The 288358-nt window shown below is 38.7% G+C and overlaps 1 protein-coding gene across 4 annotated transcripts; it reads right to left on the bottom strand.

Annotated features, from left to right (window-relative positions):
• Positions 1–60458: 60458 nt before the first annotated feature.
• Positions 60459–266435, bottom strand: LOC126469796 (cyclin-dependent kinase 17-like). Of its 4 annotated transcripts, XM_050097050.1 has the most exons (13): positions 266264–266435; positions 220437–220677; positions 218345–218513; positions 195348–195428; positions 143623–143747; positions 136814–136996; positions 127230–127380; positions 121540–121661; positions 118094–118204; positions 107541–107674; positions 83450–83681; positions 74203–74293; positions 60459–66055 (listed from the first exon to the last, which is right to left on the bottom strand). In XM_050097050.1, the coding sequence occupies exons 3-13, from the start codon at positions 218463–218465 to the stop codon at positions 65946–65948; spliced, it is 1461 nt and encodes a 486-aa protein (XP_049953007.1). In that variant the 5' UTR covers positions 218466–218513; positions 220437–220677; positions 266264–266435; the 3' UTR covers positions 60459–65945. The 4 variants fall into 4 exon arrangements, with proteins under 4 accessions (XP_049953007.1, XP_049953006.1, XP_049953009.1 ...); XM_050097049.1 differs by lacking the exon at positions 220437–220677; XM_050097052.1 differs by lacking the exons at positions 218345–218513; positions 220437–220677.
• Between the last annotated feature and the right edge of the window lie 21923 nt (positions 266436–288358).

Genomic DNA, 288358 nt, shown 5'->3' with positions numbered 1-288358 from the left:
GACATACTCCCACAAGCTGGTGAAACTACATTCAGATCAATTTAGTTACACGCAGTGTTTCATCGCGGCATCATTGTGATCCAAAAGAGAAAATACACACATAAAAAAAAGTTTTGCATAACCCCAGTTTCCACAACGCCTGAAGGTAGACGTTCACTGTGAATATTGTATCATAGACACAGTCCCTTTGACTGTTCAGAGATGTCGCTAAACCAGCCCAAAGATGTAAAAAAACCATGCATGAGCAGTGACTATTAGACGGAGGGGATCCGATAGCCGATCATTTCCAGTCATTTCACCAGGAAGGAGGTACACGACTCGTTTTGTCTGTATCAACCATGCCTAGACGATCAATACTGCGGTTCCATCGCGTCCGCATCGTTACTTTGTTTCAGGAAGGAAGGGCTGTCAACAAGGGAAGCGTTCAGGTGTCTCAGAGTGAACCAAAGCGATGGTGTTCGGACATGGAGGAGATACAGAAAGACAGGAACTGTCGATGACATGCCTCGCTCAGGCCGCCCAAGGGCTACTATTGCAGTGGATAACTGCCACTTACGAATTATCGCTCGGAGGAACCCATACAGTAACGCCACCATATTGAACAATGCTTTTCGTGCAGCCACAGGTCGTCGTGTCACGACACAAACTGTGCGCAATAGGTTGCGCAACTTCACTCCCGATGTCCATGGCGAGGTCCATCTTTTCAACCACGACACCATACAGCGAGGTACAGATGGTCCCAACAACATGCTGAATGGACCGCTCAGGATTGGCATCGCATTATCTTCACCGATGAGTGTCACATATGCCTTAAACCAGACAATCATCGGAGACGTGTTTGGAGGCAACCCGGTCAGGCTGTACGCCTTAGACACACCGTCCAGTGAGTGCTGCAAGATGAAGATTCCCTGCGGTTTTGGGGTGGCATTATGTGGGGCCGGCGTACGCCGCTGGTGGTCATGGAAGGCGCCGTAATGGCTGTATGATACGAGAATGCCATCCTCCAACCGATAGTGCAATCATATCAGCAGCATACTGACGAGACATTTGTTTTCATGGACGACAATTGGCGCCCCGTCGTGCACATCTTGTGAATGACTTCCTTCAGAATAACAACATCGTTCGACTAGAGTGGCCAGCATGTTTTCCAGACATGAACCCAATCGAAAATGCCTGGGATTGATTGAAAAGGGCTGTTTATGGACGACGTGACCTACCAATCACTCTGACGGATCTGTGCTGAATCGCCGTTGAGGAGTGGGACAATCTGGACCGACAGTGCCCTGATGAACTTGTGGATAGTATGCCACGACGAATACAGGCATGCCTCAATGCAAGAGGACGTGCTACTGGGTATTAGAGGTACCGGTGTGTAGAGTTGCGGATCCAGGGTTTTGTTTTGGGAGTGGCTTGACACAACTGAGATTAGGGTTTCTCAAGGTAAACATTAATATACTAAAAAGCACACATAATGTTTTTGCTCATTTAAAGCATAGCGAGTCTCCTCGGATAATGGTTAGCAAATTTTTCAATGACATCGACAGGTTTTAGGCTGCCAGATATATCTCGGTGAATATACATGGCAACCAAACCATTCAACCTGTCATCCGTCATTGTCGTATGAAGGTATGACTTTATCAGTTTAAGCGAAGAGAAGCTATGCTCCACACTACAAGTAGATACTGGTAATGTAGCGAGAATTTGTTCAAAGATTTTTATATTAGGCAAAAATTCATGTGCCTCTGCTGCTGTTGGGGGGGGGGGGTATGTTACCTTTCTCCGCAGAGCTCCTTCCAAAGAGTTATTTCTCCCGGTAACGAGAGAGGATGAGGTAAGTCGCTGCTATAAACACGTGCAGTTGCCACTAGAGAGTTCAGATTTTCTGTTTTTACGATGGCACTTGGTATAAGGGTGTTCTGCTCCGCTCTCGAAAAGCGACTCCTCAACTGTCCCAATACAAAGTCGATGAAAGGGAGGAATACATTCAATCTGAAACAAAACACGACATAACATTATTCTCGAACTCAAAAGAATAGAAAAGAAAGAAAGAAATGTTGCATCAAGCAAAAAGCGTTGTATGTATTAAAGGTTTATTTTACCTGTAGTATTCTCTAGCATCAGGTGCTTCTATATTTGAGCGATGAGCAGAACGTTTGGCGAGTCTGGGTACCTGCACGGGGATGTTCAAAAGTCTACAATATGACACGCCTCTTCGAAAATTTATTCATGTTTCGTTTCTTTGTAGTATTCCAGTATTCTTACTACACAGTCTATCATCTCATAGCAAAGGTTGAGGACTAACGGAACAGTCTGAATTTGCGTGAAAGCGAAACAGTAATTTCAAATACAGCGGCCGTTGTCGTCAAAGTTAAGACAAAGTCATATCGTTGAATATAAGCCAGAAGACTTACACCGTCCGATGACTGAGAAATTCTGTCCATTTGTTCAAGGAACTGTACGATAGACTCAAAGAGTTCTTTGAATTGAAGGAGTGCATCATGCATTTCATGCCAGCGTGTACCATTAAGACTTTGTAACTTAACTCTTTTCGCCTCTGGGTGTTTTTCAAGGATAGCTCGCTTAATAAGTTCAAACCTTTTTGCTGGATCGCGCACAAAATTGGTAACACGACTTACAACTCCCAATATCATATTGCGAATACTAGGCAAGCTGCAGGCCCTCACAGTAGCTAGGTTTAGTTTATGTGCTGCACAATGCATAAAAGTATCTAGTGGTTGGAGCTGCTTTATTCAGGATTGTACACCACTGAACTTTCCAGACACGTTGGCACCTCCATCATAACCTTGACTTCTCAAATTCTTAACTTGAAGGCCGACTTGATTTAATTCTTGAACGATTTGATCGCTTAATACAGCACCAGTCATGTCTGTTGCAGATAGAAAGCATATGAAGTCTTCGTGTATTGTGCTTTTTTGTAAATTCAGATACTTGATACATACACTGAGTTGTTCTGTGCCATTGGCATCCGTTGTTTCGTCGCCACGGACAGCATAATATTTTACTTCTTTGACTTCGTCGAGTAGGCCTCAGTGATCTCCATACTAAAGAGATCACTGGTAGGCCTACCTTTTTCATAATGACAAAATGGCAACCATCAGTCAGCTAATTCTGAGTTGTTTTGCTCAGATATGTAGTATTTTTTGGTCCTGTCTCTAAATGTTTTTGCAGAGACGAATCATCTGAGTCAATTCGAAATTTTAAAGATGCTCGAAATTTTCCTTAGCTGATTTCATCACTCAGTGTACCATCATCTCGGTGTCCTCTTAACGGTATGTTTTCTCAACCACATAATATGATCGTCTTTGCTATAGGGATCAGCCGCTTGTAACACTTACATCGAAGAGAACACGAGCGGTCAATCTACGTAATCCTCTGAGAAGGTAACATTAGCATGTTTCATGGCAAGTTAGTGTTATACGCTCTCTGGTTTAATCATTTTCAGTTTCCTAACTTCGATTAAATTATTTACAGCTTTTCCAGGGTTTTCATATGAGCTTTTGAAATGTGTGCTTTTTAAAACTGCTATTTTGTGATAATCTATAGCAGAATAGTTTCTGAAGATTTCTAGTGCTTTTTTGAATTTGCAAAGCGGACGAGTGACTAAAGATCTTAGACCCACTATCTGGACCAGAAAATAGTACACAAGGCAAACAGTGTGCATCTTTCTGTTGTTGGCTGTAGACTAGCCAAGAGTATTCCTTTAGCTAATCAGAACAGAACTTTTTTTTTTGTCCAGCCACTGTCCGCTCTGGAATTCATAATTACAAGATTGTTCTGTAGACTCCATCAGATGTTTATAATTTTCCTCGTCACTGAGTATTTTTCCTATAACATAAGAAATATGAAAAGGATTTTCGATGCAAGTAGTCGATGCTCTAGGCACTCCCACTGACATTGGTTCCAGTTCTGTAACAACAGCAAACAAAAACTACAACTTCTACGTGAATCAGAGAATCATACATAAGCAAATCAACAACTTACCAACAACTAAAATAACTCTTCAGAACTATATTACAGGGTTATTTAAAAAGGCCAATGATTATTTAAGGGTTTAAAATAAAACTCAGTAATATGAAGCTTTTCTTTTATTCTGGGACAAACCTGAAATCAGCTAGTCCCTGTAAATGTTACGTAGAAACTAACCTACTCGACCAAAATGTATGAACCAGCTGATTTTTCCCGATTTTGAAGCTGTTCACACAGTAATTCTTATTGATGAGTACTTCAACCCATTAAAAGATTATTTACCGATTTTAGCTAAATAACGCAGTATAAAAGTATGAAATTCACAGTAACAGTGGCCAGCGCGCGAAGAAAGCTAGTTTAAAAATACTTCAAAACCGAACAAACCCGATGATCGATATTACATTGCATCATTTACGCGAAGTATTACTTCACGTTGTCCCTTGTAGGGCAGGCAGAGACGATCGAGTGCTCAGAGCATTTTTGTTGCCGACAGTGAAATGAGATTTTCCACTAAAGGAACTTATACAAAACCACTATAAACCACTACATTTTTTATCGTGCCTTTAACAAAACTATTAGATCGTATTTCTTTAAGCACTGAGTATCTTGAGCGACCAAAAGTATGAGACAATTCAATTTACCCCGTTGTTTAAAGCTAGAACAAAATAATGAAACGTGGCACAGCGAAAATGAAGAGAAAATGAAGAGCTCGGGGTTATCAACGTCTTCCTTAACAGAAGTTTCAACACCAGAGGCAGAGGTAGTAGCGGATAAAGTATGCTCAGATGCCTTACATGTCGTTAACAGTTCCTATCAGGTCACATGAAATTGAATGAAACCGTAAGGAGCTATTAATTAATGATCTATTAACACGGTCAGTTTAGCTGCGTTAAAGCAACAGCTTCAGGTGTAAGTGGTGTCACATAAATTAGCTCATGGGGATACCTCAACGTTCGCAGTCAGAGAATCAACCCCATGAAGAGGGAAAGTAGTAAACGAATAAAAATCGTCGAAATATTGGGGTGAATAGGGCAGGGGGTGCGGCAACTGTACTCACTAGTCGTAAGGGTAAGGCACCAGTGGATTCTCTCACTACGAACGTTAGCAGCCTTTCAATGTGCTAATTTATGTGACACCAATTACACCCAAATATGCTGCTTTAACGCAACGAAACCGGACAGGTCAATAAACCATCAGTTAACAGCTGTCTGCGGTTTCATTCAGTTTCAAGCAACCATGAATTTCAACGGCTGTGGCTGCCTGTGTTAAAAGTTGTAAGTTCCTACCTGCGTCAGCACTTCTGTTGGCAGTTCATTATTATTGTGGCAACACTGTTTCTTCCTTCCGATTCCTGCTCGAATCGACAAATGCGCATTTATCATTTCGTATTTCATTTTATTTCTGGCTTTTGTTTTAATAATGTTCATCTGGCTAAAAGCTCTTTCCACTTCTGCATTCGACCATGGTAACACAATGCAATTTTGTCGTATGATGACATGATGGAGACCGTGGCTGTTGTTTGAAGACAAATGTTGATGGTGTTAGGACAGCAACCAGCCATAAATTTACTTTCAGTTCCTTTATGCAATGGGTACCGTTACCGGTTTCGAATCGTTGTGATTCATCCTCAGACGGTTTACACGCTTTCTTTATAACATGTGGTGTGGTTTTTACAGATTGAGTGTCCTAAAAATATAAATAATACATAATTATAAACACGCGACACACAGATGGTTGCGTTACAGATTTTCGTTGCATGTAACTTACGTGAAACGTCGGTTTGGAGTGTTTGTTTTCATAACATTCGTCCAACAGCTGTAAATGCATTCCCACTGCATTCTTATTTTTGCACACGTAAATTGTTCTCACTGAACACTTTAGATTTGTCACTGAGAAGATTTCTACCACGCACCACATGTTTTGATACATACAAAGAGCTTACAAACATATGAGTATCACAGATGCTATGATATATCGTAACATTTGACGATGATGTCCTATATTTGGAAAGGATCATATATTCATTTACGCACAGGAGGCTACCGCTCACCCTCCCACAAGTCGGGATGCACCGACAGCCCCTGCGGCCATCAGCTGCCAAGGCACGTTCGGGTCCCTTAAGCATGAAGTGGTGGCATACCTAACACGTTTACTAATCGTCAAGTGTCGATATCAAGCCCTGCACACATGTTCGGAAAATAATGCAACAAACACCAAAACAACTCCTAAATCGTCAAAAGATAATGCATGTGTAACGCTCACAACGCTTAAACAGCCGAAAATAATCCAGTGCACAAACACTCAGTGTACCCAAAAAACGCTTCCGAACTATCATCGACGCAACTATCAGAGGCTCCAACGCGCTCTGGAGGGCTGGACAGATGCAAGCCAGCGCAGGAGCGCTGCCGACGGCATGTCAAAGTCACCTCTACAGTTAAAGTTCTTCAAGTGTTATACTGACGTCACATGTCTACCTAAATAAGCGCCAAGTCATCCTCTGGGCCGCATGTGTGTTTGTCGCTGCTGGTGTGATCCCTCTCTCTAACTGCAGTCCGGCGAAGAGCCAATTTCCGAGCAACTCACCATCGCTGCAGAAATCCGTTCCAGAATAGCACAAGCTGCTTTTTCCCAAGTGATTCTAACAGGGCATGCCTGATGTGTGGCTGAAGCATACATACCATTACAAGCACATCTAGCAACGTTCTCAATGTTATTCTGAAGCCACATGGCTATGTAAAATAAGAACCAAGTCAACCTCTCGGAAATTGTATAGTGTCCCAGAAATACTTAATGATCGCTTTTGTAGGAGCCTTCGTGAAGTCTCGGCTTGTATGCACAGAAATTCTTGCCCTAACAGAACCTGTTTACTAAAAAAGCGCTGAATATCTTCAAATGCATTCTTTCTTGCGATCCTAATGTGGCACCCCATTCAAAAAGTGTTACCATTACTGATTTCAACATATGTAGACGTTCTCACTGCTATATAGAGACTCCTATATCACAGCACAAAGTATGTCTTGTGAATGCATTGCGCATTATGATTGGCTCTTATCGAATTTACCCGCCGAATTACTGGTATGGAAGGACCATCCCCCTATTTTTTCTTTCTGCAGAAGAGGCTTTCATCAGGAAAAAACTATTTTACACAGATGGCCATATTGCACAGACAATTAAACCTTACAAAGTGCCCCTACATATTGTCAAATACTGAAAAACTCTTCCTCAATTACACTGCTCTCCCACAGAGGACAGGAGCCTGAATATTATAACGTGAAACCGATCTCCAACCCAGCAATATATCACCACGCACCGTGTCGATGTAGTAAACATACAATTCGTATCCTGCGCCATACAATGTCAGCCCGTTTCATCATTCGTACAAATACGGCGAAGACAGACAGACCCTATACACTCTTCGCAGATCTAGATATTTCCCTGTGAGGCTGGCGGTCATCCACCCCCAACGTGTGACCAGAGCACCTTCAGCGGCCTGAAGTCACTCTTAGAACTGTTCTACAAATTCAGCCACGTTTCCCCCTTTGGCACAAATGCATTATTCTTTCTGGTCCGGACCTACTTGCTTGCTTGTTTGCTTTTCTACACCCATCTCCAGACTCTGGGATAACAAAAACACATGTATTTTCGCATGGTTTGCCATAGTATTGTACCATTTTCGTGGTACTTCTCAATATCAAGCACTCGCAAAACATAATTCTGAAGATATAGACTGGAAATTATTTCTCTACAAACCCCAAACTTTAGCGAGGTGGAACGTGCTGTAAACCATTGACTAACTAGAAACTTGTCTCGTCTATGAAGACATTTACGCGGAAAATCGAAAAAAAATAGAGAAAACTTTATTTCAACTCGCGTATACCAATGACGGTTATGTAGCAGATTCCAAATCATTCCTACAATTTACAAGGTCAACTAAAGTGTTTCTCATGTCTAGAGAACCGGCAAACGTGTCTTTCACCTGCTAAATGCACACAGCACAATCGATCTTCACTCATCTAAATAAAGTCGCTAAATGTGCAGAAGCAGTCAACTGAACAATTTACGTGGAAGGGAATAACGGTCCAGCGCAAGCACACCTCCATATTCAATCTTCTCAAATTCCACGCGATCGCGAAAACTATCCAACACATACTAAGTATTAGTTCGCTATTCGTTCGTCTAGAGGACAACACGTTTAACTCGTCTACATTCCTACATCCAGCAGGCCTCTCCATTCTGACAGCACCTACCGTTAATGGGAATCATGAATCATTTCAGCACAGATCTCTGGGGCTGCAATCCAAGCAGGCATAGACAGAATCAGTGTAGAAAAAAAATGGCTCCATATATATTCTATCCCTGTACTTACAACTAAATGTTACGATTGCAGTCTCAGTTGAACATCATTCGACGATGAGCAAAGTATCTGAAATACACCCTGCTGACGGCTGTGGCTCTGGAAATAGAAATATTGGTCCCATTCTTATGACTTGACATACTCTTCCCTTTGCTATTACAGTACTCCACGTAAAATCCACACCTTCCTTACGACTGGACATAGTCATTTTCTTTGCATATATTGGAACACAAACACATACTTTATAAGCCTGATGCTCAAGGCGAACCTACTACTACTAAGTATAATACTCCGCCAATAAATGATTGAAGACGATACAAAATAATACTGAGAGAAAATTAGCGATGGGTGGATATGTCTCACAAGTTTTTCTTGAGTGTGGTACTACTGTGTCTTAGAAAGAGAGGTGTAATCATCTTATAAACAGCAAGATGTTAAAAAACTCGATCAAAACAACTACTGTATGCTTCTGTCACAAGCGGTCTTGGTTCTACAGGTGCACACAAGTATCCATATTGAAAGCTATATGTTGTTGTTGTTGTGGTCTTCAGTCCTGAGACTGGTTTGATGCAGCTCTCCATGCTAATCTATCCTGTGCAAGCTCCTTCATCTCCCAGTACCTACTGCAACCTACATCCTTCTGAATCTGCTTAGTGTATTCGTTTCTTGGTCTCCCTCTACGATTTTTACCCTCCACGCTGCCCACCAATGCTAAATTTGTGATCCCTTGAGGCCTCAGGAGTCCGCAGCTCGTGGTCGTGCGGTAGCGTTCTCGCTTCCCATGCCCGGGTTCCCGGGTTCGATTCCCGGCGGGGTCAGGGATTTTCTCTGCCTCGTGATGACTGGGTGTTGTGTGATGTCCTTAGGTTAGTTAGGTTTAAGTAGTTCTAAGTTCTAGGGGACTGATGACCATAGATGTTAAGTCCTATAGTGCTCAGAGCCATTTGAACCATTTGATGCCTCAGGACATGTCCTACCAACCGGTCCCTTCTTCTAGTCAAGTTGTGCCACAAACTTCTCTTCTCCCCAATCCTATTCAATACCTCCTCATTACTTACGTGATCTACCCACCTAATCTTCAACATTCTTCTGTAGCACCACATTTCTAAAGCTTCTATTCTCTTCTTGTCCAAACTATTCATTTTCCATGTTTCACTTCCATACATGGCTACACTCCATACAAATACTTTCAGAAACGATTTCCTGACACTTAAATCTATACATGATGTTAACAAATTTCTCTTCTTCAGAAACGCTTTCCTTGCCATTGCCAGTCTACATTTTATATCCTCTGTACTTCGACCATCATCAGTCATTTTACTCCCCAAATAACAAGACTCATTTACTACTTTAAGTGCCTCATTTCCTAATCTAATTCCCTCAGCATCACCTGACTTAATTCGACTACATCCATTATCCTCGTTTTGCTTTTGTTGATGTTCATCTTATATCCTCCTTTCAAGACACTGTCCATTCCGTTCAACTGCTGTTCCAAGTCCTTTGCTGTCTCTAACAGAATTACAATGTCATCGGCAAACCTCAAAGTTTTTATTTCTTCTCCATGGATTTTAATGCCTACTCCGAACTTTTCCTTTGTTTCCTTTACTGCTTGCTCAATATACAGATTGAATAACATCGGGGAGAGGCTACAACCCTGTCTCACTCCCTTCCCAACCACTGCTTCCCTTTCATGCCTCTCGACTCTTATAACTGCCATCTGGTTTCTGTACAAATTGTAAATAGCCTTTCGCTCCCTGTATTTTACCCCCGCCACCTTTAGAATTTGAAAGAGAGTGTTCCAGTCAACATTGTTAAAAACTTTCTCTAAGTCTACAAATGCTAGAAACGTAGGTTTGCCTTTCCTTAATCTTTCTTCTAAGATAAGTCGTAAGGTCAGTATTGCCTCACGTGTTCCAACAATTCTATGGAATCCAAACTGATCTTCCCTGAGGTCGGATTCTACCAGTTTCTCCATTCATCTGTAAAGAATTCGCGTTAGTATTTTGCAGCTGAGACTTATTAAACTGATAGTTCGGTAATTTTCACATCTGTCAACACCTGCTTTCTTTGGGATTGGAATTATTATATTCTTCTTGAAGTGTGAGGGTATTTCGCCTGTCTCGTACATCTTGCTCACCAGATGGTAGAGTTTTGTCAGGACTGGCTCTCCCAAGGCCGTCAGTAGTTTAATGGAATGTTGTCTACTCCCGGGGCCTTGTTTCTACTCAGGTCTTTCAGTGTTCTGTCAAACTCTTCACGCAGTATCGTACCTCCCATTTCATCTTCATCTACATCTTCTTCCATTTCCATAATATTGTCCTCAAGTACATCGCCCTTGTATAGACCCTCTATATACTCCTTCCACCTTTCTGCTTTCCCTTCTTTGCTTAGAACTGGGTTTCCATCTGAGCTCTTGATATTCATACAAGTGGCTCTCTTTTCACCAAAGGTCTCTTTAATTTTCCTGTAGGCTGTATCTATCTTACCCCTAGTGAGATAAGCCTCTACATCCTTACATTTGTCCTCTAGCCATGCCTGCTTAGCCATTTTGCACTTCCTGTTGATCTCATTTTTGAGACGTTTGTATTCCTTTTTGCCTGCTTCATTTACTGCATTTTTATATTTTCTCCTTTCATCAATTAAATTCAATATTTCTTCTGTTACCCAAGGATTTCTACAAGCCCTCGTCTTTTTACCTACTTGATCCTCTGCTGCTATCACTACCTCATCCCTCAGAGTTACCCATTCGTCTTCTACTGTATTTCTTTCCCCCATTCCTGTCAATTGTTCCCTTATGCTGTCCCTGAAACTCTGTACAACCTCTGGTTTAGTCAGTTTATCCCGGTCCCATCTCCTTAAATTCCCACCTTTTTGCAACTTCTTCAGTTTTAATCTACAGTTCATAACCAATAGATTGTGGTCAGAGTCCACATCTGCCCCTGGAAATGTCCTACAATTTAAAACCTGGTTCCTAAATCTCTGTCTTACCATTATATAATCTATGTGATATCTTCTAGTATCTCCAGGATTCTTCCATGTATACAACCTTCTTTTTGATTCTTGAACCAAGTGTTAGCTATGATTAAGTTATGCTCTGAGCAAAATTCTAACAGACGCCTTCCTCTTTCATTTCTTAGCCCCAATCCATATTCACCTATTATGTTTCCTTCTCTCCCTTTTCCTACTGTCGAATTCCAGTCACCCATGACTATTAAATTTTCGTCTCCCTTCACTATCTGAATAATTTCTTTTATTTCATCATACATTTCTTCAATTTCTTCGTCATCTGCAGAGCTAGTTGGCATATAAACTTGTACTACTGTAGTAGGCATGTGCTTCGTGTCTATCTTGGCCACTATAATACGTTCACTATGCTGTTTGTAGTAGCTTACCCGCACTCCTATTTTTTTATTCATTATTGAACATACTCCTGCATTACCCCTATTTGATTTTGAATTTATAACCCTGTATTCACCTGACCAGAAGTCTTGTTCCTCCTGCCACCGAACTTCACTAATTCCCACTATATCTAACTTTAACCTATCCATTTCCCTTTTTAAATTTTCTAACCTACCTGCCCGATTAAGGCATCTGACATTCCACATTCCGATCCGTAGAATGCCAGTTTTCTTTCTCCTGATGACAATGTCCTCTTGAGTAGTCCCCGCCCGGAGATCCGAATGGTGGAGAATTTTACCTCCGGAATATTTTACCCAAGAGGACGCCATCATCATTTAACCATACAGTAAAGCTGCATGCCCTCGGGAAAATTTACGGCTGTAGTTTCCCCTTGCTTTCAGCCGTTCGCAGTACCACAACAGCAAGGCCGTTTTGGTTAATGTTACAAGGCCAGATCAGTCAATCATCCAGACTGTTGCCCCTGCAACTACTGAAAAGGCTGCTGTCCCTCTTCAGGAACCACACGTTTGTCTGGCCTCTCAACAGATACCCCTCCATTGTGGTTCCACCTACGGTACGGCTATCTGTAACGTTGAGGCATGCAATCCTCCCCACCAACAGCAAGGTCCGTGGTTCATCGGGGGAGGCTTTATAAATCGAGGTACGCCATTACCTCTGAATAAGATTTTTTTTTGTCCAGACACAAATACCGTGACGGTGATCGCTGAAGTATGTAGTAACACAACAAAAGTGTGCTTACACATCGCCGACGGTGCAACCTCGTAATAAAATTACCCAATTTAGAAAGTGATTCGGCTAAGGAACATGGTATGAAACCGGTATCTCCAACTGCCTCACGCCAACGCAGCTAGATATTTCTACAGTATTTGTAACGCATTCTCCCTCGATGCCACATGAGAGGTTCGGAGACATATCCACTTAGTTAAAGGCAATGACTGATTGAGAAGGATCACAAACAGTAGTAGATGGTGTGCTGATTGAGGTCGTAAGAAATATACACTAGTTTTTCAGATCTCTAGTGCTACGCTATCAGCTAGAGATGATGTCTATGATTTGGAATTAAGTCCTTCCATTCAACCACATACATGCATTGGATCCTATGGAGAAGTCATTTAATGAGCACAGCCACAAGTGAATCATATTTCACCTTTCTCGAACCTATCTGCTACAGTGAAATTCCCCTCTCGTTTTACGTAGCCGCTATGCATCCTGCAACTGCCCTCTCAGACTCTGCACTGCCATCGCTAAAGCTTTGTGCATGTGAGCATTCCAATGTAAGTCAGAACTGAGTAGGGGTCAGAGGAAAACTATGTCTACCACCTTCTGCAACACGTGTAGAAACAGGGGAAGCTGAGTTACTGCAAAAGAACTGTGTTTTGACAATTCGACGGAAATGAAGCCTGCTCCTGCTGTTGTGTCTAGGCAAGACAGCCTAGACACAATGAGAGGAAGCCGAAAGGCACTCGCTTAAACTCACGCAGGCTGGCATGAGGTCTGAAACAGGATACGTAATGAATGCTATAAAGAAAAGTACGTAGCTTCTGGAATACTTAACTTTAATCCATAATTGTAGAACATCGCTCTTGATGATACATGCTTCATAATATTAATTAGCAATTGAATACGGCGCCTTGCTAGGTCGTAGCAAATGTAGCTGAAGGCTAGGCTAACTATCGTCTCGGCAATTGAGAGCGTATTTGTCAGTGATCCCCTTCTGGCAAAGTGGTCTGTACAACTGGAGCGAGTGCTAGTACGTCTCTCTAGACCTGCCGTGTGGTGGCGTTCGGTCTGCTATCACTGACAGTGGCGACACGCGGGTCCGGCGTATACTAATGGACCGCGGCCGATTTAAAAGCTACCACCTAGCAAGTGTGGTGTCTGGCGGTGACACCACACCTGCAACACAAGGTAGTATAAAAGACAGTATGGGAACTGGACGAAGAACATGGGTTGTGCTAGTGCATCATGGTGCTTCTCCAAACTACAAGCAGGTACTATAGATCTACATACCTCAGGGCCCATTCACGTCTATCACCGCAACATTCTATCATCATTATTCTATTCCATCCACCAGAGAAAAATTATGAACTATAAAAGCTGCACTAACATCATCTGATAGAGAACTCCATAAGACTTTTTTTACCGCATCTCTCTCCTCCCTTATATCGAAAACAAATACTGCATGAATGCTGGCCTCGAGCACATGTGACGATCCTATTAAATATACAGGTATTGATCCACTGCACAGACCAGTATAAAGTTTCATCTCCTGTACTTTAGGAGGATGACCATATCCCGCAGACCATACTGTAAGTCGCAAGAGACATCCCCTGTGACCCTGCGTCGGCGTTTGAAACATTGTATTTTTCTGCTATTAACACGTTCTGATCCATCGCCTCTCACAGAAAAGTAGACGTCTCACAGTGTGTCATCTTGTTACTCCGGTTACCAGACGATTTTAAATAAAAGACAGTTACAACATAGGAAAACTGGAAGAGTTTGGTGGCGTTGTGGGGAATTTCCAAACTGCTGTCCGAAAGTGATTGACGACCTCTATATTTAAACTCATCTGTCATAGTGACAAAACAGCTGATGGCTCCTTGTTCCATTTCGACTGATTCCTCATATTGTAGTCACGTGCGCGATCGCTGTTTCGGTGCTATCCATCCCCAGAAGGTATTGTCCCTCCATCAAAATTCTTTCTCCAACTCAAACACTGAGCGAGGTGGCGCAGTGGTTAGCACACTGGACTCGCATTCGGGAGGACGACGGTTCAATCCCGTCTCCGGCCATCCAGATTTAGGTTTTCCGTGATTTCCCTAAATCGTTTCAGGCAAATGCCGGGATGGTTCCTTTGAAAGGGCACGGCCGATTTCCTTCCCAATCCTTCCCTAACCCGAGCTTGCGCTCCGTCTCTAATGACCTCGTTGTCGACAGGACGTTAAACACTAACCACCACCACCACCAACTCAAACAAGCGATGTGTCAATCATCATGTGGTAACCAACAGTACTCCACTGAATGGATGGGATGGAGAAGACACCCTCGATATACTGAAATAATAAGCATTACATTTGATTGGGTGAGCAATTTTACCAATTTTACAGTAATTTCAATACCAATCAATGATGTGACAACATGTTTCCCAAATTCAGTATCATAGCTAAGTCACCCCCTCCCCACTCTGCAAGTATCATTGCGAATGTGCACGTACATCAATTCATTGTTAATTCTTGAATACATACATCTTCAAAGTATATCAGACAGCGCTCTACATATTTCTAACAGCTCGAGCATAGCGCTTAATTTACGATCTATCTCTATGCTGATGGGAGGGAAAGAGCATTCTCGGAATCTTAGGGTATAATTAGAGACTTAAAGAACCACCCCCCCCCCCCCACCCACACACACACAGTCATTGACCAACCCGCCCTGCAGCACCTTTACCAATTTAATCTGCAACCGACCAGAAGTAGACCGCTACATTCCATGTCTCGTGAATGAATGGAGCTTGCCGACTCCTCGCCCATCCAAGTGCACAAGATTTCTCGAGATATGTCCATGTCGAGGGGGTTAACACTCATTAGCGATGTATAATAACAGATTTGAAAGTGTTGTGATGTAATGGCAGATGGATAAGAAGAACAAGAAATGGGTGCTTTTTATGCATTATGGTGCTCCAGGTGAAATGCAGAGAAATTGAATAAGTACTTGTGTGTCTTCTTCGTGGCGCACAACAATTTGTAAATGTGAACAAGCATGCGACAGCAAGAGGTATCCGAGAAAACATTAACATGGAAGTGAAGGGAACGAGGGAAAGAGTAACTTTTTTTTCGTCGAGGCAGCATTCTATTGCATATCTATTGCGCGATGGAGCTCCAGACGGATGGAGTTCGAAGCATTTTTACGTCAATCATCAAAACTATCAATTTTAAAGTATTATTTCAGAGCCTAGGATCAATACCTGGAGGGGCTATAGTCTTCCGCCCTTAAAACAGGCTATAATGTTTTATGATTTGAGTTTCTGACCTATCAGTTGTGTGGAATGCAGCGCTGTTAATACTCCAGTGTAAGAAATATATTTCCTATGCATGACATACATCTTTCTTGCAGGTTTATGTACGATAAACTATGGTATCGAACCGTAAAACGAGAAAACTACTTCCTTAAAACAGTGGCTCTGTGTGATACTTGCATAATATACTGTAGTTTTCCAGAGATGTATAGTGTCCACTGTCCACATCCGATCACAGTTCATAAATTATACTATGCCCACATCAGTCCTATATAAAATGATCGATAGTAACAGAGAATACTTCTTACAAGAAAACAGATAAACACATAGCAGCCATGTCCAACATTTGTCATTACAGGTCACGCCGCCACCAACTCTGTAAACAGCACATCTGTCAAGCACATGTATACACAGGGGATTGCAGAGTCTCACAAACACCTATTGCTAACTTAGTGATGAAGCTGAAGTATCGATTTTACACTGAACATGCGACCAGGGAGTCGAGTAAATCACATAAATCCTGGTTCGTTTAGAGGAATGTGTCACGTTTCATCACATGTGAGATGGAAGTCCTCTGATAACGCAGAGGTTTACTGTTAACGATAGCAAGTAGACACTGCTCTAAGATCCACACAGAAAAAGCGGTTGTGTACGAGTTGAACGCAGGCTATGTCACGCAACTGTCGCATCCTGACAGAACATCAGGAAAAAAATGGTCAAATGACCTGCAGCAACTGCTCCCTCTCTCTATCTCTCTAGAATTCATCATCAGTCTACCATTAAATCGTACCTCGTTACACCTCCATCTCAACTGACCAATCCATCCACTCTGTGTCATCCTTTAACGCAGATGCAAGTAAGTTTAGAGGCAGATGGTTCTCTGTCATCTTGAAAAGCGTCAAATACAATAGTCAACTCGCGTGTATCACTGTTACCTCAATAGACATGCAGTAGAATGCTGCCTCGACGAAAAAAAAGTGACTCTTTCCCTGGTTCCCTTCACTTCCATGTCGATGTTTTCTCTAATACCTCTTGCTGTAGCATGCTTGTTCACATGTAAAAATTGTTCTGTGCCAAGCAGAAGACACACAAGTACTTATTCAATTTCTCCGCATTTGGTCTGGAGCTCCAACGTGCATAAAAATCACCCGTTTCTTGTTCTTCTTAACCGTCTGCTATTACATCACAATACTTTCAAATCTGTTATTATACATCGATAAGGAGTGCTAACCTCCTCGACATGGACAGATCTCGAGAAATCTTGTGCACTTGGATGGGCGAGGTCTCGGCAAGCTCCATTCATTCACGAGACATGGAATGTAGCGATCTACTTCTGTCGGCTGCAGATTAAATCGGTAACGGTGCTGCAGAGCAGATTGGTCAACGAGCGTGTGAGGGGGGGGGGGGTCTTTCAGTCTCTAATTTTACCCTAAGACTCCGACAATGCTCTGTGACTCCCATCGGCATAGAGATAGAGCGTAAATTAAGTGCTATGGTCGAGCTGTTAGAAATATGTAGAGCGCTGTCTGATATACTTTGAAGATGCATGTGTTAAAGAATTAACAATGAGTGGACGTACTGCACATACATCTATCCACATTTACAATGATACTGCCAGAGTGGGGAGGGGGTGGTTTAGCTATGATACTGAAATTGGGAAACATGCTGTCACATCATTGATCAGTGTTGAATTTACTGTAAATTGGTAAAACTGTTCACCTAATCAACTGTAATGGTTATTATTTCAGTACCTCAGGGGTATCTTTTCCATCCCATCCGTCCACTGGTAAGCTGTTGGTTACCACATAATGATTGACTGACAGCGCTTGTTTGAGTTGGAGAAAGAGTTTTGGTGGAGGGATAATACCCTTTGATGATGGATAGCACCAAAACAGTGAACAGTGATCGCATAAATGACTTCAATATGATTGAAGTTTCACATGTCAATGTGGTCCCCGAGTGCTGTGTGTAGCAGGTACGGTGTGCTGCCTATGAATGCAGAACATAGGCAGCACACCAAGCCTGGTACACGCGGCGCTCAGGGACCACAGCACAGCTATGACACCTGAGGATGGGCTATGTGAAAATAAATTTACAACTGAAGCGGTGTTTTCAACCTCTGCTATAATGCTCAGTTGCAGATATTCTTCCAACAGGATTGTTTGTAGAACTTAATATTTCTGAGATGTCATACATATTGCATTTCGAAGAGCAACTCCAGTAGGATGATTTTGTATCTTCTGGCTCACTAGCTGAATTTTATAAAAATAAAAAATTGCTTGTTAACACTCGCATTTTTTATTTTTTATAAAATTGATCTAATTATCCTGAACTTACAAAAACATCCTACATTCCCTTTTAACTACTAATAATATAATATAATATAATAATATAATAATAGCTATAATAAGAAATCATTTATTTTATATACATTTCCCATAGGTGAATGTAATAAAATAAATGAAATGAATTAGTCAACAAAGTACATTATTTAAAAAAATCATGTTGAGAATGTGAGTAAATAATTAAAATGTAGTAGTTAATAAAAGTAAATTATATTAAAAATTTTATTGATTTTCAAAATGTGCAAAAATCCTCACAATGTCCTACATACATTTTCTGTCTTTCAGACTCCTCTGACCCTATGTAAGCAGCACTACACAATGACTAAGTTCTGAATTAATGGAACCGCTTCTTTTATTCGGGCTGTTATTAAGCACACAGGCGAGTGTGTTGAATGTTTTAGCCAAACGGCTAGCATTCTTCACACAAATACGTTACAATGAGCTCTGATACGCACACTCTCATTGGTCAACAATGTGTGAAGTTAAGCTGAAGTAAAGGAGCCTGAAGAATGTATATATTGTTGGAGTTCTACTGACAAAGTATCTTCTAAAAATCAACTATTTCATCAATTATTTCAGGCTCAAATTCAATACTTTCTTTACATTATTCCATTTTAAAATTGGAGAACAAACGTGAGCAATTGGTGAATGTGATTTTGAACAACAAAATTAAAAACAAGAATAGAGAAAATTGTATCTAAACTAAGGTACGTTCGCAATGGAACTTACTTCAGAGCCATCTGTTGACAGAAGTTAGACTCTAGTTAGTTCACACTAGCAATCATAAATGTCTAAACAGTTCTGAAACTACTGCTTGAAACATATAAAATGCAACAAACCCAATTTGTTGTTATAAAATGCAAAAAACCGAATTTTTCATCAAATATATTCGTCTGGAAACTACAGTAGGCCATATACCGAATTTGATCAAAGTAACTTAATAAACAAAAAAGTCGATTTTTATGACACAGCACATTTTAACCTTAGATTAAGTGACGATTTCTCAGACAAATATTAACCGATTTTAAAAATTCAAAATGCTAACATAATCTTCATTAAAAGAGCTATCCAGAAAAATATAATGAATAAAATCAGAAATCATTTAATAAGTAAGATACTAAAGTTTTTATTTTTTTATTACTCTTAAAATGTTTCAGAAATGTGTATAAGCATGAAGTTAACACTTTTATAAACTTTTTAAGTTTCCATTCATTTATATAGAAGCAAATATTAGTAATTAAAAATTTTCAATAAGTAATCTATGTTGTGCATCATATGTAAGATTCTTTTTTCCATACATAATTACATAATCAAGTGTATCATTTGGAATTTTGTCATTAAATGTTGCACCAAGTTTCATAGTTGTTTTCTGTGTAGTTACAACATTCTTTCTAGGTGTCATAATAATTACATATATTGGATGCTTATTTATAAATCTAAATGGACAATATCAATATCTGGTTTTAGTAAAGTAATTCGTTTAAAATCTAGAAATGCTTCATATGCTTTAAGAAAATTATTTGGCGGATTAATAGTCCACATTTCTTGAGGAAAAACATCACTTCTACCATTTTTTAAATAAATATTCTGTAGATTAACATGATCAAATAATAACGAATCAACTAATTGATTATTTTTACGATTTGTCTGAAATACAACAAAAACAAAATATTGCATATAAAATTCTGTAGAGTTATAGTAATATGTTATATGTAGTTCAAAATTGTTTTTGCCAGATGATCCAGCAACTTCTTCTGTTTGAAGTTCATAAAAAGAAATAGGTATTTTCGGATATTTAAAATACCTTCACGTTGTTCAAGTTCATAATTTGATTCATATTTAGCAATAGGAACACGAATTTCCATAGATTCTGTAACTATTTTACCTTCTTTAGGAAGTGTATCTTTTATTTCAACACCAACATCATTTGTATCAGACCAATGTAGAATAAATCTCCAGAAAATGAACTACATGTAAAAATTACAGTTAAGTCTCCTTCAAACATAATTTCTTAATAATCTTTAAAAATCCACCAAGCATTGACAATAAAAAAAATACTTTATCTCTTCCACTATTTATTTTTCCTGTAGTAGAAATATGTCTGATTAAACTTATTTTATCAGTAACAGATGAAGTTAGATGTAATAAAACTGATGAAGAAATAAAAGGATTCCCAGTTCTATATAAAATATTATTTCCTTTCTTTAATGTTATAAAATCAAACAGTTTCGCTACATAATTATCAATTAATTTTTTATTTGATTTTCCATCATAAGTTGAATAATCTGTACCACCATTTTCAATAATACTAAAATTCATATTTAATTGTGCATGATTTGGAGGAAGCCAACCATCACCAATATTTATTTCAATTTTTGTATCCTTGTTAGGAACATTTAGAATATTTTTAGTTTTCTCATTCACAGAGAATGAGTAAAACTGATAAAATTTCAATTTTATTCATGATTGTTTTGACATTTAGTTATTTATTAAGGATAAACTTATTAAGATAGTTCTAAAATAACTGTTAAACTAGCACCATTAAAGTAATTAAATTGTCATTTTCATCAGTTATAGTAACTTCTAAATCTTGAATTGAATCAAAAATAGGTACATTTACAGCATATTTTGGTTCATAAATTATTGGTCCACGAAACTCTGCACTATGTTTGAATAAGGCAATAATATTAGTTTCTTTATGAAACTGATCATTATGATTTACGTACATTCCATCAGCAAGATTAAAATTTATATTGATTTATTCGATAGGACTTACAGTATTTTAGGAACATTTGTAGCTATAGTTTTTTCATTAGCTTCCACAACTTGATTATTAAAACCAAGTAAACTTCCAATACTGTACTATCTTTTATGTCCATATACAATTGTATATCACTTTCAATAACAATTATGTTTAAAATTTCATCTGCATTAATGTGTATATTGGGCTTTTCCAAATGAATTTTTTTTTTTAAATTATTAAAAATATATTGGCCTACAGGAATTTCTGTCATTTCTCCATCACAATAAAGTTTACTGCTTTTTGTTGTAATAATTGGAGTTAAAAAAGATTGAAAAAAAACCAACTAATGAAACATTAAACTAACTATAACAAATTGGAACAGTTAATCTTTTTCTAAGTGTACTTGATTTATCACTAAGTTGAAACAATCTACTCAGTATTACTGAAAAAAATTATTAATAAATGAACAAAACAGAATGGGAACCTCAAGTAAGAATTCCACAAAATAAGTTAAAAAACAAACATGGTAAACTTTTACCAAATTCTATTAGATGTGCAATAATTTGACCAAGTGGGTGTGGTAAAACAACATTAATGACTGATAATTATTGTTTAGCTCCAGGATGGTTAAACTGGAATAAAATTAAACATTTATATAATTATTCAAAAAGTTTAGATCAAATAAAGTACCAAGAATTTATAAAACTATTTAAAAAAAATTGAAGATAAAATTAATGTAAACATTGTTAGTTTTATTGAAAGTAATAAAGAAATTATTCAATTAGATGAATGGAAAGGAAATTCAGTTGTTATATTTGATGAATTTATTCTAGAAAAATCAAGATATTGTAAGAGAATATTTTACTAGAGGAAGACATACAGGAATAGATAGTTTTTACTTAGCTCAAACTTATTCAAAAATACCAACACAGTTAGTTAGGGACAATTTAAGCTTTATAAACATGTATAGACAAGATGATACAAATATAAATGATATTTACCATGAGTTTGTTGATGGAGATTTAAAATTTGATAATTTTAAAGAAATGTATTGTAAACGTTGGAATGATGAGTTTGCATATTTCATAATAGATATGTCTAGGAAATCAAATGACCGTACATTTAGAAATAAAATACAACATTTCTTAAAAACAGAAATATATACATAAACATTAAACATTAAATATAAACCTAAATGTAAATTTAACATAAATATCAATATAAACATAAACGTTAAACATAACTAATGTTTGTCTTCCTTAATAAATGTTTGCAAAGTATAATAAAGAAGTTGTTAAAAAGTTAAACAAAACAGAAAGCTGAAGAATTAATAGAACAATTCAAGCTTTGGAAAATGCAACCAAGAACAGGTTATAACAAATATAAAAAGGAAGAACAACATGTTGTTGATGCTATCGAACAAGTAAAACAAGGAATTAAAGGTTTAGATGATAATGTTTTGAGAGCAATTGAAGAAATAAGAGAAGTAGAAAAACAAATTGTTCCTTTTCACCATAAAGAAAATTACCATGATATTTTTCCTGTTCCATCAACACCTTCAGAATCTTCATTTGAAAAAAGTTTATTTAATACTGAAAGTCCATCACCACAAACACGAAAAATACTTGAAGAAATGCTGGAAAATAAAGAAGGAAAGGAAAAATTGAAATTGAGTAAAATACAGATTATACCTCAAACGACATAAACTGGTCCAACAATAACAAAGTGTATTGGTTCTATCAATGATAACGTTATTGGATTACAGTTTGAAAATGGCAAACACTATATAGGAGATTCTGAAGTTAAATTTAACAATGACAACATCTTAATCAATGGAAAAAATTATAAAGCAACTAATGACTTAATGAAACTTTTGACTGACAGTAATACCGCAAATGAGTATGAAGAAGATGCATTGAACAACTATGAAGACATATTAATACTAACAAATGCTATATATATCAAAATAATGATCCAAATTCTAACAAACCCAAATCAAGTAGAAGTGAGTAATATCCATTAATCAAACCAATATTGGAGAAAATTAAAACAAATCAAATCCTAGGAAAATGGATCAAGGGTTAGATAAAAAGTATAATGGATAAATCAATTGATTATGTTTCGTTGAATGATGTTAGACAATTAATTGATAGATTAGCAGTAATTCGTGGTGAAGAATTAACAGGAAATAAAAATTATCATAATGAAAAAGTTACTATCGCACAAATGTTAACAAATAAATTTAGCGATTTTACAACTCACACCCAAAAGTAATTACATATTTAATTAGATTTTTAGATAATCTTCTACATATATTTTGTAAAGTGATAAATATAGAAAAAGGTTAGTAAATACTTTAATTAACAAATAACCATTTGTAATGAATCTTTCAGGTTATAGTTATTATGGATCAGGAACAAAATTAGAAGAAAGACTAGCTAAAGGTGATAAAGGTATAAATCCATTAGATGAAGCTTGTAAATAACATGATATTGCTCATAGAGATAATAAAGATTTAGACCACAAAGAACATCAATTAGATGCAAAAGAAAAAATATATGCAAACGCTACTTCATTTGGTGAAAAAGTAGCAGCAACAGCTGTTAGAGAAGTAATATAAGGAAAACGAAATATAGGAATGGGTACTGATGTTGATGAAAAAGGTTGCGGATTATAAAATTTTTTAACTATATAAAAAAGTATTTATTAAATTTTTTAACTATATAAATGAATCACTTTACAATTGATTATACTTCGCTACCTAGTGGCAAAACTAAACCAAAGTCAATTAAATTAAAGTTCAAGAATAAACAATTAAATGCAAATGAACCATTTTTAACAGATGTTCAAAAAAGCAAAAAAAAGAAAGTTGGTGAAAATTTACTAGTTACATTAGCTATTCCTGTCACTAAGAAATTATTGATATTTAACAAAAAAGTAAGATGCTAAAGGACTAACACAACTCGAAGGCGGATTTTTACCATTATTATTAGTCGCATTACCTTATTTAGCAACAATTGGTTCCTTATCTGGTGGATCTGCAGCAATTGCAAATACAGTTATAAATAAGAAGAAAGCTAATAAAGAATTAGAAGAACAAAAAGAAACTGGAATAAAGAAAACAAAAGAATTCAAAAAGTAATTGGTATATATCCTACTTCATTAAGCAATTTTGATATAGAACTTACTAAACAATTAAAAATTAAACACTTTTCTGGTGTATACATGATTGATGTATAAATCAAATAAACCATTTTAAATTGGGTGTGGTATAGTAAATTGAGATACATCAAATAATCTTGATACACATTGGGTTTGTTGTTGTAAAAAATGTTGTTTTCGATTCAGTTGGTGGTAATATACCAAAACAATTAGTTAATTATTTAGGAAAAGATGAATTTTATTACAATACCGAAAGAATACAAAAATTCGTTGAAGTAATATGTGGCCATTTATGACTATTTGTTTTCAAATTGTTTTGTGAGAATTATTATTTTAATGATATTCTAGATTTAATAAAAGGACATTTTTGGAAGTAAGATATATCTATCTAAACAAACTGAACAAGTAGTTAATACATATACAATCAATTTAGAAAATATTGAAAATAGTATTAAACAACAACTATTATCAATATATCCATACATAACTAATGCAATTAAGCAATTTCAAAAACAATTTAATGTTATTTTTAAAATAACTAAAGGTTATATTGGTTGTAAAAATAGAAAACTTACTATTGTAAATGATCCAATAGATACAAAAGAAATAGTTAACAAACAATAATTAGAAAAAGAATATGTTACAATACCAGAATACACAAGCATTCTAACACAATGAAATAACTATTCAACTATGCACAATTTAATGAAAAAATTAATCAGATTCATCAAGATAACTAAAACACTTTGAAGAATTTCTTTCCAAAAAAGAAAACAGAAAAAGCTTTTTCAGATTATTTCACAAAAACAGATGTAACTCCATACTTAATCAGTTATGTAATCTTAAAGATAAGATGTATGATAAACAAATAATTGAATTTAAGTTTATATCAGTTGGTGAATCAAAATGTACCACTTTGAAAATGGTTTCATACTTAAAAGGATTATTGTTGTTGGTAAAAATATAAATAGTGACTGAAACTTTAATGATTTTAATACAACAGTTAGGGTGGCTGATAAATAAATAATAATAATAATAATAAATCAATCATGGTAAATAAATCAAATTTTATAACTGTAATATTGAAATATTCCGTAAGACTCTTCCTGCTGATGTAAATATAATTGTACTTAACGAAATAATTTAAAATTTAATAAATTTTTTATCTATATAAATGGAAAATCATACTTCACATGACTTAAAGCGTAAAAAGTTTACTGAGAAACATAATCCGCATAGAGTAACAACTAAAAATGGAAGACAAAGAATTGAAGGTCTTTGCACAATAAGTATAAGAAAAAAGAGTAAATTTGTTAAAAAAAATTTAAATGGTGAAGGTCTAAATAATAATAATATTCGAGAAAATATAATTATTGAATAACATAAACCAAGTAGAGAGAATTTTAAAAGAAGAAATGTTGTTTCTTTTAGTATTGATGATTTATAGCAAGCTGATGTAGTTGAATAGGATTCTGGTAATTTAAGCAGTATTTCGAAAATAAACAAAGGTTATAAATATTTATTAACTGTTATGGATGTTTTCTCAAAATTTGCCTGGGCTGTTCCTATTAAACATAAAATAACTATGTAAATGATGCTGTTCAAAAAAAATTTTTTTAGATAGAAAACCAAATAATTTACAAACCAAATAATTTACAAACAGATAATGGTAAAGAATTCTATTACAAAGAATTTGAAGAATTGATGGAGAAATATAACATTAATCAATATATCTTTTTCAGAATTAAATGCATCTGTTGTTAAACGATTTAACAGGACACTTAAAGAAAAGATGTGGAAGATATTCGCTTTACAAGGAAATTATAAATGGTTAAGTTTGTTAAAGATCTAATTGATGAATGTAATAACACAGTTCATCAAACTATAGAAATGAAAGCAATACAAGAAAATGAAAAAAATTTAAAAATAAATAACATTGTATCTAATGAAAAAGTGAAATTTAAAAAAGGAGATAACGTTAGAATTAGTAAACTTAAACATCTTTTCGAAAATGGATATGCAGCTAAACAGAAAAATCTGAAATTGAAGATGTTATTTTTTATAATTATATTACATATAAATTGAAACATATAAAGGGAAATTTGTATGAAAAAGAACTACAGAAAACAAAATATCCAAATGTATATTTAATTGAAAAAGTTTTAAAAAAGACAGATAATAAAGATTAGGTTTTGATAATTCACACAATAGTTGCGTAGATAAAGATAAAGTAGTCACAAACTAAAGTCTGCTTCGGCTGACGCTCATTTTATGAAAGTTCAATTTGATGAAGACTAATTATATCATTAATCAATTGTCCTTGTGTATAGTTATTCAAAACATTGAAATAGTTTAGATTACAGCTAATCCTTAAATTTTCTTTCATTTGGTGATACAGATTTATTGAATTAGGATTATAATTCAATCATAACATTTCTACACAATTTGGATTTCTATCTTCAATTTTATATAGTTGTTTCTGTAAATGTTTTAGTTGTGACATAATAGTTATATTCACAAGAATCGTCAAATAATTTTAAAAGAGTAAATGTTGATCATAATTTTTCATTTTTTGTTTTACGAATTACATGTGATAATAAACTATTTATTTCTTCATTTCTTTTACCTATTATTTCTGAAGCAGTATTAACTGTTTCTCTCAAATTTTGAATATGTTCATCTTTCATTTTAATTCTATCATCTTTTAGTTGAATTATTTCTGTGTTTAATTTATTCAATTCTTTTAGTTGGGAAACACAATAATCTGTGTGTTTTACTGAACTTTCTAAAAAGGTTTGATTTTATATTCTCCGTGTCTTCTAATTGATGGTAAAATTTCATGTGTAACCCATGTATCAATTGTTTAGTACTTCTCTTTTTGATTTTAAAATTAAAGAATATAATCCAGATTCATTGATCAAAATAGTTTGTTTATTAATTCTCGATGTGGGCTCCCAAAACACGATGCTGAAAATATTAGCAAAATTTGTTTTCTCTTCTTAATCAATATGTTTTAATTATTGCATAATTTGTGCTTTTGTATTCTAAAATTTGTGCAACATCTTTAGGTTTAAAACATCGATTATTCTGATCATCAATACTCAAGAAAAATTGCTTATTGTTGTAAGTAAGCTTACTTATGATGATATCTACAGTTGGTTCCATTTAGGATAAATATTTATGATTAATTTTGCAAACAATAAATCGTAGTTGAAATTTATAGTTTGTACTTACGATTAAATATAATTGAAATGAAAAAAACTTTATGTATTATATTAATTCTATTTAAATGAAAATACTTCTGTTATTACTGTTTGTGGAAATAATAATAGCTGTACCAGGCTTAGAACTGCAAAAGAGAAAGGTAGTTAAATATTTATTTGATTCTGGTTACTTAGAAATTTCATCAAAAACTGAAATAACTAAAGATATCGATGAAATATTACAAAAATCATTAATGTTATTTAAGCTAACACAAAATCTTGAGGTGATTGGTGATTTAAATGAAGAAACTTTATGTCTTATTAACAAACCTAGATGTGGTGTAAAAGATTCATTTACTAGTTATGGAACTAGTATATTTAAATGGTATAAAAAGAATATAAAATGAGATTATAAAGGAGCAAATAAAAGAGTATTGGGTTTAACACGTGCAGTTTTTAGTTTATGGTAGAAATATAGTGGTATTCAATTTATTCATAAAATCAATGAACCTGATATTTTAGTTATAGGTAAAAGACGAATACATTTATATGAATTTAATGGTGAAAGTTGTCCAAAGGAGTTAGATGGAAAAGGAAATGTGTTAGGTCATGCTTTTTTTCCAAATAGGAATAATGATCCATTAGAAATACATATGGTTAAAGATGAAAACTGGTACTTGGAAATTGATAAAAATACACCAAAATATCAAAAAATCTATTTGAAGTTTTAGTACATGAAGTTCGTTATGCATTAGGTATAGACCATTCAGATGATTTTGAATCAATAATGTATTCTTATTATAATGGTTCACATATCCAATTACCTCAAGATGATATTGATGTTATTCAAAGTTTGTATGGAACAGAAACAAACAGAGCAACGACAACAACAACTACCACTATATCACGGACACCAATTGAACCAAGTTAATTATTATGTGAACTTAAAAAATTTGATCACCTACTGTTTGTAAATCGAATTTTGTATATTTTTAATGATAAATGGGTTTCGATAAGTAAGAATAAACCTAACTAAAAACTCGTTGGTTACCATTTTTAGCACAATATTTAAAATGTAGATGGAATATATCAATGACAAAGTGGTGATATTGTAATATTTGTTGACAATATGTTTTATATGGTAGATTTACACACAAACACATTAATTTCAGGGTATCGAAAGTCAATAACTACTATAGGATTATGTATAAAATTTTTATTGAATAGTACAGTAAACACTTATTCAGGTAGAACATTTTTATTCTTTAACGGATATTTCTATGTAGAAATAGATTAACATACTTTTACATATAAATCACAGGGAACTATAACTAGAGAATTTTCAGGATTACCACCAAAAATGAATTTTACATTTAGATACATAAATGTTTAGCTGTATTTTTTTCAAGGAATGATACATACCATCCATATAGTGAATTTACAAAAAAAGTAGTTAGGGCTGGTATAACTGATTTACCTTTATTTTGTATTGATTGTCATAAAACATCTCCAATAGTTTCTAAAGTAATAAATATATTGAAAGATATGGTACAAAAATTAGAGAAAATTATTTTCTTATAAATGGAGAAGCAAAACAAAATGCAAACTATACTAAAAGAAACTTATGTACTAATTAAGGTATGTGAAAAAATGTTGATTGTTCTATTTGTTTAAGTGGTGAAAATAATATTCTATTTGTTAAAACAAGTTGCAATCATATTTTTCGTAACGAATGTATTAATGAATGGTTAAAGGAAAAAGAAAATTGTCCACTTTGTAGAACTATTGCCAAAACTAAAGTACCAGAAAAATTTGAATTAATTGATATTAATGCTATGTTTGATGCTTTAGATGGAGCAGGATATTGTCGTGCTTATGATGATTATTAGTTTCCTTTCATACAATTCCAATAAATTTTTTTTCTATACAAATGGAGCAAGTTCAACAAGATTGTTCTGTGAAAACTAAATTTTGTAAATATTGTAATTCAGAGAAATCAATTGATAATTTCAGTGTATAAAAGATGGTTACAGAACCATATGTAGACCATGTTGAAATAAATATCATGCAGAAAATTACAATAAATATCGAATTCCTTGTGTATGTGGAAAAAGTTTTGCTAAATATTATTTAAAGTAACATGAACGACGAAATCTAAGAGAGGAAAAATGGATCTACAATGGATAATGATGAAGTTATACTGAAGAAAAAAAGAAATGTAAAATTTGTCACGCGATGTAGGATTTAAATTGTTTTTAAATGAATCCATCACATAAAGGTAAACATAATAGTAATTTAAATAATACTTTATGACTAATTATCTATCCATCTACTAAATAATTATAATTTTATTAATAAAAATAAGTATTTCAAACATAATAAATTTTTTGTAGTAAATTGAAGAGTAAACTTATAGATTGTTAAACTAAATAGTAATAAAATTCTTAGAAAACTAATTGCTAAAATAATCATTGCTTAAAAACTAAATGATAAACGAATTGATTGTTAAACTAAATAGTAAACTATTTGAGTGTTAAACTAAATAATAAACTTATCCTCTTTTTGATTAATTATTTAGTAAATAACAATCCTAATCCATATATTAAATAATTATCATTTTATTCAAAAAAAATTTTTTTTCAAATATAATAAATTTTTTTAATAAATAGAAGAGCAAAATGGAGAGTAACATTGCTGCCTGACTACTAAAATTAATTGTTGCTAGACTTCGTGAATTTTGTAGAGTAAATAATTATCGAGGATATTCAAGAATATGTAAAGCTGATTTAATTTCATTTATTATTAGTAATCATTCAATTATTGTTAGTATCATCCAAATATTGTTACAAAAAATACACTTGTAATAAGTGGAAATAATACATCACAAAAGAATACAAATATTGTTAAAAATAATACATCTAAAATAAGGAAAAATCATAAAAATAATGTAATTGGAGAAGTAAAACTTATGAAAATATTGATAATATTTATTTACCTGCGAAAGATAACACAAATACTGTTAAAAAATTAAAACTTTTCGTAGTGGAAATCTTTGATAAAGTTACCATTTTATGACATTTATGATGTTTTTCTAACTAAGGAAGGTAAACCATTACAAGGAATATTTCCATTTTCTACATATATATTTATAAAACCAAGAGATAGAAAAACAATTACAGATTACTTAGTTGAAAAAGCATTTGCAGACAGATTAAAAATTATAAATTTTGAAAATAGTGTAGATATACTTGGTCTTAACCATTTTTTAAATGCAGTAAAAACAAGAATCTTATAAATTGTTAAAGACTATTTGAAAGTATATCATGCTGTAAAGATAAATTTTGATTTATGTTGTAAAATATCCAAAAAAGGATAAAACAGATGAATTTGGACACCAAACACCAAACAATACTATATTAACAGAAAAAGATTTTAATAAAGCAATTGAAATATGGTAAAAGAAGTATCTGAAAAAAATATTTAATTTTCAAGCAAAGCATCAGGATGGTCACTAAATAGAATTATTGGTTTACAACTAGCAATTAAAAAGAAATTCCACTAAGAGGATCATCCTATATTGATTTGCCAGATAATTTTAAAAATAAAATAGCATGCCTTAATGTGAAAAATGAAGATCAAAAATGTCTTTTGTTGGCTATAAAATCAGCTTTGTAGCCTGTAGATGAAAATGCTGAAAGAATAACAATATAAAAATGTTTGTCTTGATCTAGTTAAAAAACTTGCAAATTATGAATTTCCTGCACTACTTGATCATTTTCCAAGAATAGAGCATATAATTAATTTATCTATTAATGTTTATTTATTTGATGATGAAGATGAAAATTATCAAGTGTATCCATTAAAAATTACAAAATGTAAAAATGATAAACAAGTAAATCTACTTTATTTTAAGAATGATTGTATTTTACATTATTGTTAAATAAAAAACTTGTCTAGTTTTGTATCATACAAATGGCTAAATATACTGAAATAAAATTTATGAGTGATGATATGTTTATTACATATTAATCGGAAAGAAAAATTAGGTAAACATACAGCAAACTGTTTAACTAATAAACCATTAAAAGTTGAAATGCCAGATGAAGGGGAATCTTAATATTTTAAAAATTATCAATTTACACGAAAATTGCCATTTGTAATTGATGCTGATTTTGAAAGTTTTCTTTTGAGGATGGATAATTGTGAGCCAAATGTAGAAACACCATATACAATGAAAAATCAAAGGCATGAATCAAGTAGATTTTGTTATTATATTAAATATATATATGCAAATTATAAAAGATACTGTTGTTTAGAAAGGACCAAATTGTCATAAAAATGTTATAGAATGTATAAACCAATAAGTTGAAGAAATTGGAAGAATATATTCTGAGATCGAAAAAATGAAATCCATATGATTACATAGATTCTTGGAAAAAATTTGAAGAAACACAATTACCAACAAAAGATAAATTTTATAGTGAATTAAGTGATTGTGACATAAGTGATGAAAATGATGAACATGCAAAATTAGTTTGGAAAAAGCTCAATATAAAAATCTTGAGGAATTTCTTGATTTATATCTTAAATCTGATGTATTATTATTAAGTGATGTGTTAGAAATTTTCAGAAAACCATGTATAAATACATATAATCTAGATCCATCTTGGTACTGTACAGCACCAGGTTTATCTTGGGATGAAATGTTAAAAATTTCTGATCAAAAACTTGAATTATTATATGATTGTGATATGCTTTTAATAGTTGAAAAAGGAAAAAGAGGAAGAATTTCTCAATGTTGTAAAAGATGTGTAAAACCAAATAATAAATATTTAAAATATTTTAATAATAAAGTTATATCAAGTAATATAATGTATCTAGATGCAAATAATTGATGTGGTTATGCTATATGACCAATATTTACCATATGTAGAATTTAAATGGTAAGAACCAAATAATTTTAATTGTCCAAAAATAAATGAAATTTCAAACAATTCTGAAAATGGTTATATATTTGAAGTAGATCTAGAATATCGAAAAGAATTACGTGATTTACATAAAGATTTACCACTAGCTCCTGAATGAAAATTTGTTCCAGGTACAGATGAAAGTAAATCAATAACTACTTTAGATAAAAAGTATAATTATGTAGTACACTATAGAAATCTTAAACAATATTTTTCTTTAGGAAAGTAACTTACAAAAGTACATATAGTTTAAAAATTTAAATAAACTAACTGTTTAAAGAAATATATAGATCTAAACACACAGTTAAGAAATAAAGCTAAAAATGATTTTGAACAAGATTTCTAATAATTAATCAATAATTCTGTATTGGGTAAGAAAATGGAAAATAAAGAAATAGACAAAATATAAAATTTGTTTCAAATACTGAAATATGTGATAAACTCGTGGCTAAACCAAACTTTAAATATAGAATATTATTTATTGAAAATCTTGTTGCTATTCATAGGAAAAAAACTAAAATAATATTTAATAAACCTATTTATGTTCGATTAAGTATACTTGATTTATCTAAAGAATTAATGTATGATTTTCATTATAGAGTTATGAAACCTAAATATGGATAAAATATTGAATTATGTTACCAACATACAGATAGTTATATTTATAATATTAAAAACGAAGATATCTATGGAGATATGATATCAATGTTTGATTACTTTGATTCTAGTGATTATCCAACAGATGATATATATATTATTCCACATGTAAACAAGAAAGTTGTTGGTAAAATGTAACATGAATATAACGGGAAAATAACGGAAGAATTTCGTGGTTTAAGAACAAAGATGTATGCTTTTAAAGTTGGTGACAAAATAGAAAAGAAAGCTGAAGGAAATAAAAAATGTGTTGTTAAAAACAAAATAAGTTTAGAAGATTATAAAGATTGTTTGTTTAACAATATAGAACAATATAAAAAATTTAATTTAATTAAAGGTGAAAAACATGAAATATATACAGTTCAAGTAAACAAAAAAGCGCTAAGTCGTCATGATAATAATATATGTGTATTGGAAAATAAAACAGATATGGTGATTACTCAATTAAAAATTATTATAGATAAATCTAACAAAATTTTTCTATTTAATTGTAGACTTTACTCAATAAACTCAATGATGTTAGTGTCTTGAAAGAGATTAAAAAAACAGCTGAACTAGAGATAAATGTTTTATATAATGTTACTGACGGTGAATATTTAATTACTAGATGTGGAGAAAAAATTTGTATGGAGGTTAATAATGATTTTAAAGTTATTTTACCAAATAGTTATTAAAAATTAATTGATCCTTGGGAACTTGAAATAATTAAAAAAGGAAATACGAAACTGAAATATGAAAAAATCAAGAAACTTAATAAGTGAAATAATGAATTTCATGATATAGAGTTCACAATGTAATAAATTTATTTCTGTCAACTGATACATTTTAATTATTTACTTATGTTCTCAATATGATTTTTTACAAATAATTTACTTTGTTAACGAATTTATTTTATTTATTTTATTACATTCACCTATGGGAAATGTATATAAAATAAATGATCTTTTTTTTGCCATTATTATATTACTTTATTATATTATATTATCATTAGGTAAGAGGGATAGTAGGATGTTTTTGTATGTTCTGGATAATTAGATGAATTCTATAAAAAATAAAAAGTGCGAGTGTGAAAGAGCAATTTTTTATTTTTTAAAAAATTGAACTAGTGAACCAGAACTTACAAAAACATCCTACTAACCCTGAAAGCTTTTTAACAAACATTCGATATGCGAACGATGACTGATCCAGCAGACGTCAATATGGTAATCGAATTCTTGCCATACCCGTCCCAGTATGGCATCGTCGACTGTGGCAGTCACTTCCCATGATGTTGGTCTTTGTCAGAAACAAGCAACACGTCATAGAGAATTTGTTGGGCCAGTGGTAAATGGCCTTCCTTGTTGGTGACTTCTTACCATACTTGGTTCTAAACATCTGTTGAACAGCTGTAGCACACTTGTTTTTGCCAAACTCCAACACACAGAAGTCTCACTTTGCACCTGAACTCGACTTGTTTGCGTGTGGAGGTATACATGAAAATAAAAAAGAACCATTCAGGATTTCTCTTCAAATTGACATATGTATGATATCTGTACAATGTTTGGGTATTTTTGTTTGTTGACAATGGTGCTGCTGCTGTCTTGTATTTTTTTTACATCACTGCGGCTTGTTACTGCGGCAGAACACGCTAACAAAAATTCTTTCTAGCTCACTCTGGGTATACTGTCCCTTTACTTTTCATATGTTTAGCGCTAAAATGATGGCAAGTGATTTAAGAAACATGACATTACCACCGGCACTAAAGATATGCACTGTGCATGAAATTGCAGATTTATTAATACTAGAGCGCATAACAAAAGGGATGCATAACACTGCGGCCACAAAACAACACAAATGGAAGACAAAATTCCATGTATTATGAATGAGTAGGTGACATAAATTTAAGAGCTACTAGGCGTTAGCAAATTAAATAGCGCTGTTTGCTGTATGTAGAATGGATCAAGTGATTTTAAAAATTAATTTTACCTTAAACCACACAAATCTATTTAAAATCCACCATAATTCACACCAGCCAGTAGATACAAAATCTGCACACTAGACAGGTACTCAAAACCACCAAATTTAATGGGAAAAATCACTAACTTCACAATACTGATCCAGAGTCCAGTCCACAGCCACCCACACCACACCGACCGAAAGATCAACGAAATCAACCCAATAAAATATCACAAACTAGACCAATCGTGTTTGTATGAGTTTCATTAAGTGCATACAACATAATCAGGAAGATGTACTTGCTGAACGTTGAGTCGACACTGATAAGTCGCCGACATTGTTGCCAGGTAATACTGATTCATTTTCGCTCGATTCTACTACCTCTTCTTTCTTCCTCTTCAGTAAATAAAGGAAGGAAGATCTCCTTGTCTATGTTTCGATGTCATTTTTTTGAAACTGTGACAAATACTATCAAATCTTGCCTTGACTACAATTAAAAACCACCCAAACACTCACATACGGGAGGACGACGGCTCAATCCCTCGTCCAGCCATCCTGATTTAGGTTTCACGTGATTACCCTAAATCGCTTCAGGCAAATGCCAGGATGGTTCCTTTGAAAGGGCATGGCCAACGTCCTTCCCCATCCTTCCCTAATCTGATGAGACCGATGACCTCACACTTTGGTCTCTTCCCCTGAAATCAACCCAATCCCAACCCACTTGTACAGCGCATTCTATTGTGTCTGATTCAACAAACCATACAATGCCCAATGTGTACAGCAGCGCTGCACGCGCACTCGCAAGCTGCACACTCGTATCGGGGGGTGGGTGGCGGTGGCAGTTGTATGTGTATGTAGCTGAATTCTGAATGGGTGGCGTGCAATTTAAAAACCAGTCACATAAGCACCTGCTCAGAGAAATGTATAATTTGAAAACTTACTACACCTACTTAAAATGGATTACTTGACAAGCGATGTAAATTTTAGGTAGTATAGTACTAAGACTGTAGGATAATATCAAGTCTAATTTGAGATTTGTCATGGCTGAGCCCAGATGCTTTTTTGGGGGTGGGGCTTGAGTCTCTATGCGCCCCCCCCCGCCCCCCTCCCACCAAAGAATCCGCTACTGGGTGTGTACAGCAATATGGACCTGTATGGTGGTACAACATGCAATGTGTGGTTTTCATGAAAAATAAAAACAGTGGAAAAGATGTTTGTGTTGATCTCTATACCAATTTTCTGTACAGGTTCCAGAACACTCGGAACCGAGGTGATGCAAAACTTTTTTTGATGTGTGTAGCTTGCTTTATTCAGTAACGAAAAGACGGAAACAGTTTTGTGTTTCACAGGAAAGTTGTGTACCGGTAACTACCAACTTTTGTCGGTCTTGTAACGAAACATCTCATTGCTGTTTCTTTTATAACACCATCTGATTCACTGATTCAAGTATAGATTTGTGAACCTGACCAGCTAAGAAATCAGAAGTCTAACAGGAACAAAATTGTGTCAAACTTACTCCCTGTAGGAGAAATTACAATGAATCGACTAGCTTTGGATCCCGTTTGCTTTGTCCGTGCTAGATAATGTTCCATGCCGCACTGCAATTTATTCCGCTAGCCACATCTGCGGCAGGAAGACGAAACATTCTTCTCGCAAAATGAGATAGTTTGAGAAAGACGCTACAGTTATGCTCTCATCTCTCAACTAGCTCTTCGTCGTCGTCGCCACTATCCATTCGGGTTAAATACAAGTCAACCTCGTCGCTAGAATGAGCATGACTTGGCCCATAGTCACTCGGAAAACAGAAACTTAATTTTTACGCTGCTGAGCGCGGCTGGCCTCTCAACGGCCCTAAAAAAGTATTTATTGATGCCACAAAAATATAGTGAGATATTACTGCGATGTTATAATTTTGTTCTGGCTTATCAGGAACCGATCACGTCACATATTTTATGCATAGTACTTAATGTCTCATCTTTATCAAAAACAGACACCTCCAATAACAGGGAGGGCGATCACAAATGTTACGATTTCTGTGCAATGTCCGACTTTCGACCTTCTCATCTTTGAGACGGAGGCAATGAGCTTTGAGTACTCATAGTATCTATAGTTACGAGACGATAATACGACAGTTCTACTGTACTGCGAAGATACCGGCGATAGTGAAACCGGCGTTTTGGAATCAAGCACAGTTTTCATTTGCTGGACATTAAATTGTATCAAACAAGAAAACCGAGTCTACAGTAATTTAAACTTACCTCTGTACTCCAGGCCCTGTGTCACAATAACTTTTCTTCTTAACCATCTAGTATTACATTACAACACTTTCAAATCTACTACTATACATCGATGAGGGGTGCTAACCTCATCGACATGCATGCGTCTGGAGAAATCTTGTGCACTAGGATGGGTGCGGACTCGGCAAGCTCCATTCGTTCACAAGACATGGAATGTAGCGGTGTAGTTCTGGTCAGTTGTAGATTAAATCGGTAACTGCGAGGCAGGTTGGTCAAAGACGGTGCAAAGAGGTCTTTCAGTCTCTATCCTAAGACTGCGAGAATACCCTGTGACTCCCGTCCATATAGAGACAGATTGTAAATTATGCACTGTGCTCGAGGTGCTAGAAATATGTAGATCACTGTCTGGTATACTTTGATGATGTATATGTTCAAGAATTAACAATGAATAGACCTACTGCACAGCCATCTATAGACAATCGCAATGATACTCGCAAAGTAGAGAAGGGGTGGTTTAGCGATGATACTGAAATTGGGAAACATGCTGACACATCATTGGTTACTGTTGAAATTTCTGTATAACTACTAAAATTGTTCACACTATCAGCCGTGACACTTATTATTATAGCACATCGGCGGTGTCTTTTCCATCCCATCCATCCACTGGTACGCTGTTGGTTGCCACATAATGATTGTCTGACATCGCTTGTTTGAGATGGAGAAAGATATTTGGCGGAGGGGCAACGCCTTCTGTGGATGGCTAGCACCGAACAGTGATGGCGTACATGACTACAATATGAGGAGTCAATCGAAATGGAACACAGAGTCATCAGCTATCCCATCTCTGTGGCCTATGAGTTTAAATGTAGAGATCGTCAATCACCTTCAGACAGCAGTTTGGAAACGCTCCACAACGCCACCAAACTCTTTCAGTTTCCTTACGTTGTAACTGTCTTTTATTTAAAATCATCCACTGTGTGTGGTGTGTCATGGTGGCAGCAGCAACAGCATGATTTACACTGTGTGACATCGAGTTTTCTGTGAGAGGCAATGGATCAGAACTTGTTAATGTCACAGTTAATGACACAGACCTCAAGATCGTGAGGAAAAAACAAAATTTATGACAGCGTTCAAAGTGTGTTACAGCAGAAAAAAAAATGTTTCAAACAGTGACACAGGGTAACAGGGAGCGTCTCTTGCGACTTATGGTATAGTTTGTGGGATATGGTCCTCATCTTACAGTACAGGTGACGCAACTTTACACTGGTCTGTGCAATGGATCAATACCTGCATATTTAATAGGATCGTCACATGTGCTCGATGCCGGTACACAGACAGTATTTGTTTTCGATATATGGGAGGAGAGAGATGCGGTAAATGTCTTATCGAGTTCTCTATCGGATGAAGTTAGTGGAGCTTTTAAAGTTCATAATTTTTCTCTCTTGGGTGGTACAGAATAACAAAGATAGCATTTTGGGGTGATGGATGTGAATGGGCCCTGAGGAATGTGGATCTGCTTGAGATTGCAGTACCTGTATGTAGTTTGGGGACGCACCACAATGCATTAGCAAAATCTTAGTCCTTCTCCTAGTTCCCATCTTTTATACTACCTCATTTTGCAGGAGCAGGCTTCGTTTGGCGCTGACCTTACACATCATACACTGTTGGTGGAGCTATGACAACATCTCCCATTTCCACTGAATGCTCAAGACACAGTTCTGTTGCACTAACTCAGGTCACTCTTTTTCTACACAGTTTGCAGAAGGTGGTAGATATAGCCCTCTCTGACTTCTGCTCTACTCTGTCTTAAACTGGAACAATCACATGTACAAAGCTGCAGAAATGGCAGCATTTGCAAGAGGCATATTGTAGCAGATAGCTTTGGAAAAGATGACTCCTTTCGAGACATGAGAGTGCCAGAAATATGATTAACTAGTGGCTGTAATAATTAAAAGACTTCTCCATCAGATACAATGCAGGTATGTGGTTGAATGGAAACACTTTATTCCAAATCATAGACATCATTTCTATCGGAAAGTGTAGCACTAGAGATCTGAAAAACTAGTTTACATTTCTTACGACCTGAATAAGCTCACCATCTCCTGTTTGTGATCCTTCTCAATCACTCATCGCCTATTCTCAGCGGATATATCACCAAACCCTTTGACGTGGCATCGAGACAGAATGCATTTCAAATACTGGAGAAATATCTAGCGGCAGCATGAGGGAGTTGCAACTACCGATTTCATACCATGTACCTTAGTTGAATCACTTTCTAAATTTGATAATTTTGTTACGAAGTTGCACTGTTGGCGACGTGTAACCGCACTGTTGGTCTCGTAATACACACTCTGGCGATCACAGTCTATATTTAGTGGCGCGGTATTTGTCTGGAAAAACCACTTCATTTGGAGGTAATGCAATACCTCGATTTTACCTTTTAACATGGTTACTTGAGAGCACCTGTAGAAACAAGACCGCTTGTGATGGTAACATACAGTAGTTGTTGCGATCGTTTTTTTAACATCTTGCTATTTGTAAGATGATGATTACGGTACTCTTTCTAAGACACAGTGGTACCACTCGCAAGAAAAACTTATGAGACATATCCACTCATGGCTGATTTTCGATCAGTATTAATTCGTACCGCCAGCAGTCAGTTATTGGTGAAGTGTTATACTTAGTAGTAGGGGATGCGTAATAGATTCGCCTTGAGCATCAGGCTTATAAAGTATGTGTGTGTGTTCCGATATGTGCAAAGGAAGTAACTATGTCCAGTCGTAAGGAAGGTACAGATGTGATGTGGAATACTGTGATCGAAAAGGGAAAAGTATGTTAACTCATAATAATGGTACAGATATTCCTATTTCCAGGGCCAGCCATCAGCAGGGTGTATTTCTGATACTTCGCTCATTATCGAAAGTCGTTTAATTGAGACCGCGATCGTAATATTTAATTGTAAGAATAGTGATCAAACATGCATGTGGCTGGTTTCCTAGGATGATTGTGTTTCGGGGTTCTTGACGCGCAGCGGTGATGGCTTGTGGCGGGAATGATTCACATTTCCCATTAACTTGCAGGAGCTGTCCGAATGGAAAGGCCTGTTGGGCTGCTGGAATGTAGCTGACTTAACCATGCCATCACCTAGACGGCCGAATAGCGAACTAATACTTAGTATGTGTTGGGGAGTCTTCATGATAGCGTGGAAATTTGAGAAGGTCAATATGGACGCGTGCTTGTGCTGGACCATTATTCGCTCCCACGTAAATTGTCTGGTTGACTGCTTCTTCACATTTCCCGTCTTTATGTGACTGAGAGAACATCGATTATGGTGTGAGCATCTAGCAGGCGAAAAACGGGTGGAAGACACGTTTGCTGGTTCTCTAGACATGAGAAACACCTTAGTTGACTTTGTATATCATAAGGATGACTTGGAATCTGTTATATCAGTGACATCGATATTCGCAAGTGGAAATACCTGTTTTCTCTCATTTTTTTCAGGTTTCACATAAAGGTCTTCACAGATCAGATAGTTTCTAGTTACTCAGTGGTTTACGGTATGATCCACCTCGCTAAAGTTTCGAGTTTCCAGAGAAATAACTTACAGTCTATATCCTTGAAATTATACTGCGCAAGCGATACTGCTAAGCAATCAATATTGCTATGTGGTTGATATCGAGAAGCATCGCGAAAATAGTATGTTATTCTGTCAAACCATGTGAAATTCCATATGTCCTTGTAATCCCAGGGTCTGGAGATGGGTCTAGAAAGCAATCAAGCATGAAAGCAGGTCGGGGCCAGAAACAGGAATGCCTTCATGTCGAGAGGAACCGACTCCAACTTTGTACAACAGTTCAGAGAGTGACTTTGGTCCACTGAGGGCGCTCTGGTCATGCTTTGGGGGTGGATAACTTGTGACCGTTGGCTTCCATGAACGACCACCAGATCTTGCAGGAAATGTCTAGTGCTGTGAGGAGTATACCTATGGTGTACGTGCTTAAGCTGTCAGTCTTTACGGTATATGTACAAGTGTCTGGCAGTAGATAGCTATATGTATGATGCAAAAGGGGCGATTTTGTATGGCGCAGGATACGAATTGTATGTTTACTGCATGGCCACAGGACACTGTGATATACACTCCTGGAAATGGAAAAAAGAACACATTGACACCGGTGTGTCAGACCCACCATACTTGCTCCGGACACTGCGAGAGGGCTGTACAAGCAATGATCACACGCACGGCACAGCGGACACACCAGGAACCGCGGTGTTGGCCGTCGAATGGCGCTAGCTGTGCAGCATTTGTGCACCGCCGCCGTCAGTGTCAGCCAGTTTGCCGTGGCATACGGAGCTCCATCGCAGTCTTTAACACTGGTAGCATGCCGCGACAGCGTGGACGTGAACCGTATGTGCAGTTGACGGACTTTGAGCGAGGGCGTACAGTGGGCATGCGGGAGGCCGGGTGGACGTACCGCCGAATTGCTCAACACGTGGGGCGTGAGGTCTCCACAGTACATCGATGTTGTCGCCAGTGGTCGGCGGAAGGTGCACGTGCCCGTCGACCTGGGACCGGACCGCAGCGACGCACAGATGCACGCCAAGACCGTAGGATCCTACGCATTGCCGTAGGGGACCGCACCGCCATTTCCCAGCAAATTAGGGACACTGTTGCTCCTGGGCTATCGGCGAGGACCATTCGCAACCGTCTCCATGAAGCTGGGCTATGGTCCCGCACACCGTTAGGCCGTCTTCCGCTCACGCCCCAACATCGTGCAGCCCACCTCCAGTGGTGTCGCAACAGGCGTGAATGGAGGGACGAATGGAGACGTGTCGTCTTCAGCGATGAGAGTCGCTTCTGCCTTGGTGCCAATGATGGTCGTATGCGTGTTTGGCGCCGTGCAGGAGAGCGCCACAATCAGGACTGCATACGACCGAGGCACACAGGGCCAACACCCGGCATCGTGGTGTGGGGAGCGATCTCCTACACTGGCCGTACACCACTGGTGATCGTCGAGGGGACACTGAATAGTGCACGGTACATCCAAACCGTCATCGAACCCATCGTTCTACCATTCCTAGACCGGCAAGGGAACTTGCTGTTCCAACAGGACAATGCACGTCCGCATGTATCCCGTGCCACCCAACGTGCTCTAGAAGGTGTAAGTCAACTACCCTGGCCAGCAAGATCTCCGGATCTGTCCCCCATTGAGCATGTTTGGGACTGGATGAAGCATCGTCTCACGCGGTCTGCATGTCCAGCACGAACGCTGGTCCAACTGAGGCGCCAGGTGGAAATGGCATGGCAAGCCGTTCCACAGGACTACATCTAGCATCTCTACGATCGTCTCCATGGGAGAATAGCAGCCTGCATTGCTGCGAAAGGTGGATATACACTGTACTAGTGCCGACATTGTGCATGCTCTGTTGCCTGTGTCTATGTGCCTGTGGTTCTGTCAGTGTGATCAATGAATTCACGGTGTTCTTATTTCAATTTCCAGGAGTGTATTTCCGGGTTGGAGATCGGTTTCACCCTATAATATTCAAGCTTCCGTCCTCAGTGACAGAGAAGTGTAATTGAGCAAGAGTCTTTCCATATTTGACGATCTGTAGGCTACTTCTGCAGGGTTTAACTGTCAGTGCAATATGGCGGTCTGTACAATGAAAGTCTTGTCTGTAGAAAGAAAAAGGTGGACAGTGCTTCCACACCAGCAGCATCAGTAATTTAGCGGGTAAATTCAGTAAGAGCCAATCATAATGCTCCATTCATTTGTAAGACATCGTTTGTGCTGGGACACAGGAGCATTTACATAGCAGTGTGAACGTTTGCATTTCAGAGATGTTTGTTGAAAGCAGGACTTAACGATTACCAGGAAGGGTAACACACGATGGACAGGGCGCCACATTCAGCGTTATTCTGGGCTATTATCATAATATTAATCAGTCTTATCAGAAACTTTAAGCCATTTACAAAAACATGTCATTTTGGTTTTCTGTTTGTATAGCTCAGTTAAAATGACATAAAAATCAACAAATACTAACTTCTAACTAAACTTTTTTTTATATTTTGTACAGAATTGGAGCATAAAATCAAATGAAAATTATAAAACAGAGAAAACTAACAAGACAAAAAAGACAAGATACCACATTATGTGCCTACAAAATCATTCGTTTCTTTTGCCTACACAGGATAAACAAAAATTGATTGACTTTGAATGAAGCTTACAAATACATTGTTTGCAAGTGTTACATGTTAGAGAGCTCTTTTTATCTTTCGATCTTGGGCAAATATAACACCTTCGCTTTTAAGAAGCACTAGGACCAGGCTCATCTGCATTACGTGTTGAAAACCTTTGTTTTATGCCAACCAATTTGCACATCATTTCCCGTACATCTTTGGCCAGCTTTGGGTTATTTTATAATCTCCTGCAAACGTATGGCTTTACAAGTCTCATTGCAGTGGACTTTATGTATTCTCTTCCGCTGACTTTTTTATTTGGGTTAAAACTGACCCAAAGAACATGTCCGTTAGCAAGATAAATATTGAGCATTGCAGCAAAGATTGCGTTCGGCCATCTATAATTACAGGTTTCCTCGATTGTTGATTTACAGACACTTCATGATGCATGGAAGATAGTAAAACTACACTTTTATACGTCTTTGGAACGAATGACACCAAGGTCTTGTCCCGAACAACTCCAAATAATGATGATTCAGTGGGTCTTCTTTTATCAGGCAAAAACTGAGGAGGAATTTCTTGTTTGTTTTTTCGTACAGTACCCACGTATGTTAGTCCTCGTTTCAATAAATCGTCTACCAACTCAACAGATGTAAACCAACTGTCTGCAGTGATATTCCTATTAGTTCCATAAAATGGCTCTGCAAGTTCTAGCACATCCTGTGCTGGCGCTGCGAAAGGGATATTTCTTCGGGTAAGCGGTTTTCCAGAGAATATAAACGCATTACATATGTAATGAGTTTGGCATTGCAAATACACTGCATTTTCAGACCATATTTTCCAGGTTTATTTTTGATAAACATTCTGAATGAGTACCTTCCTCTAAATTTTACCAACATTTCATCAACACACAAATATTCTGAACAAGAATAGTTCACGCTACAATTGCTAATAAACTTTTCAAAAATTCTTCGTATCAAAGCCAGTTTATCTGTAGATTTTCTTTCTTCTCGTGTGCTGGTGTCATCAAAGGTTACATTGAAATGAATGAATAAAAATTTGTTTATCCCCTTTAAACCTCGAAAAATGTCTCTTCCAGTAAGATCAGTCGCCCATAGTGATCTTACATTTTCATTATTTAACTTGAATATCGTCGTAAACAGAAGTAATCCAAGGTAACTTCGTAACTCACAGCAATCAATGTTGTTGGCATAATACGGCCGTAATATTGGAGGTGAATATTTGTTCTCAAGTTTTTTGTTGGTACAGTGCACGATAGTCTCAATCACATCAACGGTAAATAATAGTTCCCAACTCTCTACAGGCGACATTTCACGTTTACAAGCAGCAGGTCCTTTCAGACCCGCGCGTTCTCGTACAATATTGTGCTGTCGTACACGAGATGAATGTGGGGCAGATAGACTCCATTTGAATCTGTTCTTACGGTAAAAATAGTTCCCTGAGCTTTCTTCGTCTTCTTCACTAGAAGAAGAGCCTTCACTTAGCTCCATCTCTGAACCAAAAAGGTGTTCACTGTGTATCGAATCATGATCACAGATGTCATCAACATCTTCGTCTGGGTAATTTAGTTCTGTCTCTTCACCTTCTGAGTCAGTGCTTTCTTCCAACAGCCGTGCAATATCCTCATCACAAAGAAAGCGAGCCATTGTTGTAAATATACTGAAATAAGAAGAAATTACTGTATCAGCATATTGTAAATAAATACTACGTAAAAGCATGTGTGGAGTCTACAGGAACCCCAACAATGAAAAACAAGCACTTACTGTTGCAAGAGTGCGGCGCATGTCCACCTATTGGAAGCGTCAGCGGCACACAGAATACCTACAACGACGAGTCTGTAGTGCGCCAACAATGGAAATTCTAAACCAAAAATGTAGTGTGGGGTCTGCTGAGATCCCACCCATGCAGTTAAGGGTTAAGAATGGATCTAATGCATCAGCATACTCCGAAAGGAACCTAATTGGTATACAGTCTGGACCAGAAGACTTGCTTTTATTGAGTGGTTAAGTTGCTTCACTACTCCGATGATATTTACTTCTACGTTACTCATGTTGGCAGCTGTTCTCAATACGAATTCTGAAACATTTACTTCGTCTTCTTTTGTGAATGCATTTCGGAAGGCTGTGTTTAGTAACTCTACTTTGGCAGCACTGTCTTCGATAGTATCTCCATTGCTATCGCGCAGAAAAGGCATTGACTGTTTCTTGCCGCTATCATACTTCACATACGATTAGAATCTCTTTGGATTTTCTGCCAAGTTTCGAGACAAAGTTTCGTTGTGGAAACTGTTATAAGCATCTCGCATTGAAGTCCGCACTAAATTTCGAGCTTCTGTAAAGGATCGCCAATCTTGGGGATTTTGAGTCTGTTTAACTTTGGGATGTCTGTGGGTTCTAACCCGTTTTGTATACCAAGGAGGGCCAACTCTGTCGATGGTTAATTTATTTGGTATAAATCTCTCAATTGCTGCCTATTCTATTTCTTTGAATTCAAGCCACATCTGGTCTACACTTACATTATTAATTTGGAAGGAGTGGAGGTTGTCTCTCAGGAAGGTGTCATGTGAATTTTTATCTGCTTTTTTGAATAGGTATATTTTTCGCTTATTTTTGGAGGAGTGTCAGAAGTTCCATGCGGCTACTCACGAATGATGCTGTAGTGTAAAGAGAAGTTGCAGCATTAGAAAATTGCAGCGAAATGCAGGATGATCTGCAGCGGATAGGCACTTGGTGCAGGGAATGACAACTGATCCTTAACATAGACAGATTTAATGTATTGTGAATACATAGAAAGAAGGATCCTTTATTGTATGATTATATGATAGCGGAACAAACACTAGTAGCAGTTACTATTGTAAAATATCTGGGAGTACGCGTACGGAACGATTTGAAGTGGAATGATCATATAAAATTAATTGTTGGTAAGGTAGGTGCCAGGTTGAGATTCATTGGGAGAGTCCTTAAGAAATGTGGTCCATCAACAAAGGAGCTGGCTTACAAAACACTCGTTCGACCTATACTTGAGTATTGCTCAACAGTGTGGGACCTGTACCAGGTCGGGTTGACACAGGAGACAGAGAAGATCCAAAGAAGAGCGGCGCATTTCGTCACAGGATTATTTGGTAAGTGTGACAGCGTTATGGAGATGTTTAGCAAACTCAAGTGGCAGACTCTGCAAGAGAGGCACTCTGCATCGCGGTGTAGCCTGCTGCCCAGGTTTCGAGAGGATGCGTTTCTGGATGAGGTATCGAATATATTGCTTCCCCCTACTTATACCTCCCGAGGAGATCACGAATGTAAAATTAGAGACATACGAGCGCGCACGGTGGCTTTCTGGCAGTCGTTCTTCCCGTGAACCATACGCTACTGGAACAGGAAAGGGAGGTAATGACATAAAGTGCCCTCCACCACACACCGTTGGGCAGCTTGCGGAGTATAAATGTAGATGTATGCACACGAAGTGCACATTGGTTTTCCTCATTGACTTCCTCATATTTTCATTGCCCAACAGTTGGCAGCACATACAGATTATGAAAACGTTGAATCAAAAGTGTACCTCAGATTTACATTGGGAAAAAATACTTCCGTTGCACCTAAGACACTAAAAGTTAATGTACACAGTTGTAGCCAGAGTGTCTAAAGGGTTAAAGCACTGAGATGTGTCAGTGCTATGCCTAATAGTTGGCGTTAATTACCACTTCTGTGACTAAACATGGAATGGCTTCCATACAGGAATACGCCAGGTGTGATTTAACCAGAATTCTGGATACCATACTATTCGTAAATGTAAGGCACACATTCCGGAACACCAGGATATCTTTCCAGATAAGTCACATTGACCCACACAGCTTCTTTGGTTCTGTACCTGATGTCCACTTTCTGAGGTTGTAACTGTTTAACGTAGTCATTCAGCTCTATTTTGAAGCTAGTTTGTTTCTACACACTTCGAGTTTGATAAATTTTCTCATTAGTTCTTTGACTGGAGAGAAGTCTAGAGGAAAGCAGTTAAGGGGTCATGTGACTGAAATTTAGTCAGAAATGACTCAATTTGAGTAAGCACAGTCTAAAATAGGCGAGATGAGCTATCAGCGTCTTGTCCCTCAAATAATCACGCACTACTCGATAAGCAAGACTGTTAGAAATTCCAGTAGCGACCTTACGTTTTGGTTTTACCTACTTCTGTTCCTTCTCTGCTCTTTCTACTCCCTTTACACATTTTAAACAGCAGTTAATACTAGCTGAGCACAGACTGACACCAGTTTATTGTTCACCTACCAAACAGCACAAAACAGAGGTGCCTGTAATATTGTTGAAATCAGCTTCACCTACCAACAGCACAAAACTTCCGTGGGAAAACAGAGGTTCTTGTAATATTGTTGAAATCAGCTTGGGGGGAGATGATGGCAGTAGTAGGGCAACAAGGGCATCTGTTAGTGCAGGATGCCTACATTCAGCTTATTGTTCTGCTAGTGGATTATGATCCTCTGGGGATAATATGTCCTCCTGAGAAACTCTCCCCCCCCCCACCTCTCCCCCCTCCTCCCAACCCCTCAGGAAACCACCAACCCTCCCCCCTCTGCTTCACTGATGCAGATACACTTTCAAGCCTGAGTTATTCGAATAGCCTCCTCCCACTCTTATCAATTTGATTGGCTACTTAATTAAATTGATCAATTAATTAACCCCTAACCCTCTGGTAAACCCCCAAACCCTCCCTCCCATGCCCCCCACCCATACCAGGAAATTGGTGGCTCTGTGCTGGAGAAGAAGGATCTCACAACAGGAGATTCAGTTACATAGCAGAAGGTATATTGTTTGTTTATAAAAAATTCAGTTTCCAGTGGTTGGATCTCTCTTGCTCATCATTCTCTGCTGTTTGGGAAGATGCAGGTCTTGTCAAATACATCGAAAAGAAGTAATTACATCGACTGCTTGTATTTATCCCGATCGCATACGGAATACAGGAATGCTGTCACGAAACAGTCATCACACGTAAATATTCTGTTAAAAATCTTTTGGTTGTGAAGCACGCATTGTCCACTGGCCCATACAGAATGCCACTCGTGTAGGCTGCCCAGAGTCGGGGTGTACCGGGGCCCCTGCGGAGAGGCGTGCCTGTCAGTGGTCATGCCACGCGCTCGTGGCCAAGAGGTGTCTGCTCGGGCCCCGCGACTGACAGACCAAATGTCAGACGCTAAACCCCACAAAAAAGCATCAGATGGCGGCATCACTTTGATACTTGATACCCGAGAAATTCCTGTCGAAAAACGTGCTCTCTTTCTCCTCCTGTAGTGTCCCACTGTCAGGCCTGCAAACGCTGCTGGTCACAGTTAGACTGAACAGCAAATAAAGCAGTATTTACCCAGTAAACGCCCGTGGAATACCAATGCATCGAGAACTCCTTCTGAGGCAAATGCCTGACTGAGAATGGATTCCACCATGGGCTCTAAGCTGCTGTCTGTGCTAGAGAGGAAGGACCTCATGGGTGGAAATTCAATGATATAGCATCGGATACACCAGTTATTTACAAAATTCAATTTGCAGGGGCTGGATCTCACTTTTATTTGGTAGGGAAAGCTCGCATCCAGCAACTACAAGTGCTAATTACGTAATTACGCTGCTGCAGATGGGAGGTGTCGTCGTATTGGAGAATTTTCATGGTGCGTTCATCTTGACATGCAGAGATCGACTGAGCTAGTGCACAGTGCCACCACCAGAGGACTACCCACCCTCCCTACCCCTCATCCCCTCCCTCCCCACCTGTCCCAGAAAAAATTGGTAGGAAAAACACACACACTATGTTGGAGAGGAAGGATGTCATGACACGAAATTCAAATGAAAGTCAATAATATATTGATACATATTTTTTATTTAATCAGTTTGTGGGAGACAGACAGGGTTCCCCTACTTGAGTAGACATCATGACTGCATCCGACCACCCTTGCTCCCCATGACATAATAACAGTAATCACCAGTGAAAGGAATGAACTGTGGTCTAGTAGCCACTGGTTGGGATCTCGTGTGTGTGTGTGTGTGTGTGTGTGTGTGTGTGTGTGTGTGTGTGTGTGTGTGTGTGTGTGTCAGGACGCTGTCACGAAGGTCAAAACAGCCCAATGTCCTGATTACAGATCACGTTAATAAATACCGCTGACAGGGACCAGATATTGGCCTCCTTTGATCTCGCAGCCCTCGTACAAGGCATCAAGTGGCAGCAGTCTGTTGACAGGAAAATTTCTGACTCACTACTTGTCTCTGTCTCTCTCAAGACGTCGCTCCCTGTTTGTCTGTGTGAACCAATGTCTCGAAACACGAAGATGGATGTTTTCATCTCTCCTCACAATACAGTGTACCCATTGGCTAGTGCTGGACACAAAGGAAAAGCTGATGCAATGGACATTGCATGCTTCGCGATTGAAAGATTTTTAACAGCGTAATTACGTGTGATGACTGTTTCATGATGGTATTCCTTGCGCAATAGGGATAAAAAATTCGATCGATTTAATTACTGCTTTTTGATGTACTTGACAAGACCTGCATCTTCCCAAACTGCACAGAATGATGAGCAGAGCAAGAGAGGTCCAACCCTTGCAAACTGAATTTTTTATAAATAAACAATATACTTTCTGCTTTGTAACTGAATATCCTATCATGAGATCCTTCCTCTCCAGGATAGAGCCAGCAATCTCCAGGCACTGGAGCGGGAGAGGGGAGGGGAGGGTTGGGGTTTACTAGAGGGTTAGGAGTTAATTAATTGATCAATTTAATTAAGTAGCCAATCAAATTGATAGAATGGGAGGGGGTTATTTGAATAACTCAGGCCTGAAAGTGTTCCTGTATCAGTGAAGTGAAGGATTTGTGGTTTCCTCAGGGACTGGGTTAAGGGGTAGGAGTGGGAAGTTTCTCAGAAGGACAGATCATCCCCAGGGGATCATAATCCACTAGCACAACAATAGGTTAAGAACCTGTCAATCAAAAGAGAACTCTAGGTTTGCACACCGAAAGTATACTTACCCCTGAATGTAGGCAACCCGCACTAACAAAACGCCCTGATGCCCCTGTTGCGTTACTACTAACGCTTTAAATAGAGTATATAAAACTCTCAGAAACTGAACAGTATTGCAACAAACGCTAGTGCATTCTGCCTTAAAGTTACCATGCACTTTATGTGAGCCGCTTGTCCCTAAGTCCAAAACCACAGAACTCTCTGGATTAGCCTTGACTTTGAGCTTGGCTTTCAGCTGTCTTAGGAATGATTTGTTAAGCCTGGGGTCATCGATGGGTACCTGATCTACTTGCCTTTTCAGATTTACCTTAGAATGGGATGCACCTACCTCAAATCCTTTAACTAAATCTTTTGCAGCATTTGTTTTTCAAACACACTGCTCAAAACTTTGTACAACGTGCTTTTCCAAAAGCATACAAACAGATCAAACTCAGTCACTACCATGTTTCACAAAGACACAACACACTGAGGTGACAAAAGTCATAGGCTAGCGATGGGCACATATACATATGGCGGTAGTATCACGTAGACAAGGAATAAAAGGATAGTGCATTGGCAGAGCTGTCATCTGTACACTTGTGATTCATGTGTTTTCCAGTGTGATTATTGCTGCATGATGGTAATTAACAGACTTTGAATGCAGAAAGATGGAGCTAGACACATGGGACATTCCATTTCGGAAATCGTTAGAGAATTCAATGTTCCAAGACCCACAGCGTCAAGAGAGTGCTAAGAGCACTAAATTTCAGACATTACCTCTCACCAAGGGTGATGCAGTGGCAGATGGCTTTCACTTAACGGCCTACAGCAATAGCCTCTGCAAAGATTTGTCAGTGCTAACAGACAAGCAACACTGTGAAATAACTGCAGAAATCAATGTAGGACGTTCAACAGACGTACACACTAGGTCACTGGGGCGAAATTTGGTGTTAATGGGCTATGGTAGCAGACGAACAAAGAGAGTGCCTTTGCTAACAGGACTGCATTACCTGCAGCACCTCTCATGGGCTCATGACATCGATTGGACACTACATGACTGGAAAACGGTGGCCTGGTCAGATGAGTCCCAATTTTGGTTGGTAGGAGCTGATGGTAGGGTTCGACACCACTGAGTCATAGACCCAGGTTGTCAACAGGGTACTGTGCAAGCTGGTGATGGCTCCACAACGGAGCGGGCTGTGTTTACATGGAATGGACTGCGTCCCTGGTTATGTTTGGCTAAGTGGAGACCATTTGCAGCCATTCATTCATGGACTTCGCATTTCCATACAACGATGGAAATTTTGTGGATGACAATGAACTGTGTCAACAAGCCGTAACTGTTCACAATTTATTTGAAGAACATTCTGGACAATTTGAGCGAATGGCTTGCCACACAGATTGCCTGAAATGAATCCCACTGAACATTTATGAGACATAGTTGAGAGGTGAGTTCGTGTACAAAATCCTGCAGTGGGAACAGTTTAGCAGTTATGGATGGCTATAGAGACAGCATGGCTCAATATACTTGCAGGGTAGTTCCAACAATTTGTTGAGTCCATGCCATGTCAAGTTGCTGCACTACGCCTGGAAAAATGAGGTCCGACATGATATGAGGAGGTATCCCATGACTTTTAACATCTCAGTGTATCCTGTAGCTGTTTAGTGAAACACGGCTCTAATCAACACAATGCCATAATTTTCTTCTGACTTTTGCAGCTGCATGTTGGAGGCAATGTTACTGTCTGGGAACACATCTGGTGAGAGATTAACAAGCTGCCAATGTCTCGAGAAGATTAGTGTCTCACAGCAGCCAAAAGACACAAACTGATCCCCGTCTTCGTCATGCATCCCTCTGCACATAATCTAGCACTGTCAACTGCTGCCGCAAGTTCCTGCAGCAGGTGCTTGATACAATTGCCTCGGGGTAGCACTTGGTTGTGAGATACACCAGAACTGCATGATGCATTCCACGTCTGCACTGCAGCACACTAAAAATACACAGAGGCTAATCAGAAATACTAGTTTTCTTCATTCAAACTGGTAATTTTGTTTCCCAGTTCACTTGCTGAATCAAGGGTACGATCAATCAGCAGAGTGCATCCAGAGGTGGCAGGCAGCAACGCAAGGGCTACGTCTGATGCAGAAGCATTGGAATCAAGGCTATTTGTGGTGATTAAGATGGATATAGACACTATACTCTTCCTTGAGCCCAGCATGCTTCTTCCCCTTTCGTGACTGGACAACGTTTGCTTGCCTATACTGCTGAGTGAGAAGATGGTTTTACAGAGCATGAATCAAATACTGAATTTTTCAAAGTGTGCTCTGCAATACCCTGAGATAACATACGCATTAGACAGGATTGTACCTAAACAACAGTGAAATGTGGCTAAGAATTCACAAACATGGAAAGCCACTAAAAAAACTCAACTTGCACTTATGGCAAAGTTCCATACTCCCTGGCCTACGTCTCTCTTTGAGTGGGTCCAAATTAAAGCACTAATATCTTTCTCACTTGCATATAATCAAACAAAGTTTATGTTGACTACAACTCACAGCAGCAACAGTAACATTAGCCAGTGAGGATAGGAATGATGCAAACAGTTGCCTCACGCTCATTCCCCAAGAAGCTATTTCCACAGCCCTCACTCTCCCTCTAGCCACCTTTGTTGCACTGTTCCCCCTGCAGGCTTCAGCTAAGTGTTAACCAAATCAACAACTGCACGCCAAAGCCAAATGGCTGCTTGTTAATATTCTAATTACACTATTTTGTGTCCATCCCTAAAGATCTATAATCAATCTTATATGTACAAAATGCCATCAGATCGGTAACTGTTGGAATTTACAACAGTAATTTTTCAGTATATACCCAAAACACTGTACTGTACGCAAAACCTATCACACCCTAGTATCCCTGGTGCAAAATAAATGGACCCCTAATAGGTCACAAACTTCCCTAACAGCACACACCTTTGTGATTACATCGTGTTATCAAAAGGGCGGTACAATTAAACAGATGTAAATGTAAACCACACCAAATACATCACAGATCCTTGCTAGTCATATTACGTCACAGACGTCCAAAATCACAACAGAGGGTAGCACAGCCAGGCTACAATGACAGGTGTGCAAGCCACTCCATGTCAACAAAAACATACTTCCACACAGCTCGTCTGGACTCAAGCAGGCTGTGCTGTATGGCTGACCACTCCATTGGATTCATCAAGGGGAGGAGTTGGGGGGGATGCCAAAACTCTGGTGGATGTTGGACTTGCAGCACAGAGCTGAGGCTGAACAGTGAGCACAGCACTCCATCAAGCCAAGCAGAAGGCAAGGAAATGCCTTTGTCCAAAATTGAATTAGACACCAAGCCTTTTCCATGGTTTTTAGGCAAAATGGAAAAAAATTCTGAGTTTTCCCTGTTTTTCAGGATGCTTGACACCCTGACATTGGAGGGCCAGTGGTTTTCACTGAGCTGCACATCTGGCTATGTTTCAGTGAGTTGCTCACAATCAATTTACTGAAGTTGTAACTAGCTCTTAGTGCGACTTTCAGCATGTATATAGCTGCTGAAAATGGTTGTAGTGGTACTGAGAAAAGTATTTTCTAAATACCCTTTAATGTTTCTAATTTCTTTAAAACAATTTTCTTAAGTGAAAGTTAACACTGCAGCTCACTGAAAAATTAAAGACAGCAAAGACAGTATCCGGAAGGAGGATTTTCCTTGAAATTTCTGTAAACAATACATAATGTGTAAACAGTTTCAATATAATGGCAAAGATGGTTGCCATTATAAAAGATACAAAAGTTGTAGAGGATGAAGGAAGTTTAGAGTTCAATAAACCATTTGAGTGTTTAGAGAGAATAAGTAATACAAGTACAGCTGCTCAGTTAACTAGCTGACTGAGTGCAAATATGCAGCTACAACTACACTCTGAACGCCACCTTGCAATGTGGTGGGTGGTACTTCAGGCTTCACTATCACTTCCCTCCTATCCCCTACCAGTTGCAAATAGTGTATGAGGAAGACTGTTGGCAAGCCTTAAATTTCATCTATTTTAGCTTCATGGTGTTTTTTCAATATAAGCATAGGAGAAGCACTATGTCTGTTGAATTGTCTAGCAATATTCACTCCTGGAACAAACCACACTGATGCAAAACAGCTATCCTCTAGTGCCTACCACTGGAGTTTGTAGGAATCTCCATGATACTTTCACACTTATTAAACAGTCACATGATGAAATATGCTCCTCTTCTTTGTGTCTTCTTTATTTCCTCTATCAATCCTATTTGGTAAGGGTTCTAGACTGAAGAGCAAAAGCAAAATATTGTGAAATGAGGGTTCTATAAGGTGACTCCTTTGTGGGATAACTTCCAACCATTCTTCAGGTTTCTTTCAATGGAACTCAGTCTGGCAACTTCCTCCACTAATACAAGTTTTATGTGGTCATTGCACTTTAAATCACTCCATATACACACTCCCTGATACTTTATGTATGTGAATGCTTTCACAGATTTTTTTGGGAGTTGGGTAGTCAATATTTACTGGTCACTCCCTTCGGTGCTCTATCCAGAGGCCATGAACTTTATAGTGGGCAATGTGTAACATCATTCAGCTTTGCTTTTGTACAAATGGCCTATCATCATTATAATTACCATAAGAGGTACAATGCTTTCTGAAGTATGGTAGTGTCATGAGATCCAGGATGTAATTATTCTGTAGGCAATAACACCAGTAAAATTTTAGACATTGACTGTTTTTTGGCAGAGATTCAAACATTTAATAATAACAATAACACTTACTGTTGTCATTAGCAATTCGACCCACACATTTTGGTACACATTGCACAACTATATAAATCAAGTGTAAGGATAATATATGGAATAGTTTTGTTTAAACAGCTTTTTAAAGGAGCTGGGTTATGCCAGTTTTGTTCAAAGTGGACAACTGTGCCTGTATAAAATTATTTGTTTTGGGCAGTTTATTGCTAAAGAAAGTTCATCAGAAATTAACAAAGTTTTAGAAAGAGTCTACTTCTTCACTTTCCATGATTATTAAATGGGTAACTGTAATCAATGTGGCCATTCTTCTCTTAAAAGTTAATCCAGATACAGGGCACTCCAAAACTGCAGTCACAGTTGAAAACATTGAGAAACTGCAAAGCATCAATCACATCAATCAACATTTAAAGATGAATGAAATAACTGACACTGTAGGCAGGAGCAGTAAAAGTGGATCATACATTTTATAGGAAGAAACAACTATGAACAAACATTGTGGATGGTACATTTGTTGAATGCATCCAAAAGCACATTTGTAAATGCAATTTTACAAAGATGTGGGTCCACCACCTCATGTCAGAAACAGAAATGCACTCAAAGCAGTGGTTAGGAACTGGAAACACTTTGCGCCAAAAGAAAGAGAAAAAAGGCAATTTCATGTGTAAGAAATGCTGTGAAAATGGAATTCATAAAGGATTCTTCAAACTGTTTACCTTGCGCAAAGGATAAAACAATAACTGACGAATACCACACAATTCTTGTGGCCCAAATACAACTTCTAACAATAAAGTTTGGTGAATCATCCTGTAAAATCAACATAGATCAACTATGAACTACAGTTATCTTACTGTCCTTCAAAATAGTCACCTCTCCTAACTATGCACTGCTGAGCTCTGCGATAAATGTCCTGGTAACTTTGCACAAAGTCTTCCTTTGGGATGGTGTTCAAAAGCCAAGTCACGTTTCGTTGGATGTCAGGAATATCATCAAATCTTTTTTCTTTCAAAGCGAGTTTCAGTCGAGGCAATAGGAAGAAGTCTGAAGGATTGAAATCGAGCAAGTATGGTGGATGTTCAAGTTGCACCACCCCCTTTTTTTGCCAGGAAGTTTGACGATATTGGCTGTGTATGGGTGAGCGTTGTCGTGAACAAAAAACCAGGACCCTTTTTGTGCGTACTGAGGTTGCTGCATGAAACGGGTCAATTTCAACTTACCATGCAGCATTCAATGTCGTTCCCTCAGGTAGAATTGCCCTGTTCTCAGTTCACAAGCAACGCACTAAACAAGCACTTCGTCCAACAGGCCTAACACAAAACACACACAGTGCCCAACTGAACTATGGTGGGGGCACATTGTCAACATCAGCCGCTATGCAAGTGCAGCGTTGTGAGCCACCAGTGTTTTCTGATCTATCGTTCCGACTTCATTCACCAAACTCTACTGTCAGAGGTTGCAGATGAAAAACATGGGAGAGAAAAGGCCTCAAATGAAAATAAATATAATTATAATAATAATTTGTCATCCCAAAAGATGCTTTCGCAATGGGATAACTGAAGCATTAAGTAGAAGCTACTGAACATCCATAGTATGCACTGGATTTGGTGGCTTCTGAATTTTATCTACTCCTACATATATGCACATCAATTGTTTCAAATTCAGTCATAAAGTGGTTGCAGATCTTCCAGAAATGCAATTCAGGCACAGATATTACTGGAAATGTTTTGAACAGAGTACATCTGTCTAAAAGGGAACTACATTGAAAATTAAGTGCATTTAGGACATTAAAAAAATATGGTCACTCACCACCAAGTAATTGTATTGTATTGTGAAACTAAATCAATGTTTTCATAACTTTGCATATAATATGTAAACTTGGATCTAAAGCAGAAGACAAAAAAATAGGCTAAAAATCTGAGGCAACTGAAAAGATTAACTTACACCTCCGATAAAATACACTACTGGCCATTAAAATTGCTACACCACGAAGATGACGTGCTACAGACGCGAAATTTAACCGACAGGAAGGAGATGTGATATGCAAATGATTAGCTTCTCAGAGCATTCACAAAAGGTTGGCGCCAGTGGCGACACCTACAACGTGCTGACATGAGGAAAGTTTCCAAGCGATTTCTCATACACGAACAGCAGTTGACTGGTGTTGCCTGGTGAAACGTCGTTGTGATGCCTCGTGTACGGAAGAGAAATGCATACCATCACGTTTCTGACTTTGATAAAGGTCGGATTGTAGCCTATCACGATCGCGGTTTATCGTATTGCGACATTGCTACTCGCGTTGGTCGAGATCCAATGACTGTTAGCAGAATATGGAATCGGTGGGTTCAGGAGGGTAATACGGAACGCCATTCTGGATCCCAACAGCCTCGTATCACAAGCAGTCGAGATGACAGGCATCTTATCCATATGGCTGTGACGGATCGTGCAGCCACATCTCAATCCCTGAGTCAACAGATGGGGACGTTTGCAAGTCAACAACCATCTACACGAACAGTTCGATGATGTTTGCAGCCATGGACTATCAGCTCGGAGACCATGGCTACAGTTACCCTTGACGCTGCATCACAGACAGGAGCGCCTGCGATGGTATACTCAATGACGAACCTGGGTGCACAAATGGCAAAACGTCATTTTTTCGGATGAATCCAGGTTCAGTGAACAGCATCATGATGGTCGCATCCATGTTTGGCGACATAGTGGTGAACGCACATTGGAACAGTGTATTTGTCATTGCCATACTGGCATATCACCCGGCGTGATGGTATGGGGTGCCATTGGTTACACGTCTCTGTCACCTCTAGTTCGCATTGATGGCACTTTGAACAGTGGACATTACATTTCAGATGTGTTACGCGCCTTGGCTCTACCTTTCATTCAATCCCTGCGAAACCCTACATTTCAGCAGGATAATGGACGACCGCATGTTGCAGGTCCTGTACGAGCCTTACTGGATACAGAAAATGTTCGACTGCTGCCCTGGCCAGCACATTTTCCAGATCTCTTACCAATTGAAAATGTCTGGTTAATGGTGGCCGAGCAACTGGCTCATCACAATATGCCAGTCACTACTCTTGATGAACTGTGGTATCATGTTGAGGCTGCATGGGCAGCTGTACCTATACATGCCATCCAAGCTCTGTTTGATTCAATGCCCAGGCATATCAAGGCCGTTATTACGGACAGAGGTGGTTGTTCTAGGTACTGATTTCTCATGATTTATGCACCCAAATTGTGTGAAAATGTAATCATATGTCAGTTCTAGTATAATATGTTTGTCCAATGAATACCTGTTTATCATCTGCATTTCTTCTTGGTGTAGCAATTTTAATGGCCAGTAGTGTACTTTTTTTCCTTCTGTTCTAATTTCCAGTTTTTTGTTTTTGATACTGGTTCCTGTTCCTTTCTGGTGCTATTTTGAGACTACTCACATTACATGTAGAGTCATACTTTTACAAAAGCTATTAACATGAAATGTTAAGTGATGTCAATAAAGCCCATAAAAAGGAATTTTTAACTATAGTGTGAGAGTGATTTTATCAGATACAGGAAATTTATAACAATACACTTTAACGACAGTCTAATTTACATAAATTATCATTCTAATCTAGATAAAAATGTAGAGATGAGTAATAAAGAAGTAGAATGTTAACAATGTTTGTTTTATTTAAAAAGCTTTAAGAGTTTTCACATAAAAAAAACTCAGACATTACTATGTTGTATAACCTCGTACATACTGCACAATCCACAATAAGGTGCATGGCAATGGGTACCTTGTACCATTCCAAGCAATTCCCTTTACTGTTCTACTTGCAAATGAAATGGGTAAGAATGACTCTCGATACACTTCCATACGAGCTTGAGTTCTCTTTTTTTGTCTTCACAGCATATATGTGATATGCATGGCAGTGGGGTCATTCTGTAATCTGCTGCAAACACCACTATTCTAAACTTTCTCAGTAGTTTTCTGCCTACATAACACTGGAGCATTTCCGTAATACTCTAGTGCTGACCAAACCTACTGATGAAATATATAGTAGCAAGCCTCTTAACTGCTTTGTTGTCTTCCTTTAACTTGATATGGTGAGCAGTACTAAAGAAAGAGTCACACAAATGTTCTGTATGCAGCCTCCTTATAGATGAGCTTCACTTTCACATAATTGTACCAATAAATTGAAGTCAACCTTTTGCCTTCCCTACAACAGACCTTAAGTTTTCATTCCATTTCTGTAGATGTTTTAATCAAGATGGCTATGTCAAGCAGCACACCACTATTACTCTATTCGAACACTACTGGATTGTTTTTCCTACTGATCTGCATTACCTTACATTTTTACACCTTTATATCAAGCTGCCACTCATCACACCAAATAGGAATTCCATCCAAGTCATTCTGTAGCCTCCTGGTCACTCAACACTGACTCTTTCCCATGCACTACAGCATCACCAGCAAACGGTCACAGCTCGCTACCCACTTTATCTGTCAGATCATTAACATATATAAAGAGCAAGAGTGGTCCTATCACACTTACCTATAGCATTCCTGATGACACCTTTATCTCAACTGAACACTTGCCAACAAGGACTACGTGCGGGTTCTGTTACTTAAGATAGCTTCAAGCCACTCACATGTCTGAAAACCTATTCATTATGCTCAAACCTTTGTTAACAGTCAACAGTATGCCACTCCACCAAATGCTTTTGAGGATCTCAGCCAGGCAAGTAATCTGTCTGAAATAATTCTACCAAGCCATATATTTGGCTTGAAAGAAACTAAAATGTAACAACAGTACCATTTACAGGATTTTTTAGGAATGTTGTAAGAGTAGTAAATGACAGATTAAGCAGTGTTGGAAAGTAAGGTTTTTTCAAAAACCACATTAGTGATATAACATTTTAAGAGCTACACTATCAAGACCCTTAATAAATTACAAAGTTACCCAGTCACGAAGAAATTAAACTCCTAGCTTCATTAATCGAGATCGGCCTAAAAAATGTTTCAGGACATAACTGTTTTATTTTTATTCTCAGTAAGTGTTTAACCTCTGTTTGGACTCAAATGAAACTACTTTCACAATATCTTGATAAATCAAGGTTACTGAGAAACTTGTTGACTTTTTACACTTGTCTGGCTAATCCTCGTGTCACAGGTGTGTGTGTGTGTGTGTGTGTGTGTGTGTGTGTGTGTGTAAAACAAACTAGACCAGTGTACACAGGAAAATATTTGGGCTCATATAATCTTTAACTGCGTCTTTGTGACAACAACAATTCAACTGAAATTGAGTGGTTGCCAAATCCCATTTTTTAATATTGTTTCAGTCCTGCAATTTATAGTATTTCAATGTTCATTAATGTGAATGGATCTCCTAATGATGATAAGTTCCAAACATGGCCATAAATTCCATTCTTGCATTAGTAATACTTACATATTTACAAAGGTTAAAGTGACGAACAACAAAACATAACTTTGCTCTTTTTAATGGGACTCCTTATGCACACGGTAAAACTTTACATGAACTCGGACTTATCTGACACATTTATTTTAATTCCATGTTCCATAATGCCCACAGCACATATTTCTTTGGATTAATGTCACAGCCAAACTGAGTTCACTACACAATTCCATTGTGAACACTCGTACACTTATTACAGTTCCTCCCTCAAAGCACGACTGTGCACTGTGCACTGACGATGACCAGGATCCACTGGAGTGTACATTTCTACATACTAACTGAAAATCAGTAACCACTTTCAACAATATCAGTGGACAACTTAATACACAAAATTGGCAGTAACATAAAATAGCAAACAGTCTAGCAATACTTTCTAAAACAATATTGCTGTGAAATAAATCAACTACTTAGGAAAACTGAGACAGTTATAATAAATGCAAATGGAAATAGTGAGAAATAATTTTCTCAGCTTCAACAATGAGTTCACTTCTTTCCTATGTGAGAGCTGTACATAAAAGCTCACAAAAGACTGTCCTCAAAAAATTACACATTAAATACTGATTTTCAAAATACAAGATGATATTTTTCTTTTCACAGCTGAAATGGATTCAAAATTATTAACCACAATTATCACAAAAAGTGCACCTAAAGCACATATTTGAAGAACCTAACATCTTACAGTATGTCTGGACAAGGAAGAGCAAAGATAATGTCTGACCAATGAATAACTCTTGATTCTTCATCTAGAGCAGTATAAGAGATACAGAGTGTTAGTTTGTAGCTCACATATGCTTTCATGCCTTATCGATTTTCATCTACTAAAACCACTTTTGTAATTAGTTTAAAGTAAGTGCTGAATAATACCATCGTCCAAATGGAATGACTTGGAGCTTTAATGCCAACAATAAATAGAAAATCTTGTCATCTGTAGTGAGTGACCAGATGGGAAGTTCTGCTCATATTCATACTAGAAGAATAGTGAACACTATCAATGTGATTTTTCCACATTTCAAAATTCCTTAACAAAGGATGTTAGTATCTCTGGCAGGAAGTAGTTTAATCTCTTAACACACATTTGTACATTCAGATTTTTCATAAGTATGTTATTTTACATTAGTTGTTAGCACACAGACAAGGTCCTTGTACAACTTCTGACATTATGGTGAGGTTTCCACTGATTAATTGCAATATAAAATCAGTTTGAACACAAAGGAAATGAATGTGGGATTATTCAAAGCTCCAAATCATTCACAACAATAACAGTGATTGATAATTTATGGATACATTATAGTACCTCACTGATCTATACAATTCTAGTGATGATATTAATTGAGACTGTAATTTTTGTGGCCGCTTAAACATCTATAATGCATAGCTCAGAACATGAAGTATACCCTCTTTCAGATAAAACTGTTCAAGAAAAACTTGTACAATGGAGGCATTAATTCACATTAAAACAGGATCTGCTGTTTAACACTATACTCCAACAATATTTAATATCAGATTAGTCTGCAAAAATCTTTTAAAGATAATAAGGTTTAAGTATGAAAAATAAGATATTGGAAAACATAGAGAAGGCATTCTTTAAGGACTTAAAGTCTCAAAATGAATAATTACACATATATTGATATGATTATAAAGTCAATAATGTAGCATACATTTACAACTGCAATATTTGGCAATTTCATAATAAATTGCAAAACTTCCAAGTAAACCAATTACTTATGAACCAGAAAGAAATAATACTCTTACCCTTCAGTCATAACGAACAATGATTTTTAAAAGAGATTTTAAAGAAAAGAGAGAGAAAATGTATATTGAATGTAACATTGGAAACAGTTTATTTAAGAAATAAGCAAGTAATTATTTTATAAATAAAGATAGCTTGATAATTTCGTTAGAATGTGGAAAACGTAAAATACAATCACTTTGAAATTACACATGAAAGGGAAATTTTCATCACATTTAGGAACAAAAGTTACGTATTTTTCTTTAATTAAAATCTTGTATTAGAATAGTGAAAAGAGTTGCCTATATTAGGAGCAATACAAGGCATTTATGGCATAAAAATTACACTTTTGTAGTGAAAAGTAAAGAAATGTTTGATGACTAGGCAGAACAATGGTAAGAGCGTATTGCTTTGCTTTACTTTACTCTTCAACTTAATATCAACAGCTTCATTAGAGAAAAAAAAATCTGTTTAGGATATTTTTTTTAGTAACAAAGAGATTATTGATGACGGAGCCTACAAACAGTTACAAATGCAACATGCTAAGCAGGTACCAGTGTCAAATACACTCTGCAATTTTACAGAACAAGAAGCTGTCTTAATCTTCTGCCAAAAGTAACAAATATTTTCCAAATTCACTAATCTATACAATTTAAATATAAGCTGGTATCACCTTCTGGAACATAATGAACACATTTTGTAGGATCTACATGAGACAATATATGGAATGTAGAATCTTTGACTGTAACAGCTTTTGCACAAAAACAGCAACAAAGCTAGGCTCACCATAAACTACAATTAGTGACAAAAATTCAACAACCATACAATCTACTGTCTAGAAATATAAGGATAATGTCCAGAAGCCAGCATAAATAACTAAAATGTTCTGAAACTCAAACAGAAAAAGGTACACTTTAGTGTGCACAAAGTATGGGTCATAGGCACACAACACTAACAAACGTAGGGACCTGAAAGATATGTATATATAAAAATGACGAACTATGGGCACAATTATTTCATTTATTTTGGGAGTGATCTGCAATGAGTATAGCAGTTCAAATTTCTGGCTACAGATCACAATATCTAATACCACAGTCATTACTAATATTAATCCCAATTAAAAAACTTTAAAGTAAAGATGTATTTTACTCAAAATTAGTTTAGATAACATCTTACTTCTCTTGCTTGAGGAAACTGTCAGTATATTGTAGGTATCTAAACATAAATAAATAAATAAAAACCTAACAAAAGATTTTGTGTATCAGAATATGAAATTATTTTATGATACTATGTCATTGACAAAATAAATGTGAAAATCACAAGAACCTCTTCTTTCAACATAAAGAGATATGATAATTGCTGTTGTTGCCAGTGGAAGTGTTTTGTGGATAAATTCATCTATAAAAACAATTTCACAATGTTAACATTTCTGAAATGATAACTTTCTTTTTCCAGCAAATGTTGCAGAAAGAGGAGCTGCAAGCAGCTGAAAAGAAATCTTCTGCATACAGAATTTTTTAAATGATGACAAAAAAACTATTGTGAAGTGTTCAGCATTCATAAAAACAATTTTCCTCATATGACTGCAAACACATTTTTGCAAGATCATATTAACACCAATGGAAAACTGGAAGTGATTTTGGAAAATTATTTTTAGATTTTTTTTTCAATACAATGGCTAGAATTAATGGCCAAATCAAATATAGATGAAATCTTCTAAACAAGATTGCAATGTCAACAATTCTTTGTAATTGTGGTGTACATAAGACAAACTGGACACACAGTAGACAGTAGTATCTAAAATGGAAAGTAAGAGATTTGCAGTGTATAAAACCTGGCAGTCATCACAAATTAGAATGATTGTAGCCAGTTTGTTTCAACCAGAATAAAAGAAAAGTCATCACAACTACATACCCTTGCTTCTTATTGGGAGAAATGGTAAATCCCCCTTTTTGATCAACAACAACAACAACACACACACACACACACACACACACACACACACACACGCGGAGTTTATCTATGAAGTACACATGAGCACAAGTTTATATCAAGCTATCTGTTTCCAGAAATGTGACTAAAATTTTAATATGACATTTCTGTCTTGAGGAAAAAGGGAGATCCATAACCAATAAGGCACATTTTAACTGGTTGATGGATACTTGAAGAACAATAATAATGAAAGGTGTTACAAGAGGACTACAAAATCAGTTTGTCATGTACAATCATAAGATGTAACTTCTCATTTCCTGAGGCAAAAGCTTTCGATTTAAAGCATTTTGAAGACCAAGAAATTTTAAGAAATCAACACAGAAGCTTTTTTTCTTTTTTAAAAATGAAATAAACACCACTGCATTCGTAATGTAAGGATCTGATAAATTACAAATCCCTTCCCATTCACTGGTCACACAGAATGTCATCTATCAGGTTCAGAGGAGTCTGTAAACAAAAATTCATTAGTTAGGGAAATAGTACGAAAGCGTCAAAACTGCTGCCATCATCATCATTAACAGATATATAAAGCGAGATGACACAATAATCTTTATTGCACTTGAAATAATCTTTTTTGGCATCTGTGTTGTAGATTTACACCAATGCTTTAAATAAACTGGAGATGCACCACATTCAATACCCATACAGTTTGCACTTATAGAGAACATGCCATAATTTCTAATGTCACACAGTTTTAGGTAAGCTGTTCCCTTTCCTGCCACATCTGGTAAGTATGAAGTAGTAAAGCATACATAGTTATTGGTACTGGCGAAACATCAGGAATATGCAGAACTTCTGAAACTTATCACTTATCTAAAGAGAGTGTAAAGAAGATTAAAATGAATGAATATTAATAACGAGGAACATAAAAATAAAATTTGCTCATGCGAAAATTTAAAGCCAGTGTCTTTTGTCCTACACCTTAAGGATGGCATGAAATGGGAATCACACACAAACTGGAATTATGTGAACAACAAGGAATTCTTTCCATAAAACTGATGTGATGATGTGGGCCTCAACATTTTATGACCAGTATGGTGAGATAACATATTTAATGAGGTGACACAGATTTGTCATACTTCACAGAGTTTTCAGCAGCAGCTAGACACATTTTGTAACTACTGAAATACTATAAAAATTCTCTTGCATGCCAAAAGTGTGTTAATTTTTTTGGCATTTTCACCACTAACAGACAATTTTCACAATTGTAGTTGTAGTCTGGACACAGTGTGATGTGTATACATGGGCCTTGCTCACCATTCCATGACCAGCATGGGTAGTCAGGTTCTTCAGAAACAATTGCGGACATGTAGTCAGCTTTGTTTATAAGCACAACAAATAATCAACCATGTACTAAAAGTACTACTCATTTACTACCAAGAAAAACTTTCAATCATTATTTGGAAAAATGGCAGCTACTTAAATAGTTTGCCAAAATAACATTCTGCTTTGAAATGACCTTCATTCACATTGTGTGTCTGATCCATATATAGATATATACACTTTCAATAAAACAATAATAATTTCTCACACTCGAGTAATTCTGTTCTTCCAATGAATTATCAACTTCAGAGAGAAGACTGCATCAATCTTGCACCTTTTTCTGAGAATATTGAAATACGGTAAAAAGTAAACATTTCCACACACTTCTAACAGGCACAGGTAATATGATCATCAAAAAATAACGTATTTACTATTTTCAGTAGTTGTCCTGTCTGAATGCACAGTCAATAATAAAACTATTTACAATGTATTCTTCTACATTGAGCAGGGTCTCATAACAACATACTCTGCCGGCGATTTCTCCCACTTGTTGTTGACTTTGGGAAATGAGATCCAGGATCTCTAGTAATTTGTATTCCAGGAATCGTAAAGATAGAAGCAACTAGAAACAAAAAAGCATAAAAAGTTAATTTTTCCAAACCAAAATCGGAACACTTTCAATAAACACAATACTTTCTTACACTCTAGGACAAAAAGTATATTCACAGAACATAGTACACATAGAAAAACTGCCCAATGCAAGAAGAATATAAGTAACGTCTTCTATTACAAAAAATAATATGGTAGCTGGAAATAAGCTCCTCAGTGGAGTTAAGGGACTTTTAACACGTTCAGCTGAATGCATGTCAGCGATGGAACAAAGTGGGAGAGGCTACAGCCCTCATGAACACATTTACAGTGTGTTCAGAAATTCCCGTTACAAACTTCTAGAACTTGTAGAAGGGGGTGAGTAGATAATATTCTGACTTCTAATCCATGCCCAGGAAAGTACCGTTTCCATGCTACAACCATCTGAAAACACGTTGGTAATGCTTGACCCAGTACATCACCTGTTTTACAATTCCACACCACTTGCAGTACACTTCCACTCACTAACAGCGAAAGAAATTCCACATGTACTTGATGATGGGATCTCTTCAGCGTGATGCAGAACGACCCCTTCCAATTCGGGTGTGCGGCATCTCCTTGGAGTACCACAGTCATGCCTGCTGATGGTGAAGGTACCTTTTCTCGAAGCCATTGTGTAAATGTGGCAAAAAGGGTATGCGATGGACACAGACATTGTGAACAATGATCTAGATAAAAGAAACAGTAGCCCTTTCATTACTGTGAGCTTCGTCATTCAGAAGGATCGTGTTGGTGTATTCTGCAAACATGTACTCAACTGAGTTGCTTTAACACTCACAGACACATGAATAAGGCTTGAACCAGGTCAGAGAAGTAGGACAGACATCAAATAACACTAGCTGATCCAACATAACTACTTCCAACCATGACTAACCTGTTGTATACCTACATAGCAAACATGTTTTCAAATGACTGTAGCACAGAAACAGTATATTTCTTGACACGGGTTCCTATTCAAAATATTATGCACTCACTCCCCTCTGCAAGTCCTAAAAATTTGTAACAGGCATTCCCAAACACCCTGTATCATGTTCCTGTTTTTCATGGTCAAATCAACACATAATGGAATACACACAAACCAACACTGACCTCAGGTTTTGAACTTACCGGATAATGAAGTTCTGAAAATGCCATTTGACAAACTAGCAATTTTCCATTGCCACTCTCATTCAAACACCCCATATGGTATTAGTGTTTATTCTCAACTGTAACAGTTCTGCTTTGACTTCGTTTCCTGGGTCAAGCAGTCACTGACATGTGATGCATTGGACGAATGGTTCAAAATACACCACCATGTGAGTATATAATGAAGTTTCCAGACTAATTAACAACAATATGTCATAAGTATGGTGCCATGGGGGAGATGGAAGAGACCTTCAGGTTTGATGAATGGCCTCTATCAGCTTACACTGTGCTACAATGAAATTTCCTTTTGGAGCAGTTATGGTCTATCACAAAGTGAAGACAGTATGTTACATCGGTCCTCTGGCCATTTACTTTCTTTTGACCACCAATGAACAAGCAGAGAATGAGCACCAATTATGAGACATACCATGCCATGAAGGATTACAACTTCACGACAAAAATGTACTGGTTATGAGCTAGACTAATTAGAGTCTCGATCTGAATCTGAATGAACAGTTGTGAAATATTTTTGAATGTCTAGCATCACTCCATACACATCTGCTTCAATTCTTTTCATGGATGGGCAATAATTCTCCACCAAATATTTATCCAGATGACTGCAATATATTTGGGGGAGCAGGAGTGATCACAGATGCAGAAGTTGAGTCACCTCATACAAGGATGCCACCACATGATACAAATCCACTGGCAAACTCTGACAGCAATGTCGAGCATATTTTAATGATTCCTGCCTCTATTAGAAGCTGAATACCACCATATTAACTTCTTCCATTCCACAACCAACAAAAGTGACTTTTCTCATTTAGGATCGGACATGAGTAGCATTTGTTTTCTTTTGATTTAATGTCAGTTTTACATATGATACACACTGAATTTATTCACCATAAAGATCACAGTAACTTAGCACATTCTGATGAACTTTACTCCATACATCAACAATAATGTCATTTCATTCCACGCTGAACTCTACAACTTCCACTAATACTCTTACTGTCCTTTGCCGCGAGACCCTGTTACTCTCATACCAGTCATGGTCAAAACTGTCGAACAAAACACCATTACTATTAGACAAAGATCTGTCAGATATGGTATGCCACTCACCAGACATGCAAATAACAGAAAATATTAAATTATATCAAAATGCTCATAACTAGACATGTGAGGGCACTGAAGCCTCACAATGTGCCAAGGAAATATGGAGCACATAGTGTACGGATTTCTAAACCTGAAAATCAAAACAGAGAGCATTCAATGTGAATGCAGATGTTTACTGGAACCACTTTCAGATCTGTTTAAAAAGCCAATACGAATTCTTGAATGAGCTTAAAATATCCAGTTTGAAAGCAAATGATCACTCCAGAAATAGGAAGACATAAGACAAGAAACTGAGGCTAATGGATGGTCACGTCCTAATAATTAATGATTAGAAGTTAACAGTTGTTACAAGACAAGAGCGCTTGTAGAAGGTTTCGCAAAAATTTGTTTAAGACATGAATTTCATTCTAATTGTAAGAGACAGAGGGTGATTTATGCTGTTTCAGTGATTGTTAGCAGTTGAAGGACTTTAATCTCAAGCTGACCTCTTACAATCCCATAATACCAGTGATATGGAAACTGATATAGAGTGTGATAGTAATATTGTCTGTGCAATAGAGAGTTCTGCCTTCAGCTGCTGTGACACTGAGGAAAACAAATCACATGGAGGTGACGGTTAGCCCATAACAGAAAATAAATACCCAACAGCCTGCCAGATGAACTGGCAAAATGCATCTTGTAACTGAACCCTCTGAACACAAATTTATAAATACAACTGTTACTTCACTTTCTGGATCAGGTCTTCGATTTGGAGCTCTATGTGACTGAATGGTGATATGATTCTGCCTCTGTCAATTGGCAGAGATTTGAGGTGACAGTACAATAATGTTCACTCTCTACTGTACTTACAGCCAACAAATAAGGTATTTTTGCAGCAGTGATCTGTGTATCTTGTGTCAGGCTGCAACAAACAGGTTGTGACTAGAAACTCAAAGCTAATGGCTTGCACTCCTAGAAATTCTGTAGTGTAAGTGAGGATCTTCACATAGCTCAGTCATTTGAAACTGCATCAGTGTGGAAAGCACATGCAATACGGCAACATTACCTGCGCTACATGCATCCAGCAATGACTGAGGCATGGCAAAAATGCATTCAGGCAATGTTGTTCTCTACAGTCAACTGAATGGAATGGTCCCCCTCAATTCTAATTCAAGCAAAAATACCATGCCACGTAAATAGAAATTCTAGTAATAATGATATTTGCAATGTGTTGTGGAAACAAGGAAATCCTGCACCAAGCGCTTCTTTCAATTACAGCTAATACAACAGCCACAGCATAGCACTGCGTTTTGCATGCAACAAATGTGGTTATGTGGGTGCTGTATGTCAAAGCCTTGTATGGCCTGCATCATGATGCAATAAAGCACTGCGACCATCACACCAGTGCTACCTGCCAATATCAAAACATCATTAAATCCAATGATCTCAGTGGTAATCAATAACATGGAAGTGGATTTACAAGCAGATACGAGCTTCTGTAGTCTTAATTGGTGCTGAAACGTACAGACATATCAGGTTTTTGTCTTTGGAGGCAACTAAATGTTGTTTTGCACTCAACTATTGCTTTAAATGTAAAAGTAACAGTCATCATTACCTATAAACACGTCTGTACAGTAATAACACATTTTATAGTGCCTTCATCAGTAGCAACTAACATTTTTGGTCTCGATGCCTTTACTGGCTTTGGTTTTGAAATAGAAGATTCAATTAACACCCTATCTATCAGTGTTCCATTTAGTTTTGTGGAAACTTCATGGGAGGAATGCTTTGATTAATTTGAATCTAATTAGGTTGTACACAAATCTCTGAAGTACAAGTATAATTAAAATATAATGCTCATCCTTATATTTTCTGGGTTAGACCCGTGCTGCTCATAAATCTTATGGGTTGTAAGGCTGTGGTCCATGAAACTTATTTGCTCTAGTGTTCTGTCCAGACCTGCACCTTAAGAGGTGCTTATGTTCTGCAATGTATTGCCCACTGACAGGTCAGATGTCAGAGTGCGTCATAAATGCTATGAAAAAGGGCTGTGGTAGAAGTTTACACATGATCCGCAAATATAAAACTTAACTACTGAACAGTCACCTGTCAAAAATAAAACTTATCTATCAATTATGTTGAGCTACTGTCCATGTGTCACTAAGTTTTATGGCTTCTCCTCTTCTGTTGAAATTATCCCCAGATTTATATACTTCGATGGCTTCCTTATACAGCCAAGGTTTATGTAGGTTATATCAAGAAACCATTAAGATATATGAACATAGAGAGAATTTTAACAGAAAAAAGAATCCCTGAAACTTAGTGATATATGACAGAAGCTCTACAGAATTGACAGATAAGTTTGATCTTTGACACACAATAGTATGATAGTTAAAATTTATCTCTGACAAGGATTCTTTCAGATGATCATGAGTATACTTCTACTACACCCCTTTTACAAAGTCTTTATGTTACTCTATGACATCTGACGTGCCAGTCGGCAAAACTCAGTAGAACCACAAGCATCCGTGAAGATGTATAGAACAGCTCTGACTTAGACCACCTTACACAGCTGTGATCTATTATGATTATATTATGGTCACTGGACCTTCCTGGAATCGACACTTCAATAACTTAAAACAGCTATTCTGACTTATATCGCGCGCTCATTTTTAAATTATGTACATGTAGTTTTCTCCAACTGGTATGTTCAGTACTCCGGCCATAATCTGAGCAAAGACAGTCTCAGGATCATGTCTGTATACACTGAATCCAACAAATCTCTGGGTTGAGGAAAGCTTTATATTTTACTGATACTCTCATGTGGCTCACATTCTGGGGCATGCATTTCTACCTGATTTTACTCGAATGGCTTTCACATCAGGTGTCTTAATTGTAACTATTTTGTATAGGTGTATAAGTATTATTATTATTATTATTATTCTTGTTGTTGTTGTTAATGATGAGGACAATTACGATGATGACAATGACAGAAGAGAGAGGCTGAATTCCAATTCTGTCACACAGCTACTTCTCTCCTGAAGCATGAAATAGTCCCCCCAAGTTTAACTTTCTACCCAGCTGGAGGGAGTAGGAACAATTTACAAAATTCTTTATTCTTAATTAATTTCCATGCTTGTTGAGAAACCACACTGAGAATCTGTTCATCATCCCAGTGCATGGACCTGGACTAAGCATGGTTCTCAAAGTACAGGTTGCTGACAGAAACTCTTGGGCAAGCAACCTTTGACCAATAAAAGCATAATGGCCTGACGTGGGATCTCAGATGTAGACAAACACACTTCACTTTCACGGATGTTGGCTTCCAGTCCTTTAACACATTCTTCTCCTGCTCTTCTAGGCTCCATTTGGAGCTTTGGCTGTAGCAGTCTCTTCCAGAAATATGTTGTCTTCCCTATGTGCACCAAACGTATCTCTTATGACAGAAAAAATGCCACACACATTTTGCCACAGCTCCATTGTTCTCATCGAGAAACAAAGCTATCCTGGAACTACACATACATGCGAAACCTCATCCCATCCTGTATAGTTCACATCCATCAGATAAATCATAGTGAACTGTGTCATAATAAGCTCACATTCTAAGAAAAACTGCACAAATTTAATCCAAGGCATTGATGAAATATCTACTGATCAGGAATTTCATGTCATCATCTCTTCTGCGTTTGGTGGTTGCATCCTTGCAATGATATTTCTTCACGGTGAGGGTTAAAGCAAAATATGTCAAGAGTGCCTGCCACAACTAAACAAGTGTGTGTTAGCAGTTTTAGCTATTGTATCAGCCAAATATATGTACAACACAGAAGACATCAAATAGTTTACTTTTCTTTGGGGAGAAGGGTATAGGTCCAGCATCGTCAATTTAATAGGAGACACTTATATTCTGCTGCCTGAAGGTTATATACACTGAGGCAACAAAAGTCATGAGATACTTCCTAATACTCTGTCAGACCTCCTCCTGCCCGGCATAATGCTGCAACTAGATGTGGCATGGACTCAAGTTGTTGCAAATCCCCTGCAGAAATACTGAGCTATGCTGCCTCTACAGCTGTCCATAATTGTGAAAGTGTCGCCAGGGCAGGATTTTGTGTGTGAACTGACCTCTCGATTACGTCCCATAAATGGTTGATGGGATTCATGTTGGGCAAACTGAAGGGCAAACCATTCACTTGAATTGTGCAAAATGTTCTTCAAATCAGTCATGAACAATTGGGTTCGCTGGCACCGCACAATGTCATCCATAAAAATTCCATTATTGTTTGGGATCATGAAGTCCATGAATGGCTGCAAATGGTCTCCAAGAATCCAGACATAACCATTTCCAGTCAATGATCAATTCAGTTGAACCAGAGGACTCAGTACATTCCGTGCAAAAACAGCCCACACCATTATGCAGCCACCACAGCTTGCACAGTGCCTTGTTGACAGCTGGAGTCTATGGCTTCGTTGAGTCTGTCCCACACTCAAACCCTACCACAAGCTCTTACCAACTGAAATCAGGACTCATCCGACAAGGGCACAGTTTTCCAGTCATCTAGGGTCCAACTGATACGGTCACCAGCCCAGGAGGGACACTGCAGGTGACATCGTGCTGTTAGCAAAGGCACTCGCATCAGTCATCTGCTGCCATACCCATTAAAGTCAAATTTCGCTGTACTGTCCTAGTGGATACGTTTCTTGCACATCCCACATTGATTTCTGTGGCCATTTTACGTAGTCTTCCTTGTCTGTTAACACTCTACTCAAATGCCACTGGACTCCATCATTAAGTGAAGGCAGTCTCCACTGCAGTGTCCTTGGTGAGAGGTAATGCCTGAAATTTGGCATCCCTGGCACACTCATGACGCTGTGGATCTTGGAATACTGAATCCTCTAACAATTTCCAAAATGGAATGTCCTGTGGGTCTAGCTCCAACTACTATTTGGCATTCGAAGTCTGTTAATTCCCGTTGTGCGGCCACAATCATGTCAGAAACCTTTTCACATGAATCTCTTGAGTACAAGTGACTGCTCTGCCAATGCACTGCGCTTTTATACCTCACGTACATGATACTACCACGATCTGTATATGTGTATATCGCTATTCCACGACTTTTGTCACCTCAGTGTATATTTGTGCAGGTTAAGGCCAAATTCAAAAGAAATCCTTCTTTATCAAAGTAATCAAAATAGGCTTACACAGAATGAGATTTTCACTCTGCAGCGGAGTGTTCGCTCATATGAAACTTCCTGGCATATTAAAACTGTGTGCCGGACCGAGACTTGAACTCGGGACCTTTGCCTTTCATGGGAAAGTGCTCTGCCATCTGAGCTGACGGGGCGTATGTCATGCTTGGGTAGCTCAGATGTTAGAGCACTTGCCCGCCAAAGGTAAAGGTCCGGAGTTCAAGTCTCAGTCCAGCACACAGTTTTAATCTGCCAGGAAGTTAGGCTTATACCCTTTGCTCAAATTAAATTGTCACTATTTCCTATAAGAGAGCCATTCTAAATTTTTTCCCATTTCTGGAGCTATACCCTTTTACTCAAACAAGAGTGATTAATGCTACATTAGAAATTCTTAGTTGCATATTGCCCTAAGCAATGTTGTTGTACAACAACACTTTCACAATCATTATTCACTCACTGATTTCCATATTCTTTTCTTTTGTTAAATTATCTATACACCTTACTCTCAACTTCTAATTTCAGTTATACTTCTTTCACTATAAGGCATTAGATTTCTGAAATTCTGATCTACATAGAAACTATGAAAATTATTAATAGTGACTGTAAACTAATACACAATAATACGCACAAACTGTGGTATGTCCATGTAGCAGTTTACAACTTTGAAAAAGAAACAAGAGTTTAGTAAAAAAATGTATTGGGGAAAATACGTACCATCAGGTAGTTTATGAACTGCTGATCCCAGTGAATGGAAGTAAGGATGTTTCATTGCGTCTGCTGCAGATATGCGTTTTTTGGCTTCATACTGAAACAATATAGCCTTCTATTAATTTGAAAGTAAATTTCAATGCTTACTCTGCCTAAAAGATAAACTGTGTAACATAGCAGGATCTTTCTGCAGTGAGCTCCAAATGCCATGACAGGCAAGAGATAGCTATGTACAGAGATGAAAACCCAACATGCCAACCACAAGACATTTATGACATATGAAGAAATAAACAGTCTCTGTTGCAGGGTTGTCATTATCATTTGTCTACCAATGACATGTTTCACCTGACTGAGGCATCTTCAGCTTGGCTGATGGTATTGGGCATATGGGATACTGAGCATACAAAATGTCCCAGCAAATAATTGCGCTCGTCAAATATTCAAAAACACTGCATGGCGTCCTTGTTCATGTACGCAACATAGTCCAATGAATACAAGTCAGGATCAGGCTTACACAGATTTGTCACCATCTCAAAAACTTGGAGGGGTAGTTGGCTCACATTTGGGCTATGCAAATAGTATCTGCTTAACCCGAATATGAGCAACTACACCCCAAACACGTTTAAGTGGTGAGAAATCGATGTAGGCCTGATTCTATTTTGCATTCATTGTGCTACGCTGCATGCCTCAACACAGACACTGTGCAAGGTTTGCGAATATTTGATGATGCAATTAACTGCTGGCATTTTTTGTATGCTCAGTATCCCATGCCCATGTGACAAACAGCATGTAACATCAGCCAATCTGAGGACGTCTAAAGCAGGTAAACATGTCATTGGAAAATATATATATATATATATATATATATATATATATACACACACACACACACACACACACACACACACACACACACACACACACACACTCTCCTGGAAATTGAAATAAGAACACCGTGAATTCATTGTCCCAGGAAGGGGAAACTTTATTGACACATTCCTGGGGTCAGATACATCACATGATCACACTGACAGAACCACACGCACATAGACACAGGCAACAGAGCATGCACAATGTCGGCACTAGTACAGTGTATATCCACCTTTCGCAGCAATGCAGGCTGCTATTCTCCCATGGAGACGATCGTAGAGATGCTGGATGTAGTCCTGTGGAACGGCTTGCCATGCCATTTCCACCTGGCGCCTTAGTTGGACCAGCGTTCGTGCTGGACGTGCAGACCGCGTGAGACGACGCTTCATCCAGTCCCAAACATGCTCAATGGGGGACAGATCCGGAGATCTTGCTGGCCAGGGTAGTTGACTTACACCTTCTAGAGCACGTTGGGTGGCATGGGATACATGCGGACGTGCATTGTCCTGTTGGAACAGCAAGTTCCCTTGCCGGTCTAGGAATGGTAGAACGATGGGTTCGATGACGGTTTGGATGTACCGTGCACTATTCAGTGTCCCCTCGACGATCACCAGTGGTGTACGGCCAGGGTAGGAGATCGCTCCCCACACCATGATGCCGGGTGTTGGCCCTGTGTGCCTCGGTCGTATGCAGTCCTGATTGTGGCGCTCACCTGCACGGCGCCAAACACGCATACGACCATCATTGGCACCAAGGCAGAGGCGACTCTCATCGCTGAAGACGACACGTCTCCATTCGTCCCTCCATTCACGTCTGTCGCGACACCACTGGAGGCGGGCTGCACGATGTTGGGGCGTGAGCGGAAGACAGCCTAACGGTGTGCGGGACCGTAGCCCAGCTTCATGGAGACGGTTGCGAATGGTCCTCGCCGATACCCCAGGAGCAACAGTGTCCCTAATTTGCTGGGAAGTGGCGGTGCGGTCCCCTACGGCACTGCGTAGGATCCTACGGTCTTGGCGTGCATCCGTGCGTCGCTGCGGTCCGGTCCCAGGTCGACGGGCACGTGCACCTTCCGCCGACCACTGGCGACAACATCGATGTACTGTGGAGACCTCACGCCCCACGTGTTGAGCAATTCGGCGGTACGTCCACCCGGCCTCCCGCATGCCCACTATACGCCCTCGCTCAAAGTCCGTCAACTGCACATACGGTTCACGTTCACGCTGTCGCGGCATGCTACCAGTGTTAAAGATTGCGATGGAGCTCCGTATGCCATGGCAAACTGGCTGACACTGACGGCGGCGGTGCACAAATGCTGCGCAGCTAGCGCCATTCGACGGCCAACACCGCGGTTCCTGGTGTGTCCGCTGTGCCGTGCGTGTGATCATTGCTTGTACAGCCCTCTTGCAGTGTCCGGAGCAAGTATGGTGGGTCTGACACACCGGTGTCAATGTGTTCTTTTTTCCATTTCCAGGAGTGTGTATAAACAAAGATGATGTGACTTACCAAACGAAAGCGCTGGCAGGTCGATAGACACACAAACAAACACAAACATACACACAAAATTCAAGCTTTCGCAACAAACTGTTGCCTCATCAGGAAAGAGGGAAGGAGAGGGAAAGACGAAAGGATGTGGGTTTTAAGGGAGAGGGTAAGGAGTCATTCCAATCCCGGGAGCAGAAAGACTTACCTTAGGGGGAAAAAAGGACGGGTATACACTCGCGCGCGCGCACACACGCGCACACACACACACACACACACACACACACACACACACACACACACACACACACACACACATCCATCCACACATATACAGACACAAGCAGACATATTTAAAGACTTTAAATATGTCTGCTTGTGTCTGTATGTGTGTGTGTGTGTGTGTGCGAGTGTATACCCGTCCTTTTTTCCCCCTAAGTCTTTCCGCTCCCGGGATTGGAATGACTCCTTACCCTCTCCCTTAAAACCCACTTCCTTCCGTCTTCCCCTCTCCTTCCCTCTTTCCTGATGAGGCAACAGTTTGTTGCGAAAGCTTGAATTTTGTGTGTATGTTTGTGTTTGTTTGTGTGTCTATCGACCTGCCAGCGCTTTCGTTCGGTAAGTCACCTCATCTTTGTCTTTGTTTTTATATATAATTTTTCCCACGTGGAATGTTTCCTTCTATTATATACAATCCAGCAAACAAGACTATTTGTTCCTTTGTCATATATTACTGGTTGCTGTACCATCTCCACTACAAGTTGGAAAAATATTTATGAAATATTCTGTGTGTGTATGAGTGTGGTGTTTTCACAATTGTGGCTGGTTGCTAATGCTTGTAAACTTTGCTGGAAATGTCTTCTGCCTTTAATTACTCACATTATTGGAACCTGAATGAAATCAGCATTATCAGTGTAGGAAAAATACTTAACACTGGTTTGTGTCCATCTATAAACAGTAATTCAATTAAGTGACTCAGGAAAGCAGACTAAAACTACTGACAGGTTGCAATATAATGAAAATACAAATACATGACTAAAGCACTAATACTTGGTATGTATTCTGGGAATAGGGGTTTGACTTAACAGGAACATATAAACTATCACACTGAATATCAAGCTTCTGAAACTAACATCCTTTTTCCTCTCATTGTTCCATTTGTTTTTTGTGTGTTCTCTGTTTCAAGAACCAGTTTCAAATGTGGAAACTTGGAGTATACTACAGCTTTCTATATATCATTCCCATTGGGACATCACAGAAAAGGTTAGACTAGTTACAGAGTGCATAAAGGCATTTAAGCACTCTCTCTTCTCACAAGTTACTTGTTTTAGCCTGGGCACATTCTATAAAAATGTAATCGATCACGGTCCCACTATCTTGCTGTAAGAGTTGGAAAATTAACTGCTGCTGAAATTAGATTGGAACACCCAAATAATGATTCCAGTTGATTTTTCCTAGGTATATCTTTGAAGAAATCTACATTCAAATCTGTACAAATTACTTCTTCTTCTTGTCTGACAAGCAGCTCAATAATGTATCTAAATATCTCATAAATAGCTGAAGATTTCCTAGTGGAATTCTGTAGACTGTTACAAAAACCAGGAAAAATGATTCTAGTCTATAATGCCTTATATTTAACTTTTCTATTATTGAGGATATATGGTGAGAGGCACAAAAAGTACATCACTTCAGAATTTTCCACATCTAGAAATACAAGAAGCTCATGTATCTTATTTTTCAAACACATAATAAATGTTACACATATTATGGTCTTGTTCTGTTCCAATTGCCTTCAAGACTGTCTATAACCTCACTACAATGCAAACAATGTGCCCCCCACCCACCTCTCCACCCCTTATACAGCTAATCTGTCTTTGCCCCTCATATTCAAATGCAGGCCCTGCGTTGTGGATCTGCATCTCCAAACTGCAGCAACAGGTAAAGAACAGATATGAGACTTTGTTTCAGTCAAAGGCAATCCACTCAGCTCTTTGTTTACACACCTAACAGCCATGTTAATCCAGGGCTGGTTATGATGCAAAAACTCACCAAACCCCATACATGTGTATGCTGTTGGTGTTACTGTTTCCTCCAGGACAACTTTAATACAATAAATTGCTAGCCAGGCTGTTTCTTGCGCCTCCTACTATAAGTACAAGATCCTCTTCATCAAAATCTCTGCTCAAGGCCCCTATATTGTCACCTGGCTAAACTCGGCACTAGGTTGAACAATACTTGTGTCCTGGTGTTCTACCCCTAGCTTCTCCTGTAGCATTTGACCTATACTCCTCCCATGACTGCTGCCTATCAGTTGGCTTCTTATCTATCTGCTTGCTCTTTCTACCAACCTACCCTTAAAATTGTACCTACGATCTGCTGCACTCTACTTTACTCAAAAACCAGTTGAGGCTCTTCTCCTATTTCACATAACAAGTCAAACAGATTGCTAACCAGAGTTTGAAATGTGATTTCTGAGGTTTTCACCTTCTGTTTATCGCTCATTACCTTTTCCCAGCTCGCATAGTATCTTTCTCCCTTCAGCCTGAGTCATTCAAAATACACCGTTTCTAATTCTACCTGAAGAGCACAAATTTCTCTACCCTGTTCTGTGACTCTTTTCTTGAGTTCATAATCTACAACTCCACGAGAGAGCCTCATCTGACACTTCAGTGGCTTCCCTAATACAATCGCCCAAGTGAAACATCAAACCACAGTCCTGACATGTATGTCCCATACTAACTTCAGCTCTATCACAAGTTCATATTAAATTTAATTATGAGTTATGGAGCCAGTGTCTGGGCACTCAGAGTCTAAACATGTTGTGGTGATAAGAATACAGCACAGCTGTGGAGCTTCTAGTGCCCAATCTACGAGCAGGCATATGTAATTTGGATTTTCTGATAAGAAAAAGAGGAGTCAACATATGTTCTAAGGAGAAACTGTATGAAAAGGCACAAGAAATTCTTGGAACACTAGTAAGGAATCCAACTGCAAAAAAAAGTCAGAAAGACAGAAATCGTTACTTGGAGAATGGCACCAGAGGTGGAATTCCTCAGACACCAGAAAGACAATGTTTCTCTTGTAAATGAGAGGCTTCAATTAACACATTTTGAGCCAGTTAAGGGTCCCCTACTTCTCTGGAGATGGGCAATAAATTTCCTATATATTTGAAGAAAATTGATAGGAGGATAATGACCATCTGTGAATGTGGTAAAAAGGGCAGTCCAGATAATGTCACGAGAATGTCTCGTAGCTGGAAACCCAGAAAGTCTTGCTGAACATGTTTTAAGAGGCAAAAATATCAATGACATAAGTACGTCCTAAACCCTTCGAATGATTTCAACCAAATTTGGTACATATATTAGATACAATCTGGAAAGAAATGCTGTGGGGTAAGAACCACGAACCTCCTACTGAGGCAAGCATGACAGCATGGAGAGAGAAGGGAGGAGGACGAGATGGGCTGACAGTCAGGGGGAGGGGGTCGATGGGCACACATTGGTGGGGAGGGGGGCAGAGGAGATGGACAGTGAGAAAGGGGGGGGGGCAATGGACAGAGAGAGAGAGAGAGAGAGAGAGAGAGAGAGAGAGAGAGAGAGAGAGAGATGAGGGGGGGGGCGGGAGGCGGAGATGGGCAGAGAAAGGAAAGAGAAGGAGAAGGAGATGGACAGAGGAAAGAAAGGGGAGGAGATGAACAGGAAGAGGGGGGGGGGAGACGAGATGGAAATAAGATGGGGGGGGGGGGGAATGTGGACAGAGAGAGGAGGGAGGAGGAGATGGCCTAATAGAAGCCTGGAATACATACATACCTGGGCAATGCCAGGTACTCCATTAGTTGATAATAAATACACTTTAGTAACAAATGGGAATAATATTGTGAAACACCCACGAGTGTGTACGACAGTACACGAACTTCAGTTCAAAGTTATAACAATTTCAATTTAAGTGTAGTGGGGTTGGTGACCTCCAGAGATATCAAACATAGCCAGTGGAGCAATTGTCTCGAGAGGTATTGGATGTATGTTGCAATTTTGTTCCATTGGGCCCCTGTAACTAGCGAAAGTATTAACTGAATTGTTCAACTTTAGACAGTTTGGTCTACAATATATATGCAAGTTAAGTCAGAGAACAATACTGTACATTATTTTTCTAATGTAATGATGCTGATACTGTATACCTTGTAATTGTTGTACTATACTGAACTGCCTTCAGCAAGAGGAGCAAACCTGAATAAAAGTGTGATATACAAAAAAGTTCTCTACTAAGTATGGTAGAATAACTGCTTATTTAGCTAAAGTCATTCTCGACCATAGTTTGAAATTTGCAGCACGTCACACAACTATGAGAAAGACACCACACTGTTGGTGACAAGAAACACAGTAACACTGCAGCTTCAGTGGAAAGTATCGGCAGGTACAAGAAATAACATGGGCTGGCCTACTGTCCATACAGTTACTGACGGAGAATAAGTAAATCACTGTCATCGAGGTATAGTCTATTGTGAAATGACAGACGCAGCATGTAATCACGATAGGTACTACGAACTTTTAGATACTGCATCCAACAAACAGGGACAGAACAGTACCAGTATTGTTGCAATATCCAAGAGGAAATTATGTGAGTCAAATGAACATTCCTCTAAACCACTTATGTCCACATGTGAACCATTTCGCTATGAAGACCAACAAAATTTGTGCATTAAAATTTTGTATTAATTAACTAAACAAAATTTTAGCAAACAACAGCTCCAACTAAGTGCGAAGGGCACAAAGGATGTTTTTTGTGTAACAAACCCATTAATTTTACTGTTTCAAAATGATTTCCATTGCCATCATAGCATCTCTTATCCTCTGATAACAGTCCAACAATCAATTTTTTCCCAAGTTACTTTTCACAGACAGGCACATTCATCATTCCCTGTAGACCTTTCAGTGTGTGATTCACTTGTGAAAGCAGAAAAGTTATGACTGCAGAGCACGATTTTAACGGAGGGTAATGACCAGTATGCTGTGTATTCTTGTCCACAGCACTGGAGTATTTTTGTGATGTAAGAAACGAATGTGGTGGCTTGAAGTTAGATGATTGGTTTTACACACTTTTCTGAGTCTCGGCACATATTGTGCAACATCCACTAATTCTGGGAGTCTAATACTACAAGTTTCAACAGATCACTACAGTGAGAGATAAAGAATCACTTACTTTTTTACCGTATCATTAATCCTTTGGCTGTGGTATGCGAGATATGTTGGTTACACATTGGGTGCTGCACTGTCACAGTGCTAGCTGTGCCCCTGGAGCACAATAGTGTACTTTGAACTGATATATACATACATTATTTACTACCAATTTGTTTTTTAAGCACAGAAAGATTCTCATTTCTTCTTTATTACACATTATTGTTTTAATTTCTAGTTTCAAACAGAAAGGGTATAGAGAATTTAATGATTGGGGGGAGGGAAAGGGGGAGGGAGGGAGGGGGGGGGGGAGACGGGAGGGAGGGAGGGGGGGAGAGGGAGAGAGAGAGAGAGAGAGAGAGAGAGAGAGAGAGAGAGAGAGAGAGAGAGAGAGAGAGTAACAGTTATCAAAAAGCCAAACCAGAGGCTCCCAGCCAGTTATCCACAAAATGTTTCTCATTTTGGTTACTACTGTTGTTCATGCTACTGATTTGAAGTGATTGTAGCAAAACACTCCATTCACTCTAGACATCAAACAGGTTGTGTATGTTGATGAAATAATTTCAGCTGTCTTCCTTGTATCAAGACACAGTGACTGAAATGGATTTCTTAATAGATGAAGCCTGCTTATACAGACTCCATTAGACAAAAAAAAAGTGGTATGGCGAGTACAAATCAAATGTGGTGCTAAGTTCCATTCTTCATATAAAACCAGCAGCACCTTTCACTACATCTCTAGCTGCAGCTGCAGCTTACAAAGCACATTTGGGAGTCACCTAGTTGGTGCTACCGGTTTCAGCTTCTAGTTTGCAGCTAGTTGCTATGGAATGTCCAGCTCCTTTCTGTATTGTTCTCCATTATGAAGATACCAAAGGAGTCTGATTCTGTTGAAGCCTGTCACTTCTAACACCACAGTTATGCAACGTAGAGCACTGATTGAGATATTCATGTGAAACCTTTTCATTAGAATGAGTCCCACCATTCAGGAATGACACATCAGTGTCCAGAATGAAATTTTCACTCTGCAGGGGAGTATGCGCTGATATGAAACTTCCTGGCAGATTAAACCTGTTTGCTGAAACAAAACTCAAACTCAGGACCTTTGCCTTTAATGGGCAAGTGCTCTACCAAGTGAGGTTCTGTGACGTTTGGAAGGTAGGATATGAGGTACTGGTGGAACTAAAACTGTGTGGGTGGGTTGTGAGTCATGTTTGGACAGCTCAGTCGGTAGAACACTTGTCCATGAAAGGTAAAGGACCTGAGTTAACGTCTCGGTCTGGCACACAGTTTTAATCTGCCAGGAAGTTATATTATCAGTGTATTTAGCCAATCTGTACCCTACCATTTGCAGTGAACTACATGTTGCCTGTCCCACAGGCTTGACTTGGAGATGATATGATCAATGCTGACATCGCATTTCATTTCATAATGCGAAGTTCCTCTTAGTTTCATACAGTGCAGTTACACTTTGCCCTATTAAAACCCTTAAACATGAAACAAGCCAACAACAGTTTTCAGGAGTCTGATTTGAACTGGAAAGCTTAGTTTGGATCACTATACATCTGTGTCTGAATTGAATTACACAATGTGGAAACGGGAATGTAAGCTTCACATTCATTTCAATATAATGTTTTTGCCTAAGTTTTTCTTGTCCTTATGTTGCTCTAAATCAAAAATCTGAAGATGAAGCTGCAAATTAGATTCCATAGCAAGTCAAATATACTTACATTGAGGAACTTTGTGAGTAAATCAGTGGCATCTGCATCTAAACGAGGAGCCCAAGAATTCAGTGGTGTAGGAGGATTGTAAGGATGTGCATATGATGCAGCAGCACCACCCCAGGCATCCTCTGGGGGTGAACCCAGCACCCGAAAAATAAGTCTTAGCTCCTCATCAACTGTAGATCCTGGAAAAAGTGGTCTGCCACTTGCCATCTCATAAAAGATGCACCCAACACCCCTGAAATAATGATACAGAACTGTATGTACTAACTATTATGTCAAATTATGATACTGTCTTATGTGAAGTAATCCAGCATAAAACAAAGTAAAATCTAATCAGAACATATCCACCGTCATGCACAATATAGACTACACATGTTAAATGGATCAAATAATACTATGGTGCATAAATGAGATCTTACCTCCACCTGAAGGGTGATCTACATACATACAGTTATTCACACAAAATACATATACGTTTAAATACAGATTACATCTCTTGCAAAAATGGGTTATGGCCAAAATTAGGCAGCAACAAAATTGATTGTAACTTTGATTAATACATGAAAAAGTTTTTCTTACAACATTTAAGAGCTGCAACACATTTCTCACAAAACAATGTGTTATTTATCACAAAGAGAAAGCTTGAAAGATAAAATCAAAATCTGCATTGACATTGCATGTGTAGTATCAAACTGGAACCACCATTTTGAACATTTGGAACATTTTCTTAAAGCTGAATACAAATTCAGTGTCTATAACTTTATTATAAAATTTTATATATTCCATGTCATTTCAAGTAGGACCACATATTATGTTTACATAAAAACTGCCCTCTAGTATTATACCAACAATTCCTTGGGAAGTGCAAAGTATAAAGCACAGAACAGGGACAACATGAAAATTGACTACATTCTAGTGCCCTTGACTGTAAGCATCCCCAAACCTCAATAAAGAACACATTAGGCTGTACCACACCGCTTGACAATTATGCAACTACACAGCACAACAATTTTTCATTTATCCACAATGCAATCTTGTGTAGATCCTTTTCAGTAAATTCAGGTGCAAGTTCAAAGCAGCCAAGTGGCAAACAAAATGACTGCACAATATCCATCCATGGCTGCCAGTGTTCGCTGTCCCATCAATCTGTACAGCACATCCCTCAGTTTTCTCACTAATAGTCCTGATGAAAGACGGTTTCTTTCTTTGGTAACCCAGGCTGCTTCTCTTATATTTTTCATCATCATGTTGATTCAAAAGACTTTTGCAGTATTCCCCAGTATTTTACCACTTATAAGGGCTTTCATCCACTGCTTTGAATGCTGGTCACTTCTGGCATCGATTGGTGGAACTATGTCTCATTCACAGTAACAACAAACACCCACTCAAAATCAGGTTGATTTTCCTCCAAACTGACCAAACATCACTCAGAAAGTCATTTGCCTATTAGCTTTCGGTCAGCATTTAACAAGTGCAAAGCCCATCTTCAACATAGTTTTTTTCATGGTTAATTCCTTGCATGAAATATACAGCAACCTCTCTTCTGATATTCTTATGGTATTAGCTGTTTCAAACTCCTTTAATCAATGATTGTTTGTTTAATGCGCGTGTTCAAATGCGTGTGAAATCCTATGGGACTTAACTGCTAAGGTCATCAGTCCCTAAGCTTGTACACTGCTTAACCTAAATTATCCTAAGGACAAACACACACACCCATGTCCGAAGGAGGATTCGAACCTCCGCCGGGGCCAGCCGCACAGTCCATGACTGCAGTGCCTAAGACCGCTCGGCTAATCGCGCGCGGCGACGTTTGTTTAATACCATAATGTATATTGTGCACTTTCTCAAAATTTTCACCTATGTTTGCAGTTTTGGAACATTCTTCACACTGATCCTGTTCAAGGGAACAAGAGCCAAGTATAAATTCAGCTGTTATTTCTTAACCATTGAAAATCCAGGACCACATTTCACATAAACTTTCCCCAATTGTGAAATAACTGAATTGACGTTACAGAATTTTATGACTACATCATATTGCAGCTCATTCGTTTGAATGAACCATGAAAGCTACTCAAAAAAGCAATATAAACCTAATTGCATTACAGATGAAGTAGCCTCTCTGCTGTTTTACTGCACAGAACATACCAACATAACAAAAACAAAATTTAACCAGATATCAAAATCATCTCTGTGACAGGCTGACAAATTTTCTCCTCGCACTTGTAGCGACACAGTATACTGATAGGATGAAGATCTGAGATAATGCATTCACTCACAGAACAAACTTCTTCTTCTTCTTCTTCTTCTTCTTCTTCTTTCACTTGCGCCTTTGTCCTACAGTTCTCACAGGGTCGGTGTAGTTATAATCGGATTTGGATTTGGTTACTTTGAAGGGGTGGCTGGATGCCCTTCCTGCTACCACCCTGTACCCTCTGGGACGGAATCAGTGCACCCCAGCTGTTTGCGTCTAGTGTAAATCATGAAATAGTGAGAACCAGTTGCAAATGTCTACGAGGCATGTAAGTTTGAGGTGGTACATGGGGACCAGCCCTGTAATCACCTAGTGGGATGTGGAAAACCTCCTAAAAACCACATTCAGGCTGGCCGGCACACCGGCCCTCGAAGTTAATCTGCCGGGCAGGTTCTATCCGGGGACCACCGTGCCCACCCGAGTCCAGGAAGCAGTGCATTAGTGCTCTCAGCTAACTTGGGGGGGGGGGGGGGGGGGGGGGTTCACTCACAGAACAAACAATGGCTGCATTTAATTTTAGAAGCACTCTAGAAAATTTTAAACAAAGACCTGTTTAAAAAGTTCACGAGGTAACACAATGAACATTGATGAGGAGCCATGAAGAGATTTTTTTAAAGCATTGTGGAGACGCAGCCAACTATTAAAACAACTGGCTTCAGTGTTTTTCTTGGCCTTCTGTTCATTTTTCAGGCTGATATCATCTGTAGTTGAGATATAGGAGATGCCCACTGATCCCCTGCAGCAGTCTAATGACAAATGTCTTTTAAGATTATTTGGTATTTAGATGGTACTGCACAGCCTCCTCTTTTGTATGGTTACATGTGAAGTGCTAACTCTGTAACTATTTGATATTTAACAATGTAAACTCCAGGATGGAACAATGACAATATTATGAAAAGGCTAGATTGCTACTCACCATATAATGGAGATGCTGAATCACTTTTGTTGCACCTGTCAGTGACTCAACACCTCCACTGTATGATAAGTAACAATCTAGCCTTTTCATAATATTCTCACTATTTGATATTTAGTTTTTAGGCTTTTTAAGAAAGTAGTATAAGATGGACTTTTAACTGAGGTACTGAAAAACATACTAAGGCTTTGAAATGTATTTTTATCATAATATTTTGTGTATTCCATGGATATTGAAAATATCAAATGTCGAGGTCCTTCATTGGATGAAAATGCAAAAAAGAACAGCTATGTATTATAAAACAAAGAAAGATACAATACTTTGGACAAATGAGGGATATGGGACATCAGTTAATACAACTTATCATTGCAGGAAAATTACATGGCAAAATGTTAAATGAAAAATTGAGAAACCTGTAGCTGAAAGACAAAAGAACACGGCACAGTTGGAGATCAGAAGCAGTTTTCCATGAACGACTGTCAAGATCAGAGCTCGCTACCTGAACAGCTACCCTTTGCTAGGAGTTTGCTTTTTAAGAAGACCACACTTTTAAAATTATTTAAAGGACTCAAAATATGGAACAATTTTAAACCATTAGAGATGCACAACCTGCATCTGTAATTAAAATATATGCTTTGTATTGATACTGTGACTAGTTGCTTCATAACTGTTTAACAAAAAAATTTTGCAATTAGCCAGATTTTGACTCACAGTAGGTTCATCCTCAAGTTGTAGGTACTCACAGGCATTTTATACTTTGTACCAGGTCTAGTTACTTGCTGAGACTGCAGAAAATAGTTGGAATTATATATATTCAGCAATCTTATGCAGATAAATAAACAACTGTGTAATTTTGTTACTTACAAGTTACGTAATTCCTAAAGTTGTAACTAATGGCATTTCACAGCAATTTATTACAGGCCAGCATGAAAACACAGCACTCAGATACACTTGGTTTAACAACTCCGATACAAACATTCGACCAAGTACTGAGAATGACAAATTATGAGATATGATAATTTGCTACATCAAATTCTTGGAGATGTAGCAACACGTTGTCAAAAGATATTATGAATAGCTATGCCAATATCATCTCATGTGTGCAAACATGAAGATATATAAGCTGTTATAATCTTTAAATGGGGGCACCAAATGCATTTATACAGTTCATTGAAGAACTGTGTGTTTGTGAAAGAGCAAGACAGACAAATGATTGCTCAGACACCTGTGAAGAGACTTGCCTGAAATGGACTAGAACTTGCTGCCCATGATTGCACAGTTATAACTCACACATTTTATCTGTTTATTCTAAATATAATAATAATAGTTGAATGAACTTTATATATTCTCTAGACATGTACATTTAAGGTCATATCATCACATATCTTCACCTTTGAATACATGAGAGGTAAATAATATCTTTCAACAATGGACTTCTACACATCAAACTATTTGATTTACCAAGTTTTTGTATCTCATAACTTGTTATTCTTAGCACTCAATCAGATGTTTCTACCCAACTTGTTAAAAGTGTATAAAGTGCTGCATTTTCTGCACTGGCATGTGATGGATCGATGTGAAGTGCCATACACACAATTTCAGGAATTACATAACATGCTGTTGTTGTCGTCATCGTCATCATCTTCTTCTTCTTTTTCAGTCAGGAGACTGATTTGAGACAGCTAGTCATGCTACTCTATCCTGTGCAAACCTCTTCATCTCCAAGTTACTACTGCAACCTACATCCTTTGGATCTGCTTACTGCATTCATCTCTCGGTCTCCCTCTACGATTTTTGAACCTCACCCTTCCCTCTAGTACTAAATTGGCTATCCTTTATCTCTCAGAATGTGTACTACCAACTGATCCCTTCTTCTCTCTTCTTGTCTAAACTGTTTATTGTTCATGTTTCACTTCCATACATGACTACACTCCATACAAATACTTGCAGGAAAGACTTCCTGACACTTAAATCTAAACTCAATGTTAACAAATTTGTCTTCTTCAGACACTTTTTTTTGCCCTTGCCAGTCTACATTTTATATCCTCACCATTTCGACCATTATCAGTTATTTTGCTGTCCAAATAACAAAACTCATCTACTACTTTAAGTGTCTCATTTCCTAATCTAATTCCCTGAGAATTACATCATGTAAGTAGCTATTTTCAGCAGCACAAAGATTCTAGCAATTAGCTGCATCTTGCATTAAGTATGTAATGTCCAAGAATACCCACGAACTGCTGATGAGTCTGCTGTGGCTCGACAGCTAGCCAATGAAAGCGTAAAATTTTTAAAAAATCATAAGTTGACGAGTAGCCATATCAATAAAAAAAGATATGACAATTTTAAATGAAATTTTTGCTTATGTACGATTTTAAACATCCTATTTGTGGCTTTGTAACATACCAATGGAAACTGTGCTTACAGGCAGTGACACTTAGCAACCAAGCCCCCTCAGTTGTTTGTACGGCAGCTGTCAGCACAGTGTGCTCACAGTGGCCCTAAATCATGGACTATGAGTCGTCTTCACAGTTTCACTATGTTTTTATATTATGCAATGATGCTAATCATGGCTATACATTTTATTTGCTTATTTTCCTAAGTTTAAGGAGACAGGTATGTTATTTGTTACATGCGTCTCAGATCATGTGAATCAACACTACTACTTGCATTGCTGTAACTTATTACAATGCTCATCCTCATAGATATGCACATTCTTTTTTAGATCATACTGATGATGATCATAACAATCGAAACCAGTTACTGAAGTGAATAAAACAAATTTGCGATAATGTTTTTGGGTTTCAACGTACAAATTACTGGGAAGCTGTGGAAAGTACTTTGCCATTGAGCATCACACAGTATTCAGTGACAGTCATGGAACTGAAATAATGGGAGCATTCACATATGATTGCTGTTTTTACAGTTCCAAAGTGGATTTGAGGAGTTTCAAAACCAAACAGTTCTGCAGCTATCTTACAATGTATCTAATCCCCTCTCCTTCTTCCCAGCCATGTGAATCTTTTCCTCTCTAACCAAAAATACAAAAAAAAAAAGTCGTGTGTTGACATCACACTGGGCCTCCAAAACGGTCTGTGTCTACCCATAAGTGTTTGTGAACAACCTTCCCAACAAGCCTTTAGCAATGTTTATGATAACACGCAACTATTCACAAAATTTGAAGAGTAGGCTGGAAGATGTTAAAGTGAATTTTCATTAATCTAACCATTTCATCACTTCATGAAACTTTCAAAGCAACTTACATGAAAATATTTAGTTGTTGAACTTCAAACAAGTTAAATCAGGAGTAACGATGAAATGGGATCTTGACATTTCATTGAAGTCAGACACATCAGATAAGAGGAAATGTTTTGGATAGTGGCCAAGTGAATCTGGTTTAGTAAAATGTTTTCAGGATATAACTGGAACATTGTGCAATATTTCAAATAAAAGCTTTACACAACACGCAGGGCATGTTTTCTAACAAACAACCAATAAAAATTAGAAAGGTGAAGCAACTGATATTCAGCACAATGCACCAGGTCATCTTTTCAGTTGTTGCAATAGTTTGTGATGTAGTAGATTATTCGTTATCGTTCGTTGCAGTGAATAACACAATCCTAGTGTCTTGTCCTGTAGCCAGGTGTGAGGCCTTCCTTCCCCCCCCCCCCCCTCCCCCCCCCCCTCTCAAGCATACGTGCAGCAAACACTGTGCGTTTGATCAATGAACCAGCCTGGCATATGATCGAAACACATATTCACACTCCCTATGAAGCTGAAGAAAATAGTGTTAATTTTTCTCCGATTTATTTCTTGCTTCATATACAGTCTTGTCTTGTGTCACTACTACAACTGTGCAGTTAAAATCTCAGACCATTATGTACAATACTTTCGGAGATATAAATTTTACCTAAAAACCATAATAACTTTTCTTGTACTACAAACATCTGAAACTAGAATTATATTATCACTTCACAGAAATTGCTTATGTAGACTCTTCTTTCTTTTTGGTTACAATGGTTTGCTAAAATTAATATTATCAACATTCTCATTTAATTATGTTTTGCTGTGTAAGTAGCTTAGAAAGAATGAGAAAGTGTATGGAGGACGTAAATAATTTGTGTATGTTTTACTTTACTGAAACATGCCCATACCTGCCAACTTTTCAGAAGAGCTACCAGTGAAACTCACGCACGACAAAAAGACATAACGATTTTCGACATACCCCCAGCTTGACAAAAATAATAATACATCTGGGCTACAAAACACAATAATGAATTAAACTTCCTGGCATATTAAAACTGTGTGCCAGACCGAGACTTGAACTCGGGACCTTTGCCTTTCGTGGGCAAGTCCTCTACCATCTGAGCTACCCAAGCACGACTCACGACCCGTCCTCACAGCTTCAATTCTGCCAGTACCTCGTCTCCTACCTTCCAAACTTCACAGAAGTTCTGTTACTCTGCTGCAGAGTGAAAATCTCATTCTGGACAATAATTCATGCTCTAAAGAGGATACTTCAATGAAACCACATCTATTTGCATCATACGCCAATGATCTGTAGATGAACATAACAATCAAGAAGAAATCCATGTTAAAAAGCAGCAGGTGTGGCGATATTGGTTAGGAGCATACATACCAAGACTTCCTTGATAAATTAAGCAGATATACGAGAACTGAAAAAGGCTTTACACGATAAAAATTGTTTGATGTAACACAAGCAAGAAATAATGAAATACACACTGCAAATCACACACTAGTTCATCATAGTTGTGGGTGTTTTAGTTTCCTCCAAAAAGTATTGCGAAAATGTTTTGTCATAACAGGGACCAGAACTCCAGGTCTTCAAAACAGAAATAGATTCCAGAGATTCACTGGACATGGTTTATCTGATCTCTGTTCTATTTTTCTTCATAAGGCTGAAAACACATTCACATTCTGCATTGCTATTGGGTATGGTGAGAAAAAGAGCATTACTTTAGAAATTCAGTTACACTTAAGACGTCCATCGCCTCCACAAATTCTTGATATTTGTGTCCAGCTGGAATCAATTGCAGCATCTTGATTTGCTGCCAAAGTGTAATCTACCGGAAGAACTTTGAACTGTCTCTGTAGCTCATTCACCACCTCATCTGTAGTTTCATCCCCTTCCTTGCATAACACGATAGGAAACTTTTCCAAGAAAAAACAAATGGAAAAAAACTGTGCATCTTCAATTTTGTCTAACCTAGCAACTTGGGCATGCTTTTAACATATCATCCTTGTATGGAAACTTGTTGATGATGTAGTCACCGGCAGTGCAAAAGTAGTTCCTCACTGATGGAAGGAAAAGGGAATTATCTGTATCCTGGAGATCATTCACTAGGCTCGAAGTCTGCATGCCAATAACTAACTCTTCATCACTTCTTTGATTCTGAATCAAGTTATACTCAACTTCAAGCACTGAGGAGCTTTTGACACTTTTTGGCTTAATAAACTTGGTGAACAACTGCTTTAGCAAATCCATTAGAAGTTCTAACACACACACACACACACACACACACACACACACACACACACACACACACACACACACACGACAACTTGCGAGGAAGAATTGTGAAGGACAACATTCAGTTTGTCAAACACAGGAATAGTCATATGAAGGAAAGTGTAAAAGGCCTTATTGAAGTTTGACACAAACAATTTTTCCTCAGGTGTTTTAGCAGAAGTCTTACTTTTTAGGGTGGGTTTGTCACATTTGGAAAACTATGCTATTCTTTTAGGGTCATGTTTAGTAGCAGTATCAAAAATTCTCTTCTTCTGGTACTCCTTGGATCCACTTTGTTCAGCTCTAGGTATTCTGAAAGATGTCAAGCTTAAGGAAATGTTTTTGATACATAATATTACTTCATCCTTGAAGAAAGAAAGAAAGAAAGAAGTGGACCACACTGTTCCAGTAGTCTATCCAAACATCTGCCTAGAGATAACCACCTAGTACGTACATGCTTCAGAATTTTCTTTGCCTCTTTATTGTGCAAGTTCTGAAATTTCTGAAGGCATTCTTTTCTTTTGACACCCTTCTCCAAAAAATGAAATATCTCATCCACTTTGAGTGGTAATCCTCCAGCACCTTTTTTTCTGCTGCTAGATTAATCAGGTAGCAAATGCAACCTATGATGCCAATACTGGTTGAACTTCCGTCAGAACTACTGAAACCCAATTTTTGTGTCCTATCACAACAGGAGCATTGTCGGAGCAGAAAGCCACACAGTTTTCAATTGGTATGTTATGAGAATTCCACTGTGACAACACCAGGTTACCTATGTTTCGCCCTGTTGAGTCGCATCTAACGCTGGTATGGACAGCACACTTCTCACTACTTTTCCTGCGTAATATCATAGAATGTAACAATAGGATACAACTTGGCATTCATGTCGTTGCTTCATCAGTTGTCAAAGAAAATGGCCCATTCTGATCATTTTATTTATAACGCATGTGATTTTTGTGTGACCACAGCTGTATTTCTTTGCAACTTCTGATGTGGGAACCATCTTCTTAAATAAAGCACCAGCAAGATCAGCCACAATTACGGGCACACTACATTCCACGAAAAACGAAGTAAACACACTCGGCCCTAATTAAGTCACTGTAAATGTTTCCAGACTTGGCAAAAAGGTGTTGATTTTCTTGTATCTTCCTTCAATTTAACATAACTTACGTGTTTATCACACTTCATATGATTACTTAAATTGTTTCTTCCACCATGTGCAATACTAATATCACACCCACATACTGTGCAAAAGTATGCACAGAAAATCAACAGAATATGATTCTTTAAATCTGGAAGTACTCTCTCTTATTGGATTTATTCATGAACCCTACAACAGGAATACTGCGTATGAAAATGTCTGAGAACAAATGCCTCGGTATGTACTGAAACATCAAAAGGAACCTGGATCACTGAACTTCACATAAAATTATAACATAAACACTCAAGTAATTAAAACTTCCGGGTCCAATAGTAGAAATACTTCTCCCTGACGTTTCGTTGCCAGCTGCGGGCAACATCATCTGAGGTGAGTCTACGACTCACGGCCGGCGTTTTCAGTAATTAAAACTTCCGGGCTAAGAGGCCGTGGTCCAATAGTAGAAATACTACTCCCTGACGTTTTGTTGCCAGCTGCGGGCAACGAAACGTCAGGGAGAAGTATTTCTACTATTGGACCACGGCCTCTTAGCCCGGATGTTTTACTTACTGAAGACGCCGGCCGTGAAAGCCTACACGCTATGAATAAACACTCAAGGCAGTCAAACACTTCATCGAAACATGTCAAAGCACATAAAGGTCTTAAACCATTAAATGAACACATCGACAACCTTGTGAACAAAAACTATTAACAAGAAAACACACACACACACACACACACACACACACACACACACACACACACACACACACACACACGGAACAAATGTAATTAGGCCACATATGGTCAAAGAATATGGGTTAAATCACAACAAGTGAATGGAACAGAACAAAGAATTTGTGGAGCAGAGCCTGTCAACAGGTAAGATTCAAATGAAAGAACTGTTATCCTGGCTTTAAATTCAATTCCAACGATGATATGAACATCACACGGTTAAAAGTACTAATCATATCAAAGAGTGAGTTATCGACTATTGTAGACTTCCCTTCGACCCACGCAAACAACTGATTGTTCAGAAGTGGGGTGATTATTGAATGTTAAATTACAAATTTTTTTTCTGCGAAGTCGTAAAAGACACTGTCCATCTGTAAAACTGTAAAATGCTGCAATTTCCATACATTTTATGAATAAACCATAAAAATGGCAGGTTTGACAATGTAAAAGCACCTGTGGGAAAATCTTGTGCAACTGTGAGTCACGTGACATATGTCCAATGTGCATGATTTTGTATAAAAGAAGCCAGAATGAAAGTTAAAACTAAATGAACTAACATTTTATTCCTGGGAATAATTCTGACTTTGTTTTGTTTTTCTTTAAATAAATATCCAAATTTTAAAGCACTTAACTGTCTATGTCATTTTCACTTACTTTCAACATTTCACATACTCATCTGAACTGTTTTTCTTACAAGCCTGGATTCTAAGAAATTTGAAAGCACAGAAATGGTATATTTCAAAATTGTTTTCCTCTTGTTTTCAGTAGATGATGTGGCAAAAGAAATATTTAAAACTAGCAATGAATTTCAACAGTTTAACCATAAAATATTTTAACCACCTGTACCTAAATCTATTCTTCACGTAAGGATCTTAGTTTCACTACTGGTCAATAATTTTTCCTATTACAATTTCTCTGTATTAAACTACATTATGTATTAGCAGTTACAACAAAGATAACTACTGCAGACAACAATGGTTCCTATGTTGAAATCTGCTGACTGGATATGAATCATCAATAAAAACATTATTTACGGATGTGAGTTCCAGCATCAAGAGGACTACTTGTTTCTAGATAGTATTTTATTAGTCACCTGTTCCTTGTAACCAACACCACAGTCCCACCTTCTACGAAAATTTTTGGTGACGAATCATGACAGCCATTGGCAAGTTTTAACACTAACTTTAGGAATTACTTTTTACCTGTATTTTAATTTTAAAGTTCAGTTTTGTATGGGGTAGAGCTCGAGGTGCGTAATTTCAGAGCAATATTCACAAGGATTTGTATATACTTGGACAAACGTCACACTAACTTTTGAAACATGAAAAAACTCTACGGAAGCAAAATTTGATTAAGGTGAAAGGTGTCCAGGTGGCACATCCATTTTTTGATGAACATGAGCTCCAGCCAAAAAAGCTATGTGACAGACGAGTTTATACGTAAGTGGTGGCTGAGTACAAACGAATGTTCACATTTACAGCTGCACAATTTTAAAAGGTTAAATCCAAGGACTTTTGTTTGTGAAAATAAATCATAAAAATAACATCCTGCAACATTGTAACATACTTTAAGACAGGATTTGAAGTTAATACGGAATACTTGTAGGTATTTAGCATATACAGTTTCATGCAAGATTTTCTTTTTCACTGAATTAAATGTCCATCACAAAATCTATCATTCCAGAAAAGGACGACAATAATTATGTAAAACTCTGGGTATGCTTCACAAGTCAAAACAGTCTGGTTGGGTGATTCCAATTACTGTAAGAAAAGCATCACCAACATCTCTTACAGTCAAAAGGTGCTTAAGGACTTTTCAAAAAATACAACATAGATTTCAAGTTCAACAACAAGTAGTCTGAAAATACTTGCTTTATGTGTGAAGGCTTGTTTCTGATCAACATAACAATATGTCTATAGGGGTCCATTAACTAAAAGCACACTTCTCATGATAAAAAAACTAATTATAATGGGTAATGAACGATACATGAGCCATATGAAGCAGCACAGTGATTTACGGTGAATGTTACTGATTTTAGGCTTTTGAACATAATGTCAAAACTTTCTGTTAGTTCAAAGTCAAATAGCCATTTATTACAATCTAATCTAATCTAGAAACCAACTCACTGAAATTCTTTAAAGTTTATCTTCCTTTTCAGATTTATTTTGTTTTCTGTTTTCCCAATTTGTAAAAAAAAAGGACTTCCAAATGAGACGATATTTCTATTTCACTTAGCTCTTCTCACATCATGTAACTCTTTACATAACATAGCCTTCCACTGTAACTCGCATGCACACACTCATATATTAATTGTTTGAAGTTACATTACATTCAGTAAATTATCTGAAGTAGCCATTTTTGTTCACATGCATTAAACTGTCACCTGTAAGTAGGAATTCCCAACAACAAAGCCAGGTATATAATTTGCCCTTAATGTTTCATGTAGCAGTGACTGGGGAGTAACAGATGGAAAGAGCCCCAAGTGCTCATTAAAGCTGATAAGTTGTGTCACATATAACAAAAACTGCAAGGGAAACCGAGATTATGGGGTAGGATAGGAATAGAAAAAAAGGTTGATAAGACAGGTAGACAAAAACACCATAAAGAAATGATCACACAAACAAAGACACACAGTGCAATTGGAAAAGCTAGTGCCGAACCACCATCTTTAAACGTTCCCATGTTACTTCCTGCAAATTTCATGTGCGCTTCAGATATAAATATGTACAATTTGATGGCTCCCAAGCTGGCCACACATGCAATGTCAGTGAAGTGAATACAATGGCAGGACATTTCAGGAAGCTCTACAAAGACTTTATATCCCAGATTCAGCCAGCTGAACACATATCAGTTTGACACAATCCATTTCACCATGGACTACTTGAAGTATATTAGCAAGAGTGTAACATCATCAGAGTCAAAAGCCTGCCACAGTACCTTTCTTTACCTCACAGGCACAATCGACTGTGTCTTCTGTGACCACAGAAATGCCACTCTGGACACAGGGTGAATAGAAGCTAGTGGTGTAGTCTTAAGAGCCACATTCTCAACTGAAAAATGTAGACAAGTTGGTCAGGATACAATTAAAAAAGAAAAAAAAAAATCAGTTCACTATGCGGTGGTCCTTAAGCAACTTCGATGGCAGCCATGAAAAACACATGCAATAGTCATCAAGCTACATGTTTTCAAATTATGACTTGTTAATATATAAAAAAGTAATCACACAAAATAAAACAGCAGTGCCAAAATCTGTTATTTTCTCAAAACAAGCTACACAAGTTGCCTGAAAACATGAAAAAGGTTTGAAGAATATGCTGACATGGTGGACAACCTCATGCAATAAGCTCCAACTGAACATTGTTTTAAGTACCTACATGGTGCATTGCTGAATACAATGCCTAAGATCTGTGTATGTCATGAGTGTAATATAAAATAACTATGCATCTCAAAATGAGGGATTAAATCACAAAACAGTGAATATGTATTACTTTTCAACAACACATGTCCTGGGAAAAACACACGTCTAAATGAACTTTGTGAAGATAGAATTATTAACTCCATTAGATCACAAGAGAAGCAAACATTATACTGAAATAAGACAAAACTGATCATATTTTAGTACATGTGTTCAGCTGTAACAGTTCAAACTGGAAAACTAACATGAAAGATAAAATAATGAAGGGCTCATGAGTCTGTGGCTAAGGTGGAAAGCTGCAATTTCTCTAACAAAGTACGACGAGGAAATCATTCTTCCCAACAGACATTCAACGTTCCTGTATCAATCTCCACATAAAGAGTTCTGTGGAACAAATAAATATAGAATAGCAGGCATAGCAGGAAATAAGCTCATGAGCTTATTTACAGAAACCATGAAAGACACAGACCACAATGAACCAACCAGGATTAGGATCTGAATTCAAATTCTTGCAGCAGTGAGATTTTCCATTACATTATTTCACTTGGTGCATAAGAGAAACCTCCAAGGTCAGAACTATCAACAGCATACAACAAAAGCTGGAGTTATCTATGTAGAGGGTTATGTTGAAATGAAATCTTTAAAGAGTAAAATTTGTGAAATTGTGGTGAGGTGAGGAGAGGAGTGATGGCAAGAGGGGATATACGGTAATTTTATGTATCTTTCCACTGTGGTCAGAAAAAAACATTGAGAGATTATCAACATCTTGCTTTATTTTGTACCAGAAGGAAGGAAGATCATGGTCTAATGTCCCACTGATGGTGAGATCATTAAAGACAGGACATGGATGAGGGAAGGAAATTGGCCATGGCCCTTTTTTTAAAAGGAATCATTCTGATATTTATCCAAACTGATTTCATAAAAGCACTGAAAACTTAAATCTCGATGGGCATATGGGGGGCTGAGCCACAATTCTCACAAATGTGAGTCCATTAGCCTAGCCACTGTACTTACGTTGCTCTGTGATGAATTACTGCAAAGAGAGTGCTCAAGTTTTTAATAATGGATTTAGAATAATGCTTACACAGAAAGAGCACAGAAAAGTGAAAGTAAGACATTTACGATAACAACAAGAAATCAATAAGAACAAGAGGGAAGTAGCCCTCATCCTTCAATATCAGATGGACAGAATGGTGGGAGACAATACATTGATTCAAGCAGAATCATACTGCCAGTTATCAATGCTGTCTTACATGCCAGTTTCCATGTATAAATAATACATCTACATGCATAGGTATGTGGATGACAGTACTGATTTCCATGTAGAAATAATACATCTACCTGCATAGGTATATGGATGACAGTATTCTTGGCAAAAACTTGGGTACAGGATATGAGGATACTGAATCCCATGCAAGCAAAGACACTCTATGTCACCTGGACAGTTATTTCATTGGTGAATCCTGATACCACTGGCACTGCTGCACCTTTGTATATCTGCCACATAGAGGTTCTTGTCATAGCTAAAAAATACTATTTGCATTTATACCAGAGCAGTGCCCATGTCGTGACAGATAGTTATGCCAAGAAGAGAATCAGAATAACCAATGCTAGTGAGGTACATGCAATACCTTTATGTATGCACAAAACAAGAGAGCTGTGAATACTTACTGTAAATATGTGAGATTTAGAGGAACAATAAGGGAACCAATGATTCACAGGTAGAAGCAGTTCAGTTTAGGATGTGAGGATATTCACAATGAAGAGAAACAAGCAGATCTTAAAAAGTGAGTGAAGAATTTGTGGAGAGAGCTGCAGTGATGAATGGAGAGAAAAGGCATTTCACATTCCTGAGATGTATGTTTCAGTTTAGAAAATTCCATGAATAAGTCAGCATGAAATTGTTATCGGTATAAATGGCACTAATCTGCTATAATGGTACACAAAGCTGGATTCGTACTACTGTAAGTGTCCCAGTAAGAGAGAAAAGAATGCAGAAAAGTAATGGAAGGTACATATTTGGATATACAACAAAGAGTTGGGTATTTATTATGATTTTTGTGAAGCATCACATCAAAATTTATTTACTGAATCACAATTATAATTCACCAACTTTAGGATACTTCCAAATATCTTTGATAATGAGTGTTTCATAAGGAGTTTGTCCACGATAGGTACTGTTATGAATGGCGCTGACATTACAGCCACACAAAGAATTTTTAGTGTAATAGAACAGATCTCTGGTTATAATGTATTTTAACAAGGATGTATCAGACGTTGTCCAGGAGCCAATAAGCTACTGTGGATACATTGTCATAATCATGGACTGATCAGTACTAAATTGCAAATCTACACCAAATTATGTACCAGTATTTCAGCACAATTTTCACACACAGATACGAAAGCACCTACAATGCACCTTTGAACACATTCACAATAGTGCACACAGATGGGCTACAAGAAAGGCACAACAAACATGTTGCTCAAAAAGATCTGTGCAACTAATCTTCAGGTTTTTAAAAGTGTTTCAGATACAAATTACACAGGTTTCAACAAGGAAACATTTACTGCTCTGTTTTCCAGAGATCCTATGGAAATAATGTTATTTTATACCAATTTGAAAATAAAAAACATTACAGTCAGTCAGTGAAGAATCTTCTACACGTTCGCAACAAAGCTGTCAATAAATTGAAACTTTTTCCTTACTCATAACGATTTTATACTAATTTCACCATTTTCTTCACATTCTCTTCACACTCATTGTCAAGTACACCCAAGTACAACTGAATCAGACATGAATACTGTGTTGAAGGGAGTGCTCCTGTTCCCACAGTTAATGGAATAAATCACTCCAGCATATGACTGAGATGTAATCACACTTCATACTGATTGTCAGTAACACAAAGCAGTGACAAGGACAAAATCTCAATGTCGTGTCATTGAGAACAGATGCATAGGACATGCCCTTACTGAAGTTGCGCACACACTGGCCTTATGAGATGCCGTTGTCAAGGTTATGAAAAAGAGAAAGAGAGAGAGAACACTATTCACTGATGCTCAAAGCACTAAAAAACGTCACCTGGCCTGAAAAGAACCAGTATGTAAACTAACATTTATAAAAACTGCAACACTAAGGATGCTATGTGTGACTTAGAACATTATACCATAAATTATATGTTTATTAGAATCAACAGACTGTACATGTTCTCCAACTCTGTGAGTTTAGTGTTATGCTACAATTAGCAGCTTTAAACAACATGGCATGGAAACAAAGAGGGACTAGGTATGTTTCTGGGGAATCTCCCTTCACACAAATTGGATGTGACTCCACAAAGGATCAAGATTGATTGCTGGAGGAGGTGACAATCTAACTTTGAGGCAACTGTCCTGCTGAAATATGGCATGTGGATTGGTTTGAAGGTGAGGCAATATCTCAGTCTTCAAAAGTCTGCCTGATGTAGTGATTCCTCTTTGGATTGCTCTCAATATCTAGACGTCAAGATCACATGTATCAAACAAACACCAAACTACTCCACTTGACGTTTTCCACTATGCTATTCAAAGCCTGATATAAATGTGGCCATCACTGTAGAACAGCATGACATGAGACACATTTGAAAACAATATAGTTTGATCCTCAGTATTTATTGAGGGTATTTACATGCTCACTGTAGTCAGTTGGATTTGTAGCTTCCGGATAACACTAGCATGCCACCAGTGCAGCCCGCCTAAGAGTATACATATCTAAGGAGTGAGCATTGCCTACTGCACATGTTCTCTACGTCAAACCAGGCTAGTCAAGTGACTTTGGGACAACACTCTTTGTCTACAACTTGCAATAATAGCAAAACTTGAATATTACAGTTATTCGCCTTGTTTTACTTGTTTGTCCAGGTTTAAGTTTTAGTAACAGCTATGGTGCAGTATTGTCATTGCTATGGATGTAAAAAGAAGTGTGTGAAAGGAAGATGAGTTACTTTTCACATGTATATACTATTACAACAGAAGTATAACTATAAATGTCGTATTGATATGAGAGACTTTATATATTGGAAAAATATTGAGACATGGTACTATAAAATCTTGCACTGCAGAGATAATTTCAGCAATTTTGTGGCCATATGTTTATGAGACAGTGCTATATTAATATACAGATAAAATTTATACACGACAGTCTGATTAACTGCCTCTAATTTATAAAGGTTATCAAACCCTTGTGTGTTTCTAAGTATTTCTGCATGAGACAGTTTCCTGAACAGTGTCATTGGAACATAATTAATTTAGAACAGATTTCACAATATGAAACGGTGGAGGGGGGGGGGGGGGACGACAGGCACGCGCACACACACACAGACAGACCAATGCTCAAAATTTTGGACTAAAAAAGAAGTGTCAGCCAGCAGCATTTTTTATCATTTTCTATTGCACCAATTCATGTTGTGGAATCTGTTCTAATTAATATAATATATATTTAAAAAGAGCACATGGTTTTACTTTTCTGATGATATGGCGAAAAAATTTTATAGGTCACGGTTGGCCATAGCATGCCAAACTTCAGGCATGCAGCATATGCAGGCCAAGGCCCAGCCTGTCACTAGATTTTGTTCAGTCCTTCTTGGAAGTACCCAGAACTGCACGACATTTGATTTAGCATTGCAGTGTGGTTGGCACAACTTTGAGTTCTGAAGGATCGTGGCACCAGCGCTTTTTATCCTTTGCTATTTGTCCGTGGTATGAAGGATGTTCACAGGACCGATGGCTGTTCGCACAAATACAGCCAGTTCAGCAATCTATCACCACAGTCCTTTAAAATGAACAGGAATGACAGAAGAGAGGGAAGAGAATTCTCAATTCACATAAGCAACATGTACTTCTTTTTTTGCTACAAAATGACATTATAGTACCATGTAGAAAGAATTTAAACCTTTAGATGAGAATGAAAGAGCAAAAAATTACAATGATCAACAGCCGGGATTCATTGTTCTGTACATCGAGAAGCAGTTTGTAGTAAATTTGCAGGCATGGAGCACTCGAAGAAATTAGTGGTACAAATAGTAAAATTCATGAAGTCGCATCCATTATTCCACTTTCAGTTGCAACAACATTCGATGGAAAAGAACTAAGAATATGGAGACTTCATAGATCACTGCAAAGTGAGTTGCTTAAGTCAAGTGGCATGCCTGGAATGATTTTTTAAAATTTAAATCTCACTTTTGTTGGATTTATGAAGGAAAAAGGAGAGCAGAAACGAAAATTAGAACATCCGGAATGGATTGCACACTTTATATTTTAAGTAGACTTGACTGCATGCTGCCCACAATAAGATATTGCAAGGTAATTTCTTTCTTATTTGATGGGGATGCAAAAATTGCACTGTAGAAAGGACACATTCTGACAAACACAATCCAGTTCTCTAAGCTCACTGGCATTACATAAAGCATGAGGTTTGAAGAATTCATTGTGGCCTTGCAAGGATTACAACGATAGTTTCATAAAGGTTTCGAGGACACTGTCAATCTTACATCTGTTTTCGAGCTGTTTTTGAGAGTGTTTGCTGTTTCTATTGAAAGTGCCCCTGTGCATATGCAAATGTAACTGACTCACTTGCAAAGTGATTCCAGCTTTAATTACAAGGCTTTTTACAGTAAAACTGTCCAGGATATCTACATTGCTTTTTTCAGGTAGGTTTTCTACGTCTTCATAATGAGGTTGCAAAAGTACTACAACATTTTGATTGACATATTTGGGCGAAAGATCTTTTTTCGATTATGAAACTGAATGAGTCACGATTATGTGGCAACTCGAGTGCGAAACCCAGTGGTATTGCCTGCACCTGTCGCTACACCGACAGTTTGTACCAGATAAAAATTATATTATGTCTTCAGTTCACCAAAAATAATTAATTAATACTGAAAGCTTGTTTTGCTTGTGATCTGTGTTATGAGAAATATGAACTCTTAAACCAAGTCATGCAGTGCGACTGTTCTGCCATTTAAATGCAGTGTGTTCGCTGTTTTCCCCTCCTCCCTCTCCTTGCACAGACAGCGTGGCATGGCAGTAGGGAATATGTGAAGCAAGGCTGAGCACTTTGGCACTCAGGCCTGAGCATGGCCTATGACCCGAAATCTTGATCACCTCTATTACAGATATTTTATTTGTCTATAAAAAGCAGAAGGGTAAATAAAGAAAAATTGAAAATAATAACGGACAAGCGGGTGGTGCATTCCCTTGGATGATACCGATCATAGACGCAATTGGAACATAGAAATTCTGTACACGATGAGCATCACGTGAATGCAGGTTACGCACAGTTATAATTCTTTGTATGAATCTCACCCAGGAAAGAAACAATGTTAACATTGCTGAAGATTTCATGTGTTGGCAAAAATTTCATGGCAAGCCACGCATAATGGATTACTTTACCTAAAGCTGGCACTTGCAACTGATTATGAATTAAGATATACTACAGGAATTTCATCAAAAAGAATTTCAAATTTTCTAATTCATTTATTGTCCTTTGCTTGTTTTTCATTCATTTACCAGACATAAAATTAGCAGACGAATAAGAACAATGTTAATTCAACATATATTGGACAAAGTTCATGTAATAACCTTCTATGGACATGGGTAGATAAATGAAAAATGAACATGATAAATGGGTTTCTAACATGAAACACAAATGTGTCAAGCTGTAATGCTAATCACTGTGCCATTGCTTCATTTGGAGTCACTGAATGACACAAAATATCTTGAAAACTTTGACTGTAGTTTTCTCAGAAATGGCCGAGTGTCTACCGATAAGCTGACACATGTGATTGTTTATTTTGACCCCTCTTTCACTGAGCAAAGTTTCTGGGAAATTGTGTTATGGCACTTGTCTTGTTCTCATAAGACACCCTGCATATAGTGATGGCAGGGTATAAGTGTGCTGGTAGCTAATGAAGTCCCAGCAGGATTCACTGGTTACTATCTTTGTACTGGGGATGTTTATTACAGGAGGTGTGATAAGGACTGCTGGTAAATATTTGAAAGTGTACAGGCACATCATATTCCCCATTCATTAACCAATCGAATCGAGCTGGAAACCTGTAATGAAAGAAAAGCAATAATGAAACCAATGTTCGCATACTATGTAGGAATGGTTTCATGACCATTCCATTGACATGCAGTTTAGCTGTCTGACCTAGATCACAATCTCCACCCTATTTGTCATGTCTGGGATGCTGGGGGCATGAATGTGGCCTATTCCCTGAGCGAACTCCATTAGCTGCAAGTGACTGTTGATTGGTTATAGATTAGCATAGCTCTTTAACACTTCCTGTGTCTTATGGACTCAGTTGTGACAAAGCAAAAGCATTGTCCACTATTTGGGATGTTTCTTTAAGTTGTAAACATTTGGAGGAGTAAAAATGTTAAAGTTTACTGTGAAAAGAACATACATTGTCGAAGTGCAAAAGCAGTAGTATACTCTATACTTACCAGTATACATCTACATAAATACTTCAGATACCCCAGTACAGAGCTTGTTTACATTCCTCTGTACATGCCCTAATCTCTCTATCTTTTCCTCATGATCCCTACGAGAGGCACACACACCTCAAAAAAAGTTTGGAATATCACAGAGTTTAGTACAATAACTTCTTATAGTACACCCACTGATGCTTGTGCAATACCTTATTAACAAAATAAGCATAATTCCTTCTGAAAACAAGAACAATTTTGGTTAATTAGAAAAAATAATTACAGAACAAAGCCGGATCTCTCCTAAGTGTAAATCTTAAAAACAAAAACAGAGAACATTTTTCTCTCATCATGATCATCAGCCTTTAGTAGTGAGTATGTGTTCCCCACACATGGATGAGTCCTTCCACTCTGCGAGGCATTTTCTGGATAAGACCATAAAGTTTATTTTTGCGTATGTGGTCCCACTCCTCAATGACGGCTTCAGTGAGGTCCTGAAGACTGTCAGGTGGATTCGGACATTGTGCAATGGCCATCTTAAACAGGTCCCATGCATGCTCAATTGCATTCATGCCTGGGGACTGTGCTGGCCAATGCATTTGGTCGATGTTGCATCTTTGAAGATACTGAAAAACTGTTACGAGTATGGTGCGGTCTCACACTGTCATCGACTAGGACGAAGCTGATACTGACTTCGCACCTGTAGGACCTTACAATTGTTTGTAGGACCTCTTGGAGGTACCGGACCCAGTGAAATTGCCGTAGATGGAAATTAGAGGGGTCTGCCATCCCATCATTACTGCCGCCCAGGACATTACATTTCCACATGCAAACGTATGGACTTCCTGAACCTATTGGTGTTCCTGGTGTCATCTAGTGCATCTCCAAACCCTAAAATGTGTGGTGTCCAGTCATAAACCAATCCTGGTTTCATCAGCAAACAGGACAATACTCCATTCTGCAATGGTCCTATCTATATTGATGTGCAAGAGCCCACATTCTTCAATTGCGTCTGTTCCATTGGTTCAGTGCAAAATTTCTCACTGGTCTTCTTGAATGAAGAATATGCTGATGCCGTCTTCTATGCATTGTTTGGTTTAAGATACAAGTCCCTGCTGCTCAGGATAAGTAATTTTCAATATTTCTGGCAGATGATGTTAGGTGCCTGCGAGCTGACAGTTGGAGGAAACCATTCTGCATTGATGTTACCATATGAGGACGACCATTGCAAGGCCTATTGTCCATATTTTCCATCTCTCTGTACTTTCTCCACACCTTAGACACACCACTTGACAGACATGTAACCTATCGGCAACATCTTGCTGTGTATGTCATACTGAAAGTAAAGCCACTATCCTGACTCTACCAAAGGGTAGTATGCCTCTATGTGTAAAATTCGTTTCATTCAATATATTTATATAAACATTTCATGGTATTTTTCACTGTCTTGTTAATGAGTAAAACACAGCAAAAAAGTGCGATTCCAATATGGGTGCAATGAGAGTGACAGATCTGAATGCAGGCCTTACACACCACACGGCCACAACCTGACTTAGCAAGGGCTTTCCTCTTCATGTGTATCTGCAGTTGATGAAATTCATTCACTGTCCAATTTGCTGGAAACTTGGTATGGAAACTTGGCAGGCTTGATATGTAAAAGAAAATTTTCCCCTTTTTATATGTTCTGTTCCATCTGGTACAAAACAGATTGTCTGTCATCAAGTTTGATATTTATATTTTTTCAAAACCTGGAATGTAATGATCTACACTCTTTCACAAGAGTTACTTTCGAGTGACCCCACCCCCTCTTCTCACTAGTACGTTGTAGTTTATCAAAACTAGTGGATCAGTGGTCTCCCTCTACTTGTTTGATTACTTTTTTTTCTTTTTAACACTATCCTTCTGTCTGGTTTTATGTGGACTGCCCTGATTTCCTCTCCTGAGTCTACTACTTCACCTCAGAGCAGCACTTACACCCAATGTGTCCAATGATTTGTTGGATATATTCCAATCTCTGTCTTCCCCAACAGGTTTTCCCTCCCTCTAGTACCATTTAAGTTATTTCTTGTTATCTTAACACATTTCTGTGTCCTATCATCCTAGCTCTTTTTCTAGTTAGTGATTTCCACACATTCCTTTCTTAACCAATTCTACTCTTTATCACCCCACTGTAATATGAACCAGTATTTGCAAATCAAGGTGGCTTACAGTCAAAAGTACAATTTGATTGCGTGTAAAGCTATGACATAGTCAGCAAAAACTTTGTGTCATTGTCCTATTTTGTTCTCTTGTGATTTCCTTACAAATAGAGACAAATGAAAAATTTTTGTTATCTAACAGATCACTCAATAAAAAGAGCTTTCACAGTCCAACATAAGATTTGTTTCATTAACCTACTATTTCATAATGTAACTTTCAGCAAATGAATGTCACTGCAACATTGTTGTGTGACTGTGTATGAAATTTAGAAGTTCCTCCTCCATGATGGGCCACATCGTAAGAAATCTTTTTGGTTTCAGACACAGCTTTGCTGCTTCCACTAACAATGTAAGGAACAAGGTAATCTACTTCACATAACCATAAAAGTCCTTTTAAGTTTGCTATGATATAAAACAACATAGTCAATACATGATTTGGAACACCTTACTTACCACATATCAATCTGAGTTGAATACTCTGTAGAACCGAGAAGCACATCTGGTGGGCGGTACCAAAGTGTTACGACTTCATTTGAGTATGTTTTTGTAGGAACAGACTTTGCTCTAGCCAAACCAAAATCAGCCAGCTAAAGAAAATAAACAAAAGGTAATTTTTATGCAAATCTGTGACATTTATAGTTCATTATTTAGTGATAAAAAACAATGGCAAATGTAGGAAATTAAGAGTGGATTTAAAGCCATGTACTGATGCAGGCAATGCACATTTTTAAAAGTGTGCGTATTAATATATTAAAGTTGACTTGAAACCCATGAACAAGTTTTATTCACAATATGTAGTATTAGATATTTCCTAAAAGCCTGTCAATACACTGAAACATTTAGTGTGAGAGCTTATGGACACAGCATTTATATATACATGCACCTACATTTAAACTTCACTTACCACTGCATAACATACCATGTAATGTAACATTACCAACTTTTTATTTGCCACCTTTTTAAGTGGCTAGGTGAATAGACTGTTTTTAAGTGTCCCTGCATGTCATTATTTCACTAATTTCACCTCTGCATTGTGTGTTTATAAAAGGACAGGCAAAGAGGCGAAAGTAAAAACTGGTTTTAGAATCATAATTTAAGACTTGTTCTTGGAATTTGAAAAACAGCTCTCAATGTGATGCCCTACTTGCAGTTCGTCACTGAACCTTGCAAAGCACATATACAACACAGCTAACAAAGCATACACTGATGAGCCAAAGCATTATGACCACTGCCCACCGCGAAGCTGAATCCCTTCTTGTGGTGTTACAGGCACATGGCGCAATAAGGAAAGAATGTAAGTGAAAGAGAGATGAATGGACAGCCATTATAGTGAAGATACGGGTCACAAATGTGAAAATATGCTGATATAAGCAGTTCTGACAAAGGGCACATTGATGTGGTGCTCTGGTTGGAAACGAGAACCTCTGAAATGGTGAAGCTGGTCACCTGCTGGCATAATACTGTCACGAGTACCCATGGAAAGTGGCTGAAGAACGGTGAAACCACGAGTAGGTCATATGGTATTGGATGACCACATCTCATCACAAAACATAGAGGTTGGAGGATCTCCCATTGTGTGATCCAGGATAGACAGCAATCTGTGGCAGATCTGACGACAAAGTACAATGCTGGTGCAGGCAAAAGTGTTTCGGATCACATCGTTCAAAGGCCACCATGGAACATGGAGTCCACATCATACAACCCTACAACATCAATAGTTATGTAGAACCCATACCGAGAAGCATCTCTCTTGTACGGTGTTTGGAAACTGGAGCAACACACTATTAAACAGGTGGTCATAATGTTTTGGTTCAAAAGTGTATATGACCCAATGAAGGGTAGTGGTGACTGTATATTTACACATTTAGCTCTGGCACATAACAGAACACCATGTATTAATCAAACTGAAAATAATATTTCTTTCAAGGACACCTACAATTATAAAACTAGTATAATTTGTAACGTGTGACTATGTGGGCGGAAAACAATGTGGCACACAATACTTTACACGGTAATGTGATAATGGAATAGATGATGATGAAAATATTATACCACCTTCAAATGATGAGCCATCATGTACAATTTTACATCTAGTACATACCCACAGATTGAAATAAGAATACAACATGCAGCAAAAGTATTATCTATGTAAATCACCCATTTTAATTCAGTTGTAAGAAGTACAGTGTGATTATTAAGAAGACCTTAAGATTTTTCACTTAAGTCAAAATGACATCTATTTTACATTACACGAATCCTATTTAATGGATCCTAGGAAGAGAAGTCCCTGGTATATGGAAAGAAATCAAGCATATACTTCTGACTTAAGTACAACATAAGACAATATAATATAAGGACTTAGCTTTATGTAACATTACAATACAGTAAAACCCCAGTTATCCAAACTTGGATCACCCAAAACCTGCGATATTGGAAATGTGTCCGAAAACAGCAACTCCAAAAAATAATACTGTACTGCACGGAAAAAATTCGAGGGCGACAGTGAGAGGGAGTCAGACTGAGGCTACCAGTGAGACGTGAACTCCCACCCTTCAGTTGCTTCCCCAGCCACCAACTCACCAGTATAAACATAGCTAGACTGTAAAAAAAAAAAGAAAAAGTGCAGCCACATGAGTGTTTATTTCCATTGTGTGTGTATTTTCATGGTACAGTGACTAAGTGAATGTGTGTTATGATTACTTTCACTAATATATTAGCTACTTTCAAAGATAGTGAAAAAGGACATTCACTGCAAACTGTTGCAAATAATTACAGAGATGACGTTTCCACCATTTCAGAATGAGTGACATGTAAAGCTAAATTTCTAGAGCAAGCTGTGAAAAACCCTCAGAAAGACCACTAAAACATCCAACTTTCAAAAAGTAGACTAAGCTCTTTATATCTGGTTCACCCAACAACAAGAAAAAGGCATGTCTTTGACTGGCCCGATACTGCAAGAAAAAGCCAAAGAGTTAACAGAGTTGTCTGGCGGGGAGGGTAAAGATTTTTTCCTGCAGCTCTACGTGGTTAGAGAGGTTTAAAAACTGATAAAGCATTTGACAATTGAATATACGTGGAGAAAACTTATACGCAGACCCATCCATGGCTGATGTTTTCAAAACAGAGTTTGAAGACTATAGCCAAGGCTACAGTAAGGATCAAGAACACAATACCAATGTCACAAGTGTTAATTTCAAGATGATGCCTTCAAAACCCTTAGAAACCTCAAAAGAAAGTTCTGCATTAGGACACAAAAAGAGGAAAGAATGGAGAACTATTATCTTAGCATAAAACACTTCTGGCACGCACAAACTGCTCCAATGTACATCGTGAAGTTGAAAAATCATCAAACAATGGAGGATGTTGCCCGAAATGCACTACCAGTTTTTTATGGAAGCCAAGACACTTTTTGGATGTCTTGTGAATTCTGAGCCACATGGTTTCGTGATAAGACTAAACTTGAGGTTGAAAAGCTTTTAACTGAAGAAGAGCTGTCCAAAAATGTGATCTTATTGACATTTGCCGGTGCAACATTGAAGTAAAAAAGTTGCAATATTGCTGTGCATTTCCTTCCCCTACATTTTGCCTGTCTCATTTACCCACTGCATTGAGGGGTAATAGTGACATTTTGGAAACCATCTTACAGGATAGTGATACGCAAAATGAAAACATGAATGAAGGCAGTAACTATCAAACACATAATTTGTCAATGTGTGCAAGCCTTGGATAAAGTGAAAGCAGAACCTCTTTCACAGGTGTTGAAGAAAACTATGATGGGCTTGAAGGAGACAACTCACAAAATTATGAACACCCGACAGAAACGGCAAATTTTCGGGTGCAAAACATGGAAAAGTGTATGGTGGATGAATACGATGCCACAGACAATTCGCCAGAAATCACAGACCACGAAACGGTGTTGCAATCAAATGTTGACAGAACTGAAGAGCTCAAAGCAGATGATGACAGTGTGCCAACTGACAATGCTTTTGAAGCACTAGAGATAAGCCTAAATTAAGAATCCATTATCTTTCAACAACCTACTGGGTATAGAACAACACAGAAATTATAGTAAATTTGTTGTTATTTTGGGTTACTGTAAGATTTGTTGAACAATGCAGTGAGTCAATGCTCGCTAATGTCCAAATGAATTTATTTTTTACTTATTTGGCGTATAGCATCTAAGTATGTATTTCAAAGGTGCGCTGTCACGAGCACTGTTCAACCGTGTCGGTACATAGTGCTCTGTCATGGAGTATATACTAAGCTCGCTGCAGAAACCCGCAGAGTTGTTGCTGATGATCATCATCTGGTTCCACAAAGATTTTGAATGGTGTGACATCACCAATAGAAAACGTTTGGAGGGATGAGTAATTCATCCCCCATAAATTATTAAGTACAATATACTGTATAATTATGTTTTGCAATTTTAACCTTAATAAAGAACGTAAGCTTAGTGTACAAAGAGATTTTAGAATTCGTTTGACTCAAAAACCTTTCATAAATACATACTGTAATTACAAAACAAAATACTGCAGTACACATTAGATGTTAACGGTTTAATCGAAAAAAAACTGTTGTCCTAAACGGTTGCCCCCCCCCCCCCTTTAGTTTGGTTAACTGGAGTTTCATTGTATTACATTGCTAATATTAATTATATGATACACTACTTTTAAAAGTCTTTGGAAAGAGTTTTATTTAATTCACTCTTGAACTCCACTATATTACAGGCAACACATTTAATATACTCTGGCAAGTTGTTACGCACATGTGCATGCATGTATCTTACTCCATTCTGTACTAATGTTAAACCCCTGCAAGCTTTGTACAAGTTTGGTGGGATGCAGGCAACAACAAAAGACATTAATGAATGCACGCAGTGTGATACTGTTTTCAAAAAACTGGGTATTTTTAAAGAGTTCATTGCAGGGTGTTCTAGAAATACTGTCTGCAACTCAGTTCTGTAGTCTGAAAATGTTATCCCTGTACGGACACCTCCACAAAAATGATTTGGTAATTCTTTATTGAATATAAATAAGTGAAATAAACTGATTTCTTCATTTTTAAATCCTCTATAACTGTAAGTAGATGCAAATGTAGCTGAAATAAGTCCCTTCATTAATTCTAGGGTGCTGGTTTTCCAATTCAGGTTGTGATTTATCAGTAGTCATTAAAACTAAAAACTATTACTTCTTTTATTTTATCTTGTACAAAGACAATGGTTACAGCTTCAATGAAAAGTACTGAACTGTACATGCTGGTAGGCATAAAAATTTAATGACTATCCATTTGCTTCAAGCCACCTGTTATCGTTTTTGAATATTTCATTAACTGACTTTCCAGCAAGAGAACTACTCTATTTTTTATACTTATATCATCTGCAAAAGGGGCAAAATTTTCGTCTTGTGACAGGGCAGTGGAATATCTTGAAATAACTAAGACCTCAAAATAAAATCGTGGGATACACAATGTCTACTTGCTTCAAATTCAGAGTGCCTATTGGTAGATGATGGGAATGGAGTTGATACACAGGGCTTTCTAACATGTTAATTTATGAGTAAAGGAGACCACTCACCAAACAGTTGAAAGCACTGAGTCACTGACAGGCACACAAAAAAGAATGAAAACAACGCTAGCTTTTGGATGAACCATCTTAGGAGCTAGCTACATTGTGCTGACTGCTGAATATACAAAGCCAGGACAGCAGTTCAGTAGGTGGACTGAGGTTCTTGTGCCAGGTGGGGTGGGAAGAGGGAGAAAGAGGCAGGAAGTGGGAGGAGAGGTAGGAGAAAAGGTAGTTGGCAGCTCAAGGAAGATGCAGCACATGTGTGGGATTGGAATGTGGGAGGCAGAGGCAGTAGGTGCACAAAGATGATGACATGAGGGAGTGGAGAGGGAAGGGACGACAATACAGAGGAAAATGAGGCTGTTGAGTAGAGCGTGTAGGTGAGGTGGGTGGCTTGGTGGAGATTGAAGCCTGGAGGATTATGTGAGTGAATACTGTGTTACAAGTCATCAGCATTATTTCAAAAAGCTGGTGTTCGAGGGGGAGCTAGGGTGCACCGACAGTGAAGCACCACTTTAAACTCTAGCATGTTGTGCTCAGCAGCATGTTCTGCTTTTGGGTGATCAACTATGCTCTTGAGCAGTTTTGTGTGTCCATGTTCGCATAAAATGCTGTGCATAAATTGCAGTAGAACTAGTATGACATTGGTGCTTTCACAGGTAGTCATGCCTCTGACACAATAGGATAAACATGTGGCAGAACCACAGTAGTATATACTGGGTAAGTGAACTGGACAAGTTGTGTAGCTGAGTCTTCCACAGGGATATGACCCTTGTGGCTAGGGATTGTGAGTGTGGATGGGGCAGGATGTTGTGTAAGTTGGATAGGCAGTAGAATACTATTTTAAGAGGGGGTGGGAAGTATCGTGGGTTGGAAGTTCCACAATTGAGGGCATGAAGATAAGACAGCTCCACCAATGCACTGCCCTTTTATACCTCAAGTACATGACACTATCGCCATCTGTATATGTGCATATTGCTATCCCATGAATTCTGTCACCTCAGTGTATGTCCACTATATATTCCCCTTAGTGTATGTACACTATATATTCCCCTTCCCTGCTTCTCTCTTACCCCCCGCCCCTTCCAACATGGCCCCTTGATGCTGCATCTCGCAGCTGATCATCCTATCCCTACCACATTCCTGCAGACTCTTACAGGCAGCACTACAGCATCTTCCCCCATCCTTTCCTCACTCTCCCTCCTCATCTTCTCCCTCTTGTTGCTTCTGTACCCTCACACCACCCGCCCGAGATTCCTACTCATTTTGGTCAGGTCTCAGCACATGGAGATGACAGTGGCCAAAAAGGTGTACGTGTATGAATGTGTGTGTGTTTTTTTTTCTAAATGTGGGATTAAAGGGACCAGACTGCTACGGTCATTGGTTTTTTTTTTTTTTTTTTTTTTTTTTTTTCTCCTAAATCTGGAGGAGGAATGTGCCTGGTAGTTAGGCCTACTTTTAAACTTGTCACTCAATGCCTCCTCTATGAGGTGAGTAACAATCTATCCTATTATTATTATAAGCTCTAGGGATGGCAGTGGTGGAGGTACATATAGGGCACTCAACAGCAATGTCATCAGTGCCCATACTCAACTGATGGGTGATGAACACGATTTTGTTTCGTGAAAAGTATGCAACAGGTGGTAAAACATAAAAAACATGTGATCCTCAGCCACACTGTGATTCTCTCTCTCTCTCTCTCTCTCTCTCTCTCTCTCTCTCTCTCTCCCCCCCCCCCCCCCCCCCCACACACACACACACACACACACACACACACACGCACACACCTTTACACGGAACACCAAAAATGTATGCCTCAAGGCAGTTTGTGATTAAAATACACAGACTGTATTGTAAGTTTTTGAAATTTTAACAGTACACCACACCATCATGCACAACATCTCTCCTGTAAGGTCTGCCTCTGGAACTGGACAAACATCTTAATGATGCTTCCTCATTAAGAAAACAAATCTGAGGTGAAATAAGCCCCTCTTTGTATCTTCTCTATTTTTTCTATCAATCCTAGGGTTCCAATCTCAGGGGTAGTACTTAAATACTAATTGAACAGAAATTTTGTAAGCTACCTCCTTCATGGGTGGACTACATTTCTTGATGATTCTTCCGTATAAATCTGTTTCACATCTCCTTCTCCTATGACTAGTTGTATGTGACTCTGCATATTCAGAGATATTTAAGGTATGTGACTGCTTTCAGTGACTGAGTGGCAACTGTGTAATTAGACAATAATGGGTCTTTCCACATATTTATGAGCAATATATTACAAATGTTTATACTGAGGGCCAATTGCCTCCCTGAAATTTTCTAGTGTCGTCACTTCTCTATACACAATAGCATCAGCCACCAAGAGCCTCAAGAAACTTCTAACGTAATCTACCAGGTCATTTATAGAGGGTGATCCATGAAGATATGCAAATATTTTGATATGGTATTCTACAAGTAAAACTAAAGAAAAAAGTTCATATAAACATAGGTCCACAAATGTTTAGTTACGAGTTACGGCTAGTAAAAGATTATGCCTGAAATTTAGCAACTTCGCTAATATGAACCCATCACAAGGTTAAAGTAAAGCACGATTTCAATTTATTTTTTGGTTATTGCTCTGGTGAATCTAATAAAATGTGTCCCAGACGTGGGTCTGCAGTAGTTTTCCAGATCATCCAGAGAAGCAAAGATTATTATACAAGTAAATTTGTTTACTTTCCATTAAGAATGTAGAAACTTTTATGTCATTGTTGGCAACCGTTAGTAAGTTGTTTCAGTCACTTCCTAATCTTGAAATGAGTTGTTCAGTTTATGAGGACAAAGACAATACACGTGCGGCATTACTTGCTCACATTATGAATGTAATATATGAAATTAAGAACAACCCTGTGAAACTGAAACGAGCAACAAAATCTGTTCATGCACGTGCAGCTAAATGCACTGAACTCTGAGATATTTTGAACACTTATTGTGAATGTATTGTGAAATTGTATGTACACTGTACTACTTCCTTAACACTCAGGCTCGTATTTTCTGGTTTAACATGAATTCATGTGTGCTATGGTATTAATAAAAGCAGATTATCTGACACATTCATACAGTTTCAGTTAACGTTATTATCATCATTTTTCCAAAATTCTCTATAACTTCCGTTGACAACTTTATGCAACGATGTGGAATTTAAAAAACAAATTGGGCCAAGTAGTTAATAAATTAAAATTTTTATGAAATTACATCTTTGCTTCTCTGGATGTTCTGGAAAATTACTGCAGATATGCATCTGGGACATGTTTTACTAGATTCACCAGATCAATAACAACAACACAAATAGAAATTGTGCTTTACTTGTACGTGATACAGTTTTGTGATGGCTTCTATTAGTGAAGTTGCTAGATTTCAGGCAAAATCTTTTATTACCCATAACTCCATAACTAAACATCTGTGGACCTATGTTTATGTGAACTTTTTTCTTTATTTTTACTTGTAGAATAACAATTAAAATATTTGCACACCTTCATGAATCACTCTGTACATAGGGTGAAAAAAAAGTACAAAAATTTTTGAAGTTTTTAGATAAGATAAAACGACACCCTTTGTTATGTGACAAAAATGTCACAGGTGCACTGTTTCCTGACTAGAGGTTCATGAAAGTTTTGATGTGTGATGTTCAGAGGTGGTGTGCAAAATGCTGTGTGTTGAGTATTGTTTAGAGATGTTACTGACCTCTTAGAGGTTCTTTTTGTGGGTGGAGATGAAGCATTTGGTGTATGAGACACTGATACACGCTCCAGAAGAGCTGGTTGCCAGTTTGGCTTAAGCTGCAACCTGTTTTTTGTGAAACACTTGGTTGTTCTGATAGTGTCAGACAATCATTAGCACACAGATGCCAGTTATGCATTACTGTAAATGGATGAACTTCAACAACATCTCTAAAACAATATTCAAAATACAGCCATTTGAACACTGTCTTTGGACATTACTAGCATCAAAACTTTTGTGGACCCCTAGTGGGTCTTTTTGACATATAAAAAGTGTTTCTTTTTATCTCCTCTAAACATTCTAAAATTTTGTATACACAGTTTTTTTTACACCCTGTAAATCTTGCTGCTCCTGTACTGAACCTACAACATTTCCTTGGGGTATGCTTGAAGCTATTTATATGCCAAAAGATTTATTTTGGTTAAAAATGTGCATGACACACTTTGGTGATCAATTAACAAAAAAAGGATTAACTTGAAATCCATGGTTTGGTGGATGTACAGTTAAGTGCCAGACTGTACATCCAAAGCTTTGAATTTGTTTCTCAGGTTTTTTTATGACACGTAACATGACTTTCCTCCTTTGGGACTGCTCTGACTAAGTGAAATATAGCATGCTGCACCATAGTTAACATTCAATGTTAAACTGTAGATCTCACTATAATACCCTAGGTGAACTGATTCAAAGGTCAGAAGAAGGACCGCATATATCTTGTGCCAGTACCATGCCTAGCGCAGCAATATCATTTTCAGGCCACATTTCACACTGATGGCTGGAAAAAAAGGTAGGAAACAAATGAATAATTCATTGTGAAACTAAAACAAGTAACCAGTTTATAAACCCACATTCATATAACACAGTGTTCCAAAACCATATGGAAGCCTCATATGTAGCCCTTGTATATGGATATTGTCACCTACAGAACAGGTAGATTTTGCAACCTAAATCACTCTATGCCCACTGGATAGCCAAATGCAGTAAAGAGTTGAGAATATCATTCAGATGGAGGACAGCTGGTGGCAAAGGAAAAGTGTAATCTTCCTGAAGTTTACCAGAGTATGAAATCAGGTTTGGTGTACTGTAGTTACACTGTTTGTTCAGCCTAAGATATTAAACCTAATAAAACTAAAAAATAACTCACACAGAGGATTTGGTATTTTCCAGCACTGACAAACTGGAAGGAGATGTTATATGACTATCCTGACAAAGACAACAGAAAAAAAGAAAATCAAACTGGAAATATATTTATGGAGTCGGAGCTAGCTGCCAACAGTTAAGAAGAAGAAGAAGAAGAATGAGAGATATCCTGTAGATGAAACTAAAATGAATTACATTAACAACACTAGGCAGCACGTAAACTAAGTTCCTCATAACATAGACCTGAAATAAGCGAAATCACAAATTAGACAAAGAGAAATGGAAGGATATGGTGAACAAAGTAGTAACTGGCTGGCAATGACGATTTTGGGAAATTAAGCTACTCTATTTAGTGTGCTTCAGGGATCAGCTGGACTGATTCATATGATCATGTAATAAATACGAGATAATATTATTTCACAGTTTCACGGCACTGAGGAAAGTTCGACAGCAATTAACAAAAGCCTTATGTTACATTATATTGCATTTCTTCCACAGCCCAAATAATAAAAAATTTTTAAACAAAAATTTGCCATTATTTTACCTTTAGTTCACCCTTTTCATTTATTAAGAGATTTTGTGGCTTAAGATCTCTATGTAGTATTCGCCTTCGGTGACAGTACGCAAGACCACGAAGAAGCTGGAAAAGGAATATCTGAAAGAACAACAAATTAAAAAAAAATTAATATACAAACTACGCAAACTGCATTATGATCACGTGCTTGGGAAAAAAAAAACAAGAAAGACATTGCAATACACGATACTGTGAAAAATTACATTGTAATTGTTAAGGGTTGTTAACATCTTCTTCAGAACAAATCAAAAGATCACATACTGCAACTTGGAAATGCTTTTAATGTGGTTAATTAACTGACTTGTATATACAAGACAAGTATTTTAGAAATATTACTATCCCTTGGCAGTTTCTACAATTTTCTGAGCGAATGATACCATTACTACACACAAAAAATGTACTTCCAGTCCAGTGCTGTCCCATAGTGCAACGGTGCTCCTCATCACACTTGCACACTGGTGCAGGCACCCACCAGGCGGTCCTATTGCGAACACTGTGTACATGCACGAACAGCTTGGCCACTACAGCCTGCATGTGCTCTGACAATGCAAAATGATCATGTACTCTATGGCCTGGCTGAAAGACTATACCCAAGTCAGCTGACTGCACACCCCTGCCCCCTGGAGATCAGAAATGGAACAAGTTTGAGTCAAAAATTGAGGGTTGCATACATTAGAAATCAAGGCACTACTTTTACATCAGTGATATACTGGCTTCCTTTCTTCCCACAGTTCTGTAAGTGCGACGAGTCTGAGAACAGTGACACTGTGGTCACTTTCTACTCATCGACTAGTTCTCTCTTGCTAAGGCGGAAGGCTAGTCGTGACATAGTACGGAAGTTAAGTGTGCAGTCTTACTGCAATAAATTAGCACTGATAGAGTGGAAATGACTGACTTTTGGGATCAGATGAGCCCTAGTGAATCAATGTTTTGTGAGACAGTAAAGCGTGTAAGAAATAAATTAAGTGATGCAGTGTATACAACTGCCAATGTGCAACTGATATTGATGCCTGGAAAAAGTTTCATGCTATAGTCCATATGTCATAGGAAAAAAAACATATGTGCCCTCTCAAATCAAAATAAGGCACAGAACAACATCACTGTTGTGTCCCTGTAACCAAAAATCAAGCTATCTGTGTGTTCTTTTGGCCACAGAAACTTGTATTTATGGGCTAATAGCAAGTTGTGTCACTTATAATTCATTTTTGTAACTTTCTCAAAGACTGCTGGAAATTTATTTTAAAAAGTAATCACCATTCAGGGGGTACATTTTATCCTCATTTTCTTATACTGTCATCACAGACAACTCAGTAACAGGTTGAAAGTATCTTTAACTCAACATAACTGTTCACACACAGCCACTGTATTTGTATATAAAACTCATCATGTCCAGTGGTTGTCTATGTAGCAGCAATGACACGAGTCCTCGGTGAACTCGTGTACTCGCTCTCCTTTCTATGCTGGCATAGTCCACATGTACCAACAATAGATGAAACTGATGAGTTTTCAATTAAATGGGCAGCAGTGGAGACTGGTGAGGCAAGTATCCGAGATAGTGTCATAGCACCTGCTGGCGAATTTAAGGTGAGTATACGGAGCTTGTTTCTGATCTCTACTGCCCACATGTAACCATGGGCACCCAGCTGTTCACAGATTGACACTTTAACTGGAATAGCTTGATATGGGAGAAGCAGTACAAACCATGGTTAAAGATACTATTTTTGGTCACAGGAAAGGTAGGTACCACTATTGTGCTGGACGTAATATTGTACTGGTATGAAATCATTCCATTATCTGCTTGTAGTGATGTGAGTTAAATAATTTGTTATTATTGAAGTTTTTGCTCTAATGGACATTCACAGTCACATGGAAACACCTTTTAGTAGTGAGTGTATAACTTATCTGAAATATCTTTACTGGAGGAAAATATTGGAACTAACCTTGCAGGCTGTCAAGGGGTGGGGTGGGGGAAATCATGTTCTCCCATAAGGGGTAGTTATAGCCTGTACCTGAGTAACACAGCCATTGTTCATGTGCATTCCAAGATATAGTAACTGGAATCACACAAGACCAGAAGACAATGGCCGACTGGTCAAGGCCGTCAATGGAGAGTCGCCAAAAACCACAGACAGACAACAACAGTGACAGCCAAACTTCGAAGACAACACGACAGAATGACAAGGCCAAAGAGTGAACCGAACTGGGGCCTAGACGTACTAATATCAAAAACCAAGCAATGAGGAAAGTATGGAAACAGAAGTGCCTCATTAATGCATTGCAAAGCTGATAGGATGAACACAAAAATTATTTATAATAAGTGGCTGCAAGAAAGGCATCTCAAATCTCTTTGACAGATGCATAGTGTACATGATAGTGCACCACATTGCACAGTTCAAGGAAATTAAACTCTGAACCTTGTTTCCCATGTAGTAAATACATTGTAATGGTTGTGAAAAAGTAATACCTCAGTGACAGAACACCTTGGACATTGTGGGAAGGGTTTTAAAAGAAAATGTCCCCCCACCACACACACACACACACACACACACACACACACACACACACACACATGCACGCACAATCTCCCCTACCTGAATACAATCAAACTGATTTGAAGCATAATTAAACAAAAATATTGTGTGACAAATTTCTGCAATCTGTCATTACAAACTTAGGAAGGATGATACAAAGGTGCACAAGGGAGATAACAGTACAAGACTGGACAAAAGTGGCTGTATACGTGAAAAACACTGGAAGGGAACATTGGCATAGCAATGCTCTAATGTTACAGGAACTTGAAAAACATTGTAATAGAGTTTTGAAGTGAAAGTATTGACAAAGTGAGTGACCAGGGAACTGATTTGCATCCAGATAGTTCAAAGAGCTACCTATACAGATACAGTCTTCAAATGTGGTTGATGGAATCACACTTTAAAGATTCCATATTTAACAGTGAATCAACAACTGTGGACAGCTCTCAGTAAGAATCATTTCTGTATATAATAAATTTGTTCTTATGGGCTGCATGTATACAATGTGGATGATTATTTTTCTCTAATGATACTAATATTTTGAAATGGAGGGCACCTGCAGTTTGACCTCCCACAGTGGTAGTGTAATGTTGTGGCACTGAGACAAGAAGTGTGGATGTGGTGGAATTGCAACAGTCAAATTTCAACTAGACTACCCCATCCCCTTTACAACAGAGGCTAGGTGTCCTTCAAATGAAAGTTGAACATATGTAAGAAGCTGGTTAGAAGATGTATACAATTTAAGAAAAACACATTCTAATGGAACATTATGTGTTCCTTTTATTACTTTATTTCCATCCAGTTAGATGTCACACCAAATGAGGCTTTGCTATTACACAGTAAATTTTCACTAATTAAATGTAATAAAGTATTAACATTCCATACCTTTACATTGTTCATGCTGAGAATGTTGCAGCACTCATCCATGTATTGCTTCAAATCCTTTTCTAAATACTCAAACACTAAGGTGAGAGACTTCTCAGTATGAACTATGTCATGTAATGTCACTGGAACAAATGTCATTATCTGAGAAACATGTACACAAAAAATTAGCACAAAACATTATGTTAGAATAGAATACAATCTTTGTTGTCACATGACATGTAGTATCTTTGTCATGCAACATATCATATACATTCACCTGACTGAAACACTGGTGTCTTGTAAATGAACTGAGGAAAAAACAGTTCCAAAATATATGAGGTAGTTCCAAAGCTACAACTGATTCTTTGTCTTCTCTTCCATTCTCAGTGCTGCAACTGCCAGCTTCCTATTCGGCTTGTATTCAGCTCACAAGAGTATAACACAGCTCATTTGCAACTATCTGGTGAATGAAAGCCTGAATCCCATCACCATAAACATATCTCTGATGACTTTCCATTTTTCTTTAGGTAAGTCATTTTCTTTTAGAGCAACCGACCTTGAACCAAAGCCAACATTTCCAAAACAGTTCAGTGCAGTATTTTAAGTCACCACACTCCTGGCAGCAACAAGCAAGTGTATAGTTTTCAAAATGTTCATATTTCCTCATGGACTAAATTATCCTCTCCACAACAACCACTTCGTATTTTGGTTTCATGCAATGAACTATGACCAGGTACAGAGGTGTAAGTGACTTGTGCAGTTAGCAGGAAAAACATAGCATTGACATTGCTAAAAAAATTAAGTCACCTCTGTACGTGGAAGGGATCTTTCTGTCATAAGAACAACCATTCATTTGTTCCAGTCCTGGCATCTAAACTTTTAGGTAACACTGTAAAAATTTCTGTGGTCATCCAGGCATTGATATTGAAGTCATAAGTGCATGGGACTCCCTCCATGTTTTTAAAACATATCGTTTTAAACTTAACCATTATTAATGATGAGATCATTTCATTTCTATCAATTATAACACACAATTCTTATCGGTTTTTTGTTGTCCCCCATCTCTCTGTCATATATTTTGCCAGTCGTCAATAGTAAGAAACCACAAACTCTCTGGTATGTTAAGAATTAAATAAAAAATAAGCTGTAATTCATAAATAATTTCATAATAATTTTTACAGCAGTTTCACCCGAACCACAAGAAGTGCCCATCAAAATGTTGGAGTTTCTTAAAGGTAGTTTCATTAACACTCGAACGGGCATACTGTTGTTTTTATAACATGAGCGGGTGCGTAGTACACATTTACAGAACAGCTGCCTTTGTTACCAGTGTACACATGTATGAGCAAAATCACAGTTTAATCTTAGTTTAATTACAAAACGATAAAATAAACTTACATTACATAAACTAAATCACTGTATAATCAAATAATAATAAAATAAACTTTCATTATATCATTCCATTATTGCGTACACATTATCTCATGGTAATGACCCACTCGACACATTAAACAGCACAGTTGCATAAGATCCCACCCAACTGCCTCATTGTGGGACTGTGCTGCTAGCTTGGAATCTGGGTAATTTTCTTGTACAGATCATAAATTTTTTCTCACCTAGCTTGCTGTTTATTTTGTATTACTGCTGCCAACTTGGACACATAACAGCACAACTTATCACTGTGTTAGCTGAAGCAATAAAGAAGGAAAAGCTCTGGGCTCACAGTTGTAAAATAACAATGGAACGGTGTAAGACAATGTTTTTTATTGTTACCACACTTGATACATGGATGCGCACACTCGAGGGTTAATATTAGGTTTAACTGTATTTGGCCATTGTGCCATGAAGTGCAGAAACTCTACACAGAATCCTGCATTTTTGAGGATTTATAGGCCTCAACGATGGTAAGAGAATTTTTTACACTGTCATACAAGTGAAACAGAAACAATAACTTCATAGCAGCTTGAATGACCTCATATCTTTTGACTCAAAACAATTTTCCATTTAGTATGTAAGATAAGAACATTTTAATAGCAGCTTTTCCCAACAGAGAATTATGGTTATTATTCACATTGGTTAATATTTGTTGGACTACTACAATATTCAATGATTTTGTTCGCTACCGTGAGTTTTCATAAAGAAAAGCTTTGAGAAGAACTTTTTATTTCCACAGGTCATTCATTTTGTCAACTATTTATTCTACTGATCTGCTTGCTCACATGAAAATAAAACAACATTTGTTACCTAATTGTTTGCATTGCATACTACTGTCAAATAAGTGAATCTCTAAAGTACTTATGGAAGGTCATTACAGTTCCTCAACTATTAAATTAGTGAATAATGGGAATATCTGCTCACAGAAGTCCAATAAATGAATTGCAAAAACAAAATTACAAATTCAAATCCATTGCATTACATGTGTATTGGTTAACTCACAATGAATATGTATCCTGAAAGCTATCCTATGACATGTGATGTACTGACTTGCTTTTTATTTATTTTATTTATTTATTGTTCCGTGGGACCACATTAAGGAGAAGTCTCCATGGTCATGGAACGAGTCAATACATGAAATTATAACACGATTGTAGAAACAGATAAAATGAAATATAAGAAGCATATTCTGGTGACATATCGTTAGTTTAAATAAAGAAAATCAAGAATGTAACACTGGAATTTGCTTAATTTTTTAGCTCTTCCAGGAGCTCCTCGACAGAGTAGAAGGAGTGAGCCATGAGGAAACTCTTCAGTTTAGACTTAAAAGCGTTTGGGCTACTGCTAAGATTTTTGAGTTCTTGTGGTAGCTTATTGAAAATGGATGCAGCAGAATACTGCACTCCTTTCTGCACAAGAGTCAAGGAAGTGCATTCCACATGCAGATTTGATTTCTGCCTAGTATTAACTGAGTGAAAGCTGCTAACTCTTGGGAATAAGCTAATATTGCTAACAATAAACGACATTAAAGAAAATATATACTGTGAGGGCAATGTCAAAATTCCCAGACTATTGAATAGGGGTCGACAAGAGGTTTTCGAACTTACACCACATAGCTCGAACAGCCCGTTTTTGAGCCAAAAATACCCTTTTTGAATCAGAAGAATTACCCAAAAAAAATAATACCATATGACATAAGCGTATGAAAATATGCGAAGTAGACTACTTTTCGTGTTGAAATGTCACTTATTTCAGATACTGTTCTAATGGTAAATAAAGCGGCATTTAGTTTCTGAACAAGATCCTGAACATGGGCTTTCCACAACAGCTTACTATCTATCCGTACGCCTGGGAACTTGAACTGTTCCGTCTCGCTTATAACATGCCCATTCTGTCTGATTAAAATATCAGTTCTTGTTGAATTCTGAGTTAGAAACTGTAAAAACTGAGTCTTACTGTGACTTAGCATCAAATTATTTTCCACAAGCCACGAACTTATTTCATGAACTACATTATTTGATAATGTTTCAATATTACACACAAGATACTTCACTACCAAGCTGGTGTCATCAGCAAACAGAAATATTTTTGAATCACCTGTAATACTAGAAGGCATATCATTTATATAAATAAGAAACAGCAGTGGCCCCAGCACCGATCCTTGGGGAACGCCCCATTTAACAGTGCCCCACTGGGACTGAACATCATTACCATTCTCAATATTACGGAGAATTACCTTCTGCTTTCTGTTCTTAACCCTTTTAGTGCCAAATACGATGTGATCGTGATCCAGATTTTCGGCGAAAAATGCCAGTAACGATCTGATCGTGATGCCTTTCTCATTCGCTAGGAAATACTAACAACTTTGCCTTCAAGTGCGGAAAAAATGAATGAGAAAGGCATCACGATCAGATCGTTACTGGCATTTTTCGCCGAAAATCTGGATCACGATCAGATCGTATTTGGCACTAAAAGGGTTAAAGTAAGAGGTGAACCAATTGTAAGCTACTCCCCTTACTCCATAATGTTCCAACTTCTGCAGTAATATTTTGTGGTCAACACAGTCAAAAGCCTTCGTTAAATCAAAGAAAACACCTAACGTTCGCAACCTTTTATTTAATCCGTCCAAAACCTCACAGAGAAAAGAGACTATAGCATTTTCAGTTGTTAAGCCATTTCTAAAACTAAACTGTACAGTTGACAGCAAATTATGTGAATTTAAATGCTGCAGTAACCTTGTATATACAACCCTGTCGATAAATTTAGCAAACACCGATGGCTTAGAAATAGGTCTATAATTATCAACATTATCCCTGTCTCCCTTTTTATAAAGTGGCTTCACTACCGAGTACTTTAATCGGTCAGAAAACTGACCACTCCTAAAGGAAAAGTTACGGATACGGCTAAGTACTGGGCTAACATACATGGAACAATACTTCAGTATTCTGCTAGATACCCCGTCATATCCATGAGAGTTCTTGGTCGTTAGTGATTCAATTGTTAACTCAATCTCCCTCTTGTCAGTATCATGGAGGAGCATTTCAGGTAACAGTCTTGGAACACTTTTTTCTACGAGCGCTATATGATTCCCTGTTGGGACTAGGTTTCTATTTAGTTCACCTGCTATATTCAGAAAGTGATTATTAAACACTGTACATATATGCGACTTATCAGTAACATGGACATTCCCACTACGCACTGATTCTATATCCTCAACCTGTCTCTGCAGACCAGCCACTTCCTTTACGACTGACCATATGGTTTTAATTTTATCCTGAGACTTAGCTATTCTATCTGCATACCACATACTTTTTGCCTTCCTAATAACTTTTTAAGCACCTTACAATACTGTTTGTAATGGGCTATTGCATTTAGACTGTGACTGTTTCTAACGTTTTGATATAATTGCCACTTTGTTCTACAAGATACTCTTATACCTTTAGTCAGCCACCCAGGCTGCCTGTTTGTGCTAGTACCCTGTTTTGAACGTTCTAACGGAAAGCAACTTTCAAAGAGCACGAGAAAAGTCTTGAGGAAAGCATTATATTTATCGTCTACTGTATCAGCACTATAAACATCTTGCCACTCTTGTTCCTTGATAAGGTTTACAAAAGTCTCTACAGCAACTGGATCAGCTTTCCTAAAAAGTTGGTAACTATATTTAACATGTGTTGCAGCACAAAAATCTTTTAGACTTAAAATTTGTGCATCATGATCTGAAAGGCCATTCAACATTTTGCTAACAGAATGCCCTTCTAGTAATGACGAATGAACAAAAATATTGTCTATGGTTGTTCTACTGTTCCCATGCACTCTCGTTGGAAAGAATACGGTTTGCATAAGATTATATGAATTAAGGTGGTCTACCAGCATCCTTTTCCTTGCACAATCACTTATACAATTTATATTGAAGTCACCACATATAACTAACTTTTTGTATTTCCTATAAAGTGAACCAAGAACCTCCTCTAGCTTTAGCAAAAATGTTGTGAAATCAGAGTCTGGGGATCTATAAATAAAAACAGTAAGATGTTTAGCTCCACTAAATTTAACCACACCTGCACAACATTCAAACACCTTTTCAGTGCAGTACTTTGAAACCCAAATGATCATATGTCACTGTTTCTTTTTACTAAACTCATATAATATAGGTCTGAAACAACTTAATACTTTTTTTAGTATATCGTAAAAATATGTTAAAATATTAACCATTCAAATTTAAAAAATTAATGATGGAATCAGTAGTTCAAGTACACTACATTAGAAAATAATGTTACCTATGTTGGCATGTCTGAGCTCCCTAAGTAAAGAAACCTCTCTTATTGCTGTGCATGGAGCGCCTTCTTCATGTTCAAGGCGAATTTCTTTTAAGGCAACAAGGTTATCAGTCAGCCGTGATTTTCCTTTGAAAACAGTCGCATATGTGCCCTGTAAGACAGAAAATATTCACAAAAAATTAACTGAAATTGGAAATAACAACACTTATCACTCTGAAACATTGATCTCTCAGAAAAATGACAACTGCAAACCTAGACTAGAAATGAAGATACAAGATTTGGAGAAAAGGTAAGGGGTGGTAAGTAGAGCTATCTGAACAATATTTACACCGCCGTTACTAGAATACAAAGTAAAGATCACAGAGCGTGCGCACAGTAGCAAGCTGCAACGATGATGTCGCATGTGACCCTGCCACCACCCAGTAACCAACCATTGCCATAATCTACTGTGTTGCCATTGTGTTTTGAGGGGTTCTGAGAGAATGTTACGAATTGTTTATGGTGAAAAATAACAATTTACTGTGCAATCATGAATTATACTAATCCCTGCAGAAAAAGAGAAACATTTATAAAACAAATATGGATAAATGCCAGTAAACATGCCAATTTTTTCTCAGTTGCTAATGTGTGTGGCCATAACATTTTGCTGATTTAGATTAAGAAAGGTATTTGAAAAGTGAAGTGTTGAATCTGCTTCCAAAACACAAGCTGACCCCCCTATGCTGTCCCAGCTCTATATCTTCCATTTTCCATGGTTGATTTAGAGGCAGCAATGAGCCTAACAGTGAGAGAAAAATTCACACACAAAAAAGGAAGTTAACATAAAATAGAAGATTAGATTTTACAAGTAAATATGTTACGAACTAACAGAGAAATTGGTATTAAAAGAAACATTAACTATGAAAACAAATAATGCTGTAAATGTGTCAGAGCACATTTGTATCAAACGATTATACCTGGTGATCAAAAAGTCAGTATAAATTTGAAAACTTAATAAACCATGCAATAATGTAGATCGAGAGGTAAAAATTGTAAAAATTGACACACATGCTTGGAATGACATGGGGTTTTATTAGAGAGAGAGAGAGAGAGAGAGAGAGAGAGAGAGAGAGAGAACAAAAAAAAGGAGAAAAAAAAATAAAGTTCACAAAATGTCTGACAGATGGTGCTGGACAGCAAAACGTGAGTGACTGCACATGACAATCATGTATAAAAGAAGCTGTAATGAGAGAGAGAATCAGATGCGCCAGCACCCGCAGCATGTTGACGTTACCTGAAAAGGCGCTTTTAGTGAAGCTGTATTACCAGAACGGGTAATACGCTAGTTCAGCGTTACGATCCTATCGCCATAGGAAGGGGATTTGAATGGGTTAAGGGCCATTGACAAATGCAGCTGTGGCGAGAATGATTTCGAAGTTTGAAGCCATGGGTTGTTTAGACGATAGATCTAGTAGTGGCCGACCGAGCACAAGGCGTAATGCTGCTGAGACAGTTCAGGAAGAAATGGAGACTGTAGCGGGTTCGTCTATGTATGGGGAAGTCAGCGCTCATGCAGTTGCACCGGCATTCCATAGACTACTGTTTGGTTGGCACTGAGGCGTACCCTCCGATGCCATCCGTACAAAATCCATCGGCATCATGAACTGTTGATGGTGGAAGATGACGATTGGAACGTGTTGTGGACCGACGAAGCTCATTTCATTGCTCCGAGGGTCTGTCAATGCCCACAACTGCAGAATTTGGGCTACCGAAAATCCTAGAACTGTCGTGGAAACTCCATTACGCGACGAGAAAGTCACGGTATGGGTTGGATTTACCACATCTACCGTTATCGGGCCTTTTTTCTTCGAGGAACTGCATGATTCTGGTTTTGTAACTGCTACCGTGACGGGTGAGAGGTACACAGATATGTTACAGAATCGCATCATCCCCAGCCTGGCTGATAAACACCTGCTGGAACGTACGATGTTTATGCAGGATGGCGCTCCACCCCATATTGCTAGACGCATGAAAGATCTCTTGCGCGCGTCGTTTGGTGATGACCGTGTGCTCATCCGCCACTTTAGTCATGCTTGGCGTCCCAGGTCCCCAGACCTCAGTCCGTGCGATTATTGGCTTTGAAGTCGCAAGTGTATCGTGATCGACCGACATCTCTAGGGATGCTGAAAGACAACATCCGACGCCAATGCCTCACCATAACTCCGGACATGCTTTACAGTGCTGTTCACAATATTATTCCTCGACTACAGCTACTGTTGAGGAATGACGGTGGACATATTGAGGATTTCCTGTATAGAACATCATCTTTGCTTTGTCTTACTTTGTCATGCTAATTATTGCTATTCCGACCAGATGAAGCGCCATCTGTCGGATATTTTTTGAACTTTTGTATTTTTTTGGTTCTAATAAAACCCCATGTCATTCCAAGCATGTGTGTCAATTTTTACCTCTCTATCTACATTATTTTGTGATTTATTCAGTTTTCAAATTTATACTGACTTTTTGATCACCCAGTAAATTATGGAAAATGAAATAAAAGAACTTAAGCAAAATAACACATTTTACAAGTTCGTCACTCTTGGTATAATGCAGAGGTACTAAAATGAAACATTTTCAAAGAGGGGTTGTGGTTCTTTGCCTGACTGTCAACAACGAGAGATTATGAAAAGATTGTGGACTAACTGGTCATCTGAAAATATTTAAGGGCAGTGACTTTACACTGTTTATCTCAAAAAGTGTTATGTTTGGCCAAAGAAGCATTGAAATATCCTCTTCTTACTGCAGTCATTATTACAAGAACACTAAAGGAGTTTAGAGTGTCACAAAGTGTTGCTGATTTAAGCCTTAATATGATGAAAAAAACATGTAATTCTTAGTTTCCATGATATGAAGTTAACAGTGACTTATGTTTTCACAAGGGTAGAAGAGATTGTTGGAGAATCCAACAACAATTCTCAAGTTATGATCATCAAAAGTTTGTACAAAAATGAAAGGAGCTTACTGATTGTACTTTTTATACAGCCTCTTATAAGTACATGTTAACTGAAATAATTCAAGTCGTAGAAGCACTGAATCTGAATTTGTATGTGATATGGGGCCTTCTCACAGAAAACTTATAGGCAATCTAAAGGCTACACTAATTACTCAGGATTCAAAAATCCATCAGATAAAAAAAAAGTATTGTTTTCTGAGACACGTGTCATACCTTAAAGCTGCTAAGGAATCATCAGCTTGAGTAAAGATATTGAGTGGTCGTCTCTCCAGTACTGCGTCCTCACATACTCCAGCTGCTGCATGCAATGCACTGGGTTATGTCCACATGAAGATTTTGGTGCAGCATCACATCTACTGGCCAGAAACTGATAGCAATATTGAACACCGTGTCCAGGTTTGTACAGCCTGTGTGCAGAATCAGGCAGCACCACTGCATCAGTTTTCCCCTCAGCCAATTCTGGAGCATCTTGGGGACAGGGCGCACATCGACTCTGTGGGTCCCTTTGTGGGTAGAGGTTGGTGGTCAATGTATTTTCAGTTTTCTATACGTTGCCAAACTGTCCTCCATGACATTGACAGTCACTATTTGCACATTGTTTGTCATTTTCGTTATCAAGCGCTCTCCACAGATCCTAGTCTCTGATAACGGTTGGCGATTCACGATGCAGGAGATCGCGGACTTTTGCATCCACATTGGTATCCAGCATCTGAAAACTGCACCATTCCATACAGCTTCTAACATGGAGGTGTAGTGATTCGTGTGAACATTCAAGACTCAAATGAAAAAGCCTCTGTCTGCCTCGTACTGTGACAATGGACTATCTAGTTTTCTTGCCACATAATGGGTCACATTGGTTAATGGGCGCAATCTGATGGGGCATTTAGAAGGGCGCCAACTGAGGGGTCTTTTGGATTTGTTGCACCCTGAGTCACAAGTGGTCTTGTGGCTGGCAGCAAAGATGGCTGCTGGTTGTAATGGTGGGCCACAAAAGTCAGCATTTGTTTGCGGCAGATGATGGTTGTGAGCACTGGATCTGTTATTCCAATCAGCTGTGCCTGCAACCTTGCCGCCACCTCCAACCTGCCCCAGTGACGCGGTCGGTCAGGGCATTAGTTTAATGAGGGGGAGGGAGAGAGGAGTAATGGGGGGGGGGGGGGGGTGCTCTTACCAGTCGCAGTATGTGCCCCCGTGGGCAGCTCTCTGTGCCTTCCGCCAACCTACCTTTGACTGTAGACTGGGATACCAGCGAGCATAGCTCCCACAACTGCTGATGTGGAGCCCCTGGAATTTGACCCAGTGCCCTCCTCCCCCTACTTCCTAATGGTCAAGTGCCCATCCCAACTGATGCTGGTGGACCAACTGTCACAAAAGCCTCCACAGTCTTCCGTCTAGCTGCATCAGCATTGCTTCCTTCAGTGGTCGATCTACTGCCAGGGAACCTCGCGCCCTCACTGGTTTTGCAGCAGAAGCCAGGCCATTTTCAGCCACTGAAATGGATGCGGATGAGGTGGTGAAGATACAGCGGTGGAATAGGACAGAACACTGTCATGAAGGTGGCACATGAAGTGTGTCATGCGCAGAGTCACTGACTAAGGTGTTTACCTGTTGGCTGTGACAGGTTTGGCTCAGCAGCTCTTACATTGATTTCAACTACATGGACTTCGTGTTGCACTGCACGAGGTTTTAGCATGCTAGTGCCAGTTGATAGTACTGGTAATGTCTTCATTTATATCCGTGCTCATCTGTACAGGCATTCAGACTCACTGCTCCCCACATAATAATCTTTCAAAAATCTTACAGTATTTTTCTTCTGCTGGAACATAAGGATGGAGCCCAGCTGTTATGATGGCTCCTCATTCATCAGATTATAAAACAGTACCAGTTAAAATACAATTTTATGTAAACTTCTATGGTTTAAATACAACAGAACTGTGTTAAAAGGCAACTACATTTACTCTTCCTTACTTCTTGTGTCACCACATGATTCTCTGTTGTAGTCTGCCCCCGTTAGCTGAGTGGTCAGCGCGGCGGCATGCTGCTACGCCAAGGAGGCCGGAGACTTTCTCCGCTCAGGGACTGCGTATTGTGTTTTCCTCATCATCATTTCACCCCCATCTCTGACACACAAGTAGCCCAATGTGGCATCGTATGCAATAAGCACTTGCCCTCAGCGGCCAAACTTCCCCGAATGTGAGACTCCTGGCCCACAATGCCGTACGCTCATTTCCGTTTCTCTGTTGTACATTACGCTGCTGTATCTGCTACCTCATTTGCCTCATTCCCCACCTGCCTGACTAACCAACAGATTGATAATTCCTTTCCCACTGTCTTACAGAAGTGGCAACTGTGGAGATAATGGATATGCTGAATAGGTTGTGAGTAAAGAAATATATAGGGGACTCAATTAGCAGATACTAAACTACTAGCCATTCTGTTTTTGTAAATGCTAATGGATGAAAGACATTTAGAATAGTGTAAGCTCTCCATGACACTCTAATGCAAGCAGTTCCAGCTCAAGCATGCACCATTAGCAGCCAGACACCCACCAGCAGAGGTGGGCTGGGGTGGGCAAACAGCTGATGCGGGGGTGGTCTTGAGGACAAGGTATAGTGTAAGTGACCGTATTGGACTGTCTGAACACTTGCAGGGCAGGGGTAGCCAACCAGCTCACTTATACACAGAATGCCTGCAATAGGGCCATTTGGTGGGTAGCCTACACTATCTTCACTCGCCTACAAGTATGATAAGGGATGCCTTTGCTGATGGTGGAATGTTAGAAACGCCTGTGTTAATGACTGATATGAGTTCATAACATTCCATGCATTCCTCATAGTATGAATATTCTGATAAATTTAAACCAAGTTGGAAAATTCAGTGTTGTGAGAACAGGTGAATTATCTCGAGACAACTTCACTCAGTTTTTGCTGGTGTGTAAGGTTCCAGGGTCCTCTGCAGATGGTTAGCTTCTGAAATGTTGCACAATCATATGCCTCACCCTAACTGACAAGTATGACACAGACTGTCATTTTATTCCTGGACAGTATGATGTGGAATCCCATAGCATATTATGTGCTCTAAAAAATCTAGAAAGAAATAATAGTTGAGGGAGGTCTGAGAGTTAGTGTAATTGTCCATGTTGTGAACTTCTTGGAATAGAACATAATTTTTAAACACAGTACACCAAGTAAAATATGCACTCTTACAGTGATTGTTTCAGAATCTGTAATGAGAGGGAAAGGTGCAGAATGGTGTGTGCAACATTCATATTGACTGTCAGTCCATCTTTAGGCCTGGCCCCCTGTCAGGCATTATTTCAGTAGAGACTGTATTTCCTTAATACATGGTGTCATTTCAATAAGTATTTTTTCCATAATAGTAAACATTGAGACCATCCTTGAGATTCAAGTTTCAGATGCTCCAAGTATGTTCCACTGTACCTTAGGAGGTATTTATGTGTGAAGTTTCCTTAGAGTTTGGTTTGAAGATGGCACAAGACTCATTTTAATAAATGTCAAACAATGGAAAATCCTGAACAGAATGTAACAGTATTACGAAAAGGAGTGTTGCTACTCACCATATATCAGAGATTATGAGTCACATATAGGCATAATAAAAAGACTACCACAATATAAGTTTTCAGCCAACGCGCGCGCGCGCGCACGCACGCACACACGCACGCACACACACACACGACTGTAGCCTCTGGCAACTAAAGCCACACTGCAAAAACAGCAGCAGAGCATGATGGGAGTGGCAACTGGGTGGGGGTAAGGAGGAGGTTGGGGCAGGGAGGGGAAGGGATAGTGAAGTGCTGCTGGGGAGTGCGCAGGGACGAGGTAGAGAAGAGGGCAGGACACCTAGCTGCAGTTGGGAGGTTCGAAAGAGGTCAGGGGAGAAGTGGAGCAGGGGTAGCGGAAATGGAGAGAAGTAAAAAGACTGGGTGCATTGGTGGAATGACGGCTGTGTAGTGATGCACTGGGAAAGGGAAGGGGCCAGATGGTTGAGAACAATGACTAACGAAGGTTGGGGCAAGCAGGGTTACGGGAACGTAGGATATATTGCAGGGAGAGTTCCCATCTGCGCAATTCAGAAAAGCTGGTGTTGGTGGGAAGCATCTATACGGCATAGGCTGTGAAGCAGTCATTGAAATGAAGGATATTGTGTTGGGCAGTGTGCTCAGCAACAGGGTGGTCCACTTGTTTCTTGCCACAGTTTGTCAGTGGCCAAGATGCAAGACCTGTCCCATACATCCTCCCACCACCACCACCACCACCACCACCACCACTTGCTCCAGTCTGGTCACAAACATCACCTATCCCTTCAACGGCAGGGGTATCTATGTAGGCATGACAACAAAAAAGCTGTCTGTCTGCATGAATGGCCACTGTCAAACTGTGGCCACGAAACAAGTGGACCACCCTGTTGCTAAGCATGCTGCCCAACATGAAATCCTCCATTCCAATGACTGACTCACAGCCTGTGCCATATGGATCATTCCCACCAACACCAGCTTTTCTGAATTGCACAGGTGAGAACTCTCCCTGCAATATACTCATATCCTATGTTCCCATAACCCACCTGACCTCAATCCTCTTTAGTCATTGTTCTCACCCATCCAGCCCCTTCTCTTTCTCAATCCAGCACTACACAGCCCTCATTCCACCAATGCACCCAGTCTTTTTACTTCTCTCGTTTCCACAACCCCCCCCCCCCCCCCCCACACACACCACCACCTCTCCCCTGCCCTCCATCTAACCTCTCGGCTGCACCTAGTTGCCCTACCCTCTCTCCACCTTGTCCCCGTGTGCTCCCCAGCAGCACTTCATTGCCCTCTGTCCCTACTCTGCTATCCCTCCCCCTCCCCACCCCAGCCACCTCCTTACCCCTACCTAGTTGCCAATCCCATCATGAACTGCTGCTGTTGCTCACAGTGTGGCTTTAGCTGCCAGAGGCTGCAGTTACGTGTGTGTGAGTTGCATTTGCGTGTGCGGGCATGAATGTGTGTATTTTCGACAAAGGCCTTGTTGGCCGAAAGCTTATATTGTGACAGTCTTTTTGTTGTGCCTATCTGCGACTCAGCATCTGCGCTATATGGTGAATAGCAACTTTCCTTTTCATAATACTTTAGTAAATGTGTGTGCTGAAATGGCACAAGACTCATTTTAGTACATTTGTGTGCGTAAAACCATGCACTTTTGTCTGATTCCATCTTTTTCCCCATCTTCCTTGGACTTTCCTCAAGGGATGTGGGCTCCCAAAGTCTACTACCTCCTGGAAGGTGAACTAAACTTTTCCAAGTATCTTCCAGCAAATATAAGTACTTTTCAGATTACGGAAATTCTTTTACAAGCTTCCTGGATGCATAAGCTTGATGTCTTTTTCATAATGCCAATAAGATGAAACATAATCAGTTTAGATCTTGTGTTTTATTATAATTGTAGTTGTTCATTTTTAGATTCTTCTTTCTAATGATGACTGCCCACTCACACTTTTTTTCAGGATTAGTATCTGCTATGGGCCCATATACAGGACGGTCAGAAACAGTCTGAAAAACTTTTAACATGCTGAGAAATAATTGTTTAAAAAACAGTCATTACTTTTCACTGTTTCTCAGTTAATTAGCATCAAAGTTAGCAAATCAGGCCATTGTGCGCGCAAATTCCGGTGGCCTCCCAGATATAATTTGTGTCAGTTGTTCTCATAGCATAGATGATAGCACATGAGACCGTTCAGCTTTTGGCTTGTGTCTGATCCCTACAACCATCCCATGTCCAATTTTTGTATCACTCTCTTGCTTGGTTTTAGAAAACCAAAAGAAGAACATGTTTTGCAGCACCATCTCTGGTAGGCCACTTCAATTTGTGCATGCAGTGGCCTGATTAGGTAACTTCAATGCTAATTAACTTTGAAACAGTGCACAGTATCAATTTTGTTTCTTAACATTTATTTCTCCACACAACCTACCCTGCAACACCCTCACAAGCTTTACACACTGTTTCTGACCACCCTGTATATTACTAAGTACTTTGGAGATTTGGGAATTGGTCTACACTGTGACTTCCTCAAAAGTAAAATAGGGAACAAAGTTGGTTAAATATAATAAATCTAAATTCTGCGCAAATTCTTAACGTTGAGTCCCATCAAATATTTTTTCTCATTTTAAGATTGAAGTTTTTTAAGATTTGTGCCTTGTTAGTGACTCAAGAAATTAAATTAATTCCGTAACACTCTATATCATGTAAAATCCTGCTGCTATGGGTCAACAATTGTGATGAAGTTTAAAGTGTTATGACAGTCTAGTTTGGAGTTTAGGCATTATAATCTGAACGAATGATGGAACCAATGAAAGCATAGCAAATCACCCTTTCGAATCCTCCCTACCATCATTAATATTATGCATTGTGGTTCTTTCATACCATTTTCTTTAAAGTTGTTATTTTAACTTCTCATCCTTCTCTATATTCTGTGGAAAAGAATTTGCTCCTATTTAGTCACAAAGTGAAGCTTGGAAAAAATTTAATGGCTGTGATAGTTATAATGCCACGAACAGAAAAAATTACAATAATGCTATACTTTTTCTTATACATACCTGCCCAAGTTTATCTAACTTTGTATACGTTTCAATACGCCCAAATCCAATCTCTGAAAGTGATTGCCTTCTCGTAGCACGTGTGAGTGGACCCTCAATTGTAGGACTCACATTTTGCTTTGCAATAAAAGATTCCGGAAGATGAAGATCAGCAGGTAATGACAGTCGCTTGTTAATGTCTTGCTGCAAAATAATCACACACACATTCCATATAATACTATAAATGAAATTCCTGCAAGATTAAGTGCTGCTTTGTATGTATTGTTCTAGTAGTACTGTTGACACATTATAGTTAGCAAAATAAATGCCAGATTCAAATAATTAGCAAGAAATAACACACCACAATTCTGAAATCACAAAATGTAAAAACTTAACTAATTTCAGTATGTGCTATTTATAATGTCACAACAACCAGAGCTCATGCTTTTGTTTCCTCACGTATGACAAAAATTTTTGCTAACAATCACAATACTTTCCTTTCTTAAACTGAGGACATAGAACCAAGCCTACTTCGTATTAGTAAACTAACCAGAAAAGTAGTATCTCATTACATCAACTCTGAGCACAGATGCTTATCACATAGAAATCAATATAAAGCTTTGAACGCCTTAAAATTTTTAAGCTAAAATCTATCTACAAGCATTTAAATTATGTCCTTTGTAACAAATAAATAAACAGAAAAAACTTTGTAATTCATGGAAAAGCAAGCATACGTTTCTAGTAAACAGATAAATTGTATAGCCAGCTGGCCGTAGTAGAGAGTACTGCATAAGCCTCTTAGGTAGCAAGCCAGTAGCCATATCCATACGCACTGCAAAATGCGTAAATTTTTAACATATATGTCCATTCTTCATTTTACTCATTTTCAGTGGAGGTTGAAATTTTGCAAATGGGGTCACCAATGACTTTACCAAGAATATTAAATGTTGCTTACAATGAGGTCTACTTCACGCCTTTCAAGCACTGATGACTATTTTTAAGCGGTTTTTTATCTATGTCATGGTGGGCACATGCACGTGCATGTATGTATTTGTTAACAATTGCTGCACTTGCCTCACATTCTCCCTCCTTTTTTAAAAAAAGCGCAAATTTGCGCCACAGGTCCTTAGACAACTGAACTGGATAAATACAGTAGGGTCATTCCATTGTCAATTTAACCAATTTGAGAAAATGTTCCGGCTGATAGTCTCAGATTTGGCTGAAATTTAGCACACCAATGCTACCAAGTGCGGAACACTCATGAACAAAATTTTAAGTTCCGCTGCCAACTAGTTCCACTATTATGGCTTGCGAAAGAAGGTGGCATGACCCGGAAATTGCAATCCGCAGCTGGCAATCTATCTTCAGACCCAACTTCAGGTCTTAATAACTTTGGAACTATTCCACACAGTCCAGTGAAATTTTTACAACCCAGTAACATCCACTTAGAGAACACACTCCATGAATCAAAACACCAACAACATATTTCTGAGGGAAAATAAAAAATTCCAAAATATGATTAAAAAATGTAATACGTTAAAAGGTACATATTGTAGGTGCCCTCTATGCCAAATATAATTCACTCAAAAAGGGTATAAATTTTTTGTGGTAAGCTTAATGTGGCCTAAACACACACAGACCTCATCTTGCCCATATCAGTCACACAAGCAGAGATACATGCACACGAGAATACAAAAATTTGAAAAATTACCTAAAAAACATGGATTTTCGAAGTGTAGTAGAACAAAAGGGACAAGTGATATCCAACCCAAATTTCAAACACTGCATAAGTAGACCATAATATAATATGTGGCAAAATTTCAACTTGTTATTGCAAGGCATTTGTGTACAATAAAAGTTGACGGAGATGTATTTGGTTACGTTTCTTTTAACACGATTTAGCAAGTAATAGTGATGATGCAGACAGCTTGTTTCAAATAAGGCTGCAGCAATTGTTGGGAGCCATTAGGCAACAGAAAGTTAAACAATGGTAGTTTTCAGGGACAGAATGAGTCATTGTTACGCAGGAACAACAAAGGAAATGAGCAACAATTACAGGTTACTCATGTTTTTAAGATTCTTGTTCGGACTGGTCAGTACTGTTGTGGAAAATCAGTATGGAGTCAGAAGAGCGTACTGGTGGTGCTTTTGTTCAAACAAGTTGCTGTATTGGTAGAGCACAAGCATCTGCATGTCATAAAACAACATGTGGAACAAAATGTGGCATTCGCTTTGTACTGCATGATCTGAATGAATCGGACCAAGATATGTTGCTATGGAGATCCGGGATACACCATGTGGGCACAAGAAGTACAGTTCCATGAAACTTTAGTGTTTTTTATCATCATATGAAACTGTTTCTGGATAAGTATTCTTTCCTACAAAGAAGTTGTTTTAATCCATTTCGGATTCATACGAAGACAGTGAAGTGTAGCCTCAGAGAAATTGATATAATATCAGTATGGAAAGTGAATCTGTGCATGGGACTGTGCATGAAACCAGGACAAAAGTTATGATCCACGTGTGTTACACTGCTAAAAAATGATGAATATTCTGATAATTTACATGACAGTGATGAAGAGTATCAGCCACCTACAACCACGGCGGATGAGCAATTAAATACTTCAGTGACTGATCTTGGTTTGTCACACACAAAGTTGGAAAAAGAGACAGGCCCAGCTATGGTAGAAGAAAACTGCAAGAAGCTCAAACAGAATTAAAACACAAAATAGCTGACACACTAATGATGGAAGAGGAAGAACTATCTGCTCCAAAGGAACAGAAATCATGCCAGAAATGCTCTGATTTGGACAAAATTGTGCATGATTTGAAAGAAAAATGTGCCATATCCACACGCCAGAAAAAAGTAGCTATTCTTACCCTTGCATCTTCCAGCTGGTCTATTGACTACACTGCAAAGGAATTCAATGTTTCTACATATATGGTAAAGTAAGGTAGGAAAATAAAAGCAACCCAAGGAGTGCTTCCACAACTTCAGCAGGCTCAGGATAAGCAACTGAGTTCAGAAATAAAGGTGCTAGTGTCGAAGTTTTATGAAAATAATGACTACAGCCGAATAATGACTACAGCCAAATAATGCCTAGAAAAAAAAAAGACTATGTAACGGCAAAAATGGGAAATGTACATGTACAGATGCAAAAAAGACTGTTGCTATGCAACATATCAGAACTATATGTAGAATTCAAGGAAAAGTATCCCAATACCAAAGTAGGTTTATCATCTTTTTTCAATCTTCGGCCAAAATGGGTTGTGCCTGTAAGTGCAAGGGGCACACACAATGTTTGTGTACGTGAGACCCAACAAAATTCTAAGCTGATGTTTGCTGCTATAAAGGATTCTGGTCTGGATTACAAAGGTGCAATGAAGCTGCTAGTGTGTAACATCCATTCCTACCAGTGCATGATACACAGGTGTGAAAAGTGTCCTGGTAAGGCAAATCTTGCAGAACACATGAATAACAAACTGTATGGATGACGATCAACTTGTATCTTATAAACAATGGACACACATCGATTGCACAGGTCTTGAAACAAAGCAAAGTACAGTGGAAGATTTTTTGAAATGTGTTGTCAAAAAACAGACAAACTGACCACACACAGCTTCACAGCAACAGCACAATCGGCTTATCTCCAGTTTTGTAAGGATAATTTGAAACAAGATGAAATTCTAGTAATACTAAACTTTTCTGAAAATTATGCATTTATAGTTCAAGATGCCATCCAAGGATATCATTGTGACAGCAGTCAAGCAACTCTCCAGCCATTTGCGATTTACTATAGAGGTGAATCGGGTGATGCGTCTGTCATGAACCTGTGCGTTTTTAGTGACTGTTTAATTCATGATGCCATTGCAGTTCATGCCCGCATTCGCACTGTCATGGCATATGTGAAAAACAAGCTGCCTCACATACATTTTGCGAAATACTTCAGTGATGGGGCTGCTAGTCAGTACAAAAACTGTAAAAATCTCAAAAATTTATGCATGCATTACCATGATTTTCAGATTCACGCAGAATGGAATTTTTTCACAATCATGGTAAAAATGTATGTGATGGTACTGGTGCTACCATTAAGTGCATGGCATCACGAGCTAGTCTGCAGAACCCTAAAGAAGGTCACATTCTAACACCTCTTCAATTATTTACCCAGGTACAGAAAAATATCTCTGGCATACAATCATTCTATGTTTTGAAAGATGAGGTGAAATCAGTCAAAGAGTTGCTAAAAAGCAGACTAGAACACGTTAAAACTGTTGCCGGCACAAGGAGCCATCATCACTTCTCTCCAGCGGACTCTGACAATGTGCAGATGAGCAAACTGTCCGGTTATAACTATAGGTTCATGCACAACATGTGTCTTTACAGTGTGTCTGACTCAGGATTCAGAAGCAAAAGCAGCAACATACAACCAGGTTGCTATGTTATTGCTGATTATGATGACAAATGGTACTTAGGATGTGTTGCAGAGTGCTGTGAAGCAGAAGGTGATGTATTTGTGAACTTCATGGCACCAGCAGGACCAGCAAGATCATTTCATTGGCCACGTTTGGCAGACAAGTGTTGGATTCCTTTTAAACATATTCTTATGACAGTTCCAGTTCCTACCACAGTGTCAGGAAGACAGTACAATTTGCCCCTCAATGTACAGAGTACAGTAGCTAAAGTGTGGGAGAACTTCTGTTCGAAGCACAATCGACTGGTTTTTAGCAGTTAAGGTGCAGTAAACATTAATTAAAGGTTGTGTTAATCTGTCTATATGTTGTTGCTTAGTGATTAAACAGTTGTGGGAGAGGATACGAGAGGCAGAACAGTTTACGATATGTTTTTACAAAATTGGGTTGTGGAACAATGGCCACATCACCAAATACATCTGTCAACTTCCATTGTACACAAATTTCTTGCAATAACATGCTGAAATTTTGAGATATATATCATTATGGTCTACTTACGCAGTGTGTGAAATTTGGCTTGGATACCACTTGTCCCTTTTGTGATACCACACTTCGAAAATCCATGTTTTTTAGGTAATTTTTCAAATTTTTATATTCTCGTGTGCATGTAGCTCTGCTTGTGTGACTGATATGGGCAAGATGAGTTCTGTGTGTGTGTTTAGGCCACATTAAGCTAACCACAAAAATTTATATCCTTTTTGAGTGAATTATATTTGGCATAGAGGGCACCTACAATATGTACCTTTTAACGTATTACATTTTTTTTAATCACATTTTGGAATTTTCTATTTTCCCTCAGAAATATGTTGTTGGTGTTTTGATTCATGGAGTGTGTTCTCTAGATGGATGTTACTGGGTTGTAAAAATTTCACTGGAGTGTGTAGAATAGTTTCAAAGTTATCAAGATCTGAAGATGGGTCTGAAGATAGATTGCCAGATGCGGGTTGCAATTTCTGGGTCACACCACCTTCTTTCACAAGCCATAATTGTGGAACTAATTGGCAGGGTAAACTAATACTTTGTACACGAGTGTTCCACACATGGTAGAATTAGTGTACTGAATTTCAGTCAAATCTGAGACAATGAGCTGGAGCTGGTTGAACGGGCATGGAATGACCCAGTAATATTTACAGAATAACCATGCAATTACTGTTAGTAAAAGAAAGACTATTTCACCACAGAAAAGTTTTTATTAACAATATGCCACAGAACGAACCCATGCTACGTGCCATATTTCTTCATCTGCTTCTCCACACAGTCACCATAAACATAAAATTGTACAATGCCAATTTAATAACTTATTCCCTTCCCTGTAGCCAACATTACAATCTCACTGTAAGAGAATGCAGCTCAAAGCGCACTACATGAGCCTTTACACACAGAGGAAGAACTATCATATGCCATGAAATGACTGTGATACGACTGAGTACATCTATACATACATATTCTATGCTTTCCAAAAGCTCTTTATCTATGATATGTGAATTTGGCCCACATTTATAAAACAGTATACATGTAAGTTTGAGTTTAAACTGACTAATTTTTTATAAGACAAATTTTGTACACTCTTCGCATTGCATACAGAGATGTCTAAATCAACACTGCATGAAGCTACATATATATTAACTCGCAAGAACATAATTTGGATCTAGTAAACTTGAAAATCAACATTAGTGTCTCTCATATATATCACGCTTCATGCGCTAACAATGTTACTGTGATCAGTAAGTCAGGCTTTCACTGAAATTCAAAGCGCCATCAACAAGTTCTCCTGGATGCATATTTGAAGCATTACAGCTGCTCCAATCTTCCGATATCAGTACAAGAATGATAAAAATTTATCATTAGAGATCAGTATAAAAACAAATGTTTAAAGTGATGTTAAACTGACTCCAAGTCACGAAAAATGGTGGGCAAAGTACTGCTTTTCTCTTTGGCAGTGTTAATCTCTGAGATAACAATGACAACTCTGAATTAAACTACAATTGGAACAATATCTTTCATCCTGGACCTTCCATTGAAGTTATTCCTACATTGACTTTCCATAATATTCTAGTAGTTAACACAAGAAATTATATTTCGTGAATTCAGAAAGTCTTCAACTGCATAATTCAATCTTTTCTATAAAATCTGTTCCCCAATGTGACAACAGGTAAAAAAAATAAATAAACAAATAAATAAAAATAAAAAATAAAATTACCACTACACGAGACGTCATGTATGTACATATAAGTCTAATGATAATCATTCAGTAAAATCCAATGGCCACTTAATTATGATTAACATTTTTATACACTGATAAAGTAAGGCAGAAACACATTCCTGACCTTCAAAATATCCCTAAATAAACTTCTGCATACCTCACTCAGTCTCCGACATTTTGGACGAAGTTTCACAGGAGCTGGAGACATTACTTCATCTGAAGTTCCTGATGCCTCTTCTGATTCTCCATCAGATCCAAACCGTCGATTCTCATACACTACACCTTAAAACATAATTTTGGTACTGACTTAATGATGCAATTTATACATTTTTACAACTATAAATTTCATAGGGGTCAATCCAAATGAAGTGATCCAATAAAAATTAAGTTGGTTGCCTGACCATTTTTAAATGTTTTAATTTTTTTATGTGTGATTACTCTATAATTGAGAACTTCAAAACAATTGTTTTTAAAAAATTACCTTTCACCTTTACTGAATGGCGGCCATTTTCATTTGTAAGCGCGCACAACATTGCACGATTGTTTCTAGAAAAGTGTCCTCTACAACATTATCTATTACACAAAATACCCTAAATTCAAAAATAACCACTCAAAATTACCTGCAAAGTTTGGTATCCAAATTTTCAAAAATCCACTTCTTAGTCTCAAAAATTACAAACAAGGAGTGATTTATGAGAGTCCATTTTTTTCCTATACATAGATATCATACACTACTAGCCTCATATAGAGCAAGAACATTTACAAATGTTTCCTTAATTTTTTGTGAATTTGTGAAGTTTGAAAATTTTCATTTTTTGCGAAGTTTGGGGTTAATTATCTCAGGTGGGACTGAATATAAAAATATGATTTTTGCACAGTTTGTACACCTATATGACAGCAACATGCTGGAAAATTTCAACACTGATATCTGACTGTGAACGAAGATATGAATTTTTGAAAATGAGGAGATAATCCACATTACTCTACAAATGATCTTATGGCTGTTGCCTATTTATGTGTGACATGGGTGGGATATAATCAATTATTATTGAAGTAAGGTACTGAATTATATGCAAAAAGTGGAAACATCACTGAAATTAACATTTATATTATTTTGACATGCTTAAAATAAATATTTTCAATTAACATCCTTCAAGATGCGACTGTTTCTAAACCTGGTGGTGAATGTTAAGAACACTTATTTCTTCAGGCAGCTTCTGTGATATATAATAAGACCTCCTAGTTGTTGTGGTAAGTTCAAGCACTGAAAGTTTCCTTAAAACATGTTTCATTGGTATCCAAACTTTGTCACTAGTAGATTTCTTGAATGATGTTCTTGGGCCAGTGGGGTGGTAAAAATGCACAAAAACATCATTGTTTTTTAAACTTATTCTTTAAACATCTGCAAGTCACCACTGTCCATCATACAAACATACCACTATGTCATTCCACGTTAAAGACAGTGATGAAACTTTACTGATGCAATGATACTCATAAATTCTGGTTTCTGATGTTACATAGCATCGAACTAAGTTTTTTGCAAATGTCAAGGAATTTGCGAAAATGCCTTGTTCCTTTTATTGCTAATATAGTTTTCAAATCTGGTTTGAAGTGTTGTTTTCATATGCAGAACCACTTCTTCTTTCTTGATCAGAAAATAGGTAATGCCTTTCATATTATCCTTGCAAAAGACATACATGTCCTGTACTGTGAGAATTTGGTCTGTAGTTGATCTTTGTAGGCTGACTTTACTTACTTCACCTTTTGTTGTACCTCCTACTCCATCACACGCATTTTTACCATGGCAAGATGCAAAAAAGTGCCACTCAGCCTCCGACCCAAAGTCTACTTTGTGGTTGCACAGATTTGAAAAATTCTTTTTGTTCTTATACTGACTAACACTTCCACCTGAAAAGTATATCAGCTTCTCAACCTTGGGAAAATTTTCTTTTATGTAATTTATTACATACTTTTGAAACACATGTACAGCCAAAGTGTTGTGCTCCAAGTAGTTGCTTAGAATGCAAATTGAAGAACTGGAAACTTCCTCTTTCTCATTTTTGAAGTAGAGAATAAATGGATGCACTGTTGCCTGGTCATTGACCCAGTGGTACCTTTGTATTGCATCCTGAAGCACAAATGTAAAATTTTCTGCAAAATCAGCTAGCAATATGCATTCAGTTTCATGAAGTTGAGCTTTTTTGTCCTTCAAAAACTTACTTTGGATTTTAGAAACATAGTGGTGACTTTTGAGTTTTTGTAAGTTATCAATTAAAGATTCAAAGTACTCTTCCTCAGATTTAACCATTGTTATCATTTCTGTCCTATCAGTTGTGACCCACTGTTTGAAGGTCATACTGTCTGGCATTTCCTTATCATATTCGTGAAACAATTCAATAACAGTTTCCTTACCAGGGCATTTATTACACAAACTCATCATGCAGTCATAACTGTTAGTGTCACAGACCATTAAATCTAGTAACTCTTTGTAGTTAAGATCACTGAGTTTTGCACCCGCAATCATCAGTTTGACATTTTGATGATATAAACAACCACATACAGAGTGTATCTCTGAGGATCCAGCCAAAATACACCGCTTAGGGCAGAGATCACAAAATTTTGACCTTCCAATTTTGCATTCACAATGAGAATTTTTGAAAGCTACATAAAGTTCATTTAAATTTGACAGCACTAGTCGTTTCTGCTTTGTTACTTTAATTCCATTTATAACAACTCTTTTGCAATCTTTGCAACCTGGGCACATTCTACTGTTTTCCTCATCTTCAAAAAAATTGCTGAATCTTTTTAATTGTTTCTTCACTTATACCTACTCCTTTCTTATTTCCTAAAAGTGGAAGAATGCCTTGCTCTTTCACTAATTTTTGGGTTAGTTTAACCAAACGATGAGAAACGTTGAATTAATGAACTATTCCTTCTCTTGACCATGAGTCAGGGACCAAACTTAAAATTTTAACTTTCTCCTCTTTAGATGTCACTGAACATTTAATTTTTAATTTCTCTATAAAGCTCAAATATCCAGTGTCAGATTATGCTGGTGGTAGGTTTTCTTCTTCTTCTTCTTCAGAAATAATGTTGGTATCTGCATTATTAAAGCATGATTCGAAGTCTTTTATAATTTTGTCTGAAATTTGTTGCACCTTATTTTCAATAGCTGCTTTTCTTTTTCTGCTACTTAATTTTATTATTTTTGAAGCAGGAGATATGTCTAACTTAGAACAAGCAAAATCCAATATGCTAACAGCTTCCTCATTACGAATATAAATGTCATTAACAAGGTTACATGATTCTGGTTCTGGATTCACAACAAATATTTTTGAGTAACAATTTGGGCACAGGGAATTTCCAGGAATCATATTATGTTTCACTTGGGAAGCTATTTCACTCTCACATAACAAGAACAAATGTTCAAGTTTTATTTCCCTCAAACCTTTAGTAATAGGCTTTTTATGAACTTTCAGTGGATCACAGCACTCTCTTCCAAAAATGTGGTTGTACTTCAGAATATATTTCTTCTCATGATACTCACACACTGATGTTACAGAAGAACTTACTCAAAATTTAAACAAAGTTTGTCTAACTTAATCAAAGTCATTGACATTTTTCAAGTATTTTGAAACTGAACCATAAACTGTTTTGTGACACACTTCACTTGCTATCTGTCCAACAGAGCACTGTTAATCCCTGTTATTGCATTCCAGTTAATCTCTCAAAATTAGCCGGCCGCTGTGGCCGAACGGTTCTAGGCGCTTCAGTCCGGAACCATCCTGCCTCGGGCATGGATGTGTGTGATGTCCTTAGGTTAGTTAGGTTTAAGTAGTTCTAAGTCTAGGGGACTGATGACCTGAGATGTTGAGTCCCATAGTGCTCAGAGCCATTTCATTTCTCAAAATTAATTACAAATTACACACAAAACAAAGCACATAACACATTCTACACTCTTGATGAAGTATGTAGATTCACTCTAACAGAGGTTTCAGAACAGGCTGACTACAACAGTGCCACACCCAGCAATAATGTACTTCTTTATTGACAATAAACCTAAACGTAAATGGGCATTTTTATTACCATAGACAAAAGCGAAAGTTCCTATTGTTTAATATTGCATTATGAAAAATAAATAAACTAAATGAATATTGGGTGATGGTGTTAACTAAATATATGTCACAATTAAATTTTATTAGAATGAAACAATAAACCATTTAAATATGCAACAGCCATAAGATCAGTTGTAGAGTAATGTGAATTATTTACTCATTTTCAAAAATTCTTATATTTGTTCATAGTCAGATACCAATGTTGAAATTTTTACAATATGTTGCTATCATATAGGTGTATAAACTGTGCAAAAATCATATTTTTTATATTCAGTCCTACCTGAGATAACTAACCCCAAACTTTACAAAAAATGAAAATTTTCAAATTCCAAAAATTCATAAAAAAATTAAGGAAACATTTGTAAATGTTCTTGCTCTATATGAGGCTAGTAGTGTATGATATCTAACTATAGGGAAAAATAGACTCTCAGAAATCACTCCTTGTTTGTTATTTTTGGGACTAAAAAGTGGATTTTGAAAATTTTGATACCAAACTTTGGAGGTAATTTTGAGCGGTTATTTTTGAATTTAGGGTATTTTGTGTAATAGACAATGTTGTAGAGGACACTTTTCTAAAAACTATCATGTCAATTGCAATGCTGTAACTTAACCCAGTGCAGAGATACTCAAATTTTCGCTAATGTCTCCAGACTGAAAAATCGTTGCGCGCCTCCAAATAAAAATGGCCACCATCCAGTAAATGTGCAAGATAAATTATTTTAAATAACTGTTTTAAACTTCTCAAATATAGGGCAATCACATGTAAGAAAATTAAAATATTTAGAAATGGTCAAGCAACCATTACTGGACTACTTCATATGGATTGACCCATAGAGAAGATAAAAGAAAGATAAGCAGTACTGGTATTGGGCAGGGGAATTAGCACTACTTCAGAGGGGTCTATACGCTGAACTCTAGAATTACTTGAAATTTATAGTCATAGTTTGGTAATATGAGTTTTGACTGTCAATAGTAATAAATTCCTAAAATTACAAAAGTATAATGGACTAGCCGATCATTTCACTAATCATTTAACTTACTAATGCAGACTCATTTTGTCTGCAGAAATGGCTCACTAGTTGAAATGGTGATTTAACACTTCCTACATGAAGCCACAGAGGGGTTTAGTAAAATAAATAAATAAACAAAAACATTTTGAGATTTAACTGATGCTCTTCAGTGTGGGCAACACCATGGTGATACTGATAAATGAATGACATAATTTGGAAACAGGAAAAGTCAAACAGTTGATTCCAATGTCATCTACCTAGGAATAAACTTACTCTTGACTGGGACACTGGTAACTCCTCAAAGTACCACACTTGGACTGGCACCATTTTGTAATATACATCAATTACTTACTACTCACTGTATTAAATAGCTTCTGAGCTGTTGTATGTGCCAATAACATAAAAATATTTGTTAAGGGATGACATCAGTAACCAAATAATAAAGCTAATGATGGGTTAGAGGGAATCAGTTCTTGGGTCAAATTTAATAGGCCGTCTCTCAACAACAATCACGTATCATATGTTCCATTTCTCAAACATAATTCTGTTGTGGGTGATATTCTACATCCTTACATAGTTGAGTACCTCAGACATCTGGGACTGACAATAGATAAACTTTAATGGAAGACACAACCTCATGATCCCCTGCAACTGTTAAATGCAGCTAAGTCTATTGCTCGAATAATGTCCACCACCAGTCTCTGTAGTAATTCACTTAAGCTAATTTACGTCACATCCATTTATTCCCTGATCTCATATAGAGCAATATATGGGGGGGGGGGGGGGGGGGGGGGGGGTGCAACTTAATTCAGGTAAAGTGACTACTTTCAGCCTAAAAGTGCGCCGACCGGGGATCACATTCTGCTAAATCATTAATCTGATGTATGCCACTATCGAACAAATTTATGATTTTTACTCGGGCAAACACTGCAGCGTATGTAGTCCCCCGTGACATGTACTGTTTACAAGAACTACAAGTTCCATATTAAATACTACTAGTTCATTAAACCAGCTGAATATGATGTGTATCACAGACAGACTCCAACTTACTTTTTACACAGTTTCAGATGAAGTTCTGCTGTAATACTGGCGGAAACACTTCAGAAAATGACATGTTTATTAAGAGTCCATTCAGGCAGTCTCTTAGTATTTCTTACTTTCTTTATTATCTGACAGGCACAGTTACTTATTTATTTATTTGCAAATTATGGGCATGCTGTTTAATCACAGGCTAGTAGGAGATGTCTCAGATACCAATGGATTGTGTTGATCCATCAATCATTGCAGTTAATACAGAGCAAAATCAGTATTATAATGCAGTGGACCACATCACATTTTACTTAACTAATTATAAAACATTATCTGAATTCTGTAATGAAACCCATAAAAACGTTCTACCACATTCAAAAAGATACACTAGGGAGTACACATACATACAAGTCGTGACATTGCTGGTAAATAAATAAGCAACATCCTTTTTTACTTTCAGTGCTGTTTCCATTCCAAGTGTCAAACTGAAACTGTCACTACTGTGAACACACACACACACACACACACACTAATAACGCAGAAAAATCTACGTGATTAAAAACTGAAAGAGTTTCTTAACACCACCCCCCCCCCCCCTCAAACAGGAAAGCGCTAAATACGCTCATAGTTTTACGCAGCAGAAACCAACAACAATGGGAACTGTGACACACCAAGAAAGTGTAGAGCTCACCAAAATACTCTAGTTACCTGTCTGCATAACTGAACCGTCGAAGCCCCGAGCTGCGACTACACGCGCTCCCAGAGTAATTTAATTAAATCAGTAAGGCGCGCGCAAATCCGTCCATCTGGTGGCAGTCACACTAAACTACCTACTTCCCCCGAGTCGTGCCTGAATACTCTACCACGCTGCTACGGCGTCACACGAACCAATATCTCTCTTACAAGGCACTGTCTTCAAAATTATGAAGCAACGATGTCTAGTGAACTGATCAGAAAGGCATAGTGGTATTTTCAAGATTCTTATTTGTGAGAAGATACGAAATCGTAACGACTGGGGAAAAGGAAGAATGGAGCACTCATGAGGGTGGACTCATGTTATAAACTGTATTATAAACAATGAAAGAACACACATATCTGCAAAGTTAATACATTTCAGCCTTCTCGCTACCTCAACTTTGGGTGTTTTACGTGGACGAGACTAACAAGCATCCACAAATTAACGACAGTTTATCTGTTTTGCGACTACTGTTACATATACGAACGGTTCATACGTACGCCTTGAAATTAGAAATGCTACGGCACATTATGGGACAACTGTATCAAGAACTCTTTAAGTACTTTAGGCGAAGTGTTTTTCTTTTTTCAGTAAATCAGAAAGTAAATCCTTATGTATATGTTTACTGGACAATGTAACTACTACTTCAGCAAAATAATAAAATTTTACAACCAGTTTTATGTTCCAAAGCGACAACTAGCACAAATTCCAGTAATATTATTAATGCTGTCTCCTTTATTCTACGGTCATGGCGTAGTCCAGAAAGAATGTCACGTTTCGTGACCGCAGGAAGTACGTATGACGCATCCACCGACTACACATCACATCCTTGTCTAAATTACATGCACCGGAAGAATTTAGAAGCACCGAAATGGCTTGGTGCTCCGAAACATCCTATATACACTAGGCAGCCGGGAGTCGTAGACCAACTACTACCGCACTTTCGTAACATGTAAATAATGAAAGTAATGGCAGTCAGGATTTCCCTTAGCTCATAGTAAAGCCTTTAATGTAATGTAAGGTTGTCCATTAAGTTCTGATCCACTGCAGGCTCAATCTACTTCCATTCTTTCTGGTGCATGGTGAATGTTTCTCCATTAACGCACGCACGCTCCCAACGCTCTAGTTCATCACAAGTATGTTCGATGGACTGATTTATTTGTTTCTTTAAAGCGTTTTAAGACTGTAATTATTAGCACCCTGACAAACAATATATGAAACGAATATGGATAAACCGACTTAGTTCTGGCGGGGATAGCTTGCGTCACTCCACGATACGGATAGTCGTACGTAGGTGCAACCACACGGGAGAGATGCGCGTGGAAAGCCCAGGCTAACGTATGTTTTCTGAAGTGGGATAGCGGCTTTTTCAGTATTTGGAGGGGCAACGATATGACTGACCTGGCATTTTAACAGTAGCATATCAAGGAGACTTCTAGATTTATGGCACAGTTCTAGATTTATGGCACAGTTCTATATTTATGGCACACGTCACTCTAGATAATGGTGTAACTCAATACCCCGCCCACACATCTCCAGTAAATACGCTTGTTACCATCAAGGTCATGGGGAACCCCATCCCCTGGAAAATCCACGGATCCCGGTGTGGTACATCCCAGGTCACAAAACCACAGTGCCAGTCTTGTGTATGAATGAGAATGCGGCTGAGAGAGAGAGTAAGAGAGATTATACCTAATATTTTTATGGGTTTAGTGTTCATGTATATAGATTTATCCACATTGTTATGGTCTTCAGTCCGCGCCCTCCCATACAGCCCTGTGTTTTCATTGCACATTGCAATATTTCTACATATCTCTTGAGATAATAATACAACACCAAAAATGGCTACATTCCATACAGAAAGTCAATACTCAAATCTAAAATATCCTTTTCTAACACTGTCTCGAAAAATAAAAATAAGGTGAAAGACTACACAGCATACAGTTTGGACTTAAATTTAGGGGAATAAGCTGCGGCAGTGGCATCGGGGTATGCCCAGAAGGCCCTTATCCACCCCTGGTGTTTGTTTAAATAATGATGCAAGTGGAGAGATCCAAACTTGAGAGTTAGGAAAAGCTGTATGCAATGACCGTACACGTCTGAGTAAATAGTAGATTTGGGGAAGGGGTGGGGGGGGCGATCATATAATGTAGGACATCCTTTGTTCAGGAAATCTGACGTAATGATGCAAGTATTCCAGAACTTTGATTCTTACACCATAGAGCCAGTGCCAGTATACTGAGTCTTGGATTCTGACGTCATAGTGTCAGTGCCAGTATTCCAGGTCAGCCAGTATGATAATGTGCATTCTTGGCCTTCCCACCATATTTACACTATGTGATCAAGAGTATCCAGGCACCTGACTGAAAATAACTTACAAGTTTGTGGCACCCTCCATCGGTAATGCTGGAATTCAATATGGTGTTCGGCCACCTTTAGCCTTGATGACAGCTTCCACTCTCGCAAGCCTATGTTCAATCACGTTGCGGGAAGGTATCGTGGGGAATGGCAGCCCATTTTTCACTGAGTGCTGCACTGGGGAGAGGTATCGAAGACGGTCGGTGAGGCCTGGCATGAAGTCAGCGTCCCAAAACATCCCAAAGGTGTTCTATAGGATTCAGGTCAGGACTCTGTGCAGGCCAGTCCATTACAGGGATCTTATTATCGTGTAACCACTCTGCCACACGCCGTGCATTATGAACAGGTGCTCAATCGCCATCCCTGAATTACTCTTCAAAACTGGGAAGCAAGAAGGTGCTTAAAACATCAATGTAGGCCTGTGCTGTGATAGTGCCACACAAAACAACAAGGGGTGCAAGCCCCCTACATGAAAAACACGAACACACCATAACACCACTGTCTCCAAATTTTATTATTGGCATTACACACACTGGCAGATGACGTTCATCGGTCATTCGCCATATCCACAACCTGCCATCGGATTGCCATACTGTGTACTGTGATTCGTCACTCCGCACAATTTTTTTCCACTGTTTAATCATCCAATGTTTATGCTCCTTACACCATGCAAGGTGTCGTTTGGCATTTACCGGTGTGATGTGTGGCTTATGAGCAGCCGCTCAACCATTAGATCCAAGTTTTCTCATCTCCCGCCGAACTCTCATAGTACTTGCAGTGGATCCTGATGCAGTTTGAAATTCCTGTGTGAAAGTCTGGATAGATGTCTACCTATTACACATTACAACACTCTTCAACTGTTGGCGGTCTCTGCCAGTCAATCGACGAGGTCGGCCTGTATGCTTCTTTGCTGTACCGTGTCTCTTCACGTTTCCACTTCACTATTACATAGGAAACAGTGGGCCTATGGATGTTTAGGAGTGTGGAAATCTCGTGTACAGACGTATGACAAGTGACACCCAATTACCTGACCATGTTCGAAGTCCGTGATTTCTGTGTAGTGCCCCATTCTGCTCTCTCCTCAGATGTCCAATGTATACTGAGGTCGCTGATATGGAGTACATTACAGTAGGTAGCAGCAGAATGCACCTAACATGAAAAACGTATGTTTTTGTGGGTGTCCGGATACTTTTGATCACATAGTGTATATACTTAGAATAAGAGCCTGACTTCCACAGGAGTGGTGAAAGATACTAGCACAATTGGGCTATTTTTTGAGCTTCTCACTAAAATCTGAATTTTACGCCATTTATATGAAGGACAACTGACTTTTGTTAGATTGGGGACGGGTGCGAAATCCCATGACTCATCAGTAATGTCTTCGGTGGCATACCTTCATGGCACTATGTCCCCAGAATACGTATTCAGTCACACACTTTTGTTTGTGCCTCCAAGTTTATGTACAAGCCCAGCTATGGTTGCTAACCGCAGAAATTAGGATTGGAGGGATCAAACTCATCCCTCTCCCCAATTCACACGAAATGACCTCCAGTTCGAGACAAGATATTACTAGTTATTTCATGTGGCTGTTTCCAGGGTTGTGGAAGGTAATTCAAGTGTGTGAAGGATGACTTGTGCAGCACAACAATGTGTAAAATCTGCCAATGATAAAACTTTGTTAGCATGACTCATAGTGATTTGATACATGATTTGGAGAATGGATTCCTGTAAATAATTATATAGAACAGCTTATTTGTTCAATGGATATTCTGGTATTTTATTTGTGTACATGTAATACATATTACTGTAAATGTGTTACAAAGACAGTAATTGTACATTAACTCTACAATAATTCTACATTCTCTTGACAAAGGAATTTTGATTCCAATATAAATATTAGCACTGAACAAAAACCTGTGTACCTGAACTGTCCAGAATTAATAAAAGTCAGTTATAAAAGAAATTTCACTCTTTTTTACCTTCAGATTTTGGTACTAACATTTAAGTGCTACATATATGTTCCTGTATGTATAAAAGTCAAGTATTTGTGAAGAAACATAAGAAAGAATTAACTGAATGAAAATCAAAATTGAAAATTAAGCCAAGAACGTTGCATGCGGCTTTTCGCGGATGATGCTGTAGTATTCAAAGAAGTTGCAGCATTAGAAAATTGTAGCGAAATGCAGGAAGATCTGCAGCGGATAGGCACTTGGTGCAGGGAGTGGCAACTGACCCTTAACATAGGCAAATGTAAGGTATTGCGAATACATAGAAAGAAGGATCCTTTATTGTATGATTATATGATAGCGGAACAGACACTGGTAGCAGTTAGTTCTGTAAAATATCTGGGAGTATGCGTGCGGAAGGATTTGAAGTGGAATGATTATATAAAATTAATTGTTGGTAAGGCGGGTGCCAGGTTGAGATTCATTGGGAGGGTCCTTAGAAAATGTAGTCCATCAAGAAAGGAGGTGGCTTACAAAACACTCGTTCGACCTATACTTGAGTATTGCTCATCAGTGTGGGATCCGTACCAGATCGGGTTGACGGAGGAGATAGAGAAGATCCAAAGAAGAGCGGCGCGTTTCGTCACAGGGTTATTTGGTAACCGTGATAGCGTTACGGAGATGTTAGCAAACTCAAGTGGCAGACTCTGCAAGAGAGGCGCTCTGCATCGCGGTGTAGCTTGCTCGCCAGGTTTCGAGAGGGTGCGTTTCTGGATGAGATATCGAATATATTGCTTCCCCCTACTTATACCTCCCGAGGAGATCACGAATGTAAAATTAGAGAGATTCGAGCGCGTACGGAGGCTTTCAGACAGTCGTTCTTCCCGCGAACCATACGCGACTGGAACAGAAAAGGGAGGTAATGACCGTGGCACGTAAAGTGCCCTCCGCCACACACCGTTGGGTGGCTTGCGGAGTATAAATGTAGATGTAGAACGTCTCAAAAACTGGTTATCTTGCTTAAAAAAGGCATATGGCCTCCTTTGAGGAGAATTTCATTAGAAATATTTTTTGTCACAACAAGCGTCTTCAAGAAATGAACTGATTTCGTAAGAATTGAAAAAAGGTAAAAAAAAATTGAATTAACGCATGAGGGAGGGAAATGCTCATCCACTATGAGGGGGAACTTTTCTGTTTCATACTAATACGTCCCAAACTTTCAAAGCTTTATAAATTATTTCCCCCAATTTTCCTGATTTGCGTGGGGCCGAAGAAAGGCAAACTCACTTCTATAGTATTTGTGGATTTAGGGAAAACTTTCCACAATGTTGAGTGGAATATAGTCTTTGAATTTCTAAAGGCAACAGGGATAATTTACGGGGGGGCAAAAAGTAATCCACTTGTTCAGAAACCAGACTGCAGTTATGAGTCCAAGGGCATGAAAAGGAAGATGTAGTCGAGAATGGAATGAGACAGGGCTGTAAGCCCTCGTGGCGTTTTGCCATCTACAAACTGACCAAGACGGAAACAAATACACCGAAGAACTAGGAAACTGAATGAAAGTTGAGTAAAAGGAATAAAAAGTTTTAGGTTTACTGATGAAACTGTAATTCAGTCAGAGGTAACAAAATACTTGGAAGTTCAGTTGAATGGACTGAAGACAGGTTCTAAAATGAATAACAACAACAGTGGAACTAGCATAATAACATGTAATCAAATTCAATCACGCAATGCTCAGGGAATTTGATTAGGAAATGAGACACAAAAATGTAGCAGATCAGTTGTGCTGTTTGGTCAGTAAAATAACTTTACAATGGCTAATAGAGAAGATATAAAATGTACACTGGCAATATCAAAGGAATGCCTTTCCAAAGAGGAATTTATTAATATCTATTATAAATTTCAGTGTAAGTCGTTTCTAAAGGTGTTTGTCTGGAGTGCAGCCTTATACAAAGTGAAATGTGGACAATATGCAGTTCATACAAAAATGGGTGGAAGCTTTTGAAACGTGGTGCTACAGAAGAGTGTTGAAAGATGGGTAGATCGGATGAGTGATGAAGAGGTACCAAGAACATATCCTGAGATGTCAAGGGATTTTTAGAATTAGTAATTGGAAGGAGTGTGTGCATGAGTGTGTGGGGGTGGGGGGTAAATTTGTGAACAGAGACCAGGGTTGAAATCAGTAACCAAGTTTGAATGGATGGAAGTTGCGGTAGTTATGCAGAGATGAAGGTGTTTTTTGCTTGCACAGGATGCACTATCGTGGACAGTCCCCACACTGAATACCATAACATCGATAATGTACATACACGGGCAATGAACATATTATGTAAAATCAATCTCTCTCTCTCTCTCTCTCTCTCTCTCTCTCTCTCTCTCTCTGCCATATTCACTCTCACATAAAAGGCCGGTGACCTTGAGTGTACCATACGCCATGGGCTATTTTCCAATGTTAAAAATATGGTTCGGTTCGTTGTTAATCGGAGTGATAATAAGATTCAAATGGCATATACGGCAATATTCTCACACAATATCTCTTATCATCATGTAATTAAAGATTAAAAATCATTAAATACTCAAGATTGGTAACTGATGGAAAACGCTCTGTTATTGGCTGGCGCTCTGATGACGTCACAGACTAGGAGTAAGACGAAGCTATGCCCGTGTAATAGGAGTATTAGCCGTAGTAACTAGGTTTTTACGTACTTTTTCTACAAATAATTTCGGTATTTCGTGATGGAAAACGCATTTACAAGTTTTTAAGTAACAACAGAAATGAATTTTGTGAACGGTGATAGTGGAAACCTTTCGAAAATTGATGCGTTTATGCTCCACTCATTTAGGGCGGCGATATGCGCAAGGGCGGACATTCTTTTCCCAGCTCCCTGCAACATTATTAAATCCGCTCAAAGCTAAGGAATTGTGAAACTTTTGCAAATGGGTCCGTATCTTATATCTGTATTCTCGATTATCAGTCATGAAATACGAACCAAAGCACAACAAAATTATCCTTTGCAAATCTTAGTGCTGATTTCCGCTATACAAGGCACCCAGCAGACCTGCACGAAGAAGCGAGAGCTCTGTGGCGTAACGGATAGCGAATGTAACTACGGATAAGAGCACAGGTTCGAATCCTGGAAGGGGCACAAGCATTTTAAAGTTTTCCTCGAAATATGAAAACATTGTAGCAGTTATTTCTATAGTGGGATATATTGTACATAGCTTCACATTAATCTTAGTCTGAGAAATGGACAACTGAGGATAAATGCATCTACTTTGCTTACAAACAATTGCCTTTTTTGGAGAGCTTTGCTAGTATTGTAGATATCACCACACTCCAGCAGTACAACGAGGTGTAGTACAGTGAGGTTTTGTATGCGGAGAGATCCAAAGCACCTACATCATGCGGGTAACACAAACGTAAGTGCGGTGCTCTTTGTGAGTGTAAACTAACGCCAGTGTCTGAAGCAGACTTAACTTCATCTTATGTCAGATGGTGACGCATCAAAAGCTTACACAATAAAGCCCCTAGCTGAAAAGTACGAAGATTAAAAAATGTTCCTAACAAAGGAAAAAGTGCGTGGTCACATTAACTAGAAAATGTATTTTTCAACATGACGTGTGTGAACAGCTATTGCGAGTGCAAGGGCATGTAAACGCCAAGGAAAAACAATAATACTATGTTTCTAAGTGGTGCAGTGAAGTTTGGTAATAGCGATTTGATTCTCATTTTAATGTACTGTCGATTTGCTTTACAAATAAGTTAAAATATTATTTCAGGCTAGTGTCCAACCATGGACCTATAGATTTCATCTTTTCATATTCAGCAGTCCACCGCTCTACCAACCGAGCCATCAATGGTGTGCATGGAAGCGGGTATAACGATAATTTTTACTAACAGTTTAATTTCGTCGACTGATGTTAACTTCTGAGTGCAAGGCATCTTTAATTAAGTAAGGGAACTTTGGCATCGACGTGGTGGCATTTTGCTGGGACAGTTCAACCAATTGTTACGCATCTTCTCACTCTCTGAAACACTCAAAAATAATTTTTCAAGCATTTGTATGGATGTATTTGTAATCCATTTTACGAAACGTAAATTCCAAAACAAGACATCACTGTGAATTAGCTTTATGACAGTAAAGGCAGTGAGTTTACGAGTTACGTCACAGGCATCGCATGACTTGAAGGTAGCGTTTTAGCGGGCTTTTAAATTATTTGAATTGCATTTCCGTTTTTATAAAATACTGGAATTCAAGAAGGGAAAAAAGCATGTTATGAGGATAAAATGACGTAATTAACCATTTAAGACGATTTCCAGAAAACAGTCAAATACCCGAGATCAGGGATTTCTCAGGGGGAGGTAGTTCCCCTTGACCTTGAAGTTAACAAGTGTATTTGACGGAAATGCGTGGGTGGGGTATCAGGTTACACCGTTATCTTACTTTATTTTGAATGATGCTTCCCATAAATCTACAACTCTTCTTGATACCGTACGTATTCTTGTTCTCCATCACAATTAACATTGCGTCTCCCTTAATTATCTGAATAATTTCTTTTATATCGTCAGATATTAACTCACTTTCTTCATCACCTGATTAATGAATAGCCATATAAACGATGTTGGTCATGATAGTACTTCTACGCTGCTGTTCATACTGGTTGACCCACATTCCTATTTTCTTACTCATTATTAGACCTATTGCATTACCCCTGTTTGATATTGTGTTGCTAATCCTCTACTCACTTGACCATAAGTTTTGTTTATCCTGTCACCACATTTCTCTAAGTACCATTGTATCTAATTTCTCCTATTTTACTATTACATTCGGTGACTAAAATTCCAGGCTCCAACCCATAGAACGCCAGTCTTGTTTTCCTTGGTGATGACGTGCTCCTGAATAGTTCCCAGACAGAGTTCCAAATGGGGAGTACTTTACCTTCAAAATACACAATTAAAAATATAAAAGAAAGAAAGAAAGGACACATCATGAAGAAATTAACCAAATGGGATGAAAATTGTTAGATGTCTTGTACATGCACAGTCAAACAAATGATTAAAATTTCAGAAAAATTGGGAGAGAGAGAGAGAGAGAGAGAGAGAGAGAGAGAGAGAGAGAGAGCGAGCTTCACAAAGTGAGGAAGCCAAGTAATGCATTGATCCACCTGCTGTATTCTGTCCAATTGGCGTGTTAGGACGTGAAAATCCTGCCCATAATGCTCCAAACGTTCTCAGTTGGTGAAGATCCTGAGACCTTGTCATGAAGGGCAACAAATCAGGGGACACAGTATAGTCGACGTGCCGATGTGCTGTAAGGGGGTCCTGCCAGGAAAAGAAATGGCACCCCAGATCATCACTCCTGGTTGCCGGACCGTGTGGCAGTCGGCAGTCAGGTTGGTATCTCATCAATGTCTGGGGCGTCTCCAGACACGTCTTCAGCTTGGAATCTCGTTGACTGGAGTAGAAATGTCTTCAATGATGAGTCCCACTTCGAATTGAGCCCTGAGGACCAGCAAAGATGTGTCTGGAGACTCCCCGGACAGCGATGGGATACCTACCTGATTGTTACCCACCATACGGCCTGACAACCAGGAGTGATGATCTGGTGTGCTATTTCTTTTCATAGCAGGATTCCTTTAGTTGTCCTCGGCGGCACCCTTACAGTACAGTGCTACGTCCACGATATTCTTCCTCCCGTTTTGTTGCGTTTCACGGCAAGCTATACTGGGCTTACATTTCAACAAGAGAATGCCCACATGCATACTTTTCTTTGTGCCCATCAAACTCTTCCTTGGCAAGCAAAGTCGCTAGATCTCTTACCAATTGAGAACATTTAGAGCATTATAGGCACCGCCTTCTAACCAGCTCAGGATTTTGCTCTAACGCACCAACTGGATAGAATTTGGCATGATGTCCTTCAGGAGGACATTCAACAACTCTATCAATTAATGCCAAGCCGAATAACTGCTTTGGTAAGAGCCAGAGGTGGACCAACGTATTATTGATGAGCTCTGTTTGTGAAGCTCTATCTCTTGAATAAATCGACCAATTTTTCTGAATTTGTAATCATTTCTTTGTTTGTACCTTGATATGACATCCCATTTGGTTAATTCCTTCGTGGTGCGTCGTAGCTGGTTTATTTTACTCAAGAGGATGCCATCATGATAAGGCAATACAGCAGAGCTGCATGCCCTCAGGGAAAATAGCAGCTGAAGTTTCCACTGCGTTCAGCTCTTTGTAGTACCAACATACACTTTCTGGTCGTAAGTATCTGGACATGTGTTAGTGGACATTAATATTAGGGGAGGGGGGGGTGGAGGGTGTCCACCTTTCGCCTTTATGAGGGCTTGTACTTTGCTGGGGACACTTTCAATGAGGTGTCTTAATAACCCTTTGCCTCACATGCTATGTTTTATTATAATGTGCATTGTCATGCTGATGCAATCAATCATCCTCTGCAATACATCAATAGTCTTTGAACTATTCCTCCACTGTATGCAGGACATAATGCTGTAAAATGTGTTCGTATCCCTCAACATTTACTGTTTTCTCAATTGTAATACGGGGCCCACACCCTAACCACGAAACATACCCCATACCATAATACTCTCTCTTCCGTAGTTCACTGTTTGCACAACATATGATGGCAGGTAACGTTCTCCAGGCATTAGCCAAACCTGAAACCTTCCATCGGATTGTCAGAGAAGATAGCGTGATTAATCATACCAAATCACTCGTTTACAGTCATCCACTGTCCAGTAGTCCAGTAGCGTCACTCTGTGCACCACCTCATGTATTGCTTAGGACTGATTACAGAAGTGACCCTCACACGTCTTCAAACTGGCCACCGCCCTCAGACACATTGCTTTTTACTACGGCGAGAGGGTGCCCCCTTTTGTGATACTTGGGGCGTGCAAATCTTTGTACATCATACTTTAACAGAGTACGTTTTATACCGTGATACAAGGGCAGAAGCAAATATTGGTGGGGATCTGCCCTCTATTTTAGCTGATGATGAGACTTGTGTAACTAAGGTTTTAGGTTTTGTGATGTGTCTGGACTCTGGCCTTAAGCTTTTAGGCTGGAGGTTTAGTGGCGGAGTGGCTGGCTCCTCCTTTTTTATTCTTGCGGTCAGTCAGCCACATATATCTGGTATAGTGTTTTAGCTCCTTATCCACTTTTTTCCTGTTTAGTACCCGCGCAGCCTGGGGCGTCTTGCCACAGTTCGCGCGGCGGCTCCCCCGTCGGAGGTTCGAGTCCTCCCTCGGCCGTGTGTGTGTGTGTGTGTGTGTGTGTGTGTGTGTGTGTGTGTGTGTCGTCGTCCTTAGCGTAAGTTAGTTTAAGCTAGATTAAGTAGTGTGTAAACCTAGGACGGATGACCTCAGCAGTTTGGTCCCATGGGAAATTTCCAGAGTTCCTGTTTAGTCAGTGTTTTAATACTGGCGTCATACGTCGTTCCGTACTTCCGTTTGGGTACACCTTGCTACCTTTATTTTACTTGCTGTTTTATCCTCCTGTATGGTGAATTTTACCGACACTGGCCTCAAACTGTCATCGCGCGGGCACTGAAGACCTTGCTGTCATGCGCCCATACCAACATATCCATCATCATCAGACACAGAAGTGTGTGGCTTATGTAGAGCTGCTCGATCATTCAACTCCCAATGCACGGTCATTGCACTCCTTGTATTAGCTGCACTGCTGGTAAAACTTTGGGACTCGGAAGTGATTCCTTCTGCTGATTTCATGCTGTGTTTTACGACTATCCTCTGCAGTGCTCGACCGTCTTTGTGCGTCAGTACATGAGGTCTGGCTGGCTAGTCCACTTCCAACCGCGTAGTGTATATTGGATGTTTCGCAGTACCAAGCCGTTCCGGTACCTCTAAATTCTTTCGGTGCATGAAATTTAGATAAGAATGTGATGTGTATGTTCGGTGCATGCGTCATACGTATTTCCTGCGGTCACGAAACATGACATTCTTTCTGGGCTACGCCATGGCCGTAAAATGTAGGGTACAGCATTGATAATATTACTGGAATTTGTACTAGTTGTTGCTTTGGAAAAAGTTTGTTTAGCTGAATCAGTAACTACATTGTACAGTAAAGGATGTACACAAGAATTTATTTTCAGTTTTTTGAAAAAGAAGGGACACTTCGCTCGAAGTAATTAGAGTTCCTGATACAGTTATCTCATGACGTGCCGCAGTATTTCAGATTTCAAGGCGTAGACGCAACTAAATATGTATCAGCAACAGCAGAACAGTGAAACATCCAAAGCTGAAGCAGTGTGGAGACAGTTATGACTCTTTCCTCATGCGCAATCGCAGACGCAAAGAAATAAAAGGGCATGCACAAAAATTTGTGGGAAGGGCACATATACGCATGGGCGTTCTCGTGCCCACACATTGTCTCATTGTGCAAGCCGGATGCTATGGTTCCCCTTCTTTGCTTGGGACCTTGCACCGCGTTTAATGTGCTGAAAAGGGGACAGGGAAAGCGCAAAAGCGACAGTAGGTAAGAGAAACACAAGAGTGACAAAGTTTTGTTTGCAAATTTCAGGAGGAGGTCACAGCGAGATTTTAGATTTTCTGCTCGGGAAACTGCAGCGATAAGGCTGGCAACAACATTTCGTTAGCAAGCAACAGGAGACTTACAGTTCGAATTATTAGTTTAAATTTGAAAACAAAGTATTTCAGTGATTATTCCAGAAGCACAAATGCTTAAGGGAGATTCTTAGTCATTATGTGAAGGTTAATTAACTTTCAGAGCGTCATTTGTACTTCGTATGAAAAAGATGTTTACACAACTTTTATCACCATGAAAGATAATATGTAGATTAATAACCTCAGAATCGACAAATTTGGGAATTTCATAGACGTCAAAATCTACTATAACAAAGGTTGTGTTTTCCACTTTTGTATTTTTTGTGTCATCAGTGTCCTTCATTTCTATTTCTAGTAGTTTCTTGAAGACATGCACATATCCCACCTGAATTGTCCACAGTTTTCATACACACTTTTCATAAATTTCTGCCGGCCGGTGTGGCCGAGCGGTTCTAGGCGCTACAGTCTGGAACCGCGCGACCGCTACGGTCGCAGGTTCGAATCCTGCCTCGGGCATGGAGACCACAGCAGTTAAGTCCCATAGTGCTCAGAGCCATTTGAAACATAAATTTCTAGCTATCGTTTTTCTACATCTAAACTTAGGTATCGGCATCTTATTCTTTACAGTAATATGAGCAGGGACTTCATCTAATACTTGACACTTAGAGCATCACATGTCACATTTTTGTAAGCTGCATTCCACACGACTTTTCTGTCATCATCGATAAATTGCGTACTTTCATTGGAGTCAACAGACATCACTGTACATAAACCGCTTCACAACATAACCTGAGCGCATTACACAATGAGACGCACTTGGGCGAAGGACCCAGCTGCCCTAAAAAGCGCAATGAGTCCCTCCAAAGGCGGTAAGCAATGTGCTTCACGCGCGGCCTCCATTTCCAGGAAATTATCCATGCACAAATGCGCATGTGTATTTGTGCTGTTGCAGATTTATGCGCATACGCGACGCTGAACAGGAAAAGGCATCGCGTGTATGCACCTTAGCTTCACCGGCATCTGTGTCCCTTCATTAATGCAGTTTATAACATGAGTTTACCCTCGTGACGTACTCCAGTCATTTTCCTCGATAGTTACTATTTCCTGTCTCCTCATAAATAAGAATGCTGACAATATCACTATGCCTTTTAGATCAGTTCACTAGACACAGCTGCTTCTAAATTTTAGGAACGCTGTGCCTTTTAACAGTAGTTTAGTGTGACTGCCATCACATGGACGGATTTGCACGTGTCTTGCTGATTTAATTAAATTATTCTGAAAGAGTGTGCAGTTGCCGCTCAGGGCTTCGACGATTCAATTGAATCAGGGTCAATCTTTTAAACGAGGCCTGCAGAAGTCACTGCATCGTGTGCGCAGCAAATAAGAATCTCCCAGGAATCCACGTCACGGTTAGAAAATTTGCCAACAGAGCTAAGGAAATGCGTTCAAGAAGGGATACCAGTATTAATCAACGTATCGCCGCACTTTTCGTAGGTAACGCAATGCGCGCCGAAAATTGGGTATGGGGTTAAATTTCAGTCAATTTATGGTTGCAACTCACCGTCCGCTGAAAAATAAGCAGAAGAATAAGAGGAAGAAGGGCAAGTCACGGTATTTAAAAATGGGTTCAGTGATCATTGGCTGCAGCTAAAAGAGCTTCAAAACGAAAACTATTTAAGACACCTACATTCCTACCACTGCCAAGGCATATCAGGTAAAATCCTTCCGTTTTTAATTCCAGCTTTGGCACAGGGCTTTCAGTTGTTGGTCATTTAACCGGCAGAGTGGAAGCTATCGCTAGAACAGTAAAAATGTGGGAAACACACAGGAGCAGCTTAACGAGGCCAAAAGGCACAACAGATTCTTGGAATCTGTGGCTATTTGGAAAGGAATATATTCAAAACTGCGCAGGTACAGGCTTGCATTGTGTATATATAAGCCCAGCTGTACTGCCCAACAGACCACTTACAAACGCCGGCCTGCTGAAATTCGTCAAAATGGTCTCTATCCGTAGATTTGGTGGTGTGTTCATGCGGAATACGCAATCCAAGACTATGTGCAATTCTAATGAATATTGAGTTTTAATTTAGATGCTGCGGGAGGACCTGGAACTCACTAGGTGGCATACGGAGGAGGAAGAAGAAGAAGAAGAAGAAGAAGTGTATATTACTTTGACTCATTCGGCGATTTACAGCCTCCAGAATATTTACGCTCCTACTTTGGAGTTAATCATATATTTTACAATTTTCAATGCTACCAAAAGTTCATTGCTTGTCTCTGTAGGCACTTTGTCTCATGTTCATCCTGACAGCTACAATGACGATACAAATTCAGTAATCACACACACTCCTTAGTCAGCTGAGCTTGAGCAGGGATGAATTTTGACTTTAAATGGTGAATCATCGATATTAAGCGTGAACTGCTTCCCACCAGTCGAACTTATGAAAGGAGATTGGAGTATTGCACTGATAGGTCAAACTGCAATCTACATCTGAGAAGTGGTGAAGTTGTGCAAGTACAGCACCACGCATACGACACTGGTGATATAAATGGATGTTTAGAATGGGCAGTACCGATTTCGAGTTATGCATGAACATCAACACACATGAAACTGAATGACGAGCATGTGGTAGACTTTACAAAGGATAATTCAATAGAATCGCTACTAGGTTTCGAAATGATCAAATTCTGCTGAACGATCTGAATAAAATTTACAAATCAGTTCATTCAGTGGATGGGCCTATACTACCGTTTAGCACAATTCAAATCATGTGCATTATTGCGACAAATTAATTTCTCAACACACTGATTTAGACGATCTACGGATTTTTCCCTGCAACCGCTCTAAGATATAAAACTGTGGAGACACCAAGGAACGCAAATTACCCCCAGTTTTTAGTTCAGGCTTGTGAACCAAGGGGACAGTCTCGTCCCTTTTCGCGATGAAGAAACCCTGATGGAATTCACCTGAAGCAGGATGGGTATAAAACCAGCAAACATAGCCAGAAGCACTTCATTTTAAAACCAAAACACAATGTGTTGAAAACCGTGCAAGAACAGTGTCATCACTGAACTGCTCCAGTCAAGTATGAGGAACGAATCATTCAGCAGAAATGATTCGCACACAAACCTTTTGCTTCAGCAACATTTGAGAAAAATGATGAGGTCCACATTGTGATCCAAGACCACGACGCTTTGACCATTCCAAGCAAGTTTCCTGTACTTGAAGGGTAAATTCACGAAAATGAACGGGAGTCCCAAAGCAGCATCCCATGTTACAACTAACACATTCTCCTTCCTGTATCAGGAAATAAGATAAGAGCTGAATAATTGAGCGCAGTCAGAAGGAAGTTTTACATCAACTTTAAAAACATACATTTCAGCATCAAAATCGGACTTTAACAGATCAGAAAAAACAGGATGGTTCCATCATCAGCAGGCAAGTGAAGCAATTTAGTGCACGCATAGCTCTCAGAATGTGTGTTGGGTACTTTGAGGATATGTGGAGGACTATAGTGATGCATGATCTTATATTAGTAAGAAGTGGAAAATTTGGTAACGTATATATTCCAGGTTCAATGGGTAACAGAACAAGATTGTGCTCCAGAAAGTAATTTGGAAAGTGCCTCATGTCTCTGTAACTGATGAAGGACGTTTGAAACTTTTAATTTTCTTGCATCTGGAATTCAGATGTTTTTAAATTACAAATCATGGGAGCTGTTTCAATACCCACAACTTCCAAGGCCATCTAGACAATCATGCAACATTCACATAATCAGTTCACTTAGAAACCCCTCGACTTATCATCCTCACATTTCAAACTGACAGGAAAGCAAACCTCAAATGTGACTCGAGCAAATTCGACAATTGTAATTTAACAGACACCAGAGTTTACTTAAATTCTGAATTTTACCACTGTAACAACTTACAGCAAGTCTGTCTGATGTAAACATTAAATATTTTTAAATTTCTTAGTATGAATGTACTGAGTGTTATGTGTGGTTTTTAAAGTGCAGTACTAACTGGTTATATATTGTATATCGCAAAAATATAGTACATTTTATACAAAAGAACTTATATCACCTACTTTATTTACACAGTTAGTAAATTTGACACACTGGAGTGTCAGTTATAATGCGGGAAAGGAAATGTGACCTTTCATTCATTATTAGTATTATTTTTCATGACTGTACAAAAGTGTGTGATTGAAGAAGTAAATTTTGGAAGTAACTTAGAAACATTTTGTTGGGTAACTTTGTTTGGTCATTTAGCACGTCATCTGGGGGTGTGAATTTGTGAGAATAAATCACAAGTTTTTCAAGGGAGTTCATTCTTACACCTCTGCTGCCACGTGAAATATTTGTAGACTGAGTTCTCTGTCTCTCACTTGATGTTCATCTCCAGCTACATGTAAGCAATTGTGGATTTGTTTAAGTTTTTTTCAGCAAAGAGCATCCACATGTTCACAGAAACATATTGAAATTTCTTCCTGTTTGATCACCGTGTATCTTCAAACATGAATTGCAGTGAAGTTAGTATATTCCTGATCAATTGTATAGCTTGCTATTATATTTAATATTTTAGATGACACGGTGGTTCATTTTGTTATTTGTGTAAAAGCTGATTCTGACATTTCTTCCTCGGTATTATATGACAACTTTCCTAAAAATGTGATGCTTACATATTTTCTGTTAGTTATGATGTGGTCTTTAGCATTGGATTGTATTTGTGATTGGTTGCATGGGAATTTATTCTTAATATTTAGTTCATCTATTAATTTTGACTATAGCCATTATTGTAAGAAATTGCTTTAATGGTGTTTACTTTGTCAGTGTGGTCAGCTGTTTCTAATGGGATTTTGTGCCCTCTGTTGATCATTGCCCTGTATGAAGCCATTTTGTGTTTATCTGGCTGTTGTTATTGTTGTTGTTGGCTTCAGTCTAGAGACTGGTTTGATGCAGCTCTCCATGTTACTCTACCTTGTGCAAGCTGCTTCATCTCCAAGTAACTACTGCACCCTCCATCCTTCTGAATCTGTTTAATGTATTCATCTCTTGGTCTGTATGTGTTGGTGACTACCCGCAAACAGATAAAATATATAACAATTGGATACCAAGGAGTGCACTTACCTTCAGTCATCAACGTTCAAAAACTTCTTGTGTGCTTGCTCAGTCAACCAGTGTGCTGTAAATGAGTGTCACTGGTGGTATGAGGCTGTATACGGATTTTTATGAAATGTATGGTACATGCTTAAAAACCATAGCCATCAGAACACTTCAGAGGACGTTTTTCCAAAGAATTTCAATGAGTGTTGTGCTTATGTATGCAGTATGTATGGTGCACTGTCACTACCTGATGTAGATAAAGAATTATATGCATATTTTCACACATAAGTACACCATACAATGTTAAATGAAGTTACAAAAACAGGAAATGTATGAATGTCCCTTGCCTTATTTGATTAAATAAACTCTTGCTACATACTAAGTCTACATTTCACTGTAAGGAACATGTCCCATATTATTAATATGTAATGTCATATTCTATAAGAATTCCAAAGTATGACCATCTCTTGCTCTTTACAATTTTGGGGTTATTTGTTACATTTTTGACAGATTTTCTTCTGTTTTGTGTAATTGAGTTTGACAGTAAAACTATAGGCAAACAGCACATAGTTTCGTATGCCATTATAGATCCTGACTGTCTTTCTTTAAGTGTAGTATCAAGGTACGGTATTATATCCTGCCATTACCGAATAATTCATTTAAACTACAGAGTTACACAACATCTACACATACAGATAAAAAATATAATACCTATGTATCTGATTTTAGGAGCCATAAGCACGAAATACATTGTCATCAACACCGCTGGAGCTAGTATTACTCCCCCAGTAGACAAACTGCTGAACAATATTAGGGTTACATACACAATAATTTTAAAAGGGTAGTAGTCTAAGTCTGCTCAACACACATTGCCTCCTTTATGCATCAGGAGGATAGAATTTGTTCCATATCTCTGTCAGCAAGACAGTCACACCCTCTACGGATGTGTAGTTGTTCTGGCGTTCTCATATTTATGGCTAACAGAATTCTTCATTATTAAAAAAATCTCTGGGAAGGTATTGTATCCCATACTTGTTTGTTTATGATGAATTGAGAGTCATCCAACCTACATATTATCCACAGTAGAACTGACAACATTGCTGTTTGGTGGCTCATGTAATCCATTTCCAGGTTAAATAATTAAAACTACAGACAGAGCATAGCGTATAGCCAATTATTGACTCTGATTATATGTAATGTATGCACAGCCACACAAAGTCAACAGTATTTACTTTAATTCTGCAGAAGATGCTGGTTTGGATATCATATCAATCTGCCTCAGTATTTGTAAAAGTGTAGGACAGACACTGGTTGCATTATAGCATGTCAGTATGAACACCAACAGCAAATGCTTTTTTCACAAATGGTGATTATTTACTGTAGAAGCAGTAAGCCACTGGGCAAAGACCATGTTGACAACACTTCCAAGACACACGATCTTCTAAACGTGATTGAAATCACTCTATATTGGGTGAACCATGATATGGATAGCCCAGGGCCAGTGGGTTGGGACATGGAGTCCAGTAACAATGAGCACCAAAACCATATACTTGGTGGTGTCTATTTATTAAAATATCAGCCTTGATGTCTATAAAAAAATGTGATATGCAGCTTTCAAACCTGACAACCATATGGAGGAACATGGTAATGCTACACCAGGGTCATCATAATATATGGATGACTCTGATATCGTTTTAAATAAAACCTATAGCACGAGTTTGTCCAATTGTTTCCTATCATAAATAATTAAAAATTATGGACAGATAATATTTTGCATTAGACCAAAACAGATCAAACACAGTTTAGTAGATGAATCATATAACACAGCCAGGTAAAGGTGCAAAGATGATGACACTTTTCCTTTATACCTTCTAAATGTGATTGTAATTATATTATTTTATGCATGTACTGTGATGTGAATGCTCCAGGGCCAGCAGGAGGTATGACAGATGTGATTTTACGAGGTGCATTCAAGTTCTAAGGCCTCCAATTTTTTTTTCTCCGGACTGGAAAGAGATAGAAACATGCACATTGTTTTAAAATGAGGCCGCGTTCATTGTCAATATGTCCCAGAGATGGCAGCACCGTACGGCAGATGGAATTTTACCGCCAGCGGCGAGAATGAGAACTGTTTTAAATACTTAAAATGGCGACATTTTCCTTACTTGAACAGCGTGCAATCATTCGTTTTATGAATTTGCGTGGTGTGAAACCAATTGAAATTAATCGACAGTTGAAGGAGACATGTGGTGATGGCGTTATGGATGTGTCGAAAGTGCGTTCGTGGGTGCGACAGTTTAATGAAGGCAGAACATCGTGTGACAACAAACCGAAACAACCTCGGGCTCGCACAAGCCGGTCTGACGACATGATCGAGAAAGTGGAGAGAATTGTTTTGGGGGATCGCCGAATGACTGTTGAACAGATCGCCTCCAGAGTTGGCATTTCTGTGGGTTCTCTGCGCACAATCCTGCATGACGACCTGAAAATGCGAAAAGTGTCATCCAGGTGGGTGCCACGAATGCTGACGGATGACCACATGGCTGCCAGTGTGGCATGTTGCCAAGCAATGTTGACGCACAACGACAGCATGAATGGGACTTTCTTTTCGTCGGTTGTGACAATGGATGAGACGTGGATGCCATTTTTCAATCCAGAAACAAAGCGCCAGTCAGCTCAATGGAAGCACACAGATTCACCGCCACCAAAAAAATTTCGGGTAACTGCCAGTGCTGAAAAAATGATGGTGCCCATGTTCTGGGAGAGCGAGGGCGTAATCCTTACCCATAGCGTTCCAAAGGGCACTACGGTAACAGGTGCATCCTACGAAAACGTTTTGAAGAACAAATTCCTTCCTGCACTGCAACAAAAACATCCGGGAAGTGCTGCGCGTGTGCTGTTTCACCAAGACAATGCACCCGCACATCGAGCTAACGTTACGCAACAGTTTCTTCATGATAACAACTTTGAAGTGATTCCTCATGCTCCCTACTCACCTGACCTGGCTCCTAGTGACTTTTGGCTTTCTCCAACAATGAAAGACACTCTCCGTGGCTGCACATTCACCAGCTGTGCTGCTACTGCCTCAGCGATTTTCCAGTGGTCAAAACAGACTCCTAAAGAAGCCTTCGCCGCTGCCATGGAATCATGGCATCAGCGTTGTGAAAAATGTGTACGTCTGTAGGGTGATTACATCAAGAAGTAACGCCAGTTTCATCGATTTCAGGTGAGTAGTTAATTAGAAAAAAAATCGGAGGCCTTAGAACTTGAATGCACCTCGTAAATTATAGTAATGTATGACCATAAATGTTAAACAGAAGGCTGGGCAGAGGATGTCGCAGGCAGGCAGATACAGTTATCTGGGCAACCCTGCCAATTTAGCTGAGGCTAAGCTACCACACAGCACCGTATCGATAAGAAATGAAGCAGTATCTGCACTGACGGTGTCTTAGACCATCCATCACCAATGGGCATTCACTCTCCACCAAAACAGTCAAAACCAAGGTATCTACTTATGTCTCCAAATATCAACACTACCCCCCCCCCCCCCCCCACACACACACACACTCACAATTTCCTGTGTTGATTTCCCCACTGGGGACTCCACTGCCTCCCTCCACCAAGACCTCTGGCATCACTGGCAATACGAGCATATATACTCGTACTCTTTTACTTTTACACAAAGAATATGGGGAAAAGGGACAGATATTGAAAAATGTGGAAAATGTCAAAAATTTGGAAAAAACATCCAAATACAATATTGTCACATAGGATATCTGAATTTACACTTAGAGTGTAGTCAAGATGTGACATAAGCACTAGATCAAAGTGTCTGGAGAGATACAACAAGGATGTGACTGATTAGAATCACAACATGAACTGTCTCCAAATCGACTGAGATCTGCACTAAAGGTTGAGAGAGAGAGAGAGAGAGAGAGAGAGAGAGAGATAGATCATGATCATGATCATCATCATCATCATCATCATCATCATCATTTCTTCTTCTTCTTCTTCTTCTTCTTCTTCTTCACAATATGAATATGAACTGTCTGGTCACTGAACTGTTTGTTCTCTCTCTGTAGTCTTCACAGTTATCATACAATACTTTGGTTATAGAACATGAGTTATGTGGTAAGAATACAGTACCGTCACAAGTAAATGTGATGAATAATGAGAGCAGGTGAGATACAACAGAGACGTCTCACAGAAGTGAAAACAGCAAATAAATGGGTGTTAATCATGTTACAGCAAAGGAATTCAAGAGTTAAGACCTCCAAAATGGAACACAACTTCAAAAACATTAAGAACATATGTTTTGACAGAGCACAGATAAACTGTGCGATTGTGAAACTGTTGCATTCATTTTTTGCAGCTTATGTGGCAAACTATTATGTTTCTTCATTTCCTTGGGAGTGACCACATTCACATTCATACAAACACATATATCATGAAAGGAGGCATATCTCTCACTCACTTACCAGTTGTAAAAATTAGGTGGGTCGATAAGAGATACCTGTGATTTGAAAAACATACTGTTGTTAATGCTGTGTATGAAACACCAGATGTGTTTTCCGGTGGAAAATTCAGTTGGCTTGCCACCTTCTCATCAAACTTTTGTGATTCCCATTTGAAAGCCACTTCCTTTCAGCTCCTAACAGAGTAGCTGTGCAGAATCAAGTTTCATTATAGGTCCGTACCTTACACCTTGCTGTTGCAAATGGACATTACACCATGACATAGACACAAATTTGAATAAAGTGGGGGGGGGGGAAGAGAAGAAAAATGCCACTTGGGAGGTTTGAACACTCCTCGCCCGCTTGACAGTCCGGCACCATAACCACTTAACCACGACATTTGTTGGGCGCTTCTCTATATCGCACTTGTTGTTTTTGAACTGTTCACTGTTTCTATTTTGCTTTTCTTTTACAGTCTACTACACCTTCTTCCCTTTTTCGTGCTTGACCTGTGTTCAGTTTTTGACGGGTTCTCCACTGGACCCTCTTACCACTAAATCTGAGGGGGTGTGCGTTGGGGAGTTTTCCTTGTTAGAAAAAAACAAAATCATTATACAGGTCGGGTAGTAAGTCAAGAGGAATTGGAACAACTAAGAAGTTTGCTGATAGAGGGTAAAAAGAGGCTCTGTGGACAACATGCGTAACATAATTTATATCTACATGATTTAGATTACCTCCTAGTAGTACTGTTCGGCATTTGTCTAATTTTAACCCCATTTATCATACATTTAACCTTTTTTCTAGTTGTTCTCTCCAGAAGTACCCATTGGGGGAAATTCACTGCTTTCGACACATATAACATTGACTGCTTTGGTGATGAGTGAACCCCCATTGGTGATGGATGGTCTAAGACGCCATCAGCAGAGATGCTGCTTCGTACCTCCTTGCTACAGCACTGTGCAGTAAGATAGTCTCAGCTGAATCGTCAGAGTCACCTAAATAGCTGTATCTGACAGCATGCAACATCCTCTGTCCATCCTCTGGTTAACATTTTACCATCATACATTATTATAATTTTTAAAAAATATAAACAATGACTCTATTGCTGTAAAGTGGTCTGAGTGTCTTTTAAAGGGAATTTCCTCCATTAGCATAAAAAAAAAAAAAATCACATCCACCACACCTCCCCCCCCCCCCCCCTTTCCTCTGGAACATTCACATCACAGAACACACATAAAATAGAACAATTACAGCCACATTTAGAATGTATGACGAAAAAGTGTTGTCATCTTGGGCCTTTACCTGGATGGTTTATGACTCATCAACTACACTGTGTTTGACCTGCTTTTGCTTAACGCAAAATATTACCTATCTATAATTTTTAATTATTAACTAAAACAAAGGGTACACAAGCCCAAGACTGAGGACTTCACACATCTTAGTTCTACTTAGAACAATATCGCATTTTTTTATAGACATTGAGGCTGATATTTTAATAAACAGACACCACCAAGTACATGGTTTTGGTATACAGAGTAGCACTATGCATGTTTGCTCACTGTTGCCAGACTCCATGTCCCAATCCCCTGGTACTGGGTTACTAATGTCATGGTACACCCAACATAGTGAGACTTCAGTCACATTTAGAAGATTGTGTTACACAGAAATTTTGCCATCATGGTATTTTGCTACTACAGTGAATAATCACCATTTGTGAAAAAAGCATTTGCTGTTGGTGGTCATACTGACATGCTATGATGCAACCAGTGTCTGTCCTACACTTTTACAAATACTGAGGAAGACTGGTGTGATATCTAAAGCAGATTGCTGTGATATCTAAACCAGCATCTTCTGCAGAATTAAAGTAAATACTGTTGACTTATGTGGCTGTGCATACATTACACATAATCAGAGTCAATAATTGGCTATAATGCTATGCTCTGTCTGTAGTTTTAATTATTTAACCTGGAAATGGATTACATGAGCCACCAAACAGCGATGTTGTCAGTTCTTCTGTGGATCATATGTAGGTTGGATGACACTCCATTTATCATAATCAAACAAGTGTGGGATACAATACCTTCCCAGGGATTTTTTTAATAATGGACAATTCTGTTAGCCATAAATATGAGAATGCCAGAATAACTAAACATCCATAGAGAGTCTGACTGTCTTGCTGGCAGAGGTATGGAACAAATTATATCCTCCTGATACATAAAGGAGGCGATACGTGTTAAGCAGACTTAGACCACTACCCTTTTAAAATTATCGTCTATGTAACCCTAATATTGTTCAACAGTTTGTCTACTGGGGAAGTGATACTATCTACAATGGTATTGATGACGACTTCTTCTGTACTTATGGCTCATAAAATTGAAATACGTAAGTGTTATAATTTTCAGCTGGATGTGTACACGTTGTGGAAGACTTTAATTTTACTAGATTATTTGGCAATGGTAGGATGCAATACCACACATCGATACTCTACTTTAAGGAAAAATGACAGGCTGGACCTGTAAGGTTTTGCTAATGGCAGAAGGATGTGGTTGTCTGTTCATCTAATCATTTAGTCAGTAAAGTTAATGGTGTTAGAAGCAGTTTTGTTATTTGCAGTTACTGTGGCTATCAATTGCACAATCCTCCCTAAAATGTTTTGTATGTATATGTTACGAATATGAAAGAAATCTAAGGACAGTAATTCTGACAAGGGCAAAGTTGAGTCCTGGTTGTCTTAATGGTAACTATGTCGAGCAAATTATACCTTCCTGATACATACAGGAGCCCCATGACTGTTCTGCAACTTGTGTACTGCGGAAGTAATACTAGATTAGATGATGTTAATTGTGACGTATTTTTACCGTTATGGCTCCTATAATTATGTTTGTAGCTGGATGCGTACATGTTGTGGAAGACTGTAGTTATCAACGAATATGTCGTAGGTGTGACTTTATTGGAGCTCTGCCAATATGTGACAGCTGGGAGTGAGATGTATTTGTGGCAAAATTTTAAATGTCCGATACTTTATACCTGATGATGTTATTTTATCTAGTACACGTAGGGGTTTATTTGCAGCTAAATAATTCAGTTTTGTTAATAGCAGTTTATGGTTAAATCCACCAGTTCACAGACATGTAATAAAAACAAAATTAGAATGTTTTTATTCATACAGCTTTCTCTGGATGCCACTGCTCTTCATCAGGTGACACACACTGTCAACCTTATCAATCATTGGTTTCTTCCGGTACTGGCAGCGCATATGTTCTTCTCAGCTTCTCTTTCTTTTTTAACAGTCACTGGACAAACTTCTTAAGAAGAGTGGCGAGTTATCAGGCAAAAGTGTTCATATGTGTTGCTGTCCATTGAAAGAACCCTTAGACTGGCACACAGGTCGGAGATTTATCAGTTTGCGTAGGACATTTCCCACAGTTACTTCGAGCCCTGGGACTAGTGAGAGATGTGTTGCATGGCTGAGATCAAGTCATTGTTTCCAGGGTTGTCTGATGGCTCACAGTGCCAATGTCGATCCCTCATGGACTGGTGCTGCAGCAGCACCAACAAATACATGTCATCAAGCCCTAAGTATGATTGTGATTGCACCATTATCAGGTATGTGCAAACAGTTTTTCCAACAGTCACTGTGCATGTGCAATTTACAGCCTGAGTCCATATGATGGCAGGTTAATTATAACTGAGTCTTTGAAGAATATGCTTATCAACAGACAATTTGTGAACTCTGCAGCTCTCCAAGATTGTCTTAGCAAGAGAAGGGGCGGGGGTTGTGACATCTGTGAGTTTATCACATTGTATATAGAAAATAGTTTGTTTTTGCTGCACTGCAGTCATTCATCAGTCTCATTTGTGTGTGATAAGGATGTATATACTTTGGATTATTTACACATCTATTGACAAGTCTTATAGCATCGCCGCAAACTAATAATAACACAGGGGTTACTTGTATAAATACTTTGCTGTTTTAGGTTAGTAGTAATGCACTGACTTCCCACTATTAAATCTTACATATATGCGTGATGTCTCCCAGTTTTTGTAGCAATAATTTTTTAACGCTGCACTGAGCTAGCTGTATACGCTTGTATCTACCTTGTGGAGTATGCAAGCCTCTGTACGGTGTGTAGAGGAAGGTACCCTTTACCACAACTAGTCGTTTCCCTTCCTGTTCCACTCATACATAAAGCAAGGTAAAAACAACTATCGATATGCCTTGGTATGATCCCTAATTTCTTGCGTCTTATCTTTGTGATCCCTACGAGAAATGTATGTTGGCAGCAGTACAATTGTTCTGCAGTCAACTTCAAATACCGATTCTCTAAACTTTCCCAGTAGTGTTCTTTGAAATGGATGTCTTCTTCCTTCCAGAGATTCCCACTAGAGCTCCTGAAGCGTATCTGTTAACACATGCATGCTGATTGAATCTACCGGTAACAAATCTAGCAGCTCGCCTCTGAATTGCTTTGATGTTTTCTTTCAATCCGACCTTGTGTGGAACCCAAACACTCGAGAAGTACTCAAGAACAGGTCACAATAGCTACCTGTATGTTGTTTCCTTTATAGATGAACTACACATTCATAAAATATTCCGAATAAACTGAAGTCGACTACTCGCCTTCCCTACTACAATCCTCACATGCTTGTTCCATTTCATAACGCAGGCATCTGAACTCTACTACTACGTCATACAATATAGTAATGTGGTGGTGGCTTAGCAGGAGGTTTATTTTTTGCAATGAGGTACTTCTTGTACATTATCTTTGGTTGGAAATCAGTGGTGCTTATAGAATTTGCCATGATGTGATGTGATATGATGTCCTCATTCCTACCAATGGGTTCATTTCTAACACATACACTATGGCATCACACACACTATTGACGTAATGGTGGCTTAGCAGTGATAAATAATTCAAGAACATGCTGCATTGTAATTGGCCGAGAGCATCATGACTGTGATGCAACAAGAGAATTGGTCGGAGCTCGCAACTGGGCAAAATGCATACTATAGGGTATTTGACTGTTTATTTTTTTTTTTTTTTTTAATCATTTTAAATTGTTAATTATGTCATTTTATGTCACAGTGTGGGTTGTTCTTTCCTGAAATTCAGTATTTTTTTTTTTTTAAAGTCCACTGGAACGCTCCATTCGAATCATGTGATGCCTTTGACGTCGCTGGCTAGCTCGCTGCTCCTACTATTACAAAGCTAATTCAAAGTGATGTCTTATTTTGGAATTTGCGTTTCAGAAAACGAATTAAAAATGGTATGTAGTAACACACCATATAAATATCTCTATAAAAACTCTTGAAAAATTGTTTTTGAGTGTTTCAGAGAATGAGAAGGTGTGAAAAAATTGGTTGCACTGTACCAGCAAAACACCACCACTTTGATGTCCAAGTTCCTTTACTTAATTAAAAATGCCTTGCATTCTAAAGTTAACATTAATTTATCTCCGAGATATGCTTTTCTACTATTACAAAGAAGGATCGCCTCAGTTGACAAAATTAAACTCTCAGTAAAAATTATCGTTATAGCTGCTGCATTTTCTATCCACAAATTCTGTATGGACTGATGAAAGCAATAGGTTTAGTGTACAAACTTAAATGATACTTCATGTGTTAATTTTTATAGGATCTATCTGAAAATAACAAACCCCCAAATGACATACATTCTTCTGTAGCATATAACAAAAAGTTTTTTTTCAGAAAATACCCTCAGTGAAACTTCCAGATGAATTGGAAGTGGGAAATACTGATGTAACTGATGTAAGTAATAGTCATTGTCTACCCCAGTTAAATACCTTGTTATACTAAAATGATATATTGTGTTTGCATGTGGCATCAATAAAATATTTACTCAATTAGTAATGCAATATATTGACAGTTTTTGGTTAGTTGGTTGGTTGGTTGATTTGGGAGAGGCGACCAAGCAGTGATGTCATCAGTCCCACCAGATTAGGGAAGGAAGTTGGCCGTGCCCTTTCAAAGGAACCATTCCAGCATTTGCCTGAAGTAATTTAGGCAAATCACAGAAAACCTAAACCAGGACGGCCGGACGTGGGTTTGAACCATCATCATCCTGAATGCGATCCCACTGTGCAAACACTGAGCCATGTCTCTCAGTGATTTTTCTTTTTCTTTCTTTAGTGCTAGTTTTAATAATGACCTATCTAGTTGTACCATAAACCAAGTATTTTAACACAAATCTACTACACAGATATAATATTAACAAAGGTTTCCACAAAATGTTGATTTATTGCAACTTCTAATTTGGGTCCCGTGTTCTGATTTTGGAAATCTAGTCATCCTATCCTATTGGCTTTGAGGGAGGAGGAGGAGGAGGAGGAGGAGGAGGAGGAGGAGGGGAGAGATGAACTTTCTTCCTTATCATTTTTAAGTCACCCTATCGAGTATCTTGATTTCACGCCATTTTTTACAACCACACTTTGTAAAGCACAACTGTCCCTATCCATCAGTACACGAGGTCTGCTGTTCTTGATTTAGACATGGTTGTTTCTTCGTGTTTCCACTTTACAGTCACATCACCAACAGCCATCTCAGGAAGATTTAGAACGGTTGAAATGTCCCCAATGGATGTGTATGCACGTGACATTCAATGAGCAGTCCGGGTTCAAAGTCAAGCTCTTCTGACCAGCTCTACTTCTCTACACAATATGCCCTGTCTCCTAATTTTATACTGGCGGTTCTATTTCACATGATGTCTAATGGTAAATTACACACACACACACACACATACACACACCAGGTGTCCCTCCTAAGAGTCATTAGGCACATTTTCTCTGGTGTTTCAGCATCTGCTTGCAATTTCATTTTTGCAATGTGGTAGCTGGAGTCAGCCCAAACAAATAATGCTCATTACATCCTTCAAGAGACTCCCAGTGTGAATGGAAAGTATCAATTTGTTTCCCATTACAATTCATTACAATTTCATTTTTGCAATGTGGTAGCTGGAGTCAGCCCAAACAAATAATGCTCATTACATCCTTCAAGAGACTCCCAGTGTGAATGGAAAGTATCAATTTGTTTCCCATTACAAAAACCAATTATTTTTGAAGTAGAATTTTACATGCCTATTTGACAGAACTAACATCAGTCTTGACTGCTGGGCAGAGTACAAATGCACTTGAACACACAATGCACCGAACATTCCTAATGATGGGCATCCGCAGCCGACAACCCATACATGTGGCAATGATAACACCATGACACTGGCAACTACAACTGAAATGGGCATGTGATCATTGCAACTGGACATTAGCACAGTGGTAGAGTGTTGCTTGTTCTGATGAATCCCGATACCATCTTCATCATGCTGATGGGAGGGTGCAAATCCATCATCTCCAACCCACAATACAGACATCAAGAAGCTGTTCCCCTGGAAGATAAGCTGACGGTGGCTACGTTAAGCTCTAGGGAACATTTATGTGGACATCCATGGATCCAGTGGAGCTTGTGCATGGCACCATGATGGCCATGGAGTATCGTATAATGGTTGCAGAGAGCGTACAGCCCTTCGTGATTATCATGTTTTCTGATGACAGTGGCATTTTTCAACAAGATAATGCACCATTTCACAAGGCCAGGAGTGTAATGGAGCGGTTCAAGCAACACAGTGCCAATTGATATGCTGCACCACAACTCACCAGATCTGAACCCAATCGAACACATCTGGGATGTGACTGAACGTGGCATCAGAGCTCATCGGCCCCCTCCCCGGAATTTATGGGAATTAGGTGACTTGGGTGTGCAGATGTGCTGCCAACTCCCTCCAGCGACCTACCAAGGCCTCATTGCTTCCATGTCATGATGCATTGCTGTTGTTATCCATGCCAAAGGTGGACATACAGGCAATCGAGTAGGCAGTTGTAATTTTCTGGCTGATCAGTGTACAGACCCCTCCAGATGCCCTCTCAGGGCCAGCATGGTTCTGACAGAATGCACAATAACTATGGAGTAGTGAGGATTGATGATCAGTGAAGTGCGTTTCCTGTAGGGCAATGCAGATGGCACAAGAGGAGGAAATAAGTTGTTTTAGTTCCAGCAGGTGATCATAATATCCATTACAGTTCCACTGAACGACCATGTTAAGGGTATCCAGGTTATGAGTGAAGGGGCCAGGAGGACTGGTCATACCCCAGGATCGCAGCCTGTCACCAATGGTGGTGTAACCACATCAACGAGCATTGGTCCAGAAAACAATGGCATGTGTGGATCTGGTGTCTCCAGTGTCACCGCAGTAGCCTAGCCCTTGTTCTTCTTCTTCTTCTTCTTCTTCTTCTTCCTCTGCTTCGCAGCCATTGGCGGCCAGGATTCTTGTGGAGGTGTATCCCCAATGTGCATGGGGACAGATGAAGAGCAGGCACAGTCCTGGGGCCCAAAAGTGGTCGTTCCTGATTCGGATCAAGCCTCTGATCTGTGGGTTTCCAAAGAGAGGGGTCCTGAGAGAGAGGTAGACACTGGAGGAGAAAGCTGACTTCCGGCCGGGTATGAGAAACGGTTCCCAAAGATGGTGCCATGGGAACTGCAAGAGAGAGGGGCAGTGGGAGAATTCATTTTGAAAAAATTGGGGTAGTGGGTGTGATGACTGAGACTTCTACATAATTTTTTTTCTTATGTGTCTCAGTATCCAACAGACAATCAAGAGATTTATATTCCTGTATTTTCGTTTCTTTCTTGAAGACTAGGCAAACCCGTTAACGTGGAGGATGCTGTTTTGTACAATTTACACACACAGAGGTGGTTGTTCACAAAGACTACCTTCGTGGAGTGTTCATCCACAGTTACCATGTTTTAAGTTTTCTGTGCAATGGGACGACATGCGGATCTAGTGCAAGCACTGAAAGAACCGTAGGGGGATGTAAGGTTTCCCATCAGATCTGTACACCATGACTGACTTTTTCTGAGAGGAACTTCCCTTCACAGGTTGAGATAAAGGTGCCTGTATCTATTCTATTATCCCCAGGACCTTTTTGAACGAGTCAGACAAAATTTACACCTCGCTGTTCAAAATTAGCCCATAGCTCCTTGTCTGTGTGGAGGGTAAGGTCTCAGTTGAAGGTGATTCAATGGACCATCTTCAAAGTCTTGTGTGGGGCAATGGCCACTGCTATGCCAGCTAGACAGTCAAATGATTGAAGAGCTGTAGACTGTGTAACAGAAGACACTTTAATCAATAGCAAACCAGTGTGCATTTTTCCTAATGATTCAGCTTCTGCAAATTTATCTTCAATATGCTCCATAAAAAATAATGGCTTTGTCACAGTGAAAGTATCTCCATCACTTTGAGTACATACTACGTACTAAATAAATTGTTTTACTCCTGGACATCTGGCTGTCCTTCTACACATGGGGTAGTCAAGTTAGAGAAAACAGTAGGGCTGTAAGTTTGCATTGCAGTTTCGATTCCTGTCTGAAGAGATCATATTGGCTGGATCAGAATGGCCACTGTTCTAGTGTAAGTTAATATGTTTCATGTGTGAAATGCCCGATCCCACCTACTCTGATCAAGAGCTCTCCCCAAGGGCACCACCCAGCCATAGCACAGGCTATCTGGCACAATAGCCATTGCCAAGAGTCCTGATGCCCCAGAGAGATGGGCATTTATTCTTTGGCATATGTGGGGCACTAGCAGCTCAATCATTATCAGTGCCATCCTTGTGTAGTCAGGAGTCAACCGAAAGGGTACATAATACCCCATCATGTCAGATTGGCTACCATATTGGGTTTGAAGTGCCTACGCAGATATTGCGCACAGATGATCTGTAATACTGTATGCAGTAAGAGCTATTTAAGACATTCTTCCTCAGCTTGTCCACACCACAGAAAAATTTGGATAATGGTCAAACCCACTTGATAATGGTCAAACCCAGGAGACCACAAATTACTTCAAGCCAAAAGGTGGTGAATGACAGAATATTCCAAGAAAGGAAGGCAAAACCTAGGGAATAGATGGGCTAACTTCAAAGGCTGCCACAATGAGAAATAGAACAACTGGAGGAAGGGTAGTCAGATGCAGGATTGCAGCACAGGAGAGAAAGGAGATGCTACCATAACTTTGAGCCCTGTGCTCACAAAGCAGGTACTCATGGAAAGAGTAATGAGCACCCTGAGGGAATCCCAAGATATGTACTCAACAGGACACATGTGCGCCAAGCTCTGCTGTGAGCTCCGTCCCAAAGCCAGTATCCAGGATATCATGGTCCAGTTACAACTACTGTGAACCAGCCTCAGGATACAAAGCATGCAACCACACAAGAGTGAGTGCAATGTGATACTGATAGGTGGGCTCATAGTGCCTCGGCCGAGGCGGTGCGGAGATAACAAATTCAGCGGCCAAAGTTGTTCGACGCACAGTGCATTATCACTGATTATCTAATAGATGTTCCCACACAGAGAGAGGTCAAGGAATGCGGTTTGACTCAATTTTGCTCCTGCCCTTCTGGGCACTTCACTTTTTTGGTTGGGCAATATGTATGTATTACATATTTCAATAAAGTATTTTCTTCAGTATATACAAAACATCTTTACTCCTTTTTTTTTATGAATTCTAGCGATAGCCACTATGGATGGTTGTTACCATATCACTTTTTTTCACTTGTGCATGTAAGAAGTCAGTCAGTTTCTCTCTCTCTCTCTCTGTCTCTCTCTCTCTCTCTCTCTCTCTCTCTCTCCTGAGCATGCTGGTGCTGTGGTTATATACTGGGCTTGTAATCAGGTGAGTGGCTGTTCAAGTCCCCACCGAGCCATCCATATTTAGGTTTCCTGTGGTTTACCTGCATCTTGCTAGGTGCATGCTGGGATGGTTCCTTTGAAATACACATGGCTGATTTCCTACCCCAACCTTTCCCAATCCAAGCTTGTGTTTCATCTATAATGGTCTCTTCATTAATGGGACATTAAATTCTAATAATATTCCTTCCTCCCTCCAAACTCAGGTATTCTGTAATGTCACAATAGTGCACACCACTGTCTTACTTTTTGTTCTGGTAATCCTGTGTTAGTCTGTGGGCTTTTCTGGAGTTCAATTGTCATTCTTAGGTGGCTACATTGTTCAGTGCTGATGGCAGTCTCCTCTCTCCAAGGGGTGTGAAACACAATACCTCTGAAAACTTAACTTATTCTATCCATAGTGGAGTTTCTCTCTTACGATGATGCATTTTCTAGAGCACAGGCTTGTCATACAATATTTTGAGGCATGCCTTTAGCATTAAGTCATTTTTCAAAGATGTTCCTGCTTTATTTTGTCATCTTAAAAAAAAAAACATACAATTGGGCTAGTGGATTATCAGAGCAGTTTCAGTTCCATATAACAATCTCATCTCAAGGTCACTGACAAGTATTTCAGGTATCGCGTTACACACACTTTGGTGACTTATACTCATGTGTCAACCCCCCCCCCCCCCCCCCCACGAATTACTGGAAAGTGATTAAGGTCATCGAAGAGCACCCCTGCCATACCCATGTACCTTGGGAAAATGGGCTACTTACATTCAAGGTCATGCATGATATAACTATACTGGTCATGTGACATGAAATTGGTGGGAAACCACACGAAGCAATAAGATTCAAGCTCCCCTCCTTCCACTTATCATCCTTTGTAACTAGTTCAACCGTGTAGTATACTTCATTCCAGTTCTGCGCATCACGAGGGGTAGGTTCAGGTTTGTTATAAGCAAATTATTATTAACAGTAATTCTATAGTGGCAGTGTCTGGAAATAATCACAATGATTACAATTTATTTTCCTTTATACAATGCTATTTGTTATATGCAGTGTGTGTTTTTATTCACAATAATTTGTTGTTTATCAATTACTTTTAATTTAAATCATTCACTATTCACACAACGGTATTTTTTACAAGGCTGTTTTCTTATATACAATAATTTATAAGTTTTTTGGTGTATTTACACACATGCATGCCCATACATCCCCCATACCCTTTCCCAGACACACGAAGTATTTTTTCTGAAGACTTATGACCATTAGGCACAAGACAAACTTAAACACTACGTTACCTTTTATCTGTCTATGTATATGTTTTACTCCTTAAAGTCTTTATTAACGATTCTGTTAACAGTTGCAGTACTTACATTAGGCGACTAGTTTTGAACTTTACAGGTTCATTTTCAAGCCTGGTATACTGAGACTGCACTGACAATGCTTGATGTTAATAATAAACATCAAAGTGGCAACACATGTTTTATAAATGTTTGCTGAATAATTGCCACAATCCATACACACCTCTTACCAGGTGAGTTTGATTTTGACTTCATAAGAGGCATATGTGGATTGGGGTATTCATTTTGCAAAAATTTATAAGAGCTATGTTGCCATTTTGATATTTATTATTAAGATAAGGCACTTTCAGTGCAGCTCCAGTAGGTCAGGCTTGAAAATGAATCGGTAAGGTTCAAAACTAGTCTCCTAATGTAAATACTGTAACTGTTGACACAATTGTTAATGAACACTTTAAGGTATTTAACAAAGTTGTTGGTTTCCTTTCAACAAACCGTTGAAATTGAAGAAATGGGAAATGTTTTAATCATTTTCTTTCTGATTGTATTCACCATTTGATACACAGTATTTGCATTTCAATCATTTCTTTCAAACCACACACACACACACACACACACACACACACACACACACACACACAGCTACACACTATCACTCCAATGGGTAGTGTGAGTACAGGAGGGTGCAGATCCTGATCCCACACATAAACAGCTTTTCACCATGATGCAACGGCTTTAATTTCAGCTATAGTGCTTGACCCCTCAATTGAATGAGTGCACTAGATAGTGTATGGTATCAATGCCCTCAAACAGACACCGGTTGTAATCACCAGTCATGAGAGCCCTTGAGTTCATACAATGCACAACCTTCGATCGCTTCTGCATCTATGTGGTATATGTACATTTTCAATCCGAGCCCTACAAACTCCACAATTTATAAATGATTCACCTTGTCATTAATAAAGCTGATAACCTTATGTTATTCTAAATTGATTGTCAGCCGCATATCCAGATTTGTCAAATTCTTTGTACTTGTATCTAATTACTTCACCTTTCACCCAGTAGATGAAACTCATTCTATCTGGTTTTGCAAACTCTCAGTGGAATTGGCACAAGCGGAGTTTGGAGATGTCCAGAACACACATACCAATGTAGACAGATTTTATGAACTGCACTGAAACCTTTGCCATCTCCACAGCAAATAGTTCTTCACTGAAGATGATGGCCCACTTGAAATTTGGCCAGGCAATGTAATATCTTGCAGCATAACGCCCATCCCACTGCTAAACTAAATGAATTTTGTAGTATTCTCTAACATTTTCCATGGTTGTTCTGAAAACTGAATAATTCATTAACTTGTAAAAGTCAATTTCAAAGTCACAGGTCACAATAACTTTCTGTCTGGTGTTAACATGAATGTACTCCAACCAGCAATGCTACTTGAAGGAGATACTGTGGGTGATATTAAGAAGTACCATCCCCAACCTGAGACGTTACTAGACGATTTTGTAATGTAGAATATATTGTGGTTTGATCACCAGCATTGTAAACAGCTTCAGGATGGAGCCATTTTGCGATACTAAGCACTCTGGACACAGTCTCAAGTTGCTGTGCACACCACACAAATGGGTAGGATGCGCCAGTTCTCACTCCACACCATATCACTCATCAGCATCCTCAGCCACGCCGTGGATCTTTTCCTTCAATTTGATGATTCTCTCCCCACACAGCCATTGGAACCCTCCAAATCATAGGCTCTGTTGCATTGCGTATCAGCAAAGGTTGTTTACATCCAGGTAAAGGATGTAACTTAAATCTTCAGATGACTAGCACTCCTCATCACTCATTCGTGGATTATTCTCCTTGGCTGACCTGCGCACACACTGCCTAAATCCACTGTGAATCCTGCATTCAACAGTTCGATGTTCTTCTTAACATAGTGCCAACAAAAGCCCTGGCGTAGTGTAACAGATGGCAGGATCCAGAGAGTATGTGCACAGGCATACACTTCAGAATGTCTCTCAACTGTCTGCATGCAGGTGAACATCAGTGTTCATGGATGCGGTGTCTTCAGTAAGTAATGCAACACATTTTTTCCTCGCCCAATTTAAACTGAAAAGTGCAGAATTTGTTGTGGGACTTCATGGAATATTCCCGCTTCAGTCCCTCTTGTTTCATTAAGTTCCGATAGGTGGCAGTTCTATACCTAGCCTTCAAAATGCACCTGTAATGGATGTGTCTCCCAAGCAGAGAGCTGTTACAGAGTTTCTTTTGGCAGAAAACCAGAGCATCATAGATATTTATAAGCACTTGCAGAATGCCGACAGAGACCTGGCAGGGAACAAAAGCACAGTTAGTCACTGAGTGAGGTACCTGTCATCACTGCAACAAGGTTGTGCAAACATGTATGATCTTCCACATGCTAGCTGGCTGCAAACCACTGTCACTCCTGCAATGTTGGGATGTGCAGACACTCTCACAATGTTGGGGTCTGTGGACACTTTCATTTGAGGTGAACGATGGATCACAATCAAACACCTCACTGCTCAACTGGACGTCTCTGTTACTGATGAAGCACAAAGTTGCCTCCCATGTCGACCATTAGAATGGTATCATACAGGCATAAAGGCCCTCCCAATAAGGTGGTGTAAGACCATCACATTGAACAGAGCTTATGTTGAAAAGTATGGTTTTATAGCAAAAAGAGAGATGAATAATATGATGTACTGGAATCCTGAATAAAACCAACCTGCTTTCATAAAAAAATGTGTTGCTATCACTTATTGAACACCCCTCATACAATCTAGCACTTTCTCCTAAATAAGGGATGCCGAATTCCTGCCAAACATTTACCATGTGCTCATACACCACATGCATTATGGCAGTGTCTGGTAATTTACTGGAGAACGCTGTTTTGATATGTAATGTAGTTTCATCATCAAATCAAGGTATTTGTATGGAAAGGCCACACCTTCTTTATCACAAGCTGAAACTATGTACATTGAGGTACATAGATCTGGTGACATGCATGTCCTCCTGATGTGTCGTCTCAGCAAATTTCTGAAGTGACATGTGCATGAACTGAAGCAAATCCAGTGATCAGAGCGACATTCTTGGCGTCATTCTCTCGGGAAAAGGAATGTATTTTTCAGTGGTATTGGAAATGACACTGGCGTTATCATTATTCACACTGAAATTATCCAAGTGTTGAGTGGGAATGTGCTGTGGCAGTCAGTACTTCAAGTTGCATGAATTGTGAACTGTGCCGCAGAACTTCCTTGTTACATGACAATGGTCTCTTATGTGGGGTTTCTGTTTCTGCCTCCAACAGCAGCCCACAAATATGACACTTATCTGCCTGCTCATACAAGGCATCATTCTCCTGCATGTCAGTCATGGGAACAAAGTCCCATCAACTTCCCACACACATTTTTTTATTTCGGCAAGCAGCCACCTTACAGGATTATCGCGAATGTATGATTCAAATTTGTTGAACTGGAGTCATATGAGCATACAAGCTGATACGCTGCCACATACAGTAGGTGCTATTCTGTGGAGTTAGTATGGGAAGAACCACAATGCGCCACACGAACCAGATGACACTCTATGTCAGCATTAGCGACGAAGGGGCATCAATCCTCATAGCAGCCGTTCTTAGGCTTTAAGAACTTGCTATCCTCCTAGGCATACTTCACCACCCCACAACTTCAATGGGACACAATGTGAAAGAATACAAATGTTAGCATCAAACAGTTGATTGATATTGTCATGTTGCTCTTCTTCAAATGTCGGATTCATGGTAGACTTAGCCAGTGTGTACAAGTGAATAACCTGTGAATGAGTGACAAGGAGGACAGGACACATGATGATTTAAGTTATGTCTTTTGCCTGGATGTAAACAACTGGGTACTCCACACAACCAAGTGCACCATTCAGAGAGTTCCGAGGGCTGCCCGAGGAGGAAATTGCCAGACATAAAGAAACAATGCATGATGTGGCTGAGGATTCTGGAAAGATATATGTTCTGGAGGTAAAACTGGCATATTCCACCATTTGCGTGGCATGCACAGTGACTTGCTGCTGCGTCCAGAGAGCCTAGTCCAGCAAAATGGGTCCATCCCAAAGCTGTTGACAATGTTGGGGAATAAACGGCGATATATTTTGCACTACAGAAACCTCCAGCAATGTCTCAGGTTGGATTATAGAACTTCTTAGTACCACCCTCAGTATCTTCTTCAAGCAGCGTTGCTGGCTGAAGAAGTACATTTGTGCTAGCACCAAACAGGGGGTTCTTGTGATGTGACTTTTACAAGTTAATGAATAATTGATTTTTTGGAAAAACAATAGAAAATTTACAGAATACCACAAAATTCATCAAGTTTAGTGGTGGAATGGGCATTATGGCACAAGAGATTACATCGCAAGGCCCAATTTCAAGAGGGCCTCCATCTTACTGTGGAGATGGCAAAGGTTTGATTGCAGTTCACAAAGCCTGTCAATATCAATATGCATGTTCTGGACCTCTCCAAAACCCACATGTACCAATTCCACAGTTTCCTATGCTGGATAAAATGCTGCAATCCACATGAAGTAATCAGCTACATTCACAGACAATTTGGCATGCCTGGATACGGGGGGTCTATAATCCTTTTGGCATAACAACATAAAATAAGAAGGTTATCAACCTGATCAAAGATGAGGTGACCAGTTCACAGATCATGGAGTTTGTAAGGCTAAGACTGAAAACGAACACATACCACATAGATGCAGGTGCCACCCAAAATCTGGTTAAGGGTGTGCATCAAGTGGTCTCAAAGGCTCTCATGACTAATGGTTACAAGTGGTGCCTGCTTGGGGGGACCCATATGGTGCGCCAGGTAATCTTTCAGTTGGGTGGTCATGAGATATACACTGCACTGCAGCTGAATGTAGGGCTGTCACATCAGGACGACAAACTGTCAACTGTGGGGACGGGACACTCCTGTACTCACATTATTCATTGGAGTCATTGAGCATGTGGCTGTGTATTTATTTATTTATTTATTTATTTGTTCATAAGTAGTTTGTGTGTAAGAAAAGAGTGAAATGTAAATACTGTATACAAAATGATGAAAGCTCTCAGAAAGAAAGTGATTTTTTCCCCCTTTCGCCTGGTGCTGCTAGTCTGTTCAAAATTACTTTAGGATTAATAGCTAAAGATGGAAGTAGTAGAGGGGGAGCCCATTCAGGAGGCACAGTCTGAATTCTGCCAGCCCCACAATACCTACAGCCATAGCACATCCCTAAAGCTTGCTAACTTTCACCCAACCTCCACAACACTTCCCTCTTGCACTGTTTTTTGAGTTTCAGGCAACTTTCTGTCCTGTATGATAGCTGACCCCGTGGTTTTGTTTCCTGTTGATTTTACTGTTGCACGAGTTGTTATTTTATTTGTTCTTATTTGTTGTTACTGTAGTAACGAACAATGTCTGCAGAAATCTCACTGAAAAATGTGATTGGAAAAGTTCACTGTTGTCCTCTTGGCAAGGGAATGGCCATATGACGTCAGCCGAGAGAAATGGTTTGTGTGTTATGCCCCTATTTTGAGACTGAAATACTTAATGATGGCTCGCTAATCTTCATTAACAATGTAACTGATAAAATGCTGCAGCTCTGAACATAAACAAACACAGTACTGCAAAATGGACAAGGAAATGTTCGAGGAATACAAGGAAACTGGAAAACGCCAAAGCTTGAAACTCTTCGGGGGGGTGGGGGGTGGGGGTGGGGGGGGGGTGGGGGGGGGGACAAACATTCAAGGGATAACTAGTTTACCACTATAAATTTATTTGCACACAAATTTTTCATTTCATTAAATAACAACAGTGATCTGTACAATGATACTTCAATCACGTGTCATAGTGATGAGAGTGATGTCAGTGGAGTTTTCCATTATCACCACAGACATAAAGTATAGGTGGATTCAACTAAATATTTAAAGTGTGCACTTTACAATGTTAATTAGTATAAGTTTTGACATTTTAGTAAGAAGGTTTCATCAGCAACCAACTACAAATTAAGTTCGTCTCAGGAATTCAGTCTATATCGCTGAAAAAAATATATTACTGTTTGTGATATAATTATAGTGATATGTGATATAATTACAGTGATACTGAAGCAATGTTTTTTGTATCACATTTGTTCTTTTTCCCAATACTGGTTCACCATTTTAAGATACATTTTGTCACCATGCTAAAAACGCATGCGTCTTATACAATGAAGATCCAAAGAAACTGGTACATCTGCCTAATATCATGTAGGGCTCCCGCAATCACGCAGAAGTGCTGCAACACAACATGCCATGGACTCGGCTAATGTCTGACATAGTGCTGGAGGGAAATGACACCATGAATCCTGCAGGGCTGTCCATAAATCTGTAAAAGTATGAGAGGGTGGAGATCTCTTCTGAAGAGCACGTTGCAAGACAGCCCAGATATGCTCAATAATGTTCATGTCTGGGAGTTTGGTGGCCAGCAGAATTGTTTAAACTCAGAAGAGTGTTCCTGGAGCCACTCTGTAGCTATTCTGGGTATGTGGGGTGTCACATTGTCCTGCTGGAATTGACCAAGTCTGTGAGAACCCACAATGGACATGAATGGGTGAAGGTGATCCGACAGGACACTTACATATGTGTGTCACCTTTCAGAGTTGTATCTAGATGTATCAGCGACCCCATATCACTCTAACTGCACACATCCCACACCATTTACAGAGCCTCCACCAGCTTTAACAGTCCGCTACTGACATGCAAGGTCCATGGATTCATGAGGTTGTCTCCATACCCATACACATCCATCTGCTCGATACAATTTGAAACCAGACTCGTCCGACCAGGCAACATGTGTCTAGTCATCAACAGTCCAATGTCAGTGTCGATGGGCCCAGGAGAAGCTTTGTGTTGTGCAGTCACCAAGGGTACACAAGTGGGCCTTCAGCTCTGAAAGTAGATATTGATTATGGTTCACACACTGACACTTTTTGATGGCCCAGCATTGAAACCTGCAGCTATTTGCGGAAGGGTTGCACTTCTATCATGTTTAACAATTCTCTTCAGTTGTCGTTGGTCCCATTCTTGCAGGATCTTTTTCCGGTCACAGCGATGTCAAAGATTTGATGCTTTACCTGATATTCATGGTACACTCATGAACTGGTAGTGCAGGAAAACCCCCACTTCATCGCTACCTCAGAGATGCTGTTCCCCATCGCTCGTGCACCAACTATAAAACTGCATTCAAACTCACTTAAATCTAGATAACCTGCCATTGTAGCAGCAGTAACCAATCCAACAACTCTGCCAGACATTTGTTGCCTTATATAGATTGTTGCCGGCTGCAGTGCCGTATTCTGCCTGCTTACCTATCTCTGAGGCTCTGAGCACTATGGGACTCAACTGCTTTGGTCATAAGTCTTACCTATCTCTGTATTGTAATACACATGCCTACACCAGTTTCTTTGGGACTTCAGTGTATTTTATTATGTTCAAAGTAAGTTGGGGGACCAGAAAAATTATTACAGGTTAATTATGAACCTAGTGATCTGTTTGTCATAACAAAACCTTATGGGTGACCGCTTGGTACTTGATGCAAGGGCATACTATAGTGTGTCATATTTTACTGAAATTATCTCGTATTAGAAAACTAACAGTGTTCCAGTGCGGAGTAGATAAAAATTTGAAGTCTCTGTAAGATTTCATTCACTGAAAGTGTTCACATAACTTCAATAACCGAAAAAGTTCCCCCACTTTGACAATTTGGTAACATTCTCAAAAAATGCATTTTCGGTGACTGACCATATACAGCCTTAATAATGTGTCTCAGCAAATAACATTAAAATGAAAACAAAGGGCGGCCCTTCCAGAACACAGTGATGCAAGTTCCACATTTACAAAGTGAGTGGTTTGCGAACTGAATGAAATGCAAGATTATATGTGTGTTCCGTGAGGGATGCGACAAATCTGCTCCGTGCCTCCACAATCCTAAAGTAATTTTGAGCAGACTATAGTCCCCATTATCCATGTATATATTGTATATAGAGAAATAAAAACAATGATTAAATGTAAATACTGTTTATATTGAAAGAAATGATTAAATGTAAATGCTGTGTATAAAACAATGGAAGCAATCAGAAGGAAAATTACTAAAAAATTCTACACAGACAGATAGTGGAAAACATGGTGTTTATGTCTTCTTGTTCCTAATAGTAGTCAGTCTTCAGAAGTAAAACTCTGTAAATAAGCCCTACATGCACACGCACACTCTCCCTCCCTCCCCCCCCCCCCCCCCCTCTCTCTCTCTCTCTCTCTCTCTCTCTCTCTCTCTCTCTCTCTCTCTCTCTCTCTCTCTCTCTACCTGTGTGTGTGTGTGTGTGTGTGTGTGTGTGTGTGTGTGTGGGTGGGGGTGGGTGGGTGTTGGTGTGTGGACGCACGCGCGCGCCCATAACAAACAGCATTGTAAAAATACAAATAAACTGTAAATAATATGAAGCAAAAAAAAACTGTTCATAATAAACTACTATTTAATCTGTTATATCATTGTGATTATTTCCAAACTCTGCCACTAAGGAATTATTGTTCTTAATAACTCGTTTACAGCAAACCAGAACTATCCCCTGTGAGGCTCCAATCCAGCATGAAGAGGTCTACACAGTTAAGGTAGTTGTAAAAGATGGTAATAAAGAGGAGGGGAAGCTCGAATCTTATTGGTTCATGGGGTTTCTCACCATTTTAATGTGTTCTCATTGGGCCACAGATTTCCCACCCATTTTATATCACATGACCAGTAGTGAATTACATCATTATCTTGAATAGTAAGTAGTCCTCTTGCCTAAGTTGTATGGGTTGGGCTGAGCAGGCATATTCCTGGATGACCCTTGATCAATTCCCAGTGACTCCCCATGATGGGGGGTAGGGAGGGGATCGGAGAGTGTGGGTGACCATGAATATAAGCAACCGAAGTGTGAACCCTGACACTGGAAGTTCTCGTCAATGACAATCAGAGAAGACCATTACATGGTCCAGAAACCACACTGACAACCTACTTGGGTTAGTCGCCCCATCCATGATGAGGTCACAAGTGTCTGGCATGAGTTCAGATTATGCAAGGATGATACCTGTTTGAAAGGGTGGTTTCCCATGAAAAGATCTGCTACTGTACGGTCAGGTGGCAATTTGAACAACTGCTTCTTTCGAATGCGAGTCTAGTGCCTTAACCACTGTGCCATTAAACACAGTGTTTAGTATTAGCAATAACTTCTAAGTTATCAGTAAAGGCTAAGCTTTGAACACTGATTCATTCTCTCTCTCTCTCTCTCTCTCTCTCTTTCTCTCACACACAAAGTCCATTGTTTATAAGTTCTGAAGCCTTTTTTTCCTATTCTATAATAACTTTGCTTATTAGTTAAACAAGAGAGGGAGATGGGAGACCCCATCTCCTTGTCAAACAAAAGGACTCTGAGATTTTATATTCAATGTCACATTCATGAGCATCTGACAGATTAGTTACTGAGTTTTTCACTCTGTGTTCCTCTACGAAAAAAATGTCTACCTGAGCACAGAGTTATTTTCTTGAAATATATGGAATTGTTGAACATGTTGTTCATCTCAACCATATATCTTCCCTGAAGCCCCTTTGAATTCCTCAATTAAATAATTAAATGGTCTGTCTTCTTGTAGATGGTTTACCACAGTTCTACAAAATAACTGTCTTAGAAACTGCCAAGAGAGAAAACCAGTCTTTGCAGCTGTGTCAGTTTCACATTTTCGCCTTTTCTATACTATGGGGAATTGCATTTTTGCTGGGACTTTATTTTGAAAAGTTATCTTGCAGGTTCACCATAGACTCCAGGGACAAAGAAAAATGAGATTTACATCACTTGAGGAGTGTGAGTGGTGTACCTTCAAGACCCAAAGAGCATAACCCTTGGCTATGAATCAAATAGGGTGACTCGGCAATCTGACATACTGTGGCCAGAAATCCTTGGTGTGATAATGAGGGCTGTGGAAAGGAACAGACGTTGCGTGCATGAGATGTGCTTGTATGAATGTGTGTATGTTTTCTATTTCAGAAGAAGGCCTTTGGGCAAAAACTAAAATTTATAGCAGTCTGTTTTGTTGTGCCTCTCTGCGACTCAACGTCTCCTGTTATGATGAATGCTTTTCATAAAATTGTTGTATTTCATTATGAGTGTTCCAAGTTTGTATCACATATAATCAGGATGTCATAGTACAATTGTGGTTAAACTGTTTACTAATGAGCAGTTGGAAGGTTATTTAACAATGGAATAGCTGTCAAATGTATAGGTTATGATGATATTAAACAAATTCCAATAAGGAATATGTACCTGGAGGATTACTTGCCACTAATATCAAATAATAATGGTGACGATCTTAGACTACATAAAGAAAGTGCAAATACAAAACACAAACAGTGAAACCTGGTGTTGTGCTTACCTCCATGCTGCGTTGGTTCCAGAATTCGAGAATGTGACAGTGAAAGCTTCCTGTTGAATTCCGAAAATCCAGAAACAACACCTAAAAATTAATCACACAGAAATATGTAAAACTGAATGTATAAACAAAGCTAATTGAGCAATAACATTCGGAAAGTGAATCTTAGTACTATAATAACCAATATTATTTGGAACTCAATGGTCATATAAAGGGCATTTCCACGAAACACTAGAAAAAGCAAATTTTAAAATATGTTAGCTGTGTTTATTTGCAATTTTGAATGTTCCATTTCTTAAAACAGTCTTCTTCCACGTGCTTCCGGTAATTTTATGGCAGTTTCTTCCACTGTTTCCAGTAATTTTATGGTTGTTTTATCTTTTGTTATAACTTTCATTGCCATTAAATTTGCCATGAAATGAAAAAAGTAAAGTTTAGAAATCAATTAAAATTGGAAAGCCTAACACTTTTCACTACTTTTTTCTTGTCAATGCACTATCAGTCTGTCATTTTTATAATGTATTGTTGTTTGTATCTGAGTCATTAATTGTTAAATATGTTATTTGATCCAAAGTGTCCCATCACCTATTAGTGCACATTAATATGGGGTGTGTCTGCCCTTCATCTTTATAACATCTGCTTATAACTCTGCTAGGGAATCTTTCAGTGATGTGTATGAATGTCTGTGGAGGAATGACAGTAAATTTCTCCCCAAGAACCAAAACCACAGAAGGTAGTGTTGTTAAACACTGCAGCCTGGAGAGAAGTCAATGTGCTGACTCATCCAAGAAGTGATCCATTGGCTTCAACTTAGGATTCTGGGCAGGCCAGTCCATTTCAGGAATTTTATTGTCCACAAGCCATTGCCTCACAATGCTGCTTTATGATATGATGCACTGTTATGCTGATACAATCAATCATTGTCTCTGACACAAACAGTTATCATCTCTGATAGAAACAGTCATTGCCTCTGAATTTCCCCTCTACCCTACAGAGCTCACAACACTGTCAAATATGTTAATATCCTTCCACATTTTGCAATTTCTTAACCACAATAAGCAAACACACCGTAACCACAAGAACTAGCCCATACGGTAACACCACCTCCATAATGCATCGTTGGTACTACACATGATGGCAGGTTAACACACACTTGGTACTCGGCAAACCCGAACACTTCCACTGCATTGCCAGTGTATAACAAGATTCAAGACTCTAAATCACTTGTTTCCTGCCATCCACTGTCCAGTAGTATTGCCCTTTATACCACCTCAAACATCACTTAGCATTCCCTAAACAAATGTATGGCTTATGAGGAGCTGCTCAAACAATGTACCCCATTTTTTTAACTCCCTATGCATATCCATTGTATCAGCTGAACTGCTAGCAGCACTTTGGAGCACACGAGTGATTCCTTCTGCTGGCTTCTTGTGATTTTTTTACAACCACTCTCCACAATGCTTGAAGGATCCTGTCCGGTAACACATATTAAGGTGACATCAAATGATTAGTCCATGTCCAAAGGCAGTGAGCCATCCCGACCAACCACTCTGTGTTCCTGCTTCTCTACAGAAGACACAATACTCTCCATCTCCCTTTATACTGGTGGGTCCACCTCTCATGACATCCAGTGGTCATTCCCACTTTAGGTAGGGATGTCCAGATACTTTTCATCAGATAGTGTATTTCTATGTTAATGGTTTTAATGCTTAATCAAAAATGAGCCAAAAATGGAGCTATTAGTAAAAAAAGTGATATCACAGATGAAGAGGTGTGCGCAGCAATCTGAGAACTTAAAAACAATAAAGCAGCTGGTTTGGATCCAATCTCAGCTGAAATTCCAAAATGTCAAGATCCACTCTTAATTCACCACCTTACTAAACTGTGCAATACCTTTTTGCAAACTAGGCAAGTTCCAAAAGACTAAAGGTGTGACACCACTGTTGAACTACTGAAGAAAGAAAATCTAAGTGTAGCAGTTATCACAGAGCTGAGAGAACATAACTGGAACTCTTGCAGTTTGCTAATACACAGTAACTTAGTTTAGTTTCTATTTCTCACATACTTCAGCAATGAAGTGAATTGTACCTCATATTTTACTTGTGTATGCTAGAATGAATGCATGTTCTCACAGCGATATTCATTAATAAAATATTCTTGGGTTTCAAGCTGCGACGAGTGGTTAACTGCCCATGAGCTTTTGGCAGAGATCTCCTGTGCCATTGTCAAGTGATTGACCTTTATGTGGATGCTGCTACCGTGCTTATATATCCACGCTGTTGCCAGTGATGTCACTTGTGCTCAGTCCCACACCATCTATGGTGATGTTTTGGTGGTGCAACCATTGTGCCCACTTCAACTCCTAAATCACAGGATGCCAGGCTGTACTCAGTTACAGTCCACCATCTCTACTGTTTGTGCTGTCTCCATTGCTTCGTTTATTACACTATCCCAGAAACTGTTGGTCCGTTTAATAATAGAAGTCCAGTTGAATTTAATTCAGTGTGTTTTCAAGTGCATGTTCCACTACAGCTGATTTCTTGGGATAGCATAGGCAGAAACACCTTTAATGTTCTATGCACCAGTGTTCAACAGTGTGGACAGTCTGGCTGACATAAAGCCACCCACATCCATACAGTATATTCCAAGTTTTCTGAGGCCCACATCATCTTTCACCAGATTCTTTATTTGCAAGATCTTTGCTGGGGACCTAAAGACAGTGTTGGTTTTATGTCTCTTCAGGAGCTAGCTAATATTTCCTGTTATTGAGCCATGAAACGATAAAAATGCAATCTGAGATGTGAGATGTGGGCTGGGTGCACACAGTGCAAATTGTAACTCGTATTGGCAAGAATGATGCCTGCTGCCTGAGTTCAGAGGCCATGTTTGGTTCCTACAGGCAGTTGGCTGATGGGGTGAAGAGGTCTAACCTTGCTATCATCCCCAGAATGGACTGCAGTTCACTGGCTTGGAGCCGAGTGGAAGACTTAAATGCTCAGACAATTTTGTGATAATATTGTATGTGGATTTCTTGACCTCAGCTATCAGGTGTAGAAACGTAGACCCCCCTTAATGGGTCAGCCATGCCTGACATGCAGGACGCAGCTACCAAAGAGATGGAGTAAGTGCTGCGTGCATATGTAAAGTTTTTACGATAGAGAAATCCCTCCACAGGCCCAATAAGATGAGTTCTGAGTCCAGAAATGGTAGCACTCATCATTGCAGATCAGAGAACGTTAATAAAGTATTAGTTAACTGCAAAAGCATCCATGGGAAGGTTCCCAAACTAGTCTCACTCATAAATGGTAACCCTGCCCACACAATACTCAGGACAGAATGTTGGCTGAAACCAGACATCAACAACAATGAAATTCTAAATTAGGACTGAAATGTGTATTGCAAAGACAGGCTGAACACTGGTAGTGGATACACATTTATAGCAATAAAAAAATATGATAGTAACTAGTGGGTTTAGTTCAGATATGGGTAAAGACAAATGTTTAAGGTGGATCAGTCACAGGGGGAAACTAGGAAAATATTTAGTGTATTTCCTGTCGTGTTATAGTTTGATGTGGAGATTTCAACTTACCAACTATAGACTAGGAGACTCAAGTGATCAGGACAGGTACTAGGGACAGAGAATCGTGTGAATTTGTTCTAAATGCCATATCTGAAAATTACCTCAAGCAGTTAATCAGAGAACTGAATCATGAAGGTAACATCTTGGACATGCTGCTGATAAACAGACCTGAACTTTTCAACTCATTCAGCATAGAACAGAGAATCAGTGATCATAAGACTGCTATAGCTGACAATGCTGAGCATTAATGGATAAAGTTCAAAAGCGTTGTACAATACACTTTAGACAGGCATGTGATGAGCAAAATTGTGAGGAATGGAGGAGACCCACCATGTTAGAAAGCTGCTATAAAAGCAGAGAGAGTTTCATTGTGAATTTAAACATAGCCAAAGCCTCACTGACAAACAAAACTTAATAAAGCCAAAATTAGTATAAGGAGGGCCATGTGCGAAGAGTTCAATTTATTTGAAAGTAAAATTCAATCTACAAACTTGACAGAAAATCCTTTTGTTTTGGCCTTGTGTTAAATCGGTAAATGGATAGCAGCCACATGTCCTGATACTCTGTGACCATAATGGCACTGAATCAGAGGATACACAGAAAATGCCAAAATACTAATCATCCTTTTCCAACACTGTTTCACAGAGAAAGGTTGCACTGTAGTTTCTCCTTTAAATTGTTGCAAAAATGACAGGTACTGAAGTAAGTGACCAAGGAATAGAAAAGCAACTGAAATCACTCAACAGAGGGAAGGCCTTTGGACCTGATGGGATACTATTTTGGTTCTACATAGAGTATGTGAAAGAACTTGCTCCTATTCTAACAGCAGTGTACCGTAAGTCTCTTGAGGAGCAAAGCATTCCTAATGTTGTAAAAAAGCACAAGTCATCCCCATTTTCAAGAGGGGACACCAAACACACACTAAACTTATAGGCTTATACTCCTGACACTGATCTGTTGTAGATTAGTAAAACATGTTTTATGTTCATGCATTATGACATTTCAGGAGACAAAAAATCTCTGTAGGAATGAAAATGGGTTCTGAAAACAACAATCATGTAAAACGCAGCTTTCTCTGTTTGTCCACGACATCCTGAAAGCAACAGATAAAAGCATCCAGGTAGATTCAGTGTTCCTTCACGTCTGGAAGGTGTTCAATACAGTGCTGCACTGCCATCTAATGAACAAAATTTGAGTGTATGGAATATCAAGCCAGCTGTGCAATCTGATTCAAGAGTTTCTAGCAAACAAAACACAGCATGTCATTCTGAATGGAGAGAAGTCTTCAGATATAAATGTAACTTCACAAGTTCTCCAAGGGAATGTTATAGGACCACTACTTTTCACAATGCATACACTGAAGAGCCAAAACATTATGACCACCTGCTTAAAAGCTTGTTTGTCCGTCTTTGGAATGAAACACATCACTGATTCTGTGTATCAGGTATCCAACAGTTCGTCAGTAGTTTTGTGGAAGTACGTGGCATTAGATGTCTACACACTGCTCGTGTAATTCGCGTGAATAATGGGCTGCTGATTTGCGTATGTGGTGATGGCGCCCGATAGCGCCCCAGATAAGTTCAATATGATTTACATCAGGTGAATTTGGTTGCCAAGATTTTAATATGGGTTCATCACAATGCTCCTCAAACCACCGTAGCACAGTTCTGGCTACAGGGCATGGATAATTGTAATGCTGAAAGACGACATCACCATCGGGGAAGACAACAAACATAAAGGGATGCAGGTAGTTCACAACTGCCAACATGTCTTCGAATACTACCACAGGTCTCATACAAATGCAGGAGAATGTCTCCCATAGCATAATACTTCTCCTACCAGACTGTGTCCGTGGTGCGCTGCATGCTTCGAGCTGCGATTCTGTTTTTGTGGAGATGACCATCGACCTAGTGTATCAAAAATTTGATTCACCTGAAGAGCCGAACATTTCCATCAATCAACGGTTGAATCTCAATGGTCCCATGCCCACTGTTGTAATTAATGACGATGCTGGGTCAACATGTGAAAACAGAGGGGTGGTCTGCTGCGAAGCTCCATGTTCAACAATGAACAATGAACGGTGTGCTCTGAAACACTTGTGTGTGCACCAGCATTGTGCTCTTTCAGCAGAGATGACACAGATCACCATCTACCCCACTTTACAGGGCCAACAAGGCTCCAAACCCCACGTTCTGTGAAGAGTCATGAGGGTCCCCACCATTTAGCACCTACTGGTCATTTCACTGTTCTCCTACCTCTTTCCATAGGTGTTCACGACAGTAACACGCGAGAATTCAACCAGCTTCGCCGTTTATGAAATATTCGATCACAGGCTCTGCACATTAATAATCTGCCCTTTGTCAAAGTTGCTTATCTCAATGGATTTCCCTGTTTGCAGCTCATATCACTGCTAGGGTGATTCCCTGTCCATGTCTGCTCTGCTTACTTTTGTTACCGCCTCACGTGCCTGCAACCACACCAGGCAGCATCCAATGTTGCGATGGGCAGTGGTTATAATTTTTTGTCTTATCAGTGTATAAATAACCTAAAAGATAATGTCGGAAGTTTTCCATGAGGCTTTTTGCAGATGATGCTACTGTATACAGGGAAGTCACAATGTCAGAAAATTGTAGCAAAATGCAGGAAGACCTGCAGAGGATCAATGCTTGATGCAGGGAGTGGCAATTGATCCTCGACATAAACAAACGTAACGTACTGCGAATAGACAGACAGAAAGGTCCTTTATTGTATGAATACACAATTGCAGAACAGTCAATGGAAGCAGTTCTTTCAAAAAATATCTAGTAGTATGCATAAGGAGCGATTTGTAGTGCAATGACTACATAAAATTAATTGCATGTATGGCATTCATCAGACTAAGATTCAGTGGAAGAATCCTCAGGAAATGTAGTCCATCAGCAAAGGAATTAGCTAACAAAACACTCGTTCCACCAATACCTGAATGTTCCTCAGCAATCTGGGATCCATACCAGATAAGATTGATAGACGAAACAGAGAAGATCCGATCCAAACAAAAAACAGCACATTTTGATACAGGTTCATTTAGTAAGCCGATAGTGTCGTGGAGATGCTCAGCCTACTCTGATGGCAGACGCTGCAAGAGAGGTGTATGTTAAAGTTTTGAGAGAGTAAATTCCTAGAAGAGTCAACCAATATATTGCATCCTCCTACACATATCTCACACAAAGACAGAGAAGATAAAATCAGAGACATTAGAGCCCACACGGAGGCTTACCAGCAATTGTTCTTCCCACGAACCATCCGCAACTGGAAAAGGAAAAGTGGGAAGTGGCACTGGTACACAAAGTACCCTCTGCTACACACTGTAAGGTGGCTTGTGGAGTAAATATGTACATGTAGAATGTACATATTGGTGAGATATCACATTTCTCTCACAACCAAGCGAAGTCTTTTGCCCTGTTCTTCTAGAAAAGGATACAAGAAGCAGCAGACTGTCAACTATGAGAACAACAGGCTGGCTTTCAAAGTTGGAGATCCTGCTCTGAACATACATTTGTTCTGCAAAATATAACTGAACAGTGCACAAAATTCAACTGTGCACTGCACACAAATTTCATCAGTTTTTGAAAAGCATTTGACAGAATCCTTGCAGAATATTGTAGGCCTAAAAGGAATTCCTTACCATCTCATTGAGGTTTTCAGAACCCTGTATCTATAGATTCGAGTTCCTGTATGAGAACAAAAGATGAGAACACCCTTTTCTTTACTATTCTGACAGGCATCACTCAAGTATGCATTTCGTCACCATTCCTTCTCATATTAGTTATAGATTTCATAATGAGAAGAACTATGGACAACTCTAACATGAGCATATGTCTGAATGAGCAATCTACACTAAAAGGTAAGTGTACAAAAATTTTGTGGACAAAGTTCCGGAATTGTTTGTGTACAACACCTAGTTGTCTCCTCTCGTTCCACTCACAAATACGAGTACAAAACAACTGTCTACATACCTCTGTATGGGCCCTAATTTCTCTAATGGTTGTGGTCCTTGAGGCAAAATGTACGTTGAAGACAGCACAATCGTTCTGCAGTCAGCTTCAAATGCTGGTTCTCTAAATTTTTTCAATAGTGTGCCACAAAATGTACGTCTCCCCTCCAGAAACTCCCATTTGAATTCACGAAGAATCTTCGTAATACTCATATGTTGATCAAGCCTACCATAACAAATCTAGGGGAATGCCTCTGAATTGCTTTGATGTCTTATTATAAACCCAACTGGTGGGGATCTCAAACACTCGAGCAGTATTCAACAATGGGTTGCACTACTGTTCTATATGTGGTCTCTTTTACAGATGAGCTACACTTTCCTAAAATACTCCCAATAGATCAAAGTCTACCGTTTGCCTTAGTGATACACCACTGATACTGCATTTAAATATTACAGGATTGTTTTTCCAGCTCATCTGAATTAACTTAAGTTTTTCTACATTTACAGCAAGCTGCCATTCATCACACTAACTGGGTATTTTCTCCAAGAAGCCCACACAGCAATCAGATTTTTGAATTTTTTTTATGTTTATGGTATGTGAAGTCCAGAACTCATATGTTGATCGTCCACAGCAAACCGATGCAACTCTCAAAAATTTTCGAGAAAATCCATTTTTAATTTTCCAAGTACCTTTAATATCCTAAACTAAGGTCGAATTTTGTACAGGTAGTGTAGCTCTGTTGTAGAGAGCTCATCTTAAATGAGAGCAGCCTGGGTTCGACTGTCACACGAACCAAATTTTTAAACAAAGGTGCAGGTCCTACTACGAGCATCTCCCTGAAGCATAAAATACATTAAGATGAAAAAAAGAAAATGGTAATGCTAGAGATTGGTAAGCTGCTTAGAGTCACATTTTGGTTTTTTTCCCAGTTTGAATACCTACAGCATTTAAATATAAAAGTCGTTAATATTATGCTAGTTAACACACACACAACTGTCATTTTTTATGAAAAATGAACATCATCTTTTTCTTAATTATATATCACACACAAAAAGCCAATTTTCATTCCAAATATAATTTTTTTTTTATAAAATTTGCATTGGTCATGTATCGAACCCAGGCCAACAACTCACCAAGCGAGCATCCTACCACAAAGCCACACTGCCTGTCAAAATATCGAGATTAATTTAGTGTACTAAAGGTGCTCAGAAAACTTCAAAGTCAATCTTTTTGAGAGTGGCATCAAACAACTTTGGGATATCAACATTCGAGTCTTGAACTTCACATACCATAAACATAAAATAAAATACAACTGCCGTTTCATCACCTTGAAGTCATTTTTGTATCCTTCAGCAGTCGGTCAACCTTTCCATACAAAACACTATCATCAGCAAACAGCCACAGATTGCTGCTAATCCTGTCCATCAGATCATTTATGTATATAGTGAATAAGAGCTGTCCTATCACACTTCCCTGGGGCACTTCTGCGGACCTTCATTAACAATCTGCACTGAGGCACCATGTCAAATATTTTCCGGATGTCTGGGAATATGGAATCTGCCTGTTGCTGCCTTTGCACTGGGGGATGACATGCATGAAGGCATTGGCCTGGCAGCACGTCAACTGGCCTACCATTAATGCCAAAATTGAATGTGTGTGCCACTCCTGTAATGCCTGCTCCCTCAATCAGGCGACTCCTGCTCACGTTTCCCACCATGTCCCCAGCCCCACCACCCATGGCAGAGGGTCTACATTGATTTTGCTGGGCCATTTAAGGGAACTATGTGGCAGCTTGGGGACATGCTCTCTAACTTCTCATATGTGAAACGAATGTCACCATCCATGCCCTCGAGAGGATTTTCGCCAGGTGACTTGCCACCTGGTGTCGACTAGAGCTCCCAACTGACAACTGCACAGCTTCTTCCACACATTCAAAACTCAGATGCTGATCACTTTACAAATGTCATGTGCCAAGGATGCCCTGCACAGATCCCTCAAAATGTACAAAGTGCACCACAGTCAACAGGTTCAAGGCCAGATGAATATTGCATCAACTTTGCACCCTTTTAGAATTCCAGCATCCCAAGCACTGTGCCCAGCCTGCATACAGGCTTGCCTGTGCATGGGGCACTTGTAACTGGGCACGCACACTCAGCTGGTATCCAGGGTGCATCTATGGGGTTTTCGCAGGCTACAGGGACACTCAGTTGTTTGATGTTGCATACAGGCACATCCAATGACCCACCTCTGCAACAAGTTCCTGCTTAGACTAGTTGCAACTGGCATTCCCAAACTCTGCCTCTGCTCCCCAGATAGGACACTACAGCTGTCACCAGCGAAGCCTCTTGGTCTTGCCTCATGAGCCAGTACAACCTCTACCCTGCAACTCCGCTTGTCAGCAGGACAGCGAGGGGATCACAGTTTCAGAGTCTGTGGAGACAAACCCATTTTCTCTGACCCTACCTTCCCTCACTCAGGTTGTACCAGTGCAGCTTGCTGCCTCTGATGCATTGCCATCTTCACTGTCTCCAGGTTGTACTGGTGCAGCTTGTTACCTCCGGTGCACTGCCCCCGCAGTTCGCGGCTAGGTCGCTTGAGAAGGCCAACCCTAAGCCCATGGTTCTGTTGGTGTAGAGTGCTGTTACTCCGCCCAACTTCCCCCCCCCCCCCTCCCCCCAATCCCTTCCCCACCCCAACAACACTGAAAGGAGCTGGAACATTTTCAGACCTAAGTGCCAATTTCAGGGGGAAGGGACCTAATATCCTCGCTGCTGTCCAATATCGATAGTGACTCAGAGGCATTACTGCTTGTGATTGACAGGTGTCCCCACCAAAGGCATGTGCAGCATTTCATATGGGCCCCATCACTCACAGCAAAAGGGCTATGCAAGGAGCTGCAATTCAGTCTCGTAAAGTAGTCGAATACCAACCCTGCTCTCAACATTAATTTTCTGGCTATTTTTACTGGTATTTATTGAGTTCTCAGCTCACAATGAACTTGGCTGTGTTTAGCGATTACTCATTTGCATTGGGAACTGATGCAAAACTGATCTTGGCATTTACTGAAATATCCTTTTTATTGTAGATATCTTTAGTCAAATGACACACCACTTCCAGTACTCCACTCCTGAATTATAAGCATTTTTTATCTATTTCAAAGTGGTTCTCAAACCTCTCCATTCAACTTTCTAGTAACCTATATCAACACTGAAAATGTATGAAAAGATTCCATAAAATAATCAGAAATAAAAATGACAAGAAGTCAAAGAACAGAATCTGAGGGTTTTTGAGAGTCAGGATAGCATGCAAGGAGGTATCAGAGTGGCTATGAAGTTGAATGAGGTTTTTACTTTTTACTAGATTTATAATGCAGCCTCATTTGCAGATTTTTTGAAGATAGGGAAGGTGTCATTGTTAATAATTGACATTTGTAGTAGAGTCATTACACTGTATTTGTCACACACTTATGTCAAATGGAAACAGTGAACTATGCACACAAACCCTAAAACATAAACGTAACACAATTCAGAAGGCAAACTTCCATGGCCGGTATCTGCAATATTGCTGATATTTGTATTATGGGCATTAGGCCATTGTTCAAGGCATAATTCTCTGCGTAATGTGCTGTCTTCCAACGCTGGACACATCATCGGAGGCTTTAACAACTCAGAAAGCCAAACTGTTTACATGCATCCACACAAGAGTTTTTTTGTGATGTCATCAGACTCCTGCCTAAGATCACAGAGTCATGCCAATGTATGCAATGGATTTGTGGGGAAGAGCTGGCACAGTTTGTTTTATTAAACGCTAATTCCCACACCATGTCTAATTTCAATCCTCCTCCTCCTCTTCTGTTGAAATTGTTTTTGTGATTTGATATTTCTATGGCCTCTGCACATCCTAGGAGAGTAATTATTATATCTTGTAAAACAACAGTGTCTGAGAAATCAATTTCATGGCTTCCCTGCCCTAGTGCACGATCTATTACTGCTGATTTATCTGCCTTGCCTTGGACCACATTTTAATGCTCATGAAACAAATATCAACAGTTTTTAGGCAGAATCTCAAACCACATGCACGTTTCTCAACCACTCCTGAAGTATTTCTAAATGATGAGTACATCAGGAAACTTAGTTCTGTCTGGGTATAAGTGTGATGAACATGCCATTTGTAAGTGAGAGCGGGTCTGATCAGTGCCAGATGTCCTCTGCGAATGCTTCAGCACCCACCACTAGGCACGATATTAAAACACTGGTGAGTAGAGACCTTGGTTTTACCACATAGATCATGAAGTTGTTATAAGCATCTATACCACATAGATGCAACCTCCATGTTAGCTACATGCTATTACGGTATATGGATGTTGAGGTGAAACACATCTTAACTGGCAAACTCAGTGCACTTATCTTCCCTGAGTCACATTAGGCTTCCTCAGACACACACAGGACTACCTACCTGAGCTGATATACATTTCCACAGTTATCTGGGGGATCAAGATGGTTCTTACACAGCTTTTTTCTTCTACTCCCAACAGGATGAGTTGATTCTTGGTAAATACAAACACCCAACTCAACAAGGTAATTTCCTAAGCATATATTGGATAAAACAAGGATCCGTTATAAGTACCAAGACAAATGGATTCAAATTGTGAGTTCTTTTTTTTTCTTTTCTTTTTCTCATCAGAAAAACACAGGTGGGACCATTAATGAGTTGTCAGTATCCTATTCACACTGGTTTTTGTGAGAATTACAACCACTCTGAAGGATCTATATGAATGAAATAAAGTGCATACCACAGATTAGGTAACAGAGTCTTTAAAATTTGCAGCGAGGAATCAAACAAAGGCTAGATATGTTCCTGAGAAATCAGCCTTCACACTGTTTTATATGAGTTTACACAGCATCACCACTGGTTGCTGGAGGACTATGCTGAAAGTACCGGGTGATCAAAAAGTCGGTATAAATTTGAAAACTTAATAAACCATGGAATAATGTAGATAGACAGGTAAAAATTGACACACATGCTTGGAATGACATGGGGTTTTATTAGGAAAAAAAAAGAAAAAATCATCTACTGTTATCGGGCCTTTTTTCTTCGAGGAAATGCGTGATTCTGGTTTTGTAACTGCTACCATGACGGGTGAGAGGTACGCCGATATGTTACAGAATCGCATCATCCCCAGCCTGGCTGATAAACACCTGTTGGAACGTACGATGTTTATGCAGGATGGCGCTCCACCCCATATTGCTAGAAGCGTGAAAGATCTCTTGCGCGCGTCGTTTGGTGATGATCATGTGCTCAGCCGCCACTTTCGTCATGCTTGGCCTCCCAGGTCCCCAGACCTCAGTCCGGGCAATTATTGGCTTTGGGGTTACCTGAAGTCGCAAGTGTATTGTGATCAACCGACATCTCTAAGGATGCTGAAAGACAACATCCAACATCAAAGCCTCACCATAACTCCGGACATGCTTTACAGTACTGTTCACAACATTATTCCTCGACTACAGCTATTGTTGAGGAATGATGGTGGACATATTGAGCATTTCCTGTAAAGAACACCATCTTTGCTTTGTCTTACTTTGTTATGCTAATTATTGCTACTCTGATCAGATGAAGCGCCATCTGTAGGACATTTTTTTAACTTTTGTATTTTTTTTTTTTTTTTTTTTTTTTTTTTTTTTTTTTTTTTTTTTTGTTCTAGTAAAACCCCATGTCATTCCAAGCATGTGTGTCAATTTGTACCTCTCTATCTACATTATTCCGTCATTTATTCAGTTTTCAAATTTATACTGACTTTTTGATCACCCGGTATTATTGACCAACCACATCCCCAACATTTTCGATGCCTGCATCTGAAGAAAATATGTAGGCACAGAAAACAGTGGTACCAGTATTACTTAGAATATTTCAACGAAAGTTTGAACATTTTATGCCTCCATCTGGAACAGAGCTGTCCAAAAGAGAGGCTGTACCTAAGAGTTACAAAGCCTCCATGATGCAGCATTCTGTGATAGGAGTCAAGATCACTGATTGTATCCCATAGAGCTCCATGACATCACACATACTGTTTGCCTATTATGGCACAAACTGGCACATAACTTTGATTCCTGTAATGTCTAAATACATACAGGAGTGTCGAAGTAGGGTAGGACAAAGTGGCACCCCTTCAAAGTACTACATTTTGCAATGGCGAATGTTAGCAATGACATTCATTTGTCCATTACAGTTTGAAGTATTTTTGATTTCTAGACAATGAAATCTAACACAATGGTATGCATGTCCACAACAGACAGTGCTGAACCATCAACAAAGACAGATTCACATTTGTTGCTGTGCTCTAGTATCAACCCAAAGTAACTGGACAAAGTTGTAATGTGCATTACTGACATGTGGACAAGACAGGAATCATTGCATGTTGTAGCCACACGGCGTTGTCCATTACTCACTTATCACAGTCTGTTGCTTCCACACAGATTACTGTTGTAGCAGCATGCCATATGAGCCAAAATGTAACAATGTGACATATGCACAAGATGTGGACAGACGATTCTGCCCCAATCAAACTCACTCACACATTAATATTGTGCCATCTCATGTCAATGAGTCACATTGGCACACTGTTCTACACATAATCTAAGTTTATATTCATCTGGGCCACTCTTTTTGGGCGTGGTAATTTGCATGAAAGGGTAAAGCACAAAAGTGAATACAGAAAACAATAAGTTGTCTAAAACGAGTTAAGATGCGACTGAATGTAATACTGTCTGTGAACAATGTGATATCTAGAGTAGTGACGGCAAATTCTGAATGGGGAGATGAGTAGCACATATCCCTTTGTAGCAAAATTGCACAAAATTCTTAATTCAAGATATCGGGTCATATCATTCAAGGGCGTAACAATGTAGGCTCCTGTCAAACTACATATAGTATGGGAGCAAGGTGCCGTTTCTCAAGTGCTAAATATAACAAATTGATGACCATTAACCCCGAAAATACCCCACATTCATTCTGACATTCAATTCAGCAGTTTTGGCTGAACATATTAAGCCTTGATTTATCTGCTTACGGGTTGGTTCACACATCCCAAATCATCTCCAGAGCTTCAAATGCCAAAAGAATTAGCGATACCACACTTGTTTGCGAGGGTCTTGCTACTTGATTTATCGAAGTAGCACAGGTCGGGCAAAGGATAACTGTCACCAGAAGTATATTATCTTTTCAAGCTAACATTCAGCTACTAGCAAGGATTCTGGTTTATAATAAAGACAAAAAGATCCAAGAAATAGAGAAGAGTAAATGTGTACACCAGCCCGAGGCTAGAAAAATGTGCCAATTCATGTAGCTATTAATTTTTGTTATATCTGTTGTCTTTGCAGTGAGAAATATCATAGCAAAAATTGTGTATTCGGAGACATAGATGGTGCATTTATGGACTCAACATGCTCTTGTATGCGTGTGTGTCATGCAGTTCTTTCAAGCGAGAGAACATCTACCACTAAACCTGCCATCTTTCCGTGTCAAAAATTGAGAGAGAACAATTATGACCAAAGTAATAATCATACCTGAAACATACTCACTACAGTTAGTGATACCTTAGAAACACAACCAAGACACTCCCCATAGAGCAAATAAGGAACCAAGAAGCACATACCAAGTAATATGGCAAACAAGTCACCAGATAAAATGGTGTACATTTCATCTGAAGGGTCTGATGAAGGCCCAATCTTAGAAGACATGGAATATAAAGTATATTACAAGGAACCTCTAGCCCCACAATCAGGCCACTGTTGGTTGTGAGTTTTTAATGTTGGCTGAAAGGCAAATGAAAAGAAAAACCGATACAGTAACCTGGCTCCAATACTACAGTGTTTAACATATATGCCCCATGGTGCTTGTAGAACAAAGAAAGATTATTAGGAAAGGAGTCTGCACAAGACCAGTTTTTAAGAGTTCTTGTGCTAATGATACATACATTCCATAGAAAGGACATCATCAGACAAGAGAGAGCTTATCGTGAAGTGGGAATCCTTGTGAAAAATAAATACCACTCAAGCCAGTAATGGATGAATGTCAAAAGAAATTTTGACCGAATCACAAACGGTTGAAAAAAAAAAAAAAAAAAAGAGAGAGAGAGAGACAAATCGTCTAAATATGAATATTAGCAATAAATAATCATCTTGTGCTGATGCAGTACTTCTTATGTCCACGATTGCTATGAAAATAGAACGAGGAATTCTGCCTTATGCAAGACACCTTTTCAGTTTTGTTGTACCCAGACACATTTCAGCACTTTTTGTGCTAAATAAAATAACCCACTGAAGATAGTGCAAAAAGTGCTGAACCATGTCTGTGTAAAACGAAACTGAAAAAGTGTCTTGCATAAGGCAGAATTCCTTGTCCTATTAGCAGTAAGCATTTTAACTTAGAGAGGTACAGTGCAAACCGCTTTTGTGACTCCACAAAGAAGTCATACACATTGAGAAACTGATTTCATGCTAAATGGCTGCAAATTGTGGCTATAAAACGATGCTGTCATATACATCAGTAAGCAAACAGCACCAAAAAAAAGGGCCCTCTCATATCAAACAAAGTAGAGTTCCAGTCCGGGGAGACTTCCAGCCAGAAGCCTTGGATGACAAACAGTCCACAGCAGATAGTAAGGGAGTGAAAATTATACTGAATTAACTTTGCAAACTAAGGACTTGCAAAGTATGCCTGTATGTACCTCTGGACTAGGGTTATTGGTTTCCACCATACATTTATCTGCATGTATCTATGTCTGCACATCACTTTCAATGTGACGAGGACTTCAAACTAAAGGTTCTATTAGAGCGATGATCAGGCACTTCCATGGTTTGTGGTCTGCAGTACCATACGTTATTGTGTATACCCAAATCTTAATGAAGTTATAAGCCGAAGTGGCCATTTGTTCTGGTTACTGACTGGAGAATCTAGTAAGCTTCATTTATGCCTTACACATACAATATTGTAACCTAGTGTCTGTCCTCTTCTGCATTTTCATTTCAAAGATGAAGAAGCAATAAAAAGCAGGCCAGTGAACCAACTCAGAGTCTCATTTCCTTGTCATCACTGCATCTATCTCCTTAGCCTAACATCCAAGTCATACCATGCTGTCTCTAACCACAGAAACCAGAAAAACCTCAGGTTGAACCCATCATCATCTCAGTCCTAGACACAGCCACTCACGTACCATGACGCCTATCACCTCAAATCCCGCATCAACTAAGTAAGTACGTTATGGTCCATGTCAGGTTACCACACACAAACTGGTGCCAGGTGTTGGGTCCAGCCTTTGATACCTGGCTTACTACCTTTACTAAGAAGTAAGGTGCCTTAGAGCATGAAAGATAGAATTTTTTCTAAGGAGAACTAGCAAACCCCGTCTTAGAATGAATCGGCTTGAGCTTTCGAGGTACATCAGGTACAATGAACAGGTAGATCAGTCCTTTCCAGCACACAGCAGGAGCAAAACAAGAAGAAGTCAGGAGGTTGTCCACCGTCCTGTGTTGGAAAATTACAATAAAGCAGCGAGCACACCACTGGAGTAAACAACAGAGAATGGCTTTGCAGCTGTTATGAAAACTAAGGTTGGGACTGCCATCATCTGCATCAGCAGCGTGTGCGTATTGACCACACCAAATTCCAGCATTATGCCAATGCAGCACTGTTGAATTGACTGACGGTGAGTGAATCACAACATAGTCTACAGCTCTCACAGCCATAGACTATCCTTTCTCAGAAAGGATAAAAAACCACCTAATATGGATGTGGAAGTTAGTGAGGGCCCTGTTCACTATATAGTCTTGTATGATGAAATTAGAGAATTCATAGGCAATTGTGACCAAGTCACAGTGTGCTATTGAAATTAGGATTGCGGGTGCAGTTCAAAGAAAACCACTTGTATGCAATTTGACAACAAGTTGGGTAAATGTGAAGGGTATTTTGTTGGAGAACTATGAGTCAAAATGGACTTTGGATTACCCTGCACGTCTATCATTCTCTGGTACGCAGACCAGGGCCGAAAATACGACCAAATGGGCATGTTGTGTTGACACATTGCAGGACCAATTTTGAGAAGCCATCCTGGAAATAATGGGAAATCTGACATTCTGGGCAGCCCAGTGCTAATTGGGAAAGTGGCACGAGCAGTATTTATATGGTGAATTGAAGATGAGAGGACTGAAACAGTCATGAGAGCAAGCACAGAAGATTTAATGTTAGCCCAAGCAGTGGATCTAGCATTAACGAAAAAAGCATCCATCGCCTCTTGTAAAGAAAAGTTTGGTGAATCCAGTCTATGAGAGATTACTGTTTTAGATGTATGAGAGGAAGTCATTGTGCAAGGAACTGCACTATAGACAGATGCATCAGGATAAGAGACGCCATGTGGCCGAGTTGCACTGGAGTAGGGAAATGGACACCCCATCCACCATCACCCTTGATAAAGATAGAGGAAACACATACAGAGGTCATAAGGAATATAAGGAGAAGAATAAGGAGTATTATCAATGTGCTCAAAACCCCAAGTAATTCAGGGCAGGAGACAAGATGTTTTTCATGTTTTAAGGATGCTTGGACCAAATGTAGTCATTCAATTAACAAATAAAAAGTTCATAACAGTATAGGTGTACAGATTAAAGGAGCTCATTTAACTTTAGACATGTGAGGTTGTGATAAAAGTTGAGTTGATGTATTCTGAAATATAAAGCAGCAAGAAAAGGCTAAATTCTATGTCAAAACTGATTAATGACTTGTGTATAGGAATTCTTAAAGTACAGGGGAGGGAGACGAAGTGATCATCATCAGAGACATGAAGAGCCCCAGTCACTTTGCCACTATTAGTCTAACCCTGGCAGCAGTAGCACACAGGAGGGATAGGATAGCATATGAATGAATTAGAAAATAAGTTTGGATTATACAAAATGGTAGCAGAGACTGAGAGACTCAACTGGAAAACACGCATTTCCATCTATACGTTGGTAACCACCACCACATTCGTAACCAAAGGAGTGATGCTTAGATATCTCACGTGCAGCATCCAATGCACGAAGTGAAAAGAAGAGAAGTGTTATGACCATGTGCACGGAATTGCAATCCGGCTCACAGGAAATTCTGGGAGTGCAGATGAAGGATGGAGAAGATGTGATTGCTTATAGTATGCACTTGTGTCACAGGGATGTATTAATTGTATTAATGGAAAATCTGCTATGCCTTGTCTGTGTTTTACACTTACTAATGTTACAAACTGGTGTCTCTGGTCTTCTGCATGTTCAATGCAAACACGCGAAGAAACGGTAAAAAGCATACCAGAAAACCAACCCAGAGTCTCATTTCCTTGTCATCACCATGTCTACCTCCTTAGCCTTACATCCCAGTCATTCTATACAGTCTCCAGCCACAGAGACCTGAAAAATCTCAGCTTGACCCCATCGCTACATAAGTTCTGTATGCAGCAGCTTGTGTACCAAGAGGCAGAGGACATCAAATTCAACATCACCTCCGATCTGAGTGTGAGCTTCTAAGTATGTTATGACCCACATCTGTTTATGACTCTAGTTCCTCAATCCACTCCTACTCCTTAACTGTGTTTCAGGCCATCCATTGCATGTATTTATCAGAGAAACTAGGCCAGAACATCCAAAATTCATTTCTTTGCTTACAAGAACTATGTAAGGAGGTCATATTCTACAGTGTACCAAATAACATAGGAATCTGGAGCAAAGAAATGCTAGAAATAACAATCATGTCTGCAATGTAAATACTGTGGTACTTAGAGTTTTCTTCCTACATGCAGTCATCCCAGTTGAAGCACAGGGCCGAGTATGATTGAAAGGATAATTGATTAGAAGAGACAGAAAACTGCTCTCAGCATGGAAGGTGAAGATGCAGGTACCTAGGCCATTATAAGCTTCTCATTCAAGTTGCTGAGTGGTGTGGGCTGGGCTGGCTCACAGCCTATAAATATGTTCAACAACCTACCCAAAAGATGGTGGTGATGGTGGTGGTGGCTACTATCCAACAGGTTATGCCAGTTCATAGTACTGAAGCCTATAGATGTCTCGGTGTGTGGAGTTTGACCACCATTAGACTTACCAAAGATGTGAACTGTACTGGATGGACAGTCATAATAAATCCATTAAAGTTGTCCAGGTCTTCGATTATTTACTGGAGCCAGTTCTCAAACCTGAGAATGGATCACCGAGCCACAGCTGCAGATAACAAACACAGATACTGCTGCCACTCATAGCCTTGCTGTGTCAGCCTACGACCAGAAACCGATAATGTACAGACCCAGTACAACCATCTGATATGTTGTCAGGCACGCCATCCTGACAACCCTCTGCTGTTCTACTCCACCCTCATTACAACTGGTGACAGAAGTGGCATTGGGTAAACTAGTGTGGTCGGTTTTCAGCACATCACTGCACTAATTCAACTGGTGTGCTCAAACATGACTCCACTGCATGCTTTGTTTCTGCCAGATCGTAGCCAACAGTGTGAGTAAGCGTGGATTTATGGGGTGGGTGCTTTTGCCATGTGCGACCTATCTATTTTTGTATTTTCCCTCTCTATCCTTAATAATTAATAGTTACAAGAAGGGGGCGGGGGCAAAAAAGTTACTGCTCAAGATTGATTGCACCATTTTTGTGCTAGATTGCACAGTTACATGCGGATAATTGTAGTCTGGCTGACAACTAAAGAAGTTGAGCATAGCCAGAGGGGAAGAAACCCTAGTGTCTCCCAGTTCACCTACCCCAGTATTGGACTACACTACATCTGCTTTGATCGCACTGTTCGACAGGAAATCTGGGAAAGAAATTGAAGTCTTTCTTGAGAATATGAAGGCTGTAGTGACTTTCGCAACTTGTCAAATGACTGATAACTGAATATAACATGGTTAAAATTGACAGGCGATGCATGTGTCTTTATAGCACGACAATGGAAATTAGGTTGTGTGGAAAGCTTTGTGCATTTAGAAGTTGGACTGAACAAGTGCTGTAAGTAAGTGATACGCTGCACGCTTCCAACTGCCTGAAATTGAGTAATCCTTGAAACTGAAATCACTAAAAACAAAATGATTAAATTTTTGCCAATCATGAAGTGGAAACAACTATGTTTAATAATGGAAATGGTGTCTCAGTGACATATCAGGTAACACACAAAATAGTGTTTGATTCATATTTCTTGCTGTTGCTTTTTAAATGGTGGTTGGTTGGTTCGTTGGATGGCTGATTTGGGGGAGGGCACCAAACCTGACGTCATCAGTCCTGCTGGATTAGGAAAAGATGGGAAAGGAAGTCAGCTGTGCCCTTTCAAAGGAACCATTGTGGCATTTTCCTGAAGCGATTTAGGGAAATAACAGAAAACCTAAATCAGGATGGCCAGACGCGAGTTTGAACCGTCATCATCCTGAATGCGAGTCCAGTGTGCTACCCACTGCGCCACCTCACTCAGTTTGAAATAATGGTGGTAATACTCATCTTCCACCAGAGAATTCCTTTATTACTTCAAGCTGTATACTTAGTAGAATTCAGTTGGAATTTATTTCTCATAAATAACAATACCAGCAGAAAATTTCCATGCCATTACCCTATATACTACATATACGAGAGATATTAGGAGAGTAATACATCACTATTTATTTTACTCAGTTGAAAAAAGAAAAAGTAAGTTACAGTCAAAGTATCTGCCCATTTTTCAAACTCACTCATTAAAATACTTTTCCACGTGTCTTTGAGCAGGTGAGTTTTTTCATTATCCCATGTATCTTAAGACTTTTTTATCAATGCAAATTTTCTATCAGTTAAGAAGTCTTTACATGTAGAAAGTAGCCAAGTTGCATGTGGCACGATCAAGGCTGTACCAAATGATGCACCTGATGTCTGAAGCCTGCCGAATCTGAATAGTCAGAAAAAAAACTTTTGAACAAAGTAAAAATTAAATGTGTTTTGTTCTTTGATTGATAATTTGAAGTACTCTGGGATTCAACACGAGCTTTGTGCCACATACCAGTGGCTTTTTTTATGATAGTCAAACATCAAATGATTGGACATTCTCCTTATAGCAAGAAAGATAAGGGTCTTCAGACTGTAACAAGTGTACCACCATCTTCAAAAGTCATTTCTTCATTTGAAGACCATAGTAATAAACCCATTTTCTGCTGCCTGTAGAGGTATTACTCACAAAGCAAGATGCATTATGTAAGAAATTTGTAAAAATTCTTCTTTTCTACCATGAGACATGATGTGCGTTTTGTTCCTGTGAAAAGAACTGTGGTGTCCACAAAGAACAAAGCTGCCTTGCTATAGTACGCTTGAACACACATTCATTTTCTTCCATTAGTTTCAGTACTGCAGCAATATTCTATTTAATAAATGCCAGAGGAAGTCAAGCTATCCGCAGAGAGCCCTTGAGATTGACATTTTATCCTGCAACTCTTTGAATCATCTCAATACGGTAAAGTGGCGTAAACAAAGGAGCCATTCCTTTAAACCACAGACCAACTGACAGCCTTCAACCCAAGTCAAATAATTACCCAGGCCTTTGGGTTTTCTTCTTCCACCATCCGTACCCTCTCTTGATACCAAATGATCCTACAGATATGTGAAAACACAGAAGTAAGCTGAGTTCTTGGCTATAGAACATTTATTAACATGGAGGGAAGCAGGTTGTATCTTGTAATTTGGTAGCCTCACACATAATAGCTACACACACATGCACATGCCACTCCACTGAGGACAATCCTTGAAAAGTTGTGAAATTATAGGCCTTTTCAATTACACAGCATTTTGTAACACCTAGCAGGTTTAAACATTGGACTTGTTTTAGTGGAGGCAGGTTTAATCCACACAGTTAAATTTATAGTTTCCATTGTATGTTTTAAACAATTTCACATAGTGGGGTGGAACACACTGTAAAGTGGATTAAATTTAATTAATCTGATATAATTAAATTTTCCTCGAGGCATTTGAGTCTCATCTTTATCAACAATAATAATGGAAGCTGAAGATATGATTTAAAATTTGTGCCATAGCTGGGACTTGTAGCCAGGTCTCCTTGGTTGCTAGGCAGGTATGCTAGCCATTACACAACCACAGCACTACAACTAGCATAGCTGCACAGAATACCCTAGTAAAATGCCCTCCCTAACACAAACTTCAATTCACATATTCAGCTTATTTTCCCCTTCTTAGATCATCATACAAATGTCTCAAGGAAAATTTAATTATATCAGATCAATACATCACCTATGCCTGAGGTACAAGCATGACTTCCCCATTACGTACAATGCTGAGGTTCTATTCCAATATTGGAGAGCCTCAGCAATAGTAAATTATCGCAAATTTATCTAACTTTTACAATTCCACTTTAAGTGCCAATGAGCAATAAGAAGGAAAAAATCTGTAAAGACTTATTTGACTCACCATTCTTCTTAATTTCTTCATTATTATCAATAGTCAACTGTTCAGCTAACTCAGATAATGATCCTTCAATGCTGAAACGGAACGTCTGAGAAAGCCTGCGGCGAATCCTCTTCATACTCATTTTAAGGCACTCAGTTTGGAAACTAGCAAACCAAATTAACAATACTGTCTGAAACAGGAGAGAGTTTAACACATAAAATAATTTTTTTTAATAAAAACTCTTATAATCAAATTTAAACAAAAGGTTTTATGTTTTCCCCCCACTCAGTACACAAAAACCACTATCACTAATATAACTTTTTTACTTTGGTCATGGTCGCAAAACATTTTCTCATAGGTGCACACATTAGTTAGTAAACCGGGGAGGGGAGAGGGGGAGCACTTTTCAACAATTTGAATTTTTCACTGTCAGAACCTCTGTTTAACTGATCAACAGGCCAACAGTTGAGTTCCTCAAGAGGACAAAAACTGACCACAGATTGCTCTCCATTATTATCCATAAGAAGATTGTTATTTAACAAGTACTTTTGTTTTCAATAGCATATTACTGGTACTTAATATTAACTGAGGTAAGTGAGATTTTTTCACACAATCAAGGAGGAGATTCTGTTTATTAATATACTATAAACTACTTGACGCACATTTTTAAAAAAAGTGAGTAACAAAGCTTTACCTTAATGGCTGAAGGTGGGGCAGATTTAAACAAAATTCCTAGTTCGTATGATGAATGGTATTTGGCTCTAAATGTAGAAAAATGTAAGTTAATGCAAATGAGTAGGAAAAACAAACCTGTACTGTCCAGATGCAGCATTAGCACTGTCACGATTGACAGTTGCGTCATTTAAATATCTGGGTGTAACACTGCAAAGTGATATGAAATGGAATGAGCAAGTGAGGATTGTGGTGGGGAAGGTACATGGTCAACTTTAGTTTACTGGGAGAATCTTAGAAAAATGTGGTTCACCTGTAAAGGAGACCACAAACACAACGCTAGTGCAACCTATTCATGAGTGCTGCTCGAGTGTTTGGGATCTTCACCAGCTTGGATTAAAGGAAGATATTTAGGAATTCAGAGGCGGGCAGTTAGATTTGTTACTGGTAGGTCTCAACAACACACAAGTATTATGGAGATGCTTCATGAATTTAAATGGTTATCACTTGAGGGAAGGTGACATTCTTTGCACAGAACACCATCAAGAAAATTTAGAGAAGTAGCATTTGAAGCTCATTGCAGAATAATACTATGCTGCCAATATACCACAATGATAAGATATGAGAAATTAGGGCTCATACAGAGGCATACTGACAGTCGTTTTTCCCTCGCTCTATCTATCAGTGAAACAGGAAAGGAAACTACTAATAGTGGTACAGTATATCCTCCGCCACCCAATGTCCGGTGGCTTGCGGAGTGAGTATGTATGTAGATGCAGATTGCAACAAAACCTGGGGGTAGATTTCAACGCTGTTGAAATGTCCCTCGCAGTGCATCTAAATTATTTCTTTAGAGAATAATACACTTATGGAATAATTTGTACAAAGTAAGTCGAAAGATGTGTCTTAAATTAGTAGCAAGCGAAGAACAAATTGTAATGGGCATGAACGCAATAAAAGATGAAATGTCTCTTATGCTGTAGATCTATTTAGAATGTACTATTCTGCTTTATTTGACAGATTAAGAAACAGTAATGCAGTGGCCGAGTGACAGTAATGAAACACCACCATCACCAAACTGTTATCACTTGATGTATACAAGTCAACAAGTTTTCGTTGCAAATGAAGAACATTAGCTTGGTGATTACATTATTAATATTTAAGGACTGTCTCACAAACAGATATGACAGCTTGCATAAAAATATGCAAAATAGCTGGGTTCAAGCATACAAAGTAGTTGGAATGTAAATAAATATTGTGAATTGACTTGGTCAAGGGTTTCAGGGGTCGTTATCAATAGTTCACCTAATGAAAACCTGAACAAACTAGCATAACAAGAGTAGCAACTTTTAATAAAGCAAATGACACATAATTATGCAGGTACTATTATTTCAGATGATTCCACAGTAGACTGAATACACATCCCAGATGCTTCACTTACTTGCTTGCTTGAAGCTGCACTATTGCATGAGAACCTGTAGTTCAGTCAGCATTAAGAAGATCCCCGACAATTGTAGTGCGCCTACATCAACCAATCATGTAATGCAATTTTGTAAACATAAATATGAATGCGCCTCAGCGTTGTCGCAGCTGTTGTTTTCGCTTGCAACCATTAGCGCTACACAGCTGAACGCCGAGAACAGCACTGCTTTCATGCCAACTCACAAGCTGTAGTCCTACGCCTGCAAGAGAAAAATCAAATATCTGTTTTAAGCAAGCACAAATGAAGAACATCTGAAAATCCAGCCTTTTCCTCAGGCAGGAGTAAAATGTGAAAAACAAAGACAAAGACCCCCCCCCCCCCCCATGAATAACGGACCTTGCCGTCGGTGGGGAGGTTTGTGGGCCTCAGTGATACAGATATCTGTACCATAGGTGCAACCACTATGGAGAGGCATCTGTTGAGAGACCCAACAAATGTGTGGTTCCTGAAGAGGTGCAGCAGCCTTTTCAGTAGTTGCTGGGGCAACAGTCTGTATATTGATTGATCTGGCCTTGCAACGTCAACCAAAATGGCCTGGCTGTTCTGGTAACTGCAAATGTCTAAAAGCAAGGGGAAACTTCAGCCATAATTTTTCCTGAGAGCATGCAGCTCTATTGTATGGTTAAATGATGACAGCATCCTCTTGCGTAAAACATTCCAGAGGTAAAATAGCCCCCCTGTTGATCTCTACTTAGGAGGATGTCGTTATCAGGAGAAAGAAAGCTGGTGTTCTATGGATCGGAGTGTGGAATGTCAGATCCCTTAATCGGGCTGGTAAGTTATAAAATTTAAAAAGGAAAATGGGTAGGTTAAAGTTAGGTAGAGTGGGAATTAGTGTAGTTCGACAGAAAGAGGAAGAGGACTTCTAGTCAGGTGAATACAGGGTCGTAAATACAAAATCAAATAGGGGTAATGCAGGTGTAGGTTCAATAATGAATAAGAAAATAGAAATGTGAATAAGCTACTATGAAAAGCATAGTGGATGCACTATTGAACCCAAGATAGACATGAAGCGCACACCTAACATGGTAGTACAGTTTATATATGAAGTAGCTCTGTAGACGAAGAGAATGGGGAAATGTACAATGAGAAACAAATTATTTAGATAGTTAAGGGAGATAAAAATTTTATAGTCATGGGGAACTGGAATTTGACAGTAAGAAAATGAAGAGAGGCAAAAATAGAAGGTGAATATGAGCTGAGGGGAAGGAATGAAAGACGCCAAGTGGTATTTTGCACAGAGCATAATTTAATCATCGCTAACACTTGGTTTAAGAACCATGAAAGAAGTCTGTGTGTATGGAAGTGACCTGGAGACACCGGAAGGTTTCAGATTGATTATATAGTGAAAGCCAGGGATTGCAGAATCAGTTTTTAAACTGTAAGATATTTCCAGGGGCAAATGTGTACTCTGACCACAATTTATTGGTTATGAACTGTACATTAAAACTGAAGAAACTGCAAAAAGGTAGGAAATTAAGGAGTGGAGCCTGGATAAAATGAAAGAGCCAGAGGTTGTTGATAGTTTCAGAGGGGGAATTAGGGAAGAATTAACAAGAGCAAGGGAGGAAGAATGGGTAGCTTTGTGAGGTGAAACAGTGAAGGTAGCAGATGATCAAATAAGTAAAAAGATGAGGACTAGTAGAGATCCTTGGGTAACACAAAAGATGTTGAACTTAAATGACAAAAGGAGATATTTATAAAAATTCAGTAAAGGTAGCAGGAAAAAGGGAATACAAATGTCTAAAACATGAGATTGACAAACAGTGCAAAATGGCTAAGCAGGGATAGCTAGAGGACAAATGTAAGGATTTAGAAGCATAGATCACTAGGGGAAAGATAGATACCATCTACGGGAAGCTGAAGAAGCCTATGGAGGAAAGAGAACCACCTGTATGAATATCAAGAGCTCAGATGGAAAACCAGTCCTCCACTGAGGGGAAAGCTAAACGGTGAAAGGTGGAAGGAGTACATACAGAGTCTATACAAGAGAGACGTACTTGAGGGCAGTATTATAGAAATAGAATACGAGTTATGTTTAAAAAAAATCACAAAATTTTTTTATGTTTACCTTTTACTCATTGTGCATGGTCTCCTTCAAAATACTATGTTCCCAATTCATACACCGCTCCCAACATCGTTTCCACTTCCAAAAGCAGTCTTGTTACACCTCTTGCTGAATCGTGTGAAATGACATCTGTACATCTTCTTTCATCTCATCTATCATTGCAAATCTTCATCCTTTCAATGGGGTTTTCAACTTTGGAAGTTAAAAAAAAGTCTGCAGGGGCCAGGTCTGGAGAGTACAGAGGATGAGGTAGCAAAGTGACTGCACTTTTTGTGCAACAGTCACACACCAAAATGGATGAATGTGGGGGTACGTTATCATGATGCAAGAGCCATACATTGTCTCACAAAATTCAGGTTATTTCCTTCTCACATTTTCTTGCAGGCATTGCAATACGTTCCAATAGTACCAATGATTAACAGTTTGTCCCTGTGGCACAGATTCATGATGAACTAATCATTCAAAGTCATAGAAAACTCTCAGCATGGCTTTGCATTTGACCCGGCCTGACAAGTATTTTTTGTCTTGGAGAATCTTTCCCAACTCATTGTGAAGATTGAACCTTGATCTCAACATCATAGACCCATGTCTCATCACCAGTTATTATTCTCTTAAGGAACATCTCGTTCTCATTTTTGCGATCCAAAAGTTCTTCACAGATTACGATGGAAAAGTTTTTCTGGTCTTGACTCATGAGCCATGGACGAACTTTGTGGCAACACGGTGCACTCCAAGATGCTGTGTCAGTATTTCATGACATGATCCAACTGAAATGTTACATTCTTCTGCAATCTCTCAGACAGTCTGTCTTCAGTTGGCATGGACAATTTTGTTGGCGTTACTGACATGAGCATCATCAGTAGACGTCGAAAGGCGTCCTGAGCGAGGGTCATTTTTAACTTCTGTCTGGCCATTTGTAAACCGTGTGAACCACTTGTAACACCGAGTATGGCTTAAGCACTCATCACCATAGGCTTCCTGCAGCATTTGGTGTATGTCTACAGATTTTCTTGTTTCCTGCAAAATTTAATGTAGACACATTGCTCCTCTAACTCTGCCATCTCGAAATTCGCAAACTGTATGACACAACGTTCCACTCAATACAGCTCTGAACAATAACTAACAGACATAAAACAATGAAACTTCCAGTAGTTACACATTGAACACAGGTGTGTGCAGGGATGCCAACTGCATTTCGCTCCAACACTCATTTGCACAAAATCACAAATGTTCTGGAATTTTTTGAACAGACCTCATACAACATAAATGGAGATGAGATGGGGGAGACTTGACACCATGAAAATAATTTGAGAGGGCACTGCAAAATCTAAGTCGAAACAAGGTCCCGGGAATAAACTACACTCTATCAGAACCACTGATAGCCTGGGGAGAGCCAGCCATGACAAAACTCTTCCATCTCGTGAGCTAGAGGTATGAAACAGGTGAAATACCATCAGATTTAAAAAAGAATTTAATAATTCCAATCCCAAAGGAAGTAGGTACTGAAAAGTGTGAATATTACTGAACTATTAGTTTAATAAGTCGCTCCAACACAAATTCTTTACAAAAGAATGGAAAAACTGGTAGAAGCCAGACTCGGGGAAGATCAGTTTGGATTCCAGAGAAATGTATGATCATGCGAGGCAATATTGACCCTATGACTTCTAACAGAAGATAGGGTAAAGAAAGACAAAGCTAGATTTATAGCATTTGTTAACTTAAAGAACATTTTTGACAATATTGACTGGAATACCCTCTCTGACAGGGGGTGAAAGGCTATTTACAATATGTACAGAAACCAGATGACAGTTATGAGTCCAGGGGAATGAAAGGGAAGCAGTGGTTGTGCAGGAAGCGAGACAGGATTATAGCCTATCCCCAACATTATTCATACTTTACACTGAACATGCATTAAGGGAAACAAAAAAAAGAAGAAAAAAATGGAGTACGAATTAAAGTTCACGGAGAAGAAATAAAAACTTTGAGGTTTACTGATGACATTGTAGTTCCCTCGGAGACAGCAAAGGATTTGGAAGAGCAGTTGAATTGAATGGACAGTGTCTTGAAAGGAGGATATAAGATGAACACCAACAAAGCAAAACAAGGATAATAGAATGCAGTCAAATTAAATCAGGTGATACTGAGGGAATCAGATTAGGACAATAGACACTTAAAGCAGTAGATGAGTTTTGTTATTTGGGCTGCAAAATAACTAATGATGGCCAAAGTAGAGAGGATATAAAATGTAGACTGGCAATGGCAAGAAAAATGTTTCTGAAGAAGAGAAATTTGTCAACATCAAGTATAGATTTAAGTGTCAGGAAGTCTTATCTAAAAGTATTTGTATGGAGTATAGCCTTGCACGGAAGTGAAACTTGGACGAGAAACAGTTTAGACAAGAAGAGAATAGAAGCTTTTGAAATGTGGTGCTACACAAAAATGCTGAAGATTAGATAGGTAGATCACATAACTAATGACGTGGTACCGAGTATAATTGGGGAGAAAAGATATTTATGGCACAACCTGACTAGAAGAAGGGATTGGTTCATAGGACATATTCTGAGACATCAAGGGATCACCAATTTGGTCCTGGAAGGGTGGGTGGGTGTGTGTGTGTGCGTGTGTGTGTGTGTGTGTGTGTGTGAGATACATTCAAAAAATATATCTTTAGTTGACTTAAAAATAAAAAGAGCTGATCTCATTTAGGTGCTGAAAAGTACCACATATCCCCTATTGAAATGTGTCCCACTACATGGTTAAATTTCAACAAAAAGATGCTTCAATTGAAATATAAAATTTTACCTTTTGTTTATTACTAGGAATTGCAAAAAAGTTCTACAAGTTGCCCAGCATACTACAATAATTAATGGTGCTAACTATAAAAGAATATAACATCGTTTCATAGGAAAAATTATTATCTACAGTTTCTTGACATGTGCTCCCACCTTCCCTCCTAAAACCTTTGAGTGCCTCAACATTACTCCAATTACAAAAAACTTCAGAAGGATCCGAATATAAAGATTTTTTTAAAAATCAACTGGTAAAAGCATCTTCATTCTCCTCCGAAGATAAGAAGCTGCTTTGTAAAAGAGAAGCATGCCCACCTAGACACTATGGATTACCCAAAGTGCATAAACCCGAGGTTCCTTTGAGGCCAATTGTCAGCACTGTAGGTGGCCCCACCAACAAGTTAGCTAGACACATTGCCTCATTGCTGCAACCTTACGTTGGTAGGACTGACAGTCATATTAAAAATTCAGCTCATTTCATTAACAAGTTGAAGGAAATGAGTGTGGGCCCAGAAGATATCTTCGTGAGTTTTGATAATGTGTTGTTATTTACCATGATTCTGGTAAACGAAGCTATCTCATGCATAGAAGATATTTTTCCTACTGACGTTGTGGCATTATTCCGACACTGCCTCACCACAACCTACTTTCAATACAACAGTGACTTTTATAAACAGATTGACAGGTGGCTACAGGTAGTTCTCTTAGTCCTGCTGTGGCTAACTTGTTTAAGGAGATTTTTGAGCAACAGGCGTGGCAGACTGCCAGTAAGAGACCAGCCAGCTGGTATCACTATGTCAATGACACTTTCACAGTATGGACACATGGAGCAGAGGAGTTGAATGCCTTCCTGACACATCTAAACAGCCCAAAAATCCAATGTACTATGAAGACAGAGAAGTGCCGCAACATGACATGACATGGACTCAACTAATGTCTGAAGTAGTGCTGGAGAAAATTAACACCATGAATCTTGCAGGGCTGTCCATAAATCCGTGAGAGTACGAGAGGGTGGAGATCTCTTCTGAACAGCACATTGTAAGGCATCCGATACACGCTCGATAATATTCATGTCTGCGGAGTTTTGTGACCAGTGGAACTGTTTAAACTCAGAAGACTATATTTTCAGACGTTGTTGACAAACTTCTTATGGTACCAGCAGCTATTCAGTATAGCAGGATGATTGGCACACAGCCATTGATGAGTGTGTCATTTGGAGCGCAGCAATTTCTGTAGTCAGCTCAGCTAACTGCGACTGCAGGGATGAGAGAGTCACTGCAGGCATGAATTTTCTGGATGTGTCTGTGATTAAATGATGGGGTGGAACATTGGGCCATAAGGTGTATAGAAAGGCCACACATACTGATCATTATCTGCATAAAGATTCAAACCACCACCCTCGACAACCAAGAGGTGTAATAAAAACCTTGGTACAACATTTGTGAAACTATTTATTTAAAAGATCCGACTGAACATCTACGGTCGACTTTCGTGAAGAATGGCTATTCTAGCAAGGAGATAGATCGAGCACTTCGCTCTAGGCAGAGAATCGGGAGCAACGATGAACAACAGCTGCCCAACGACAAGGTTTTTCTTCCATTCATTAGTAAGATCGCATTGGGAAATAAGCAAGTAGGGGGTGCAAACTGTTTTCAGACCCACTAGAAAAATAAAAGAATATTTAAGATCAGCAAAAGATGCAAGACATCCTTTGGCTACACTGGGGTATACTAAATTCCTTGTAGTTGTGGACAGGTTTAAATCGGTACCACAAAGAAAAGTGTTAACATCCATCTTGTTGAACATAAGAGGAATTGCAGCCTGGGTCACACAGGTAAATCGGCCATAGCAGAACATGTTTACCAGAAACGTAATCATGAAATAAAATTCAGTGAGACGAGTGTCATATCTAAAGCATCGCATTATTATGCGCACACGAATAGAGAGGCTATCGAGATTGGTTAACACCATAATAATTTTAACAGGAAAGAGGAAAGTGTTAAACTGAATAAAATTTGGATGTCAGTGTTGCACCGGAAGTGTGACGAATGATTAATTTCAATAGAGAATGTTGGCATTACCAGAGACAATCTCAAAGCCGACACCTTGTGATGGACAGTGGCGCCCTCTGCACTGCCTATACAATCAGCGTGTCCTCGAGTTCTCTTTGCAGTTCGTCGCTTTACCTCGGAGGCCCATGCTCAGCAATTCACTCTCACCTATCTAGTCTGCAAACAAGGCAAACACTCATGACAAATAACAATTCAAGAGAGAGACCAACTGGTAGATTATTGCTTCATAACTGATTCATATTAAACTCCACCACTGACAATGCACATTTAGGATCATGGTTACTAAAGTTAATAAATCAGTCAAGAAGCCTTGGACAGTATTCTTATCGGAAAGGGCCAATAAGCAGTTGTTAGCATCCCACTTAGACAATGAATTCACATCATTTACTTGCAGTTTGATGGACATAGAGGATTTATGGGTGAAGTTTAGTATGTCTCGAGTAAGTGGATTAAGAATGGAAAAGATCCACTGCAGTTTAACATCATCATTTGGAAAATGCTGAGAAACCAAAGACTGCTGCACTTTCAGTTCAAAAGAGAAAGCGCAAATGATGACAGGCAGAAGTTACTAGAGATTAATGCATTTGTAAAAGGATCGATGCGCAAAGCGTTCAACTATCACTGTAATACCTTAGCAAAAGATATTGCTGAAAACCCAAGAAAATTCTGGTCCTAAGTAAAATTGCTAAATGGTCTGAAGGCTACTATGAGTCACTTGTTGTCCAGTATGGTGTAGCACTAGATGGTAGCAAACGGAAAGCTGAAGTTATAAATTTCGCAATTACGAAATTGTTCACACACAAGACTCTTACAAGCATACTATCATTTGAACATCACACAGACTGCCATACAGAGGGGACAGTAATAGACATCACCAGCATAGAAAAACAACAGTGTGTTGAAAACAAATAAGTATCCAGGTCCTGATGGAGTCCCAGTTCAGTTTAATAAAGAGTACTCTGGGGCATTAGCCCCCTACTAAGCTTGCATTTAATGCAAATATCTTGCCCAGCGCAAAGTCCCAAGCAATTGCAAGAAAATGCAGGTGACTGCTGTATACAAGAAGGTAAAAGAACAGACCTGCAACATTACAGACCACTATCCTTAACACCAGTTTACTGCAGAATTCTTGAACATATTTTCAGTTCAAATATAATGAATTTCCTTGAGATGGAAAAGCTTATATTCACAAATCGAGCTAATGCGAAACTCTGTTCGTCCTTTTCTCACAGGACATTCTGTGAACTACGGATGAAGGGCAATAGGCAGATTCCATATTATGAATTTCCAAAAAGCATTTGACAGGGTGCCCCAGAGCAGACTGTTAATGAAGGTGCAAGCATACAGAATAGATTCCCAGTTATGAGAGTGGTTCAAATACCTCTTATGTAATAAAACCCAGTATGTTGTCCTCGGAGAGAAGGGTATCATCAGGAGTGCGCCAGGGAAGTATGTTATGATTGCTATTATTTTCCAATATACATAAATGACCATACAGACAGAGTGAGCAGAAATTTGCAGCTGTTTGCTGATGATGCTGTGGTGAATGGGAAAGTGTCATCATTGTGTTACTGTAGGATGATATAAGATGGCTTAGACAACATTTCTAGTTGGTGTGACGAATGGCAGCTTTCTCTAAATGTCAAAAAATGTACGTCAGTTTTGACCAGTAGGAAAAACGAACCCATAATGTTCAAATAAAGTATTAGTAGTGTGCTGCTTGACACTCTCATGTCTATTAAATATCTGGGCGTAATATTTCAAAGTGATATGAAATGGAATGAGCACACAAGGATTGTAGTGGGGATGGCAAATGGTTGACTTCAGTTTATTGGAAGAATTTTAAGAAAATGTGGTTCAGCTGTAAATGAGACTGTGTACAGGGTACTGGTACAACCCATTCTTGAGTACTACTTGAGTGTTTGTGATCACCACCGGGTGGATTGCAAAAGTTATTTAAGCAATTTAGAGGCAGGCTGCTAGATTTGTTGCCGATAGGTTCGAACAACACACAGGTATTACAGAGATGCTTCAGGAATTCAAATCAGAATCGCCAGAGGGAAGGCCACATTCTATTCAAAGAACACTACCGAGAAAATTTAGAGAACCAGCATTTGAAGCTGACTGCAGAACGATTCCACTGCTGCGAATGCACATTTCGCACAAGGGCCATGAAGATATGGTGGGACAAATTACGGCTTGTGTGGTTCCCTTGCTCTATTAGTGAGCTGAACAGGGAAGGAAATGACTAGTGTTGGTACAAGGTACCCCCCCACCAAGTACCATAGCACATATGTAGATGTAGCTGTAGTACATATTCAATAACATAAGACCTACACATTTACAGTCCCTCAATCGAATAACGTTTCAAATAAATTACGATATTTTTTGATCATTTTCTTCATGTGGTGTACCATGTATTTCTTAGAAGATTTAGGTTTCCAACTTGGTGATTGTTGACAAGTGTTCACTTTATTAAAGCTTGCACTATTGGCCAATTTCAACCTTACATGCCATTTTCAAATGCAGTTATGGAGCCTGGCTCAGTATGTATCAAATTCGTTTCCTTTTGTAATGAAAATAGTTTTCTTGTGGCCCCGGACTACAGAAGACAACACCCTGCAACCCACTGTACACTACATGATGGAAGATACTATATTGTTGCCTTTCCTGTTCCAATTATAAACAGAGAAACTGATAGACAGTACGCCCCCATACAAACCCTACCACCTTCTTTTGTATTTGTGTGTTGCTGTCAGGTACAATGTAATGAATTATATCTTACTTGCTTACTTTTACACACACACACACACACACACACACACACACACACACACACACACGCGAGATTCAATGTTTTCCCTGAATCCATGCCCGTGAATTCATCATTTCCTCCAGCAATGTTTGAGCTTAAAATACGCTTTACTGAGCTGCAACAGTGTGACAACAGAGATATTGGTCTGTAATTCTGCACATTCATTATTTCATCCCTTTGGTAAACAGGAGTGAACTGCACTCTTTGCTAGCCACATGAGACTATTCACCACACAAGAGATTATCAACAAATATGAGTTAGGATAGGGGGAATTCTGTGCCATGTTCTATGTAAAATCTAACTGGAGTGCCATCATCACGACTTAGCGCTGCCTTTGGTTTAAGTAGTAGTTTGAAAAGTAAAATCAACAACATTCAATTTATGAATGTATCATCAACTTCTCCTTCTGAAAATAAGGAAATAATATATTCTCTAAAAAATAAAAACTGATTTGGTCTTGATGGGGTTTCCAACAGAATGATATATATTTGTTCCCCTATAATAAGACCTACCGTATTTACTCGAATCTAAGCCGCAACTGAAAAATGAGACTCGAAATAAAGGAAAAAAAATTCCCGAATCTAAGCCGCACCTGAAATTTGAGACTCGAAATTCAAGGGGACAGAAAAGTTTTAGGCCGCACCTCCAAATCGAAACAAAGTTGGTCCATTGTAATATGAGACACAATTTAGGTCGAATGAATGACGATACAGCTACAATAGTTTGGTTCGAGTCGTAAGCTTAGCAGTTAAGCTTTACCACGTAGCCATTTCTATGCGTCAGGCGCTCCGTCCGTATTTATACGGGTATCCTTCCTTTTTCACGTGCTTCGTCTGGTTTGAATCGATTGCTTATTTTGCTTTGATCTGATAAGTGCCGTTTTCTTCGTTATTGGTGTTTGCGTCACTCTTAAGCTGAAAATGCATTACTGCACTGTGTCATGCATTGTTTGTCGCATTCTGATGTGCGTGTTTACGGCCTGTCGCGGCTCGCGACATAGCTTGCTTTTGTGCGCGCTACCGCCGCGTACAATTTAAAAAAAAAAAAGTGAAGAACCGTCTCATTAGCGAAACAATGGCAAGAGACTGCTATTTGTTGTTACTTACACTGTTGCTTTCTTTGATAATGATCAACAAGAATCAAGTAATAGACTACGTATGATAGAACATGTTCTGAACGAGAGTTAGGCGAAAATTTTTCTCCGTTTGAAAATCTTTGCGGCCGCTTCTTTATTACATCAAATTCTGCACAGAAATTAGAGTCATCTTAGATTTAAAAATCTAGTCCCTTGCCGTGCTTCATTTCTGACTGTATCACTATTAGGCATAAGAATAATACGAATACAAACATGACACGATACGTATATTGTTCCGCGTTTGCTGTTGTCTCACTAGTTTCGTAGTTTATTAGGCAGACAGGATTTAAATGAGATAGCAGCAAACACGGAAGAATACATGGCAAAATGTTTATATTCATATTATTCTTATGGGGAAGAGAATACTGTATGTGATTCAAATTTCATCAGGTTCCTATTAGCACCCCATCTCTTCTCACAGATAGGAAAAAATTCAGAACGTAGAGTTGGCCATATTGACAAAAATCCCAAACAGTCTTGCCAGTCAGATTTTCGTAGTACACTGAAATTGTGCTACATTCGAAGATGAACAATACGGAATTTGTATTTACTTCGTTGCATAATGTATGAAAATGCAGTGGTCGAAACTCGCGGCGGAGAAAAAAAGCTCGTCTTCCACTTTTTTTAAAAAAATTTATTTACTGACGCAGAGGTTTTGGCGCCAGTATTTATCTTTGTGCCTACAAAGCATGCCTGCGTAGTGCTACATATATTCGACGGCAGAAGTTAGTTGTGGCGGCACGTACCAACATTTTTCATAACTTCCGCTTGCTTTGCACTCGATTCTAAGCCGCAGGCGGTTTTGTGGATTACGAAAACCGGAAAAAAGGTGCGGCTTTGATTCGAGTAAATACGGTATCTTATTTCAAATATGCATTACATCACAAACTCAAGGCATTTTTCCAGAGACTGAAATATGCAGTTGTCAAGCCCCTATTTAAGAAAGGTGATATGAGAGATGTCAGTAACTACCAATCTGTTCCACTGCTGATATTTTTTAAAATATTTGAGGGGGGGGGGGGGGGGGGGAGGGAGGAGGATTTATTCTTGCATAGTATCTCACCGTAACAATAATAATATCTTCAGCAAATCACGATTTGGATTTCAGAAGAATTACTCTACTGAGAATGAAATTTGGTGGCCAACTCCTTCTACTCCATTGATGAATTTCTGAGGAAAACCAACTGATTTGTATATAAGTACAACATAACTTCTGCACAATTTCAGTGCAGTAATGTGTTCACTGAAAATTTGTGTGTGTGTGTGTGTGTGTGTGTGTGTGTGTGTGTGTAAGTATAATCTAACTTCTGCACCATTTCAGTGCAGTAATGTGTTCATTGTAAATAAGTATTACAGTAGTTGTATTACATGTTTCTTACCTTATAAATAAATATAAAACTTTTTTATTTTAAATTCAGTGCAATAGTATTTGTAAAATGACTCTTAGTGTTCATTAAAAAATGACGATCATTCCACTTGGGACCTGTGGAATGGTACATTAGCTTATTTGTTTTAGTTTAAATATTTGTCATGTATTGTTGTTTTTCTGACATGTTCCACATCCTGGAGGACCTCCTCACTATGGATCAATTGGAATGAAAGTAAATCTAATCTAATCTAATCTAATCTAATCTTTACATGTTCACTCACCAAATGCTAGAGCGCTTGCTGACGGCTGGCTGACAAAAAAAGAGGAGAAGCCAGCTACTCTTCAACACATTAAAACCTCCACCTTAAAAGCACTAGGGTGGAGGACACAGAGGGACAAAGGAAATGCACTAAAACTTAGATCAAATGATAAAACCCACCCTCACGAATAAAACGTAAAACTAAATCAGCCAGTGAGGCATTGTCAGATAAAATTAGTGGGAACACGTCCGGTAACCCAATGTTTCATAGCTGGGCAGTCAAAGTGGGACAGTGCACCAGAATATGGGACACTGTCAACGGGGCACCGCACCGACACTCAAGAAAGTCTTCACGGCGCAGGAGGTAACCTTGGGTCGCCCAAGTGCGGCCAATGTGGAGCCGGCAGAGGACAACTGAATCCCTGCAAGAGGTCCGCATGGAAGACTTCCACACATTCATAGTCTCCTTAATGACATGCAGTTTGTAGTGTGTACTGTTACGCCATTCCATCCCTCAAAGCCGAAAAACCCTACAGCGTAAGTCAGAACGCAGGTCAGGTTCAGAGATGTCCATCTCCAGAAGCGGTTTCTGCGTAGCCTGTTTGGCCAGCCTGTCGGCAAGTCTGAACAGCAGGACTGGTCCAAGGCATAGATGGACTCCTGGATGGACACTACCAAAGGATGGCGAGGGTAGCACTAATCAATAGCTTGTAGGCTGCTCAAAGAGTCAGTACACAGACGAAACGATTCTCCGGGGCATGAAAGGATATACTGAAGTGCACGAGAGATGGCCAACAGCTCTGCAATGAATACACTGCAGCCATCAGGCATGGAATGCTGTTCAAAATGGCCTCTGTGGACGTAGGTGAAGCCAACATGGCCATCAGCCATTGAGCCATTGGCATAAACCATTTCAGAGCCCCAGAACACATCAAGAACCGAGAGGAAGTGACAGCGGAGAGCGGCAGGAGTAACTGAGTTCTTAGGGTCACACAAAAGGTCTAGACGAATCTGCGGCCTAGGTGTACATCATAGAGGTGTATGCAGATGGACCTAGATCGGATGTGGTAAAGGGAAGGACTCCAGTTCAGACAGAAGGGATTGCATGTGAACCGCAATTCTTAGCCCTGACCTGGGCCACCGATGCGGGAGGTGAACTGTCGTAGGTGGAAAAAGGGGACGGTAATTTGGATGCGCAGGAGAATTACGAATGTGTGCAACATAACTGGTGAGCAGTTGTGCACGTCGGATCTGCAATGGAGGGACTCCGGCCTCCACCAGGACACTGGTCACCGGACTCGTTCTAAAAGCTCCTGTCACTAGGCAAACGTCACAGTGGTGCACTGGGTCAAGTACACGCAACACTGAGGTTGCCACCGAACCATAAACCAGACTCTCATAGTCAAGGCGGTATTGAACAAGGGCTTTGTACAACTGCTGCAGAGTAGAGCGATCTGCACCCCAGTTGGTGTTGCTCAAGCAGCAAAGGGCATTGAGGTGCTGCCAGCATTTCCCACTTAAGATGACGAAGGTGAGGTAGCCAAGTCAATCGGGCATCGAAAACCATTCCTAAGAATTTATATGTCTCCACTACAGTGAGTGGATCATCATGAAGGTAAAGCTCTGGTTCCGGATGAATGGTACGACACTGACAGAAGTGCATGACACACGACTTAGAGGCCGAAAACTAGAATCTGTGGGCGAGAGCACATGACTGTGCCTTGTGGATGGCTCCCTGTAGGCACCGCTCAGCAACAGTACTGGTGGAGCAGTACGAAATGCAGAAGTTGTCTGCCTACAGAGAGGGTGAGACGAGCAGCCTAAAGCTGCTGCTAGACCGTTAATGATTACTAAAATAGTGATACACTCAATACAGAGCCCTGCGGGACCCTATTCTCCTGGATATGGGCGGAACTATGGGAGGCACCAATTTGGACACGGAAAGTACCGAGCAACAGGAAATTCTGGATAAAAATTGGGAGCAGGCCTCTGAGATCTCACCCACATAATGTGGCAAGGATATGATGTTGCCAGGTGGTGTCATACATTTTGCGTAGATCAATAAAGACGGCAACAAGGTGTTGGCGTCTAGAAAAGGCTGTTCGGATGCCAGACTAAAGGGACACAAGATTATCAGTGGTAGAGCGCCCCTGGCGGAACCCGCCCTGACGTGGAACCAGTAGGCCATGTGACTCCAGGACCCAACCCATCCACTGACACACCATACGTTCCAGCAGCTTACAGACAATGTTGGTTAGGCTGATGGGCCGATAGCTATCCACATCAAGCGAGTTTTTACTGGGTTTGAGCACCGGAACGATGGTGCTCTCCTGCCATTGCGATGGAAAGACGCCATTGCACCAGATCCGGTTGAAGATGACAAGGAGATGGCACTTTTAGTCAGACAAGAGATGTTTAATCATCTGACTATGGATCTGATCCGGCCCAGGAGCTATATCGAGGCAATGTGCAAGTGCGCTGAGGAGCTCCCACTCCGTAAATGAGGCATTATACAGTTCACCGTGGCATGTAGCGAATGACAGGACTTTCCTTTCCATCCGCCGTTTGAAGGTGCGAATGGCTGGGGGGTAGTTCGACACAGAGGGTCAAGCAAAGTGCTCGGCAATCGTGTTTGCGTCGGTACATAGCATGTCATTGATGGTAATGCTAGGGACACCTGTTGGGGTATGGTACCCAAAAATATGTTTGATCTTTGTCCAGACTTGGGAAGCTGACGTATGGCACCCAATGGTCGACATGTACCTCTCCCAACACTCCTGCTTCCGTCATTTGATAAGTTGGCGAGTGCGCGTATAGAGCCGCTTAAAGGCTATCAGATGCTCTAGGGAAGGGTGTCACTGATGTTGCTGTAGAGTTCACAGACATTCTGTAATTGCCTCAGCAACTTCCAGCGACCACCAAGGGACTGTCATTTGTCGGGGGCACCCTAAAGAGTGAGGGATCGAGTTTTCTGCTGCAGAAATGATTGTGGTAGTCACCTGCTCAACCATTACATCGATGTTACCATGTGGGGGAGAGTCAATAGTGACACGAGAGGTGAAAGTTTCCCAGTTTGCCTTGTTTAAAGCCCATCTGGACAGGTGTCTGTGGGCCTGACGATGGGGCAGTGACAGGAAGATGGCAAAGTGGTCACTACCACCCAGGTCATCATATGCTCTCCAGTGGATAGACGTGAGAAGTCCTGGGCTGCAAATTGATAAATCAATGGCCGAGTAACTACATCGAACCACACTGAAATGTGTGGCGGCCCCAGAATTTAAGAGGCAGTGTTCAAACTGAAACAGTAAAGTTTTGATATCTCTCCCTCGGCCAGTAAGCGCAGTGCCACCCCACAAGGGGTTATGGGTGTTAAAATCTTCAGCCATTGGCAGGAGTCCCACTAGCAGAAACCTGGGAAGGGAGTGGCCCAAGGGACCCCTTCATAGCGAGAGGAGCCAAAGAAGCCTTACACTTCTCTGGCCCAGAAGTGGGGACTGAAATCCCCAATTGTTGGGGGGGGGGGGGGGGTGGGGTGTTGCCCCTGAAGTAGATGGTGCAGGAGCAACAGGGAGGGAAGTGCCCCCCACCATCGAAGGGGCAGGTGTAATCTCCCAGTTCTGAGAGGCAACAGGAATTCGAGGAAGTGATGGGGCGACAACTGTTCTCATAGCGGCGGCATATGAGGAGGTCATAGCCACAGGATGTGGGCGCTCAAATTTCCTCTTGGCCTCTGTGTAGGTCAGTCTGTCCAAGGTCTTACACTCCATGATTTTACTCTCTTTCTGTAAAATCCAGCAGTCTGGCAACCAAGGTGAATGATGCTCTTTGCAGTTGACACAGATGGGAGGTGGGGCACATGGAGTATTGGGATGCAATGGATGTCCTCGACAGGTGGGGCTGGAAGTAGAATGGGAAGACATATGGCCGAACTTCCAGCACTTAAAGCTCTCAGGCAATGTGTCACCCTCTAGGCCAAGATGAAGGCACCGGTGGCTACTTGGTTATCCCTCGGACCCCGATGGACGCGCTGGACGAAATGAACACATCGCCATTCTAAATTGGCGCGCAGCTCATTGTCACACTGCAAAAGAAGGTCCCAGAGGAATGTGATACCCTGGACCATATTTAAGCTCTTCAGAGGCGTGACGGTAACAGAAAAAGCCCCCAACTTTCCACAAGCGAGTAATGCCCATGACTGGGAAGAGGACGCTGTTTTTATCAAAACTGACCCAGAGCGCATTTTGGACAAGCCCCCCCACCTCCCCAAACGTGTCCTCCAAACGCTCCACAAAAAACTGAGGCTTCATGGACATGAAAGATTCCCCATCAACTCTCGTACATATGAGGTAATGGGGCGAATAAGCTTCACTGCCATCCTTAGCCTGGCATTCCTATCATGGTGTGGCCTGGGAGGGGAATGACTTGGGGTCATACTTCTTAGCATTAAAGTTAGAATTTGCCCGCTTAGAGACTGCTGGCAGTGGACCACCAGCAAGAGATGGCATACTACACTTCATGGCGTGTCATCCGCCCTGATGCCACCCACTCCGACCAGGGGCCCAGACGCAGCAAAGGCCAGCTGGCAGGATGGCCATTGCCGGGAGTCCCGATGCCCCAGGGTGACGGGCATTTACTCCTTGGCATACATGGGGAGTTCACGGTACAGGCATCAACAGGGCCATACCTGTGTTGTCAGGGGGCTACAACCAACAGGATACATGCCGGCCCCACCACAACAGACTGGCTACCTTACTGGATATGAGGTGCAAGGAAGTCCACAGTCATCGTCGGTACAGTAGTGACACTGCATAATGCATGGTGGAAAACGCACCCAGGAAGGTGTCCTCGCCCAAGAGATGGAGAATGGGCGGGACTGCAATGCGACAACGAGAAAGTGGGCTAAATATCTCAATGCACGATGGACACGATGCACCATGTAAGGTGCCCTTCCCAAATTGGCTTGCTTTTCAGGAAAATTTTGAAAAATGGAGGTCAAACCCTACAGGGGGGCTAACACATAAAGGCCAAAAAGTGAGAGGCTCCTTCTAGTCACCTCTTACGACAGGCAGGAATACCTCGGGCCTATTCTAACCCCCAGACCCACAGGGGAGCACTTGCCTGTGAAAGGCAAAGGTCCCAAGTTTGAGTCTCGGTTCATCACACAGTTTTAATCTGCAAGGAAGTTTCAAATTTTACATGCACTAAATAATAAAGTAGCACCAGTTGGTATTTTCTGCAACTTAGCTAAGTTATTTGACTGTTTGAATCACAGCATTATCCTACATAAATTGACGTTTTATGGGATTGATGGTATAGCCAACCAATGGTTAATGTGATATCTAACCAAAAGTATGTGGAAAGTTGTACTAAGAAAATCAACCAATATAATCCAGGGACATTATTCTGACTGGGTGGAAATCACATGTGGGATTCCGTCAGACTCAAGCTTACGTTCAGTATTGTTCCTCATGTATGTAAACGATCTTCCATTTAATATACAACAAGCAGAATTAGTTCTTTTTGCAGGTGACACTAGTATTGTAATCAATCCAAGCATACATCACAAACAGAAGAAAATGAAAACAATGTTCTTAAAAGCATTACTGACTGGTTTTCTGGGAATGGTCTCACTCTAAATTTTAAAAAGACACAATATATTCAGCTCCGGACATCTAAGGGTACAACACCAATGGTAAGTCTAACACATGGTGAGGAAATAATAAATAGGGTGGAAACTTCAAAGTTCTTAGGCGTCCATATTCTCACGTAGGAGAAGGTGTAATTAGATGAATGACGAACACTAACTTCACTTACCGAAGGTTTATTCAGCACTTGCACATACAAGAGCGCAAAGTGAACTGCCTCCGGCCAGAACACATACAGTATATATACAGCTACAGAACATTCCAGTACAATGATTCTTGACATTTGTGGATACTTATAGAATGAACTCAAATCGAATATAGAAATTAAAATGATACAGTCCAGGTGAGTTTAGAACTCACAAACCTGCATTCAACAGTTCAGTATCATAAACACTACACCATGGAACTACTCAGATTCTTCAGCGACATTGCTCCCTCCTTAAAGAGAACAGTGTCCTTGTGTTACGTCCTCCTAGTCCGGGAACGAGTCATCGGTCCTGCATACTCCGACTCCCGATGACTGATGCTCGCTTTGGCGGTGATCGGCTTGTGGCCCGTCGCCGGAGCTTCGAATTTACCCTGGGTGGCAGGATCCTTGTAGGGCTCCATTCGAAGGACGTGGACCGTTTCTCTGACCTTTCATTGTCTTGCGTCAGGGTCAAAATGTTCAACTTCAAAAGTAACATTAGACAACTGTCTTACAACCTTATAAGGTCCAAAGTAGCGCCTGAGGAGCTTCTCAGAGAGACCAACCTTCCGAACAGGAGTGAAGATCCAGGCGAGGTCACCAGGCTGGTAGACAACAGGGTGGTGGCTCGTGTCATACCTTCCACGATCGTTTTCTTGAGCCTGCAGTGTGCAGAGTCGCTCTAGCTGTTGTTGTTAACACCTGGCCAATGTAGTCGTCGTCCACGTCATCAGGATGTAACGGAAACACAGTGTCCATCATCGTAGTCGCATCACGCCCATGCACCAGGAAAAATGGCGTAAATCCTGTGGTGTCTTGTTTGGTGGTGTTGTAGCCAAACGTCACGAAAGGTAGCACCTCATCCCAGTTGCTCTGCTCAACATTGATAGCATGTCGGCCAAGGTCTTATTAAGGCGTTCAGTAAGCCTATTACTTTGTGGATGGTAGGCAGTCGCATGTGATGAGTAATGTTGCACCGACGGTTTATCTCTGTCACAAGATTTGATTGAAAAACTTTCCCTCGATCCTTGGGGCACCGTATTTTAATACAATGTCTTCCACGATGAATTTGGCTACCTCAGATGACTTGGCTGTTTCCACGGCCTTTGTAATGGCATAGCGTGTCAGATAATCAGTGCAAACAATAATCAATCTATTGCCACTAGCAGACGTTGAAAATCGTCCGAGGAGTTCAATCCCAACGTGCTGGGAAGGCGTTTCCGCTGTTGGAATTGGTATGAGTCGGGCAGGTGGTTTTTGAGGAACTGCCTTTCTCCTCTGACACTCGCTGCACTGTGACACATAATGACGGACACTCCTAAATAAACCTGGCCAGAAAAATCTCTTGCGGATTCTATCGTAGGTCTTTATAAATCCTAAATTTCCGGCCTCAAGTGTGTCACAGAATTTCTGTAGAACATCTAGGCGCATGTGTTTAGGAATCACTGGTAGCCGTCCCTTTCCAAACAGATCAAAGTTTTTCTTGCAAAGTAATCCATTAACTACCTTAAATTGTCCCTTTCACATCCTCTGACCGATTTAAGGCAAGCATAATTTGAAATATATTGGTGTCCTTCTCCTGCTCAGCAGAGAGATCCTGGAGTGCAACAAGACAGTCACTATCTTCAACAAAGTCTTGATGGTCTTGCACAGGGTTTCTTGAAAGACAGTCGGTGTCTTGGTGTTTTCCTCCACTTTTGTACACTATGGTAATGTCATACCCTTGAAGACATAGTGCCCACCTGGTGAGTTGTCCTATTGGATCTGTAAGACCTGTCAACCAATAAAGTGAATGATGGTCTGTAACAACTGTGAATGGCCTTCCATAGAGACACTGTCAAAATTTGCACATGGCCCCGATCACAGCAAGACATTCTCTTTTTGTAGTCGAGTAGTTTCTCTCGGCTTTTGTACGTGTCCTAGAAGTGTAGGCTATAAACTTCCCTTTTCAATCTGAAATTTGCACCAGAACAGCACCGATTCCATATCCACTGGCATCTGTGTGTAGTTCTGTGGGTGCTCTCTCATCATACAGACCAAGTACAGGGTCAGTCATCAGAGCTTTTCGCAGCACATCGAAAAAATCTTGTTGAACAACACCCTAGATAAATTTAGCATCGGCTTTTAACAACTCTTGGGGTGGCCTGGCTTTGATACAAAAGTCTCTGATAAAATGTCAGTAATAAGAACATAATCTGAGGAAGCTTCTCACCAGGATACAGGTTGGCTGGCAGCTTTTCTAGGAGCTCTTTGCGGTGTGGGGGAGTAGCCATGTATGTGAAAAACGGTATCCCATTTGAGTCAATTGATGTTTCAAAGTACTGCACTGAAAAGGTGTTTGAATGTTGTGCAGGTGTGGTTAAATTTAGTGGAGCTAAACTTCTTACTGTTGTTATTTATAGATCCCCAGACTCCGATTTCACAACATTTTTGCTAAAGCTAGAGGAGGTTCTTGGTTCACTTTATAGGAAATACAAAAAGTTAGTTATATGTGGTGACTTCAATATAAATTGTATAAGTGATTGTGCAAGGAAAAGGATGCTGGTAGACCACCTTAATTCATATAATCTTATGCAAACCGTATTCTTTCCAACGAGAGTGCAAGGGAACAGTAGAACAACCATAGACAATATTTTTGTTCATTCGTCATTACTAGAATGGCATTCTGTTAGCAAAATGTTGAATGGCCTTTCAGATCATGATGCACAAATTTTAAGTCTAAAAGATTTTTGTGCTGCAACACATGTTAAATATAGTTACCAACTTTTTAGGAAAGCTGATCCAGTTGCTGTAGAGACTTTTGCAAACCTTATCAAGGAACAAGAGTGGCAAGATGTTTATAGTGCTGATACAGTAGACGATAAATATAACGCTTTCCTCAAGACTTTTCTCGTGCTTTTTGAAAGTTGCTTTCCGTTAGAACATTCAAAACAGGGTACTAGCACAAACAGGCAGCCTGGGTGGCTGACTAAAGGGATAAGAATATCTTGTAGAACAAAGTGGCAATTATATCAAAACGTTAGAAACAGTCAAAATCTAAATGCAGCAGCCCATTACAAACAGTATTGTAAGGTGCTTAAAAAAGTTATTAGGAAGGCAAAAAGTATGTGGTATGCAGATAGAATAGCTAAGTCTCAGGATAAAATTAAAACCATATGGTCAGTCGTAAAGGAAGTGGCTGGTCTGCAGAGACAGGTCGAGAATATAGAATCAGTGCGTAGTGGGGATGTCCGTGTTACTGATAAGTCGCAAATATGTACAGTACTTAATAATCACTTTCTGAATATAGCAGGTGAACTAAATAGAAACCTAGTCCCAACAGGGAATGATATAGCGCTCGTAGAAAAAAGTGTTCCAAGACTGTTACCTGAAATGCTCCTCCATGATACTGACAAGAGGGAGATTGAGTTAATAATTAAATCACTAAAGACCAAGAACTCTCATGGATATGACGGGGTATCTAGCAGAATACTGAAGTATTGTTCCACGTATGTTAGCTCAGTACTTAGCCATATCTGTAACTTTTCCTTTAGGAGTGGTCGGTTTCCTGACCGATTAAAGTACTCGGTAGTGAAGCCACTTTATAAAAAGGGAGACAGGGATAATGTTGACAATTATAGACCTATTTCTATGCCATCGGTGTTTGCTAAAGTTATCGAGAGGGTTGTATATACAAGGTTACTGCAGCATTTAAATTCACATAATTTGCTGTCAAATGTACAGTTTGGTTTTAGAAATGGCTTAACAACTGAAAATGCTATAGTCTCTTTTCTCTGTGAGGTTTTGGACGGATTAAATAAAAGGTTGCGAACGTTAGGTGTTTTCTTTGATTTAACGAAGGCTTTTGACTGTGTTGACCACAAAATATTACTGCAGAAGTTGGAACATTATGGAGTAAGGGGAGTAGCTTACAATTGGTTCGCCTCCTACCTTAAGAACAGAAAGCAGAAGGTAATCCTCCGCAATATTGAGAGTGGTAATGATGTTCAGTCCCAATGGGGCACTGTTAAATGGGGCGTTCCCCAAGGGTCGGTGCTGGGGCCACTGCTGTTTCTTATTTATGTAAATGATATGCCTTCTAGTATTACAGGTGATTCAAAAATATTTCTGTTTGCTGATGACACCGCCTTGGTAGTGAAGGATCTTGTGTGTAATATTGAAACATTATCAAATAATGTAGTTCATGAAATAAGTTCGTGGCTTGTGGAAAATAATTTGATGCTAAATCACAGTAAGACTCAGTTTTTACAGTTTCTAACCCACAATTCAACAAGAACTGACATTTTAATCAGACAGAATGGGCATGTTATAAGCGAGACGGAACAGTTCAAGTTCCTAGGCGTACGGATAGATAGTAAGCTGTTGTGGAAAGCCCATGTTCAGGATCTTGTTCAGAAACTAAATGTCGCTTTATTTACCATTAGAACAGTATCTGAAATAAGTGACATTTCAACACGAAAAGTAGTATACTTCGCATATTTTCATACGCTTATGTCATATGGTATTATTTTTTGGGGTAATTCTTCTGATTCAAAAAGGGGCTGTTCGAGCTATGTATGGTGTAAGTTCGAAAACCTCTTGTCGACCCCTATTCAATAGTCTGGGAATTTTGACATTGCCCTCACAGTATGTATTATCTTTAATGTCGTTTGTTGTTAGCAATATTAGCTTATTCCCAAGAGTTAGCAGCTTTCACTCAGTTAATACTAGGCAGAAATCAAATCTGCATGTGGAATGCACTTCCTTGACTCTTGTGCAGAAAGGAGTGCAGTATTCTGCTGCATCCATTTTCAATAAGCTACCACAAGAACTCAAAAATCTTAGCAGTAGCCAAAACACTTTTAAGTCTAAACTGAAGAGTTTCCTCACGGCTCACTCCTTCTATTCTGTCGAGGAGCTCCTGGAAGAGCTAAAAAATTAAGCAAATTCCAGTGTTACATTCTTGATTTTCTTTATTTAAACTAACGACTTGTCGCCTGAATATGTTTCTTATATTTCATTTTATCTGTTTCTACAATCGTGTTGTAATTTCATGTATTGACTCGTTCCCTGACCATGGAGACTTCTCCTAAATGTGGTCCCACGGAACAATAAATAAATAAAAAAAAAAAAACAACATCTCTAATACTTTTAGGAATAGGAAATACCGTTACAGATCTCACCTTTTCTGAGTCTGGCTGCACATCATCTTTTGACACCAGGTGTCCAAGTATTTTGATATATTTTGCTGTAAAAAGACACTTTCTTGGATTAAGTTTCAGTCCAACTTGCTGCAGCCGCTTAAGAATGGCCCTCAGTCTTTTTGTATGTTCATTTAATGTCTCTGAGAACACTATAATGTCATCTAAATAACATAGACGCATTGTCCTCTTCAGGTGACATAGAAGATTAGCCATCATCCATTCAAAAGTTGCTGGTGCATTACACAAACCGAACGGCATTACCGTAAACTCTTACAGGCCCTCAGGGCCCTCACGATCAGCCCCATCTACTTTGATTTGCCAGTATCCCAAGTACATGTACATGGTTGAGAAAAAACTTAGCCCACTTCAATCTAGTGTATTGTCAATTCATGGAAGAGGGTAAACGTCCTTTTTAGTTATCTTATTAAGCTTCCTGTAATCAACACAAAAGCACCAACTGCCATCCTTCTTCCTGACGAGGACCACTGGTGACGAACATTGGCTCTGTGGAGGTTGAATGATGTCATTCATCATCATTTTCTCTACCTCAACGCGAATTATTCAACATTCTGTTGCTGACACACAACATGCTCTCTGGTTTATCGGTTGACGGTATCCAGTGCTAACCTGGTGCTTCACCGTCGAATTGTCTAATCTGCTCTTCACCTGTGGACTGAAGCATTCAGAGAACTCTTGAAGAATGGCAAGTAACTGCTTCTGTTGTTTCTTAGTGAGATCTGGTGATAGTCGAGTTACAAGATCTTGTCTCGTACTGGTAGCGCTAATTTTGCCCACAGACTCAGCATGGCAGGTTTCTATGAAGCTCAGATGTTTTTCAATTAATGGCTCAGCATTTGCTATGCACATGCGTCTTGGAAGGATCTGTAGTTCTCAGCAACAGTTAACTATCCACAATTCACCGAATCTGTTCTTAAACGAGACCACAGAGGCTGGGATGACCGAGTTATTCTTCAGTGGTATGCTTCTCTTACAGTCCACTACAAGATCCATGGGTTGATGTATTGCATGACAAGTGACAGTTACCTTTCTAGCACTGACTGCAGGAATGATCACTTCATCCAGCACACATAGTCTCCACACACTTGGATGCACATCTTCCTGTCCACAGTATCTCATCTCGTCTAGCATAATCTTCGAGTGACCAAAATCTATAATTTCCTGAGAAGCTTTCAAAAAGTCCCATCCAAGAATGACGTCATGACTACACTCTTGTAAGACGATGAATTCTAAGGGCTGTGTATGGCCACTTATACCCACACAAATGGTACATCTTCCTGTAGGTTTCCCATATTTCCAATTAGCCGCCTTCAGCAGAGATGTTTTGTTGTCGACGAATATGGTTTTCTGCAATTGGGGACGGTACTTCTCCGAAATGACTGAATATGATGTTCCAGAGTCCACAATAGCTTGGGCTGGTTGGTCATCCATGAGGATATCGACATAGTTTCCTATCATTTTTGTAGTGATCGACGGCAGAGGATTTTTCTCTTCAGGGGCCTTGGCTCCAAGGAAGGTCGCACCCTTTAGTTTTCCAGGTTGTGGCTGCTAGGTGATCGGCTGGAGCTTCTAAACGGCGATGGAGACCTTGATCGGTGTGTTGGGGAGTGTCGTCTGCAGCAGCTAGCTTGCTGTGATAGTGACCTACGTCGTCCTGCACCCACATCTTCTTGTTCATCTTTGTCGTCCCAGAGTTGGCGTTGGCTGAGATCAGTCTGCTGTCTTCTGGTGTGGGCGTCATCAAATATCCGCCACCTTTCTCGACAATAGCGCACCACATGTCCCAGTCGTCCGCAGTGGAAACATACTGGTTGGTTATCATGGGTCCTCCAGACATCAATCTTCCTTGGTGCCCAAACAGGTTCCTCATGCAGCATTGAAGGAATGTAACTCCGCCTGGGTCTCGACTTTTTCACCGTTTTAAAGGGAAATGAAGGACGAGATATTGGGTTCAATGTCTATTCCACTTCCTCCCTTATGACCTCTTGAAGTGTCTCAGTTTTTTGCTCGCCATGCAATCCAAGTGCCTTCTGAACTTCCTCTCTCTTACTATCTGACGAAGAACACTTGTGAAATCAGTTGCTTCCTCCATCACAGACACTGATACAACATTTGGAAGCCGTTCAAACTTCTTGTGTGTAATTTTTTTTTATGCATTGTCTCAATATACTGGCACCTTTTTATGAAGCCGTCTGCTGTCAGAACCTCCTTCAGGAGTAGGGTTTGATACATGTCCTCAGCAACACTCTTCATGAGGCGTGCAACCTTACCTATCTCTTCCATTCTATGGATCCACTATTTTACACAGCTCCAAGACATCTTGAATGTAGGATAATGTAGTTTCTCATGGACACTGAGCCCTGCACTTTAATTAATCTTCAGCCTTGCACTTCTGTTGTTGTGTGTCACCAAAATACTTGCGCAGTTCCGCCTGGAATACTACCCAGCTTGTGAACTTGTTCTCGTTGTTCTCATACCATTGCTTGGCAGTGCCCTCAACGTAGAAAAATACGTTAGCCAAACACGTGGTGTCATCCCATTTGTTAAATTTGGCTATACGCTCATATACCTTCAGCCACTTGTTTGGATCTTGGCCATCGTCACCAGAGGACCCGGAAGGATGTCTCATGTGGTGGCACACAGTTGCTGTCATGGTAACGCGCTCTTCTTCTTCTGTCTCCGGTAGATTGCGATCTGTTGAAAATGGCTCGAACTTGGGTTTCTCGCCACGTAAACGGTGGCTCTGTCATTGTCTGATGGTAGCCACTGTACAGTCAATAATGTACGCTATCACAAGTTCCAATGCCCAGCGCCTCCACCAGAAAAATGTCACGTAGAAGAAGGTGTAATTAGATGAATGACGAACACTAACTTCACTTAATGAAGGTTTATTCAGCACTTGCACATACAAGAGCGCAGAGCGAACTGCCTCCGGCCAGAACACATTCAGTGTATATACAGCTACAGAACATTCCAGTACAATGGTTCTTGACATTTGTGGATACATCTAGAATGTACTCGAACCGAATATAGAAATTAAAATGGTACAGTCCAGGTGAGTTTAGAACTCATGACCCTGCATTCAACAGTTTAGTATCATAACCACTACACCATAGTACTACTCAGCTTCTTCTGCGACAATATTGATGAAATTTAAGCTGGAGAAAGCTCATTTCGGAATCCCTAAAACAACTTAGTTCAGCTACATTTGCATTTAGAATCATTGCAAATCTTGCGGCAAGACAAATCAGGTTGACATATTTTGCATATTTTCATTCAATAATGTCTTATGGAATACTGTTCTGGGGCAAATAATCTAAGTAAAAAAGCCTAATTTGATCAAAAATGTGCTGTTATTCTTATATGTGGTGCTCATCCAAATATATTTACCTTCTCATGAAGTTTGGTGTACATAATTACAATACCAGAAGGAAAAATTACATTCATTACTCCACATTAAGGTTGTCTTTAGAACAAAAAATGGTGCACAATGCTGCAACTAAAATTTTTGTTTCCTTACCCAGGGCTATAAAACGTCTGAGAGACAGCAAAGTAAAATTTGAAAACAAAGTGAAAGAGTTTCTCCTTGAAAACTCCTATTCTGTAGAAGGATTTCTATTATTTTAAAGTGTAAAATGTGCTGATGAGTGCTTGAAACAGGCAAAAAGTGACAAAAACATGTGCCCTGGTTCTCAAGAGACCCACCACAAGTCTGCTAAGATTAATTTAATGTAATCCATAGCAACATACAGTGTAGTGGCCAGACCAGAAAATAAACCTAAGGTCATTGTTTTGGAGTTCATATTCCTTAACAATCTGAACTCAAGAGACCATAGTTAATGAGGCATTATTACAAACCTGTTTGTTAATGAAGGCTTTATTAATTTTATCACGTTGAAGCTCGACTGGATTATTTAACAATAAAACAAAGAAACAATGGTTATTGGTGGTTTTAATGTACATCTTCTGACAAACTCTTCCAGTAAGAATTTATTACAGTCAGTAATGCTATCATCCAAAGTAATTCCTACTGTACACTGCCCAACTACCATACCAGTAGCTAATTGCCCACACACAGCTATTGATAATATCTTCATAGAAAGTTCTGAAGAACAAAATTATACTATACGAGGGTTGTCCAGAAAGTAAGTTCCGATCAGTCGCTAAATGGAAACCACAGTGAAAACCAGAAACATTTTATTTGAAAGAGATAGCTACACTTTCCAGATACTTCTCTACGTAGTCGCCACTCCAACTTAGACATTTGTCGGAGCGTCATAGCAAATTTCCAACACCATCGTCATTGAAGGCAGCCACCTGTGCTTTCCGATAATTCTCTATGCTGGTCTATAGCATGTAGCCTGCGCCCAAGTGTTGTCTTTGTATCCAGCGTTTCATGTGAACAGAGATGATACTCAGGACGAGCCAATTAGGGCTGTGTTGTGGGTGATCAAACACTTCCCACCGAAAAGGCTGCAGGAGCGTCTACACTGCCCCTGCAGAAAATTGCCATGAAGAAGAAAGCGTGTGGCAGTTGTGTTAGGTGGGTTGCATTCATTAAGGCGAAACATCTATGCAGGCCCTCCTACTTGGCAGGAGACATCGTTGTTCTAGGCACCTTTACTCACTCACAACCGAAAAGAGTGTCTTGATGTGATTGAAGGTCATACTAAACACTACCCAACACATCTGTGCAAAGCTTCGTTGGGTTTTCACTGTGGTGTCCATTTCGCGACCAATCGGAACTAACTTTCTGGACAACTTTCTGGACAACCCTTGTATAACCAATGGTATTTCAGATGATGACAAACAGTTCTATTTGTTAAATGTTAATAATGAAATGGATATAAAACCTACTAAATCTGAGTGCACGAAAGCGGTTAGTAAGCGAAAAATTGATTACTCTGAGTTTAGTAACACATTAAGTTATCTGTGTAGCTATTTGTTTATCAGTGGTACATTTCCTGAATGGTTCAAATATGCTGAAATTAAGACTTTGTTTAAGAAAGGAGATATACCATCAACATTCAGTCCAATTTCACTCTTGCCAGCATTCTCAAAAGTTGTAGAAAAGGGTGAAGGGTAGTATGCAATCGGCTTTTTTCACCATCTAACAGCAAATAATGTACTGTCAAAGGCAAAGTTCAGATTTCTAAAGGCTCCCAACACTGAGAAGCCTATCCACACACACACACACACACACACTAAGTATGCACTTAACTCATTAGGCAATAAATTAACATGCTCCTGGTATATTTTGTGATCTGTCAAAGGCATCTGACTCTGTAAAACATAATAGCTTCATAAGTAAACTAGAATATTATGGTGTAACAGAACATGTCGCAAAATGGTTCAAACCCTACATATCTGGCAGGAAACAAAAGATGTCATTAGGAGAGAGAGATGTGTCAATTTATCAGGCATCATTCAATTGGAAACTAATTACATGTGGTGTCCCACGAGGTCCCATTTTAGGGTCCTTACTTTTTCTTGTGTATATCAATGACTTTTCATCTGTAATGCACTGAAGCACCAAAGAAACTGGTATATGCATGAAATATGTAAACAGGCAGACTACAGCACTGCAGCCGGCAAAGCCTATATAAGACAACAAGTGTTGGGTGCCGTTGTTAGATTGGTTAGTACTGCTACAATGGCAGGTTATCAAGATTTAAGTGACTTCGAAAGTGGTGTTATAGCCGGCGCACGAGCGATGGGACACAGCATCTCCAAGGTAGTGATGAAGCAGGGATTTTTCAGTACAACCATTTCACGAGTGTACCATGAATAGCAGGAATCCGGTAAAACATCAAATCTCTGACATCGCTGCAGCCAGAAAAAGATCCTGCAAAAACGGGACCAACGATGACTGAAGAGAATCGTTCAATGTGAGAGAAGTGTAACCCTTCAGCAAATTGCTACAGATTTCAATGCTGGGCCATCAATAAGTGTCAGCATGCGAACCATTTAACCAAACATGAAGGTCATTCCATGTTAAGTCATCCAGGCCATGACACCCAGTATCTAGTTGTGAACTGAGGTTTTGTGTACTGCTTTTGTATCTAATATCATACACTTTTGCCAATTTTTATTGCTTTATATACATTCTGTTGGTAGCAATCGATGAAAGTTTTATGCAATGTGTTATTTCAAAGCAAACTGTAAAAATTTGAAAATTGGCAGCAGTTTTTAAACAAAAAATGGTATGCTGACAGTATTATCCCTGAATATTCTTTTGGACATGTAGTTTCTGAAAACATGTTAGAATTGTCCAATTAAATTTTCATAAATTAATTTTATTGTTAAATGAGAAAAAATATTTTGGACAATTCCTCACCCCCCCCCCCCCCCCTGGAAAACACTGAAAAAATTAGGAAGTAAACCACTTTTCTTCCACCAACTTTGAGGACTCTTTGCTCAGAGAATAAGTATGACCTGTTGCTGTAATTATATCAACTTCACACAGAATATGAGAGAAAGAAACATCACAATCATCATCATCAGGCCAACAGCACAGGGATGGTCCATGAGGATGCATGAACCTTACTGTAATATGTCCTCCTTCACAATTCACCTTCTCAACAATTCCCAAATACCAAGAAGAGTCATATGTGCATGCAACATAGCAGTTGGGCTGCACAGTGCATTCTGGTATTAGTGGCGGAAGTGCATCAAAGAAGTCATGCACAACACTAAGACCTGTATCACAGCTCCGCCTTTTTGCTCCGATCTTGGTTGGTGATAATGGTACAATATGATGCACAGATCATGTTCCAGGAATTGTTTTTGCACTTGTGAAGCATTGAGAAAAATAATGTCTGACTTCTACCATTTCATCCTTTGAAACAAAGACAATTGAAATGCCTTGCAGTTTTTCGCGACAGAATTCAAATACCTGGGAAGCTGTAAGTATCTGACCTTTGTAAACTCCTTGTAACCTTGTTTTTGTAACAAGTCTTTCAATAGTGCCACCAATACCATCACAAGGAGATTTGCCATGGCTGGTAGCAAGAAAAGGACCAGTTGCACTTTATGTTGAAGTCGTGCTCATGGTAGCGCATATTCCTAAGGTTCTTACAATTTTTATATTGTGCAGCACAACCATCAATGAAATATTCAACATTAGCAAGGTGAATTTCTGGAAATTCACACTTTAAAAAATTCAATACAGTCTTCTGAGTCTGGTACACCATGGCAACAAGATGTTCTAGATCATTAGAGACAATACAAATACTTTTTGCATGCAACTGTTTGTTCTTTCTGTAATATATATGGACAGTGTGAAGAGTGCAGGTGCCACTGTTCCAATGGTACCCCTGAACTTCATCTTGAACAACAAAATTGAGATTTGCACTGAAATCCATTAAAATTAACACTGATCCTTCAAGTGTTTCCTTCTTCATTTTCAGATAATCAGATTTTGATTGAGAAATGAAAGAGTGTGGAGTAAGTTTTTCAATTTTCTTAAATAGTGTGTCACAGAATTCTGATGGAGAAGTGATTTGAACACTTAAAGTCATTCTATCAGTTGATACCCATTGACCATAGTGAACCATCTCTTCGGGATCATAGTCTTCTATTTCATTTTGTAAGTGGGTTTGAAGCAATGAACTGGTGGGGCATTTTTCACACAGACGAAGCATACAGGCTCAGTTATTTATATCACATGTTGTTATTTTAATTATATCTTGCTATGTTTCTTTACCAGAAATGGAATTTGGAAGCAATTTTACGTTTTGGTGGTAAATGCACACACATATGGTATGTGTTCCTGATGATTCTTCAAGTATACACTGTTTTGGCTGAAGAGAAGCACAATTTGATAATCCTACTTTGTCTTCTCGATACTTCTTTTTATAGAGAGAATACAGTTCAGTTAAATTACTTAAAACAAGATGTTTTTGTTGATAGGTATTTTTGCTGGTGCTCACTTTTGTCTTTTTTCCCAGGCATTGTTCTTGTGTTTCCGTCATCAAAATAAAATCTCTCAACTTTTTCCACTGTATCATGTCTTTCCTCTTTTCTGCTCAGCCGTTGATAAAAGACCCTTCTGCATTAAGAGAGCTCGTGCTTGTCGTACCAAATATTCAGAAACCTGAAATTTGGAACAGACTTTCTGTCGACACCAAGTTGGTGACACAAGAGTAAGTAACTGAATTTTTTCATGATTATTTGCATATTCAATTTTCTGTTTGATTTTGTCGATGAGTTCATCATGATGTTGTGCCTTTTCTTCCAGTTCGGTTAAATCACTGTCAGGGGTAGTGCTTGCATCAGCAGCCAGCTCAACTTGATATGTATGTGAATTTTAGTTTTCAGAGCCCCAGCTGCTGATTCCAATTTTCATTTGGCTGCTATACACCGACAATGTCGAGCAACTGAATGCAGCTTTGCAGCAGATACTCCTAAGCTAGTATTGAGCACAGTTTTTTCAGGAGTACGCACCTTCCCATTACTGTCATTTATAAAGTCTGGTGATGAGTCGCCACTTGCTTGTTTTTTTTTTATTAATAAAAAGTTTGATACAGGTTGGGCACATTTTCTCCCCAGGAATAACACTTAAGCCTCTCATTTTGAAGGTCTTTGCCTTTTCTAAACTAATTTATGCAATCGTTCATGGCGCTTGAAGGGATCACAGCAAACTTTCTTATGTAGAGAGAATCTGCGAGAGAATCTGTCTTCGTGTTTAACACACACACACACACACACACACACACACACACACACACACACACACACACACACACGAAACACTTAAATCACAGTATGAATGACTGTTGCTTTGCTATACTAAAAGTTCTTGTTCTTCACTGGTCAATTCATTCACGCAAGTCAGAGCATTATCACACATATCTCGCAGATACTGTCCAAGAAAATACTGCCTACTTGTACTTTCCATACTGTTTCAGTCATAAAACCAATATCTGTCATAAATAATTCAAAATATGTTTGGTGTAAAATAAAAAGTAATTAAATAATGAGAAATCACTCTATGCCATTGTTTCAGTACAAAAGTATTTCACATTATTATTGCAACATTAGGGGACTTACTTTTGTTATGGAATGAATAGTTAAAAATTGCAACAACTGAATTTTTAACCAATAATTGACTCTGGGTACAACTCGGTAGAAGAGCTCAGAACTGCATGCTCAGTGAACACATTACTCAAAACAAAGGAACTTGTTGATACAATACATGTAGTGACAATAAAACAGTGTTCTCAGATATGATTTGTTCCTAGGAATATCCAGTGTAGTCAACTTCAGCAATTTAGGGGTGACATGAATTAGCAACATCAATATTTCTTTTACAATAATGTTGTTTTTCACACTTACCATTATTTCTACAAGCTGTTTCTTTTTGTGTGACATAATGGAATATTTATAATAATACTGTAAATTTTTCGAAGGTATCTATGAGGGGGCAACACCTTAAAAAATTATAATGTCCATGCATGGATTTTGTTTAAAAGAAATTATTTACAATTTTTTCTGAGATGTAGATGATGGATATTCACTAAAAGAAGCATTACTATAAAAATATAAAGCTTCCTCTTTAACTAAAAATCAAGCTTCCACTGCAAAAACTGTAGGAACTATTGCATTTTTAAATTACAAAGGAGCTTGTCTACGAAAGCCTAAATTCCTGAATTTATACAACTTCTTATCATCATAAGTGAAAAAGTAATTGACCTGCAACATTTAAATTTTGGAAATGTGAATATATGTAGGTAAACTTCCACCACCCAAAATTTCAAGGATCTGCATAATGATGGGTGTCATTTCCTAAAATTTCTGGATGATTTGATGTGGAATGACCCACCATCAACATGGACTTTCAGAGATGATGGCCCACTCGTGTATCCTTTATGACTGCACAACACAAAGCTTTACACCTCGCCTGGGCCCATCAACACCAACATTTGGACTGTCGATGACTGGAAACATGTTGCCTGGTCGGACGAGTCTCATTTCAAATGGTATCGAGTGGATGGACGTGTACGAGTATAGAGACAATCTCACGAATCCAGGGACCCTGCATGTCAGCAGCGGACTGTTCAAGCTAGTGGAGGCTCTCTAATGGTGTGGGGCGTGTGCAGTTGGAGTGATATGGGACTCCTGATACATCTAGATACAACTCCGAAAGGTGACAGATGCGTAAGCATCCTCACTAATCACCTGCATCCATTCATGTCCATTGTGCATTCTGACGGACTTGGGCAGTTCCAGCAGGACAATCTGACACCCCTATGTCTAGAATTGCTACAGAGTGGCTCCAGGAACCCTCTTCTGAGTTTAAACACTTCCGCTGGCCACCAAACTCCCCATGCATGAACATTATTAAGTGCATCTGGGATACCTTGCAACATGCTGTTCAGAAGAGAGCTCCACTCCCTCATACTCTTACGGATTTATGGACAGCCCCGCAAGATTCATGGTGTCAATTCCTTCCAGCATTACTTCAGACATTAGTTGCGTCCATGGCATGTTGTATTGCACCACTTCTGTGTGCATCAAGTATAGTTTCAGAAAGATTGGTTACTGAAATTTTAATGGATATTAATAAAATGTTCCTAACCAATTCTTTGTCACTAAACTTTGAAACAACACACTATACACAGTTCAGAATTTGTAAGGTGTTTCCCACCAGTATATGCCTAAAATATGATGACAAACACATAGAAGTTGACAGTGTTAAATTATTGGTATTACAGCTTGATGGTAAGTTCAACTGGGAGCAGCACACCACAGAACTGCAAAGCCCTGAAATAAATCTCTATTTGCAGAGTGAATGTTGTCAGACTTAGGTCATAGAAAAATTAAAAAGCTGGCATACTATGCTTACTTTCATTCCATAATGTCTTACAGGGTTATTTTTTGGGTTAACTCATCATGGAGAATGAGTCATTAAGTGATGCCTTTGATTATTTCTTACAAACCATTACCACTATCTTTAATGAATAGTGTCTCCTCATCATTAAACACTATAGATTTACTGCAAGGAAAAAACAAAAGAGAAATGTAACTGATGAGTATACACTTTACTTGAATAATTTAAGGATTACGTCAGAAATGTACCACGACAAGTCTTGTACTAATAATGAGTATAAACATTCATGTTCCAAATTAAAAAAGCTTTCCAGAAAATATACCTTTTCTGCAAAGAAAGGAGCCAATGATAACTATATTTTTCAGTTCAGTAACAAATGTAAAGCAGCAAGGAACATAGTTAAAGTGGAAACAGGGCTCCTTTAAGAGCAGATGAGCTAAATAATAGAGTCATAAAGTCTGGAAAATTAACTATGTCAGATAAAAGTAATTTAGATGACAATGAGGATAGACTTCCATATTCACAGGAAACAGAGTCGGCAGTACACTTGCCAAAAGCAACTCCAGAACTGAAAACATGCATTAGGATTGGAATTAGATTAGATTTGATTCAGTTCTCGTTCTGTAAACCCAAAAATGAGATAATTCTTGTGGGTATGGAACACATCAGAAAGTATAACATAAAAAACATATAACATGTGATAATATAATGGTCATTTTCCTGATTATGTGTCATGAGATTGTTAAGATATGTGAATACATTACAGTAAACTGGAATTGCTAATATTTAAAGAAGAAACACTCTGTCAGAATGAAACATAGCTATGTACTTTTAAAAAATTTATCATACACAAAATACAATATGAGATCAAGTGCTGTCAAAACTGAAATGTAACATACCTTTTTACTTACACTGGTCTAAAAGTCCCTGTAGAAAATAGATACTATATACATTCCACTGTCTTACCTTACAACAACAGGATGTTTCGAGAGGGAACATTTCCATACAGCCTGAAACTGGCAATTGTCTTGCCCATGTACAAACAAGGAGGCAGAAATTCACCCTAAAATTACAGACCTGCACCAATAATATAAAAAATTATTGAAAGTTTAATGGAAGACCAATTAAATGCAGCATTCCCACAAGTTTCCTCAAGTGAAATTCCCTGGTTTCCAGCCAAGTTTTAGCATTTTTCCCTGACAAATTTTTAGCTCTCAAGGGTAAGTAAAGACATAAGTAGACAAAAAAATTTTACAGACTTCTGTATTTCTCCCCCGTGTGAGCAAAAATGTTAAGTACCAACATCAACATCTTTTGTAATGACTGTTTTTAGATGGAGAAAGCAGGCAAAATAGTATGTGTGTTTCACTAAGACCACTGTTATTTTATTTCAATAAAACAAAACACATTTGGTGACAAAAACACACATTTCCTTGGAGTCGCAAGACAGATTTAAAATACCTGCACTGATTTGAGAAATAACCTCAGAATAAAGTAGGCCTCTTGAAAGAAGTGTATAAGGCAGTGAAGAGCTGTGTAAACCAACAGTATGGGTGACCGCCATTAAAATGTTGGTTCTACTATGTTCGTTATTGTCAGTTATTACCCACTGTGTTATGTCTATTATTTTACAGGTAGTGTGTGAGTTATCTTTCGAGAAATATATTAGTACATAGCACACAAACTGCCAGTGACAGCCACAATTTTCTCCATATCATCCATGCTTTCTGATATATAAATTACTTTAAAAGTGCCAAAATGTATAGAATAAATAAAATGTCTATAAAATGCCGCACTGTACAATGTACTTGGGGTGAGGCAGTCAAAATTCCTGAAATCCATTACCTGTGGCCTCTGACCTGCCACGAAGCACCACAGTCCTGTGTCCTTGGATAAACCACAAAAATCCAAAGCATTATGCAACACACAAACAGACCCAGCCTGTGGTCAGATTGATGAGACAAGATCTGACGGACAGAGCTTGTGCATTAGTGGGAAATGATGGGCTTGAGATCAGAAGGCTTGATCCGTTAGAGATACCCACAGAAATGGCCTGCGGTTATGGCCTGTAGTGGAAGTCCACTCACGTGGCCAACTATTCACATGTCACAGATAGCATCCTGATTAGATGATAAGGAGGTAATCAATCCATGCACCACCCACACTGAAGAGCCAAAGAAACTAGTACCCCTTCCTAATTTCGCGTACAGTCCCTGGCAACACACGGAAGTGCCACAACACGACGTGGCATGGACTCAACTAATGTCTGAAGCAGCACTGAAGGGATTTGACACCATGAATTCTATAGGGCTGTCCATAAATCCACAAGAGTACGAGGAGGTGGAGATCTGTTCTGAACAGCATGTTGCAAGACATCCCAGATATGCTCAGTAATGTTCGTGCCTGGGGAGTATGGTGGCCAGTAGAAGTGTTTAAACTCAGAAGAGTGTTCCTGGAGCAATTCTGGGTGGGGTGTCACATTGTCCTGCTGGAATTGCCCAAGTCCGTCGGACTGCACAATGGACATGAATGGATGCAGGTGATCAGACAGGACACTTACGTACGTGTCACCTGTCAGAGTCATATCTAGACTTATCAAGGGTCACTTACTACTCCAACTGCAAACGCCCCACACCATTACAGAGCCTCCAACAGCCTGAACAGTCCGCAGCTGACATGCAGGATCTCTGGATTCATGAGATTGTCTCCATACCCGTACACATCTATCCACTCGATACAATTTGAAACAAGACTCGTTCAACCGTGCAACACATTTCCAGTCATCAACAGTCCAATTTTGGTGATGACAGGCCCAGGCGAGGTATAAAGCTTTGTGCTGTGCAGTCATCAAGGGTACACGAATGGGCTTTTGGCTCTGAAAGCCCATAGCGGTGATGTTTCATGGAATGGTTCACACACCAACACGTGATGGCCCAGCATTGAAATCTGCAGCAATTTGCAGGAGAGTTGCACTTCCGTCACGTTGAGTGATTCTCTTCGGTCTTTGTTGGTTCCTTTCTTGCAGGATCTTCCGAAGTAAGAGTGATTTCAGGTGTGCCGCAGGGGAGTGTCGTAGGACCGTAGCTATTCACGATATACATAAATGACTTTGTGGATAACGTCGGAAGTTCACTGAGGCTTTTTGCGGATGATGCGGTAGTATATTCAGACGTTGTAACAATGGCAATTTTTTCTGAAATGCAGGAGGACCTGCAAAGTATTGATGCATGGTGCAGGGAATGGCAATTGAATCTCAATGTAGACAAGTGTAATGTGTTGTGAATACATCGAAAGAAAGATCCCTTATCATTTAGCTACAATATAGCAGGTCAGCAACTGGAAGCAGTTAATTCCATAAATCATCTGGGAGTAGGCATTAGGAGTGATTTAAAATGGAATGACCATGTAAAATTAATCGTCAGTAAAGCAGATGCCAGACTGAGATTCATTGGAAGAATCCTAAGGAAATGCAATCCAAAAACAAAGGAAGTAGGTTACAGTACACTTGTTCACCCACTGCTTGAATTCTGCTCACCGGTGTGGGATCCATACCACGTAGGGTTGATAGAAGGAGAGAGAAGATCCAACGGAGAGCAGCGCGCTTCGTTACAAGATCATTTAGTAATTGCGAAAGCGTTATGGAGATGATAGATAAACTCCAGTAGAAGACTCTGCAAGAGAGATGCTCAGTAGCTCGGTACGGGCTTTTGTTGAAGTTTCGAGAACATACCTTCACCGTGGAGTCAAGCAGTATATTGCTCCCTCCTACGTATATCTCGTGAAGAGACCATGAGGGTAAAATCAGAGAGATTAGAGCTCACACAGAGGCATACCAACAATCTTTCTTTCCACGAACAAAACGAGACTGGAATAGAAGGGAGAATCGATAGAGGTACCAAAAGTACCCTCTGCCACACACCGTCAGGTGGCTTGCGGAGTATGGACGTAGATGTAGATCTTTCTCCAGCCACAGCAATGTCGGAGAGTTGATGTTTCATGAGATTCCTGATATTCAGGATACATTCGTGAAATGGTCATATGGGAAAATCCCCACTTCATCGCTACCTCGGAGATATTGTGTTCCATCACTCGTACGCCGATTATAACACCTTGTACAAACTCACTTAAATCTTGATAACCTGCCGCTGTAGCAGCAGTAACCGATCTAACAACTGCGCCAGACACTTGTTATTTTATATACCCATTGCCGACTGCAGAGCCGTATTCTGCATGTTTACATCTCTCTGTATTTGAGTATACATGCCTATACCAGTTCCTTTGGCACTTCATTGTAACTTGCACAAATACAATGAGAGTCAATACTAATGAAGATATGTAACAACTCACTGTAACGATGATCGCTGAGCTGCAGACAGGCACGTAGGAAACACAATCACACACTGACAACTAAATTTTTGGGCATAGCCTTTGTCAGAAAACGAGAGTGCACATACACAATCACTCACACAACTCATGCACACATGACCGCCATCTCTGGCCACTGCATCAACAGTATCTGAGAATCAGATCCAAACAAACCACTCCTCATGCCTCCCTGCCTCTTGTCGGCAGCTGCTAGGCTAGTGGCAAGATGTGGTGACAGCACTGACTACAAGCTGAGGGGAGTGGTAGGGAGGGGAGAAGCAGTAAAAATGAGGGAGTAGGGAAGCAGCGCACATACTCATCTGCACCCAGCCTGCGATGATGCATGATATCTCAGTAAACAAATCATTTCATCTACTGATACAGAAACAAGATTTTCCAGTTTTTTTTATTTATTTCCCTGATAGTTCCTTGATTTTCCTGATATGTATTAATATTCCCTGATATTCCGTGATTTCCAGAACGTGTGGCAGACCGGAAATGATTCGTTTGAGTGTTACTACTTAATGGGACCCAATATGAATTCCGAAGTGGGCTGTCAACAATTAAGGCAGTTGAAGAAGTTGTATTATCAGTAGTGCAGGGTTTTGAAAATAGGGAGCACACCTATACAACTATAGCAGATTTAACTACAGAATTTCACACAGTCTCACGTAGCATTTTAATTAAGAGACTTGACAGATATGGAATGCCTGAAATAGAACAAGCATTACTGAAATCCTATTTAACAAAAAGAAACCAAACGGTGTTTGTAAACTCAAATAAAACATGAGACCTTAGCAAGATAAAATATGGGGTTCCATAAGGATCTACACTGGGATCTTGCTTATGTATTGTCTGTGTGAATGACCTATCCTACTTACTACCATATAAATCCACGATATATGCCAATGACACAAACTCTCATCGTATCACATAATGATATGAACTGCCAAACAAATCAACGGGAAAGGCACCTCACTGGTTTCAAAAATATACATTGACATTAAATAAAAATAAAACTGAACACACCCTCTTTTAGAAAACTGTTAGGCATATACCTTGATAATAAATTATGTTGGAATACCCACCCAGAAAAGCTGTACAGTATGTTAGCAAAGGAGCGTGTGCTGAATATAGAAAAATGTTGATTACAGTTACATATTGAAGTGTCCGCCCCCCCCCCCCCCAAAAAAAAATAAATAAATAAATAAAAAATAAATCAATCCTGGCTGTGGTGATAAATTGATCTGTACTGAAGCTCAAGTTCTAGGTTAGGTTGGAAGGAGGAAATTTGGTTGAGAGTTGGCAAAGCCAACAAATGTGAAAGCAGAAAATCTGGTTGGGATAAGAAATTGACTGCTAAGGGAAGCCTACTGTTTACGTCTGTACCATATTGGAAAATGCAAAGATCAGTCTGTCACCACACCAGTTAGTTTCACATTTGTTAGCTTCATCAACTCACAACCACACTGTCTCCTTACAACCTAACCCATACCTCAGGCTAAGCCACAGATCAATGTGTCACCAGAACCAGTCCTTTTTGCTTTCACACTAGTTGGCTTCACCAACTAACAACAGAACTGTGAATATATGCATAAAAATGTGACATGATAGCAGCCATCAGCATTACGTATATCAATGGGAAAGCCAACAAGTTGTATCAAACATTCCTCTTGACCCGCTCATGTTTATCGCAAACTATGCCTTTTTCATACACACTTGCATTATGGAATACTTTGGGGAAACTCCGCTGGGATAAAAGAGGTTTTCCTCTGGCAGAAGAAAGCCATTAGATGTATTTTTCATTTGAGCGATGTAACTTCTTGCAGACAGTACTTTACTAAGCAGCAAATACTTACAGTATCTAATCTACACATGGTCAAAGTACTTATGCGTGCCAAACAAAATGTGCACATATGTGAAAGTAGATCCCATATGCACTCATGTGGAACCAGAAACAGGAACTTACTGGACATTGCTTGGACTCATTTAAGTGACGTCCAAAATAACTTTTTACAGTCATATTTTCCAACAACATACCACATGACAAGGGACATTGTATGAATACAAATTTAAAATCATTGTAAACAGATGGTCGAAAGAAAAAGAATTCTATTAATTTATATACAATGGAAAAAATGATGATTTTTATTATAAATGTGAATAAAGAACATTATAACAACCTAATTTGAGTCCTATAAAAACTGCATAAAAAAACTAATTTAAAAATATAGTTGACCATGCACTGGATAGAAATGTATTCAGTAGGGCAGTTCAGAATGGGAGAGATCCTCCATGATGTACAGTCACGATAATGAAACTTCTAAGGTAGCAGGCACTGTTGCACAATAAGTGTAAAAGAAAGCGCAGGGCTATAGATAGAAAGATGCCAAATGAAACACATCTGACAATCCAGACAGCAATGCGTGAAGCCTTCAATGACTGCTGTAGTAGAATACTGTCAATTCCTCACAAAACACGAAGAAATGCTGGTAATATGTAAAGGTTGTTAATGGCACCAAAGTTAAGTGAACAGTCACACACGAACAAGACTAGAACGGAAACTGAGAGTAGCAAAGAAAAAGCAGAAATCCTTAACCCTGTTTTCAAATGTTCTTTTCCAAAGGAAAACCCAGATGTATTGTCCCAATATAACTCCCATAACACTGAAAAGATGTATGTAATACATACTACTGTCAGTGGTGTTTAGAAACAGCTGAAATGGTTAAAACTGAACAATGCCCCAGGACCCATAGCATCCCTATCAGATTCTATACCCAGTTTGCAGCTGAGTTAACCCCTCTGTTAACTCCAATCTATCGTAGATCCCTCAAACAAAAAACTGTTCTTAGCAATTAGAAGAAAGCACAGGCCATCTGCCCACAAAAAGGGTAGCAGTAGTGATCCAATGTTCTTGAGATCCATTTGTTGTAGAAGCCTAGAACATATTCTGAGCTCAAACATAATTAGGTATATCGAACATAACGCCCACCTCCATGTCAACCAGGGTGGATTTTAAAAACACAAATAATGTGAAACCCAATTTGCACTTTTCTCACATGACATCCTGAGAGCCATGGATCAAGGCAGTTTAGTAAATGTAGTATTTCTTGATTTCTGAAAAGCATTTGACTCAGTATCACACCTACACTTATTATCAAAAAATTTTATCATTTGGGATATAAGACGAAATATGTGAGTAGACTGAACATTTCTTGGTAGGGAGAACACAGCACATTATCTTGTATGTAAAGTCATTGACAAGTGTAGAATTAACTTTTGGTGTACCCAACAGAAGTGTGTTGGGTGCCTTGCTGTTCATGTTGTATATTAGGCCTAATGATCTTGCATACAATATCAATAACAACCTCAGACTTTTCACAGTTATCTAAAATGAAGTACAGTCTGAATGAAGATGTACAAATAGATATTCAGTCAGACCCTGATAAGATTTCAAAGTAGTGTAGTGATTGGCAGCTTGCTTTTAATGTTCAAAAATGTAAAGCCCTTCACTTTACAAAATAAACAAAAAAAGTATCCTATGACTATAATATTAGTGAGTCACTACTGGAATCCGTAGCTGGGTGTAACACTTGGTAGGGATATGAAGTGGAATGATCACATAGGCTCAGTCACGGGTACAGCAGGTAGTATACTGGTAGAATACTATGGAAATGCAATCAGTCTACAAATCATATAGCTTACAGATCACTCATGTGACCCATCCGCGAGTATTGCTCAAGTGTGTGGGACCCATATCAAATAAGACTACCAGGGAATATTGAACTTATACAGACAAAGGCAGCACAAATGGTCACCATTTTGTTTGAGCTGTGGAAGAGCAACATTGAGATGTTGAAGGAATTTAATGAGCAGACTCTTGAAGAGGAACAGAAACTATCCTGAAGCAGTCTACTGACAAAGTTTCAAGAACAGGTTAAAGTGATGACTCTACAAATATACAACCCCCACATATCGCTCCCATAGGGATCCTGAGGATAAGATTAGATTAATTACAGCACACAGAGGGGTATTTAAATAATCATTTTCCCCCCACATGGTCACAAAATTACTTATTATGTGATGAGTACAAGGCAAGCAATATCAGTGTAATAATATTTACATATGTTAACCATTTGTATATTTATGTATCTACTAATGATGCCTTGGACTACACAACAGTTGTTTACAGCCAAATAAATCTATTCACTTCAAAGTTTTCCACATTCAAAAAGTTTATGATGTGAACTAAAGAACATCCTGCAGATGCCTGTTCAAGGAACCAGGGATATTAACTACTGCTTCCCAATACATTTATTTCTTAATAATTTTTTTCATTTAAATTATACAGGGTGTCCATATATTATCTTTACAGCCCAACACTACCAACTTGAAAACTATATTAGATATTAACAAATGATTTCAACATGTGATAAGATAACTTATAAAGTTTCTTTCTTTTTTTTTCCTTTTTTTAAAAATAATCTCAGGGTGACACAACTTGATGGATAATTGAACTTGAAAATCTCATAACATGTGGACACCACACTCAAAAACTCAGTGTTTGGCCTGGTTCGTACATGATGTTAGGAAGAACACACCTTACAGCTGGTAAAATTGTTGTTTATTAAAATACGACTATTTCGTGACTAAGCCGCATCATCAAGTGAGCAATGTTAAAAGACCATAGGCATACCAATCACATCTAGTCAATACTACGGTGAGCGAAAGGTGAAGTAGAAGTGCCCCATTCTTTAAAATGTGCCTGCATCAGTATGAGAGCAGAGCAGCTCAGTGGAGGGCAAGGCAAAAGCAGCCCATACAAACAACAAAAATATTTCTGGTTCATACAGATGACATCTGATCCCTCACACCACTAGACTTCTTCCTGTGGTGTTTCGTAAAGGATCTGGTCTACCGAATCAAACCTACAGGACTTCAAGACACGCATTTCCAATGCATTTGAACAAATCACCATGGCAATCTTGAATCTTATGTGGAAAGAAATGGAATCTCGACTAGCCATCTATGACACTAATGGTGCACACACTGATGTGTATGAAAGAAGAAATAAAACTTTATCAGTCATCTTATCCCATGTTGAAAACCACTTGTTAATATCTAGTGTAGTTTTGTCTTAAGTTGTAAAGATAATTTATGGACACCCAGTATATCTTTTTTAAAGCCAACAGCTCAGCTCGTGGAATCAATACTACAAATAAGAATAATCTTCACAATCATTTAAAATCATTTTGGTTCCTCAAGGTTATTCAAGAACAGTTCCTTAAGGTTATTCAAGAACACACATTTTCAGTGACTTGCCACCAGCAATCAAAAGTTTACATATTTATACAGTTCAGTTTAAGAGGAATGTAAAGGATTTATTGGTGGCCAACTCCTTCTAATCCACTGATGAATTTTTAGTATAACCAACTAATGAGTATATGTTAATAATAATATCAAATAATGCAAGTATTCGTACAAACTGACTTCTGTACAAATTTATTGCAGTAATGTGACCATGCATGACTAACCATAATGGAATCGTTTATTAATCAGTGTATTTACATGACTTGTGATAATTTATGTATTACCTTTTAAATGAAAATATATTTAAGTTTTTTTTCCCCATCCATGAGGATCATTTCACTCGGGATCTAGGAAGTTACATCAGTACGTTTGTTTTTCTTTGTAAATATTTATGGTGTATTCGTGCTTGACATGTTCTAGACCCTGCAGGACCACCTCAATATGGATGGGTATATTAGAATGAAAAGTACATCTAATCTAATGCCCAGAACTTTATCTTTTTAGTTAGATAATATTTACAGAAAAATTATTCGAGATCCATCACTTAACAAAGTGTCAATGATCAGAGTGAAATTTTATTCCAACATGGAATTAAATACATTGTACTGTTAATTACAGTCAAATTACAGATCTAATTTCTCTGTTCTAAGAGGCAGAATATTGAGTTTTTCACTACACTGCTCTACTCCCATCATTTATGACCACCAACGAGCACTATAATAATCAACATTATTCATTACCAACATTTACCAAACAATGTTGCCTAAGCATGTTAGCTCATACTGTTGAAACTGTATGGGTAAAAAAATGATAATCCTCGCCACAGTACGTATTCCAATTACCGTGCTCTCAACAGAATGTGTGTCTAGTGACCTCTGAGAAAATAGCAAGAAAGAAGTTGTTAACTAACGTGAGATTTTCTGTCCTGTTCACTTCAGGTATACATGTGCATTTATAATCAGCACATAACAACTCAAGTCACATTGTCAGAAAGTGGTATTATCTATTAGAAAGGGTGGGTACTTTTGTTAACAAAATATTAACTTTTATTATTTTACAGGTCAAAACCTTAATCCATATATTACATATATATATATATATATATATATCCTGCCAAAACTATGTTTAAATTTAGAAAATAAGTGTGGTATTCAGATGTAAAACAACTGCATTCAACAGTATAAAGTATCTTGTTACCAGATACTCAATGACCACACCCTTCTGCATGGAAGAATGCATGTTACTGCACATCAACCCCCGTCTTCGCTTGTAGTATTCAACAATATTGGGGATGGGCTTGGGACATGAATACCGAATATTACAATCTACTAATCAACGAACGATACAAACCGAAACATACAGAAAGTGTTTCTCTGTATCATGTCAACTTGCTTGACTGTAAACAGTAGGTACGACCAGAATCACATGGTAAAAATTTATCATTATTCACGTTCAGCAGCTGTCAACCAAAACAAAGGAGATAAGCGTGATATGAGACTTAGATTTATTTTGTGGAGCTTTACGAACTCGAAACACACGAACTAAACAAACATGAAAGGCACTGACAATTCACGAAAGAGGTAAGTACGGATGTAGACCCGATGTTTCAATGGAGTCTGGTCACACAAGAATCTAAATTTCTGAAAATATCTCAGTGGAAACAGAATTGTTTGTGTTTATGCGACAGTTTGCTCAAACAAACTTCTCAGCAAAACAAATGCTATCATTTCGTGCCTCACCTTATATTATCGGCATTGAAGAAGTCCTCCTCTTCTGCTGAGTAACACATCACATGAGAAACGTAAACACGCGTCAGTAACGATTAACACACGGATTAAGTCAATTTAAGCTAGAGAATTCATTGCCCATTATCTGCCGAAACTTTTGTACTTTGTTTTTCCGCCATATTCAACAACCTTACCACAGATAACGAACCACAAACTGTCATTCAGTTGTTACTGGCTTTGTGTCAATATCGCGGTGTAGAGTTCTGTGTGGATGTCGCAGATATGTCATTCGGAAAAAAGAAAATGCCATGTTATGAATTAAGGTCTAGATTTTCAGAAACGGAAAATATTACTTATGTTGTATTAAATGAAAATTGAACATTTATACGACACTGTCTTTGATGAAAAAGTCTAATGACAGTCTTTTATAGTGTACAGTACATGAATAATGCCGTAGTTAAAAAGAAAAACCGATCTCCGCCTGTCTTGCACAAATTCATGTAGTTACTTTTCAGCCATTATCATTATTAACGTAATGTAAAACTTGCAGTAGCCAGTTCAGAAAAATGCCTGCAAGGTGTGAGATGTGGAGCGGGAAACAATCATGCATCTATCTGTCGTCCGCCCTTCTGCGGCCAATTGTCTGTGTTATTGCCCACCCGAAAAATATTAACTTACCAGTAGACTTCATTGTCAGTCTTTTTCTGTTTCATTGTTCTTCATTCATGATCGCTCATTTCTTTTACATTTTTATGTGCCGGTATTGCGGCGATATCAAAGAGGAAAATTTTAGTCAAACTTGCATGTAGACATCATCTGATAAATGTAAGCAAGAAACAAATTAAAACTCTGCAATTGGCAATGCTTTAGTTGTACAAAACGAAAACTTTATTATGAAGAAAAAAAACCATTTCAGTAGTATACAGTGCCGCCACAGTCTAACATAACAGTCGCGACACTTCTCCTCAATTTTGTTTCTTACTGCGGCAGCAGAGCGCCAAGCGGCCAGTAAGTAAATCTGTTGAGTTCGGCGCGATCATGAATGCGAATATAAGTGGTTTATTTTGGTTTGTACAACTGTTTTTACAAACTGCAGCGTCTGTAGCGCAATAAATCGCAGCAACAACAACAAGAAGAAGACACCTCATCTGTCTTTTTGTAGGTTTCCTAAGGACCCTGAGAGGTATAGACAATCATGTTACTAAATTGTATCAACGGGTTTCGCTTGCAAACTATGTGTGTGTTGAAACTTCCTGGCAGATTAAAACTGTGTGCCGGGCCGAGACTCGAACTGGGGACCTTTGCCTTTCGCGGGCAAGTGCTTTACCGACTGAGCTACCCAAGCACGACTCACGCCCCTCCTCGCAGCTTTAATTCCGCCAGTACCTCGTCTCCTATCTTCCGAACTTCACAGAAGCTCTCTTGCGAACCTTACAGAACTAGCACTCCTGGAAGAAAGGATATTGCGGAGACATGGCTTAGCCACAGCCTGGGGGATGTTTCTAGAATGAAATTTTCGCTCTACAGCGGAGTGTGCGCTGATATGAAATTTCCTGGCAGATTAAAACTGTGTGCCGGGCCGAGACTCGAACTCGGGACCTTTGTCTTTCACGGGCAAGTGCTCTACCGCTGAGCTACCCAAGCACGAATCACGCCCCGTCCTCACAGCTTTAATTCCGCCAGTACCTCGTCTCCTACCTTCCAAACTGGTAGAACACTTGCCCTCGAGACGAGGTACTGGCGGAATTAAAGCTGTGAGGACGGGGCGTGAGTCGTGCTTGGGTAGCTCAGTCGGTAGAGCACTTACCCACGAAAGTCAAAGGTCCCGAGTTCGAGTCTTGGTCCAGCACACGTGTTTAATCTGTCAGGAAGTTTCATACCAGCGCACACTCCGCTGTAGAGTGAAAGTTTCATTCTATGTGTGGTTAATGATTAATGTTTCGTTTTAGAAGAAGAAAATGGCTAGTGAATAGCAGATAAGAGGATCTTTTGAAAAAGACCCAGTTTACCTTTTTATATAATGTTAAATATTGCTCACTACACTTCGAATAAAACCAGTTCATGAATGCAGACAATAATAAACGTATGTGGAATGCAGTAACCCACACTCTTTGACATCCCAAATAAGCCACCTCAACTAACCACGAGGAGGAAACTGCCGCCAAGATTCGACAATTCGTCTAAGGCTGTAGAATAGTCCTATAGCACAGAAGCAGCCATTTCAACTCTCCATATCTCAGCGCCATATTCATCTGAATCGTCAACACAGGCCTGCTTTGACGATGAAGTGGTTGGATTAAGTGCAACTATTTGTGTATTGCAGAAGTGTGTGAAGTGTTAGGATGTGCAGCTCGCTAGACTTGGTGCTAAACTATTATGGGACAAGGAAAGTGGCTATCATTTTAAGTACAGATAGCAACAGAAACTGTGTCAGAAGGATCAATTGAACAAGGACGAACAATTTTCGAAGACTATAGGATCCCGATATTTAAAAACAGATGCCCTTTACTTTTTGTCAAGTCAGATTAACATGCCACTGAAGGAGAAATGTGCTGCAAGCTGGAAAGAGGAAAATAAGCTGTTTGCTCTAAATTTAATATATTGCAGCACTCAGGCATAGAGATTTTGTCAGAATGTTTTATGCTTCCATCAGTGCGTACATTACAAAGGTATGTGGAAGGCATACAAATAAAATGTGGGTAAGTGACAATATATTCCACCTTTTAAAGCAGAAAGTACATCATTTTTCCGACACAGATAAACTAGTGAATATGTCATTGGATGAAATGTCTCTAGTGTCAAATTTAACATATGACTGGATTTCTGACAGTGTTATTGTCTTTGAGAACCTTGAATTTACACGTACTGCACATTTCTCCCACTATTTCGCTGTTTTTTGTCCCACTTAGAATAATATAAAGATGAAGGTCGTACTATTGGCAACAGCTGACAATGACTAAAACACAGTAGGCCTACGGAATGACAAATGGGGCGTCGATCCCTTTTGCATGTAGAGGTACATCTCTGTGCTTCTTATGTGTGAATCTATGTGTTTCTGTTCCTCTGACATCAACGCGGTAAGCTGCAGTTCTATCCAAAGTATTTCTTCACAAACGGGTTCTAGCTTGCCACTGGATTCGTGAGTTTTATCCCAACTTGCACTTATTTTAGAATCATTTTTAGAAACATCTACATCTTCTGATATTACACAAACTCTTGAGGTAAGAAAATAATTCAAATATTTTGTAAATCATGTAGGAAAGGGATACAAAACAAAGGTTATGCCTACGACGCTTCTGATGTTCTCCTTTCTTGCCGCTTGGAGCGCTAGTGTCGCTCCAACTGTGAAACGGTAAAAACTTTTACAGCATTGAGTGTCGCTACTCTTAAGATTATAACATAGAAGTTATGTGGTATGATGATATTACTGTATATTTCGTGTGGTGTTCAAGTGCAAATGACTGGATTCTTAGATGGACTTATTATAATGATGCAGGAGTTAAAATAAAAAAATAGTCTTAGAAAACAAGGTAAAATTGTAGTTGAAAATACGAAAATTCGAACACCAATTGTTAAATACGAACATAATTCGAGAAAAAAATGATGAAAAATCGTAAAATATCGATATCATTCAATGAAGTACAAACCACAGAGGCTACTCGATTAAAGTATAACAAAAAATTTGAAACAGGTATCATAAATTATTATAATTTGATTGAATTTTATTTGCCTTCTTTTGAATTTGTTGTATTTCAAATTAATCCTAAAATAACCCACTGATAATTTTGGAACAGCTTGTTGTATCTATCTCATTAATATGACATGCTGAAAAAACTCTTATAAAAATGTGTGCAGCTCCTAATGATTACATACCAAATGATACACTACCTACAAAATTATGTATGGTAAGAAAAATCTCACATGTGAAATGAAAATTATTAACTTTATTCATCTACGTTACCTATGAAATTTTATATTACTGGTACTCCATAGGCTGAGCCTCCACATATCCATAAAATTTCTTCTGTTTTTGAATCACATGGGATGGAGTCATCTTCAAAAATTAATATCATAAATTAATGTAACACAATGTGTTATGTATTTTTATTTGACGATCAATATTTAACAGTTCGCAATATTTACAATGAAATCTTTATATGCTAAAGTTTTACTTTTGTGCCATGTGTTAAATATACTAACCAATTCTTCAATACAATCCTTTTTATATGTTTTCAACATAAACATATCTACACCTTCATTATCTGTTTTACAAAAATTCATTAAATGCCTATCAAAATTTTTAGACATATGTATTTGGTTGTTATGCGAGTGTGACTGGTTAGGATAGCGATAGTAACATTTTTTACCATCACACCACCATTGTGTACAATTTTGACAAAAATCTGATTGTTTATAATCAGGTAGGCCAGGTAGATTAATCACAATTGGTTTTTCAAACCTCATCATTCAATTAGGTATTATCTGATTCCAGATTTTCATATAAATATGTTATTTATCTAAACATATTCTTATTTTTTCTGCAAGCAACTTCAATAATTATTTTAGAGTTGTACTTTTCATATAGTCTTACTAAATTTTTAATATGCATTCGAAAATCTTACATAATATTTCAACATTTGTTGTACATATTACATTTATAATCACTAGCTGCATTCATTTATTATCCTGAATGCACCAAAATGAGATTACCATTTTGTGAACAAGTTATGCACATGCTTTTATAGGATTTGTTAATTTAGATCAAATCGTATAAAAGTGCTTCATCTTGAAATTTGAGAGTGGAACAAGCATTTTCCCTCTACTTATATAAAAAATCGTTATATTAGGAGATTCAATATAATATCTCGTTGTTCAAGCTCAAAATTGGGTCATACTTCACAACTGACTGCCAAATCTCCACATTCCCAACTATAATTTTATATTCTTTTGATTTTGCAAGTTTTATTCGGACTCTAGCATCATTAAAATGAGGCAATCGGAATATAATGTCATTTGAACTTGAACTCCAAGTAAAAATTACATCTAAATCTCCTTCCCATATTACTTCTTTAAAATATTTAAATACCAACAAAAATCTCATGTGAATATAGTACTCCATTTTAATGCTCCTTATTTTATCATTATTAAGTATGTCCTAACACGCACATTTCATCAGCAAGAGATAGAGTTAAATGTAATGAAACTGATGTTGAAATAAAAGGATGTCCTAGCCTAGATAAATCATTATTACCTTCCTTGATAGTTAAAAAATCCGATGGTTTTGTTACATTGATATCAGTTAATTTCTCCATAATTCCTCCATCATATGTTGGATTATCTGTTTCATCAACTGTAATAATTTTAAAATTTATGTACAGTTGAATATGATTTGAATAGAAACACCCATCACTAATATGAATGTTAATGTCTACTTTCTTATCAGGAAAATTTTTATTATTATTATGATTTTTCTCATGCACTGCAAAACAATAAAACTGATACCTTGAAATCCTGTTCATTTATAAAGATTAAAATTTATTAATTCAATCGTAAAATAACGGTTACAATTATTGAAGTCAATCAAAACATCTTTTTCATCATTAATTTTTATGTCTAAGTTATGAATTATAACATGAATTGTAAGAAATGAAGGATGAATTGTTTCATAATTATAGGTACACCTATTTTGACATTGGGCGTATATGTTACTAGTTTCATGGTCACAATAAACACCATTTTGCAAAGATTGCATCAGCTGAATTGAAATTAATTTTCATTAAATCATATGGTACAGTTTTCTAATGTAATATCTAATAATTATTTTACTAACTTCATTAATTTGATTACTAAATGGTAACACAATTTGAACAGCGTCTTTCAAGTCCATAAAAAATTTAATATTACTCTCAATAGTAAACATATTTAAATTTTCATCTGCTTTAGTATATATATCAAATAATTTGTGTTACTAAATTTTTCAGCTGCTTTTAAACTATATTGATCTACAGGATTTCTTACTGTTTCTCGATCATAATACAGCTGAATATTGATTGAGATAATATTTGGAATTAAACATGTTGAATAATACAGCTGAATATTGTTTGACATAATATTTGGAATTAACAATGTTGAATAAAATTAATGAGTGCAATATTTTTATAACCATAACTTATGGGTAGAGTTAACCTTTCCTTGGGAACTGGCGAATTACCACTTAATTGAAATAACTGACTCCTTTAGAACTAATAAATTGTTACTAAGTCAATTGAAAAATGATTGGGATCAAGGAATAAAAATTTAGAAGAAGAAATCTTAAAACAAACATATATAACCTATACCTAATTCAGTTTAATGCAAATAGATTGTTCTAAACAGGATTGGAAAAATAAAATAAAAAAGATAACTAATTATATTTTAGCTATAAGACAGTTAAAATAATACAATATCAATTATTTTTATTTTTATTCTAAAACAAATTACCTACAATTTATAGAAATGTCTAAATTTTAAACAGCCTGCTGTTACTCTTATTAAAAAGAAACTGAAATTGCACCATTAGATAAGGGCCGAAATTATACAGTTGTTTTGTTTCGCGATTTCATTCTTGAAAATAACGATGGAATGAATAATCATTTTACCAGAAACATACAAAAAAGAATAGACTGCTTTTATTTATATTAAACATATTCAAAAATAGGTACAGAATTAATCAAAGATAATCTCAATTTTTCAAATACATAAAGACAAAATGAGAGAAGTGTAAGTCATATTTACAAATGAGTTTGTTGGTGGTGATTTAAATTTTAATGATTTTAGGGAAAAGGTAGTAAATGTTGGAATGAGAGAGACTTCGAATTTCTTACAACAGATACAACTAGAAAAATTAATGTTTGAAAATATCAAATTAAGGAAACAAATTTCCACAGAAGGAACTAATTTTCCATCTTAATTAAATGACCTTACAAAAGGGACATTAAAAATCTATTAATATAATTTAATGTTAATTTTTAGGACTTTGTTTTGAAAGTAAAATTTAAGAAAAAATTTTTTTAAGGATATACATTAGAAGTGAATCTTAAATAGAAACATAAATGTTGAACTTTAAACATATATGTTGAACATAACCATTAAACATGACCATTAGACATAAATGTTAAACTTCTTATACATATACCCAGATATTAAAATAATACATTACTAATTTTTATATTGTAATTAAATGTTACCAAAATACAATCTGACAATTACTTCATTCTGTTTTGAAGTTGTTAAATAATTTACATGAAATAGGAAATGTTGGAGAATCAAAAGAAGAATTTAAAAAATAGAAAAACAACAGAGAACAGAATATGAGAATTTTAAAAAATAACATCAGCCTGTTTTCGATATAACATAAAAAGATAAATAAGGAATTCAAGATAAAGTGATAACATCTCAAAACCTATTGAACAAAATGAAGAAGCTAAAAACAAAGTTATTACTTATTGCAGCGAAACTTATGCTTGTCAGTATTTATGAAAATTTTAAGATGTACCACCAACTGATTCTATATTAAGCAAATCAGAATTACAAGAGGAAAATTAATATGAAGAAGAATTGAAAGGAATAAAGTGTAAATATGAATATAGGTAACAAATGTTGAAATTCGTTAACAATAGAGAAGGTACACTTTTTTAAGTAAGAGCTGTTAATATGTTTAAGAATATTGGAACATTACCTGATAAATTTCATGTACATAAATAAATTATTGACTAAAGAGAATACATTGTTAGAGATGGATTAATGAATCTTTTAACTATAACATATACTATGGTAGAAGATACAGTTTCAAAATTTGGGTTTGTTCATTTTCCAAAATATACAAATATATTGTTTGATTCAGGAGTACTATATTCAGAAAAGCTGCAAATAAAATAAAGTCAAGTAAAGGTATTATCACAATAATATCGTAACGGAAATTCTTGGTTCATTTTCCAAAATTAGCAACTGATTCTTATGATGACAATTTAACTGGTGAAAGATTAACAAAAATCTACTCAGTAAAACTAGTAGAATATGTGTGCATGAATTATGTAAGAAATGTAATTGAGAGATTAATGATAATTTATTATGAAGGATTAGGTGAAAATAAGAATTAACATAATGATAATTTTGGTATGTCTTAAATGTTAACTAGGAAGCAATTGATTTTATTATCAACAGTCCAAAAGGTATACATTATTTAATTAAATTTTGAACAATTTTAGCATGCATTTTGTAAATGTCAGAAATATGATAATGATTTAGCAGACCATGTTAATTAATAAATTAGTTTTTAAATGCATCTTCCTTGCTATCATTATTGTGGTCAAGGAACTGAACTTGAAAAGAGATTAGCTAGAGTAGGTCAGGTTATAAATCTGTTAGGTGGAGGATATAAAAAACATAATATTTGAAACAAAAAACAAATTTTTGGAATCTAGGCATGAAGCAGATAAACAACTCCATAAAATCACAAAAGAAACAATGCATCATCGTGAGAAAAATTAGCTGGAAGAGCATTTAGAGCAGTAATGTATGGAAATAAAAAGAGATTAGGACAACCAAAATCTTAATCAATCAAAATTAAACTCAATAATGAACAATCAAATAGAATTGATAATTTTGTAACTGTTGCTCAAAAACGAAAGACAGGTAAAATACTAGTGGAAATTTACTTATTACATTAGATATGTCAGTTACACAAAAAAATTCGATAATTAATGAAAAAAGCTGCCTTGGAGGTTTTTTACCTACTTTATCAGTAGAATTAATAGCTGTTAATTCAATATCTGGCGGAACAGCAGCCTTTGGTAAATCAGCTAGTGATACAAAAATTAATGCTGAATTAGAAGAACAAAAAAGACATAATTTAACAACAGAAATGAAAATAAAGGAATTAAAAATTCGAAAAGATAAATCAGAAATATTATAGAGCATTATCAAATTTTGAACTAGAAAATGTAGTCAGTTTAAAACTAAAAATTTTTTTGGTTTTTTATGATTGGTAAATTTCATAATAAACCGAAGGGTTTTGTACGAACAATCATTAAGTACTTCAAATCATATATGCAAATATTGGATTTGTTATAATTAAAGAATACAAATATTGTATTTGATTCAGTTGGTTGCAATATGGCAAATTTGAGAGAGGACAAGTTGGTCTCTCACATATTTTCCACATATGGAAAATTATTAACGATTTTATTACAACCTTATGCACCTTGAACGAGACTCTAGAAAGTTAACAGCCTGAGCAGATGTGTTTGGAGCCTGGTAGAGTGACAAAAACATGAGGTATTTTTATGATTATTAGCTCGTAGAAACGGCATGTTGGGAGTTGAAAGGAATTGGGGGTGAGCTCATCCCTTACTGGACAGGCCCACCGCCATACAGGGCAGACAGGGCAGACAGGACAGCTCCTAATCTACACAGGTCTCCAGCAGAACAATGCAGTGATACCTGCCGTTGCCCCAGCAGAAAGCCTGGGGTGGGGCGACAGTCAGAAGGACTGCGTCTACACAGTGGAGTCATAAACCGGGCATTGTGTGCAGAGCCACATGCAATACAAATTCACAAGTTTTCATATTTGCCGAAAGTGCAAATAGGCCAGTGAGTCACTCCCCCAGGCCGTCTTGGTTGTATAAGAAAAATCCGGTATCTGAGAAATTGTTTTTAGATAGAATCTTTATTACACCTCATAGCTAGGACTCACAAGCTCCAAGGCACAGGCGATTTACATAAAGGTCTTTAAGATTGTATCTGTGCGCTTGTTTCCATGGGAAGTGACATGACACCAGAGAAAATCGTCTCTTCGACCTCTGTGAAAACTAAAAAAAGATTATAATTGGCGGATTCTCTTTTTTTCGAGAGATGCAGGTTTCTTAACTCTTGCACTGGTTTGGCATGAGTTTGTGCTGTCGTGTGGAAGGGGAGCTTTAGCGCCTCTAGAGCCCTGTGATTGGCTCAAGATGTGGTGATGGCGGTACCTTTCGTGCACTTTGCGGGAAAGCAGATTTTTTTTCTTGGGTCTGGTGCAGGACTTTGGTCTGGTAAGCATTTCTAGTCGAGGCTCTGGCATGTGTATTTGGTACATGATACTTGTCCTGAGACTGACTTCGCTTGCGAGTAGTTTATACTGCGGGCCTGTGGTGAAGTTCTTACTCTACCAACAGTGTGACTTCAAACGTCTCAGACTGCTCATTTGCCAAGGGTACACTTATTCGTTTTTGATTTATCGGTCTTGATGTTTGATATCCTTGTGTGATCTGTCGTATAAGTGAGCCAAATTGGTCCTTGGTACAACCAGAGAATGGGTGTGTCACACACTGAAATCTACTGTCATTTCAGGGCTCTGATAGAGAGGAAATTGCGATCCGTTTGCCTGATCCCTAGACAGTGAGATTTTTGCATTTCTTCCGTCACAGCGAGCAAACAAGGTAGCGTAATGCTGCCCAGGCATTGTCGGGGCGTACAGATCTCAATCACCACTTGCTCTCAGCTGCAGCTATATAGAGAAACTTCAGTAGATTTGATCAATCAAAGTCTCCTCAGTGTCAGATAAATTCAGATTGCGTTATCCACACTTTAGGGCCAGAGTTAAACCATCTTTGCCAACCTAGGATCCTTGCCCTGTGTAGTCTTAAACCACCTGTTAATTGTTTACGATATTCAATCAATAACTTGTTTACCATAATTTATGTCTGTTTTTGTTAAGAAAAAATTAATGTTGTTTGAACACTAATATTATGCCAACACAATCCTTCCATTAACCATTCCCCACCAGCATTAACTTTCAGAAACTCCTGATTAAATATTTAGGTGCAAATAAATTATATTAAAATATTGAAGGATTACAAGATCATTGGAACTCACATGTCCTCATTTCAGTTTATTTGTGGTACAGCTGCTGGTAAATAATTATAAGTTTAACGATATTTTGAATCTAATTGATTTACATTTTAGGAGATATAATAAACTTGCAAAGCGTTATAAAATAAAATTAAGAGAATAAGGAAATGAGATTAAAAGACAATGCAATCAAAAAATTTTGTTCTACAGTTTTGTATCGAACTGAGTCCATTATTCAAGTAACAAAAATTTATATTGTATTCACCAGCAGAACATTAACAGATGTAAATTGTCCAGCTGACAAAAAAGATGCAGTTAACAAAAGAAACTTAGAAAGTGAATTTTATAATCTATTTCCAAAATCTGAAGACAAAAGTATTCTAATGCAATTAAGTAGTTATTTCACTAAAACTCATCTTAACGAAAAAATTCATCAGCTTCATAATGATAATTACATCACTATAACATATCTTTGTGGAGAGATTAATAAATTGAAAAGAGAATTAGAAATTTGTGCAAAAGATTTTGTTGGTGTACTAGAAAAAAGTCACATTTTAATCAAAAAACTAAATCTTCATTTCTGTTAGGAAATGAGCAACAGATATATAATTTTTAGTATGATTTTATGCTGAATAAATATTTGTCACTGGTAAAAATACTACCAAGGATTTAACATTTATTAATTTTGATATTACATTAAGTGAAATTATACTCAGTATGAAGTAAATATTAAGACACAATCAATAATAGTGAATAAATGAAATTTTTTAACAGTAACATTAAAAATACAGTTAAACTGTAGCATCTGATCTAAAACAAGTTATTTTGTCAGACTTAATCTATATAAATGTGTGATCAAAATTCATCCCCAGTCCTTAAGAACTATCATATTTTGTGTTTCAAGTGCAAGAACTTTCTTCAACTCATCATTAAAGAAAAATAACTAAAAATGGAAGTCAGAGGATTGAAGGAATTTGTGGGGTATGTAGAACTTAAAAATGTAAATCTATTAAAAAATTTTTATACGTCTGTGACAAAATAATTAATAACTTACATATGTCAATAAGGAAAATGTTTAGTACAAGAAATGTTCTGTCATTTGAATTAGACAATTATTGTAGCAGATTTAGTTGAAATGGATACTGGTAAATTATAAGGAACATCAAAAATAAATAATGTATACAAATATGTGATAATTATAGCTGTTGTTATTTTTTTAGAATTCACCTCGACTATTGCAGTTAAAGATAAAACAGGTATAAATGTTTCAGGAGGTTTTGAAGAAATGTTGGTAACAAAAACTATGAGAGATCTAACGACAGTTAGTGGAAAACCCTTCCTTAAAGAAGATTTTCAAGAACTTATGAAAAAATATAACATAAACATTACTGAATTTTTCTAAGTTAAAAATATCTGTTGTTGACATATTCCATAAAACACTAAAAGAACAAATGTGGAAAAATTTTCTATTCAAGATTATTACAGTTGGGTTGATTTTGCTGTAAAATTGAATGATGACTATTGTAATATTAAAGATTTAATACTAAAAATGAAACTAAAAGATGTAAATAAATCTAATGAAAATCAGATTAGAATTGTATCTAACGATTATAAACCCAAATTTAAAATAAGGGTTAAGCAAACTGAAAAGAATTTTTGACAAAATTGGTTGACAGAAAATTTTGAAATATAGTATGTTATATGTTCGGAATCATTTACTTACAACCTGAAAGATTAAAAAGGAAATTGTTATTAGCAATAACTTCAAGAACAAAATTTCTGGATGTAGAGATTGAAACAAAAGAGGATAAAATATAATTTAAAAGGTTAGGATTTGGCAATTCATATAATACTTGGATAAATGAATAGAAAAATATTGTATAAGAATTTATTAACATAAAATGGATGCATTCTCACCTTGCACTCTCACCTTTTCTATGTCTTTGTTATCCTGATGACGATGATATATCTACATTCATAAATCATAATGTTGAAAACATTAACACAACACATTTTGCCATTTTTCATTTTCTTGGGAACTGAGTCAGAAGCTTCAAACTATTTTACATGTAATATATTCTTAATTTTTTTAAATCCACTTTCAATATTTATGTTTTCCTTTGGCGAAAGTAATAAGTGATATGTTATTTGACTCCAAGTCTATATTCGTGGCCACCATAAGCATCTTTTAAACTTATAACATCACTGAAATTTAAAAAAAAGATTTATTGTAATTCTCATTATAGAATGTGTATGTTATAATTAACATTTTCACAGATTTATCAAATAACAAAATATATTTCATGTTAAAATTTCCTAAGTCTTCCAAAACTTTGAATAAACCCATATACAATGAAAAAATATTTTTGATATAAATTTTTAAGTGATTAAATGAGAGAGAGAGAAATAAAAAGTTATTGCATCTGAGTTTTTCCAATTTCTTATCCACATCTTCAAGAGCACAAAAAGGGGTGAAAAAGAGGAGATGATGTGAAAGTTTTATATCTAGATTTTTATGCTTGTAAGGTTTTTGTCTAAATGAACTAACTTTGAGTAGATATTATTTGGGATTTATGGATCAGTTTCCAGGGAAATGGATATGGAAAACCATTTTCTTGGGAATTGAGTCCTAAACCAGTAACTATATCTACTGACATACAGATGTGGAACCAGGTGTAGACATTTCTGCTGCTGGCAGCCAGTTGCTGAAATCAAATAACATTACTGGACGTTTTATCAAGATACTGGCATTTAATTACATCAGTAAGGCCTGTGGGATGTAGTAGTGAGGATCTGTCAAATGCCCAAAAGTGCTGAAGAAACATTACCGTCAGTTTAAAGATTTGTTAACAATTAGTACAGCACCATCTTTCCTCAGATTGGTGGCAGACAGGCAGCCAGCAGAGTTGTCAATGGCTAATATTTGTGGACATGGGCACCACCCCTCTGTCAGCACAGCAGTGGAGAAGCTCACATAGTAGCCACTAAGTCAGCGATGATTGCTGACACAATAGCACTGCAAGCACAGCCAGTTCTGCTTCGATGCCTGCAGCTCTTCCCACTGAATTCCTAGGGCGCTGTTGCTGATATCATAGACTGTGCATCAGAAAAGTACCCAGCAGCTCAGTTCAAAGTGGCTGTAGTCGTGAAGAGTCACATCACAGCCTCTCTACGAGAGACCAGACCACGAGCTGGAGTCTGTTCATAGCTGCAAATCAGGGGGCAGCAGTTGCTGAATTCTCCTACAATGAAGGTGACTGATCAGCTCTCCTAGGTCCATCAGTACAGCGTGTAGAGGCCCCAGAATTAGTATTGCTTTTTGAAGGTTATAATGCAGAGATAGTATTGGGAACAGAAAGCTGGTTGAAGCCAGACGTCAATGACAACCTAATACTAAGTTCAGAGTAGAATATTTATCGTAAGGATGGTGGCGACATGTTTATTACAGTAAAAAATTCGATAAAATCTAGCGACGTTATCACGGTTTCCGAATGTGAACTAATCTTGGTGAAATTGAGTATCAAGGAACGATCAAAAATGGTGATTGGATGCTTTTATAGACCACCTGAGTCAGGATCTATAGTTGAAGAGCCCTTCAGACATTAGTAATTTTCCTGACCATGCAATTGTAATAGGCGGTGACTTCAACTTGCCATGTATAGATTCAGAGTGTTATGCCTTCAAACTGATGCCAGAGACAGGGAATCGTGTGGCATTGTTCTGGATGTTTTGTCTGAAAATTACCTTGAGTAGATAGTTAGAGAACCAACTCCTGAGGGTAAAGTCTTAGACCTCCTGGCAACAAACAGACCTGAACTTACCGAATCAGTAACTTAGAGGAAGGTAAGAGTGATCATAAGGCTGTGACAGCATCTATTACGACGGTACCTACAAGGAATGTTAAAAAAGGTAGGAAGATATATTTTCTCAGAGAGGGTGTCAGGATACAAGTTTCAGAATATCTCAGCAGTCGGCATCAAATTTTCTGTGACGAGTACGAAGATGTAGAGAACAAATTTAAAAAATTCAAAGGAATCATTCAATATGCCTTAGACAAGTATGTTCTGAGTAAGATTTTAAGGGTTGGGAAAGATCCACCATGGTTTAATAGCCGTGTTAGAAAAGCGCTACGTAAACAAAGAGCACTTCATCTCAGATTCAAGAGAAGTAGCTGACAAACAAAAGCTGAACGAAGGGAAAATGAGCGTAAGAAGAGTAATGAGGGAAGCGTTTAATGATTTCGAAAGTAAGACGTTGTCGACCGATCTGAGTAAAAACCCTAAGTGATTTTGGTCATATGTAAAATCAATAAGTGGGTCTAAATCATCTATTCATTCTCCCAGCGATCACACCGGCACAGAAACGGAAAATAACAAAGAGAAGGCCGAAATACTGAATTCGGTCTTCCGAAGTTGTTTCACGGCGGAAGATCTTAACACTCTCCCTTCTTTCAATCATCGTGTGAACGTCGAAATGGCAGATACTGAGATAGCCGATTGCGGGATTCAAAAGCAGCTACAGTCGCTTAGTAGTGGAGAGGCTGCAGGACCACATGAGATCCTGTAAGCTTCTATAAAGATTACGCAAAAGAACTTGCTTCCCTTCTAGCAGTAATTTATCGTAGGTCGCTTGAGCAACGAAAGGTACCTAACGACTGGAAAAAAGCGCAAGTCATTCCCGTCTTTAAGATAAGCCACAAAACTGATCCACACGATTATAGACCTATATCGTTGACGTCAGTCTGTTGTAGAATTATGAAACATGTTTTATACTCAAGAATTATGACGTTCTTGGAAAATGAACAGCTCAGCTCCTCTACCAACACGGATTCCACAAACAGAGATCCTGCGAAACAGCTCGCTCTCTTCCTCGATGAGATCCACAGCGCAGTGGACAACGGCGCTGAGGCTAATGCCGTGTTCCTTGATTTTAGTAAGGCATTTGCCACCGTCCCGCATTGCCGTTTAATGAAAAAAAATGGAGTATCGGAGCAGACCTGTGATTGGATTCAAGACTTTTTTGCAGATGGGACTCAAGACATATGGGATGCTCTTTAAGGCTATTCGCTGATGATGCAGTTGTTTATACTAAAGTAGCAACGCCAGAAGATAGTAAGAATTTGCAGAACGACCTGCAGAGAATTCATGAATGGTGCAGACTCTGGCAGTTGACACTGAACGTAAATAAATGTAATATATTGCACATACACAGGAAAAAAATCCATTACTGTACAGCTACACTATTGATGACAAACAGCTGGAAACAGTGTCTGCCGTAAAATATATAGGCGTAACTATTCAGAGCGACCTTAAGTGTAACGAGCATATAAAACAGATAGTGGGAAAAGCAGACACCATACTCAGATTCATCACAAGATTCTTAAGGAAATGTAACTCATCCACGAAAGAAGTGGCTTATAAGGCGCTTGAGTATTGTTCAACTATCATGGATCCCTATCAGGTAGGGCTGATACCGGAGATAGAGAAGATCCATTGAAGAGCAGCGCGTTTCGCCACGGGATCGTTTAGCTGGCGAGAGAGCGTTACGGAGATGCTAAACAAACTTCACTGGCAGATGTTACAAGAGAGAAGTTGTGCATCACGGAGAGATTCACTATTAAAATTTTGGGACAGCACTTTTCAGGAGCAGTCAAGCAACATATTTCTTCCCCCCACATACATCTCTCGTATTGAACAAAAGGAGAAAATTTGAGAAATTGGAGCCAAAACAGAGGCTTACCGACAATTATTCTTCCCACACACCATTCCCTAGTGGAACAGGGTTGGAGGGATCAGATAGTGGTACCGAAAGTACCCTCCGCCACACACCATTAGGTGGCTTGCGGAGTATGATTTAGATGTAGATGGTGTTGTAAGACCCCAAAGTATTCCTATCAGTGATAGCGAGGATGAGGTAGCAGCTGCTCTCGGCACCAGAGGAGAGAGAGATCAACCCACGAGCTGGAAGTCTGGCCACAGAAATTACTGCATTCCCCTGGAAGGATGATGATTTATCAGCTCGCCAAGGTCCATCAGTAAGACTTGCTAAGGCGCCAAAGTATTCCCATCAGTGATGGTGAGGATGAGGTAGCAGCAGCTCTCGGCACCACACTTCATAACATCTAGTTGGCGATGGCATCTTAGATTGCAGTAGGCTGCAGACAAGAGTATCACAGGTTCTGCGTCGGTACTAGTTACTGCAACACTAAATTATAACAGACAATAAATGAGAGCTAAGCTGTGGCAGCCAGGCTATAAGTACTTGTTGGCCTGTGTCGATGATGATATCTTTCAGCGGGGCTGACAGAACATGGTCTAGTTTTCGGAGTTCGTCAGGACATTTGGTCACTTGAGGATGTCGCACCTTCACCTTTCATTTCAGCTGAATCAGTAACTCGATGATTACCTACTCCTGCATTACATCTGAGCTTTTTTGTGACACTTTGTGCAGTCAAAACTATGACGTTTTGCCTGTGCTGCCATGATTCCATTTTGCTGTGTTCGCTTCCATGAGTACCAGCTCATCTAGAACGTTGCAGTCGCTCGAATGTTAGGAGCTACTGCATCAGTGTTTCTCACTTGCTGGCATTCTGTCTGGTGTTTGACCATTATGCATTGTCTCTGGTTTGCCAAAAAAGAACTTTGCTTATTATCTGCCTGGAATATTATTCTGGGACGCAATAGTTTTATGCACTGAGTCTAACTTTAACCTAGTTCGCTAATGGGGACTTTGTACATTGCAATGCTGATAGATATTTATGATCGTTATATCGTGTTTCAATTAGACTTGTATTTTATTGTGTTTGTGTTGATTTGTCACTTCGAAAAACTTCAACTGTAAACACTTGCTGTGTTAACCATTATTTTAATTATATAGTGTGTTTACTAACTACAATATTGAGTCTCAAGCAATTTTCGAGTCACTTAACTTCACAGTTGAGTTTAATCACCAGTCTACATTCAGAATATGTGAAAAAGGAGAGTAAACTTTATTATTGAACTTTAACAATTAGTAGTCGAGGAACTTTAATTACATTTGCTGCACCTACGTTCAACTAAACATTATTTAAAGCTGGTTAACATATCAGAAATAATTTTGTTATTTTTCTTAATGAAAGTGACAGTACTGTTTTTAATTATCATTCCCTAGACAACAAGATCAACATCGCCATTGAATTTTTGTAAGTTTATATTGCACTACACTGCATTTTAATTCCACAACGAGAATGATAAAATATGAAGACGATTTGGACTTTGTAGGTGTATCCTTTTTTAAATAAGCAAACCTTTGTCAATTTTTAATGTACAACTGATGCTGGATGCACACCTCACTTAGAATATTGAAACACAATCTAAATATGTCAGAATAGCAATTTGTCCAAGAACTAATAAAATAAATACTAATATGAAAGATTGTATAAAAGTTTGTAAGATAACTGGCTACTGATGATTCATGTACAAGTTTAGTATACTTCTTTAAAGTACACTTCTCAGGAGTATGCCTCTTGGTACCACTAACTGCAACACTGTGGCAAAAAATCTCAAGGAATCGAATTTTTAAATTAATATTTTGTTACTTACTTTTATCCATTTCTGAAGAAACAGACATTGGTGACCCTCTAGCAGCTATACTAAATTCATGAAATTTATTCGTAATTACAGACTCTTTCAGATTTTAGCAGCATTTGTTATGATAATATTACCTATTGACGACACATGAAAATTTGCGCCAGACCAGGACTCGGACCCAGATTTCCTGCTTATCGCGAGTTGTCACCTGTCGGAGCACACTTCCTGGATCAACCCAAACTTTCATATGTGATACTATCTACAATCCCATCACTCCTACCTTTACTTGTATTCCCACCAAAACGATTCAAAGAGCCAAAAATATTCAATGGCAGTATTACAAACATCATTTTGCTCATCAAGGCTTATAATAATGAAACCCAATGGCGGGAATCCAAGCAAAATTGCGAGCACTGGTGTCGTAGACAGTATGACATATGGAAGTTGGAGTCAGTTCTGGAAGCAAGGTCAGAGACCTGAAGTGGTTAAGGAAACCACTCGCAACATGTGGGAAATCCCAGTCTGAGTCGCAGTCAGACACAAATTTTCATACCTCATCAATATATAATATCTTCAAACCTAACGCAGCTAATGTCAGAAAGATTTCACGGCTGCAAACGAATCTCACAAATTTAGTACAGCTTCAAGAGATCCTGTTTCTTCAGGCATTATTAAAAATAAGTATTACAAGTCTCGAGTGGTACATAACGATTGTGATACTAACATAGAATACCTTTGTGTACTTGAAACCCTGTGGTGGGAATCCATGTAGAATTGCAAGTGATGGGATCGTATACAGTATGACATACAGAAGTATGACATATGGAAGTTGGGGTCAGTTCTGGAAGCATGCTCAGACAGCTGTAGTGGTGAACACTAGAAGGACTGGTGATTGTGGTCCCCCCCAGGATCAACCTGCCATTTTCACAGGTACAGTTTGATTTGCCTAGTTAAAATAGTAAACAAATTTGGCTATATACCAATTTATTTCGTAGTATTTATATATGTTGCCAGGATGTCATTTTATTTTTCGGGAAACATTGTGTGGTATAATGAACACTTCATACAAAATATATATGATAGCAAGTTGTGAAATGGATAGCTTCCCCCAGCAAAAACTTGTTTCGACATAAAATTTTGAATAGTGCAATACAGGGTGATTCACAAAGATATGCATATGTTTTAATATGTTATTCTACAAGTAAAACTAATGAAAAAAGTTCATGTAATCATAGGTCCGCTAATGTTTAGTTATGGAGTTATGGCTAGTAAAAGATTTTGCCTGAAATTTAGCAACTTCGCTAATATGACGCCATCACAAAACTGTACGAAGTTGAAGCAAAGCACGACTTTCATTTATGTTGTTGCTATTGAACTAGTGATTCTAATAAAACATGTCCCAGCCATGTATCTGCAGTAGTTTTCCAGAACATCTAGAGAAGTAAAGAAGTAATTTTGTAAAATTTTTAATTTATTAACTACTTAACCCAATTTGTTTTCTGAAATCCAGAGAACTGCACAAAGTTTTTGCCATAAGTTATAGAGAATTTAATTTTGGAAAAATGATGGTAATAACGTTAAATGAAACTGTATGAATGTGTCATATTATCAGCTTTTATTAATACCATAGCACATGTGAAATCGTGGTAAATGGGAAAAACCAAAGCTCAGTGTTAAGGAAGTTATACAGTGTACATACAGTTTCACTATATATTCTCAATAAGTGTTCAAAAATGTCTCCATCGAGATCAATGCATTTAGCTGCATGTGTATGAACAGATTTTGTTGCTCGTTTCAGTTTCACAGGGTTGTTCTTAATTTCGTCTATTCATTCATATTGTGAGCAAGTAATGCCACACGTGTATTGACTTTGTCCTCATAAACTATGTCTTTCATCCATCCCCACACACAAAAATTCATTAATGTTAAATCGAGCGATCTGCGTGGCCACAGACGTGTAGCACCACGACCAATCCATTTCTGGGGAAAATGTTCATTTAAATGTGTAGTAACGGCGTTGGTGAAATTTGGAGACACGCTATCGTGTTGAAAATACACCTGCAATCGAGTAACAAGTGGAACACCTTCGAGCAAGCAGGGCATTTCTTCTTGAAGGAATTGTAAGTACGTCTCGCCAGTTAGACGTCCTGGGAAAATGAATGGTCCAATAAAGTGTGTGTTGATTACACCACACCACACATATATGGTAAATCGCTGCTGGAAATTGCGTTGCACTGTTGCAGGTGGGTTTGCTTCAGACCATATGAGATTGTTGTGTAAGTTGTTTTATGCCGTCTCGAGTAAACTGTACCTCATCAGTAAATAAAATGTATTTGTGTAACTGCCTATTAGTATTTAACCACTTGCACAGCTCCAAGCGAAGAGCAGGATATCCCAGATGTAAATGATGCAGTTTTTGTTTATGTGCTTCAGTGTACGCCATACCTTAGATTGTGAAATGCCTAATCGTTGATAGATATATCATGTACTGGTACTCAGGCTACAGTGAACAGCATCCATAATATCCTCATCATCATATTCACGTATCGAGCCCTCGTACTGGTTATGAACGCTAGGTACAGAACCTGTATCCCGTAACATTCGAAATACTCCACTAATGGTTCGTGCATTTGGAATCCTTCGAGTTAGATAACGTACGCGATATTCGTTAACTGCAGCTGCAGCATTACATCGCATTTGCCATAAATAAACACCATATCGGCGTATTCTGGTGTCGTAAATTTGAAAGGCATCCATATTTCATAAATAATCTACAAACTACGACAGTTACTGTCTGGTTTCACTTAAATACACTATTGTTATTATGTTCTTTCACTGAATACTGCAGAAAACTAACTCGTTTCAGGCTTAAAAAACGACTGAAACAACTCACTAACGGTTGCCAACAATGACATAAACGTTTCTTCATTCTTAATGGAAAGTAAACAAATTTGCTTGTGTAATAATCGTTGCTTCTCCGGATGTTCTGGAAAACTACTGCAGAGACACGTCTGGGACATGTTTTATTAGATTCACTAGATCAATAACAACAAAATAAATAGAAATCGTGCTTCACTTTAATCTCATACAATTTTGTGATGTCTTCATATTAGCGAAATTGCTAAATTTCTGGCAAAATCTTTTATTAGGTGTAACTTCGTAACTAAACATTTGTGGACCTATGTTTACAGGAACGTTTTCTTTAGTTTTACTTGTAGAATAACTTATTAAAATATTTACATATCTTCATGAATCACAACGTATACATAGCATTCCTAGCTGTGATTTGGTTTATTCAAAGCCTCCTGCTGCATTGTGACACCTAGCACATATGTATTCAGCATTGTCTAAATGTGGTCCACAAACATACTTCCTGCACTTTGTACATAGATGCTTGCTGCTATTCTTCCCCCTGCATCTTCCAGTTTGACAAGTCTTGGGAATGTTCCTATGTTGCAGTACTGTGTTAGGAAGCACATTTTATACCCTCATGGCCTTATATGCTGAAGGTCTTCTTCGAACTTGTATGTAAACTGACGTCTGCTTACTTTTTCACCTGTTTATTTCTTGCAGAATTCTCATGCATTAATGGCTGCCAAGTCCAATATATTGAAAGAAACATTGGTAACTTTTCGGGATGTCATTAATTGATAGTTACTGAGTTAGGCAT

This window comes from Schistocerca serialis, chromosome 3, assembly GCF_023864345.2.
Source record: "Schistocerca serialis cubense isolate TAMUIC-IGC-003099 chromosome 3, iqSchSeri2.2, whole genome shotgun sequence".
Lineage (NCBI taxonomy): Eukaryota > Metazoa > Arthropoda > Insecta > Orthoptera > Acrididae > Schistocerca > Schistocerca serialis.
Note: the sequence above shows the minus strand (reverse complement) of the source record. Positions and strands in the feature narration are given on the sequence as shown.

What these genes read in the sequence shown, in the direction of transcription:
- LOC126469796 (XM_050097050.1), bottom strand. Translation starts at nt 218,465, where the DNA reads ATGAGTATGAAGAGGATTCGCCGCAGGCTTTCTCAGACGTTCCGTTTC. An exon ending in GGAACCAACGCAGCATGGAG is followed by an intron (nt 143,748 to 195,347) that starts GTAAGCACAACA and finishes TTATGTTTTAAG; the next exon opens with GTGTAGTGTATGAGAATCGA. An exon ending in AATGTCGGAGACTGAGTGAG is followed by an intron (nt 136,997 to 143,622) that starts GTATGCAGAAGT and finishes ATTATTTTGCAG; the next exon opens with CAAGACATTAACAAGCGACT.